The sequence below is a fragment of the Saimiri boliviensis genome, chromosome 1 (genome assembly GCF_048565385.1).
Source record: "Saimiri boliviensis isolate mSaiBol1 chromosome 1, mSaiBol1.pri, whole genome shotgun sequence".
Lineage (NCBI taxonomy): Eukaryota > Metazoa > Chordata > Mammalia > Primates > Cebidae > Saimiri > Saimiri boliviensis.
Genome location: NC_133449.1, coordinates 229,856,432 through 230,073,044, shown reverse-complemented (window position 1 = coordinate 230,073,044; position 216,613 = coordinate 229,856,432). Strand labels below are relative to the sequence as shown.

General features: G+C 42.1%; 1 protein-coding gene, 1 long non-coding RNA gene, 2 other non-coding genes and 1 pseudogene across 5 annotated transcripts; 3 read left to right on the top strand and 2 right to left on the bottom strand.

The window, feature by feature from the left end:
* The first annotated feature begins 71,759 nt into the window (after positions 1 to 71,759).
* On the top strand, positions 71,760 to 71,889 carry LOC120365767 (small nucleolar RNA SNORA18). The gene has a single exon (XR_005580622.1). It is a non-coding gene; the product is annotated as a small nucleolar RNA SNORA18 (small nucleolar RNA).
* An 829-nt stretch (positions 71,890 to 72,718) lies between these two features.
* On the bottom strand, positions 72,719 to 72,825 carry LOC141581886 (U6 spliceosomal RNA). Its single transcript, XR_012514687.1, has one exon. It is a non-coding gene; the product is annotated as a U6 spliceosomal RNA (small nuclear RNA).
* A 7,585-nt stretch (positions 72,826 to 80,410) lies between these two features.
* Positions 80,411 to 82,820, top strand: LOC120365090 (gamma-aminobutyric acid receptor-associated protein-like 2 pseudogene; annotated as a pseudogene).
* Positions 82,821 to 89,454: 6,634 nt separating this feature from the next.
* Positions 89,455 to 194,501, top strand: JMY (junction mediating and regulatory protein, p53 cofactor). Of its 2 annotated transcripts, XM_003920812.4 has the most exons (11): positions 89,456 to 91,024; positions 144,544 to 144,717; positions 155,670 to 155,820; positions 156,364 to 156,533; positions 164,943 to 165,108; positions 165,471 to 165,658; positions 171,768 to 171,854; positions 179,004 to 179,099; positions 180,831 to 181,425; positions 183,242 to 183,552; positions 188,999 to 194,501. In XM_003920812.4, the coding sequence occupies exons 1-10, from the start codon at positions 89,993 to 89,995 to the stop codon at positions 183,547 to 183,549; spliced, it is 2,967 nt and encodes a 988-aa protein (XP_003920861.1). In that variant the 5' UTR covers positions 89,456 to 89,992; the 3' UTR covers positions 183,550 to 183,552; positions 188,999 to 194,501. The 2 variants fall into 2 exon arrangements, with proteins under 2 accessions (XP_074240449.1, XP_003920861.1); XM_074384348.1 differs by lacking the exon at positions 179,004 to 179,099 and having other exon boundaries at positions 89,455 to 91,024.
* Positions 194,502 to 195,405: 904 nt separating this feature from the next.
* On the bottom strand, positions 195,406 to 215,369 carry LOC141581013 (uncharacterized). Its single transcript, XR_012513413.1, has 4 exons — positions 213,025 to 215,369; positions 205,717 to 205,918; positions 203,979 to 204,170; positions 195,406 to 197,915 (listed from the first exon to the last, which is right to left on the bottom strand). It is a non-coding gene; the product is annotated as an uncharacterized LOC141581013 (long non-coding RNA).
* Positions 215,370 to 216,613: the final 1,244 nt, after the last annotated feature.

The window sequence follows — 216,613 nt, the reverse complement described above, 5'->3', positions numbered from 1 at the left end:
TCCTCCCACCTTCATTCTCTCCACCCTTGCTTTCTTCTCTTCCTCTCTCCCTCCCACAAGTGTTTCTTCAGTGCCTGCTTTGTGCTAGGTACAGGTACACAGGCAACTAAGACAGATATCTTATCATCTTGTAGCCTAGCAAGGGAAACCGACATCAAGCAAATTATTTATTTATTTATTTATTTATTTAATTTATTTGTTTTTTGAGACGGAGTTTCGCTCTTGTTACCCAGGCTGGAGTGCAATGGCACGATCTCGGCTCACCACAGCCTCCGCCCCCTGGGTTCAAGCAATTCTCCTGCCTCAGCCTCCTGAGTAGCTGGGACTACAGGCACGCGCCACCATGCCCAGCTAATTTTTGTATTCTTAGTAGAGACGGGGTTTCACCATGTTGACCAGAATGGTCTCGATCTCTTGACCTCGTGATCCACCCACCGCGGCCTCCCAGAGTGCTGGGATTACGGGCGTGAGCCACCGCGCCTGGCCTATCAGGCAAATAATTTATTGACTGCAATGGTGGTGTTTGCTACTGGAAAGGGAGTTTGGGAGGCCACAGGAGCATCTATCAGGGAACTAGTCTACTCTGGACAATTAGGAAAGCTCACTTTGGGGAAGTGGCCTCAAAATTGCTGTCTCAAGGGCCACTAATTCCAGGTAGAGGAGCAGCATTTGCAAAGGCCATGAGATGGGAAACAGAACGGCCTTCGAGGGACTAAAGAAGATTAACCCAAAAGAGAGAGGGACTGAAGATGAGGCAGGAGAGGTAGGCAAGAGTTCTGTCACAAAGCACCTTGCAGGCCGTAAGGATTTTGGACTTCATCCTAAGAGCAATGGGAAAATGGTAAATAGTTACACAAGTGGGTCGAATAGGACTTTTTGTGTTGTGACTGAAACCATAGCTCCCTGTTACCTATCTGCCTAGGTGTAGAGGCAGCCAATATCACTGGGGTTTTATAAATCTATTCGGAGATAGCTATGTACACACATGCAAGTATGCTATCTTTTCATCTTGTAATAATACATGGTAGCATACTGTATACACTATCTTGAATCTTGTTTTATTAATGGTATTCTAGCAGTCGTCCCATAACTGTGCCCACAGATCTGCCTCCTTCTTCTTCCTCTAGACTAGATTGCCTATTGCATGGAAATACTATTACTTATTTAACTGGTATTTAATAGACGTTAGGTCATTTCCAGGCTTTTGTACCACAAAAAAAAAAAAAAAATACCAAGGTGAATGTTCTCATATGTGTCGTTGACACATGTGAGAGAATATCTATCAAATTACTGGAAATGGGACTGCTAAGTCAAATGGTATGCTCATTTGGAAATTTGATAGATATTCTCAAAATGCCCTCCCTAGAAGTGGTATTAATTTACATAACCACCAGCGAAGATGTGACAGATAAAAAAAAAAAATTGATATCTCAGTAGAGTTTTAATTTGCACTTCTAACAACAAAAATAAATAAATAAATAAATAAATAAATAAATAAATAAATTGCACTTCTTTTATTAAAAGTGAGCCTGAGCGTATTTGATTTGATTAAGAACTAGTGCTTGTTGGAAATTAAAAATAATTAGGCTGAGAGCCAAGCAAAGGCTGGGAGCTGAAAAATGACATTTCATTCATTCCACAAATTTTGAGAAACAGCTCTGCATTAGGCACTCTCAAGGCACTGATGAACCCAGATAGGTAAAGCCCAGTCTACCCCAATAAAGCGCACATCTAATGCAGGAGATGGAGGTACAATTAAACGCAATACACTATTTTTAAAAAAACAAGAAAATGGGCCAGGCATGGTTGGTTACACCTATAATCCCAGCACTTTGGGAGGCTGAGGTAGGCAAATCACTTGAGGTAAGGAGTTTGAGATCAGCCTGCCCAACATGGTGAAACTCCGTCTCTGCTAAAAATACAAAAATTAGCCGGGCATACTGACAGCCACCTGTAATCCCAGCTACCCCAGATGCTGAGGCAGGTGAATTGCTCATCTCAAAATAAATAAGTATATAAAAACAAGAAGAAGAACAAGAAGGAACACAGAAATATGGGAGCACAGAGAAGAGCCACTAATGTGCCAGACACTCACATACATTTTCTTAGAATATCTAATTTTTAGAAGGCAGGGAGTTGGAGGAAGCAAATGATTAGTGCTTTTTAAATTTTAAAGCCTACCTGGGTTTCTTTCAAAACTTGGCTCTGTACATTGGCAAAAATATTCACAGTTGCTTTAATAGAACTAAGATTTTTTTGAAGTGTTTTAACTAAAAAAGATGTCTGAAATTATGGCAAGATTTCCATCAAAAAAGATAGTAGAGGCTGCATGTGGTGGCTTACACTTGTAATCTCAGCACTTTGGGTGGCCAAGGTGGGGAGTTGCTTGAGTCAGAGGAGTTTGAGACCAGGCTGGGCAACAGAGAGAGACCCCATCTCTACAAAAAAATTACAAAATTTAGGCTGAGGGCGGTGGCTCATGCCTGCAAGCCCAGTACTTTTGGAGGCCAAGGCGGGTGGATCACGAGGTCAGCAGATTAAGACCATCCTGGCTAACACAGTTACCCATCTCTGCTAAAAATACAAAAAATTAGCCAGATGTGGTGGCATGTGCCTGTAGTCCCAGCTACTCGAGAGGCTGAGGCAGGAGAATCACTTGAACCAGGGAGGCAGAGGTTGCAGTGAGCAGAGATCATACCACTGCACTCCAGCCTGGGCGACAGAGCAAGAGTTTGTCTAAAAAAAAAAAAAAAAAAAAAAAAAAAAAAAAAAAAAAAAAGCCGGGCACGGTGGCTCAAGCCTGTAATCCCAGCACTTTGGGAGGCTGAGGCGGGTGGATCACGAGGTCGAGAGATCGAGACCATCCTGGTCAACATGGTGAAACCCCGTCTCTACTAAAGATACAAAAAATTAGCTGGGCATGGTGGCACGAGCCTGTAATCCCAGCTACTCAGGAGGCTGAGGCAGGAAAATTGCCTGAGCCCAGGAGGCGGAGGTTGCGGTGAGCCGAGATCGCACCATTGCACTCCAGCCTGGGTAACAAGAGCGAAACTCCGTCTCAAAAAAAAAAAAAAATTGCTGGACATGTTGTCGCATACCTGGAGTCCCAACTGCTCGGGAGGTTGAGGTAGGAGGATCACTTGGCCAGGGATATTGAGGCTACAGTGAACCCTGATCACACCACTGCACTCCAACCTGGGAGACAGAGTGAGATCCTGTCTAAAAGAAAAAAAAAAGACAGTAGGGATGACACAAAGGGAGAAGGTATCTTGGTACACTGGTGATGACTGCAATTGCAAACTCTGGAGCCACAGTCAATTTTACACAGAGGTCCCCAGTTCAACCCACTGCTCTCACCCACCCCAACCTCCAGGGTCACTTAAGATGTGTTCTAATGGATCGCTTTTGTCTTCAAGAAGCTCTTGTTTGAAAAGCAACATTCTATTATGTCTGTCTTGAGTTAGAGCCTTAGAAAAAAACACTACGGCCCTTAAATATTTTTAAATGTTTAATTTTTACTTATTTATTTTTTCTTAGAAATAGGGTGTCATTATGTCACCCAGGCTGGAGTGCAGCAGCACAATCACAGCTCACTGCAGCTCTAACTCTTGGGCTCAAGCCATCCTCCTTCCTCAGCCTCCTGAGTTACTCAGGTAGCTGGGACTACAGGCAAGCACCACCAAGCCCAGCTAATTTTTAATTTTTGTAGAGATAGGGTCTAGCTATGTTGTCCAGGCTGGATGTGAACTCCTGGGCTCAGGCAATCCTCCCACCTCAGCCTCCTAAGTAGCTGGGACTATGGGCACACATTACTATGGCCTGCTTATCATCACCATTTTACAGATATGGAACCGTCTTTCTTTCCCAGTGGCTCATAGTGTACAGAAACAACTAGAAATGTGGAGCTGGAAAACCTCCTGTATAAGCCACTTTATTTATTCAACAAATATTTACCAAATGCAGTTATGTGTCTGGTACTATTCTAGATACTAAAGCTATGGAGATGAAAAATTCATGATCTCTACAACCATCTAGGAAAAGGAGATAAATATTAAATATCCACAATAAAATGTCAATCTTGCTGAGGTAGGAATGAAACCCAAAAGAGGGAGCAGTTAATTTCCTGTGAAGAGCAAGAAGGGAAAGTTTCACAGAGGAAGGGATTCCAATTATTGTGAAAGATGAATAGTGAGAATAGGATGGGAGAGAGTATTTCAGGAAAAGAAATCCTGAAAGTGAAATAACAGAAATTAAAAAGTAAGGCCAGGCACAGGGGCTCATGCCTGTACTTTGGGAGGCTGAGGCAGCAGATCACTTGAGGTCAGGAGTTCAAGACCAATCTGGCCAACATGACAAAACCCCAACCCTACTAAACATACAAAAATTAGCTGGGTGTGGTGGCAGGAGCCCATAATCCCAGCTACTTGGAAGGCTGAGGCAGGTGAATTTCTAGAACCCAAGAGGCAGAGGTTGCAATGAGCTGAGATTGCACCACTGCACTCCAGCCTGAGCAACAGAGCGAGATTTTATCTCAAAAAAAAATTGGAAAGTAAATTAATAAAAATAAAACATATAAGCCGGACATGGTGGCTCACACCTGTAATCCCAGAACTTTGGGTGGCCAAGGCGTACAGATCGAGTTAGGATTAGGAGTTTAAGTCCAGACTGGCCAATATGGTGAAACCCCGACCCTACTAAACATACAAAAATTAGCTGGGCATGGTGGTGGGCACCTGTAGTCCCAGCTACTCAGGAGGCTGAGGCAGGAGAATCACTTGAACCTGGGAGGCGAAGGTTGCAGTGAGCTGACATCACACCACTGCACTCCAGCCTGGGCAAAAAAAATTTTATATATATGGAGAGAGAGAGAGAGCACGCATCTCTGCAACATTGTATAAAGGTAAAATATTTATTTATTCATCAGCAAATAGTTTACAATTCTTAATATATGCCAGACCTTGTACTAGGTACAAGAATAGAAAGAATAAAAGGGTGAAAAAAGCAAAGTTCTCTGTCCTCAAATTTTGAAGAGGAAAGAAATAAAGGCTATAAGTTCAGAGAGTGATACATGCCACAACAAACACAAATCAGAATGAGGAGATGAGTGGTGGTTTCTCTGAAGGGTGTCACAAAAACAGTGCCCTGCATGAAGACAATACATGAAACTCTCAGGAAAGGGCAATTCCCAGCAGAAGGGGCAGCAAGTGCAAAGGCCCTGAGACAGAAATTCAGTTGGGTGAGTTGGAGGAACAGGAAGTGAGTCAGTGTGGCTGGACAGAGTAAGGGGGTCGGGGGAGGAATAAGCAGGCACAGACAGAGGCTGATATACCCATGCAAGAAGTTTAGCTTTTATTCTAGGTACAATGGAATGCCACTGGAAGGTTTTGTTTTTTGTTTTTGAGACAGTCTTGCTGTGACACCAGGCTGCAATGCAGTGGTGCAATCTCAGCTCACTGCAACCTCTGCCTCCAAGTTCAAGCGATTCTCCTGCTCAGCCTCCTGAGTAGCTGGGACTACAGGCAAGTGCCACCACACCCAGCTAATTTTTGCATTGTTTGTAGAGACTGGGTTTCACCATGTTGACCAGGATGGTCTCGATCTATTGACTTTGTGATCTACCTGCATCAGCCTCCCAAAGTGCTGGGATTACAGGCATGAGTCACCACGCCCGGCTGACCACTGGAAGGTTTTAAGCAGGGAAAAATATGATCTACTTAGTTTTTTTAAAAGATTATACTTGGGAGGCTGAGGCAGGAGGATTTCTTGAGCTCTGGAGTTCAAGGCTGCGGTGAACTATGATCGTGCCACTGCACTCTAGCCTGGGCAACAGAGAAAGACCCTGTCAAGGAGAGGAGTGGGGGAGGGGAGGAAAGGGAGGAAAGGGGAGAGGAAGAAAGGGGAGAAGAAAGAAAAAAGAAAAGAAAAACTTCTCTGACTAGTTTGGTGAAGAATGGACTAGAGGGCATAGGAGTGAAAGTCATTATAGGTTCAGTGGGTTCCTTAAATGATGAAACAGATTCAAAATGGAATTATTAATATCTTCCCTTTCTACTTTCATCTATTGTACTGCCCAACTCTTTTACAGATCATTATATCTCTATCAGTCAGGGTCTGGTCAGAAAAATAGAACCTACACTAGGTAATGCAGTTGACGGAATTTTACATGGGAAGCTTGCTTACAAAGCTGTCCAGAAAAATGGAAAGAGAAAACAGAAAAAGTGGAGGCAACTCAGAACTAGCACTGGTAGGAAGCTGCTACCCCCTCGAGGGCTGAAGCAGCACAGAGGTGGTGGTGTCATGGCACCCAAGAGCCAAGGCCACTTACAGATTGGATGGATGCCCCTTCAAGATCTTATGCTGAAATGTGACTTCCAGTGTGGGAGGTGGGCCTAGCGGGAGGTGTTTGGGTCATGGGGGTGGATCCCTAATGAATAGCATGCTGCTATCCCATGTTGATCAGTGAGTTCTCACTCTGGTAGTTGTAAGGTTGATTAAAGCTGGTTGTTTAAAGGAGGGTGGCACCTCCCACCTCTCTTGCTTCATCTCTCATCGCGTGACATGTCCACTACCCCTTCACTTTACACTATGATTGTAAGTTTCCTGAGGCCCTCACCAGAAGCAAATGCCAGCACTGTGCTGCTTTACATCCTGCAGAACCAGCCAAATAACCTCTTTTCTTTATAAATTACCCAGTCTCCAGTATGTCTTTATAGCAACACAAAATGGATTAACACAGCCACCCGGGGGAGTTCAACTTCAGACGACCATAGCAGCTAAACATACAAAGGAGACTCAGCCTCTGCAGTTAATAACACTGGGGCAGGGAGACCGGGAGAGACACCTTGGCTTCTCCTTCTCCTATCTCCTTTTTGGTGGTTCCCAACCAGAAGCCAGTTGACATCAAGCTAGGAAATACGGTTTTCAGGGGTCTGCTCCCCAAGATGCGAGCAGGAAAAGGGCAGGGAATCTAAGGGCTAAATAATTGGAGCACTAGCCAGCCAGTTGACCTTCCCAGTATTTTGGAACCATTTAGTCACTATGACCTGTTGATTCATCCTCCCACTGTCTCTCTTCTCTAACCTACAGCTGCTGACTCCGTTCAAGCCCTTATCGTCTCTCAGCCAGACAATGGAAACAGATTTCTAACTTGTTTCCCCACCTCTACTCTCTCCCAACCCAAAATGCCCTCCATGTAGTGTGGACCTCCAGCATCAGTTTTTAAACAGAGCTATGTCCTAGTCTCTACCTACAGTGAAAATTCAGTTCCTCTGGGCCTTTTGTAGTCTGGCTCCAGCATCACTTTCCCCCAAATCTTCCTGTAAATATGCTGTGTTTCAGCCACAAAAGGAGAACTCAGGACTTCCCAAACATGGCATGTTCTTTCATGCCCACATCCTTTGTTTGCACGACTTGGAATTCTCTGTTTGAAATTATTTCTTCCTCCTGAAATTTTTTAAATCTTAAAAGCTACCTTCTAAAGGAAAACTGGTTCAGCTCCCCCAGGCAAAATGAATTATTCCTTATGCTGCATTCATTCATAGCAAGTAATTCATACTGCTAATATAGTTTACTTATCACATCACATTGGTACTGCTAGCGTAGAGCACTTTTTTTTTTTTGAGACAGAGTCTTGCTCTGTCACCCAGGCTGGCATGCAGTGGCATGATCAGCTCACTGCTGTCTTGACTTCCTGAGCTCAGATACTTCTCCCACCTCAGCCTCCCAAGTAGCTGGGACCCAAGCACGCACCACCACACCCACGTAGAGCACTCTTTACATTACATTCTAGTTTGTTTTAGAAGTCTCCCTGATCTCCATCAGGGACCCAGGGCCTGCTTTTGTAAATGAAATTTTATTGGAACACAGCCGCATCCATTTGTTTTCATATTGTCTATGGCTGCTTTCACAGACACAGCAGAGTGGAGTAGTTGGGACAGAAATGGCATAGCTTCCAAAGCCTAAAATCCCTGGTCCAGTAAGTTTGCCAAGTCCTGTCTTTGATGGTTCCTTGAAGGGATTCCCAGATCTTAGCCCAATGTCTAGCAGAAAGATAGATGCTCTGTAAATGTTGATTGAATTATCTAGAAAGATGCCAAGTACATAGGTTCAAGAATAAGAGAAAAGGCCAAAAACACAAAGGAACGTTTAAGGATACTGGCAAGGGGAGGCCAGAGCAACTGGGCAAGAGAAAAAAATAAAGAACATCCAAATTAGAAAGCAAGAAATCAAATTAGACCTGTTCACAAATAACATGATCTTAGAAAAGCTTCCTGAAGTGGAAATGAAAAAAAAAAAAAAGTTTTGAAAAAGAAAGAAAAGCCTAGACTCCACCAAAACAACTTTTAGAACTAATAAACAAATTCAGTAAAGTTACAGGATACAAAAAATCAATAGCAACTGATTGTATACACCAACAGCAAACAATGTGGAAAAGAAACCAAGAAAGCAATTCCATTTACGGTAGCTACAGATAATATAAAATATCTAGGAATCAATTTAACCAAAGAAGTGAAAGATCTATATCAGGGACTGGGTGTAGTGACAAGTGCCTGTACTCCCAGCTACTCAGGAGGCTGAGGCAGGAGAATTGCTTGAACCTGGGAGGTGGAGGTTGCAGTGAGCTGAGATCACACCACTGCACTCCAGCCTGGGCAACACAGCAAGACTCTGTCTCAAAAAAAAAAAAAAAAAAAAAAAAACTATACAAAGAAAACTGATGAAAGGGACATATATATACACACACACACAAATGAAAGGGTATTTCATGCTCGTGGACTGGAAGAATTAATATTGTTATAATGATCATAGTACCCAAAGCAATTTACAAATTCAGTGCAATCCCTATCAAACTACCAATGACATTCTTTACAGAAATAGAAAAAAATTCCTGAAATGAATATAAAACCTCAAAACACCCCAAATAGCCAAAGCAATCCTGAGTAAAAGAACAAAGCTGGAGGCATCACACCACCTGACTTCAAGAATATAGGCTGGGTGTGGTGGCTTACACCTGTAATCCAGCACTTTGGGAGGCTGATGCAGGAGGATCGCTTGAGCTTAGCCAACATGGCAAGACATCGTCTCTACTAAAAATACAAAAATTAACCTGGCAGTGGGGACACCAGTAATCCCAGCCACTCGGAAGGCTGAGAATCACTTGAACGAACCCAGGAGGTGGAGGTTGCAGTTAGCTGAGATTGCACCACTGTACTCCAGCCTGGGAAACAGAGTGAGGCCCTGTCTAAAAAAAAAAAAAAAATATATATATATATATATATATATATATATATATATATATACACACACACACACACACACACATACACACGCATACAAACACACACACACGCACACACATAACAAGGCTATATTAACCAAAATAGCATAGTATTGATTAAAAAAAGAAAGAAAGAAAGAAAGAAAGAAAAATAGGCTGACAGACCAATAGAGCAGAATAGAGAACCCTGAAATAAATTCACGTGCTTATAGCTAACTGATTTTAAACAAAGCCACCAAGAATATACACTGAGGAAAGGATACTCTCTTCAATAAATGGTGCTGGGTCCACCAGCCTCTGGACAAGTCTTTCCACAGAGCCTCGTTCTCTTCTGGGAGGTTCACTGTATCCCCTTATCCTCCTTCTCCCAGGCAGGGACAGAATAAGCATTTATAGGGAGTTTTCAAAAATAAATACATATACTGGGGAAATTGGATATTCATGACTGGGCACAGTGGCTCAGCACTTTGAGAGGCTGAGGCAGGCGGATCACCTGAGGTCAGGCATTCAAGACCAGCCAGGCCAACATGGTGAAACCTTGTCTTTAAAAAAAAAAAAAAAAAATGGGTATTCAGATGCAGAGGAGTGAAACTTGGACCCCTATCTCTCACCCTTTACAAAAATCAACTCAAAGTGGATTAAAGACTTAAATGTAAGAAACAAACTATAAAACTGCTAGAAGAAGACATAGGCAAAATAGGACACTGGTCTGGGCAAAGATCTTTTAGTGTAAGATTTTAAAAGTGGCCCAGCACAGTGGCTCACACCTATAATCCCAGCACTTTGGGAGGCCAAGGTGGGCAGATCACCTGAGGTTGGGAGTTTGAGACCAGCCTGACCAACATGGAGAAACCCCATCTCTACTAAAAATACAAAATTAGCTGGGTGTAGTGGCACATGCCTGTAATCCCAGCTACTTGGGAGGCTGAGGCAGGAGAATCGCTTGAACCTGGGAGGTGGAGTTTGTGGTGAGCTGAGATCATGCCATTGCACTCCAGCCTGGGCAAAAGAGTAAAACTCTTATCTTAAAAAAAAAAAAAAAAAAAAAAAAAAAGTGTCAGCATAGCAGAGGAAACAATCAGCAAAATGAAGAGACAATCGGCAAAATGAGAGAAAACATTTGCAAACTACCCATCCAACAAAGGATTAATACCTAGAATATATAAGGAACTCAATAGCAAAAGAAAAAATTCAATTTAAAAACGGGCAAAGGACCTGAATAGACATCTTTCATAAGAAGACGTACAATTGGCCAACAGGAATATGGAAAACTGCTCAACATCACTAAGCATCAGAGAAATGCAAATCAAAACCACAAGAAGATATTATCTCACCCCAGTTAAAATGGCTTTTATCAAAAAGACAGGAAATAATTAATGCTGGCAAGGCAGAGAAAGGGCAACCCTTGTATGCTGTTGGTGTGGATGTAAATTAGTACAGCCACTATGGAAAACTGCACGGAGTTTCCTCAGAAACCAAAAATAGAACCATGGTATGATCCAGCAATACCACTACTGGGTATATACATAAAAAATTAGTATATTGAAGAGATATCTGCACTCCCGTGTTTATTGCAGCATTATTCACAACAGCCAAAATATAAAATCAACCTAAGTACCCATCAATGATGATTGCATAAAGAAAATGTGGTAGAAATATGTAATGGAATCGTTTTCTGCCATAAAAAAGAATAAGGCTTGGTACCGTGACTCACGCTTGTAATCCCAACACTTTGGGAGGCAGAGACAGACGAATCGCTTGAGCCCAGGAGTTTGAGACCAGCCTGGGCAACATGGCAAAACCCCCATTTCTACAAAAAATATGAAAACTAGCCAGGCATAGTGGCATGCCACTGTAGTCCCAGCTACTTGGGAGGCTGAGGAGGGAGGATCACTTGAAACCGGGAGTCCGGATCACACCACTGCACTCCAGCCTGGGCAAGAGTGAGGACCTGTGTAAAAAAAAAAAGAACTGGAGGTCATTATCTTAAGTGAAATAAGACAAGCACAGAAAGAATAGAAAGATATGTATCACATCTTCTCACTTTTATGTAAGAGCTAAAAAAATAAAGGTGGATCTCATGAGGATAGAGAGTAGACTGATGCTTACCAGAGGCTAAGAAGTGTAGGTGGGAGGAGGGGCTGAAGAGAATTTGATTAATGGGTGCAAATAAACAATTTGATAGAAGAAATAAAACCTATCATTTGATAGATCAGTAAAATAACTATAGTTTACAATTATCTATTGTATATTTCTTTTCTTTCTTTCTTTCTTTTTTTTTTTTTCTTTGAGACAGAATTTCACTCTGTCACCCAGGCTGGAGTGCAGTGAGTGGCACAATCTTGACTCACTGTAACCTCTGCACCCGCCAACCGGGTTCAAGCAATTTTCCTGCCTCAGCCTCCAGAGTGGCTGGGATTATAGGCACCCACCACCACTCCTGGCTTATTTTTGTGTTTTTAGTAGAGATGGGGTTTCGCCATGTTGGCCAAGCTGGTCTCGAACTCCTGACCTCAAGTGATCCACCTACCTTGGCCTCCCAAAGTGCTAGGATTACAGGCATGAGCCACCGCAGCCAGAAGAGATTAATTGGATTGTTTCTAGCCTAAAGAAGAGACAAGTGTTTTAGGTGATTGTCCCAATTCTGATTCAATCTTTACAAATTATATGAATGTATTAAATTATCATATGTACCCTGAAAATATGTACATTTATTATGTATCAATAAAAATTTAAATTTTTTAAAAGCAAGGGGAACCTGTTTTCATGAATTTAAAGAATTATTTTTAGAGAAATGCTCACAGGTGTTTTTAAAATGGAAAACAAAGAATATTTTCTATATCACATAAAGAAGTTCGGCTTGGCCTAAAAAAGAATATATTCAAAAAGAAAAAGTTGAGAACTTTTCTGCTTCAGTAAGCCTAGAATATCTTGAATTCTAGAAGGTTTGGGCAAGTATCCTCTGCTGGACGTTGCTTAAATTGGGTCAAGTGATGGTTGAACTAAAAAGCATCATAGAGTCCCTCTATGGCCGGGCTTGGTGGCTCACACCTGTGATCCCAGCACTTTGGGAGGTCGAAGCGGTCAGATCACCTGAGGTCAGATGTTTAAGACCAGCTTGACCAACTGGTGAAACCCCGTCTCTACTCAAATACAAAATTAGCTGGGCATCTCGAACTCCTGACCTCAGGTGATCCACCTGCCTCAGTGGCACATGCCTGTAATCCCAGCTACTCGGTAGGCTGAGGCAGGAAAATTGCTTGAACCCAGGAGGTGGAGGTTACAGTGAGCTCAGATCATGCCATTGCATTCAGCCTGGTCAACAAGAGCGAAACTTCGTCTCAAAAAAAAAACAAAAATAGCCCCTCTAGCTCGTGAGTCTATAATTAAATTCACTTCTGTCTGTGGTCCAGTCTGGGAGTTCCTAGGTCAAACAGGGACAGGTGAGTCTTGCACTGACAATGTTAAAGGTCTCATTGTCTCTTTTGAATGTTTAGATAAGTAATCTGAAAATTACATTAACAAAATATTTTGCATGAACTTAAAAATAACTCAGCAGAACACACTCTAAGCCTTTGTAGTTCTTTTACACACCCAAGTGAATTATCCTTCCATGCAAAATTGGCTGATGAGAGATCTTACTATTGTGTAACAAACACAGAAAAATGTGAATTGTGTTCTATTTGATGTTGTGGAGTGCGGCATATACATTGATTAAAACTTAGAAAATAAGGCTGGACTCAAACTCCTAAGTTCAAGTAATCCTCCTGCCTCAACATCCTAGGATGGCAGGCACATCTCACCATGCCTAGCTCAGAAAATAATTCTTTTGGAAGGGGGAGGGGGTCTCATGCTGTGGCCCAGCCAGGAGTGCAGTAGCACGATCATAGCTCATTGGAGTCTCAAACTCGTGGGCTCAAGCAATCCTCCCATCTCAGCCTCCAAACTAGCTAAGACTACACGGGTTTACCATCACACCTGACTTATTTAAAAAAAAAAAAAAAATTTAAGACAGTGTCTCACAATGTTGTCCAGGCTGGTCTCTAATTCCTAGGCTCAAGTGATCCTCCCACCTCAGTCCCTCAAAGTGCTGGGATTACAGGCTCAAACCACTGTACCCAGCTATTTCTTCCACTGATTTATTTATTTATTTATTTTTATTGAGACAGAGTCTCGCTCTGTTGCCCAGGCTGAAGTGCGGTGGCGAGATCTCAGGTCACTGCAACCTCCCCTTCCAGTGTTCAAGCAATTCTCTCCTCTCAGCCTCCAGAGTAGCTGGAACTACAGGCAGGCCCAGCTTTTTTGTATTTTTAATAGAGATGGGTTTTCATCATGTTGGCCAAGCTGGTCTCGAACTCCTGACCTCAAGTGATCTGCTTGTCTTCGTCTCCCAAACTGCTAGGATTACAGGAATGAGCCACCATGCCTGGCCCACCAACACTTTTTTTCCTTTTTTTTTTTTTTTTTTTTGTTTGTTTTAATTGTTGTTGTTGTTGTTTTTCTCCCATTAACTTTGAAAAAGTATTTTAAAGTATTTTAAATACAAAGAGATCTATAACATTAGGCACTGTTAGTGGATATGAAAAATTATGACAGCATTTCTGGCAAGCAATTTGGCAAGAACCTCAAACGTGTTTGCTTCATCTGACCCTATAGTTTTTGTTTGTTTGTTTGTTTGTTTGAAATACAGTCTCACTATGTTGCCCAAGCTGGTCTCCAACTCTTAGACTCCAGTGATCCAACTGCCACAGCCTCCTGAGTATCTGGGATTACAGACACACACCGCAGAGCCTGCCTAAACCAATAGTTCTCTTCTCAGGAATCTATACTTTAAAAGTGTGCGTGTGTGTGTCTGTGTGTGTGTGTGTCTGTGTGTGTGTGTAATAGTAATGAAAAATAATGAAAAATTGGAACAACAAACGAATGGTTAAATTGTTGCATATGATGACATTATGTAACAATAAAATTTTGAGGAATATTTAATAATGAGAAACTGTCCAACTCATCATTTGTAAATGTGAATATTCTTATTGTTTCTGATACAGTTTTTTTTTTGTTTTTTTTTTTTGTTTGTTTGTTTTTTTGAGACAGAGTCCGTCCTGTTGCTCCAGGCTGGAGTGCAGTAGCATGATCTCAGCTCACTGCAACCTCCCCCTCCCAGGTTTAAGCAATTCTTATGCCTCAGCCTCCTTGGTTGCTGGGACTACAGGCATACACCACCAGGTCTGGCTGATTTTTGTATTTTTAGTAGAGACAGGGTTTCACCATGTTGGCCAGGCTGGTCTCGAACTCCTGACCTCAGTTGATCAGCCCTCCCCAACAGCCTCCCAAAGTGCTAAAATTACAGGCATAAACCACCATGCCCAGCCTGATAATGTTCCTTGAAAATTAAAATAATGGCTGGGCGGGATGGCTCATGCCTGAAATCCCAACACTTTGGGAGGCTGAGGCAGGCAGATCACCTGAAGTCAGGAGTTCAAGACCAGCCTGGCCAACATAGTGAAACCCCATCTCTACTGAAAGCACAAAAAATTAGCTGGGTGTGGTGGCGCCTGTAACCCCAGCTACTCTGGAGGCTAAGGCAGAAGAATCACTTGAACCCGGGAGGTGGAGGCTGCAGTAAGTCAAGATTGCACTATTGTACTACAACCTGGGTGACAGTGAGACTCCATCTCAAAGAAAAAAAAAAAAGGTTACAAACATTATTGAGGTATCATTCATTTGTTGGCATTTTTTAAAAAATTATTTTATTTTGTTTTTGAGATGGAGTCTCACTCTGTCACCCAGGCTGGAGTGCAATGGAGCAATCTCAGCTCACTGCAACCTCTGCCTCCCAGATTCAAGAGATCCTACTGCCTCAGCCTCCTGAGTAGCTGACATTACAGGAACATGCCACCACGCCCAGCTAATTTTTGTATTTTTAGTAGAGATAGGATTTTGCCATGTTGGCCAGACTGGTCTCAAACTCCTGACCTCAAGTGTTCTGCCCCCCTCAGCCTCCCAAAGTGCTGGAATTACAGGTGTGAGCCACCTCGCCTGGCCCTTTTTTTTAAAAACCTAATATATGATGGAATCCTTACCTGTGGGTATACATACAAATAATCTACCTCTGCCTTTTATCCTTAAAAAAAAAATTTCATGATATTTCATGATGTGGAAGTAATTTGGACCTCATAAATAATCAATTTTATTTTCAGAATTCCAATTGAATGGATGTAACAATATAGTACCATAGAAAACAGTCTTTCCAGTGGGTTGCTGACTAGTTTTGTGTGTGTTGGTCTGTCCATCTGGAAGCATACAAGAGTTTTCAAAAGGATATTATAAGGGTCATTGCCGAGTTTAAAATGAGGAAACTGAGGCCAGTATAAGAAAATTAAATGCCAATTTATTCAGCGCTCGGGCAAGGTTCTTTGGTCTGGGGAAAGGGGGCCAGAGAAGTAGCATTGACTTCCTGGGGTGTGGAGTTTTTATGGCTAGGAGGAACAAGCAACAGCTGGGTGCTCTGATTGGGTCTGGGGGAGCAGGATTGAGACAGGGCGAGCTGCTATTGGTTGGCGGGTTGTTGGGTGGGTTTTCCTGTGTGAGAGCTGGCCAGGGTTGCGTTAGTCAGAGCCCTCCGGGGAGCCATGCAGCAGAGCTAGGTGCTGAGTGCAGAGCCTGGTGAAAGGTGCAGAGGTGGGTGTGTCCAGCCTCCCAGTGAAGCAACCAGCCTTACAGATATACACCAAAATAGTAATAGTGATTATCTTTAGGCAGTGAGATCATAGGTGATTTTCTTCTCTATTCTCAGGTGTATTTATTCAAGTATTCTGTAAAAATACTATATTCCTTTTTATGAAATAAAATTGTTAGAAAGTTTCTCCACTGATATGGTTTGGATCTGTGTCTCCACCCAAATCTCATGCTGAAATGTAATCCCCAATGTTGGAGGTGGGGCCTGGTGGGAGATTACTGGCTTATGGGAGTGGATTTCTAACTTGCACCATTTCTTAGTGCTGTCCTCTTGATAATGAATGAGCTCTCTGGCGTGCGATCTGGCTGTTTATAAGTATGGCACCTTGCCCTCTCTCTTGCTTGGTACACCGTGTGGTGTGCCTACTCCTGATTTGCCTTCCACCATAAGTAAAAGCCCCTCAAGGCCTCCCCAGAAACAAACACCACTATGCTTCCTGTGCAGTTTGCAGAACCATGAGCCAATTAAACCTTTTTCTTTATAAATTTCCCAGTCTCGGCTATTTCTTTATAGCAATGCAAGAACAGACTAATAAATCCATTCAGTTGAGTAAAAGGGTTCCAGGCACTAAATATGAGCTTTAGCATCAACATCATTAAGGAAGGTGCTCTGCTGGAGTAACTCCAGCAGGCAGCTGGACCTATCTCTTTCCCAGGCTTAACCAGGTCTGGCCTCTGCTCAGTAGACGTCCACTTGGGATGTCCCCCATTCTGCCCCTCCAAACTCCCTCCTTTCTTCAAAGACCAAACCAACTCTTACCTCCTCTGGGCAGCCTATTGGGATTATTCTAGCCTATGTTACACTTAAGCGTATCCTCATTGCTTTCTGGTTTCTAGTCTCTTCATTCCAACCAGATAGGCATCCTGAGGGTAAAACTCTTGATTCTACTTATTCATATTCTTCACAATGCCTAGCACCTAGCCTATGTTATACTTAAGCATAGCCTCATTGTTTTCTGGTTTCTTGTCTCTTCATTCCAACCAAATTATAAGCATCCTGAGGGTAAAACTCTTGATTCTACTTATTCTTCACAATGCCTAGTACTGCAGTGAACATGTAGCAAACACCTGACACTTTGTTGTTGTTGTTGTTGTTGTTGTTGTTGTTTTGAGACAGAGTTTTACTCTTGTTGTCCAGGCTGGAGTGCAATGGTGTCATCTTGGCTCTTCGAAACCTCCGCCTCCTGGGTTCAAGCAATTCTCCTGCCTCAGCCTCTGGAGTAGCTGGGATTACAGCCATACGCCACCACTTCTAGCTAATTTTTGTATTTTTAGTAGATACAGGGTTTCTCCATGTTGGTCAGGTTGGTCTCGAACTTCCGACCTCAGGTGATCTGCCTGCCTCAGCTTCCCAAAGTGCTGGGATTACAGGTGTGAGCCACCGCGCCTGGTCTTGTTTGTTCTTTTTTTTTGAGATGGAGTTTCGCTCTTGTTACCCAGGCTGGAGTGCAATGGCGTGATCTCGGCTCACCGCAACCTCCGCCTCCTGGGTTCAGGCAATTCTCCTGCCTCAGCCTCCTGAGTAGCTGGAATTACAGGCACGTGCCACCATGCCCAGCTAATTTTTTTGTATTTTTTAGTAGAGACGGGGTTTCACCATGTTGACCAGGATGGTCTCGATCTCTTGACCTCATGATCCACCCGCCTCGGCCTCCCAAAGTGCTGGGATTACAGGCTTGAGCCACGGCGCCTGGTCTTGTTTGTTCTTAAAAGAGATAATAAAGGCATATGATCCAAGGAGCATTTAAAAAACAAACAAGGCCAGGAGCGTTGGCTCACATTTGTAATCCCAGTACTTTGGGAGGCCGAGGGGGGTGGATCACGAGGTCAGGAGTTTGAGACCAGCCTGACCAACATAGTGAAACCCCGTCTCTACTAAAAATACAAAATTAGCTGGGTATGGTGGCTGGCATCTATAGTCCCAGCTACTTGGGAGGCTGAGGCAGGAGAATTGCTTGAACCTGAGAGTTGGAGGTAGCAGTGAGCTGAGACCATGCCATTGCACTCCAGCCTGGTGACAGAGTTAAACTCTGTCCCCAAAAATTAATTCATTAATTAAAATAAATAAAAAGATAATAAAGGTGAAAATAATGTTTGCCACATTGTAGGTAATAAATACATGCTTATTGTACCTGAATGGATAATTTCTCAACTCAAAATTAACAAATCATAAAGGAAATAATCAACCACTCACTGGCAGAGAAGGTAAGAGCAAGAGCCCCAGGATATTAGGAACCAGATATGAAGTAAAAAAGAGCCATACCTCTCCCAGCTGTGCTGGCTGCTGAAGATTACATTTTGAGCCAGGCAGGACTGGTGGCTCATCCCTGCAATCTCAGCACTTTGGGAGGCTGAAGTGGAAGGACTGCTTGAGCTCTGGAATTTGAGACCGGCCTGGCCAACATAGTGAGGCCCTCATCTCTACAGAAAATTTAAAAATTAGCCAGATGTAGTAGTGCGCACCTGTAGTTCCAGTTACTCAGGAGGCTGAGGCAGAAAGATGACTTGAGCCCAGGAATTTGAGACTGCAGTGAGCTATGATTGCACCACGATACTCCAGCCTGGGCAACAGAGTGAGATCATGTCTCAAAAAAATGACTTAATTAGAGTAAATTTGGGGCCAGGTGTGGTGGCTCACACCAGTAATCCCAGCACTTTGGGAGGCCGAGGTGAGCAGATCACCCAAGGTCAGGAGTTTGAGATCAGCCTGGCAAATATGGTGAAACCCCGTCTCTACTAAGAATACAAAAATTAGGCGTGGTGGCATGCACCTGTAGTCCCAGCTACTTGAGAGGCTGAGGTAGGAGAATCGCTTCAGCCTGGGAGGCAGAGGTTGCAGTGAGCCAAGATGGCACTGTAGCCACGGGAGGAAGTTGGGGCTTCCAGGAGACGCTCCCAGTTCCCCCATCCGAGGTCCTTGGCCTCTCTTGCCTTGAAGAAAGGGGAAAGGGGCCCAGGAGGCGTGGTGAACTTACCTTTTGAATAAATATTGTGGACCCAAAGAGTTTTGCAGAAAAAGCGATTTATTAGGAAGAGAGAGAGAAAGAGAGAGAGCTCTAATGCTGCTGTGGGAAAGGAATCCTGAGGGAATACCCTACAGGTAAGGAGTTTTAAGCCTGGAGTTATTCCCTCCTCCTTCATGTTCTAGTCCAATGAGAGGAGTTCTTTCAAACTTCCTCCGGAGTGATTGATCTTTGACTTTGATACCGGATTGGCTGCTTGGTCCGCAACAGCGCCCCCTCCTCCCAGAGCTTTTTGGACGAAGCAGCCCACCTGGATTCCTCTACCTAGCCTGCATGAGGCAAACCTAGACAAAGAACTTTGCATTCCCAGATGAACACTGGGAAACTCTTGCCTTTAAAACCACGCCCCTCGTCGTCCTGGGAAGAGAAGTTTTTTTCCTTAACACAGTCCCTCAGCACCACTGCCCTCCAGCCTGGGTTACGGAGCAAGACTCTTGTCTCAAAAAATAAAATAAAATAGCTGGACACGGTGGCTCATACCTGTAATCCCAGCACTTTGGGAGGCCAAGGCCTGCAGATCTCAAGGTCAGGAGTTTGAGACCAGCCTGGCCAACATAGTGAAACCACGTCTCTACTAAAAATACAAAATCATTAGCCAAGGGTGGTGGCAAGTGCCTGTAATCTCCAGCTACTCGGGAGGCTGAGGCAGGAGAATCCCTTGAACCGGGGAGGCGGAGGTTGCCGTGAGCCACCGCGCCGTTGCACTCCAGCCTGGGCGACAGCAAGACTCTGTCTCACAAAAATAAATTAAAAATATATATATATGAAGTAAACTTGAACGATTACATTTCAAAGGAATGTGAACACCTAGACAGACTAAAGTACTTTTGACTCATTAAAAGACAATTAAGGGTGATTAATTAGATTACTTAATCAGTAGATTAATTCAGCCTTCATGCAAGAAACATCTTCAAACTGCTTTAGGTTGAAAGGACATCTTCAGCCGGGCGCGGTGGCTCAAGCCTGTAATCCCAGCACTTTGGGAGGCCGAGGCGGGTGGATCACGAGATCAAAAGATCGAGACCATCCTGGTCAACATGGTGAAACCCCGTCTCTGCTAAAAAATACAAAAAATTAGCTGGGCATGGTGGTGCGTGCCTGTAATCCCAGCTACTTAGGAGGCTGAGGCAGGAGAATTGCCTGAACCCAGGAGGCGGAGGTTGCAGTGAGCCGAGATCGCGCCATTGCACTCCAGCCTGGGTAACAAGAGTGAAACTCTGTCTCAAAAAAAAAAAAAGAAAGAAAGAAAGGACATCTTCGATCATCTTAACCAACGTCGGATTTAATTTTCTGTGTAAGCCTCTCCATTTTACCTACCCTTCTTTCCATGAATACTGTCTGCCTTCCAAGCAGAGAGCTCAATTTGATTTTTCCTAAAGATTCAAAAAAATATCTTTCAGGCTGGGCATAGTAGCTCATTAATCCTATTAACTTTGGGAGGCCAAAGCGAGTGAATTGCTTGAGGCCAGGAGATTGAGACCAGCCTAGGCAACACAGCAAGATCCTGTCTCTACAAAAAAAAAAATCAAAATAGAATTAGTTTTGTGTGCTGATGTGCACCAGTGGTCCCAGCTACACAGGAGACTGAGGCAAAGGATTTCTTGAGCTGAGGAGGTCAAAGTTGCAGTAAACCATGTTCACTTCAAGACACAGCCTGGGTGACAGAACAAAACCCCTGCCCAGCCCCCCCCCCAAAAAAAAACACAACAAAAGCGTTTTTGTCTTTTCAGTTAACTTTTAAACAAGCCCAGCAGGGTCAAATTACGTAGCATAATTTTAGGGACATTTCTACCTAGGTTCCTGGTTTATCCACCAGCCCTAAAACCTGAAAGACCTTGATCAGGAATCAAAGTGATATATGCTGTACTTGGGAGACAAAGGTTAAAAGACACATCCGGAGGAAAGCAAAAACATTTATTTAAATTCATTCTAAAATATTAACTTCCCAGGTGCTCTTGCTCTATTTAATTTCTTCATCACCATCCATACAGAGATGACTCACAGATTTCTATCTCCAGTGTAAGCCTCTGTGTCCTCAAGTTTCTTTCTTTCTTTCTTTCTTTCTTTCTTTTTTTTTTTTTTTGTTTGAGACAGAGTCTTGCTCTGTCACCCAGGCGGGAGTGCAATGCCACAATCTTAGCTTACTGCAACCTCCACCTCCTAGGTTCAAGCAATTCTCCTGCCTCAGCCTCCTGAGTAGCTGGGATTACAGATGCCCACCACCAAGGCCAGCTAATGTTTGTATTTTTAGCAGAGACAGGGTTTCACCATGTTGGCCAAGCTGATCTTGAACTCCTCACCTCATGATCCACACGCCTCGGCCTCCCAATGTGCTGGTATTACAGGAGTGAGCCTCCAAACCTAGCCATCAGGTTTCAGACTCAGTTATACAACTGCCAATTTGCCTTGTCCTCCTGGGATTCTCAAAGACATCCAAACTTAACATGAATCCATGCTCTCCACACTCCCCACGCTCACTGATACTCCTAAACTTGGTTTCTATGGTCCCCTATCCCAATGAGCTAGTCATCCAATTAAACAAGCCTGAAAGCCAGAAGTCATCTGTGGCAGCTCTCTCTGACCTCCGTGACCACACCATCCTTCAATTCCGTCAAAACTCTCCAGTGTCCTCCATCTTTTCCACATAATTTAGCCAAACTTTGTTTGTTTGTTTGTTTTGAGACAGTCCTGCTCTGTTGCCCAGGCTGGAGTGCAATGGTGCAATCTCGGCTCACTACAATTTCCACCTCCTGGATTCAAGAAATCCTCCTGCCTCAGCCTCCCAAGTAGCTGGGATTACAGGTGCCTGTCACCATGCCGGGCACATTTTTGTATTTTTAGTAGTGGCCAGGCTGGTCTCAAACTCCTGACCTTGGGGGATGCGCCTGCTTCCGCCTCCCAAAGTGCTGGGATTATAGGTGTGAGCCACTGCGCCCGGCCTGCAAAATTTTTAATACGTATTATACCCCTTGACCTCCACTATCACAGAAACTTTGCATATACTGTTTTCTTGACTTAAAACACTCTTCCCTCCTTAATAACTCCAACTCCTCCACATTTCTGCTCAAGCATCAGTTTCCCAGAGAAGCTTTTATTGGCTTTTATGAACAGGTCAAATTCTTGTCTCCCAGTACTTTGTACAGTCCTTCACAGTGTTCATCAAGTTGTAATCTGACATACATATGTGTGTGTTATTAGGTTGTCTACCTCACTGGTAGACATGCCATAAAGGCATGGATCATGTCGAATTTTTTTTCTCCCCACTGCATCCAAACACCTTGCGTAGTGTCTGGTACATAGAAGTAATCATGAAATATTTACTAAGTAAATAAATACGTAAGTTAAAATATAAATAACCAACATAAAATCCTTTCCAAGAATAAGTTTTTATGACAGATATCAACCAGTAGAAAAACAAAGCATTTTCTGGAATGAAAGAACGTTAAGAAAAATGCCTGGCACATGATAGGTTCACAATTTTGTAAAAATTCATCTGCTTTGTGATTTTCATCGAGCCAATATCTGCAACCTGTCTTTCTATGTACTTACGGAGAGCAGGACCAAAAGCAATGTAATTTGCTGCTAGGATGCCAATAGTAAAGTGTTCCTTGTCTGTTTCTGCTTCCTGAACATGCTTTGCTTTGTGTAAATTTACTATGACCACACAAAACATATCAGACAAAACGAAAGACAGACTTGCAAGAATTTCCAACTTGTTAGTTGGGCAAGATGCCTTGGAAAACAAAGTACAGGTCTTTCCACTAAATATATACCCAGATGTCTAGTCTTAAGGTGAAGATAAATAATATCTTCTAGGAGCTGGGCATGGTGGCTCATACTTGTGATCCTAGGACTTTGAGAGGCCAAGTGGGGAGGATTGCTTTAGCCCAGGAGTTTGAGATAAGCCTGAGCAACATAGAGAGAGACTTGGTCTCTTAAAAATAAAAAATAAAATAAAAAAAGAATATCTTCTAGAAAGGGTATTATCTTTAAATACGGGCCAGAGAATTCAGGATTTCAGGTTTAGCTTCTGAGTGAGACACTCAAAGGGATAGAAGATGAAGTGTTTAATCTGCATGAGTTCACTTAAGGACACTTCCCAATAAGGAAAAGCTGTGGGGCATATGATTGTTTTATAAAACAGTGTGAAGAGAATTGTTCGGCACTGTTTGCACATGACAGGCTCACAATTCATTTCTTTAAATATGAAGGCCCAAATCAACCCATCTAAAATTATGTTTCCTACCAAGATTGCCTACACAGAACGTGCATAGGCCTGGGCGCGGCCCTCTCAGCTCTTCTGAGATAATCAGTTGCTCTTTTATTTATGAGAATTCTGGTCAAGAGACTCCATTCCTGTCCCATTTCTCTGCCAGTAATTGACTCTGTGGCTGTAACATGGTCTCGGTCCTTCATGTGTAAATCAAGGAGGTTGGATTTTTTTTTTTTTTTTTTTTTTTTTTGACAGAGTGTCATTCTGTCCCCAGGCTGGATGGAGTGCAATGGCTCAATCTCAGCTCACTGCAACCTCTGACTCCCTGGTTCATGTGATTCTCCTGCCTCAGCCTCTCAAGTAGCTAGGATTACAGGCATGCGCCACCACACCCAGCTAGTTTTTGTATTTTTTAGTAGAGACGAGGATTCACCATGTTGGCCAGGATGGTCTTGATATTCTGACCTCATGATCCGCCCACCTCAGCTTCCCAAAGTGCTGGGATTACAGGTATGAGCCATTGCGCCTAGCCAAGATTGGATTTTTTTAAGTCCTTAAAGTTTCTTCCAGCTTCCAGTCCTTTAATTCAGGCCTGAATTCCAGCCAGTGAATTGGAGTATCAAGTCACCTACCCAGTTTGTTGAGTTGCATGAGCATTTAATGAAGTTTCTCTACTCTTTAGAAGAGTCCATTCATAGGAAGAATTTATGCCACCTTAATAAAGTCAGCAGAAGAGAAACCTGTTATTTCCTCACAGGTGCATAAGCAGCCCCAAAATGGGAGGTGACTAGAGGTGTGTGCTGGGAGACAGGAGTCTGCAGGGTCAGGCCACCATGAGGGTGATAGGAAAGTTTGGCAAAACTTTCTCTTCACTGTTACTGCATGCAGGCTGCTGCGCTCACCCGTGTCACTTTCTTCAGCCTAGATCCTTCAGCCTTAATCCAGCACATTTGTCATTTTCATTTAAACGGAATGAATGATGCCATACATGTGCCATGTTTATAGAGCAGCCTTCCCTGCATTAAAACACACACACACACACACACACACACACACACACACACACACAGATAGATAATAGATACCACTGGAGGTTTTTTATAAAAAACAAAATAAAAACAAAAACCCAAAGATATATCTATATATTATGTGTGTGTGTGTGTGTGTGCGTGTGTGTGTGTGCATGTGTGTGTGTGTGTGTGTGTGTGTGTGTGTATTCTTTCAAGTGATATTCTGTCAGGATTATCCCACAAGAGAAAGTATCAATGGCAAAGAGAATTGCCTATACAAGAAGAGCTTTTTAAACTAGAAAGCATAGATTCAAGCTGCCTCAATGAAATAAAAAAGAAAAAGAAAAAAAAAAAAAGATTCAAACTGCCTCAGTCACTGTGTGCTTCCTTCCCTGGCAGAGAGGAGAGATACTTCCTTCTTTCCTTTCCAAATGAAGCACCTTGTCCCTATTCAAGCTTTACCATGGGCAGAAAGACCAATGACAATTTCTTGGTCTATAGGAAAGTTTTATTTGTTCAACTAACCTACCAGAAAAAGATTCTAAATGGAATTACTTTGCCTTGTTTTATAGATGATAAATTGCCTTGCCCAGGATACTTTTTTAAAAAATGTTACACAAAACAGAGTATGTCAAAATATTTTCAATTATAATACCTATAAGATGTCTAAAATGTGGCAAAGTATAATTTGCCTAAGATTGTAATATTATAAATTGAGACATGTACTTGGCTATAATCTACATTTGCCATTTCTTGGACAAACTTTTCATCAACTCCCTTCTGAATTACGTTTGCCTGTGTTTCCCTGAATTTAAAAAATGGCTTTAATCTTAAATAGACATGTGAAAAAAGTATTTTTCTATTTCAAAAGCCCACAATATGAGCTCATTCTTTCAGTATCCAGTCCTACAGCCTCACCTGGAGTATTTTTAGCTTGAACCAGTCTTTCAATATTTACTCTGTGTATGTAAATAAAACATGTTCCTGTAGGTAATGCTACTTACATTCTAAAAAAAAACCTGGATTCTGATTGCCCTGCTGTTGTCATTCATGTCTGGAGGGTTCCAGCTCAACTTTCCTGCGTGACTGGAGGCACCACCCTCATTCTATTTGATTCATTATGAATAACACAAGGATAATGATGCTTGTGATTAGTGACAGTTTGCCGCCTTCTTTGAAGTTCCCCAAAGCAAAATGCTCCAAATGTATGCTCATACTTGTTTATTAGTTGGTCAGGTTACAAAGCCAATCTTAGTTTACTCAAAATTAAATGGCGTTCTTCATTTTTAAAATTTGAGTGAACATGTTTCTAAGTTAAACCCAGCAGGCTGGACTCCGTGGCTCATGCCTGTAATCCCAACACTTTGGGAGGCCAAGGTGGGTGGATCACTTGAGATCAGGAATTCAGGACCAGCCGGGCCAACATGGCAAAACACTGTCTCTACTAAAAACACAGAAATTAGCCAGGTGTGGTGTTGGGCGCCTATATTCCCAGCTACTCGGAAGGCTGAGGCAGGAGAATTGCTTCAACCCAGGAGATGAGGAGGTTGTAGTGAGCCAGGATCGCAACACTGCATTCCAGCCTGGGTGGCAGAGCCAGACTCTGTCTCAAAAAACAAAGAAAAGAAACAAATAAAAAAACCACAGTGTATATGCACAGAAATTAACTAAAAAGTACCATTAATGAATGTCAGCATGTAACAACTGTTGCTTTAGGATAATTATTACTAATGTTGAAAATAATCAAATCTCACCAAATAAAAAGAGATTATGTTCCTTATAAGGCAGATTGTGTGTCTCAGTGATGGTGATTCAAAAATGATCATTTCAAACTGCTTAAGATTTTTGAGGATGTCTAAAGGTCTCTCTCCTTCCTGGCCTTCTCATTTCCTACTATATTATAGATTAAATTTCCTGATATTGTTTTGAAAACCATTGTCTGGCCTTCCTTCTGACTCTACATTCCATTTTTACATCTTATATTTATTGACAGTTTGATACCTAAAGGTCTATGTCTATTTTCATCCATCTCCATAGTAACAAAACCGATGTTTAGTTACATTGGTTTAGTTACATTAAGAACACTGTAAAACATTAGACCAAAGACAAAAACAGCCAAGAAGAAATTGTTTTCTAAGCACTGACTCTGAGTCAGCCTGGTACATTTGATCTAGATTCCATCATCAACATTTTTGTAATAGAATTAGCTGTGCCCTTTAAATCATCCCTTTTGGAGAAATGACATGAACTTGATGGTAAAATGTGCATTATCCTGAAGGACTGCTCAAGATATAATGGTAAAGGGAAATAATTGCCTAGACTAAAATCCAAAGGGCAGACAAATTATGGGATCAAGTGCAGCTTCCCATGACTTGAGCAAAACTATTCCTTCCATCAAGGGAGCAGTTCCCCTTCCCAGCAGGAAGCTCACCGAAACTTCCCTGAGTCACTTGCAAACAATGTTGTCATAAATGTGACATCAACTCTCATCCACAATCATAATCCCATAATTTTTCAATGTCAATTTTAAGCCCCCATGATTATTTCATGGGCCTACAAGTTCTCTGGATAAAGACAACAGACTCCAAAGTGACAGTAATTCTGAAGATCCCTGCCTGGGAAGGCTGACCACCCCTGCATAATTACTTACATGTTTCTATGTCAGTTTCCCTAGCACCTATCATTATAATAATGTTCAGGTGTTGTGACTCATCAAATATTACAACAGGAGAGACTGCCAAAGACTTAGGCACGTTACAAAGTCACATTCTCCTTGCAAATGATTCAGATAATTAAAATGACAATAACATCAACAAAGTTCATAAACCAAACCTAATATTTTAAAAAAAAAAATGAAGCTTTACTGTGGGGAAAAAGAAAAGAGTCTGGCCTAGAATCATAAATCTCTAAACAAAGTTGGAAAGTGCCTCAGAAGTCATCCAGTTCAGCTACCCACTTGATGCAGAAATTTCTGCTGCAGGACCAGGGGAGATGGCTCATGCCTGTAATCTCAGCACTTTGGGAGGCTGAGGCGGGCGGATCACAAGATCAGGAGTTCAAGACCAGCCTGCCCAAGATGGTGAAACCCTGTCTCTACTAAAAATACAAAAATTAGCCAGGCATGGTGGCAGGTGCCTGTAATCCCAGCTACTCAGGAGGCTGAGGCAGAGAATCACTTGAACCCCGGAGGCAGACGTTGCAGTGAGCCAAGATCGTGACACTGCAATCTAGCCTGGGCAACAGAGCAAGACTCCATCTCAGAGAGAAAAAAAAAAAAAGAAATTTCTTCTGCAGAGTTCTTGACAAGTGGTTATTCAACCTCTCCTTGTTTACATCCAGTGTCCCAGAGCCCACTACCACCACTGAGACAAAATTTGTGTTGCTGAAACTTGCACTCATTGACTCTGTTTTGTAGAACTTTTAAATCAGTTCTGCCACTCCCTTTACTAGTTTAGTTGCGTTTTTTAAAAATACATTATAATAATGATAGCAAGCAGCTATTGGATACTTACTATCTGCCAGGTATTGGACTAGGTGTTTTTATATGAATTATCTTATTTATTTAGTGATTACGAGCATAAACTCTGGAGCCAGATTGTCTGAGTTAGAATTCCAACTCTGTCGTTTATTAGCTGTAATCATTGGACAAGTCATTTAACCTCTCTATGCCTCAGTTTCTCCACAATATAAAATAGGGATAAACAGAATAATAATATCTACCTCGAAGGATTATGAAGATTAAATACCAGTGTACGTAAAGTGTTTGGAACAGTGCCTAGCATAAAACTGTAAAAATGTTGTGCTGCTCATTGTTATTATAATTTTGAGACAGAGTCTTGCTCTGTCACTCAGGCTAGAGTACAGTGGCAAGATCTCAGCTCACTGCAACCCCTGCCTCCAGGGTTCAAGCGGTTCTCCTGCTTCAGCCTCCAGAGTAGCTGGGACCACAGGTGTCTGCCAACACACCTGGATAATTTTTGTATTTTTAGGAGAGGCAGGGTTTCACCATGTTAGCCAGGCTGGTCTTGAACTCCTGATCTCAGGTGATTCACCTGCCTTGACCACCCAAAGTGCTGGGATTATAGGCATGAGCCACCGTGCCTGGCCTATTATTACTCCCATTTTACAGATAAAAAGATTAAGATTTAGTAAAGCCAGGCGCGGTGGCTCACGGTGGCTCATGCCTGTAATCCTAGCACTTTGGGAGGCTGAGGTGGGTGGATCACCTGAGGTCAGGAGTTCAAGACAAGCCTGGCTATCATGGTGAAACCCCATCTTAAAAAAAAAAAAAAAAAGGATTTAGTAAAAAGGTTAGGCAACCTGAGGCTTTTCAATTATCCTTGTTAGATCACATCTGAAGTCAGTTTATTACCCAAAGTGTTTGCTCTTTATAGTGCCTTTGCTATTTTATTTAGCTTTGTATATTAATCTCTCTTTTCTTTTTCAGACAGAGTCTCACTATATTGCCCAGACTGGTCTTAAACTCCTGAGCTCAAGTGATCCTCCTGCTTCAAAGCCTCCCAGTAGCTGAGATTACAGGCGCAGGCCACTGGGCCTTGCTTCAGTCTATTTTTAAACAGATTCAATTCCAGGAACTCTTTCCAGTGTTTGTTCTCCCATGAAACAAAACAATCTAGTGTCAACCCAGAGATGGTAAAGGTATATTTAGAAAACAATATTACAAAATATATGAAGAATCGCAAAATTGCTCAAAGCAATTTTTTTTTGTTCTGAGACTGAGTCTTGCTGTGTTACCTAGGCTGGACTGGAGTGCAACAGCTATTCACAGGCACAACCATTGCACAATGCAGCCCCAGCTCCTGGGCTGAAGCGATTGTCCTGCCTCAGTCATCCAAGTAGCTGGGACTGCGGGCACACACCTCCATATCCCACTCTCAAACCTTTTGATCCAATACTCTTTCCTCTGGAAAGCTATCCTCCAGAAATAATTTAACAGACAAGCTACATACTCCCAAATCTTCCATATACTGTTACCAGCTCCATTTCCCCAAACTACGTTAGAGACAAAGATTTGAGGTATAGCTAGGTAAATTATAATAAATAAACATAAAGGGAAATTATGTAGTTATTAATCATTATGCTATATAAAATCATGGAAAGAAATTTATGATAGTAAATAAAAGGCCAGGCATGGTGGCTCACATATGTAATCTCAGCATTTTGGGAGGCTGAGGCAGGAGGATTGCTTGAGGCTAGGAGTTCAAGACCTGGGCAACATAGCAAGACCCTATCTTTATCCAAAAAGCACAAAAATAAGCTGAGTGTGGCAGCCCACACCTATAGTCCTAGCTCCTTGAGAGGCTGAGGCAAGAGGATCAATTGAGCCCAAAAGTTTGAGGCTGCAGTGAGCTATGATGGCACTACTATCCTCTAACCTGGGCAACAGAGCTAAACACTGTCTCTAGAAAAAATTAAAAGTTAAAATTTAAAAATATGTATGTGAGGTCAGGTGCGGTGGCTCAAGCCTGTAATTGTAGCACTTTGGGAGGCCAAGGTGGGTGGATCACAAGGTCAGGAGTTTGAGACCAGCCTGGTCAACATGGTAAAACCCCATCTCTACTAAAAATACAAAAAAATTAGCCAGGGGTGTTGGTATGTGCCTGTAATCCCAGCTACTTAGGAGGTTGAGGCAGGAGAATTGCTTGAACCAAAGAGGTGTAAGTTGCAGTGAGCTGAGATCCCGCCACTGCACTCCAGCCTGGGTGACAGAGTGAGACTCTGTCTCAAAAAAAAAAAAAAAAAAAAAAAAAAAAATATATATATATATATATATGTAGGTATGTATGTATGTGTGTATATATATATATATATATATATGTCAGCTGCAGTGGCTCACTTGGACAATATATATATGCATATATTATTTTATATATAATTTATATTTTTATATTAATATATAATAATTATATATATAATAGGAGGTTGAAACCGCCGTGAGCAGTGATCATGCCACTGCACTCCAGTCTGGACAACAGAGTGAGACACTGTCCCAAATAAATAAACAAAGGTTTTTTAAAAAGAACCCAGACCTGGGCACAGTGGCTCATGCCTATAATCCCAGCACAGCACTTTGGGAGGCCGAGGCGGGTGGATCACCTGAGGTCAGGAGTTCGAGACCAATCTGGTCAACATGTAGAAAAGCCGAATGCACTAATAACTAAAAAAAAAAAAAAGGCCAGGCGTGGTGGCTCACGCCTGTAATCCAAGCACTTTGGAGGTCAAGGAGGGAGGATCACCTGAGGTCAGGACTTCAAGACCAGCCTGACCAACGTGGTGAAACCCCGTCTTTAAAAAAAAAAATCAGCTGGACATGGTGGTGGGAGCCTGTAATCCCAGCAACTTGGGAGGCTGAGGCAGAAGAATTGCTCGAACCCGGGAGGTGGAGGTTGCAGTGAGCCGAGATTATGCCATTGCACTCCAGCCTGGGTAACAACAGCAATACTTCCTCTCAAAACAAACAGAAAAAGAAAACTGAATATCACATGTTCTCACTTTTTTTTTTTTTTTTTTTTGAGACAGAGTCTCGCGCTGTCGCCTGGCCTGGAGTACAGTGGTGTGATCTCGGCTCACTGCAACCTCTGTCTCCTGTATTCAAGCAATTCTCCAGCCTCAGCCTCCCGAGTCGCTGGGACTACAGGTGCCCACCACCCCACCCGGCTAATTTTTTGTATTTTTAGTAGAGACAGAGTTTCACTATGTTGGTCAAGCTGTTCTCAAACTCCTGACTTTGTGATCCGCCTGCCTTGGCCTCCCAAAGTGCTGGGATTATAGGCATGAACCACTGTGCCCAGGCTTTTTTTTTTTTTTTTTTTTTTTTTAAGACAGAGTTTCACTCTCATTGCCCAGGTTGGAGTGCAATGACAGGATCTCGGCTCACTGCAAACTCCACCTCCTGAGTTCAAGAGATTCTCCTGCCTCAGCCTCCCGAGTAGCTGGAATTACAGGCATCCACCACCACATCTAGCTAATTTTATTTTTAGTAGAGACAGGGTTTCACCATGTTGGCCAGGCTGGTCTCAAAATCCTGACCTCAGGTGATCCACCTGCCTCGGCCTCCCAGAGTGCTGGGATTACAGGTGTGTGCCACTATGCCTGACCTATGTTATCACTTATAAGTGGGAGTGAAATGATGACAAATCATGAAAACAAAGAAGACAACAACCCGGACGTTGGGGCTTTCTTAACGGTGGAGGGTGGGAGAGGGGAGGGGGAAGACAAAATAACTATTGCTTAGTAGGTTTAATGCCTTCGTGATGAAATAATCTGTACAACAAACTCCCGTGACACAAGTTTATCTATATAACATACTCGCACATGTACCCCTAAACTTAAAAGTTTAAAAACAAAAACACTTTAAAAAGTCACAATCCCCAGGAAAACAAAAAGCTACACGTTCGGAGAAAATCTAGTATCCCAGGATTACTTATACAATGTGGCAGCAGGTGGTGCAAAGAACTATTAAGCTAATTTTAATAAAAACGGCAAATATCTCCGATTCAATTTCTTCCAATGAATGACTAGAAGCAGGTGCAAGAGCACAGCACGGTTAGTTTCCCTGTGTTAAGAAAGAGCTTCTTTTTTTTTCCTTTTTAGAATCTTTGAGCCATTACTGTGATTAAAATAGCACTATACGCTATGTTTTGTTTTTGTCATTCAAAAGAAATGTAAATAATGCATTATTGAAGTATCTAAACATCTGAAACAACTGTTGATATGCTGACAGACTATGTGGATGAAAATAAGCCAGTCTAAATGTAAATAAATTAATGAAATATGTAAGAATAATTAAAACCTGGCCTTTAATATCGATATATTGTTTGAGCAATAAGAATATGAGATTTAAAAAATATATATTTTGGAGTCTCTGCTTGACTCATAAGATTAAAGAACGCGGCCGGGCGCGGTGGCTCAAGCCTGTAATCCCAGCACTTTGGGAGGCCGAGGTGGGTGGATCACGAGGTCGAGAGATCGAGACCATCCTGGTCAACATGGTGAAACCCCGTCTCTACTAAAAATACTAAAAATTAGCTGGGCATGGTGGCTTGTGCCTGTAATCCCAGCTACTCAGGAGGCTGAGGCAGGAGAATTGCCTGAACCCAGGAGGCGGAGGTTGCGGTGAGCCGAGATCGCGCCATTGCACTCCAGCCTGGGTAACAAGAGCAAAACTCCGTCTCAAAAAAAAAAAAAAAAAAAAAGATTAAAGAACGCTGCAGCTCTCGAAGCCCAGATATCTGTGGGCCTTCTGCTATCCACAGTACAAAGAACTTGGCATGTACATTATGCAAGAGTGGAAACCAAGCCCAAACAGATCAGGGAAATAGTACTGTTTCAATTGTCCTGCCAGCAATAGCACCTTTGAAAATGACACCCACACAGTAGTGTTTTTCCTGCACAGTGAATTTCACAAGTGCTCCCTGGTAGAGGGAGACATCAATGTCTGCAGCTTCCTCCTCCTCTGGGCCTCTCTCTGGCTGTAATAAAGGAAAAGAGAAAAGCTGATCTGTTAGGTCTCCATGAGGCAGGCTTGTCAGATTTCTATGACGCCAGGCCAGCGGGTACTGTGGCAATATCACACGTGGGCCAACAAGGGAGATAACCAACCGATTGCCTTCTAAGTGTTCTAATCAGTTGAATTTGTGAGCAGAAGCCCTGGGAAGTTGCTGTGGCCAAGTCCTGGCTTCAGTTTAGCTAGCTGAGGAAGAAGGAGCCCGAAGTGTTAATGACAGTCTACTCCATCCACTCACCAGCTGCAGACCCTCCTCAGCCTCTCTTTCCTTTCTCTTTCCCTCATAATCTTGACCATGAACTTCTATCTTTGCACTTTTCCTTTTCTAAGTTTTTTAAAAAAAAAAATCGAAATGGGGACCTGGGCGCAGTGGCCCATGCCTGTAATCCCAGCACTTTAGGAGGCAGTTGGATCACGAGGTCAGGAGTTCGAGACCATCCTGGCCAACATGTCAAAACCCCTTCTCTGCTAAAAATACAAAAATTAGCCGGGTGTGGTGGTGGGTGACTGAAATCCCAGCTACTTGGGTGGCTGAGGCAGGAGAATCACTTGAACCCGGGAGGCGGAGTTGCAGTGAGCCAAGATTGTGCTATTATGCTCCAGCCTAGGTGACAAGAGCAAGACTCTTGTCTCAAAAAAAGAAAAGAAAAGAAACCAAAGTGGGGAGGGTGAAGAAGAGGCTCTTAGACAGAGATGAAAAAGTAACTTTAGTGGCAGAAAAGAACAATGAACTAACGGAAATGTAAGAATAATTGAGAAAGAGCCAAATAAAGAGAATAGCCATTATGGACTGAATTGTGGTTTCTTAACAACTCAAAAGCAGGTGTGCTTATAGAGAAAAGAAATGGCTCCTTTTGGCAGAAAAATCAGTAACTCACCATAGCACTATTTTTTGCACAATTAATTATCAATTGTGAGTTAACACAGGACGTTTGGCATGGCACGGTGGCTCACGCCTGTAATCCAAGCACTTTGGAGGCCAAGGCAGGCGGATCACCTGAGGTTGGGAGTTCAAGACCAGCCTGACCAACATGGTGAAACCCCATCATTAAACACACACACACACACACACACACACACACACACACACACACACAGAGGACATTTGGCACTGTAAGTTCCGTTAGTCCAGGATTCCAGCATGTTGGACTATGAAAATATTTTTATTAGGGTCACAAAGGGTTAAGCACGGAATTAAAAAGAAAAGAGAAGAGAGACAGGTATAGCGGCTCAGGTCTATAATTCCAGCTACTCAGAAGGGTCTCTTGAGCTCAGGAGTTCGAACCCAGCCTGGGCAACATAGTGAGACCTTGTCTCTAAAAGATAAAGAGGAAGGGAAGACATAAGGCATGAAAACAGCATTGCTGAAATTCATTTTTATTAAATAACTGAAGATTTTTAAATGGGGATATGAAATAAAATATTCTGGCTAAGAGGGGCTAAGGAGTGCTGTGTTAAAAACAGTGTCTTCCAGCTGGACACCATGGCTCACTCCTGTAGTCCCACCACTTTGGGAGGCTGAGGCTGGTGGATTGCCTGAGGTCAGGAGTTCAAGACCAGCCTGGCCAAAATGGTGTCTCTACTAAAATTACAAAAATTAGCCAGGCATGGTGGCGTACACCTGTAGTCTCAGCTACTTGGGAGGCTGAGGCAGGAGAATCTCTTGAACCCGGAAGGTGAAGGTTACAGTGAGCTGAGATCATGCTACTGCCCTCCAGTTTGGGCAACAGAGTGAGACCCCATCTCAAAAACAAAAACAAAAACAAAAACCCAGTGACTTCCTTTTCTCAGAAAAGGGAATTTGTGTCAGTGAATGGTTCCTATGGTCCATTTATCAGAAGAGATTCAATTGTAAAGACTCAGAAAGGAGACCTCTCAATTATCTTTAGACTAAAGGAACAGTGATTAATTCTGAGACTTTACAGATGGATGTGTGAGTAAACAAATGTGGGCAGAAGGAGGAAGGTTAAGAAATGCTACCCCTGCTATTATGCCTGGTGTGCAATTTTTTTCTTCCAGAGCTAATCATCCTAGCATCAAAAACAAAAGCTGAGAGATTAAGCTATGTTCCAAGAACAGTTCTGATAATATTAATTATGTCGATAAATAAACTCATAAATAACAAACAAAAATAAATCAAGCCATTTTCAGCTCCATTGAAAAGGCAGCATTTGCCAGATGGAAAAGTCCTCAGCAACAGAGGAAAAATTGCTTTCAGTCCTCTAAAGAAAGTCTAGCCATGAACACCAAAGAAGACAAACTAAAAGTCTAGAATAAAGTCTTGCTTCATTCTATTTAATAAATTTTAATAAATTCGGTGGTCCTTTGTAATGAAAAAACCCACCCACTTTAATGTCCGACATGTACTGTTGATTCTCTGGAATTATGTGACAAAGAATTATGCAACAAGAATTTGCCTCATACATCTGTGTAGCAAACTTAAAAAGTAAGAAAAATAAAGAAAAAGAATTTGCCTCAAACTTAATTAGTCATCTGGGCAGTCATCAAGGAGGGAATGCCAAGGCTTTTTTATAACCTGATGCCTTCAGAAGCAAAGACCAGTCAGACGAGTTTCCAGATAGAGATAAAAATAAATAAAAACAGGCCAGGCACGGTGGCTCACGCCTGTAATCCCAGCACTTTGGGAGGCCGAGGCGGGTGGATCACAGGGTCAAGAGATCGAGACCATCCTGGTCAACACGGTGAAACCCCGTCTCTACTAAAAATACAAAAATTAGCTGGGCATGGTGGCTCGTGCCTGTAATCCCAGCTACTCAGGAGGCTGAGGCAGGAGAATTGCCTGAACCCAGGAGGCGGAGGTTGCGGTGACCCGAGATTGTGCTGTTGCACTCCAGCCTGGGTAGTAAGAGCGAAACTCTGTCTCAAAAATAAATAAATAAATAAATAAATAAATAAAAATAAAAACAACAACAACAAAAAAGAGATCAGCATTAAATGGAGAAGATAGAGCTTGCCAACAAAGAGAAGATGAGTAATTCTTGGTTCCATGTAAATTAAAAACTCACTATTCAATTAAAAACTCAAAGTATATCTGAAAGAACCATTGGGTTAAAAAAATAATAAAATAAATAATAAAAACTTGAATTACTTAAAAACTCAACAAATCAATTAAATGAATTAAAAACAACACAAACTCTCCATTATCACTTGCGTGTCTAAACATACGACTTCATCAGATCATTCTGGATTATAGACACAACAATACTAGCTCATACATATGATTTTCTTTCACATCAAGATGTAAAATGGTTCACAGAAATTATCTAATTAATTTCATACCACTTTGAAGAATAGGTAGTAAAACAAGAATTTAAAGCCAGCACTAAAAGTTCAAAAATTGCTATCCTAACTACCTCATTGGGTTAAGGCTGAGCCACCATTTGGGTGCATTACAGTTGGTGAAAAGATCACCTGAGGTCAGAAGTTCGAGACTAGCCTGGCTAACATGGCAAAACCCCATCTCTACTAAAAATACAAAAATTAGCCTGGCATGGTGGTGCACACCTGTAATCCCAGCTACTTGGGAAGCTGAGGCATGGGAATCGCTTGAACTCTGGAGGCAGAGGCTGCAGTGAGCCGAGATCACTCCCACTGCACTCCACCCTGGTGACAGAGTGAGACCCTGTCTCAAAGAAAAGATTTTTTTTTTTTTTTAAGTATATACACTCATTTCAGACATTAAAAAAAAAAAAAAAAGGTATAGTATTTTAGGCCAGGTGTAGGGAGACTGAGGTGGGCGGATCACCTGATATCAGGAGTTCAACACCAACCTGGCCAACATGGTGAAACTCCATGTCTACTAAAAATACAAAAATTGCCGGGCGCGGTGGCTCAAGCCTGTAATCCCAGCACTTTGGGAGGCCGAGGCGGGTGGATCACGAGGTCGAGAGATCGAGACCAACCTGGTCAACATGGTGAAACCCCGTCTCTACTAAAAGTGCAAAAAATTAGCTGGGCATGGTGGCACGTGCCTGTAATCCCAGCTACTCAGGAGGCTGAGGCAGGAGAATTGCCTGAGCCCAGGAGGCGGAGGTTGCGGTGAGCCGAGATCGCGCCATTGCCCTCCAGCCTGGGTAACAAGGGCGAAACTCCGTCTCAAAAAAAAAAAAAAAAAAAAAAAAAAAAAAAAAATAGGCGGGCCTGATGGCACACGCCTGTAATCCCAGCCACTTGGGAGGCTGAGGTAGAAGAATCACTTGAACCTGGTAGGTGAAGGTTGCAGTGATCCAAGATCGTGCCACTGCACTCCAGCCTGGGCAACAGAGCAAGACTCCATCTCGAAAAAAAGAAAAAAAAGTATATACACTCTAGAACGTTATTTTCTAAGCTGTAGGCCACAAGTCTTAGGTCAAAAGCCATGTTCAAGTTATCTGTCTTCAAGGCATTGAATGCATCTCTTATGTAATCATTACAGTGCAGACTTCTCTAGCCTGGTGATATCAAAGGTAAAACTGATACAATAATATGCACTGTATACAGGAAAAGGCCATCTGAGGTCCCATTTTGAGATTCCTTCCATCACTGGTATTGCTTGGAGGTTGCATCCCAGTGGTGGTGTCTGCTGAGACAGATCTCTGGATCTGCTATGTTCATTCATTTACAGATTCGTTCATTGGTGACTTCAAGGGCTGGTTTAAGGGAACCATTTTATTGCCATCATTTCCTTTAGAAAATGCAGTTTTCATTCAAGCCCACTAATCTCCAATTCCAATCAGATGACCACCTCTAAGTCATTTTTATATCAAAATTCTAGCGATACTAGCCAGGTGAAATGGCTCATACCATTGCACTCCAGCCTAGGTGACAGAGCAAGACTCCATCTAGAAAAAAAAAAAAATTATAGGCCAGGTGCGGTAGCTCACACCTGTAATCCCAGCAATTTGTGAGGCTGAAGGAGGTGGATCACTTGAGGTCAGGAGTTCAAGACCAGCCTGGCCAACATGGTGAAACCCCATCTCTACTAAAAATGCAAAAAATTAGCCAGGCGTGGTGGTGGGGACCTGTAATCTCAATTAGTCAGGAGGCTGAGGGCAGGAGAATTGCTTAAACCCAGGAGGCAAAGGTTGCAGTGAACCAAGACTGCACCATTGCACTCCAGCCTGGGCAACAAGAGTGAAACTCAATCTCAAAAAAGAAAAAAAAAAAATTCTGGAGATACCATTGCATTTACTTTTTACAAATATTTCTTTTTTTAGGCACTGGGCTGAACACTGGTTGGATAATGCCTGCTTGGGCTGAGGTGGAGACAGGCTGGGATTAGGAAGATAAGTCTTATTTCTCACAGTTGGGAAAGACGTAGAAAAGGATCCAGGATGTAGACGTTTCTAGGTGTTCTCAGTTTTGCCAAGCTGAAAGGTGCTACTATATTAGATTCCCACAATATGCCTTTCAGAAAAGATCGGTAACAACTATTAGGCACCAAAATACATGGTTTTTTATTTACATGCATCTAATACTGATTCTGTCCCTAATATAGAGCAGACACTCTACAAACACACTGAAACATTTACGATCAGGTAAACTGTGACTCACAAAGAGGTGGAATAACTTTCCCAAGATCACACACTAGTACCCCTAACTCCCATTCAGCATGGGCTGTTGATGCTACTGTTCCACTTATCGTCACATTCTGAAACCCTTCATAATGACAGTAATTACCTTGGAGGACAGGTCTTCTCTGATGTAATAAAAATAACTCTTGACTAAGAATTCTGTTCTTGTCTCAGCTCTACCAATTAGCCTTGTGAACAAGGACAAATGTCTTCACCTCACCACCTCTCAGTCCCCTCATCTAAAAAATGCTAACATGAAATGGAATGCTCTCAAAAGTTCCTTTTATTTCTAAAATTCAAAGCTTTAAAAAGTAGATATTCTACACTGAGCATGCTGGCTCATTCCTGTAATCCCAGCACTTTGGGAGGCCAAGGCAGGCAGATCACCTGAGGTCAGGAGTTCAAGACCAGCCTGACCAACAGGTAAAACGTCATCTCTACTAAAAATACAAAAAATTAGCTGGGTGTGATGGCATGCACTTGTCATCTAAGATACTTGGAAGGCTGAGGCACGAGAACCATTTGAACCCAGGAGGCAGAGGTTGCAGTGAGCGGAGATCACACTACTGCACTCCAGCCCAGGTAACAGAGAGCATGACTTCATCTCAAAATAAAAAAAGAAGTATATATTCTAAATTAAGGAGTATATATATTTGAAATTATGGAACATGTCAATTTAAATTATGTCTTAGTCTATGATGATATATTTGAACATTCATATACCTTAAAGGAAAGCCCCAAGAGATTTTGTTTTATAGAGGGCTTTAAAATATTGGCTTTAAAAAACAAATAATAATTAAATTAAATATTGGCTTTTAATAAAAGTAATCAACTTAAAAATTACCTGGTTGGGCCGGGCGCTGTGGCTCACGCCTGTAATCCTAGCACTTTGGGAGGCCGAGCTGGGTGGATCACCTGAGGTCAGGAGTTCAAGACCAGCCTGGCCATCATGGTGAAACCCCACCTTTAAAAAAAAAAATTGTCTGGTTGGGAGCAGTGGCTCACATAGATATCCCAACACTTAGGGAGGATGAGGCAGGAGGATCACTTGAGACCAGGAGTTCAAGACCATGGGGCAATGTAGGAAAACCCCACCTTTATTTTTATTTTTATTTTTTTGAGACTGAATCTCACTCTTTCACCCAGGCTGGAGTGCAGTGGTGCAATCTTGGCTCACTGCAACCTCTGTCTCCCGGGTTGAAGCAATTTTCCTGCCTCAGCCTCCAGAGTAGCTGGGATTACAGGTTTGTGCCACCACACCCGGCTGATTTTTGTATTTTTTTTTTTTAAGATGGGGTTTCTCCATGATGGCCAGGCTGGTCTTGAACTCCTGACCTCAGGTGATCCACCCACCTCAACCTCCCAAAGTGTTAGGATTATAGGCGTGAGGCACTGTGCCCAGCGATTTTTGTATTTTTAGTAGAAACAGGGTTTCGCCATTTTGGCTAGGCTGGTCTCAAACTCCTGACCTCAAGTGATCCACCTGCCTCAGCCTCCCAAAGTGCTGGGATTACAGGCATGAGCCACTGTGCCCAGCCCTCATCTTTATTTTAAAATATATATATATCTCATTTCAGTCACCCTTTAGGGAGGATGAGCCTAGCTCTGGCGATGACTTGGATTTATGAAGTTCCTCTTCTGAGGCTGAACAGAGATAGATACTTTCTGCAGTAGCATCAGGACACCTCCTTTGACATTTGTAACACAAAGGTGGTGGCAGTGGCCAGTGTTGAAGGGAAATGGAGGGTATCAGAATGACAGGAGGTTAGAATAAAACAGGTGGTAACAGGAATGGGTGGGACCCACTGACATAGTGTCACCTCCAGCTGCCCAAGCTCATTATTAGCATTGACCCTGTGTACAGGAAACAAGCCTCATACAGATTGGTATGTAACTGGTTCCTTGATATGCCCATCTTGTACTGACCCAGTCAGCCCTTCTTCTGAGCTTATTGTTTCTCTTTCTCCTTCTCTTGCTCAAACTCATCCCTTTACCTGTTTGAATCCCTGCCTAGGCAATATCTTAAAGTTGGGAGTTCCTGCTTGGGCAAGAGTGGAGACAGAATGGAAAGAGAATTCTGATTTCTTAAGGCTCTTAAGCTGGGAAAGACCAAGAAAAAGGACCCAAGGTGTTGACATTTTCAAATATTCAGTTATGTAAAGTTGGATCCCAAAACTACAGCAGATACCCATAGTGTTGAAAGCTAACATTTATTAAGTGCTTACTAAGTGTTGGGCACTCAAAGCTTATATATACTCATTTCATTTTGTTTTCCCAAAAACCATGTGGAATAGGAACCTTTTTTTTTTTTTTTTTTTTTTTTTTTTTTAATAAGAGTCAGGGTCTCACTCTGCTGCCCAGGCTGGAGTGCAGTGGCTCAATCCTAGCTCACTGCAGCCTTAGACTCTTGAGTTCAAGTTATCCTTTTTCCTCAGCCTCTCTATCAGTTAGAACTACAGACGTGCACCACCACACCCAGCTAATTTTTTATTTTTATTTTTTGTAGAGATGAGGCTTGAGGCCAGGAGTCCATGATCAGCCTAGGCAACTCAGCAAGACCTTGTCTCTTAAAAAAAATTTAAAAATTAGCCTGGCACGCTGGCACATACCTGTAGTCCCAGCTACTCAGGAGGCTGCTGTCAGGGATCTTTTGAGCCCACAGGGTCAAAGGCTGCAGTGAGCTATGATCATACCATTTAACTCCAGCCTGGGTGACAGAGTGAAACTCAAAACAAACAAACCCCATAATTTTTTTTGTTGTTCTTATGGAGACAGGATCGCGATACATTGCCAGGGCTGGTCTCAGACTTCTCGGCTCAAGTAATCCTCTCACCTCAGCCTCCCAAAGTGGGAGCACAGCACTGCTGTGCTCAGCTGTTCTTGGCCCAAAGTAAGCATTTAATGTTAGTTCTTGTTATAAGCAGCATTAGTTCTGCCAAATTAGCTCACCCTGAGAGACGATTTGGAAATGTTTTGCTGAGGAAACTTGAAAAATCTCTCAAGTCCAATCATAAGGTAGCAATTAAATGTCTGAGATATCCAAGCACTTTGGAGGCCAAGGCGGGTGGATCACCTGAGGTCAGGAGTTCAAGACCAGCCTGACCAACATGGTGAAACCCCGTCTTTAAAAAATAAATAAATAAATAAATAAATAAATAAATAAATAAATAAAGTCTGAGATAGTCCAGGACAACCCAGCGTGAGTATCAGTATTCCAAGAGACAGGGCTCTCCAGTCTTTTCTGTCAGTGTAATCTGAAGATACGTCCCGGCATTCTAGAGCATCCTGGTGCTGTGTATTAAATCACATACACACACACACACACACCTACACCCCTTCTTCTAAGGATAAACAATAATTTCCCAACATAGTGTACTTCCAGTAAGGTATACTAAAAGTAAAAATAGCCCTCTGAATACAAGATGATCAGTACAGTTATGCAGATCACAGTGTAGATGGCATGTCACATTACTGTTGAGCCATACAGGCATCTGTTTGTTGAGCTAGTTCCAAGCTTCCAAATGCACACAGCTTATTATCTTGTACACATACCAAGCCAAAATGCTAAAATTGCAGTCTTTTCTCTTTCCTGTGTGTGTGTGTGTGTGTGTGTGTGTGTGTGTGTGTGTAAAAGTCTTTTTTCTTTCTTTTTTTCTTTCTTTTTTTATTTTTTTGAGACGGAGTTTCGCCCTTGTTACCCAGTCTGGAGTGCAATGGCACGATCTCGGCTCACCGCAACCTCCGCCTCCTGGGTTCAGGCAATTCTCCTGCCTCAGCCTCCTGAGTAGCTGGGATTACAGGCACGTGCCACCATGTCCAGCTACTTTTTTGTATTTTTAGTAGAGACGGGGTTTCACCATGTTGACCAGGATGGTCTCGATCTCTCGACCTCGTGATTCACCCACCTCGGCCTCCCAAAGTGCTGGGATTACAGGCTTGAGCCACTGCGCCCGGCCCTTTTTTCTTTCTTTATACAACATTAGATTCAGCAGCAAGACACCTCTCATCTCCTATGCTAATTTCTGCAAAGGAATGATTGCAAACATGAGGACTTATTAACATCCTGTGCTATATACCCCACGCCCAAAGAGTCAGGGGGTGGAGGTAAAAGATTTGTTCTCCAAGTTATATGAAAGTCAACATTTTTATATGTCTTTAGAAAAATTTCAGCATTTTTTGCTATAAACGAATAAAACATTTACAGGTACCTGTTTTTTTAGGTGTTGGTTGATACATTAACGTAATTGTAAAACACGCCAGACAAAACAATGATAAACCTGCTGACTCAGAGGTGATTCAACCTCTCAACAAAGTCACAACTATGTGTTTCAAATGCTTCGTTCTCCTGATTACAGAGCAAAAATAATTGGAGAAATTATCAGAACTAATTACCACTTGAAATGTGTAGGCCTTCCAAAAATGCAACTACATTTATGAGTTGAGAACCATATTATGGTTAAATCAAATAAGAGACAGGAAGCTGCAAATATTACATTCCACCTTCCTGGGTAGTAATCTAAATTTAAATTTAGATTAATTTTAGATGAATGTTATTTAAATCAATACCATCCTAAATTCTGTGCCTCAGTGCAGTCATTTGGAATAGTAGACAGAACAGATTCAGAAAAGTACTACTCAGAGATTAGTAGAATGAATTTTTTATAAAACGGTTTTGATTCCCCCTTGGAATTATTTAAAAAAATAAAATAATAATTTAAAAACCATCCTAGCACTTTGGGAGGCCAAGGTGGGTGGATCACCTGAGGTCAGGAGTTCATGACCAGTCTGGCCATCATGGTGAAACCCCATCTTAAAATAAATAAATAAATAAATAATAAAAACTCATCTAGGGACTGAATGGGATGGCTTCTGCTCAAAAAAATAAAATAAAAATAAAAATAAATTAGCTGGGCATGGTAAATCCCAGCTACTTGGGAGGCCGAAGCAGGAGAATTGCTTGAACCCAGGAGGCAGAGATTGCAGTGAGCCAGCTGAAATCATATCACTGAACTCCAGGCTGGGCAACAGAGTGAGACTCCATGTCAGAACAAAACCACACATTAAAAAAAAAAAAAAAAGAAAAACAAAAATAAAAACTCACCTTGTTCTAATTCTAGAGGAAACATCAGGGAAGAAGTAACCGTTTGGGGAAGTCTGTGATAAGAAATGCAACTCTGTGACCTCACATAACATGAAGAAAGCCTTCAAACTAATTTTTGTCAAATCAACCCAACTAGGTTTCATCGACTTTATATGAATTCATTTTACTTGGTGCTAATCAAGTTAAATGTTTAAAATGAGTATATAAGAAGAAATGCAGCTTACTGATCCTGAAGTAGATTAGGTGCTGCTGATGCTGTTTAATTCAGAACCTTTTCTTTTTTTTTTTTTTTTTTTTTGAGACTGAGTTTTCGCTCTTGTTACCCAGGCTGGAGTGCAATGGCGCGATCTCGGCTCACCGCAACCTCCGCCTCCTGGGTTCAGGCAATTCTCCTGCCTCAGCCTCCTGAGTAGCTGGGATTACAGGCACGCGCCACCACGCCCAGCTAGTTTTTTGTATTTTTAGTAGAGACGGGGTTTCACCATGTTGACCAGGATGGTCTCGATCTCTTGACCTCGTGATCCACCCGCCTCGGCCTCCCAAAGTGCTGGGATTACAGGCGTGAGCCACCGCACCCGGCCTTAATTCAGAACCTTAGCTGGACATGGGAATGGAGGACGAGCAAAAGATGCTGACTGGGCTTGGAGATCCCTAACAACAGTGAGAGGGCAATGCCAGCAGGTGGAGAAAATAAAGGCCTGGGAACAACTACAGCTCTGTGATGAGATTTCTTGTATGCAAGGGACTACTGCATGGTCCACAGCAGCTTGAAATAAATGGACACCAGCTGCAGCTAAGACAGATGATAGTAACAGCTTGAAATAAATGGGCAGACTCATTCACCCCATCCTTCATCACCTAGGTATCAGGATATTTCCTTATGGTTTTGAACAGGCATCCCCAAACTACGGCCCACGGGCCGCATGCGGCCCCCTGAGGCCATTTATCCGGCCCCCGCCGCACTTCAGGAAGGGGCACTTCTTTCATTGGTGGTCAGTGAGAGGAGCACAGTATGTGGCGGCCCTCCAACGGTCTGAGGGACAGTGAACTGGCCCCCTGTGTAAAAAGTTTGGGGACGCCTGCTTTTGAATATGACATTTGTTTCTAGTTTTGTAACTGTGAGTTTATGTGAACCTCATGAGTTTTTGCTTAGGCAAGTAGCTTCTATGTAATTAGCAATTAGCAGTAATTCCATCTTTTTTTCTTTTTTCTTTTTTTTTTTTTTTTGGAGGCAGAGTTTCACTCAGTCACCCAGGCTGGAGCACAGTCACTCACTGCAACCTCCGCCTCCTGGGTTCAAGTGATTCTCCTGCCTCAGCCTCCTGAGCAGCTGAGACTACAGGCGCCCACCACCATACTTGGCTAATTTTTTTGGTATTTTTAGTAGAGATGAGGTTTCACCAGGTTGGCCAGGCTGGTCTTGAATTCCTGACCTCAAGTGATCTCCCCACCAAGGCCTCCCAAAATGCTAAGATTACAGGCATGAGCCACCGCTCCTAGCCATGATTTCATCTTAATAAAGTTCTGTGATCTGCAAAAATAAAAAATATACATTTCTCTTTTTTTTTTGAGTTTCACTCTTTTTTAATTATTATTATTATTATTATTATTATTTTTTTTTTTTGAGACAGAGTTTCGCTCTTGTTACCCAGGCTGGAGTGCAATGGTGCGATCTCGGCTTACCGCAACCTCCGCCTCCTGGGTTCAGGCAATTCTCTTGCCTCAGTCTCCCTAGTAGCTGGGACCACAGGCACGTGCCACCATGCCCAGCTAATTTTTTGTATTTTTAGTAGAGACGGGGTTTCACCATGTTGACCAGGACGGTCTCGATCTCTTGACCTCGTGATCCACCCGCCTCGGCCTCCCAAAGTGCTGGGATTACAGGCGTGAGCCACCGTGCCCGGCCAATTATTATTATTTTTTAATTTTTTTTTTTTTTTTTTTGAGACGGAGTTTCACTCTTGTTACCCAGGCTGGAGTGCAATGGCGCGATCTCGGCTCACCGCAACCTCCGCCTCCTGGGTTCAGGCAATTCTCCTGCCTCAGCCTCCTGAGTAGCTGGGATTACAGGCACGCGCCACCACGCCCAGCTAGTTTTTTGTATTTTTAGTAGAGACGGGGTTTCACCATGTTGACCAGGATGACCTCGATCTCTCGACCTCGTGATCCACCCGCCTCGGCCTCCCAAAGTGCTGGGATTACAGGCTTGAGTCACCGCGCCCGGCTATTTTTTAATTTTTTTAAAGATGGGGTTTCACCATGATGGCCAGGCTGGTCTTGAACTCCTGATCTCAGGTGATCCACCCATCTTGGCCTCCCAACGTTCTGGGATTACAGGCGTGAGCCACCGTGCCTGGCCGAGTTTCACTCTTGTTGCCCAGGCTGGAATGCAATGGCTCATCACAACCTCCGCCTCCCAGGTTCAAGCAATTCTCCTGCCTCAGCCTCTCAAGTAGCTGGGATTACAGGCATGTACCACCACGTCCAGCTAATTTTGTATTTTTAGTAGAGATGGGGTTTAACCATTTTAGTCAGGCTGGTCTTGAACTTCCGACCTCAGATGAACTACCCACCTCAGCCTCCCAAGGTACTGGAATCACAGACATGAGCCAGTGCACCAGGCCCAAAAGATACATCTCTAAGAAATTAAATGAATTATTGGTTAGCATTATGAAATTTCATCTTGTTTTCATCTTATCAACCTATTCATGTATTTTTCTTAAAATATGCTTCAGTTTTTTATTCTAAGAAGCCTCACCCAGCGCGGTGGCATGTGCCTGTAGTCCCAGCTACTTACAAGACTGAGGCTGGAGGATCGCTTGACCCCAGGAGTTCTGGGCTGTAGTGTCCTATGCCGATCAGGTGTCCGCACTAAGTTCGGCATCAATATGGTGACCTCCCAGGAGCGAGGGTCCACCCAGTTGCCTAAGGAGAGGTGAACCAGCCCAGATTGGAAATGGAGCAGATCAAAACTTCCATGCAGGCCGGGCACGGTGGCTCAAGCCTGTAATCCCAGCACTTTGGGAGGCCGAGGCGGGTGGATCATGAGGTTGAGAGATCGAGACCATCCTGGTCAACATGGTGAAACCCTGTCTCTACTAAAAATACAAAAAATTAACTGGGCATGGTGGCTCGTAACTGTAATCCCAGCTACTCAGGAGGCTGAGGCAGGAGAATTGCCTGAACCCAGGAGGTGGAGGTTGCGGTGAGCCAAGATCGTGCCATTGCACTCCAGCCTGGGTAACAAGAGCGAAACTCCGTCTCAAAAAAAAAAAAAAAAAAAAACTTCCATGCTGATCAGTAGTGGGATCATGCTTCTGAATAGCCACTACACTCCAGCCTGGGCAACATAGTGAGACCTCATCTCTAAAAAAATAAATAAAAATAAAAGAAACCATACCATGTAAATCAATAATAAATCCATATGAAATAGTTACATGAAGTTCTAACTCAGAAAATATTCAGAAAAATTATTTTGGCATAAAGAAGCCACTCTTTGGAGGCAACAGAAATTCAGATTCATATCCTGCCACTGTTACCGGGTATGGATATTTATAAAATTTAAGTAACATATAATTTAAAAAAATTATCAGCACCTGAATCTTATTTCATTGAATATGTGTCCATTCTCTTGTCTAACTGTGAGCCTTATCAGTCTCTGATGGCAGAGACAGTCTTTTGTTTGTTCTGGGTGTGGTCTTATGTCAGACAGAAGAACAGAGCCAAACAGGATGCACGTGTGTGACAAAAACAGAGGAATGCTAGCAATTTTATGGGTTTTATACTTGGTGGTGCTTCATCTTAATTTCCTGTGATTTGATGTCTTAATCTTTAATTGCTCCATTTTGCAATCAGCCACCAGCTGCAGCTAATACAGGTCACAGTAACCATGTGAGTCAGCCTCACACTCCTAAGGCCATTCTGCACATTTGCCAGCAACATTCAGAACAGATGAGACCAAAGGGTCATAACAAGCAGACCGGTCAGTTGAGGAAGTTGGTTTAGACCTGTAGCTTTCTCAAAGGAAGTGTGGGTCAGCAGCATCAGCATCACCTGGGAATGTGTTAGTAATGCAATTATTGAGGCCCACATCAGAAATAGGGCATCAGAACTCTGAAGGTGGGGACCAGCAACGTAAGTTTTAGCAAGCCATGCAGGTGATCTTCATGTACATTAAGGTTTGAGAATTATTAGATTAGGTCAGGGGTCCCCAACCCTCAGGCTTTGGACCAATGTCCATGGCCTGTTAGGAACCGGGATGCCCAGCAGGAGGTGAGCTGCAAGCTAGTGAGCATTACTACCCGAGCTCTGCTTCCTATCAGAACAGCAGCGGCATTAGATTCTCACAGGAGCACGAATCCTACTGTGAACTGCACACGTGAGGGATCTAGGCTGTGCAACTCCTCATGAGAATCTAACTACTGCCTGATGATCTGAAGTGGAACAGTTTCAACCTGAAACCAACCTCTGCCCACTGCCCTCCCAGTCCATGAAAAAAAGGTCTTCCAGGAAACCAGTCCCTGGTGCCAAAAAGCTTGGGACCAATGGATTAGGTGGACATCTCCAATGTCATGATTTTATAGAAATTTGTGATACATTGATTTTGTGACAAAGCTTCAAAGGCTGCTTGAATAAGTAGAGTGATTAAGGAAGTGTTAATAAGACAAACCTGGACAAATTAACTTCAGTTTCCTCGGTAAAGGGAGTTACTAATAGTTCTGATCTCATAGGATCAGTTGTGAGGCTTCAGCAAGTTAATACACATAAAATGCCTACAAACAATTCTGGGTGTCCTATGTGTTCAACAAATGGTCCCAGGGAGAGAACTGTATTATCCCCTATTTTCAAATGAAGGCCCAGAGGCACTAGGAAGGTAAATAATTTACCCAAGTAGCCAGGTGCGGTGGCTCATGCCTGTAATCCCAGTACTTTGGGGGGCCAAGGTGGGTGAATCATGTCAACCCAGCCTGGCCAAGATGGTGAAACCCCATCTCTACTAAAAATACAAAAATTAGCCTGGCGTGGTGGCCAGTGCCTGTAATCCCAGCTACTCGGGAGGCTGAGGCAGAGAATTGCTTGAACCCAGGAGGCAGAGGTTGCCGTGAGCCAAGATAGGCCACTGCACTATAGCCTGGGTGACAGAGTGAGGCACCCTCTCAAAAACAAATAAATAAATAAATAAAGAATTTACCCGAGTAAATAAAAATTCGAGTCCACCCAAACTGCAGGCTTTTCTCCACTCTACTATACTTACCAGTGAGGAGGAGGAGGAGGATAAACTGAAAGAAATATTCGACGAACTAGTGATAGGTTCTCCAGAGTTACTGTCTACAATTCAAGGGGGTAAAAAAGGAACTGAATCACTTTTGCATTTTTCTCACACCTTAGAGATTATGGATGCAATAGCAGAAGGAAAACATTGTTACCTCCTAAAATTATTGTCTTGCTGTCAGCAGAGTTTGTGGTCACCTGTGCTGGCATGCAGACAGCAGCTAAGGGCCCCCGCTTCCATCCTGATTGATCCAGCCTTCCCGAGCCTCCCCATCTGTATTATGCATGGTTCTTTATTGATAGGTGGAAGAGGCTATAAATTCTGCAAAACTGCTGTAATTCTTTTTCTGCTAGACCAGTTAGCAAGTGTTCTCTGAATACATTATCACTGTGGGTGGTTTTGTTGTTATTATCATATTACTAGTGTTTAGCAATTCTGTTTCTTCACTCTTGTTCTGAGCTTTCTAGGAGACGTTAAGATAGTAGAAATATCTAATATCCTCTTCCCTCCTCCTGAATCTGACCAAGTTTTGCAAAATCTAGAGTCTAAAAGGTGTCAGTTGGGTGAATGTTAAAGACAATAGGGGATTATTGCTAATTTTTCAGGGCATGGTCAATGGCATACCTAGTTCATTTGATATCTAGACTTAATCATGTTTAAATCCCTATTTTTTCATACAACACTTGCTTTTAGTAACAACCATGAAATCAAATTAATAAGAACCAGAAAAATACAGTAAAATGTTATTTTTTTACTTAAAAAAATTTTTTTTATAGTTCTTGGAACAAAAGTAAAAAAAAAAAAGAAAATTTTTTAGAAACAGGGTCTTACTCTGTTACCTAGGCTGGAATGCAATTGTGAGATCATAGTTCACTGCAACCTTGAACTCTTAGGCTCAAGAGTTCCCCCTGCCTCAGCCTCCTGGCCTGAAATTTTATTAAACTTCACATATATAAAACTTCCTATGTATAAACATGCCAGTAGGCCAGCAGTGGTAGCTTATATCTATATATAGTACTTTGGGAGGCCAAGGAGGGAGGACTGCTTGAGGTCAGGAGTTTGGGACCAACCTGGGCAACATAGCAAGATCTCATCTCTACCAAAGATTAAAAAACAAAACCACCATCTCCTGGGTTCAAGCAATTATCCTGCCTCGGTCTCCCAAGTAGTTAGGACTACAGGCAAGAGCCACCATGCCTGGCTAAATTTTGTATTTTTAGTAGAAATGGGGTTTTACTATGTTGGCCAAGCTGGTCTCGAACTCCTGACCTCAAGTGATCCGCCCGCCTTGGCCTCCCAAAGTGCTGGGATTACAGGCGTGAGCCACTGTGCCTGGCCTTTTAAAATTATTATTATTTTTTAATGCAATATTAACGTTACCGCCACAAACAAATCTTTGAAACTATTTCTTCCAGTATTCTCAAAAGTTTTCATTAAAATGCTATCTGTGTCCACCTAACTCATTGCTTTCAAGGAAATAAAATAGTTATGAGTGAGAAATAGAAAACAAATCTGGCCGGGCGTGGTGGCTCACGCTTGTAATCCCAGCACTTTGGGAGGCAGAGGCGGGCTGATCACCTGAGGTCAGCAGTTCAGTACCAACCTGGCCAACACGGTGAAACCCCCATCTAAAAAAAAAAAAAAAAAGAAGAAGAAAAAAAAAATCTGATTAAGATAAGGAGATAATTTGACCGGGAATGGTGGCTCACGCCTGTAATCCAAGCACTTTGGAGGCCAAGATGGGCGGATCACCTGAGGTCCGGAGTTCAAGACCAGCCTGACCAACATGGTGAAACCCCGTCTTAAAAAAAAAAAAAAAGACAAGGAGATAATTTAAAGGATTAATGCAAGTGGCGGGTGTGAGAAAGATTATAATAACTGGGACAACTCTCTGACAATAACATCTGCAACTGTCTGAAAGGTTAGGCAAAAAGGGATTTTCTTTTTTAGAGAGGAGTAAACAAGGCTAGAAAGAACCAGGTGTGGAGAAGTGGGATTAAAGGGTGGGAGTAGCATGACTGGTTAGTAGATCAGAGACTGTTTTACCCTCAGGTGAGCCTACTCTGGGGAGAGGCTTTTAGGGAGGGTCTGTAAACTGGCTTAGGCTGAGGGCCAGCCAAAATTTAGGAGCCTCGGCGAAGGTAAGAAACTTAACCAAAGTTGGATTAACTAGCACTCTGTTCCAATTTTGATTCCATGGACCTAAGGAGTTCTGCCAATCTATCAGGCAGAGAACGGGAACCTGGAAGTGGAGGTTGCAGTGAGCTGAGATCGCGCCCCTGCACTTCAGCCTGGGACAGAGCAAGACTCTGTCTCAAAAAACAAACCAAAAAAAAAGAGACAAGGTCTTACTCTGTTACCCAGGCTGGAGTCCAGTGGTACAAACATGGCTCACTGCAGCCTCAACCACTTGGGCTCAATCAATCCTCCCACCTCAGCCTCCCAGCAGCTGGAACCATAGGCAAGTGCCACTACACCCAACTAATTTTTTTTTTTTTTTTTGAGACGGAGTTTCGCTCTTGCTACCCAGGCTGGAGTGCAATGGCGCGATCTCGGCTCACCGCAACCTCCGCCTCCTGGGCTCAGGCAATTCTCCTGCCTCAGCCTCCTAAGTAGCTGGGATTACAGGCACACGCCACCACGCCCAGCTAGTTTTTTGTATTTTTAGTAGAGATGGGGTTTCACCATGTTGACCAGGATGGTCTCGATCTCTTGACCTCGTGATCCACCCGCCTCGGCCTCCCAAAGTGCTGGGATTACAGGCTTGAGCCACCGTGCCCGGCTGGATACCCAACTAATTTTTAAATTTTTGTTCAGATGTGGTCTCACTGTGTTGCCCAGGCTGGTCTCCAAGTCCTGGGCTCCAGCAATTCTCCTGCCTCAGCCTCCCAAAGTGCTGTGATTACAGGCATGAGCTACCATGCCCAGCTGTAGTGCAATTTTCCCAACTTGAATAGGGCCTGGATTGATAGTGAGATGTGGTCTCTAGATTCAAACCTTCAACAAGACTTTCTTCATATAGCTATATACCAGGCGTCCCCAAACTACGGCCCACGGGCCACATGCGGCCCCCTGAGGCCATTTATCCGGTCCCCCGCCGCACTTCAGGAAGGGGCACCTCTTTCATTGGTGGTCAGTGAAAGGAGCACAGTATGTGGAGGCCCTCCAATGATCTGAGGAACAGTGAACTGGCCCTCTGTGTAAAAAGTTTGGGGACGCCTGCTATACACCTTGTCATAGGCGAACAAGACGGGCATTCGTTAATCTTATCAAAATCCTAGGGGCAAGGTTTTTTTTTGTTTGTATTTTGTTTTTTGGTTTTTTGGTTTTTTTTTTTTTTTTTTTTTTTTCGGACAGAGTCTCCCTGTATTACCCAGGCTGGAGTGCAGTGGCACGATCTTGGCTCACTGCAACCTCCACCTCCTGGATTCAAGCAATCCTCCTGACTCAGCCTCCTGGGTAGCTGGGACCACAGGCGTGTGCCGCCACATCCGGCTAATTTTTGTATTTTTAGTAGAAGCAGGTTTTCACCATGTTGGCAAGGCTGGTCTCAAACTACTGAACTCAGGTGATCCACCGGCCTCAGCCTCCCAAAGTGCTGGGATTACAGGCGTGAGCCACTCTGCCCAACTGATAGGGGAATTTCTTAACCTTAACCTTTTTCCAGGATTACCAGGCTCCGGTCAAATTCAACAGTCAGTGCCCCATTTCGTACAAGATGAATGGCATCTTTTGTCATTGAACAACTCAGGATCATAAATCTCCTGGGTTGAGTGAAGCAGCCTCTAAGAAATAGTTTCCTGATGACTCTTGTTGGTGTTGCTCCTGTAAAATCTGTTGAATCGTAGTCCACTGTTCTTCCTTCAAAACAGTTTAATACTAAAAAATTCTCGTCTTCTAAGATTCGGTTTTGTGTCATTAATTTTTAAAACATCTCAAACTAGTTTTCTGTTCAATCCTTGAAGATTCAGGTCGGGCATGGTGGTGCACACCCGTAATTCCAGAGGCCAAGGTGGGAGGATTGGTTGAAGCCAGGAGTTCAAGATCAGCCTGGCAACATATCGAGACACCCATGTTTAAAAAAAGAAGAAGATTTAAATCCAGAAGGAATAAAAATTTTAAAATAATACATGTTACAGAAGAGCTATAGTCTTCAGGAAGTTGAGCATTGTAGTCTGTTATTTGGGGATCTTGGTTCAGTGATTATGTAAAATCTAAATCCAAAGACAGGCCTACATGAGACCTAAACAAATTGAATTTAAACCAGCGGGAAGCTAAATGATAAAATCTGGCAGCTTTGTTCAGAGTTAAAACAAAGGGAAAGAGAATTTCCTGGCATCATGCCACCAAATCTTGATTTAGCATTTTAAAAACTAATTCCACATCTCTATTATCTCTCCCAACTATAAAGTGGGCTGTTTAAAAAGAATGTTACATTTGGTCAGCGCATTTTCCTTAAAAATGTTGCTGCTCAAAAAGTCTGAGAGCCTATTTATGTCATATGCGGTTTTTGGTTTTGTTTTGTTTTGTTTTCCCCAATATCAGAATAGAGGGTGGCTATGTATGGAGGTTCCTGGTACTAAGAAGTTAAAAAAAAAAAAAAAAACTAATTATCTCAGCTGCTGGTGTTTTTATAAAGCTGAAAATGCATTTTATGATAGGGTTTTATTTTATTGGTCAGTCACATGAAAGATACCATGTTCTGTTTAGGATACCACATTTTCAAAACAATACTGATAAATAAAAATGAATTCAGAGCAGTGCCCACCAAAGTGAATATTGGTGACCAGAATTGTACCCCAAAAAAAGCCTTGGATCATACAGGAGAGCTCTGGAGATATAAAAAAGAAAAGAAAACAGAAGTCTTGGAGTTAAATAGGATTAGAATACCCTGAGTCTTCTATATTCCTCCTAGAGCTTCACAATGCCCTTAGCATGTCCAACGCTCTGGGAAGTGCTAAAGTATAGAAACTTTTCTCAAAGTATAGAAACTACTTTTCAAATACATATTTTTTCTTTTTGTTCTGTAATAACAACGATGATCCTCCTCAACCAGAATTTTGTTTTGGTTTAGTTTTAGTGACAGGGTCTTGCTCTGTCACTCAGGCTGGGGTGCAGGGGTGCAATCACAGCTCACTGCAGCCTCCACCTCCCAGCCACAAGCCATTCTCCCCCCTCAGCCTCCTAAGTAGCTGGGACCACAGGCATGTATCACCACACTCAGCTAGTTTTTGTGTTTTTCGTAGAAACGGAATTTTGACATGTTGCCAGGCTGGTCTCAAACTCCTTAGCTCAAGTAATTCTCCTGCCTCAGCCCCCCAGAGTGCTGGGATAAGAAGCTTGAGCCACCATACCCCATCCAGATTTTTAAAATCATCAGTTTGAGAAACTAACCCAGAGAGTGACCAGGATACTTAGGACATCTGGGAAATGAAGGAACTGAGACTGGGGAAAGGAATGTGCCATTGAATTTAGATCTGTTTTCTTTCTTTCTTTCTTTCTTTTTTTTTTTTTGAGATGGAGTTTCCACTCTTATTGCCCAGGCTGGAATGCAGTAGTGTGATCTCAGCTCACTGCAACCTCAGCTCACTGCAACCTTCGATTTTGGTTCACACCAACCTCCTTCTCCTGAAAATCATTCAAGTGAATCTCCTGCCTCAGCCTCCCCAGTAGCTGGGATTACAAGCACGTGCCACTACCCCAGGCTATTTTTTTTTTTTTTAATTTTTAATAGAGACAGGGTATCATCATGTTAGTCAGGGTGGTCTTGAACTCCTGACTTCAGGTGATCCACCTTCCTCAACCTCCCACAATACTGGGATTACAGGCGTGAGCCACCATGCCCAGCCTCAGATCTGTTTTCTAATCTCAGCTCAGCCACTTAGAAGTTTCATGACCTTTCTCATCTATAAAATGGGTATGAAAATGCTGATCTTGGCTGGGCGCGGTGGCTCAAGCCTGTAATCCCAGCACTTTGGGAGGCCGAGGCGGGTGGATCACGAGGTCGAGAGATCGAGATCATCCTGGTCAACATGGTGAAACCCCGTCTCTACTAAAAATACAAAAAATTAGCTGGGCATGGTGGCTCGTGCCTGTAATCCCAGCTACTCAGGAGGTTGAGGCAGGAGAATTGCCTGAACCCAGGAGGCAGAGGTTGCGGTGAGCCGAGATCGCGCCATTGCATTCCAGCCTGGGTAACAAGAGCGAAACTCCGTCTCAAAAAAAAAAAAAAAAAATGCTGATCTTGTAATGTTTTTGTAAAGATTGGCAATGGAATGTATGAAACATCTAGCCCAGTGTCTAGCTCATATTGTGACAATAAAATGTTATGCATATCTCTTTATTATTGTTGCTGATTATTTCACCAGAATAAAAGAAAGCTAGAAGAAAGAGAAAGAAGACTATCAGGAGAGCTTTTATTTGTTTATTTATTTATTTATTTATTTATTATTGCATTTTAGGTTTAGGGGTACATGTGAAGAACATGCAACATTGTTGCATAGGTACACACATGGCAGTGTGGTTTGCTGCCTTCCTTCCCCTCACCTGTATCTGTCATTTCCAGGAGAGCTTTTCATATAGAAGAGGGAAAAGACTATGATTAGCCCATCCAAACGGCAGAAGTAGAACTGATGGGAAGAATGGGGAGAACATTAACTCCAACATATGGCACTTTGACATTTGAGAAAATAGCAGAACCAGGACGGTCTCTGACTGGTCGTTCTCCTCTGCCCGAAGCTGGTCATAAAGTATTCATTACAAAGGTAGCTTCTCTACACTCAGAGGAAAGAAACATACTTATTTTTGAAGACTCACAGATGTCAAGAAGAATCTGAACAAACAGCTCTTGCTAAATTTCCCTGAGTTTATGACTATTAGGTCATACTCTCTTTGTCCAATCATATCTCTACATGACTGTCCACTCTTCATCAAACCTAAGTATAAAAATACACAGATTTTTCCTTTTGTTTGAGTCTTCATTTCTGAAGGCTCCCATGTTACAGAAAATTTTTATTAAATGAATTACTGTGTTTTTCTATTGTTAATCTGTCTCTTGTTACATGTACCTCAGTCACTAATTTGTCAATGGGTGAGGGAAAATATTACTTTTTCTCTTCTCCAGGACCCATAGGCAGAAGCTGTAAAAATGTATCTCTACTCGTAGAAGAAAATGCTTTATAATGACTGAGCAGGCAAAAAGTTGAAACGATGGCTAAGGAAACACTGAGCTCCTTAGCACTGGCCTCCTTTAAATGACTGGAAAGTTATATGGTAAGAATGTTGTAAATTACATTCTTTTATTAGTGGAAGATCTCTTTCAAATCCCAGATTTTATTATTCTCATTTCAAAGAGGTACCTTCTCTCCACCCATACCACATTTCAGAGGTTTAAAGCCTATAAAAGTAAAGAAATACTGGATACTAAAATTTTACTCATAAAGCCCCTGATGACCTCCCAAGTTGGCAAAGAGAAAAATATCTACTAATCATCCTTAGTGACTATGAAGATTTGGTAAGTCAATAAAACCATTTGTTTCTTGTGTTTGAAAACATTTAGACGTGTACCTTAAGCTATTTACCACCTTCTTGTCTCCTGGTTCATTCTTTCCTTCCACTCACCTTAGGCCTATGTGCTCAAGGACCAGTTATTCCAGATGTCCCACTTCTACTTCTGAATCTTTAATATGTCTAGGACACCTTCATCTTCCTGTAAGTTCGCCATCTACTTATATAGATACAGCTTTTAGTAGCCCATTTCCTCTAATACTATTAATTAAAATTGACAAGGAGAGAGTCACATGTCAAAATAGAATAAAAATATTAACACTCTGCTGAAAAATATAGAGCCTGAAAGAGGATATAACAGTAATATTTGTGATCATGAGGTTTAAAAAAGCAAACAAGCACTCATCAAATTTTCCATTATGAAATAAGCTGTGTCTTACTGAGTTTGGTTCGTTGATTCTGCAACTAAAAAATGCTCAGGATAACTTTACGCTCATCTCACATCTTTGTTTCTAGTCCTTTCATTAAACTATTCCTAAATTATCACAGTTTGAATGTGTAGTCTTTTTCATGTCAGAACTCTAATATAACAACTATCTCCAATGCTGAGTTTGGGCCATGGTTCTAAACAGTTTGAATCTTTTACCAGTGGAACATTGCATGGAGCCTGACATAAGACAGAACATATAACAGAATGCATAATGGTGAGGCCTAATGCCTGTCCAGCATAAAGCTTGGAATAATCTTGCAAGAGTGTGAATAAATCTGTCCCCTTTGGTTTATGAGTGGACACATACAGAGTAATAAATTGTGCTGTTCAAACAGCAGCACAAGGCTAAAGTGTAACCAAGGGAGAAGTGTGTTGTGTGGATACTTTTGTGGACAAGCATACATTAAAGGAGTGACTGGGGCCAGGCACAGTAGCTCACATCTGGAATCCCAGCACTTTCAGAGGCCGATGCAGGCAGATCGCTTGAATCCAACAGTTTGAGACCAGTCTGGGGAACGTGGTAAAACCCTGTCTCTACTAAAAATACAAAAATTAGCTGGACGTGGTAGTGCATGCCTGTAGTCACAGCTATTTGGGAAGCTGAGGTGAGAAGATCACTTGAGCCCAGGAGGCAGAGGCTGCAATGAAGCAACATCGTGCCACTTCATTTTAGCCTGAGTGACAGAGAAAGACTGTCTCAAAAAAAAAAAAAAGGAGTGACTGCATTGGATCGTAGTAATCTGACTTGCTTAGTGTTCATTCAGTCTTTTAACTGCTTCAGGAATATCATCAACAGTATTCGAAATAATGTTTTCTAATCCCAGCACTTTGGGAGGCCAAGGTGGGTAGATTGCTTGAGATCAGAAGTTCCAGACCAGCCTGGCCAACATGGTGAAACCCTGTCTCTACTGAAAATACAAAAATTAGCTGGACCTGGTGGCATGTGCCTGTAGTCCCAACTACTCAGGAGGCTGAGGCACAAGAATCGCTGATCTCCCAGGAGGCCAAGGTTATTGTATGTCAGAGATCCCACCCCCGCACTCCACACTCCAGCCTGGGTGATAGAGTGAGACCTTGTCTCAAAAGAAAAGAAATAACGTATTGAACCCAAAAGCATCAAGAATCTCTAGACTTACTGTTTCAGCCCGAATAATACCTGTTGCTTTAAGTCTTATAAATTAGAATTAAAATACAAATACATTTGGAAGAAGTAATACTAATGAATTAAAATAACTTAGTAGGGCTGGGTACAGTGGCTCACGCCTATAATCCCTGCACCTTGGGAGGCTAAGATGGGTGGATCATTTGAGGTCAGGAATTCAAGATCAACCTGGCCAGCATGGTATACTGTCTCTACTATAAATACAAAAAATTAGCTGGACATGGTGGTGCCCACCTATAATCCCAGACACTTGGGAGGCTGAGGCAGGAGAATCACTTGACCCAGGAGGTTGCTGTAAGCTGAGACCGCACCACTGCACTTCAGTCTGGGCAACAGAGCAAGACTCTGTCTCAAAAAAAAAAAAAAAAAATTGCCAGGCGTGGTGGCTCACACCTGTAATCCCCGCACTTTGGGAAACCAAAGTAGTTGGATCACACGGTCAGGAGTTTCACACCATCCTGACCTGTACATGGTGAAACCCTGTCTCTACTAAAAATATAAAAATTAGTCAGATGTGGTGGTGTACGCCTATAATCCCAGCTACTCAGGAGGCTGAGGAAGAAAAATCCCTTGAGCCCAGAAGTTCAAATCCAGCCTAGGTAACATAGCAAGACACCATCTCTAAAAATCAAACAGAGAGACTAAGAGAGACCCAAGATAGAACTACAGTCTTTAATAACCTTGGAAGGAAGCCCCAGTCTTTAATAACCTTGGAAGGAAGCCCTAGTCTTCAAAAACCTTGGAAGGAACATACTTTTGCCATATTCTATTGGTCACACAGACCAACCCTCATACAGTGTAGGAAGGAATTTGACAAGGCTGTGAATACCAGAAAGTGAGGATAACAGGGGGCCATCTGGGTGTGTGGCTACCACATCACATTTTGAATTATTCTGGCAAAAACAATTATCACCAGCTTATACCAAGAGCTGCTTCTTTCTGGAAAAGAGTGTAGAGAGGCCGGGCGCGGTGGCTCAAGCCTGTAATCCCAGCACTTTGGGAGGCCGAGGCGGGTGGATCGCAAGGTCAAGAGATCGAGACCATCCTGTTCAACATGGTGAAACCCCATCTCTACTAAAAATACAAAAAAGTAGCTGGGCATGGTGGCACATGCCTGTAACCTGAGCTACTCGGGAGGCTGAGGCAGGAGAATTGCCTGAACCCAGGAGGCGGAGGTTGCGGTGAGCCGAGATTGTGCCATTGCACTCCAGCCTGGGTAGCAAGAGCGAAACTCCGTCTCAAAAAAAAAAAAAAAAAAAAAAGAGTGTAGAGAGAACAGATGAACCAGCCAGGAAGCAGAAGTCCTGAAGCCAGGCACAGTGGATCTTGTCTGTAATCCCAGCACTTTGGGAGGCTGAAGCAGGAGGATCACTTGAACCTAGGAGTTTGAGACCAGTCTGGGCAACATAGTGAGACCTCGTCTCTACAAAAAATAAAAAACTTTAGCCAGGCATGCTGGCATGAGCCTGTAGTCCCAGTTACTCATATGGCTAAGATGGGAGGATCACTTGAGCCCAGAAGCCAAGGCTGCACTGCAGCCTGAGTGATGAAGCAAGACCCAGTCTCTGAAAGGAAAAAAAAAATAGAGTTCCTGAAATGAGAGAGAAGGGTTAAGAAAGGATATGCCAAGAGCACCACAGGAAACTCTTCCCACTTTTTTCTTTTGCTAGATTCAGTTCCAAAACGAAATTGTTCTATTTGGCAGGTAATAAAAATATAAAACGTGTTCCATAATACCTTTAAGGGTTTTCAGTATGGACAGTTGATTACAAATGGTTATTCATTAGGAAGGTAGGAAAACTCAGCATATTTCTTATATTTTGGGGCTTTGTAAAACAAAGACTCTCGTCTGTACAAAAGGCCCTTTGTAGCAGCATGATTAAACAGTGAAACGGATGGTCTCAATATTGTGGCATCCTTTTCGGAGTTATTGATCAAAGGGATGATAATGGCTTTCAATGGGCCCAACCTGTCGGGAACTGTCTGTCTCTGGCCTCTTCATTCCTGTACTCCAGCCACACTGTCTCCTTTTATGGACTGGCCCAACACCACCTAAGGCCAGTGCTGCCCCAGGCTGGGGGTGGAGAAGGAACTCAGAGGGCAGTGAGCCCAGGGTCAAGCTCCACGCTAGTGCTGGTGCCCAGCATCTTGTCTCCTGTTGGCCTGGGCCCCCAGATCATTGTCCTTCAGCTGTTCCAGGCTTCTGGTGCAAGGGTCTGACTTCACTGGTGAAGACTTGCTGCCTGGACCTGCAGCACATCCAGTCCTCGCTGACTTCTGCCCCTGCACTTCACTCTCAGACCTGACCTTCCTGGACCTGACCTCTGTTGTACCTCACTTAAGGGCCTGCTATGGATACATCCTTCTGTTCTAGTTGAAGTATCCCTAGCTTCCCACAATCGCACTGGCCTCACATAGTCTATCTTAACGTAACATATCCATCGCTTCCCTCAGCCTCTCTTTCGGTGCAAAATGAAATACAGTCTCTATTATAAAATATATTCCCTTGGCAGGATCCAGTGGCTTACCCCTGTAATCCCAGCACTTTGGGAGGCTGAGGCAGGCAGATCACTTCAGCCCAGGAGTTCAAGACCAGCCTGGGCAACATAGTAAAATCTTGCCTCTACAAAAATTTTTTAAAAAAGAAAAAATTAGGCAGGAAAGGCACTGCACACCTGTGATCCAACTACTGGGGATGCTGAGGTGGGAGAGTCGTTTGAGCCTGGGAGGCAGAGGTTGCAGTGAGCCAAGATCACACCAGTGCACTCTAGCCTGGGCAACAGAGCAAGACCCTATATTAAATAAATAAATAATGCATTCCTTTATACAAAAGATTTAAACTTTTATTTGTCTAAAGACTGTTTGCATATTTTAAAATATTTGTCCTATTTTACCCATTAATTAATTTATTTAATCCATTATTCAAAACAATATCTTTCCACATTGGCTGGTATATTTTCCCTGCTTGAAACTTACCATCCATCTTCACATATGCTGTTCTTCTCCATCCAGAGTGGAGTCTTGCTGGACACAGTGGCTCATGCCTGTAATCCCAGCACTTTGGAAGGTTGAAGAGGGTGGATTACCAGGTTAGGGGATCTAGACCATCCTGGCTAACAGGGTAAAACCCTGTCTCTACTAAAAATACAAAAAATTAGCCAAGCATGTTGGCACGCACCTGTAGCCTCAGCTACTCGGGAGGCTGAAGCAGGAGAATCGCTTGAACCTGGGAGATGGAGGTTGCAGTGAGCCAAGATAATGCCACTGCACTCCAGCCTGGACGACAAAGCGAGACACTGTCTCAAAACGCAAACAAAAACGAAAAAACAGAATGGAGTCTATTTCTTCTCTCTTTTAATCTGAGCTGGCCTGGAGCGTGCTCTCACCCACAGAATGTGACAAATGTGGTACCCTTTTTATTGCAGGCCTGGACATTAAGAAACCTGGTGACTTTCACTTTTTCTCTCAAGGGCCCTTGAGCCACTGTGTAAAACAGTCCAACTACTCTGTTGGAGAATTGAAGGCAGATGAGGCAGACATGTGAGTCAAGCTCATCCAGGCAATACCACATGGAGCAGGGACCAGCAGGCCCCACCCAGCCCTGCCTAAATGGCAGTATCAGAACAAGTAAGTGGTTGATAAATTTTGGGGTGGTTTGCAATACAGCAATTTTCAAGTTGATAAATTTTGAGGTGGTTTGCAATACAACAATAAATATCATACGCTAGGTTGGGTGTGGTGGCTCACGCCTGTAATCCCAGCTCTTTTGGAGTGTAAGGCAGGCAGCTCTCTTTAGCTCAAGAGTTCATGACCAGCCTGGGCAACATGGCAAAACCTTATCTGTACTAAAAATACAAAACTTAGCCGGGCATGGTGGCATGTGCCTGTAGTTCTAGCTACTTAGGAAGCTGAAGTGGGAGGATGGTTTAAGCTGGGGAGGCAGAGGTTGCAGTGAGTAGAGATCCCACCACTGCTCTCCAGCATGGGTGACAGAGCAAGAATCTTGTTTTAAAAAACAAAGGGCCAGCTGGGTGTGGTGACTCACGCCTGTAATCCAAGCACTTTGGAGGCCAAGGCGGGCGAATCACCTGAGGTCAGGAGTTCAAGACCAGCCTGAACAACATGGTGAAACCACGTCTTTAAAAGAAAAAAAAAATATTAAAACAAACAAACAAAGAAAGGGCCAGGCACAGTGGCTCATACCTGTAATCCCAGCACTTTGGGGGCTGAAGGTGGATCACCTGAAATTTGAGAGTTTGAGACCAACCTGGAGAAACTTCGTCTCTACTAAAAATACAAAATTAGCTCAGCGTGGTGGCACATGCCTATAATCTCAGCTACTCAGGAGGCTGAGGCAGGAGAAATCACTTGAACCTGGGAGATGGAGCTTACGGTGAGCTGCTATCGTGCCACTGCACTTCAGCCTGGGCAACAAGCATGAAACTGTGTCTCAAAAAAAAAAAAAAAAAAAAAAGAGGCCAGGCATGGTGGCTCACGCTTGTAATCCCAGCACTTTGGGAGGTCAAGGCAGGCAGATCACCTGAGGTCAGGAGTTTGAGACTAGTCTGGCCAAAAACCCCATCTCTACTAAAAATATAAAAATTATCTGGGAGTGGTGGTGGGTGCCTGTAATCCCAGCTACTCGGGAGGCTGAGGCAGGAGAATTGCTTGAACTCAGGAGACGGAGGTTACAGTGAGCCAAGATTGCATCGCTGCACTCCAGCCTGAGTGAGAAAGCGAGACTCCATTAAGAAAGAAAGAAAGAAAAAAAGAAAGAAAGAAAGAAGAGAGAGACAGAAAGATCATACATTAGCAATCATAACTCTGAAACAACCAAATATGAAATTTGTAAATTAACACCAAAAGTACATCAGAAGCAGAAGGGCCAACTTCTAGAAGTACTACCCACTGTCAGGACTGAATACTGTTAAATTAGATCAAAGGGAAGTTATAGGTTTCAAAAAAATCAGAAGACTCAGAGTCCAATTTTCAGGGAATTAAGAAGAAAGTGATTTGTGGGCCAGGCACAGTGGCTCGCGCCTGTAATCCTAGCACTTTGGGAGGCCAGGGTGGGTGGATCACCTGAGGTCAGTAGTTCAAGACCAGCATGGCCATCATGGCACCCCCCTGGGTGGTGGCTCACACCGGTAATCCCAACACTTTGGGAGGCCGAAGTGGGCGGATCACGAGGTTAGGAGTTCAAGACCAGTCTGGCCAACATAGTGAAACCCATCTCAACTAAAAATACAAAAAATTAGCTGGGTGTGGTGGTATGTGCCTGTAATGCCAGCTACTTGGGAGGTGGAGGCAGGAAAATTGAATGAACCTGGAAGGCAGAGGTTGCAGTGAGCCGAGATCATGCCATTGTACTCCAGCCGGGGCAACAGCGAGACTCATCTCCAAAAAGACAAACAAATAAAAAACTACAAAAATTAGCCCGGCATGGTGGCATGTGCCTGTAATCCCAGCTACTCAGGAGGCTGAGGCAAGAGAATTCCTTGAACCCAGGAGGCGAAGGTTGCAACTGAGATTGCTCCACTGCACTCCAACCTAAGAAAATTTTGAATTAAGAAACTTAATAACCTTTATATGTCTGTTACATTTTTTGAAATATATGAAAACAAGCAAACTCAACATTGTTGGGTAAAATGTAAATTGAGGTAATACTGGAATACATATTTAGAGTCCTAAAATTATTCATACCCTTTAGCCCACTAATTCCACTTGTAGGATTAAGCTCAAGGAAATGACCAGAAAGAAAAGAAGTACTGTGTATAAAGATGGTCATAGAAATGCTATTTATAAAACTGGAAAATTGGAAAGATCTCAAACATCCAACAATAGACGTAAGGCTGAGCAAACTGGTACATTGTCAAGATAGAAAACTCTGAAACACTGACTAGTATGTGAACTAGGTAGACACACAGAAGTGGTGGCTGAAGTTTAATAAAAAGACAACAAAATCTTTATGTAGGTGGTGGTCCTCAGAAAGCGATACCCTAAAAACTGTGGTTTGACTTGTTGAGAAGGCTTAGAAGCTGCCCCAGAGTCCCTCAAACCATGTCTTGTTCTCTGCACTCCAAGTGCAGGGACGGACTCTCTCTGGAATTTTCTTACCTGATCAAGAGAGCTTCTTTCCAAAAGAAACACAATTTGGAGCCGGAACAGTGGTTCACGCCTATAATCTCAGCATTTGGGGAAGCTGAGATGGGTAGATCACTTGAGGTAAGGAGTTCAAGACCAGCCTGGCCAACATGCTGAAATCTTGTTTCTACTAAAAAAACAAAAATCGGTGGGGCATGGTAGCAAGCTACTCAGGGGGCTGAGGTAGGAGAACTGCTTGAACCCGGGAGGCAGAGGTTGCAGTGAGCTGAGATCATGCCACTGCACTCCAGCCTGGGTGAGAGTGAGACTCCATCTCAAAAACAAAAAAAAAAAGGAAAAAAAGAAACACAATTGCCTTCCTCCCCTGGCTGAAATCTCATTATCTATCTCAGAAAAGACAGAAATCCAACCACACCTGGAGGGACTTTTTCACAAAGAGGATCATTTAGAAGTTAATTACTGGGTATTTATTCTCCCTAATAATCCTTTGGTCAGGCACCATAGCTCATGTCTGTAATCCAAGCATATTGGGAGACCAAGACAGGTGGATCACCTGATCACAGGAGTTTGAGACTAGCCTGGGTAACACAGTGAAACACCCATCTCAAAAAATTAAATTCAATTAAAATAGAAACAAACAAACAAAAAAACATCAGTGGCATGACCTGGCATGGTGGCTCACACCTGTAATCCCAGTACTTTGGGAGGCTAAGGCGGACGGATCACCAGAGGTCAGGAGTTTGAGACCAGCCTGGCCAACATGGTGAAACCTTGTCTCTACTAAAAATACAAAAAAATTAGCTGAGTGTGATGGCATGTGCCTATAATCCCAGCTACTTGGGAGACTGAGGCATGAGAATCACTTGAACTGGGGAGGTGGAGGTTGCAGTGAGCCAAGATGGTGCCACTGCAAGCCAGCCTGGGAAACACAGCAAGCAAGACTCTGTCTCAAAAATGAACAAACAAACAAACAAAACAAATCATTTGCTGCCTCTCAAATGAATTGTCTACAGTCTCTATCTCCCCTCTCCCCTTTGAAAAAGAAGAGTATGTAGGCCTGCCTGGTGGCTCACACCTAAAATCTGAGCACTTTGGGAGGCTGAGGTGGGAGCATCCCCTGAGTCCAGGAGTTCAAGACCAGCCTGGACAACATAGTGAGACTCTGTCTCTATTTTGATGTTTTTTAAAAAAGAGTATGTAAGCTTCTGTGCTCGGGATTGGGTTACTGGGTACTCATTCTGTGATTCCATGCTATGCACACTAAAATAAAATTGTGTATGTCTTTTCTCCTATTAATCTGACTTTTGTTAGCTGATTTTAGCAAAGCTTCAAGGGCAAAGGGGAAGTTTTCTTGGCCCTTCGCATAGACATACAGCTAATGCAAAATGGACATATGAATTAACAAAGATCGGAGAACAATATATGGAGTACTGGCTAGGCCAGGTGGCTCACACCTGTAATCCCAGAACTTTGGGAGGTTAAGGCAGGAGAATCACTTGAGCCCAGGAGTTTGAGACCTTGTCTTTACAAAAAATTTAAAAAAAAAAACAAACCTGGCATGCCTGGGCCCAAGGAGCATCACTTAAGGCCCAGGAGATCCAGGCTGCAATGAGCTGTGATTGCACCACTGCACTCCAGTGAAATCTTGTCTTAAAAAAAAAAAAGTGCATTTAAAAAAAAATAATAAAAAAGGCTGGGCACGGTGGCTCACGCCTGTAATCCCAACACTTTGGGAGGCCAAGGTGGGTGGATCACCTGAGGTTAGGAGTTAGAGACTAGCCTGACCAATATGGTGAAACCCCATCTCTATAAAAAAAATAAATTTTAAAAAAGTGTGTGTGCACATATAGATAGATCCACACACACATACAAAGGGTTATGAATAGTTATAGATTAAATTTGTTTTTTTGTTAAGAGATGGGATTTCACCATCTTGTCTAAGCTGGTTTTTGTTTTGTTTTGTTTTGTTTTGAGACGGAGTCTTGCTCTGTTGCCCAGGCTGGAGTGCAGTGGTGTGATCACTGTAATCTCTGCCTCTCAAGTTCAAGCGATTCTCCTGCCTCAGCCTTTCAAGTAGCTGGGATTACAGGTACATGCCATCATGCCTGGCTAATTTTTGTATTTTTAGTAGAGATGGGGTTTTAGCATGTTGGCTAGGGTGGTCTTGAACTCCTGACCTCAAGTGATCCACCCATCTCAGCCTTCGTGGGGAACATCTAGGGCCCACCTGGGTGTCGTGGAATCAACTATTGGGCTTATTCTCTTAATTGCCTGTGCCTGAGTACTCCGTTGTTCTCCCAAGACAGCAATGCAGTTTCACACCCACAGAAATAAGTGGGTGCATTAGCATTCAGGGAATAGTTTGTAATTAATGATATCAAATCAGTCATTTAAAAAAAATGGGTGCAGTAATGGGTATACCAGAACAAAAGGAAATGACAGATTGATAAAGGACATCGTTTCTCTTTTTTTTTTTCTTTGAGACCGAGTCTCGCTCTGTCAACCAGGCTAGAGTGCGATGGGGCAATCTCGGTTCACTGCAACCTCTGCCTTCTGGGTTCAAGCAATTCTCCTGCCTCAACCCCAGTAGCTGGGATTACAGGAGTGTGCCACCAAGTCTGGATAATTTTTGTATTTTTAGTAGAGATGAGGTTTCACCACGTTGGACAGACTGTTCTTGAATTCATCACCTCGTTGATCCACCCACCTCAGCCTCCCAAAGTGCTGGGATTACAAGCGTGAGCCCGGCCTTCCCTTTTTATGCCAAAATGATGGTATACATACACTTATGTGGTTACTTGCATTACCACCAAAGAAAAATTCCACGTAGAATGGAAGGGTTAATTTATTTAAAAATAAGAACAATCTCAAACATACCAAGAAGCGTAAAACATATATAATAAACACCCATATACTCAACACCCAGATTTAACCAACGTAAATATTTGGAAATCTCTTTTGCATCCCTCCACAATCCTATTCATTTCCTTTGCTTCTCAGAGGAAAAACGATTTGCGTCTTGGTATGTGTTGTGCCCTTTAATTTGGAAATATTTTTACAGGGAAAAAGTATATTCATATAGCCCTTAACTCTTTTGCAATCATTAAATTTTTTTTTTTTTTTTTTTTTTTTTTGAGACGGAGTTTCGCTCTTGTTACCCAGGCTGGAGTGCAATGGCGCGGATCTCGGCTCACCGCAACCTCCGCCTCCTGGGCTCAGACAATTCTCCTGCCTCAGCCTCCTGAGTAGCTGGGATTACAGGCATGCGCCACCACGCCCAGCTAGTTTTGTTTTTGTATTTTTAGTAGAGACGGGGTTTCACCATGTTGACCAGGATGGTCTCGATCTCTCGACCTCGTGATCCACCCGCCTCGGCCTCCCAAAGTGCTGGGATTACAGGCTTGAGCCACCAGCCCGGCCAAAAAAAAATTTTTTTAAGACAAAAAAAAAAAACCAACAACAACAACAAAAGAGGGCTGGGCACGTGGCTCATCCCTTTAATCCCAGCACTTTGGGAGGCTGAGGTGGGAGAATCCCTTAAGCCTAAGAGTTTGAGACCAGCCTAGGCAACATGATGAGACCCCTGTCTATACATAAATAAAAATAAAATTTTTTATTTTCTTTTTTTTTTAGAAATGGGGTGTCACCATGTTGGCCAGGTGGGTCTCGAACTCCTGACCTCAGGTGATCCACCCATCTCAGCCTCCCAAAGTGCTGGAATTACAGGCATGAGCCACCACACCCAGCCTTTATTTTTTTCCTTTACCTCGTCTCTGAGAACCAAAAATAAAAATAAAATTAGCATCTGGCCAACATGGTGAAACCTCATCTCTACTAAAAACAAACACAAAAATTAGTCAGGCATGGTGGTGGGCGTCTGTTGTCTCAGGTACTCAGGAGGCTGAGGCACAAGAATCGCTTGAGTCCAGGAGGCAGAGGTTGCAGTGAGCCAAGATCATGCCATTGCACGCCAGCCTGGGTGACAGAGGGAGACACTGTCTCAAAAAAAAAAAAAAAAAAAAAATAGCCAAGCATGGTGGCATGTTCCTGTAGTCCCAACTGCTCCAGGAGGCTGAGGTGGGAGGACCACTTGAGCCCAGGTGGTTGAGGCTACAGTGAGCTATGATCATGCCCACTACACTCCAGCCTGGGTGACAGTTAGAGGTCTTTTTTCAAAAATAAAAAAAATAAAGAAAATTTTTTTTTTTTTTTTTTTTTTTTTTTTTTTTTTGAGACCGAGTTTCACCCTTGTTACCCAGGCTGGAGTGCAATGGCGCGATCTCGGCTCACCGCAACCTCCGCCTCCTGGGCTCAGGCAATTCTCCTGCCTCAGCCTCCTGAGTAGCTGGGATTACAGGCACGCGCCACCATGCCCAGCTAATTTTTTGCACTTTTTAGTAGAGACGGGGTTTCACCATGTTGACCAGGATGGTCTCGATCTCTCGACCTCGTGATCCACCCGCCTCGGCCTCCCAAAGTGCTGGGATTACAGGCTTGAGCCACCGCGCCCGGCTAAAGAAAAATATTTTTACCATGTAAGTCTCCATGTAAGTATAAATCCATAAATAATATAGAATGCCATTTTATTTTAAAACTGAAAGAGATAGCATCATAATGTATATACCATACTGCAAATTTTTTTTTTCACATAACATTGCTTTCTAAATACATCCAGGTTAACAAATGTAGTTGTAATTAATTTTGTTTCAATGGTCACATGGTATTTTTTTTTTTTTTTTGAGACGGAGTTTCGCTCTTGTTACCCAGGCTGGAGTGCAATGGCGCGATCTCGGCTCACCGCAACCTCTGCCTCCTGGGTTCAGGCAATTCTCCTGCCTCAGCCTCCTGAGTAGCTGGGATTACAGGCATGTGCCACCATGCCCACCTAATTTTTTTTTTTTTTTTTTTTGTATTTTTAGTAGAGATGGGGTTTCACCATGTTGACCAGGATGGTCTCGATCTCTCGACCTCGTGATCCACCCGCCTCGGCCTCCCAAAGTGCTGGGATTACAGGCTTGAGCCACCGCGCCCGGCTGTTTTTTTTTTTTTTATAATAGGGACTGGTTTCACCATGTTGCCCAGGCTAGTCTCAAACACCTGGGCTCAAATGATTTGGCTGCCTTGGCCTCCCAAAGTGCTGGGATTACAGTTGTGAGTCACCACACCCTTGCCTTGGTTTTGTTGTTGTTGTTGTTACTGTTTGTTTGTTTTTTGAGATGGAGTCTTGCTCTGTTGCCCAGGCTGGAGTATAGTGGCAAGATCTCAGCTTGCTGCAACCTCCTCCTCCGGGTTCAAGCAATTCTCCCTGCCTCGGCCTTCCAAGCAGCTGGGATTACAGGCGCCCACCATCACACCCACCTCATATTTGTATATTTAGTAGAAACAGGGTTTCGCCATGTTGGCCAGACTGGTCTCAAACTCCTGACCTCAGGTGATCCACCCGCGCTGGCCTCCTGAAGTGCTGGGATTACAGGCGTGAGCCACCACACTGGCCTGTTTTTTAATTATTAATTTTTTTAATGAAGTATTTAAAAAATACAAAAGAAAATATTATAATGAATACTCAGGTACTCAACACCCAACTTCATCATCTATTACAATTGTGCTGTGTAGTGCCATATTAATTCAGGTTTTATTTTTTTTCTTTCTCTTTCCCCAAATAGAGATTTTTTTTTTTTTTTTTTTTTTTTTTTGAGATAGAGTTTCGCTCTTGTTACCCAGGCTGGAGTGCAATGGCACGATCTCGGCTCACCGCAACCTCCGCCTCCTGGGTTCAGGCAATTCTCCTGCCTCAGCCTCCTGAGTAGCTGGGATTACAGGCACGAGCCACCATGCCCAGCTAATTTTTTTGTATTTTTAGTAGAGACGGGGTTTCACTATGTTGACCGGGATGGTCTCGATCTCTTGACCTCGTGATTCACCCGCCTCGGCCTCCCAAAGTGCTGGGATTACAGGCTTGAGCCACTGCGCCCGGCCTGAGATTTTGTTTTTAAAGAAACAACACTTACAGCTATAGTTGTGGCCCCTGATTTCCTTACTCTGAGCCTAGTCTTCACCCTTCCTTTGTAGACACCATGAGGAATTCAGTGTTTAAAATTTCTATATTTTTCCTATGAATATTTTAATACTTTTCTTACTTTTTTATCTATAAACAACACATACTTGTGCTTCAAATATTTTTAAATTTTATAGAAATAATATATATGCCCCTTTTTTTTCTTTAGATGATGTCTCCCTGTGTTTCCCAGGCTGGTCTCAAACTCTTGAGTTCAAGGGATCATCCCTCCTCAGCCTCTCAACAGTGTTGAGATTACATGCATGAGCCACCATGCCCGGCCTACATGCTTTTTTCTGTGTGTGTGTGTGTGTGTGTGTGTGTGTGTGTGTGTTTCACTTAACATCATGTTTCTGAGAATTAACCATGTTGAAAGATGGCAAATTTAGTTTTTCACGGATGTCTTATTAGTTCATTCATTTTCTTTTTTTTTTATATATTTTTATTTTTATTTTTATTTTATTTTGTTTTATTTTATTGCATTTTAGGTTTCGGGGTACATGTGATGAACATGCAAGATTGTTGCATAGGTACACACATGGCAGTGTGGTTTGCTGCCTTCCGTCCCCTCACCTGTATCTGTCATTTCTCCCCATGCTATCTCTTCCCACCTCCCCACCCCCCACCCCTCCCCCATTTCCCCCCAACGGACCCCAGTGTGTAGTGCTCCCCTCCCTGTGTCCTTGTGTTCTCATTGTTCAGCACCCGCCTATGAGTGAGAATATACGGTGTTTGATTTTCTGTTCTTGTGTCAGTTTGCTGAGAATGATGGTTTCCAGGTTCATCCATGTCCCTACAAAGGACATGAACTCATCGTTTTTGATGGCTGCGTAATATTCCATGGTGTATATGTACCACATTTTCCCTATCCAGTCTATCATCGTTGGGCATTTGGGTTGGTTCCAGGTCTTTGCTATTGTAAACAGTGCTGCAATGAACATTCGTGTGCACGTGTCCTTGTAGTAGAATGATTTATAATCCTTTGGATATATACCCAGTAATGGGATTGCTGGGTCAAATGGGATTTCTATTTTTAGGTCCTTGAGGAATCGCCACACTGTCTTCCACAATGGTTGAACTAATTTACATTCCCACCAACAGTGTAGAAGTGTTCCTATTTCTCCACATCCTCTCCAGCATCTGTTGTTTCCCGATTTTTTAATGATCGCCATTCTAACTGGTGTGAGATGGTATCTCAATGTGGTTTTGATTTGCATTTCTCTGATGACCAGTGATGATGAGCATTTTTTCATATGTTTGTTGGCCTCCTGTATGTCTTCTTTTGTAAAGTATCTGTTCATGTCCTTTGCCCATTTTTGAATGGGCTTGTTTGTTTTTTTCTTGTAGATCTGCTTTAGTTCTTTGTAAATTCTGGATATCAGCCCCTTGTCAGATGGGTAGGCTGCAAAAATTTTTTCCCATTCTGTTGGTTGAGTTCTTTCATTTTCTTTCTTTCTTTTTTTTTTTTTTAAGACGGGGTTTCACCGTATTGGTCAGGTTGATCTTGAACTCCTGACCTTGTGATCCACCCACCTTGGCCTCCCAAAGTGCTTGGATTACAGGTGTGAGCCACCGCACCCGGCCAGTTCATTCATTTTCATTTCTGAATTTTTTATTGTAGGGACTATCCTACATACATTTATTGATTACTATATGATGAAAATTGAGGTTGTTTCCAGATTTTTACTATTACAAATAATATTACTATTGGTTGAAGTCTATCTCAATGGAGATTTTCCTATAGCTGCTTGTCGTTGTAAACTCCTCATAAAGTAGCTGTGGTTTTGCTTTACTCACAGGACTATTTGTTAGATTTGTGGGAAAGAACTATAAGACAGTTGCTAAAAATATGAACGACCTAATAATTTCTGTTTTATTGTAGATACTAGCATATTCCATAGATCTATTCTATTATTCTCGAGTGTAATAGCTTAGAAATGAATATAATTGAACATATCATGTTTAGAGAGGGTGTCAAATTGAGAACCAGGCAGATCCACCTACTCTAAAAATGACCCTAAAGTAAATTCGTTGTAGAAATTAGATTCCAGGCTGAGTACAGCAGCTCACACCTATAATCCCAGCACTTTGGGAGGCTGAAGTGGGCGGATTATGAGATCAAGAGATCGAGACCATCCTGGTTAACATGGTGAAACCCTGTCTCTACTAAAAATACAAAAAAAATAAAAAATAAAAAAATTAGTAGGCGTGGTGGCACGTGCCTGTAGTCCCAGCTACTCCGGAGGCCAAGGCAGGAGACTCACTTGAACCCAGGAGGCAGAGGTTGCAGTGAGCAGAGATCACGCCACTGTACTCCAGCCTGGAGGCCAGAGCAAGACTCCATCTCAAAAAAGAAAGAAAGAAAGAAAGAAATTAGATCCCAAAGATTCTTGATTTTTCCATAGGTGAATTTTGAGGCCTTCAGGAATGTATCCATATAAAAAGGAGATGAAAGAAGTCAAAATAAAGGAATTATGGGCTCACAGGACAACTGGATTAAGCATTAATTCTATTAAAAAGGGCTAATTTGAAGATAAATCTATTGAAGATAACTTTTGACTCTAGCTCTTTAGAGGAACTAAAGGGACCTTGATCGACAGTGTAAGGAATCACAACATCAAATTTCTTTCTTTTTTTTTTTTTGTAAAATATAACAAAAAATAAAAAATAATTTTATGGAACCCTTCACGAATTTGCATGTCATCCTTGAGCAGGGGCCACACTAATCTTCTCTGTATCGTTCCAATTTTAGTATATCTGCTGCCGAAGCGAGCACAACATCAAATTTCTTGAATAAATTTTTTTTTTTTTTTTTTTTTTTTTTTTTTTTGAGATGGAGTTTCGCTCTTGTTACCCAGGCTAGAGTGCAATGGCGCGATCTCAGCTCACCGCAACCTCCGCCTCCTGGGTTCAGGCTATTCTCCTGCCTCAGCCTCCTGAGTAGCTGGGATTACAGGCACGTGCCACCATGCCCAGCTAATTTTTTGTATTTTTAGTAGAGACGGGATTTCACCATGTTGACCAGGATGGTCTTGATCTCTCGACCTCGTGATCCACCCGCCTCGGCCTCCCAAAGTGCTGGGATTACAAGCTTGAGCCACCGCGCCCGGCCAAAAATTTATTGACTTAATAATTTAATATTACTATGAACCTTATGGCAGACATGGAGAGGCACAGCCAAGATCCTCTTTCAAGGAAAGTGTTATTGTCTCAACGCCTCAACTGCTGACAGTGCAGTCAGTGTGCAACATTGATTCAGCTTTCAGTCCCTTTAGAGGATCACTTCAGTTTCACCTAAGGCTGACCCTTCCAAGGACAACCCATATTCCATGACTGGGCAAGTGCATAAACACCTGGCCCATGGTAGGAGCAGCTTAGCTCCACAGCTGCTTACAGAGTCAGGGCTTTTGGGCCCCCAGCACAGCATGGTGTCTTCATCTTCCCTCTTCACTCTCTCCCACTCTTTTCCACAAAAGGCACACTCTAGTAAATGACCTGTCCATGAAATTCTGTAAACATTAACAGATTAATAAAGACAAATATGATTATCTCAATATATGCTACAAGCTACTCTGTGGGAGAGAGAGGCCATATGGAGGAGTACGGAAGCCCCAGACACGTGAATGAAGAAGCCATATTGGACGTCCAGCCTGGTCAAGCCCCAAGTGAGAACCACCCAAGCAAAGCCCAGTCCCACCCAAGCAAGCCCTACAGAGATAAGAGAGATGATAATAAATCATTGTTTTTGCATCACTTTAAATCTGAGGATGGCTTGTTACAAAGTAGTATATGAGAACCCTAGAATAGAAGAAAACAGCCTAAGCAACATGGCAAAACCTCATCTCTACAAAAAATACCAAGATTAGCCAGGCCTGGTGGTACACACCTGAAGGCTGAGGTGGGAGAACTGCTTGAGCTCAGGATGTTGAGGCTGCAGTGGGCTGTGTTTGAGCCACTCTACTCCAGCCTGGAAGACAGAGAGAGACACTGTCTCAACAACAATAAAAAAAAGAATAGAAGAAAAACGTTCTGGCCAGGTGTGGTGGTTCTTGCCTGTAATCTCACACTTTGGGAGGACGAGGTTGGCAGATCACTTGAGCCCAAGAGTTCCAGATGAGCCTGGGCAACATGGGAAAACCTGTCTCTACAAAAAAAAACAAACAAACGAAAACACACACACACACACACACACACACACACACACACACACAAAGAAAGTAGAAAACTTTAATATAATATATATAGCTACCAAAAGCTATCTATGACAAATATCTTTTTTTTTTTTTGAGACGGAGTTTCACTCTTGTTACCCAGGCTGGAGTGCAATGGCGCGATCTCGGCTCACCGCAACCTCCGCCTCCTGGGTTCAGGCAATTCTCCTGCCTCAGCCTCCTGAGTAGCTGGGATTACAGGCATGTGCCACCATGCCCAGCTAATTTTTTGTATTTTTAGTAGAGACGGGGGTTTCACCATGTTGACCAGGATGGTCTCGATCTCTTGACCTCGTGATCCTCCCGCCTCGGCCTCCCAAAGTGCTGGGATTACAAGCTTGAGCCACCACGCCCGGCCGACAAATATCTTAAGAATGATACATTCGTAGAATTATTTTCATGAATTTCCAGAAGAAGACTAGCAAACACCAGAAGTGGTCCTAATCATCACTGTGTTGGAGGCTTTGGCTATAAGACCTGTGGGCAGAATAATACTCCCATCACAAGATGTAGGTGTGCTTATCTCTGAAACCTGTGAATATGCGAAGTTAATTAGCAAAGGAAGAAAGGAGAATGAAGGTTACAGATGGCATTAACACTGCTAATCATCTGACCTTAAAATACCTTATCTGTGGCTACTCTGGTACATTGCCTAGGAAGCAGTTCTCTGAAAGAAGCAGTACCTCTGCTGTTACGCAGATCACTTGAGGTCAGAGTTTGAGACCAGCCTGGCCAACATGGCTAAACCCCATCTATACTAAAAATACAAAAATTATCCAGGTATGGTGGCACATGCCTGTTATCCCAACTACTTAGGAGGCTGAGGAAGGAAAATCCATTGAACCTGGGAGGCAGAGTTTGCAGTGAGCCGAGACTGTACCATTGCACTCCAGCCTAGGTGACCAAGTGTGACTATGTCTCAAAAAAATAATAAAAATAAAAAATAAAAATAGAGCATCCTGGACTATCCAGGTGGGACTAATGTAATCGCAGGGTCCTTAGAAATGGAATAGGGAGCCGGGCATGATGGTGCGTGCCTGTAGTCCCAGCTACTTAGGAGGCTGAGGCTGAGGCTGGAGGATCGCTTGAGTCCAGGAGTTCTCAGCTGTCATGTGCTATGCCGATAGGGTGTCCGCACTAAGTTCAGCATCAGTATGGTGACCTCCTAGGAGCAGGGGACCACCAGGTTGCCTAAGGAGGGGTGAACTGGCCCAGGAAATGGAGCCAGTCAGAACTCCTGTGCTGATCAGTAGTGGGATAGTGCCTGTCAATAGCCACTGCACTCCAGCCTGGGCAACATAGGGAGACCCCATCTCTCTCTAAAAAAAAAAGTAAAACATATATATAAAAAAATAAAAAATAAAGAAATGGAATAAGGAGGCAGAAGTCAAGAGTGAGAGAAAGAGATGTAGTAACAGATATAGGATCTGTCCCTGAGAAAGAGTGCTGTACTGAGAAGAGAACTTCACTCACTGTTGCTGGCTTAGAAGATGAAGGAAGAAGGCCACAAGCCTGGGAGTGTGGGGAGCATCTGGAAGCTAGGGAGAGCATGGAAATGGATTCTGCCTTAGAGCCTCCAGAAAGAATGCACTCCTTCAGACACCTTGGTTTTAGCCCAGTAAGGCTCATTACAGACTTCTGAACTCTAGAACTTGAATAAGTTTGAGTTTTAAGTCTTTAAGTTTGTGGTAATTTATTAAAGCAGCTGTAGAACTCTAACACAGTGAGAACACAGTGTGGGAGGGGAAAAACATAAAATAATAAAATAAAAATAAAACTCTAACACAAAACCACATATGTATCTCCACCAATGTGGTGACAAAAAAAGAAAAAAAAAAACAAAAAACCAAAAACCATATATGTATATTTTGGTTGGGTGCCATGGCTCATGCCTGTAATCCCAGCACTTTGGGAGGGCAAGGCAGGTGGATCACTTGAGGTCAGGAGTTCAAAACCAGCATGACCAACATGGCGAAACCCTGTCTTTACTAGAAATACAAAAATTAGCTGAGCATGGTGATGGGTGCCTATAATCCCAGCTACTCAGGAGGCTGAGGCAGGAGAACCATTTTAATACAGGAGGCGGAGGTTGCAGTGAGCCAGGATGGCGCCACTGCACTTCAGCCTGGGCAACAGAGCGAGACTCCATTTCAAAAACAAAAACAAAGGCTGGGTGTGGTGGCTCACGCCTGTAATCCCAGCACTCTGGGAGGCCAAGGTGTGTGGATCACCTGAGATTGGGAGTTGGAGACCAGCCTGACCAAGATGACCATCGTAGTAGAGATGACCATCTCTACTGAAAATACAAAATTAGTCAGGTGTGGTGGTGCATGCTGTAGTCCCAGCTACTCGGGAGGCTGAGACAGGAGAATCACTTGAACCCAGGAGACGGAGGTTGCAGTAAGCCAAGATTGCACTATTGCATTCCAACCTGGGCAACAAGAGTGAAACTCCGACTCAAAACAAAACAAAACAAATACCCTATATATATAGTCATATTATAGATATAATAAGAGATATAATGATTAAAAAGTAAAATGTGCACTTGGGGATATGTGTATATTATTCTTTTCCTCAAAAATACTTTTTAGAAATGCAGTTACTATTCTAGGTTCTGTAATTTCCATATGGGTTCTTCTTGCCCAATGCACAGATAAAATGAATTTGCTGCAGCAGAGAAAGAGTTAAATTGACATAAAACCGGCCGGGCGCGGTGGCTCAAGCCAGTAATCCCAGCACTTTGGGAGGCCGAGGCGGGTGGATCACGAGGTTGAGAGATCGAGACCATCCTGGTCAACACGGTGAAACCCCGTCTCTACTAAAGGTGCAAAAAATTAGCTGGGCATGGTGGCACATGCCTGTAATCCCAGCTACTTAGGAGGCTGAGGCAGGAGAATTGCCTGAGCCCAGGAGGCGGAGGTTGCGGTGAGCCGAGATCGCGCCATTGCACTCCAGCCTGGGTAACAAGAGCGAAACTCCGTCTCAAAACAAAACAAAACAAAACAAAACAAAACAAAACAAAATTTGACATAAAACCAACCACATGGGAGAACTGGGGTTCTCACTCAAATCAGTCTCCCCAAAGGCCTGGAGGTTAGAGTTTTTATGGACAATTTGGCGGCAGGGGGCTAGGGAATGAGTGTTGCTGATTGGTTGGGGATGGAAATCATAGGGGTTTGGAGAGTCGTCTTGTGCTTAGTCTGCCTCCGGATAGGGCCACAGAACTTGTTGAATCATGAGTCATTAGGGCAGGCAGGGTGATGTTATCTATAGGAGCAATTGGGGAAGTGAAAAGTCTTGTGACCTTTGACCACATGACTCCTGAGCAGTAAGGAACTATAGAAACTACATAAACTATCCCTATCTTATAATCTCTGGAGAAATGACTCCTGAGCAGTAAGAGACTGTAGAGACTATACCTATCTGGCCGGGAGTGATGGCTCATGCCTGTAATCCAAGCACTTTGGAGGTCAAGGCGAGTGGATCACCTGAGGTCGGGAATTCAAGACCAGCCTAACCAACATGGTGAAACCCAGTCTCTAAAAAAAAAAAAAAAAAAAAAAAAGAGACTATATCTATCTTGTGACCTCTGTCTACATGAATCCTGAGCAGTTAGGGATTATAGAAACTATACTTACATTTTATCAGAGTTTGGCTCTTATCATAATCCTATTCTTGTGAACTTTCATTAGTCTTACAAAGGCAGCTGTCAGTCCCTAAGCAAGGAGGGAGGGAGAGACTATTTATCATCCTACTTTCAAATTAAACTACAAATTCCTCCCAAAGTTAGCTTGACGTATGCACAGGAATGACCAAGGATAGCTTGGAGGTCAGAAGTAAGATGAGTCAACTATGTCAGATTTCTCTTACTGTCATAATTTTGCAAAGATGCTTTAATCATCTTAAAAAAAAAAAAAAAAAAAAAAAAAAGGCTCCGCACGGTGGCTCACGCCTGTAATCCTAGCACTTTGGGAGGCCAAGGTGGGTGAATCACCTGAGGTCAGGAGTTCAAGACCAGCCTCGCTATCATGGTGAAACCCCATCTTTAAAAAAAAAAAAAAAAAAAAAGTGCTTTCAGTTCTGTTTTTGCTTTTTATTTTTTAGACAGTCTCACTCTGTTGCCAGGCTGGAGTGCAGTGGCTCTGTCTTGGCTCATGGCAACCTCTGCCTCCCAGGTTCAAGCAATTCCCCTGCCTCAGCCTCCAGAGTAGCTGGGACTACAGGTGTGTGCCACCACACCCCAATAATTTTTTTTTTTTTTTTTTTTTGTATTTTCAGTAGAGACAGGGATTCACCATGTTAGCCAGGATGGTCTCTATCTCTTGACTTTGTGATCCACCTGCCTCAGCCTCCCAAAGTGCAGGGATTACATGTGTAAGCCACTGCACCTGGCCCAAAGGTGCTTTCAGTTCTAAACTTTATTAAGTTATATTCAGATTTTTGACATTAGTTAAGATGAATAAAGAAAGGAATACTACCCAGTGAGGAAGCATTCAAACTCCATTTAGTATTTAGCTTAGAATTTGAAAAGTTATTTCAAACGACATAATGAAGCCACACCCTGAAAATCTGCTTAGAAGATTCTGAAAGTCTATTTCTAAAAAAAACTATCTGTGGGCTGGGTGTGATGGCTCACACCTGTAATCCAAGCACTTTGGAGGCCAAGGCGGGTGGATCACCTGAGGTCAGGAGTTCAAGACCAGCCTGACCAACATGGTGAAACCCTGTTGTTGTTTTTTCTTTTAAATAAAAAAGTTAAAAAATAAAAAAATAGGCCAGGTGCAGTGGCTCAGGCCTGTAATCCCAGCACTTTGGGAGGCCGAGGCGGGTGGATCACGAGGTCGAGAGATAGAGACCATCCTGGTCAACATAGTGAAACCCCGTCTCTACTAAAAATACAAAAAAAAAAAAAAAAAAAACTAGCTGGGCGTGGTGGCACATGCCTGTAATCCCAGCTACTTAGGATGCTGAGGCAGGAGAATTGCCTGAGCCCAGGAGGCGGAGGTTGCGGTGAGCCGAGATTGTGCCATTGCACTCCAGCCTGGGTAACGAGAGCGAAACTCCGTCTCAAAAAAAAAAATAAATAAATAAATAAAAAATAAACTATTTGTGATAATCCACTCAAACTGAAGCGAATTAGTAGAATGTGAACACCACATCCCTATTCATATTTGTATTCTCAATGTGTCGTGAATCAGTGAAAGAATAGTACCAAATCTTTTTAAAGCACAGATGGTGTTTGTGGCAGCTATGAGAACATTCCTTTCAGATCTTCCAGCATGGTAGAGTGAGGACCCTGACTGCCGCATGCCAAATCTACCACACTCCCCTAGGCTGCTCTCAGCCAATGACTGAGTACGGCAGGAAAACAGGCAGGCCTGGTCTGTAAGACTCAAAACTCAAACAGGTAACTTTGCTCTGAGGACTCCTCACAGGCCTAGTGGAAACTTTCTTAGATTCTACCCTTAAGATGCTTCTTACTGAAACTTCCTTTCCTCCCACGCTCCTTCACATGTGTCTGACCTGGATCACCCTTGCCCTCCTCTTGTTCCAGCTTCCTTCTCATTTTCCTCCATAGGCATTCCCTGCCCGCCTCACAAAATCTCTTGCACATCTGATCCCATTTTTGTATTTGCTGCTTGGAGGATTTTTTTTTTCTTTGAGACCGGGTCTGGCTCTGTTGCCCAGGTTGCAGTGGAGTGGCACAATCTTGGCTCACTGCAATCTCCACCTCCTGGGCTTAAGCCATCCTTTCACTTCAGCCTCCCGAGTTGCTGGGACTACAGGTGCACGCCACCAACTTTCCTTGCCTCATTTCTTTCTTTTTTTCCTATCTAGCCACTCAGGAGTTGAAAATAAAGATATTTGGCCATAATTGATACAATGTAAAATACCAAAAAGGGTAGTCATAGCAGATCAGGACATGAACTGCTCAGATTCCCCCTTCAAGAAAGTATTTGCTACCCAACTGCAAGGAGTGAGGTGAGCTGACAGCCCCCAGCCACGGGCACCTTCAGGATTAGCCTCAGCTTTTGAGGTGAGGTCACATACTTCTTGAGGGGCCCCGTAGCCCATGATTGATTGTGACAAAGGTAGCTGAGATCACATGCTTCATGGGTTGGCTTGGGTCCTGGCCCAAGAGTGAGTCCAATGGTCAATGTGTTCTTTTCCATCATCCGGGGGATGATGAAACTTGCTACCAGGGTACTCATAGAAGCCTGAAAATAAGCAACGGTCCTTACAGAGACTTTATTAAAATGCTTCCCATAATATAGGGAAGAGAAAGGGAGTAAATGGCTCAGGAAGTGACAATGCTGGAATGAACAAATTACCCGGGGCCGAAATAAGGTTTATGTTCTCCAAGAAAGCTCAAAGGACACACATTTACCAAGGGTATTAGTAATGTGCGAGTGGGAGGAGCCCCAGCATGGTGATGAAGTTCAGGTGGCTCTCTGCAGGCCAGGGTTAATGGCCAGAGAAGCAGTCACATAATTTAGCTCACTAATACCAATAGCAATGAAAAGACCTGAACAATAGAGGCCAGGTGGTAGCATTTCACCATCAAAAGCCAGATGGTCACAATGTCCATAGTTATGGTTAATGGAAACAGTATCCTAGGGGCAAAATAGCTGGGCAGCCAACAGGCACTGCTTAATGTCATGATCAAAATAGAGCAAGAGTAGACGAGCAGGAGGTTGAGGGCAGTTACTCAAAAATACCTCTTTTGCCCAGTTTCTGTACCTAAATCAGTTTTCAGTTTTCAGATCTAGTGCCCATTGCTTTAAGAGATGGCCAGATCCCAGTACAAAGAACCCTGTAATACATACTGGTTTCTCCAGTTCTTCCACGGAAGATGTGAGTGACTGTTCACTGGAGTGAGGGATTTACTTCAACATTCCAAGGACTTCTGGAGACAGGGTCCAAGTTGACACAGATACCCAATGACTGGAAACTTCATCATGGTCTCTGTGTTAGAGTGGGGGCCTACAGGGGCCAGTAAATGAAGCCCTGACCCAAGAGTGAGTCCAGTGGTCTATGAAATCACCTGGTGGCTGGGCATGGTGGCTCACGCCTGTAATCCCAGCACTTTGGGAGGCCAAGGTGGGAGGATCACCTGAGGTTAGGAGTTCAAGACCAGCCTAGCCAACATGGTGAAACCCTGTCTCTACTAAAAATACAAAAAATTAGCCGGGCGTGGTGGCACATGCCTGTAATGCCAGCTACTCAGGAGGCCGAGGCAGGAGAATCACTTGAACCTTGGAGGCGGAGGTTGCAGTGAGCTGAGATCACACCATTGCACTCCAGTCTGGGTAAAGTGAAACTCCATCTCAAAAAAAAAAAAAAAAAAAAAAAAAGAAAAAGAAAAAAAGAAACCACCTGGTGAATACTTCCCTGGTCCCCAAATATACTATTGGGATTGACACTGTGGCAGAGTAACCCACAGGCTGTACCTGTTGGTGGGGGCTATCATAGTGGGGAATGTCCAATAGAAGCCTCCCAAACTGCCTCCCTCCCACCAAGATAGTGAATCGAAACCAGTATAGTCCTGGAGAAAGATGGCAGAAATTAGGGTCACTCTTAAGATGCAAACATGCTGGTCCCTATCCTACCTCTGTTTAATTTGCTAGTCTGGTCCTTGCAAATATTAGATGGATCCTGGAGACAAATGTTCAACCAAGAAATAGCCCTGATCACAGCTGCTTCACCAGATGTGGTGTCTTTGCTAAAACAGATAATACAGTCTCTGGTACACAGTATGCAGCCATTGATTTGGCAAATGTGTTCTTTCCTATCTCTGTTAGGAAAGACCAGAAACAACGTGCTCCAGGGCCATGTTAACTCTTTGGCCATCTGTCATAATATAGCCTGAAAGACATTAGGACCATCTGGACATATTGCAGAATATCACGTTGATTCATTCATTACATTGAGGACATCATGCTGAACAGGAGTAAGAGGATACTAACATGCTGGAAATGCTGGTAAGGCACATGCGCACAAGAGCGAGATAAACCCTACAAAAGTTAGGTACTTGCTACCTCGGTAAAGTTTCTGCTCATCTTGTGGTCAGGACATTCCCTTAATAGTAAAGGGAATAGTAAAGGCCTGTGTGTTATTGCCACTGCCATTGTTGTCATGGTGGTTGCACTGAGCTCTGTGTTTTCTAGAATTGGCTCTGTCCCTTCCCTGCCACCACCCTGAAGTGGGTGTTCAAGGAGGACTCACTAGAACACAGATACAAGGAGTTCCTGAAGATCAGAGTGAAATATCCTGATGAGGTTCCGGTGATTTTGGGAAAAAAATGGTCTCAGGCTCCCAGATTTTTGTTATTGACAAACAGAAGAACTTAGTTCCATTTGACAGCTGTTCAGTTCCATCTATGGCTCAGTTCATGTGAATCATTAGGAAAAGAATCCATCTTCCTTCTGAATTCTTCCTGTTTGTGGATAAAAGAGTCCCACAGTCCAGCCTAACTATGGGAGAGCTTTACAAGAAGGAAAAAGATACAGATGGAATCTTGTATGTGGCCTCTAGTGGAGAGAACACTTTCGGCTTTTGAGGCCCATTGCTGGGCTAGGTGCACCTTTACTGCTTATGTATCTTGTAAATGTCCTAGCACCTTGGGAAACCAAGGCAGGAGGATGGCTTAAATTCAGGGGTTTGGGACAAGCCTTGGCAACATAAGGAGACTCTGTCTCTACAAAAAAAAAATCAGCTGAGTGTGGTGGAGCTATGGTCCCAAGCTACTCAGGACGTTGAGATGGGAGGATTGCTCCAGCCCAGGAGATAGATGCTGCAAGGAGCCAAGATTGCACTACTGCACTTCAGCCTGGGTGACACAGCAAGATCCTATCTTAAAAAAAGAAAAAAAAAAAAATTAGAAAGAAAATAAAAAAGGGAGCACCAGCTGTGGCCATGAGGTCAACTGTGGCTACGGAGGCTGTAGTTTGCCCAATAACCTTCCTCTTTTGTTTTCCCTCAGGAAGAGAGGCCTGCCAGAGCCCTAGAGGAGCTGCTTCCCAGGTGTTTTTATGAAGCGGATCCATGTGGTACACAAGGTAAACGGTGGCAGTTGTGGAGATGCCTCAATTAGAAGCCCCTTCTAGAAAAGAGCCACTCATGGCCGGGCGCGGTGGCTCAAGCCTGTAATCCCAGCACTTTGGGAGGCCGAGGCAGGTAGATCACGAGGTCGAGAGATCGAGACCATCCTGGTCAACATGGTGAAACCCCGTCTCTACTAAAAATACAAAACATTAGCTGGGCATGGTGGCGCGTGCCTGTAATCCCAGCTACTCAGGAGGCTGAGGCAGGAGAATTGCCTGAACCCAGGAGGCGGAGGTTGCAGTGAGCCGAGATTGCCTCATTGCACTCCAGCCTGGGTAACGAGAGCGCAACTCCGTCTCAAAAAAAAAAAAAAAAAAAAGAAAAGAGCCACTCCTCAGCAGCAAGGAGTGTGGTAATTGGGTAGTCCCCACCTGTTAGTGTCTTCAGTGTCATCTTGAGGTTTTTATCCTACGCTTTTCTCAGAGTGGTCCCCAGCCAATGACTGAGCAAGGCCTGGCTATACCCACACAATAAGGAACTTCGCTGTTTTTTTGTTTTGTTTTGTTTTGTTTTTTTGAGATGGAGTTTCGCTCTTGTTGCCCAGGCTGGAGTACAATGATACGATGGCAGCTCACTGCAACCTCTGCCTCCCAGGTTCAAGCGATTCTGCTGCCTCAGCCTCCCAAGTAGCTGGGATTACAGGCATGCGCCATTACGCCTGGCTAATTTTGTATTTTTAATAGAGACAGAGTTTCTCCATGTTGCTCAGGCTGGTCTCGAGCTCCAGACCTCAGGTGATCTACTGCCTTGGCCTTCCAAAGTGCTGGCATTACAGGCATCAAGCCACCGTGCCCAGCCATGAGGAAGTTCTTTAAGGGAAGTTTTTGCCTTGGAGCGTCCTGTAGGATTAGCCTGCCCAATTCTGCCTCTGACCCTACTCTTTCACAGGTGTTGCCCGCATATTTTTTTTTTTTCTTCCCCTGAGAGAGTCTCGCTCTGATGCCCAGGCTGGAGTGCAGCGGTGTAATTTTGGCTCACTGCAATTTCTGTCTCCCAGATTTAAGTGATCCTAGTGCCTTAGCCTCCCAAGTAGTTGGGATTACAGGCATGAACCACCATGTCTGGCTAATTTTTATTTTTAGTAGAAATGGGGTATTTTTAATAGAGACCATGTTCGCCAGGCTGGTCTCAAACTCCTGACCTCAAGTGATCTGCCAGCCTCAGCCTCCCAAAGTGCTGTAATTACAGGTGTGAGCCACTGTGCCCGGCACCCCATACATTTTTTGCATTCCTAACTTCTCAGTGCCTGCTTCTGGGACAATCTGAGACACCAATGCATCTGCAATTGGGCCCCTGACCTTGACGTTGCTCCCTGCTCTCCCAACCCTGGGATGTGTGACCTAACTAATCTGAACTGCTGTTTTCTCCTATATAAATTAAAGATGCTTATTCCTTGCATACCTGTATTTCGTGATTGTGAGGATAAAATGAATGTGTAAGAAAATGCTATGTAATTTGAAAACCACTATGAAAATTACTATAGTTTTTATGAAAAGTACTAAAGAGTTAAAGCATTTTCTGAGTTACCTAACAATGGGCAATAGTTCTAAAAACTTCCAACAGATAACAGTTTTCAAGCCCTTTGAAAGCTCCTATGGTGTATGTGGGGTTTTTCTGTAGTTTTGTTTATTCCCAGGGAGTAACTTATACACTAAGAGATCTTGCTTGGCAATCAGATACAGACCTAAACAAAGAATTGTAGAGTACTATAGTAACCTATCATGGGGATTTTGGTTTGTTTCTTTTCATTTCTAAGATAGCAACCACTAAGATAGCATGAACAAGAAACACTGAAACATCTCGTTGACAAAACATAGTGGCCAGTGTATTGAGAAGATATATTTAACATCTGTGTAACCAGGAACCAGTTTCTCTAGCACTTTTGTGATAAAATTTTACATGTGTGAATAAGTATTATAATTTTATTTTCTCTTAACACCATTTAATAAAATATTGTAATTTTAATATACATTTACATAAAATATTTCTTATAACATTATCTTTATTTATTTTTGAGACAGAGTCTTGCTATATTGCCCAGGCTGGAGGACAGCAGTGCAATCTCAGCTCACTGCCACCTCTGCTTCCCTGGTTCAAGTGATTCTCCTGTTTCAGCTTCCTGAGTAGCTGGGATTACAGGTGCCCACCATCATGCCCAGCTAATTTTTATTTTTAGCAGAGATAGGGTTTCATTATGTTGGCCAGGCTGGTCTCAAACTGCTGACCTTAAGCGATCTACCCACCTTAGCCTCCCAAAGTGTTGGGATTACAGATGTGAGCAGCCTCACCTGGCCTATTTATTTATTTTGAGACAGTCCCACTCTGTTGCCCAGGCTGGACTGCAATGGTGTGATCACGGCTCATTGCAGCCTTGACCTCCTGGGCTCAAGCAATCCTCCAACCTCAGCATCCCAAATACCTGAGACCACAGATGCATACCACCATGTCCAGCTATTTATTTATTTTGAGATGGAGTTTTGCTCTTGTTGCCCCAGCTGGAATGCAAAGGCACAATCTCAGCTTACTGAAACCTCTGCCTCTAAAGTTCAGGTGATTCTCCTGCCTCAGCCACCCTAATAGCTGGGATTACAAGCATCTGCCACCACATCCAGCTAATTTTGTATTTTTAGTAGAGACAAGGTTTCTCCATGTTGGTCAGGATAGTCTCAAGCTCCCAACCTGAGGCGATCTGCCCGCCTTGGCCTCCCAAAGTGCTGGGATTACAGGTGTGAACCACTGCACTGGCCTATTTTTTTTTTTTTTTTTTTTTTTTTTTTTTTTTTTGTAGATACAGGGTCTCCCCATGTTGCGGTTTCAAACTCTTGGGCTCAAATGATTCTCCTACCTTGGGCTCCCAAAGCATTTGGATTACAGGCATGAGTCACCCTGTCCAGCCATCCAACTAACATATTATTTCTTTGAGACGAAGTCTCGCTCTGTCACCCAGGCCAGAGTGCAGTGACGAGACCTCAGCGCACCACCACTTCCACCTCCTGGGTTCAAGTGATTCTCCTGCCTCAGCCTCCTGAGTAGCTGGAATTACAGGTGTGCACCACCACGCCCAGCTAATTTTTGTATTTTTAGTATAGGAAGAGTTTGGCCATGTTGGCCAGGCTGGTCTTGAGCTTCTTGACCTCATGATTCACTCATCTCAGATTACAGATATGAGCCACTGAGCCCGACCCTATTTTTTTTAAATAATATTTTTTTTCTTTTTTTCATCTTCTACTGTGAAGGGAACTTGTAAACAAAGTTTTTTTTTTACACTAATTCTCTGTATTCACAATTTTTTTTTTTTAGAGACGGGGTTTCACCATGTTGGCCAGACTGGTCTTGAACTTCTGACCTCAGGTGATCCACCTGCCTCGGCCTCCCAAAGGGCTGGGATTACAACCATGAGCCACCGCGCCCAGCCTGTATTCACAATTATATATAATGGGATCATGTCAGTAATGTTTTATCAGAAAAACTAACTTTTAGCAGTTGCTTTTTAGTAGAAAAGAAGATAAATTTTTCTATAATGTGCCATTTGCTTAGCTGGTAATTCAAACCTTTTTTCTTTTCTTTTTTCTTTTTTTTTTTTTCGGGTGGAGTCTCACTGTTGCCCAGGCTAGAGTACAGTGGTGCCATCTCAGCTCATTGCAACCTCCACTTCCTGGGTTCAAGGGATTCTCCTGCCTCAGCCTCCCAAGTAGCTGGAATTACAGGTGTGTGCCTGTAATTTTTGTGCCGGCTAACTTTTGTATTTTTAGTAGAGGCAGGGTTTCACCATGTTGGCCAGGCTGGTCTTGAACTCCTGACCTCAAGTGATCTACCTGCCTCAACCTCCCAAAGTGCTGGGTTACAGGCATCAGCCACCATGCCCAGCCCCGTAATTCAGATTTGAAATGGGTTTTCCCTCCTTTCTGCTTTTTAAAACTGTCTCTGACTTGCATTTGAGAGTTGACACAAACTCACAGTTACAAACTCTGAAAATTTGTGGTTTCACATAAAGAACTGTACAAAGTTAAAAACCAGCCAGGCTTGGTGGCTCATACCTGTTATCCCAGCACTTTGGAAGGCCCAGAGGGGTAGATGACCTGAGGACAGGCGTTCGAGACCAACATGGTTGACACCTCGTCTCCACTAAAAATACAAAAATTAGCCTGGTGTGATGGCACACGCCTGTAATCCCAGCTACTCAGGAGGCTGAGGCAGGAGACTAGCCTGAAGCCTGGAGGCAGAGGTTACAGTGAGCCAATATCATGCCACTGCAATCCAGTCAGGGCAACAGAGTGATACACCGTCTCAAAAAATAAAAAATAAAAAATAAAGTTAAAAACCAAAGTCATTTTGCACTTTGCCCATCCTGCCCAAAATGTCTTTTGTTGAGGGGGACATGTGGGGCGTCAAAGCAGATCTATATGTCTAAAGGTCTAAAGTATCTAGCTAGGTGACAGGGCTAAAATGTTTGGCTGTGTCTATAATCCCAGCACTTTGGGAGGCAGAACCGGGCAGATCATCTGAGGTCAGGAGTTTGAGACCAGCTTGGCCAACATGAAGAAACCCTGTCTACACTAAAACTACAAAAATCAGTCGGACTTGGTCGTGTGTGCCTGTAATCCCAGCTACTTGGGAGGCTGAGGCTGAAGAATCGCTTGAACCCACGGGGCTCCAGCCTGGGTGACAGAGTGAGACTCTAGTCTCAAAAAAAAAATTTTTGGGGGGGCTGTTTATTCAAGTATCAGGACAATACTGTACCAAGTGTTGAAGCTTAGAGCTGGACAATACTGAACTAAGTTTGAAGCTTAGCTAGTTCAGTACTGTTCTGTCATCTGAATAAACAGCTGTTTATTACTGAACCTAACAATACAAGATTAATCCAGATGGTTTTGCATATACTTTAGAAATGTGAATAAAAGTAAAAGAACAACTAATTCCTACTGTGCTTTACTATGGTGCACAGTATCTGTGACTTGGATACTAATCGGAAAAAGAATGCCAACAATATAAACTGGATTACAAAGCCTACTAGGCAATTTTAAGACTGTGTTTCATCACCATTTAGTAAGAATAGCAGAGATTGATATGACTTTTTTTGTATATGCATTCTGGGAACTCCGATAATTGAATACAACTTCAAAAGCGCTAAAGCCCAGTGACCTCAAAAGGAAGTTCACAGAACAGTACATAATGACGAAACCTGAAGCAATAAAACGCCAATGGGGCCCCGCGCGGTGGCTCACGCCTGTAATCCCAACACTTTTGAGGCTGAGGCGGGCGGATCAGGAGGACAAGAGATCAACACCACCATGCCAGCATGGTGAAACCCCGTCTCTATTAAAAATACAAACATTAGCTGGGTGTGGTGGGGCGCCTGTAGTCCCAGCCACTCGGGAGGCCGAGGCAAGAGAATCGCTTGAACTCCGGAGGCAGAGGTTGCAGTGAGCCGAGATCGCGCCACTGCACTCCAGCCTGACGACAGACCGAGACTCCGTCCCAAAACAACAACAACAAAACCCCACAACTAAAATGTAAACATTCACGCTCTTAGGATATGGCATTTTCATTTCGTTTTGGCGTGTTACTGGGCTGTCCTCAGACACCTTCCTTTCATATCTCAAACTCCTGTCTTTCCAGGAAAGCTTCTGGAATTTTTGTTTTGGTCTCAAGAGCATCAGGGGAGAACCTAACAGGCTGCGGGCGAGCCCCACGGAGTTCAGCACGCCGTTCCTCGCAGCGACACGACTTCTGAACGCAGGAGCGACGGCCCGTCCCGGCTCCCTCCAGGAGAATGGAGGCAAACGTACTACATTCGAGGGGCTCAAAACCTGGAATCGAAACGTCTCAGTTCCTCCGTCTTAGTTCCTCTTTTCCCGGGTTCGGAGGCCACCTGTGCGGCAGGGCACACCTGCCACTCTCTTAGCCTTCGGAACCGGCAACCCGCCGACCGCTGCCTCCAGCCGGTGGGAGTAAGAGGCCGAACGGAAGGAAGGAGAGTCGGGAGCGCGGTCTCTCGCTGGCTGGCTCAGGGGACGCCGAGGGGGGGCGCCGGCGCGCTCGGGCTGGGTGCGCGCGCCGCCGCCGCGTCACCAGCGTGCGGCACGTGCCCGTGTTTACGTCCCTCGTGGAGCCGCCGACGTCAGCAGTCGAATGGCAACATTGTGGCGATGCTGAGGCGCAGAGTTTAGGAGACGCGTTCTTCAGTCAGGCCGATCCCGGGTTTTCAGCGGCAGCAGCGGGGGCGGGGCGGGCGACCGGGACGCACACAGCGCCGGCCCGACCCCGCGGGACCCGTGCCTCACCTCCGGAGCGCCGCAGACGCAGCTCCACGGCCCCGCGCGGGGGGCGGCGGGCGGCCGCGGAGCGCTGCGGCAGCGCGGGGCTTGTAAACAGATCCGACCGCACGTGACCATGTGAACTACCTGCTCCCGGGACGCGTATTGTCCTTCCCGCGAGCCGCGCCACAAAGGAGCTCCGCGGTCCGAGCACGGAGGGACTGGCGAGCGAGCCGGGAGAGCGGGCCGGCGCACTAAGATGGCTGAAGGCGCCCGGCGAGGGTGAGCGGGGGGCGCGGCGCAGCCAGCGGGGAGTCCTCGGGTGGACCGGGCCAGCGGCCCTCGCGCGCGGCGAGAAGCCGGAGCCACCATGTCGTTCGCGCTGGAGGAGACACTCGAGTCGGACTGGGTGGCTGTGCGACCCCATGTGTTCGAGGAGCGCGAGAAGCACAAATTCGTCTTTATTGTGGCCTGGAACGAGATTGAGGGCAAGTTTGCCATAACCTGCCACAACCGGACGGCCCAGAGGCAGAGGAGCGGCTCCCGGGAGCAGGCGGGGGCGCGAGGTGGCGCCGAGGCCGGCGCAGCTGCGTCCGACGGGAGCCGCGGGCCCGGCAGCCCCGCTGGCAGGGGCCGGCCCGAGGCTACTGCCTGTGCACCTCTGGTTAGAAGCCCCGGGACCCGGCGGAGCCCGGCCTTGGCGGAGGGCGGCTCTCCTCGGAGCACTCGCAGCCTTCTGGGGGACCCGCGGCTGCGGAGTCCCGGCAGCAGAGGGGCGGAGAGTCGTCTTAGGAGCCCAGTGCGGGCCAGACCCAGCCCGGTTCTGAGAACGTCTGAAGCCAGCGATGCGACGGAGGCCGCTACTGCGGCAGCCCGGCCGGCGCCCAGAGAGGCCCCGGTGTCTTCTGTACGGATAGTGAGCGCCTCCGGGACGGTCTCCGAGGAGATCGAGGTGCTGGAAATGGTGAAGGAGGACGAGGCGCCTCTGGCGCTCTCGGACGCGGAGCAGCAGCCGCCCGCCGCCGAGCTGGAGTCTCCGGCCGAAGAGTGCAGCTGGGCCGGACTCTTCTCTTTCCAGGATCTGCGCGCGGTGCACCAGCAGCTGTGCTCGGTGAACTCGCAGTTGGAGCCGTGCCTGCCGGTGTTCCCCGAGGAACCTTCGGGCATGTGGACTGTGCTGTTCGGGGGCGCCCCCGAGATGACCGAGCAGGAAATCGACAGTCTGTGTTACCAGCTCCAGGTCTACCTGGGCCATGGCCTGGACACCTGCGGCTGGAAGATCCTCTCCCAGGTGCTCTTCACCGAGACCGACGATCCCGAGGAGTATTACGAAAGCCTCAGCGAGCTGCGGCAGAAGGGCTACGAAGAAGTGCTTCAGCGGGCCAGGAAGCGCATCCAGGAGGTGAGTGAGCGAGCTCTTAGTCTGGGCTCTACTGGTTGCTTTTGGTTTACTGGCTAAAGCAAAAGCTGGAGCCTTGGTCTCGGGTGTGCTCAGGTGGGACGGTTGCATTTCTGGACAAGAGGAAAGTAAGAGGGGTTCCTGATCTATCTTCCTATTCATCTCTCTTGGTGGCTGTCTTTAATTGGCTCTCTGAAGGACTTTCGTCTTTATTTCCTCCCCCGTTTATCAAATGTTAAGTGCGCTCTGTGTACTACTCAGTATTGGTAATGCGCAGTTAAAGCCACTCAGGAAACGGTGTTCTGTAAGCATAGGCTACATGGGCTTTTTTCTGCTTCTAAAGCTCTTTCCAGCAGGTACTGCCCAGATATCAACTCTTCTTTGTCCGTGTCATGTTTGTTTATTGAAAATAGGTTGTCTTACGGAGCAAAGTCGATCTGTTTTGATTCTCTTTTATGCAGTGTGGCAACCTACGCAAATTTTAAGTTCGTTATTTATTTTTATTTATTTTTCACCTGGGTGCAGGTGGGCTAAGGCCGAAAAGGGCGTTAGCCTAAGTTCGTTTTTAAACGAGTGACCTGTCCAAGTGAAAAAGCACCAAGCAGCCAAAGCAAATTTATTTTTAAAAGATTAAAAAAAAAATTTTTTTTTTTTCTTAAGGACTATCTTGGGTCTTTACAGATGGCTCAGGTTTCACTCCTGTTTTAGGAAGAAATAAAGGTTCTGCGCAGGAATGTTCGTTGTATTTTGTACTTACTGTAAAAGAAGTACAAAAGCCTTTTCAAACTACTTAATCCTTAAAATAACAAAAAATAATGGAAAAAAGGGTCTGAATTGGGTATACATACGGAGTTCTAGAATGTGTAAGAAATGTGTAATTCTTTGCTCACCAGCTTCTGTTGAAGGAACTTTACTAAAAAACGTCTTTTAAAATATAGTTTCCCCTAATGGACACTACACATAGTTTCTCAAAGCAAATTACTATTTTTACTATTAATGCAATTGTGATTGGTGGAGAAATGTCCCCCACTTCCCCCCGGGCTTTTTTATTTTTTGTAGACAAAGACTTTCTCTGTCGCCCAGGCTAGAGTGCAGTGGCGCGATCTGGGCTCACTGCAGCCTCCGCTTCCTGGGTTCAAGCGATTCTCCTGCCTCAGCCTCAGCCTCCTGAGTAGCTAAGACTTCAGGTGCGCGCCACCACGCCTGGCTAATTTTTATTTTTATTTTTGGTAGAGACAGCCTTTCACCATGTTGGCCAGGCTGGTCTCCATCTCTTGACCACGTGATCCTCCCACCTCGCCCTCCCAAAGTGAGCCAGAGCGCCCAGCCTGAAAAACTCCTTGTTACGGTGTTCATATTCCTGAGATTGTGCTGTTTTCTGCCTATGTATATATAATACTTGAATTGAACCCTGTTGTTAGACTAGGCAGCTGGAGCCTCCTATTTTTTTCGTAGAATATTAGATATTTTTCTTTATTAGACTTGAGTACTTAGGAAATGTTTCTCATTTATACCGTAGTACTCTTACATCTTCCTGAATCCAGATTTTCACTCTTTCCTTTTGGTTTATTGCATGCTAAATGTTACTCGCTGTAACATGATCCTAGGGTTCCAGGGATGTTTTTATTTCTCTTTTTAATCACCTCACTTTGGGAGTCTGTTCTACCTTAAATTCTTTTGAAGGAAATGACAGAAATCTTAAGTGACCACATACATTCTCAGAAGTGTTTGGTTAATACTGATCAGTATTTCTCTTAAACGGCAAGAACAAAGTGCTTTCTCTTAGTAGTACGATTTACAGATTTTTTTTTTTTTTTTAAAGACGGGATTTCACCATGTTGGTCAGTCTGGTCTTGAACTCCTGACCTCAGGTGATCTTCCCGCCTTGGCCACCCAAAGTGTTGGGATTACAGGCGTTAGCCACAGCGCCCAGCCTAAACTACATATTTTTAAAAATCTCAATCTACCTAAGGGCCATGGCCCACGCCTGTAATCCCAGCACTTTGGGAGGCCCGGGTGGGCAGTTCACGAGGTCAGGAGTTTGACACCAGCCTGACCAACATGGTGAAACCCTGTCTCTAAAATAAATAAATAAATAAATCCCTAATTAAGTAGGCCTGAGATCGAGACCATCCTAGCCAACTTTGTAGATACTCAGAAAAGCAACTGTCTCCAGTTTTTTTTATTCAAATGGGTCAAAAATAAGCTCTCAAAAAATATAATTTTCTAGAACTCCTTAAAAAGGGGATTACATTTTTAAAAAATCTTTTTAATTAGGAAAATTTAGGTTCTCTTGACCATAATGATTTATTTTCTTTAACAAAAAATCATTCTTTTTTTTTTTGAGAGAGAATCTGATTGTCGCCCAGGCTGAAGTGCAGTGATGCCATCTCAGCTCACTGCAACCTCATTCTCCCGCAATTCTCTTGCCTCAGCCTTCTGAGTAGCTGGGATTACAGGTGTGCGCCACCATGCCTGGCTAATTTTTGTATTTTTATTGGGGGGGTTTTACCATGTTGGTCAGGCTGGTCTTGAACTCCTGACCTCAGGTGATCTTAACCCACCTCGGCTTCCCAAAGTGCTAGGATTACAGGCATGTACTACGACCGGCAACTTCAGCATTTGAAAGTAGCTATCAAGGACAACAAATAGGTTCACTAATAATGCCTACTCTGACTTTTTCTGGAGATTCTGTGTTGAGATTATGTTTGGGGAGGAGGGAAGTGTTGTGTGATTTGTTGGTGGTGTCTGCCATGGGCATGATGGTGGAAGTATATAGGATGCTAGCCATTTATTTGTCTTAAGTCAATTAATTTTAACTTGCTTTCTTAATCATTTGCAGTAACATTTTTTAAGGTAACATTTTTAGAGAAGTTGCCATGTTTGTATTATTCTGTTGCCTTAGTTTGTGGAATTGGCTATACCTTTTCAAGCTAGGTTTATCTGATAAATCAATTACATTCTTGAGAATGTTACTTAGGGCTGGACGCGGTGGCTCACGCCTGTAATCCCAGCACTTTGGGAGGCCGAGGCGGTGGATCACGAGGTTAAGAGATCGAGACCATCCTGGTCAAGAGATCGAGACCATCCTGGTCAACATGGTGAGACCCTGTCTCTACTAAAAATACAAGAAATTAGCTGGGCATGGTGGCGCGTGCCTGTAATCCCAGCTACTCAGGAGGCTGAGGCAGGAGAATTGCCTGAACCCAGGAGGCGGAGGTTGCGGTGAGCCGAGATCGCGCCATTGCACTCCAGCCTGGGTAATAAGAGCGAAACTCTGTCTAAAAAAAAAAGAGAATGTTACTTAGAATACTTAGTCTTTTGGTCCCTTAGAATACTTAGTCGATATGTTGCTTAGGATACTTAGTCCTTTGGTCACGTAATTTGTCCTTTTCCTTCTTTAGTTTCTATGAATCTAGTTTTTGGTCTTTTTTCCTATGGTATTCCTTTGCCTGTCCATTTAAAGGTTTCAACTTAAAACCACCTGTTTTTGTTCAAAATGGTCAGGAAATTGTTGAAAGTTTTTTTGTTTGTTTTGTTTTGTTTTTGTTTTTTGATAGAACAGATTGTGCAACTACATTGTAAGCTTTTCAAGGTTCTTGGTCTTGGCAATATCTTGGAACTCTCTTCTTTGCCACCCCTAGTTCAGGACCACACATTTTATCAGCACTTTTAGTTAGTGGATAAAGGAAACCAGAGAAGTTTTAAAAATTAAGTTATTTTTATTATTGCAAGAATTTAAAGGATTTAGGAGGCATGTCCTTTTTTTTTTTTTTTTTTTTTTGAGACGGAGTTTCGCTTGTTACCCAGGCTGGAGTGCAATGGCGCGATCTCGGCTCACCGCAACCTCCGCCTCCTGGGCTCAGGCAATTCTCCTGCCTCAGCCTCCTGAGTAGCTGGGATTACAGGCACCCGCCACCACACCCAGCTAGTTTTTTGTATTTTTAGTAGAGACGGGGTTTCACCATGTTGACCAGAATGGTCTCGATCTCTCAACCTCATGATCCACCCGCCTCGGCCTCCCAAAGTGCTGGGATTACAGGCTTGAGCCACTGCGCCCGGCCTGGCATGTCCTTTTAATGTGAAGTTGTGGGTAAGTAAAATTTTTATAAGTTGGTAATTGTAAATTCCTCAAAGGACAGCATTTTTAAAATGAGAAATTTTTCTTTTTGTATACTGACAGTACTTCAAAGAAAAATTTCTTAAAGCATAAATAAATTCCTCTATAAGAGGTTTTTACTTGGAGATGGCATATTCTCTATAAGAGGATCTATGGATGGGTTTTAATGGGGTGTCCTGTAAAATTTTATATGTGTGGGAATGTGTACTTTTTTTTTTTTTTTTTTTTTGAGACGGAGTTTCGCTCTTGTTATCCAGGCTGGAGTGCAATGGCACGATCTCGGCTCACCGCAACCTCCGCCTCCTGGGTTCAGGCAATTCTCCTGCCTCAGCCTCCTGAGTAGCTGGGATTACAGGCACGTGCCACCATGTCCAGCTAATTTTTTTGTATTTTTAGTAGAGACAGGGTTTCACCATGTTGACCAGGATGGTCTTGATCTCTTGACCTCGTGATCCACCTGCCTCGGCCTCCCAAAGTGCTGGGATTACAGGCTTGAGCCACCGCGCCCGGCTTCTCAAAGAATTTTAAAACCACCATTGCAGGTGGGCACAGTGGCTCATGGCTATAATCCCAGCACTTTGGGAGGATGAGGCAGATGGATCACTTGGGGCCAGGAGTTCAAGACTAGTCTGGCCAACATGGTGAAACCCTGTCTCTACTAAAAATACAAAAATTAGCCATGTGCGGTGGTGCACACCTGTAGTCCCAGGTACTTGGGAGGCTGAGCAGGACAATCAGTTGAACCTGGGAGGCGGAGGTTGCAGTGAGCCAAGATTGTCTCACTGCACTCTAGGCTGGGTGACAGAGCGAGACTCTGTCTCAAGAAAACAAACAAACAAACAAAAAACACCACACCACCACCATTGTAAGTTACCTGCTTTGTAAGCTTAGGGCACACCTCTTAATTTTTGTAATACCATTATGATTTCATACAGGTTATAGGAAGTACTCCCTTATCTTTGTCTTTTGAAATAGTGAAGAATTAAGCTTTAGGTTTTCTGCTAAAAGTTTTTGTTTAGGATTTACAAGTTTGTTTAACAGGAAATTATAGTTCATGTGAACTTAAGAGTTTATACGTTACTAATAAGAAATTATTTAAGAGATATGAGTTGTAAGGTTGTATACCTTGGAGATATGCAGGTTTAGTTTCACACCGCAATGATAAAGCAAATGTGGCAATAATGTAAGTCACCAGAATGTTTCGGTTTCTCAGTGCATTTGAGAGTTATGTTTATGCTGTAAGTTGTGTTTCTTGGGACTAAATCCAAATGAAATGTGAAATTTGTTACTGGGATGTTTGACTTTGGACTTTTACAAGAGTTTACTATCAGAAGCACTGTTTATACAATAGGCACTGAATCAGTCCTTAAATGAATGCAGTTGCCACCAAGACCTCTTTGAACAGTTTTCAGCAGTAGTCTTGGTTGTTGGTCAGAGCTGAGGTTTGTATTAGTGTGTGTGCATTGGTGACCCATACTGCAGATTAGGTTTGACCTGGATTTTAAAAATAATGGTTTCTGTTTAAGAGCAGCTATTCAAGAATTTATTAACTGTGGTGCTTTAGATAGTAAACCTTAATTATGATAGTATGCTTGATTAAGATCTAATCATCAGTGTTCATTTTGGAATTTATTATGTTTATAAAGATGTGCTCAATTCTAACTTCTCTTCAGGTGAAACCACTGTTTGGAAGTAGCGTGTGTGTTTTCAAAATTAGCCATTTAAGCCACGTAATAAGTAGCTTGTTGAGTGTTTGTAGTCAGAAAGACCTCAGTTGAAAATAGGACTCACCACTTCTGATGATGACCTGCTTAGTTATTTAACCTCTTTTAAAAAGGAAAAGGGGGGGGGGAATAATTAAAGGATGTCTTAAGATTTAAGTGTAAGATAGTATGAGTTTGCATCTGAGTCACAGTACCAACGTGTTATTTAAAAAAAAGACACTATGAGAAAGGGCCTATCAAAGTGCCTGGCACTTACAAAAGAGGCTTCCAGGAAGTGTTGTTTCTCTCTCTCTCTTTTTTTTTTCTTTTTTTTTTGAGACAGAGTTTCGCTCTTGTTACCCAGGCTGGAGTGCAATGGCACGATCTCAGCTCACCGCAACCTCCGCCTCCTGGGTTCAGGCAATTCTCCTGCCTCAGCCTCCTGAGTAGCTGGGATTATAGGCACGCACCACCATGCCCAGCTAATTTTTTTTGTATTTTTTAGTAGAGACGGGGTTTCACCATGTTGATCAGGATGGTCTCGATCACTTGACCTTGTGATCCACCCACCTCGGCCTCCCAAAGTGCTGGGATTACAGGCTTGAGCCACCGCGCCCGGCTCTCTCTTTTTTTTTTTTTTAAAAGACAGGGTTTCACCATGTTGGTCAGGCTGGTCTTGAGCTCCCGACCTCAGGTGATCTGCCCGCCTTGGCCTCCAAAGTGCTTGGATTACAGGCATGAGCCACGGAGCCCGGCCTGTTTTCTCATTTTTCATGTAATAAGGATTATCCAGTTGTCCCCTCAGCCCTTCTTGTGGGGACTGTAACTAATATTTATTTATTGACACTGTTTAGATATTGGGCTCTTTACATTAGCTATCTCCTTCTATTCTCTTCACAATCTGTTGAGGAAAGTGGGTGTTTTATACCTATTTTACTGAAGCAGAAGTTGAGACTTAAAGAGGTCCTGTGGACTTTGCCAAGGCTAAACAGCTGAGTAACTAAACTCCAATGAAAGCCTAGATTTGTCTTAATCCAAATTTGTGCCTTTTCTGCCATGCCTTGTGGCCTGATGGGTTTCTTGATCCAAAGGACTACATTCCTTTCTTGAAGAGAAGGGACATCAATCTCTACTCTTGAGAATTGGGGAGTGGTATTATTTTAAAATTGTAGCCAGTTCAATAATGACTTCTTTTTTTTCTTTTTTTTTTTAAAGACAGGGTCTCTGTTGCCCAGTTTGGAATACAGTGGTTCGATCTCAGCTCATTGCAACCTCCGCCTCTCGGGTTCAAGCAATTCTTGTGCTTCAGCCTCCCGAGTAGCTGAGATTACACATGCATGCCACTACTCAATAATGACTTTTAAATTAAGATAACTCATTTCAAATTAATTATGACAAGCATGAAGTAGGGCAGTCTGAATGTTGTATTTTAGAGAAAGGGGTTGCCTAGTGGTACAAGGATAGGTTTATGTTAGAGAAGAGTACCCAATTGTGGTTTGCTTTTGTTTGTTTTGTTTTTTGTATCTTAATGGCTCAGCTGGAAACGGCTCCTAATTTCTGAGGTGATTTTACTGAAGGGGCAAGGAGCCGAAGTAGGAGGAAGTTTTAACAGGTGTCCTCAGAAAATTACTTTTCTAATTTTCTTGAAAACCTAAGATTTGTTATAAAACTCAAGTCCTGCTAAAACCCCAACTATATACATTAGAGAAATGATAGTACTTTAGGAGTCCTGGGATGCCATCCGTCTTTCACTGGGGCAGGAAGCCATGACCTATGATTACATATAAATAAATGGTGGGAGCAGGCTGCTATTTATAGGGAAGGATATAATATGATTGCAATGGAGAGAGCTGTTCTGTCTGGTTGAAGGTATTGAAACATAGGATATTACATGTTGAGAATGTAAGGGAACTGTAGACTTTTCGGATGGAGGATATGTCAACATTGTAGCCTGATGCCTTGTCTAACCATGTTATACTCCCATGAAAATACTGCAGACCGCTCTTGTAAAATACAGTTAAAGAATGATGAAACTAAGTGAATTTGTGGGATTCTTAAAGTAGTGATGAAAGACTTGAAAGTTGGAAGCCATTAAAATATTTTTATTCTAATTTTCTTCAATCCTGTACTCAAATATACTTTTATACAGTTTTTTGCATCACTGAAAAATACATAAGTATAGAAAAATGAATATGCTTCTAGGTTAGGGCTTCTATAAAACAAAAGCATGGAGGCTGGTAGTAGGATGTCAGCCTTCTTGGTAATTATTTTTTTTTTTTTTGAGACGGAGTTTCGCTCTTGTTACCCAGGCTGGAGTGCAATGGCGCGATCTCGGCTCACCACAACCTCCGCCTCCTGGGTTCAGGCAGTTCTCCTGCCTCAGCCTCCTGAGTAGCTGGGATTACAGGCACGCGCCACCATGCCCAGCTAATTTTTTGCACCTTTAGTAGAGACGGGGTTTCACAGTGTTGACCAGGATGGTCTCGATCTCTTGACCTCGTGATCCACCCACCTCGGCCTCCCAAAGTGCTGGGATTACAGGCTTGAGCCACCGCGCCTGGCTTTTTTTTTTTTTTTTTTTTGAGGCAGCGTCTTGTTCTGTTGCCCAGGCTGGAGTGTAATGGCGCGGTCTCGGCTCACTGCAACCTCTGCCTCCCAGGTTCAAGCAATTCTCCTGCCTCAGCCTCCTGAATAGCTGGAATTACAGGAGCCTGCCACCATGTCTGGCCACTACTTTTTGTATTTTTTTTTTTTTTTTTTGAGATGGAGTTTCGCTCTTGTTACCCAGGCTGGAGTGCAATGGCGCCATCTCGGCTCACCGCAACCTCCGCCTCCTGGGTTCAGGCAATTCTCCTGCCTCAGCCTCCTGAGTAGCTGGGATTACAGGTACGCGCCACCATGCCCAGCTAGTTTTTTGTATTTTTAGTAGAGGCGGGTTTTCACCATGTTGACCAGGATGGTCTCGATCTGTCGACCTTGTGATCCACTCGCCTCGGCCTCCCAAAGTGCTGGGATTACAGGCTTGAGCCACCGCGCCCGGCCCTACTTTTTGGTTTTTTTTTTTTTTTTGAGACGGAGTTTCGCTCTTGTTCAGGCTGGAGTGCAATGGTGCGATCTCGGCTCACTGCAACTTCCGCCTCCTGGGTTCAAGCAATTCTCCTGCCTCAGCCTCCTGAGTAGCTGGGATTACAGGCACGTGCCACCATGCCCAGCTAATTTTTTGTATCTTTAGTAGAGACGGGGTTTCACCATGTTGACCAGGATGGTCTCGATCTCTTGACCTCGTGATCCACCCGCCTCAGCCTCCCAAAGTGCTGGGATTACAGGCTTGAGCCACCGCGCCCGGCTACTTTTTGTATTTTTAATAGAAAATGGGGTTTCACCATGTTGGCCAGGCTGGTCTTGAGCTCCTGACCTCGTGATCTGCCCACCACAGCCTACCAAAGTGCTGGGATTACAGGCGTGAGCTACTGCACCTGGCCCCTTCTTGGTAATTAATTTGTGTGATGGTTTTTCTGCTTGCTGCTTAGCATCACAAGATGTTCAGTCCACCAGATATTTCTTCTTTTACTTTTTTTCTGGAGACAGTCTTGCTCTGTTGCTCAGGCTGGAGTGCAGTGGCGTGATCTCAGCTCACTGCAGCCTCCACCTCCCGGGTTCTAGCAGTTCTCCTGCCTCAGCCTCCTGAGTAGCTGGGATTATAGGCACACATCACCACACCCAGCTAATTTTTATATTTTTAGTAGAGACAAAAATACAGTGTTGGCCAGGTTGGTCTTGAACTCCTGACCTCAGGTGATCCACCGGCCTCGGCCTCCCAAAGTGCTGATATTACAAGCGTGAGCCTTCATGCCCAGCCCAGATATTTCATAGACATGAAGTCTGGGGATGTTTCCTTCTTGCTAAAATGAGGCTTAGACAACACTTCACAATGTTATTACAGGGATGTGTGTGTGTATGAGAGAGATGGGGAGAGAAGGGAGAAGATGGGTGGGAAAATTGGTTTGTCAAACATAGCAGCTGCTGTTTTTGAGTTAGCCATCTTTGAAAATTCTCACATGTGGCCGGGCGCGGTGGCTCAAGCCTGTAATCCCAGCACTTTGGGAGGCCGAGGCGGGTGGATCACGAGGTCGAGAGATCGAGACCATCCTGGTCAACACGGTGAAACCCTGTCTCTACTAAAAATACAAAACACTAGCTGGGCGTGGTGGCGCATGCCTGTAATCCCAGCTACTCAGGAGGCTGAGGCATGAGAATTGCCTGAACCCAGGAGGCGGAGGTTGAGGTGAACCGAGATCGCGCCATTGCACTCCAGCCTGGGTAACAAGAGCGAAACTCCGTCTCAAAAAAAAAAAAAAAAAAGAAAAGAAAATTCTCACATGTAATTTTAATTAGCCTGTTACTTTCTTCATTTCTGCTTTATTTGACTTTTCATTAACTATAAAACTTTTTTTTTTTTTTTTTTTTTTTTTTGAGACAGAGTCTCGCTCTGGTCACCCAGGCTGGAGTACAGTGGTGAGATCTCAGCTCACTGCAACCTCCACCTCCCAGGTTCAAGTGCTTCTCCTGTCTCAGCCTCCCAAGTAGCTGGGATTATAGGCTTCTGCCACCACGCTCAGCTAATTTTTGTGTTTTTAGTATAGATGGGATTTCACAGTGTTGGCCAGGCTGTTGTGGAACTCCTGACCTCATGATCCACCTGCCTCTGCCTCCCAAAGTGCTGGAATTAATAAGCGTCAGCCACTGTGCCCAGCCAACTATAAAATATTTTTGGTGGTAGGTCTTGAAAGCAGAAGATGAGCCCTCTTGTTCCATGGATAGTTAAATGTATGTGTGCCTGTTTTTATATGTAATGAGAAGTTTCCTGTGGCTCTTTTCACTCTCTGAAAGGCCAGGACCTGCCTCCTCTGAATCTGCCCAAATCACTCATTTGTTGGTAGGAGAAAAAGTACTAAGTTCCAAGAGTAAGAGACATAGGCACTGAAGACTAAGTAATAGTTCTTGTTACTATTTGTTTTTCTGGTGGAGTTGGTGAAGTTCATTTGGTTTTTCAGGCTTCTTGTAGGGGACTTGATAATACCAAGTAGCCTTAACACAGCGTATCTAAGTTATTAAATTGCACGAGTGGGATAGAAGAATTTATTCAGCAAAAGGCCAAAAAATTTTGAGTTGTTTTCCTAAATGTGAGGGATTGCCGTTTATGCTTGTCCTTGAATTTTAAATTAAATATAATTACAATTCTATACAGTAGACTCTTTCAGACTGTAGTGAAGGTTCTATAAAATGGGCTGTGAAATAAAAATAGGGCTGATGGGTTAGACATTTCAGAGGAGGATTTTTTTTCCTTTTTTTTTGAGACAGAGTTTCACTCTTTCAGACTGGAGTGCGATGGCACGATCTCAGCTCACTGTAGCATCCATCTTCTGGTTTCAAGTGGTTCCTCTGCTTCAGCCTCCTAAGTAGCTGGGATTACAGGCACGCACCACCACGTCCAGTTTATTTTCGTATTTTTAGTAGAAACGGGTTTCACCATGTTGGCCAGGCTGGTTTCGAACTCTTGACCTTGTGATCAGACCATGTTAGTCTCCCAAAGTGCTGGGAATACAGGCATGAGCCACTGAACACGGCCCCCACAGAGGAGGATTCTTAAGGATAAATGTATGAAGTTACTTTAATGATTTGGGGTTTTATTTATAACTCGGGTTTGAGGGTAGTGGCTAGGGTCTTAGTTTGTTTAACAAATAGTAGTATAGGAACTGGGAAAATGCAGTGATGAACACTTTCTTTGGGAAGAAATTTTAAATACAGTTGGTCACCAAGTAATCCTGGTGCTTGGAATTGGTTGAGGCAGGGTACTTTTTTAGAAGCACCCCACTACACTGTCTTTAGTGATTATTGGGGAAAAAAAATTAAATGGATATGGCTCAGGAAAATCTGTACTTTTGTTCTGATTGTAATACTAGTCGCGTGACTTTATGCTGTTAACTAGCCTTTTTGGACCTTAGTTTTTTGTTTGTAAAGTGAGGTAAGTATAGCCTCTTTTTAAAGGATCCATAGTAGTTGACAGGCACAGTGTGGCAAGGGTTGGGACCTGAGCAACTTGTTTTTTTGAGACGAGGCCTCGCTCTGTCACCCAGCTTGGAGTGCAGTGGCATGATTTCAGCTCACTGCAACCTCTGCCTCCCAGGTTCAGTCGATTCTTCTGCCTCAGTCTCCTGAGTCGCTGTAGTAGTAGAGGCATCTGCTACCATGCCCAACCTTTTCTTTTTTTGAGATGGAGTTTCGCTCTTGTTGCCCAGGCTGGAGTGCGATGGTGCGATCTCGGCTCACTGCAACCTCCGGCTGTTGGGTTCCAGCAATTCTCCTGCCTCAGCCTCCCAAGTATCTTGGATTGCAGGCATGTGCCACCACGCCCGGCTAATTTTGTATTTTTGGTAGAAGACGGAGTTTTTCCATGTTGGTCAGTCTGGTCTGGAACTCCCGACCTCAGGTGATCCACCCGCCTCGGCCTCCCAAAGTTGTGGGATTACAGGTGTGAGCCACTGCACCCGGCCTGTATCCAGGTTTAGATGTCCCTGCAATAAGATGACTGTCAAAGTCACAGCACTTGTAATATTGCTAGTGTTTTTAGGCTTTGAGAAAGCTGTAATTTATTTTGGAGTACAGAGGGCATTTGAATACAGCAATAGTGTTCCTTTTTGTGTGTGTTTGTCCTTACATCCTTCGTTACCTATACTTCAAATTTTCTCTTCTTTTTTTCACTTCTCTCTGTGGTTTGTAGTGTTAAAACTGCATTTCTGATCAGTTTTTGATAACTGAAAATTATACTTGCAAAATGAATGCTTAGTTATTAAAATTATTTCTCTAAGCCTCCCTTTCCACTTGCCGTCCTATCTAGATGAGTTTCTATCCTCTTCACAAACACCTGTGGGGCCATAACTGGAGTGTGTGTAAGGATGTATATAGGAAGTTCTCAATAACCACACTAGTTAACCTTTATTGACTGCTTACTGTGGGCCAAGCACTGTACAGAGATCTTTGCGTACATTGCTCAGTTAACATATAGCTAATAAGAGGTAGGATGCAAGTGAGTTTGAGACCTGACTTTTTCATATTAATAGCTATGATTTTGGGCAAGTTACCTGATTCGGTGCCTTAGCTTCTTTTTTTTTTTTTTGAGACGGAGTTTCGCTCTTGTTACCCAGGCTGGAGTGCAAATGGCGCGATCTCGGCTCACCGCAACCTCCGCCTCCTGGGTTCAAGCAATTCTCCTGCCTCAGTCTCCTGAGTAGCTGGGATTACAGGCACGCACCACCATGCCCAGCTAATTTTTAGTATTTTTAGTAGAGACGGGGTTTCACCATGTTGACCGGGATGGTCTCGATCTCTCGACCTCGTGATCCACCCGCCTCGGCCTCCCAAAGTGCTGGGATTACAGGCTTGAGCCACCGCGCCCGGCCAGCTTCTTAATCTGTAGACAGATTAATACTGCTACCTCATAGAGTGATTTAAAAATAGCATGTTGCTGGGTGCAGTGGCTCATGCCTGTAATCCCAGCACTTTGGGAGGGGCTGAGGTGGGTGGATCATGAGGTCAAGAGTTTGAGACCATCTTTGCCAACATGGTGAAACCCCGTCTCCACTAAAAATACAAAAATTAGCCAGGCTTGGTGGCAGGCACCTAAGTAGCTGTAATCCCAGCTACTTAGGCTGAGGCAGGAGAATCGCTTTAACCCAGGAGGCAGAGGTTGCAGTGACCTGAGATCAAGCCACTGCACTCTAGCCTGGGTGACAAAGCAAGACTCCATCTCAAAAAGGAAAAAAAAAATAGGTATGTTATAAAGCACTCAGAATGGTGCCTGGCATCTAGTAAACACTTGATAAATCTAAACTTTGATTAATATTCATATCTACCTAAGAGAGAAGGATTTTGCGGTAGGAATAGTAAATTTGGCTACATAATGTATCTAGTATGTCAGAGAACTGGATTTAAATCCAAGCTTATCTGATTCCAGCCTGCCTTGTTAGTCACTGGACTGTCTTCATCCCTTTAGAAAGAGAGTGAGGGTAAATGATAAATTTAAATGCTGTCCAACCGAAATATATGTTCAATGTTTCAACAGTGGACAAAAGCAATAGTGCCTAGCTGATGATGGAAAACCTTAATTATATGCATATATTGTAATTTCCTATTTTGTTTGGGATTTGAGAATGATGAATTCCCAAAGGAGGCTACTTTATTTTATTTTTTTTATTTTTTGAGATGGAGTCTCATTCTGTCACCCAGGCTAGAGTGCAGTGGTGCTCTCTCGGGTCACTGTAATCTCTGCCTCCCAGATTCAAGCAGTTCTCCCGCTTTAGCCCCTTGAGTAGCTGTGATTACAGGTGCACACCACCATGCCTAGCTGATTTTTTGTATTTTTAGTACAGACAGGGTTTTGCCATGTTGGCTAGGCTGGTCTTGAACTTCTGGACTCAAGTGATCTGCTTTCCTTGGCCTACCAAAGTGCTGGGATTATAGGCGTGAGCCACCGTGCCTGGCTAGGAGGTTACTGTAAATTTGTGCCTCTTATGTATGATGCGTAAAGCTCTAATGTGATTCAGAATGCATATGCCTTTCTTACAAAGACTCATTTATAGAAATATAGTTTTTTTCATAACCATAGGAAGAACAAGTTTTATACTGATGTATAAATATTCTGTTATAAATTCTATTCTGTAGTAGACTGGCCAAGAGCGAGTTATTTTAGGCAATATAATTTTTTTTTAAAAATTGGCAGACATATTTTATTTGAAATAATTTATGGCCCAGTGTGGTGGCTTACATGTGTAGTCCCAGCACTTTGGGAAGCCAAGGCAGGAGGATAACTAGAGCCCAGCCTGGGCAACATCGCGAGACCTCATCTCTATAAAAAAAAACAACAACTAAAAATTAGCCGTGTGTGGGAGTGCATGCTTGTGGTCCTAGCTACTCAGGAGGCTGAGGTGGGAGGATCACTTGAGCTTTAGAAGTTGAGGCTGCAGTGAGATAAGATTGTGCTACTGTCCTCCAGCTGGGTGAGAAAGCAAGAACTTATCTCCAAAAAAAAAAAAAAATTACTGTCTTCCAGTAACATTTCCTAATTTTTTGGCCCCCGCAGCAGTCTAGGAAATTTGGTATATTCTAAACTGAGGGCTGAAATATACCTCTTCTTTATCACCTTTTTTTTTTTTTTTTTTTTTTTTGAGATACAGGATCTCACTCTGCTACCCAGGCTGTAGTGCAGTGGCATTATCTCGGTTCACTGCAACCTTTGCCTCCCCTGTTCAAGTGATTCTTCCATTTCAGCCTCCTGAGTAGTTGAGACTACAGTATTTTTTTGTTGTTGAGATAGGGTTTGCCATGTTACCCAGGCTCATCTCAATCTTCTGAGCTCAAGCCATCTGCCCACCTCAGCCTCCCAAAAGTGCTGGGATTAAAAATGTGAGCCACTGTGCCCAGCCCCTGCTATCATTTTTATTCCCTATTTATTTATTTATCTATCTATCTGTTTATGTATTGAGACGGAGTCTTGCTCTGTTGCCCAGGTTGGAGTGCAGTGGTGGGATCTCAGCTCACTGCAACTTCCACCTCCCTGGTTCAAGCAATTCTTGACTCTCCCTCCTAAGTAGCTGGGATTACAGGAACCTGCCACCACACCCAGATAACTTTTGTATTTTCAGGAGAGGTGGGATTTGAACTCCTGATTTTACTCCCATTTTTGATAGTCTATAACATTGAATTTAATCTTGTACTTTCCTTTTTTTCTTTTTTTTTTTTTTTTGAGTCAGAGTCTCCTTCTGTCACCCAGGCTAGAATGCAGTAGCACCATCTTGGCTCACCAAAACTTCTGCCTCCCAGGCTCAAGCAGTTCTCCTGCCTCAGCCTCCAAGTAGCTGGGGTTATAGGTGTACACCATCATACCCAGCTAATTTTTTTTTTTTTTTTTTTTTTTTTTTTTTAGTGGAGATGGGGTTTCACCATGTTGGCCAGGCTTATCTCGAACTTCTGACCTCAGGTGAGCCACCTGCCTCAGCCTCCCAAAGTGCTGAGATTACAGGCTTGCACCACTTTGCCTAGCCTCATTATAATTTTAATAAATAATTACCTCACCTGAGCCCCATATGAAGAAAAAAACCCCACAAGTTTCTTACTGATCAGTTTTTCTGCAGTTACGGATGTTAATTTCTTGCTTTATTTTCAGTTTAGAAATTCTGCTTTTTTTTTTTTTTTTTTTTTTTTTTTGAGACAGAGTTTCGCTCTTGTTACCCAGGCTGGAGTGCAATGGCGCGATCTCGGCTCACCGCAACCTCCGCCTCCTGGGTTCAGGCAATTCTCCTGCCTCAGCCTCCTGAGTAGCTGGGATTACAGGCATGTGCCACCATGCCCAGCTAATTTTTTGTATTTTTAGTAGAGACGGGGTTTTTCCATGTTGACCAGGGTGGTCTCGATCTCTTGACCTCGTGATCCACCCACCTCGGCCTCCCAAAGTGCTGGGATTACAGGCGTGAGCCACCGCGCCCGGCCTTAAATTCTGCTTCTTTATGTTTAAGAGAGGGTCTTGTTCTGTCAGTGCAGGCTGGAATGCAGTGGTGCTGTCATGGCTCATTATATCCTTGATCTCCTGGGCTCTAGTGATCCACCCACCTCGGCCTCTGGATTAGCTGGGACTACAGGTGTGTGCTACCACATCTGGCTGAGTTTTTTATTTTTATTTTGTAGAGAAGAGGTCTCACTATGTCACCTAGGCTGGTCTCCAACTCCTGAGTTAAAGTGATTCTCTTGCCTTGCCCTCCCAAAATTGAGACCACAGGCATGAGCCACTGTGCCTGGCTTTTTTTCCCCCTCTTATTAGGTGATGTGAATTTTGGTAGTGGGGTTGCTAATGAAAAGGTTGTAAAAAGTAGGGTTAAAGAAATGAAGGACGAAGAGACAAAGGATGTGAATTAGCTTTATTATTGTTATTTTGTATTTTAGTAGAGATGGGTTTTTACCGTGTTGGCCAGGCTGGTCTCAAACTCCTGATCTCAAGCTCTCCTACCGCCTTAACCCCTCAACGTTTCAGGTTTGAGCCACCATGCCTACCCCTGTGAATTAAGTTTGGAGTAGCAGTATTTACACCTGAAAATTTCACGGGAATTAATAACATTATTTTGCTAAAAGGAAATGATATGCTAGCTCCCAGTGAAGCTGCCTAGATGCTTGCTTTTGTAACCAGTATGTTATCAAGTCACTGGCTCCCTGTATAGTGTCTTGTATAAGCTCCCCGTATAGTTGGCTCTTTAGCAGGTTTTACTCTACGTTGAGCCTTGTGAGACCCGTAACTTGAAGTAAAGCTATCTTATTTCTTGGTGGAAATTACCTTAAATGAGTTGAATATAGGAATAGTATATGAAGTATCAGCATGTTTGTGGGTTTAAAAATTGAAAACTGGAAGGAATTTTAAAACTGGGTAATTTTTTTCTCCTTTCATTTTGTCTAACTGCACCATTCCTCAGTTACTTTATTCAGGTTTCCCTTTTGTATTAAATTTCATCATATTTTCAGTCTCCTTTGACTCAAGATTGGAATCTTTCCCTTAAGAGAAGATGAATAGGCCGGGCATGGTGGCTCACACCTATAATCCCAGCACTTTGGGAGGCTGAGATGGGCGGATCACCTGAGGTCTGGAGTTCGAGATCAGCCTGACTAACATGGTAAAACCCTGTCCCTACTAAAAATACAAAATTACATGCCTGTAATCCCAGCTCTTCAGGAGGCTGAGGCGGGAGAATCACTTGAACCTAGGAGGCAGAGGTTGCAGTGAGCTGAGATTGCACCATTGCACTCCAGTCTGGGCAACGAGAGCAAAAAACTCCATCTCAAAAAAAAAAAGAGAGAAGATGAATGGATTGACCTTGAGTAGAAGTCAGTGTAGGGCAGTGGTTCCAGAGCTTGAGTTAGGCTACAGGGGTTCACACCTCACTTCTATCTTCCACTAGCTTAACTCTTTGTAGTAACTGAGATTTCTGCTGTGGTTCCTCATCTCTAAAATGGCATAATAACTATATATCTACATCATAAGATCATTAGGAAGAATGAAAGAGAATATATGTGAAGTGCCTAGTGTGGTATCTGATATAGAAACCCTCATAAATGTCCACTGCTGTTACGATAATTTTTCATCTACTTTTTCCTGGAGCAGCCCATGCTGACCGCTGGGTTCCTCCCAAACCCAAACATGTTTGCTCTAAAAACCATGTTTGTAATGGAAGTTGGTGCTGTACAGGTAAAATATTTCCAAACCAAAACAATGTCAATACAAGAAAACGGTGGCAGGTTGATCTTCAGCCTGCTATGCCCTCTATAGGAACTCCCAGTACATGCTTTCCCAAGTCCCTTGTTGCTGCTTCATGTACACATTATTATTTTCATTGACAGGAAAGGTGGTCCTTTTGATAGAGTCAGTTAAAATGGTTACTCTCATATTTTTTCTTGTCAATTTTATTGATAGCACTTTTCCATTTTTTCCCATATTCCCCTTCATTTTGTTTGTAAGTGTCCCAGACAACCCTGATCACAATTGATTAGAAGCTATTTCAGTTGAAATAACTATTAAATAAATGGTAAGCATTAACCTCTGGAAGCCTTTAAAAATACCTTTAAATCTTCTTTAACAGTTGTTTATTCAATAAATAGATCTTGTGGCAGGTATTTTTTAATTTTTAATTTTTTTTCTTATTTTCTTTTGGTATGTGAAGTAAGAGCTATCCAGGTGCTTTTAACAGCCCTTTACACTGCACTACAAATTCTACTTATCCTTTCTAATTATACCTACTTTTTTTAAAAAAAAATTGTCATTTCTGATTAGTATTTTCATACTTACTCTAGCAAAATGTTATATTTTAATATCTTTCATTGCATTTTCACGTTTACCATGGTTTGGGGTAGCTTTGTGAAGTCTAACCATAACTTAAAATATTGTCCGTGGGAAAAAAATAAATGTGCCTTTAGGGTACAATATATTTAATAATTGAAAACCACCTATAATTCTTTACTTTTATTTCATTAGTGTAGTTTTCAAAGGATCCAGATTTATATTATGAAGCGTATGTAGGTATTTTTATATGCTGTTTTTTTTTTTTTAACAAGTTATTTGACAGTGGAGGGTGGGGAGGAAGGTTGGAAAAAAGTCAGTTTATTTGAAAATGCCCATTCTGGCCAGGCTTGGTGGCTCACGATTGTATTTCCAGCACTTTGGGAGGCTGAGGAGGGCAGATCACTTGAGGTCAGGAGTTCGAGACCAGCCTGACCAACATGGTGAAACTCCGTCTCTACTAAAAATACAAAAATTAGCTGGGCATGGTGACATGTGCCTGTAGTTCTGGCTACTCAGGAGGCTGAGGCAGGAGAATTGCTTGAACCTGAAAGGCAGAGGTTGCAGTGAGCTGAGGCCATTACACTCCAGCCTGGGTGACAGAGCAAGACTCCATCTCAAAAAAAAAAAAAGAAAATGCCCATTCCTGTTTGATTGGGAAGAGGAGGGGGAAATGAAAGTGGTTTAAGATAGCTGGGTATATGTATAGTTATTTCTTTATTTAAAATATGTTTTATTATACTTTTGTGGAGACAGAGTTACGGAGTGCAGTGGCATAATCATGGTTCATTGCAGCCTCACCCTTAGCTCAAATGATCCTCCTGTCTCAGCTTCCCTGAGTTGCTTGGACTACAGCCATGTGCCACCATGCCCAGCTTATTTTTAATTTAATTTTGGGGGGGCATAGTAGGTATATGTATTTATGGAGTACATGAAATGTTTTGATACAGACATGTAATGCGTAATAATCACATCATGAAACATAGGATCTCTATCCCCTCATGCATTTGTTCTTTGTTTTACAAACAATCCAGTTGCACCATTAAATTATTATTGACTATTTTTACCCCGTTGTGCTGTCAAATACTAGGTCTTAGTCCATTTTTTTTTTTTTTCCTTTTTAAAGACAGGGTTTCACCATGTTGGTCAGGCTTGTCTTGAACTCCCGACCTCAGGTGATCCACCTGTCTTGGCCTTCAAAGTGCTTGGATTACAGGCGTGAGCCACCACACCCGGCCCATTTTTTTTTTTTTTAATATCCATTAACAACCCCCACATCCCCTCAACTTCCCTCCTACCCTTCTCACACTCTGGTAATCGTCATTCTACTCTTTATTTCCATGAGTTCAATTGTTTTATTGATTGATCAATTAATTGAGACAGTCTCACTCTGTTGCCCAGGCTGGAGTGCAGTGGCGTGATCTTGGCTCACTGCAACCTCCACCTCCTGGGTTTAAGCAGTTCTCATGCCTCAGCTTCCCAAGTAGCTGGGATTACAGGCACGCACCACCACACCCGACTTATTTTTGTATTTTTAGTAGAGATGGGGTTTCACCATGCTGGCCAGGCTAGTCTCCAACTCCTGACCTCAGGTGATCCACCAGGCTTGGCCTCCAAAAGTGCTGGGATTACAGGCATGAGCCACCAAGCCTGGCCTCGATATAAGTCATTTTAATTGGGAATAAGATGATGTCCCATTGTACTTTTGATTTGCATTTCTCTGATTGATGATGAGTACCTTTTCAAATGCCTGTTTGACATTTGTATGTCTTTTGGGAAATATCTATTCTAATCTTTACCCGTTTTAAAATCAGATTATTAGATTTTTCCCATAAAGAGTTGTTTGGGCTCTTTTTTTTTGGAGGCAGAGTCTCGCTCTGCCACCCAGGTTGGTGTGCATTGGTGTGATCTTGGCTCACTGCAACCTTAGCCTCCTGGGCTTAAGCAGTCCTCTGCCTTAGCCTCTCAAGCAGCTGGGATTACAGGCATATACCATCACACTCAGCTAATGTTTTATTTTTGGTAGAGACGAGGATTCACTATGTTGACCAGGCTGGTTTTGAACTCCTGAGCTCAAGCAGTCCTCCTGCCTTGGCCTCCTAAAGTGTTGGTTCTACAGACGTGTGCCATTGCACCCTGCCTTTAAGGTGTTGTTGAGTTTCACCTTTTGGTATTTTGTTGAGGATTTTTGCATCCATATTTATCAGAGATATTGGCCTGTAGTTTTCTTTCTTTGATATGTCTTTGATTTTGGTACCAGAGTAATAACTGACCTTGTAGAGTGAATTTGGAAGTATTCCTTCTCCTCTATTCAGAATAGTTTGAGTAGGATCTGTGTTTGTTCTTCTTTTAAATGTTTGGTAGAATTCAGCAGTGACACTATCAGAACCGGGCTTTTCTTTACTGGCAGACTTTATTATGGCTTCAGTTTCATTACTTGTTATTGGTCAGCTTACATTTTGGATTTCTTCATTGTTCAATCTTGGTAGGTAGTATGTGTGTAGGAATTGGTCCATTTCTTCTAGACCAATTTATTGGTATATAGTTGCTCCTAGAAGCCACTAGTGATCCTTTGAATTTTCGCAGGATCCATTGTAATGTCTCCTTTTTTATCTCTGATTTTAGTTGGATCTCTCTTTATTCTTAATCTGTCTAAAGGTTTGTCAGTTTTAACTTTTCAGGAAACCAACATTTTGTTTCCTTGATGTTTGTATTCATTTTATTTTATTTATTTTTGTTCTGATCTTTAATATTTTCTTCTACTAATTCTGGGTTAGGTTTGCTTTTGCTTTTCTAGTTCCTTAACATTATCGTTAGGTTGTTTATTTGGAGTTGGTAGTAGTTGTTCTTTTTTTTTTTTTTTGGAGGCAGAATCTCACTCTGTGGCCCATGTTGTAGTGCAGTGCACAATCTTGGCTCACTGCAACCTCCACCTTCTGGGTTCAAGCAATTGTACTGCCTCAGCCTCCTCAGTAGCTAGGACTACAGGCATGCACCACCAGACCCAGCTGTTTTTTATATATTTAGTAGAGATGGGATTCATCATGTTGGCCAGGGTAGTCTTGATATCCTAACCTCAAGTGATCCACCTGCCTCTGCCTCCCAAAGAACTGGGATTACAAGCATAAGCCATCATGCCTAGCCTTTTCTTCTTTTTGATGTAGGCACTTATATTTATAAATTTCCTTCTTAGTACTGCTTTTGCTGTATCCCACAGGTTTTAGTATGTTGTGTTTCCATTATGATTTGTTGTTTTTTTTTTTTTTTTGAGACAGAGTGTCGCTCTTGTTACCCAGGCTGGAGTGCAATGGCACGATCTCGGCTCACCGCAACCTCCGCCTCCTGGGTTCAAGCAATTCTCCTGCCTCAGCCTCCTGAGTAGCTGGGACTACAGGCACGCGCCACCATGCCCAGCTAACTTTTTTGTATTTTTAGTAGAGACGGGGTTTCACCATGTTGACCAGGATGGTCTCGATCTCTCGACCTCGTGATCCACCCGCCTCAGCCTCCCAAAGTGCTGGGATTACAGGCTTGAGCCACCGCGCCCGGCATGATTTGTTTTAAGAGATTTTTTAGTTTCCTTCTTAATTTCTTCATTGACCCAGTGGTTATACAGGAGCATATTGTTTAATTTCCATGTGTTTGTATACCTTCCAGAATTCCTCCTGTTAGTGATTTCTGGTTTATCCCATTTTGGTCAGAGAAAATGCTTGATATTCAGGGTTTTGTTTGTTTTTAATGTTTTAAGGCTTGCTTTGTGACATAACATGGTCTATCCTTGAGAATGATACATATGCTAAGGAAAAGAATATGTATTCTGTTGCTGTTGGATGAAATGTTCTGTAAATTTTTATTAGGCCCGTTTGATGTATGGTGCAGATTAAGTCCAGTGTTCCTTTGTTGATTTTCTGTCTGGAAGATCTCTTCAGTGCTGAAAGTGGGATGTTGAAGTCTGCAGCTATTTCTGTATTGGGGCCTCTCTCTAACACTAATAATATTTGCTTTATATGTCTGGGTGCTCCAGTGTTGGGTGCATGTATATTTAAAATTGCTATACCTTCTTGATGAGTTGACCCCCTTTATCATTATATAATGACCTTTGTCCCTAGTTTTTATTTTGAAATCTATTTTGGCTGATAAAAGTATAGCTGCTACTGCTTTTGTTTCCATTGACATGGGATATCTTTTTTTCGTTCCTTTATTTTTATTTTGTATATGTCTTTATTGGTAAATGTGTTTCTTGTAGGTAATCATTGGGTCTTGTTTTTTAATTCATTCAGTCAATCTGTCTTTTAATTGGAGAGTTTAGTCCATTTACATTCATTATTATTGATAAGTACCTTATTCCTGCCATTTTGTTTGTTTCTGTTTGTTTTTTGGTCTTCTCTTTCTTCTTCATTTCTTTTAGTGAAGGTGGTTTTTTTCTGGTGATCTGATTTAGTTTCTTGATATTTTTCCTTTTGTGAATCCATTGTGTCTTTTTTGGTTTGAGTTTACCATGAGGCTTGCAAATACTATCTCATGACCCATTATTTTAAGCTGATAACAACTTACCACTGTTCGCATAAACACACAAGCAAAAAGAAATCTGATAAAGACTCTAATCTTTGTCTCCCCACTTTTTAACTTTTGTTTCTTTTGTTACGGTTTCTGTATATCCTACTGTAAGTTGCCAGTTGTTTTTTATTGGTTCATCATTTAATTTTAATAAGAGTAGCTTACACACCACAGTTACTGTGTTATAATGTTTTTCTGTTTACTTACTATTGCTAGTGAGTTTTGTACCTTCAGATTATTATTATTAGGCCGGGCGTGGTGGCTCAAGCCTGTAATCCCAGCACTTTGGGAGGCTGAGGCGGGTGTATCACAAGGTCGAGAGATCGAGACCAACCTGGTCAACATGGTGAAACCCCGTCTCTACTAAAAATACAAAAAATTAGCTGGGCATGGTGGCACGTGCCTATAATCCCAGCTACTCAGGAGGCTGAGGCAGGAGAATTGCCTGAACCCAGGAGGCGGAGGTTGCGGTGAGCCGAGATGGCGCCATTGCACTCCAGCCTGGGTAACAAGAGCGAAACTCCGTCTCAAAAAAAAAAAAAAGAAACCAGATTATTATTATTATTTTGAGACAGGGTCTCAGTCTTTTTAGGCTGGTGTACAGTGGCATGTACTAGAGTACAGGCTCAAAGAATCCTATATCAACCTCCCTAGTAGCTGGGACCACAAGCACATGCCACCACTCTTTATTTTTATTTTTTGTTGAGATGGGGTTTTGCCATACTACCCAGGCCGGTCTCAGACTACTGGGTTCAAGTGATCCAGTCACCTACCACTCAAAGTGCTGGTAGATTACTTTTTTATTGCTCATTAACGTTCTTTTCTTTCTGGTTAAAGTACTCCCTTTAGCATTTCTTTTAGGGCAGGTCTGGTGTTGATGAAATCCCTCAGCTTTTGTTTGTCTGGGAAAGCCTTTTTTCTTTAGCACTTTATGTCATGCCACTTCCTACTAGCCTGTAAGGCTTCTTCTTCTGAAAAGTCTGCTACCAGATGTGTTGGAGTTCCATTATATGTTATTGTTTCTTTTCTTTTCTTTTCTTTTTTTTTTTTTTTTTTTTTTTTTTTTTTGAGATGGAGTTTTGCTCTTGTTACCCAGGCTGGAGTGCAATGGTGCGATCTCGGCTCACTGCAACCTCCGCCTCCTGGGTTCAAGCAATTCTCCTGCTTCAGCCTCCCAAGCTCGGATTACAGGCAGGCGCCACCACACTCAGCTAATTTTTGCATTTTAAATAGAGACGGGGTTTCACCATGTTGACCAGGATGGTCTCGATCTCTTGACCTCGTGATCCATCCGCCTCAGCCTCCCAAAGTGCTGGGATTACAGACTTGAGCCACTGCACCCGGCCTATTGTTTCTTTTATCTCACTTCTTTTAGGATCTTTTCTTTATCTTTGACTCTTGGAAGTTTGATTATTAAATGCCTTGTAGTCTTTAGTTAAGTATTATTGGCATTCTATAACCTTCTTGTACTTGGTTATTGATATCTTTCTCTAGGTTTGGGATGTTCTCTGTTATCCCTTTGAATAAACTTTCTACCCTGTCTGTCTCTCTACCTGCTCATTAAGGCCAGTAACTCTTAGATTTGCCTTTTTGAGGCTATTTTCTAGATCCTGCAGGCATGCCTCATTGTTTGCTTTTCTTTTCCCTCTTGACTGTTTTCAAATAGCCTGTCTTTAAGCTCACTCCTTCTTCTGCTTGATCAGTTCTGACATTAAAAGCCTCTGATGTATTCTTCTATATGCCAGTTGCGTTTTTTAGCTCCAGAATTTCCCCTTAATTCTTATTTCAATCTCTTTATTGTTTGTCCGATAAAAATCTGAATTCCTTTTCTGTGTTATCTTGAAATTCTTTGAGTTTCCCCCCGAAAAAGCGACTTTGAATTATCTGTCTGAAAGGTCACATCTCTTTCTTTTTTTTAAGACAGAGTCTTTCTTCTGTCACCCAGGCTAGAGTGCAGTGACACCATCTCGTCTCACTGCAACTTCTGCCTCCCAGGTCAAGCGATTCTCCTGCCTCAGCCTCCTGAGTAGCTGAGATTACAAGTGCATGTCACCACGCTCAGCTAATTTTTGTATTATTAGTAGAGATGGGTTTTACCATGTTGGCCAGGCTGGTCTCGAGCTCTAGACCTCAGGTGATCCTCCTGCCTCGGCTTCCCCAAGTGCTAGGATTACAGGAGTGATTCACTGTGCCTGGCCACATATCTGTGTTTCTGTAGTATTGGTTCCTGGTGCCTTATTTATTAATAGTTCATTAGGTAATGTCATGTTTTCCTAGATCATCTTGGTACTTGTAGATGTTCATCTGTGTCTGAGCATTGAAGAGTTAGGTATTTACTGTGGTCTGCACTATCTGGGCTTGTTTGTATCTGTCCTCCTTGGGAAGGCTTTCTGCATATTCAAAAGGACTTTGGATGTTGTGATGTAAGTTGTATCTGTTTTAGGGGACATCTCAAACCCAATATTGCTGTGGTGGTTGCAGACTCATAGAGGTACCACCTTGATGTTCTTGGTCAAGATGTGGAAGAATTCTCTGAGTTACCAGCCAGAGACTCTTGTTCTCTTCCCTTACTTTCTTCTAAACAACAGAGTGTCTGTCTCTTTTCTGAGCCATCTGGACCTGGGGGTGGGGAGGACACAAGCACTCCTGAGGCCACCACCACTGGGACTGTGCTGAGTCAAACCTGAAGCTAGCACAGCACTCGGTCTCACCCAAGGCTGCTACAACCACTGACTGGCTCCAGCCTATATTCGCTTAAGGCTTTAGGGCTCTGCAATCATCAAGTGGCAAAGCAAGCCAGCCAGCCAGGCCTGTGTCCCTTCCCTTCAGAGGGATGAATTCCCCAAGTCCCTGGTAGGTCCTATCTGGAAGCCAGAGACTAGAGTCAGAAACCTTAGAAATCTACCTGGTGTTCTATTGTATGGCAGCTGAGGTGGCACTCACACCACAGGGTGGAGTCCTTCCCACCCTTCCCTCCCCTTCCAAGTGGCAGAGGAACCTCATCCCATGGCCATTGCCACCACAAGCCTGTGGGGAGTACTGCCAGACTGCTGCTGATGTTCCCTTCAGGCCCAAGGGCTCTTAAGTCAGTTTGTGGTGAATGTTGCCTGGCCTGGGACTCACCCTTCAACCACCCCTCAGGGCAGTAGGTTCACCTGTAGCTCAGGGCAGGTTCAAAAATGGCATCCAAGAGTCAAGTCCTGGAATCAGGGACCCCGTGAGAGCCCACTTGGTGCTCTTTTTGCCCCCTCCCCTTGAATGACCTGGTACCTAAGATGCAAGACAGGGTCCCTTTTACTTTTCCCTCCACTTTAATCAAGTGGAAGTAGTCTCGCCCCGCCCCATAGCCACCACAGCTGAGAATGTGCTGAGTCTAAAGAGTAATTTGCATCATCTTGCTCTGCTCTATTCTCCCTTAGCTAACTTAAAAAAATTTTTTTTAGGGATGGAGTCTAGCTATGTTGTCCAGGCTGGTCTTGAACTGGAACTGTTGGTCTCAAGTGATCATTCCTTTTTGGCTTCCAAAACTACTGGGATTACAGGCCTGAGCCACTGCACCTGTCCTTTTTTTTTTTTTCTTTCTTTCTGCTGATGTTCCCCTGTGCTGTCCTTCCTTCCTCCCTCCCTCCCCTGCCCTTCCTTTTCGTTTCTTTCTTGCTTGACAGGTTCTCCATCACCTAGGGTTGTGATCATAGTTCACTGCAGTCTCAAACTCTTTAGCTTAAGTCATCTTCCCACCTCAACATCCTTAGTAGCTAGCTGAAATTACAGGCATGGGCCACCAGGCGCAGCCATAGCCAAGCTTTTTAATCCATTATTTGCTGAAGTTACTATAAATAGTTTTATTTTCACTGCATTATACAGGAAACCATCACAACTGCCTCCTTTTTTTGGTTGTGTAAGTTTGTAAGTTCCACAGGCTGAAGTACAGTGGTACAACTTATGGTCACTGCAGTCTTTACCTCCCAGGTTCAAGTGATTCTCCTGCCCAGCCTCCTGAGTAACTGTGATTACAGGTGTGAGCCACTACGTCTGGCTAAGTTCCATACTTCTTTCTAGGTAGGGCCAGATCAGGTGTCCCCCCTAGAAAGTTATTTCTGACTACTGTAAGAAATCAGAGGTCAGCCATGGTGGCTCATATCTGTAATCCTAGTACTTTAGAAGGCTGAGGCGAGCAGATCGCCTGAGTCCAAGAGTTTGAGGGCAGTGCAGTGGACATGGGGAAACCCCATCTCTACAAAAACTGCAAAAATTTGCCAGGGGTAGTGATGTACACCTGTAGTCTCAGCTACTTGAGACACTGAGGTGGGAGGATCACCTGAACCCAGGAATGTTGGGGCTGCAGTAGGCCATGATTGCACCCCTGCACTCTAGCGTCGGCGGTGGTGCAACCCTGTCTCATATAAATAAGAAAAAAAATCATAAATTTGTGTTAGAAATTCAGAAATCAAAGAGGCCTTATGCTGTAGCTGATACCATCCGTAATTGCCACCCTGATTTTTCTCTTTATGGATCTTTTGTGCCTTATAAAGTGTATTGGAAGTCCCTAAGAGATGAAGATAGATTTTTTTTCTCTTTTTTTATTTTTTGTTTTTTGTTTTTTTGAGACGGAGTCTCATTCTTGCTGCCCAGGCTGGAGTGCAGTGATATAGTCTCAACTCACTGCAACTTTTGCCTCCTGGGTTCAACTGATTCTCCTTTCTCAGCCTCCCAGGTAGCTGGGATTTAGGCATGCACCCTAAAACCTGGCTAGTTTTTCTATTTTTAGTACAGACAGGGTTTCACCATGTTGGCCAGGCTGGTCTTGAACTCCTGACCTCAAGTGATACACCTACCTTGGCCTCCCAGGGTGCTGGGATTACAGGCGTGAGCCATTGTACCAGGCCTTTGATGCTTTTAAAATTTGTTTTTTATACATGACATGTATGTACAGAATGTGTGTATGTACATTTTAATGAGAGGTATGTATTTTTCCAGGAATTAAATGCAGTCAACCAAATTTGCTACTTATCTACAAAGTCAAGAATCTGGAAAGCATTTTAAATGTCAGTTTGTACAATATTTCTCTTTGAACGGAAAATAAATGATCAGTTTGGAGGATTATTTTCTGAATTTAGATATTAATATATTTTTTGCTTTGTTTTGTTTTGTTTTGTTTTTAGACAGGATCTCCTTCTGTCACCCAGGCTGGAGTACAGTGGCATTATGGGATCTTTGGGGTGTTACTTCACCAGCCAGAAACTTCTGTGGCCAGTGGTGTTTTTGCCTGAGTTTTGCTCTGGCCTGCCTGCCTTATTCTACCTACTCAGCCTGGCAGGCTGCGCTTGGCTTCTGCTACTGGTCTGGGTCCCACACCTGCCAAGGGCAAGCCAGTCATGGAACAGTGAGGCATTTGTGAGCGAGTGTGGGGTCTGGCCACCGCACAGCCAGGCACGCTCCGGCTGTGGTGAGGTGGGCAGCTCCAGGTGCCAGTACTGGTGCCAGCTCCCTGTGAGGCTGTGGCTCATAAACAGCTTCCATGGCTGACACCAGGGAACACAGTATGGTGCCTGGAAGCTGGGAGACTCCAGGAACTGCAGAGCCTTAAAGAGAGTGTCACAGCTTTGACTGGGGGAGCTCCTAGGTCTGGACTCCCAAAGGGCTGCAGCTGTTCTCTTCTTTTCTTCTTGTTGCCTGCAACATTGTGGGCAAAGGGTGTTTCAGTCCTGTTGGTGTTATAGCTCTTTTAGCCCTGCCATTCACTGAATCTTGAGTTTCTGTCCTGTGTCCGGGAAGAATGAAGTATGCAGACAAGAGACAAGTGGAGAGGGAGCAAGACAAAGAGGGGCTTTATTGAGCAATAGAACAACTCAGAGGAGACCTGTAGTGGGTAGCTCCTCTTGACAGCCAGCGTTCCCCGATGAGTGTTCAGCTTTCAGCAGAGAGGGTAGCTCCTCTCTGCAGCTGGTTGTTCCATCATTTCTTCAGCTCTCAGTGGAGAGGGTAGCTTTTTCCATGCTAGGCAGGTTATCCCAATGAGCATCCAACTCTCAGCAGAGAGGGTAGTTCATCTCTACAGCTGGTTGTCTGGTTGTCTCTTCAGCCCTCAGCAGAGAGGAGACCCTAGGGTGGGCAGCTCTTCTCTTCAGCTGGCCTCTCATCATCTGGCTGAGTCTGGGGCTTTTATGGGCCTCGGGAGGAAGTATGTTTCAGTTGGTCCATGGTGAACATGGGTGGGCCTGGAAAAGGCACCACAAGTTCCCACTCCAGTCAGAAGGATCAGCAGTCTGGTACCCATGCTTCAGGCCCTCGCTGACTTGAAGGTGGTGTTTCAACGAGGACCTGCCCGTCTTGTCCAGGAGCTTATCTACCTCCTGCTGCTGTTCATGGCACCCAGGCTGTTTGTACCAAGGGGTGCCTGTGAGGCAGCACCAAGCTGCTCTCAGAACCCCCTTGGCCTCCCTTCTGTGCTCATTGGCACCCAAAGTCCCCAGCAGGCTGAAGTGGTAGGGGGCTAGTACATCTGCACTGCCTCGAGCATGCGCATACCCAGCTAGATTATGACAACACCTGGGATTGGCCTTAACTTTGCCTTATGATTGGAACAGACTCACAGTGAAGAGAGACCAGGCAGTGGGAGCAGACACCTCCAACCCTGCAGGAACAAGGTGGGGCTCTCCCAGGCCCCTGAGAGTGCAAACATGCCTGGATCTGCAGCTGTAACTTGGGCAGCTGCAGCCATGCGTGGGAGGGTGGGGTTCCTCCCTGCCCCCAGCTCCCACTGGCTCCATGGAGCATGGCATATGTACAGCCTTGGCCCACCTCTCTGTCTGCCCCTTAGTGCCTGACTGCACTGCTACCCTCCTCATGAGCGACTCAGCCTGGCCCCATTGCAGTGGCTCCCAGGGCAGCAGGCAAGGTACAGATGGCACAGCAGCCCTGGCCAGTGCCACACAAATGAACCTGATGCACCCAGGGCTGGCCTTGCGAATCCTGGCTTCACTCTTCAGCCAGGTGCTTGTGGGCCCTCGGGATGCAGCAGGGAGCAAGATTGAGGCTGTCACAGAGGTTCCAGGTGGGAGTCGATCATTCCTGGCCCTGTGAGGATGGGGGTGGCTCATTTTGGTGCCTATGGGACACCAGGCACAGGGCACCCATTGCTACCACTGCTGCTCCCACAGCCACTCTTGGCTGCTATCACTCATGTCTCCCTGCTGCAGCTGATGTGATGGCAGCAGGCACTCCAGATGGCTTGCTTGCCACTGCCATCAGTGGGTTTATCTTGCCTCAGTGCAGTGTCAGCCTCCTTGGAGCAAGCGATCCTTCCACCTTAGCCTCCTGAATAGCTGGGACTATGGGCATGAATCACCATACCCAGCTAATTTTTATTTTTATTTTTTTTTTAGAGACGGGTTTTGCCATGTTGCCCAGGCTGGTCTCAAACCCTTGAGCTCAGATGATCCACCCACCTTGGCCTCCCAAAGCGCTTGGGATTATAGGCATGAGCCAACACACCAGATCCCACATTTTTTTTCTTTTTTGATTTTACGTCCCTTGAATCATTTTTATCTCAGATTTTAGTATTAACAAGTAATAATGAACAGAAATAATGTGAAAATGCTTCAGTAGTTTTACAGAGCAAGAACAGAGATGGGTAGTGTGAATGTGGACATGAATGTGGAAATGTATGGCAGTGGTCCTTGTTTGTCAGTAGGGGAAAAACCAAATGGATCTAAAGACAGTTCCCAGGGCCTCATATGCAGAATCATTGCTGGGATAGGGTCCTTCCATCTGAGAATCCTAAGTCACTCCTTTTCACAAGGTAATTGCGTGTTGTAATAATCAATAGTGAAGATATTGTTTATAGATTTTGTGAAAGGAAAATAAATCTAGGGACCCAAAATTCATTCAACCAGAGGAAAAAGTTAAGCTGGCAACTGGGTCATGCAAACCCGTCCCTTTTGGTTCCTAATAAGATGGCTACAAGATGAAGAGCTATATGCCTCTCCCATATTTTGCCCACAAGTAAATTCATAGTGAGCTCCAAATCTTTGAGATTTTTCTGTTAAAATTCCACCATGGCAGTATAAATTGATAGCTTATCTTTACAGGTGCAGCCACCCTCCAACCCACTAGACACAAAGGCATATCTGATTGTTACCCTGCCCCATTTTGTCTGTGTTATCTTACGTAAAAGCGCAGATTCACTGAACCCAACCAAGGCATGAATTACTATTTTCCCTATTACCCCTCTCATGAAAATTGTGTACTTCTTAGTAACCTACTCTTTCCCCTTTAAATTTGGAGCCCTCAAAATTGTCTTCGAAGAAAAGCATAGACCTGTCTCCTATGCACGTTTCTTTAACTTTGGCAAATAAACCTGCTGGGATTACAGGCGTACGCCACCACACCCAGCTAATTTTTGTATTTTTAGTAGAGACAGGGTTTCACCATGTTGGCCAGGCAGCTCTTGAACTCCTGGCCCCAAGTGATCCACCCGTCTAGGCCTCCCAAAGTTCTGAGATTACAGACATGAGCCAGCGCACCTGACCTTTGCTTCATGTCTTTTAAGTGAATCAGTAGAGCAAAATCATTTCCTGAAATTGAACAAGAGATATGTCAAATTTTGAAGCAGAAATAATTCAGAGCTTTACTTTCCAGGTCCCTGCTCTCTGTCCTTCCTTTCTGTGAATCCTGCTGTGGCCCATTTTTATGTTGTGTTGGTTGAGCTTCACTCTTTCTGAAACACTTTGCAGTTGTATTCTCATTCAGATCCATCTGCAGTCTTATTCAGTGTGGCTCTCAGTGAATCTTCTCAAATTTAACAAACCCACGTCTTGCACATTTTAGGTGCGTCTTCCACCTGTTAAATTCATGCCATCCCTCTTCATCCCAAATATCCTTAATCCTAAATAATTCACCTTTCTTTACAATTGTTTTTAGTCTTTTATATATATTGTTTATAATATCTTGCACATTTTGCAGTTTTTAAACTTGATTGCCCATAGCTCAGTTTATTTATTCCCTGGACTTTGTCAGTTTTTTGTTAGTAAAATCAAAAATTAAGTTGTATAACTATATCAGGTTAGCAATTATTTTTCTACCTGTTGAATTCTTTTATTGTTATTTATGGGAAATGATTTAAAATCTAATGCTCAGTACATTGCATCTTTTGATTTGAAGTTATAAAATGTATTTCCTGTATATTAATACTTAGATTAAAATAGATTGACCAATTGATACTATTATTGCTTTTAAGGTAATCAAGTATTGGAAAAACATGAAACTTTATAGGAAAGAAGGCAGATTAATAAATTAGCAGTGTTAGGTGAGATGCCCTGGGCTTCTCTGCAAGAGTATTAAATTTAGTTGCTGCGTAATAGCTTTGTAAAGTACTATTCTGTCTGAGGACAAAAAGCATGTTGGAAATAATAGATAAAAATTTTACTGTTTGGGTAGAATAACTGATTTTCTGTCCTCAGTTATTGAACATATTTGTGTAGAGTGATACTGTGACTTAATAATCATATAACGACTTGATGTTTTTGTGTTGGCAGAAAATAGCATTGAAACTTTGTATTACATTTATGTTACTGACCCTGTAAGAGCCCAAAGAAGCCTGGTGCTTGAGGGTTCTCTTACTGTTGAATTGTGGCATTTGATCACTTGTAAACGATTCAGGGTGATTTTACTATTGAAAAATGTTGCCACCATTTTTTTCACCCTCATTCTTTTTTTTTTTTTTTTTTTTTAAAGTATATATGTTTTATTGTGTTTTAGGTTTTGGGATACATGTGAAGAACATGCAGGATTGTTGCATAGATACACATATGGCAATGTGGTTTGCTGCCTTCCTCCCCATCACCTCTATCTGACATTTCTCCCCATGTTATCCCTCCCCAACTCCCCACCCAGCGCTATCCCTTCCTTAGTTCCCCCCTCACAGACCTCAGTGTGTGATGCTCCCCTCCCTGTGTCCATGTGTTCTCATTGTTCAACACCCACCTATGAGTGAGACATGCAGTGTTTGATTTTCTGTTCTTGTGTCAGTTTGCTGAGAATGGTGGTTTCCAGGTTTATCCATGTCCCTTCAAAGGACACAAACTCATCGTTTTTTTATGGCTGCATAGTATTCCATGGTGTATATGTGCTGCATTTTCCCTGTCCAGTTGATCATCGATGGGCATTTGGGTTGGTTCCAAGTCTTTGCTATTGTAAACAGTGCCACAATGAACATTTGTGTGCATGTGTATAGTACAACAATTTATAATCCTTTGAATATATACCCAGTAATGGGATTGCTGGGTTAAATGGAATTTCTATTTCTAGGTCCTTGAGGAATCACCACACTGTCTTCCACAATGGTTGAACTAATTTACACTCCCACCAACATTGTAAAAGTGTTCCCATTCCTCCACATCCTCTCCAGCATTTGTTGTTTCCAGATTTTTTTTTTTTCTTTTTTTTTTTTGAGATGGAGTTTCACTCTTGTTACCCAGGCTGGAGTGCAATGGTGCCATCTCGGCTCACCGCAACCTCCGCCTCCTGGGTTCAGGCAATTCTCCTGCCTCAGCCTCCTGAGTAGCTGGGATTACAGGCACACGCCACCATGCCCAGCTAATTTTTGTATTTTAGTAGAGACGGGGTTTCACCATGTTGACCAGGATGGTCTCAATCTCTTGACCTCATGATCCACCCAACTCGGCCTCCCAAAGTGCTGGGATTACAAGCATGAGCCACCGCTCCCTACCCTCCAGATTTTTTAATGATCGCCATTCTAACTGGCGTGAGATGGTATCTCAGTGTAGTTTTCATTTGCATTTCTCTAATGACCAGTGATGATGAGCATTTTTTCATGTTTTTTGGCCTCATATATGTCTTCTTTTGAAAAGTGTCTGTTCATATCCTTTGCCCACTTTGATGAGTTTGTTTTTTTCTTGTAAATCTATTTTACTACTTTGTAGATTTTGGATATTAGCCCTTTGTCAGATGGGTAGAATGCAAACATTTTTTCCATTCTATTCTGTTGGTTGCCGATACACTCTAGTGATTGTTTCTTTTGCTGTGCAGAAGCTCTGGAGTTTAATTAGGTCCCATTTTTCTATTTTGGCTTTTGTCGCCAATGGTTTTGGTGTTTTAGTCATGAAGTTCTTGCCTATGCCTATGCCCTGATCATTTTGCCTAGATTTTCTTATAGGGATTTTATGCTGTTAGGTCTTATGTCTTTAATCCATCTGGAGTTAATTTTAGTATAAGATGTCAGGAAGGGGTCCTGTTTCTGCTTTCTGCACATGGCTAGCCAGTTTTCCCAACACCATTTATTAAACAGGGAATCCTTTCCCCATTGCTTGTTTTTGTGAGGTTTGTCAAAGATCAGATGGTAGTTGATGTGTGGTGTTGCCTCCGTGGCCTTTGCTCTGTTCGATTGGTCTATATCTCTGTTTTGGTACCAGTACCATGCTGTTTTGGTTACCATAGGCTTGTAATATAGTTTGAATTAGGTAGCGTGATGCCTTCAGCTTTGTTCTTTTTGCTTAAATTGACTTGGCTATGCGGGCTCTCTTTTGGTTCCATATGAAGTTTAAGGTGGTTTTTTCCAGTCTGTGAAGAAGATCATTGGTAGCTTGATGGGGATAGCATTGAATCTATACATTACTTTGGGCAGTATGGCCATTTTCATGATACTGATTCTTCCTAACCATGAGCATGGAATGTTTCTCCATCTGTTTGTGTCTTCTCTTACTTTGTTGAGCAGTGGTTTGTAGTTCTCCTTGAAGAGGTCCTTTATATCCTTCATTAGTTGTATTCCCAGGTATTGTATTCTCCTTGAAGCAATAGTGAATGGCAGTTCATTCTTGATTTGGCTCTTTAAGTCTGTTGTTGGTGTATAATAATGCTTGTGATTTCTGCACGTTAATTTTGTATCCTGAGACTTTGCTGAAGTTGCTTATCAGTTTCAGGAGATTTTGGGCCTAGATGATGGGGTCTTCTAAATATATAATCATGTCATCTGCAAATAGAGACAATTTGACTTCCTCTTTTCCTAATTAAATACCCTTTATTTTTTTTTTCTTGCCTGATTTGCTCTGGCTGGAACTTCCAATACTATATTGAATAGGAGTGATGAGAGAGGGCATCCTTGTCTAGTGCTGGATTTCAAAGGGAGTGCTTCCAGTTTTTGTCCATTCAGTATGATGTTGGCTGTGGGTTTGTCGTAAATAGCTTTTATTATTTTGAGATACCTTCTGTTGATACTTAGTTTATTAAGAATTTTTAGCATAAAGGGCTGTTGAATTTTGTCAAAGGGCTTCTCTGCATCTATTGAGATAATCATGTGGTTTCTATCTTTGGTTCTGTTTATGTGGTGAATTAAGTTAATAGATTTGTGGATGTTGAACCAGCCTTGCGTCCCTGGGTTGAAGCCTACTTGATCGTGATGGTTAAGCTTTTTGATGTGCTGTTGCAATCGGTTTGCCAGTATTTTATTGGATTTGCATCCGTGTTCATCATGTATATTGGCCTGAAGTTTTCTTTTCTTGTTGAGTCTCTGCCAGATTTTGGTATCAGGATGATGTTGGTCTCATAAAATGATTTGGGAAGGATTCCCTCTTTTTGGATTGTTTGGAATAGTTTCAGAAGGAATGGTACCAGCTCCTCTTTGTGTGTCTGGTAGAGTTCAGCTGTGAACCCATCTGGACCTGGGCTTTTTTTGGTTGGTAGGCTATTAATTGCTGCCTCAACTTCAGTCATTGTTATTGGTCTATTCAGGGTTTTGACTTCTTCCTGGTTTAGGCTTGGGAGGATGCAAGTGTCCAGGAATTTATCCATTTCTTCCAGGTTTACTAGTTTATGTGCATAGAGTTGTTTGTAGTAATCTGTGATTGTGGTTTGTATTTCTGTGGAATCTGTGGTGATATCCCCTTTATCGTTCTTTATTGCATCTGTTTGATTATTCTCTCTTTTGTTTTTTATTAATCTGGCTAGTGGTCTGTCTATTTTGTTGATCTTTTTGAAAAACCAGCTCCTGGATTTATTGATTTTTTTTTTAAGGGTTTTTGTGTCTCTATCTCCTTCAGCTCTGCTCTGATCTTAGTTATTTCTTGCCTTCTGCTTGGTTTTGAGTTTTTTTGATCTTGCTCCTCTAGCTCTTTCAATTTTGATGATAGGGTGTCAATTTCAGATCTTTCCTTGCTTCTCATGTGGGCATTTCTTGCTATATATTTTCCTCTAGACACTGCTTTAAATGTGTCCCAGAGATTCTGGTACGTTGTGTCTTCGTTATCTTTGGTTTCAAAGAACATTTTTATTTCTGCCTTCATTTCATTGTTTATCCAGTCAGCATTCAAGAGACACTTGTTCAGTTTCCATGAAGTTGTGGGGTTCTGTGTTAGTTTCTTAATTCGGAGTTCTATCTTGATTGCACTGTGGTCTGAGAGACTGTTAATGATGTCCATTCTTTTGCATTTGCTGAGGAGTGATTTACTTCCAATCATGTGGTCACTTTTAGAGTAAGTGTGGTGCAGTGCTGAGAAGAATGTATATTCTGTGGATTTCGGGTGGAGAGTTCTGTAAATGTCTATTAGGTTTGCTTGGTTCAAGTCTGAGTTCAAGTCCTGGACATCCTTGTTAATTTTCTGTCTCGTTGATCTGTCTAATATTGACAGTGGAATGTTAAAGTCTTCCACTATTATTTTGTGGGAGTCCAAGTCTCTTTGTATGTCATTAAGAACCTACTTTATGTGTTTGGGTGCTCCTGTATTTGGTGCATATATATTTAGGATCATTAGCTCTTCTTGTTGCATTGATCCTTTGACCATTATGTAATGTCCTTCTTTTTTTTTTTTGAGACGGAATTTCGCTCTCCTTACCCAGGCTGGAGTGCAATGGCGCGATCTCGGCTCACCGCAACCTCTGCCTCCTGGGTTCAGGCAATTCTCCTGCCTCAGCCTCCTGAGTAGCTGGGATTACAGGCATGTGCCACCACGCCCAGCTAATTTTTTGTATTTTTAGTAGAGACGGGGTTTCACCATGTTGACCAGGATGGTCTCCATCTCTTGACCTCGTGATCCACCCGCCTCAGCCTCCCAAAGTGCTGGGATTACAGGCTTGAGCCGCCGCGCCCGGCTGTAATGTCCTTCTTTGTCGCCTTTGATCTTTGTTGGTTTAAAGTCTATTTTATCAGAGACTAGGATTGCAACTCCTGCTTTCTTTTGCTCTCCGTTTGCTTGGTAAATCTTCTTCCATCCCTTTATTTTGAGCCTATGTGTATCCTTGCATGTGAGATGGGTTTCCTGGATACAGCACACCGATGGGTTTTGACTGTTTATTCAATATGCCAGTCTTTGTCTTTTAATTGGGGCATTTAGCCCATTTACATTTAGGGTTAGTATTGTTATGTATGAATTTGATCCTGCCATTTTGACGCTAGCTGGTGGTTTTGCCTGTTAGTTGATGCAGTTTCTTCATTGTGTTGATGCTCTTTACCATTTGGTATGTTTTTAAAATGGCTGGTACTGGTTGTTCCTTTCTATGTTTAGTGCTTCTTTCAAGAGCTCTTGTATAGCAGGCCTGGTGGTGATGAAATCTCTGAGTAATTGCTTGTTCGTAAAGGATTTTATTTCTTCTTTGCTTATGAAACTTAGTTTGACTGGGTATGAATTTCTAGGTTGAAAGTTCTTTAAGTTGGTCCTCACTTTCTTCTGGCTTGTAGGGTTTCTGCTGAGAGATCCACTGTGAGGCTGATGGACTTCCCTTTGTGGGTAACCCAACCTTTCTCTCTGGGTGCCCTTAACATTTTCTCCTTCATTTCAACCCTGGTGAATCTGATGATTATGTGCCTTGGGGTTGCTCTTCTTGAGGAACATCTTTGTGGTGTTCTCTGTATTTCCTGGAGTTGCATATTGTCCTGCCTTGCTAGGTTGAGGAACTTTTCCTGGATAGTTATCCTGGAGAGTGTTTTCCAGCTTGGATTCATTCTCTCCGTCACATTCAGGTACACCTATCAAATGTAGATTAGGTCTTTTCACATAATCCCATATTTCTTGAAGGCTTTGTTCATTTCTTTTTACTGTTTTTTTTTTTAATTCTTTTTTATTTTATTTATTTTTTATTTTTTTTCTTTTTACTCTTTTTTCTCTAACCTTGCCTTCTTTTATTTCATTGAGCTGATTTTCAGTCACTGATACCCTTTCTTCTGCTTGGTCAGTTCAGCTATTGAAACTTGTGTATGCTTTGCAAAGTTCTCGTGTTGTGTTTTTCAGCTCCATCGATTCATTTATATTCCTCTCTAAGCTGTTTATTCTCGTTAGCATTTCATCAAACCTTTTTTCAAGGTTCTTAGTTTCTTTGCATTGTGTTAGAACATGTTCTTTTAGCTGAGAGTAGTGTCTTATTACCCACCTTCTGAAGCCTGTTTCTGTCAATTGATGAGACTCATTCTCCATCCAGCCTTGTTCCCTTGCTGGTGAGGAGTTGTGATCCATTGGAGGAGGAGAGGCATTCTGGTTTTGGGTGTTTTTATCCTTTTTGTGCTGGTTTCTTCCCATCTTTGTGGATTTATTTACCTGTGGTCTTTGTAGTTGTTGAGTTTCAGATGGGATCTCTGAGAGGACATCCTGTTTGTTGATGATGAAATTATTTCTTTCTGTTCCTTAGTTTTCCTTCTAACAGTCAGACCCCTCTGCTGTAGGACTGCTGGAGGTCTGCTCCAGACCCTGCTTGTCTGGGGATCACCTGTAGCAGCTGCAGAACAGGAAGGGTTGCTGCCAGTTTTTTGGCTGCTATCTTTGTCCCAGAAGGATACTTGCCAGATGTCAGTCTGAGCTCTCCTTTATGAGGTGTCTCTTGCCAGATGTCAGTCTGAGCTCTCCTTTATGAGGTGTCTCTTTGGATATACGGGAGTCAGGGAGCTGCTTGAGGAGACAGAGAGTCTGTCCTTTATAGGAGCTCAAGTGCTGATCTGTGAACTTCATTGTTCTGCTCAGAGCTGCTGGGCAGGTATGTTTAAGTCTGCTGTAGCAGAACTCATAACTGCCTTTTTTTTCCCCCCAGGTGCTCTGTCCCGGGAAGGTAGGGCTTGCTTTATAAGTTTCTGTTGTGCTTCTGCCTTTTTTCAGGGATGCCCTGCCCAGCGAGGAGGTAGCCTAGTCAAAGTCTGCCAGCAGAGGCATTGCTGAGCTGCTGTGGGCTCTGCCCAACTACTGTGTAAACTTCCTTGCAGTTTTGTTTATAGGGGTATAGTTAGAACTGCCTCGGTAATGGCCTTCTGCCTTTGTAGTAGCAGACTCTCTCTGTTATGGTGGACTGCCTCAGTAATGGCAGACGCCCTTCCCCCTACAGAGCTGGACCGTGTCGGGTTCAGCTGTGCTTTCTGTGAAATTCTCAATCCAGAGCATTTCATATTGCTAGTCTTTGTTGGGGTGGGACCTGCCAAGCCAGATCACCTGGCTCCCTGTTTCAGTCCCCCGTTTTTAAAGTTGAACGGGCGACTCTGTCTCCCAGGCATTCCAGTCACCAGTTGAAACAGCGCCTGGATCTGTGTGAGTTTTTGTGCGGAGACCCGCTGCACTGGCTTAAACAGCCACACTGGAGACTTGTGGCACTTTTTTACCCAGTATTCTCCTGGCCTGGCTCCCTGTTTCAGTCCCCTTTTATTCATTTGGACGGGCAACTCTGTCTCCCAGGCATTCCAGTTGCCAGTTGAAAAGGCGTCGGATTTGTGTGAGCTTTTGTTTGGAGACCCACTGCGCTGGCTGTCATACTGGAGACTTGTGGCATTTTTCCACCCAGGAATCTCCTGGCCTGGCTCCCTGTTTCAGTCCCCTTTTTATCAGTTGAACGAGTGACTCTGTCTCCCAGGCGTTCCTGTTGCCAGTTGAAATGGCGCCCGGATTCGTGTGAGTTTTGTGTAGAAACCTGCTGCGCCGGCTGAAACAGCCACACTGGAGACTCGTGGCGCTTTTCCGCCCGGGAGTTTCCTGGTCTGTGGGCAATAGAAATGAGTTTGGAAATGCAGTGACCATTCACCCTCTGCCTTTTTGCTGGGAACTGCAATCCAGAGCTGTTCGGATTTGGCCATCTTGGATCCCTCTCCCACCCTCATTCTTTTAACAGTTTTGCTATTTCTGAAACCTGGTAGAAAAATAATTATCTCAATGAAAGTGTTTGTTTTCAAGTGAAGTGTAAGAGAAAGGGCTTCTTTTTATGTACATATTCTTGGAAGGAGGGAATTACTCCTTTGTTGACCTAAAAGGATGAGGCTGAGGCACAAAATATAATTTGAAGAGTTTACTTGGGCCAAAATAAGGACAGCTGCCGAGAAGACTCAGACTCAAGTATCCTTGAATATGCGTGGTCTTTGTTACAAACAGATTTTTTAATTTTTTTATTTTCAGACAAGGTCTGCTCTGTCACTCCACCCAGGCTGGAGTGCAGTGGTATGCTCTCATCTCACTGCAACCTCCACCTCCTGGGCTCAAGTGATCCTCCCACCGCAGCTTCCTGAGTAGCTGGGTCAACAGGTGTGCACCACTACGCATGGCTGATTTTTCTTTTTTTTGTGAAGACAGGGTTTGACCATGTTGCCCAGGCTGGTCTTGAACTCCTGACCTCAAGGCGATCCAAAGTGCTTGGATTATAGGTGTGAGCTACTGCCTGTGGCCACTAATTTTTTTTTTTTTTAATGCATATGAGTCTTGCCTTTTTGTCTAGTCTGCAGTACAGTGGTGCAATCATGGCTTACTGCAGCCTCGACATCCCCATGTGTGCCACCATGTCCGTCTTTTTTTTTTTTTTTTTTTTTTTTTGAGATGGAGTTTCACACTTGTTACCCAGGCTGGAGTGCAATGGCATGATCTCGGCTCACCGCAACCTCTGCTTCCTGGGTTCAGGCAATTCTGCCTCAGCCTCCTGAGTAGCTGGGATTACAGGCACGTGCCACCATGCCCAGCTGATTTTTTATATTTTTAGTAGAGACGGGGTTTCACTGTGTTAGCCAGGATAGTCTTGATCTCTTGACTTCATGATCTGCCCACCTCAGTCTCCCAAAGTGCTGGGATTACAGGCGTGAGCCACAGTACCCACCCAAGATTTCTTTACTCGGGAAAGTCTTCTTTGATGTTTCCCTGGAAGCAGAGAGGTCTTTGAAGGAAAAAAAAAAGAAAAAAGAAAAACTATTACTGACTTTTCTTTGCTTGTGCACACACACACACACACACACACACACTCACTCTCTCTCGCTCTCTCTGTCTCTCTGTCTCTCTCTCTCTCTCTGTGTCTGTCTCTCTCGCTCTCTCTGTCTCTCTTGTCTCTCTCTCTCTCTCTGTGTCTGTCTCTCTCGCTCTCTCTCTCTCTCTCTTTCTCTTTCTCTTTTCTTTCTCTCTCACTCTGTCTCACCCAGGCTAGAGTGTAGTGGTGTAATCTTAGCTGGTAGTTGGGATTACAGGCACATGCTACCACACCTGGCTAATACTGTATTTTTAGTAGAGAAGGAGTTTCACCATGTTGGCCAGGCTGATCTTGAACTTTTGACCTCAGGTGATCCACCCACCTCAGCCTCCCAAAGTGTTGGGATTACAAGCATGAGCCACTGTGCCTGGTCAGCTTTTCTTAGCTTTCATCACAAAGCAGCATCCTATGTGACCTGGCCTCTGTTTATGTGTGCAGTCTTATTTGTAATTTATCTGCCTCTCATTCACAGAGGTGTTTACCTTTGCAGTTTTAAATTTGTTTGGGACATTTATTAATGTCTCTGTTCCTATCAGATTAAGTAAAGAGTTTGCTTAAAGAAGCAGAAAAGGTGTCTGCTTTGGTTCACCATTGTGTCCCTAGTGTCTGGTAGAATGTCTGCCTAGTAGTAGAATCACGGAAGTATTTGTTGGATATATCAATGCTGGGCACAGAGTGGGCAGTCCACAAATACAGTACTTTCTTGACTAATTACATATGTAAATAACTTATTAATACTTGTTATGTGACCAATATTCAGAGCGTTTTGTATTTTTAGTTGATATAGTTGTACATATTTGGGTGGTACATGTGATATTTTGATACTCATATTCAGTATGTAATGATCAAGTTAGGGTAATTGCAATATCCATCACCTCAAACATTTATTCTCTTTTTGTGAGAATACAAAAAGAGATGTTGGGTACATTACAGTTTTTCCAGCTGTTTTAAAGTATACAGTAAGTTACTGTTAACTGTAATTTTCATTACTATACTGTTGAATACCAGAATTTATTCTCATTGTATCTTTGTATTCATTAACCTACTTCTCTTCACCAAACCCCAGATTGATGTTTGAATTGCTTCTTTTTGCTCTAGTGTACTCTATTAAAAACAAATAATAGAACAAACCAAAAAACTGCCTGTTGAAAAAGTGGAAAAACAGAAATAGCTTTGATCAGCTTATTAAAAAAAATAGGTGTCAGGGCGTATGAAACTCAATGTTAATTGGTTATTATGGCTTTGTTTTGAATGATTTATTTGTTTTACTTTTATGATAGTTTAACACATACAATGAAATATAACATGTCTTTAAGTAGGCTTGAGTCATCTATTCTTAAAAATTAATAGACTTGAGTTTTTACACCAGTTTTAGGTTTACAGAAAAATGGAGCAGACAGTACAGAGATTCCATACTTAATCCCTCTCTCCTGTCCTCAGTCCTTCCTGTTACTAACATTTTGCATTGGCTGTGGTACATTTGTTACAATTTATGAACCAGCATTGATGCATTATTATTGAATAATCCATAGTTTACATTAAAATTAATTTTTGTGCAGTTCTGGGTTTGCTTTCCTTTTTCAGAAAATGTAGAACCCTAGAATTTCTGTGTTTTGACAAATGCATAATGTCCCGATGTCCCGTATATGGCATTATAATATGTTACAAAAGAGTTTACCTGCTCTGAAAATCCTCTGGACTCTATCTGTTCATTGGAGTGCTCCATCTCTACTCAGCCCCTGGTAATGAATGATCTTTTTACTCTGTAGTTTGGCATTTCCAGGATGTCATGTAGTTGGAATCATATAATATGTAGCCTTTTCAGATTACTTTCTTTAGTTAGCAGTATACATATAAGGTGTTCCATATCTTTTTGTGGCTTGATAGTTCATTTCTTTTCCCTTTTTAAAATAATATTTATTTGTTATAGAGGTGGGATCTCCCTATGATGCCCAGGCTGGTCTCAAACTCAAAAAGTGCTGGTCTCAAAAAGTGCTGGGATTACAGGCCTCGGCCACAGTGCCCGTCCAGCTCATTTCTTTTCTTGTTGAACATTTCATTGTATGGCTGTACCATAATTTGCATTCAGGTTTTCACAATTAAGAATAAAGCTTCCATAAACTTCAGTGTGCAGGTTTTTGTGTGGATAAAGATTTTCAACTCATTTGGATAGATATTAATAATCCATGATTGCTATATTAGGTGGTAAGAGACATGTAGTTCTGTAAGAAACTATCAGAGTGGACTGAACATAGTGGCTTATGCCTGTAATCCAAGCACTTTGGGAGAGACTGACGTGGGAGGATTGATTGAAACCAGGAATTCAAGATGAGCTTGAGTAGCATAGTGAGATCCCATTGCTACAATAAATTTAAAAAATTAACGAGTATGGTGGTGCACACCTGTAGTTTCAGCTCTTCAGGAGGCTAAGATGGGAAGATCACTCGAGCCCAGGAGTTCAAGGCTTCAGTGAGCAATGAATGTGCCACTACACTCCGGCTTGGGTAACAGAATGAGATCCTGACTATCTCTCTCTCAGTCAACTATCAAAATAAATAAAAAAGAAAGCTTATGTCTCCTAATGTGACTGTACAATTTTGCATTTCCATCAATAATGAATGAGTTCTGGTTGTTCCACATCCTGTCTAGCATTTTCTGATGTCAGGGTTTTGGATTTTCAATATTCCAGTAGGTATGTATTGGTATCTCATTTTAATTTATAATTCCCTAATGTTATATGATGTTCAGCATCTTTTCATATCCTTATTTGTCATTTGTATATTTTCTTTCTTTTTTAAAAAATAAATACAGGGTTTCATCATGTTGGCCAGGCTGGTCTTGAACTCCTGACCTCAGGTGATCCGCCCACCTCGGCCTCCCAAAGTGCTGAGATTACAGGTGTGAACCACCACGCCCGGCCCATTTGTATATTTTCAATGAAATATTTGGCCCATTTATATAGTGGATCTTTTTTTGCATGAGCTTCAGGGGTTCTTTGTATATTTTTGGTAACAGTCTTTTATCATATGTTTTTTGCAAATGTTTTCCCTCCATCTGTGGCCCATCTTTTCATTCTTAATAGTGTCTTTTGCAGAGCAGAAGTTAAATGAAGTCCATCTTAACAATTTTCTAATCGATTATGTTTTTGTTGTTACGTCTAAAAAGTCAATGCCAAAGGCAAAGTCAGTTGAATTTTCTCCCGTGTTATCTTCTAGATATATTATAGTTTTGAGTTTTACATTTAATTCCATGCTCAATTTTGAGTTAACTTTTATGAAGGGTACAAGGTCTGTGTCTAGATTCTTTTTTAAGACTCTTCTATTGAATTGTCATTGCCCTCTGTTAAAAGATCAGTTAACTGTATCTGTGTGGATTTATTTTTGGATTCTATTCTGTTCCTTTGGTCTACTTGTGTATTCTTTCACAAATACCCTACTGTCTTGACTACTGTGGTGTATAGTATCTAAAAAAAAAGTTAAGTAGTGTGAGACCTTTGACATTCTTCAATATTGTGTTGGCTATTCTGAGTCTTTTCACCTCTCTGTAAACTTTAGAATCCATTTTTTGATACCCACAAAATAACTTGCAGAGATTTTGATTAGGATTGCATTGAATTTATAGATCAAGTTAAGAAGAACTAATGCCTTGTCAGTATTGAGTCTTTCTATGCATACACATGGAATATTTCCTTAGATCTTCTTTCCCAGGTTGGTCTTGAACTCCTGGGCTGAAGTGATTGTCCTGCCTCTGCCTCTCAGAGTGTCTGAGATCGCCAGGCATGAGCCATTGCACCTGGCCTGGAGGAATGTGTGGTGGGATGTATGGGTGTGTGTGAATTCATTTTCTACATGGACAAATATGTCATCTACAAGCAGAGACAGTTTTACTTCCTTCTTCCCAATCTACACATTTAAAATTTCCTTTTCTAATTGCATTAGTTAAGACTTTCAGTATTGTGTTAAAAATAGGAGTAGTAAAGGGGACATTTTGCCTCATGATAGTGGGGACACTTCTGGGTTTGTACAAAAGTAATGGTAGTTTTAAAACCACAGTTACTTTGCACTAACCCAATACTTTCTCACTGTTAAATATGATTTTAGCTTGAGGTTTTTTTTTTTTATCAAGGCAAAGAAGGTTTTCCATTCCTAGTTTGCTGAGAGTTTTATGAATTGTATGTTGGATTTTGTGAAATGAATTTTCTGCATCTGTTGATTTGATCTCGTGATTTTTCTTATTTAGCCTGTTTTTGTAATAGATGACATTAATTGATTATTTAATGCTGAGCCAGCCTTGTATACTTGGAATAAATCACATTCAGTTGTGGTATATAATTCTTTTTACATATTGTGTTGGATTTGCTAAATATTTTGTGGAGAATTTTTGTGTCTGTACTAATAGGAGGTGTTTGTCTGTAGTTTTTTTAAAGACAGGGCTTTGCTCTGTTGCCCAGGCTGGAGTGCAGTAACACGATTGGGACTCACTGCAGCCTTCACTTCACAGGGTCGAGCAAGTCTCCCACCACACCTGGCTAATTAAAAAAAAAAAAAAAAACTCAAGAAACACAAGTCTCACTATGTTGCCCAGGCTGGCCTTGAACTCCTGAGCTCAAGTGATTATCCCACTTAGGCTTTCCAGAGTGCTAGGGTTACATGTGCAAGCTACCATGCCCAGCCTGTTTTTTTTTTTCCCTGTAATGTTTGTGTGTTTTTGCTATTAGGCTACTGCTGGCCTCATAAAATAAGTTAGGAAGTATTCCCTCTAATTCTATTTTCTGTAAGAGATTTGAAAGAACTGGTATAGTTTCTTCCTTAAATGTCTGGTAGAACTCACCTATGAACCTGTCTGGGCCTGATGCATTCTGTTTGGGAAGGGTGTTACCGATTCAATCTCTTGAATGGATATAGGTCTGTTCAGATTACCTATTGTTTCTACTTAATTTTTTTGAGCATATATGTCTCATTTTCTTTTACTCACCATTATACTAACAAGGATGTTTTGACTGAGGAGTGTTAAAATCATCAACTCTCTGTGAACTTGCTTCCTCCTTTTTAAAAATTCTTTCCATTATAACTTACTGTACTTTGAAGCTCTATTATTAGGTATGTACACATATGATTGTTGTGTCTTCCTGATGAATTGACTCTTTTGTCTTTATAAAACATTCTGGGCTGAGCGCAGTGGCTCACACCTATAATCCTAGCACTTTGGGGAGCAGAGTCAGACAGATTGCCTGAGCTCAGGAGTTCAGACCACCCTGGGGGCAACATGGTGAAACCCTGTTTCTACTGAAATACAAAAACTTTGCCAGGCTTGGTGGTGCACATCTGTAATCCCAGCTACTCAGGAGGCCAAGGCAGGAGAATTGCTTGAACCCAGAGGAGGTTGCAGTGAGCCAAGATCCCACCACTGTACTTCAGCCTGGGACAGAGGGAGACTGTCTTTAAAAAAAAAAAAAAAAAAAAAATTCTGCATTATCTACAGTAATACTCTATATCTTACAGTGTACTCTTTGATATTAATATAGTTCTTCCAGTCTTCTTACACTTTACTGTTTGCTTTCAACTTGTTTCTTTTTATTTATTTATTTTCTGGGTAGTGGGAGACAGAGTCGTGCTCTGTTACTGAGGCTGTAGTGCAGTAGTGCAATCTCGGTTCACTACAGCCTCCACATCCTGGGTTCAAGGGATTCTCCTGCTTCAGCCTCCCAAGTAGCTGGAACTACAGGCGTGTGCCACCACACCTGGCTAATTTTTTGTATTTTTAGTAGAGACGGGGTTTCACCATGTTAACCAGGATGGTCTCGATCTCCTGACCTCAGGTAATCTACCCACCTTGGCCTCCCAAAGTGCTGTGATTACAGGCGTGAGCCTCTGTGCCAGGCCTTGTGTCTTTGTTTTTAATATTCATCTCTTACAGGCAGCATATAATTGTGGCTTCCTTTTTTATCCATTCCAACAATGTACCTTTACAGAGTTTAGTCCATTTATATTTCATATAATTCTTGACAAGGTTGGATTTAGGTCTGCTTGTTTTCTCTTTGTATCTTCTGTTTTGGTTTCTTTCTTTTTGTTTTTTCTTTCTTTCTTTTTTTTTGGACACAGAGGTATGTATATGAAAATACCCTGTGGTTTTTACTTATTTTTTTCTCCTCTTTTCCTGATTTCTTTTGTGTTAATTTAATAACATTAACATATTAGGACTTATAGCTATACCTTCTTAAATTATTATTCTTTTAGTGATTGCCATAGAGATTAAACCATACTTAGAGTTAATATCGTACCACTTCATCTCTTTTTAAGAGACAGGGCTTTGCGTTTTCTCCCAGGCTCGGGTGCTGTGTCTCAGTCATAGCTCACTGCAGCCTCAAATTCCTGGGTTCAAGTGATTCTCGTGCCTCAGCTTCCCGAGTAGCTGGGATTGCAGGTGTGTGCTGCCATGGTTGGCTAAATTTGTATTTTTAGTAGAGAGACAGGATTTTGCCGTGTTGACCAGGCTGGTCTCAAACTCCCAACCTCAAGTGATCCACCTGCCTCAGCCTCCCAAAGTGCTGGGATTACAGGCGTGAGTCACTGCACCTGGCCCATCTTAAGAAGCCACATGTGTCTGTATAGATTCATCTTTATTCCTGTTCTTTATGCTGTAGGTTTCATATTTATTATAGTCAGATACATTATAAACTTCACAGTACAGTATTATGATTTTTGCTTTGAACACTCATGTGTATTTTATAGAAATTAAGAGGAAAAATAGTCTATTTTCCACTTATGTATCATTTCCAATAGTCTTTATTCCTTTCTGAAAATCTGAGTTTCCATCTGTATCCTTTTCCTTCAACCTAAACACATTTTGAAAAACATTTCTTATGGTGTCCATCTGCTGGTGATGAGTTCTCTTTTAATTTAACTGTCTATTTTTTCTTTGTTCAGGAAGGATATTTTCTTGGAAATGGAATTCTGGGTTGACAGATATTTTGTTCTTCTTGTTGTTGTTTTCTCTTTTCCGTTGTTTCTAGTTTGAAGTCTGTGTTCATAGGTGTACTTGTTCCTCTTGTGTTATTTTTCTCTGGTTGTTTTCAGGAATTTCTGTTTTATTTTTGACTTCTAGTAGTTTGACTACAATATGATAAACCTACTTGTGGGTAACTGCATTTGTCTACTTGGGACTATCAGAGCCTCTTGCATATGTAGATTTATGTCTTTCACCAAATTTGGGATTTTTCTTGTAATACTTTTTTTCTGAATCATTTTCTCTTCTCCTTCTGGAACTTCAATTCAATATATGTTAAGACCTTTTGGCCAGGTACAGTCACTCACACTTGTAATCCTAACACTTTGGGAGGCTAAGGCACTAGGATTGCATGAATTCAAGAGTTCAGGACTAGCCTGGGCAATGTAGTGAGACATCATCTCGAATTGTGGGGGAAGACCTTTTAATATTGCCCTATAAGTCCCTGAGGCTTTTTTCTCTATAAGATTGTATAATTTTTCTTTGTCTTCAAGTTCATTGAATGTTATTACAACCATACTCTATACCCATAAAGCGAATTTTTAGTTCTAGAATTAGTGTGTATTTTTTTGTTTTTTTTTGTTGTTGTTGTTGTTTTTTTTTTGTTTTTTTTTTTTTTTTTAGACGGAGTTTCACTCTTGTTACCCAGGCTGGAGTGCAATGGCGCGATCTCGGCTCACTGCAACCTCCGCCTCCTGGGTTCAGGCAATTCTCCTGTCTCAGCCTCCTGAGTAGCTGGGATTACAGGCATGCGCCACCATGCCCAGCTAATTTTTTTTTGTATCTTTCGTAGAGACGGGGTTTCACAATGTTGACCAGGATGGTCTCGATCTCTTGACCTTGTGATCCACCCGCCTCGGCCTCCCAAAGTGCTGGGATTACAGGCTTGAGCCACCGCGCCCGGCTGAATTAGTGTGTATTTTTTGAGATTTCCTGTTTATTCTCGATGAGTGTATTTCTTTTATGTCCAATTAGCATTATAATAGCTGGTTTGAAATCTTTGTTAAATCTATAACTGTTTCATCTTGTGATTCATCTTATGGTCTTCATTGATTGCTTTTTTTTTTTTTTTTTTAAGATTTTTTTATTTGCCAGTTTTGTTTTTTTTTTTGAGACGGAGTTTCGCTCTTGTTACCCAGGCTGGAGTGCAATGGCACGATCTTGGCTCACCGAAACCTCCGCCTCCTGGGTTCAGGCAATTCTCCTGCCTCAGCCTCCAGAGTAGCTGGGATTACAGGCACACGCCACCATGTCCAGCTAATTTTTTGTATTTTTAGTAGAGACAGGGTTTCACTGTGTTGACCAGGATGGTCTCGATCTCTTGACCTCGTGATCCACCCGCCTCAGCCTCCCAAAGTGCTGGGATTACAGGCTTGAGCCACCGCACCCAGCCCATTGATTGCTTTTAAGTTCTTTTTTTTTTTTTTTTTTTTTTTGAGATGGAGTTTCGCTTTTGTTACCCAGGCTGGAGTGCAATGGCGCAATCTGGGCTCACGGCAATCTCCACCTCCTGAGTTCAAGTGATTCTCCTACTTCAGCCTCCTGAGTAGCTGGGACTACAGGCGTGCCCCGCCACACCTGACTAATTTTTATATTTTTTGTAGAAACAGTGTTTCACCATGTTGCCCAGGCTCATCTCAAACTCCTGACCTCAAGGGTCTTCGCCTTCCAAAGTGCTGGAATTATATCAAGGGTCTTCGCCTCCCAAAGTGCTGGAAGACAGGGAGGCCTGTCTTTGCCTCCCAAAATGCTGGAATTATAGGCTTGATCAACCCCACCTGCCCCACTGATTGCTTTTTGATGACTGAATTTTGTTTTTCTATTTCTTTGTATGGACATTGTGAAGGATACATTGTAGAGCCTCTGAATTCTGTTATGTTTCCTCAGAGTTGCTGATTTTTAGTGGTTTTCAGCAGTAAAGTTGATTGGATTCTAATGTCAAACTCTTAACTTCTTTACAGAAGGAAGCAGATGAAATATTTATTGTTTTGTTTTATCCGGATTGCTTAGTACCTGTCCTGTGCATGTATAGTTCCTGTGAGCACCAGAAATTTGAGTAGAGTTTATGTATGAATTTGGAGTTTCTTCTTCTTAGTCTGTCTGCTTTTCAGCATTGTCCTCTGGCTTTCTAGCTGCTGTGGTGGTCCTGAACTCTGTCCTCAGATTCTTCAAGCTAGCAAGACTGTGGGTTTCTTTTAGCCATACCTCTCTCCTTCTTCTGGCATACACTGGGGCATACCCTCAGGCTGAAAGGCATGAATTAAAAAACCACCTAGAGCCCTCCCTGCTTCCAAGGTATTGTTGATGTCCCTTCCATTTTAATAGCTATTTTAGTCACTCTGCAGTGTCTACAGGCAGTTGTTTTGTAATATTTTACTCCACAGTTTTTTGTTTTTATCAGTGGCAAAACTTTGTTTGATAGAACTGCTCAACTAGTACTGGCAAGAGTCAATTCTCCCTATTAGCTAACAGTTGCCTTAAAAAAAAAAAAACAGATTGATAGCTAATATTTGTTTGGCACTTCTTTGTTATAAAAGCACTTTAATGTAGAGTACCTGGTTTATCATGATTGTCAATAATACAGGTGCTGCTACATAATTGTGCCAAAAATCTGAACAGGAAATGAGTCTGAATTCTCAATTCAGCATAATTACATATATGAACTGATGATAGCTAAAAAGCAAGCAAATAAGTGGGCAGGACAGTAGTAGAAACTTACCGGTGTGAAAAGAAATAGAAGAATTTTATGCCTTTAGGGAGATGATACTGCCACCAGATAAATGAGTCCAAGTTTAAATATGTAAATTGTGGTCTTACTGTATTAGTTATTTTCATTTGTTATTTCATTTATTTACTTTTTGAGATGGAGTCTCACTCTGTCACCCAGGCTGGAGTGCAGTGGCACAATCTTGGCTCACTGCAACCTCCACCTCCCAGATTCAAACGATTATCTTGCCTCAGTCTCCCAGTAGCTGGGATTATGGGTGTGTGCTACCACGCCTAGCTGATTTTTTTTTTTTTTTTTTTTTTGAGACGGAGTTTTGCTCTTGTTACCCAGGCTGGAGTGCAATGGCGCGATCTCGGCTCACTGCAACCTCTGCCTCCTAGGTTCAGGCAATTCTCCTGCCTCAGCATCCTGAGTAGCTGGGATTACAGGCACGCCCCACCATGCCCAGCTAATTTTTTTGTATTTTTAGTAGAGACGGGGTTTCACCATGTTGACCAGGATGGTCTCGATCTCTCTACCTTGTGATCCACCCGCCTCGGCCTCCCAAAGTGCTGGGATTACAGGCGTGAGCTACCACGCCTGGCCTGATTTTTTTAATTTTAGTAGAGATAGGGTTTCACCATGTTGGCCAGGCTGATCTAAAACTCCTGATCTCAAGTGATCTGCCTGCCTCAGCCTCCCAAAGTACTGGGAGTACAGGCGTGAGCCCCTGTGCCCAGCTATTTTTGTTGTTGTTGTTGTTGTTGTTTTTTGAGACAAGGTCTCACTTTGACACCTAGGCAGGAGTGCAGTGGCCCAATCATGGCTCCCTGCAGACTCGTCCTCTTAGGCTTTAGGAGTTCTCCTGCCTCAGTCTCCCATAGCTGGGACTACCAGCTAATTTTTACATTTTTTTCTCCCAAGAAATCTTGTCTAAGATTAAATTACTGGGTTTTGATTTTTTGGTTTTTATTTTGTTTTCTTTTTGTTTTTTTCTTGGAAACAGAGTCTTGCTCTTTCACCAGGCTGGAGTGCAGTGGTGCCATCTCAGCTTGCTGCAACCTCCACCTCCTGGGTTCAAGTGATTCTCCTGCCTCAGCCTCCCGAGTAGCTGGGACTACAGGCAGGTGCCACCATGCCCAGCTAATTTTTATATTTTTAGTAGAGACAGGGTTTCACCATGTTGGGCCAGGATGGTCTCAATCTCTTGTCCTTGTGATCTGCCAATCTTGGCCTCCCAAAGTGCTGGGACTATAGGTGTGAGCCACTGCACCCAGCAAATTATTGTTTTTATACAGACGAGGTCTCGCTACATTGCCCAGGCCTGTCTCAAACTCTTGGCCTCAAGCAGTCCTCTTACCTTGACCTCCCAAACTGTTGGGATTACAGGTATGAGCCACTCCACCCAGCCTCATTCTTTTCCAAATGTTTATTTATAATTTTCATAATATTTATCACAATTTGAAATTCTTTCTCTCTTGAAAAACCATTGGGAAAAGAATAGTTTTTTATAAAATAAAATAAAATTAATTAATAATTGTTTTCTGTTTATTCACTACACTATAAACTCTTGAGGACCAGGAACATGTTTTTGTATGTCCAACTCCTAGGCCAGTGCCTGACCATGATTTTGAAGGAGGTGACAAGTAGAAATTGAATAAATTTATTGGAAATGTTCCAGATTCAGATGATTTTTTTTTTTCCTACTAGATAGTAGAAAAAAATTGGGGGTCCAGTGCAGTGACTCACACCTGTAATCTCAGCACTTTGGGAGGCTGAGGAGGTCGGATCTCTTGAGCCAAGGATTTCAAGACCAGCCTGGGCAACATGATGTGACCCCATCTCTACCAAAAAAAAAAAAAAAGTTTCAACAAACCTAACTAGGTGTGGTGGTGTGCGCCTTGTAGTCCCAGCTACATGGGAGGTTAAGGCAGGAGAATAATTTGAGCCCAGGAGGTGGAGGTTGCCCCAAGCTGAGATTGCACCATTGCACTCCAGCCTGGGTGACAGGAGTGAAACCCTGTCTCAGAAAAAAAGGGAAAAAAAATTTTCCTGAAGAGTTAAGGCTAAGTTAAATACATTGAGCCTCAAAAGAATGATTCAGACAAAGGTCTTGAGTACTGAAACATCTGAAGCATGGAGATAGTGATGAAAAGCAGTCAGTGCTTTTAGTTCCCTCTTGCTTCTATGTTTTGGGGTTCCGAGGTCCTCATATGATAGGGAGGGAGTTCAAAGCAAGTATTTACAGGTTATTAGAATTGATTTTCTTTCCTTTTTTTTTTTTTCTTATCCAACTTCATTCCTTCACATAGAATTGATTTTCGTTATTTGTGAAACTGTCTTATTCCACAGCTCTTGGATAAGCACAAGAACACAGAGAGCATGGTGGAGCTTCTGGATTTGTATCAGTTGGAGGATGAAGCCTACAGCAGCCTTGCAGAAGCTACAACTGAACTCTATCAGTATTTACTACAGCCATTCCGAGACATGAGAGAACTTGCTATGCTACGAAGACAGCAGATCAAGGTATTTTTTTAATTAGTAGCCTGCCTCTTTCATAGTTCTCAACCTGAAAGGCCATGTGTCATCCACTAGAGGAACTTCAAAAAAAAAAGAAAAAAAAAAAAAAGAGCGAAAAAGGGGCACCTGGTCCTATTTCTATTTCTGCAAAGTTTCTTGTTTGGTAGATTAGGGTTATAGCCTGAGCATCCATTCTAAAGGACCTCAAAAGGCAATTCTGCTGAGTATCCAAGGTTGAGGATAGCCCAGAAAGTAATGTGTTCAAGTTAGCACAAAGTTGTAAATACAGTGGGAAATACCTATTTTTCCCTTTCCTGTACTTTCCTTCCTCCTCTAGTCGTGTCTCCTCTTTAATGTTTTGGAGACTGTGCAGTCTTAGACGTCATTACCAGAAGTTTTGGACAGGCTGAATATGGTGCCTCATGCCTATAATCTCAACATTTTGGGAGGCTGAGGCAAGAGGATCGCTTGAGACCAGCCTGGGCAACATAGGGAACCTGTCTCTACAAAAAAAAAAAAACAAAACCAAAAAACAAACTAGCTGGATGTGGTAGTTCGTGCCTGTAGTCCCAGCTACTCAGGAGGCTGAGGTAGACAGAAGATTGCTTGAACCCAGGAGGTTGAGGCCGCAATCAGCCATGAATGTGCCACTGTACTTCAGCCTGGGCAATACCTTGTCTCCAAGAAAAAAAAAAAAAGAGCGTTGGGAACTTTTTTTTTTTTGAGGTGGGATCTCATCATATTGCCCAGGCTCATCTCAAACTCCTGGGCTCAAGGGATCTGCCCACCTTGGCCTCCCAAAATTCTGGGACTACAGGTATGTGAGCAACCATACCCAGCCAGTTATGGAAGCATTTCTTTTCGAAGAACTTGTTAGGTAAATTTTAAGTTTTTAATGGAAGAACTTTAAATACATGATTTTTTAAATTAGTATATGAAGCATATTACACACAAAAAAATTCTTTTCGGCTGGGCGCAGAGGCCTTGTGCCTGTAATCCTAGCTCTTTTGGAGGCCAAGGCAGGTGGATCACCTGAGGTCAGGAGTTCAAGACCAGCCCTGCCAACATGGTGAAACCCTTTCTCTACTAAAACTACAAAAAGTAGCTGGATGTGGAGGCTGAGGCAGGAGAATCACTTGAACTCGGGAGGCGGAGGTTTCAGTGAGTCGAGATCATGCCATTGCTCTTTGGCCTGGAGGACAGAGCAAGACTCCATCTCAGTAAATAAATAAATAAATAAGTAAATTTTTTTTTTCCTCCACAATATAGGTGAAAAAACACTTTTTGAGATAAGCATTTAAGAGTTTGATTTTATAGCTGACCTTAAATATTATGTGTAATTCACATATGAATGGTGCTGAACTAGAACACTAAAATTGTCTTTTTACATAATAGATTAAGTTGGAATATCATTATATAAGATTGAGTCTTTGAGAAAATTAGCAATTACTCTAAGAACCTTATGCGTGGGGACAGGGATGAGTATATTTGAAAATGTGTGAGAAGGTCAGGTTGTCTGTCTTATTTTCTCCTTCCTAATGTGTCAGGGTGGAGAGTATGACAGTCACATGACTCAGACGGACTCCTGATAAATACCTTTGAAAGATACTGTGCTGCCAGCTTTTTGTGGGGTTTTGGTTTTAGTTTCGGTCAGTCAATTTTATCATAAATTTGGCATTTGGGTTAAAATGGTAACATGGGAAAAAAAAATGGTAACATGGAACAAAGAATTTTTAGATGCTGGAAATTTGTTTCTTTTTTTTGTTTTGTTTTTGAGACAGCGTCTTTGTCACCCAGGCTGGAGTACAGTGGCATAATCTCAGCTCACTGCAGTCTTGATGTCCGGGGCTGAAGCAGTCCTCCCAGCTCAGCCCCACAAACAGGTTTTTTGTTGTTGTAGTTTTTGTAGAGACGGAGGTCTCCCTCTGTTAACCAGGCATGTCTCAAACTCTTGAGCCCAAGCAGTCTGCCACCTTGGCTGCGCAAAGTGCTGGGATTACAGGAATAAGCCATTGTCCAGCCTGGAAATTCCTGTTTCTTTTCTTTTCTTTCTTTTCCTTTTTTTTGAGATGAAGTCTCACTCTGTCGCTCAGGCTGGAGTGCAGTAGTGTGATTTTGGCTCACTGCAACCTCTGCCTCCTGAGTTTAAGCAGTTCTTTGCCTCAGAGTAGCTGGGATTACTGGCACCCCCCACCATGCCTGGTTAATTTTTGTATTTTTAGTAGAGATGGGGTTTCACCATCTTGGCCAGGGTGGTCTTGAACTCCTGACCTTGTGATCCACCTGCCTTGGCCTCCCAAAGTGCTGTGATTACAGACATGAGCCACTGTGTCTGGCCTGGAAATTCTTGTTTCTTTAAATGAATTATAGATGTTTGTCTGAAGAACTTGACTAGAAGGCCATTAATAAACTGGAAGACATGGACACCCACCTACTTTAGACTGCTGCCTTGTTTAGCAGACAGTCCCTACAGCATAGCACTGACTATCCAGAATGTATACACATTCTTTCATATACTTATATCACAATTTGTACTGGGTATTAATATTAGCAAATTGTCCTACTTGTCAGGCTGTATTGTCCACTAGCATCACGTAACTGCTACCTTTTTCCTGGATAGTAGAATGTAGGTGAAGAGGAACAGAAAACATGTTTTGAAAATTTGTCTTTTCTGATAGTAAAAATGGTATTTCACTGCATTTCTTTTCCTAAGACACTGAGAAAATGCCCCATCAGCCATGACTCTTCTTTTATTCTTGATCCTACTTGTGAATTTGCAAATACAAGTTTAACAAAGTCAATTAGATTTAGTTAGCAGCTCATACATTTCATTAGATTGAGATGTGTTGGCTTTACATAGACTAGCTAATTTAATTATCACACAACCTTGTAAGTTGGGTACTCTTATTATTTTATTTTCCTACTTCAGAGATACGAAAACCAATATTGGGATAATTATGTACTTGTTCACAGCTAATTTGTAAGTGGTAGAACTCATCATGGTACTCAAATCAGGTATCTCTGAGTCCAGAGATTTTTTTTTAAAAAACTGCATTACTGGTTACTTGTTACTTTCAAGTTAAAAAAATCTGTACTCAGATTTTTTGTAATTATTAGGATCTGTTAGAAATTTTTTTTTTTTTTTTACTTTTAAAACCTTTTTTTTAAAAAACTGAAACACAATCACACGTTAGCCTAGGGCCTACACAGGGTCAGGATCATTGAGATGTCACTAGGCCAATCAGATTTTTCAGTGCCAATATAATTTTATCAAACCCCCGTTGTATATGTGTCTCATTGCTGACGGAAACATCATCACACTGCACATGACTCTAATAGAAGAATTTTCAGCAATGCAAAGGAATGAACTGATAGACACAGTATGGATAAGTCTTAAAATCATGCTAAGTCAAAGAAGCAAATACAAAATAGTGTATAATGCATGAAGGGGAATAGACTTCAAAGGGGCAACGAAGAATCTTTTGTAGGCGATGAAAATAGTATTTGATTGATGTTGTTTCAAAAGTGTATACAGATGTCAAAACTCACTGAGTTGACCATTCTAAACATATTTACTTGTTTGTATGTAAATTAAGCCTTAATAAGATTGTGTACAGGAAATATGCTGAGGAAAGGATGCCTGACACAAAGAGAGCATAAAGTTTGTGATACCTTTATTTGAAATTCTAGAAATGATCATTCAGATCTGTACTGACAGAAAACTAAATAGTTGTTGCCTGGGGTGGTTTAGGGGAGATTGACTGAGAGGGAGCAGGCACCAAAGACATCTTTGGAGAGATTATTTAAATCTAGATTTTAGTGGTTGTTAAATGAGTGTATAAATTTGTCAAAATCAAAATTTACACTCAAATGTTGCCTTTCGTATGCAAGTTATATCTCAATAAAGCGGATGTTAAATGCAAAGAATGTACACACTTATATAAGAAGCACACAAAATGGGATGATCAACAGTGCCTAAAGATATATGTAAAAAGAGGGACTGTCTAGGGCTTCACTACTGAAGAATGAAGAATTTTCAGTAGGAAATGGGTACGTTACAATCTCTTTTGGAGATTGGAGTGGAGAATATTCCTGATAAAGAGATGTACAAAGAGGAATGGTTTAGTGCTTGTACTTAGTGCTTGATCCAGGCAGTGGTATTGGCAGTATTACTTAATTGAATCTTCACACCAATCCAGCACCATTGATGGTTGCTAGAGAGTAGCATGGTTGGGCTTGAACACATGCATTTAATAGCAAAACCTGCTGTTATCCACAGGGTGTGAATTGTTTGATGTGCCTTTAGACTAAGGATTTATAGGAAATGAGAGGAAGGATGGCTGGAATGCTGTTACATTCTATGGACAGTTGTGTCTTTTGGGTTCTAATCAGAATATCAGATTGGTTACTTCAACAGAGAGAATTATTATTATTATTATTTTATTTTTTTTAGATGTACTTTCGCTCTTGTTGCCCAGGCTGGAGTGCAATGGCACGATCTTGGCTCACCTTAACTTCCGCCTCCTGGGTTCAAGTGATTCTCCTGCCTCACTCAGCCTCCTTAGTAGCTGGGATTACAGGCATGCCCCACCACGCTTGGCTAATTTTGTATTTTTTAGTAGAGACGGGGTTTCTCCATGGTGGTCAGACTGGTCTCGAGTTACGGACCTCAGGTGATCCCATCCGCCTCAGCCTCCCAAAGTACTGGGATTACAGGACCTGAGCCACTGCGTCCGGCAGTCAGCAGAGAGAATTTAATATAAAGAATTTGTTTGTTCAAAGATATGCTTGAAATGCTCTAAGAAAGGAAAAAAAAAAAAGAATTTGTTAACTAGATATAAAGTTGTTAACCAAATAATTGACCTTTTCTCTGTATGTAGAGCTTGATTTCCAATGGTTTCATTAACCTAGGTATTAAAGTATGTTAGGAAAGAAGGTAACTTGGCATCCCAGATGTATAGTGTATTTATATTAGTTTTTACATTTAATATTTATGATATTAACATATACTATCTCACCTGTTAAGCATTAAGCAGCTTCTGCCTACCAGCATTATTTTAGGACTGGAAGTCTTTCTGAGATAGACACCTCTTTAGGGAGCCCACAGATTGTAAGTCTACCATATTAGGTCTCAAAATTGTGATCCCCTGACTAGCAGTGTCAGTATAGCCTGGAACCCTGTTAGAAATACAAATCCTTGGGCTTCACCTCCTCAGATGTTACTGAAACTCTAGGAATGGACTTCAGCAGTCTTTGTTTTGACAAGCCTTCCAGGTGATTATGCTATATACTTAAGTTTCAGAACTACTAGGCTAATAAAACAGGACTTGAAACAGCTTAAGGATTTCCCATACTGAAGGCTACAATTTTTCAGGGTCGGAGCTTTTCTGGGTCTTACCAGTTGGTTGGAGCATTAAAGCTGTGAAACTTCAACAGCATTAAGAAGCACAGAAAGCTTGTTTGTGTTCTTTGTATTTGTAGCTATAAACATATTGTGAAGGTAAAGATGTTAATCCAACAACAAAGTACAAGTTACTTTCAAATGAAAGTAAAATGAAGTTGAAACTAGATGAACCCGTAGATTTTTAAATCCGGTGTCTTTAATGGATCAGAGCCAGTTGGCCTTTACTCATCGTATTGATCAACCATAAGCCCTTAAAACAGATTGTCCAACTTATTTTTAAATATTCCTGAAAGTAAATAAGCTAGAAACTGAAAGGCACTTGCATTTCTTTCTGTTGTAGCGAGTCACCTCATTTTGCCAATTGTCTCCTGGGAAATTGTTGAATGTGCATTTCATTCTTATGCCAGCCTTCAGGGCAGGTCTGTAGGTGCCTTTCTGTGAAATAGAAAAAGGTACCCACCCAACTCACCCATCAAACTAATTAGAAAAGAGCCCCTTCTCATCAAGTGTAGAAATACACATGGCCTGGCAAAGTATGAACAGCATTTCGTTATCTACTTTGCCCCCTTGGTCAGGTGCTATTTATTGTGCAGGGTGCAATTTTTACCACTGTATCCATCCACTGCATGCATGCTGTGAACTATGTAGTGCCACCATTATACATTAAGATACTCACCTCTCACCTGAGCTATATTTTCCTTTAGTTAACGTGTGTTTCAATTTCTCTTAACTTTTTTGTAAAAGCATAGTTTCTCACATTTGGATATAAGAATCTCTAAATATTTGCTCTGAATATAAAAATCCATGAATACATGCTGCCTAAGCTAATCACGTTGTTAGATCATTCAAGAGTCATCTTCAGGCAACCCCAGGGCCTAGAAAATTTGCATTATAGATGCTGTTACATTAGTATATTCACAGTTTTTTTCCCCTCATCCTTTTCATGATGGTACATTCACTAATTTATCTTGGCATTTGTTTTACCAAAGAATCTAAGGTGGATTTTCCCCCTACTGTTTCTTACATAAAAGCCAGTATCCAAGTGCTGTACTTCACAATAATTCCATGACAGGAAATTTGTATTTATAAACTAGTTTGACTGTCCTAGCTGGCACACACTTTTTTCCATGTTAAAGACAGGCACTGTTTTCTGTCTAGCACTGAAGTTGAAAACAGAGGTGTCATTGTTTTTAGCACATGATTCAACTAACCAGTGCCGCACATCTTCAAACTTGCCAAGTTAGGAAAAGTACTTAGTACCCTTGCTTAATGTCTTAGGTAAAATAAACTATTAAACAAGTTCCTTACCAATTGGCTGCAACATTAAAGCTATGAAACTTCAAATCAGTTAAAAAAAAAAAAAAAGCATTAAAAAGCGTGGAAAGCGTGTTTGTGTTCTGTGTATTTGTAGCTGTATACATATTATAAAGCTAAAGATATTAATCCAATAAAGTACAAGTATTTTCCCCCTCTTCCAAAAGCCATAATAGGCTGGGTGCAGTGGCTTATGCCAGTAATACCAGAACTTTGGGAGGCCAAGGTGGACAGATCACCTGAAGTCAGGAGTTCACAACCAGCCTGGCTAACATTGTGAAACCCCATCTCTCCTAAAAATAAAAAATAAAAATAAAAATTTAAAAAGCTGGGCATAGTGGCTTGCTTCTGTAATCCCAGCTACTCAGAAGGCTGAGGCAAGAGAATCTCTTGAACCCAGGAGGTGGGGGTTGCAGTGAACCGAGATGGCACTACTGCACTCCAGCCTGGGTGACAGAGTGAGACTCCATCTCAGGGGGAAAAGAAAAGCCATAATGCAAGTTTTTACAGTTCTTTTTCTTTCTTTTCTATTGATAAATGATATAGGGACCTAACAATGCAAGTAAAAATGATTTTTATATTAAGATTTTTGAATTCTGAACATTCTTTTTATTAAATTTCTGTTCCATAGTTTATCTGTTGAGATCTAGTCAGAAAAACTAGTTATTTCAACAGAGAGAATCTAGTATAAAGAATTTGCTAACATGGTATAAAGTTGTTAACCAGATCATTGAGGAGGCAAGAAAGTAATGCTAAGGTACCTCAGAGGAAGCAATTGTAAAAACAGCTACCGCTCCTAGGGTTGGAGAAACAAAGGAAAGGGATTGGAATTATTAAAACTTAAGCGTAGAGGAGGAACCCTGTGGAGCTGACCTGAAAAAAAGGGCATTGCTTGCCTGGTTTTCAATGCAGAGACCTAGTTCTCAGAAGATTCCATTCTGGGGGGTTGGTTTGTCATGGGGTTGTACTATGAGCCTACGGTTTAAAAGCTGCAAATTAGATTCTGTTATTGCTTCAGAAAGGAACTGCTGATGGCTTCGGCAAAGTAAGGCTGGGGTGATGCTGACAGGAACAGCAGCCAGTTGAAGTCTAGGGATGCAGACAGTAGCGTATCTCCTCCCTCTTCCAAACTCTGCTATTGGCAAAGGCTAAATGTGATTTGCAGTCTCAAACCTAGCTTCACAAGATAGAAGGATGAACTTGGAGATGGCTAGACAAGAATGTACATAGGTCTTTGGACTTTAAATGTTAGGGGGAACTAGCTTAAGGTCTCAGTTACAGTAAACTAATTATGGGTCTTTAACAGTTGGACAGATGTTAATAGCTGCCAAGTTTTAGAAGTTAGTTAAAGGCTGGGCAAGGTGGTGTGCACTTGTAGTCTCAGCTTGCTGGGAGACTGAGGCAGGAGGACACTTGAGGCCAGGAGTTTGGGGCTGCAGTGTGAATTGTGCCTGTGACTAGCCCCTGCACTCCAGCCTGGGCAACATAGTGAGACCCCATCTCTAAAGAAAAATTTAAAGTCAGTTAAAAAGCAGCTTAAAACAAAAGCATACTGAGCATTTGAATATTTCACAGTCCATATATTTGAATATATTAAGGTAGCAAACTATGTTATCTTCACATAATTGTCAAAGGATTTAGACTTTTAAAAAAAGCTATAACCTCTCTCATTTTCATTTGTCTTTCTTTGTATTATTAAATACAGTGTAATCATGCTGTTGAAAAAAAAATCTTCTGTTATAATATCTTGAGTAAGGGTTTTAAGTTTTGACTTACAGCATTATTAAATTTCTATTCCATATTTGTAAATACTAAGTATATGCTTTTAAACCTGTATGTTATAAATTTAGAGGTAATTGCAACAAAAGAAAGCACACATACTGATTTTGTTATAGCAGACAACTCCACTGGAATCCTTAAATCTAAGATGAAGTCTAAATATGCCATTTAGTACTTAGAATATCCCACAGTGGTTTTCTGTCAAATAAAATACACTCCTTTGCCTGACTTTTAAAATGTCTTTTAAGAAAACCTCATATGATAACAATCTACCTTCTTAGTATCTCTCATTACTTTTATTTTTCCCTCGTGAAAGCAAGCAGGCTGGACTGCCCTCTGTCCTTTAACAGGCACAAAAGTTTTTAGGCTTTTGCTCAGGTTGGTCCTTGCTCCAGCATACCTTTTCAGTGGTTTTCTCTCCTTAACGTACCTGTCAAAATCCCACCCCTTCTTCAAAGCCATCTACATTTAATGAACCTCAGTGAAGTTTGTCCTCACCTACACAACCGATTTTGTAAAATATTTTTCTGAGACAGAGTCTTGCTCTGTCACCAGGCTGGAGTGTAGTGATGTGATCTTGGCTGGCTGCAGCCTTCGCCTTTTGAGTTCAAGCAATTTTCCTGCTGCAGCCTCCTGAGTAGCTGGGACTACAGGTTCACGTCACCACGACCAGCTAATTTTTGTATATTTAGTAGAGACAGGGTTTTACCATGTTGGCCAGGATGATCTTGATCTTTTGACCTTGTGGCCCACAACTGATGTTCTTTCCCCACAATACCTTTTATTTTTCTCAAAGGTGTTTTACCCAGAGACACACTTAACCATCTGTAGTATCTGGCTAAAATTCTACTGTTAATATAAAATTCTACTCTTAATTTTTCCAGATATTCTCATTATTCCATTTAGAAAGTCTGCCCAGACTGCACCCAGATCTCTACACCTGATGCTCCACTTAATGTCCTAGGCATGCTCATTCATGACTTTAAAAAAAAAAAATCTAATTCTGTTTTTCCCTTTTTATTAATAGAGATAGGGTCTTGCTATGTTGCCCAGGTTGGTCTCGAACTCTTGGTCACAAGCAGTTCTCCATGTCTGGGAGCAAAAACGAAGGTAGTTTTTTACATGACTCAACTCCCAAGCTTATTTTGCCCTTTCACATAGTGAGATTAGGTTCCTGAGACTTTATTTTCCTTTCACAGCGTTGGTTAGAGAATATGGGTTATAGGCCGGGTGTGGTGGATCACTCCTGTAATCCCAGCACTTTGGGAGGCCAAGGCAGGCAGATCATTTGAGGTCAGGAGTTCGAGACCAACCTGGCCAACATGGCAAAATCCCGTCTCTACTAAAAATACAAAGATTAGCCCAGTGTGACAGGCACCTATAACCCCAGCTACTCAGGACATTGAGGCAGGAGAATCGCTTGAACCTGGGAGGCAGTGGTTGCAGCAAGTCAAGATAACACCACTGTACTCTAACCTGGGCGACAAAATGAGACTCCTTCTCAAAAAATACATACCTACATTATATATATATATATATATATATATATATATATATATATATATATATATGTGTGTGTGTATATATGGTAGGTTGCATTATTTCTACCTTTGGAATTCATGATAAGCTTTCTAGTGGCTTAATGATGCTTGATCAATGTTTTCTTTAAGTGTGTCATGGGTGGGTTAACATTTTGCCTGTTTTTTTTTTTTTTTTTTTTTTTTTTTTTTTTAATTTATACTAATAAGGTTGTCATTGATTTCATATATGACTTGTTGATAACCATTTCTCTATATATGGTAAAGCAAGATTGTGTGTATAAGTGATCCATTGCAGTCCTTGATTGTACCTTCTTCCGTGTTAAAACGTACTTGTGTAATGTTTTGAAATATACTTTTAATATTATCACTTCTTTAAATTTTGTTTTAGCATTCACCCAGTTCATTCCTGTCCATCCTTTGATTTTCATGTATCTGAGCTACCACGCCTGGCCTTCCTCTGTAACTGTTATCTAAAGTCTTTTCAGTATGCACATAGGCTGATTTTTGTATTGTCCATCTGAAAATCCAAGTTTTCAATTGTTTTATTTAGTGGCTGTTAAGGAAATAAACAATTTAAATAATTTGGGGGGGGCACAAATATGTCTTAACTAAAAAAGGTAGTTTATCATAGAGGAGGAAATAAATTCCTCACTGAGACAATTAAACAATCAGTCTTAACATTTTGGTATATATCTGTTGCTTGTGTACGGAGTTGGGGGGATGGAAGAAAGAGCAGAATGGAAATAGGTTTCTATGGCAAATATCTTCAGTATTACTATGAATTAACTTGTTTTATAAATTAATAGCTTCTCCTCTAGATCAGGGAAGAACAGGTATTCTTTGTGATATATAAATTTTAAGTGTTTAAGGAATGGGTAGAAAAAAGAAGAGAACTTAATTTTTTCTTTTTCTCTCTAAAGATTTCCATGGAGAATGATTATCTGGGACCTCGAAGAATTGAGAGTCTACAAAAAGAAGATGCTGATTGGCAGCGGAAAGCTCACATGGCTGTACTGTCTATTCAAGATCTTACTGTCAAGTATTTTGAAATAACAGCTAAAGCTCAAAAAGGTAAGTTTCTTAGTAAAATTATCCATTAGGTATTTTTGAAAATGAGTGGTTAAGTATTTTATGTTCAGAAAAATTACATAGAAAAATATATAAGGACCACACATAATCCCAGTGGTTAGAGAAGACCACTGTTAGCAAATTAAGACACATACTATCAGTCTTTTCTAGATATATATTCAAATATATATAATTAAAATATGAATTATAAATATGTTTCTACTAACATACTGAGGAAAAAAGCTTATAAAACCTCACAGAATTAATGTTTTCCTTGAAACTTTGAAAGTTAATGACACTGGACATGTGTAAGTATTTTAAAGTTTCTAAAAGCTAATTTTACAGTGTTTTAACTGCAGAACGTTATTTCTGAGGACAAGTTGAAGACATTAGAATTTAAAGTACTCTCAATTTATATTTTAAAAATGTTATAAGCAGTTTATCATGACAGCAGGATTTGTTTTTCTCTGTGGCCAGTGAAATCTTTTTCAAATACTTCAGTATTAAGTTGTTTGTCTTAATTTCTCTTTAAAAAATTATTAATAGCTGTGTATGATCGAATGCGAGCAGATCAGAAGAAATTTGGTAAAGCATCATGGGCAGCGGCTGCTGAACGGCTGGAAAAACTCCAGTATGCAGTTTCTAAAGAAACTTTGCAGATGATGAGAGCTAAAGAGATATGCTTGGAGCAGCGGAAACATGCACTAAAGGAAGAGGTAACAAAAATCATCAGAAAAATCAGAAAAAGCTACATTTGTCATTTTAATCTTTGTACAAGACATTTTTCTGATTCCATAGGCAGTAATTTTATGCTATCTCCATGAGATGAAAACACTTACAACAGGTCATTAGAAGCGTTAGACGCAGCATATTTCACAGTATCCCAGTGTTACAGTTGGCAGCACTGCACTGTTGATCAAAGAAGCCAGCATCAGAACTTCTTAGTTGCTGTAAAGTTTTTTTATACTGTGAAACGCAAAGATTTCCAGTAATTATTTAAAAAAGTTTCATCGACCAGAGAAATTTAGTGAAATTTTTAAGGTAGTGACATTTTGTTAGGATTGATTATATAATGCTTTTATACCATTACATTTTGGAACTTCCCATTTTATTTCTACTGGAACGCACCAGTCTCCCCCGTCTCCTACCTCTACCCGCTGTAGTCACTGTCTATCCTTTTTTATTATTGATGTAGGTATAAATATTCATACCCATTTTGTGGGATATCCCTGTTGACTTTAAACCAAGGACTATATATTTATTAAAATAATATATTTTAGTCTCTAGAGAAGAACAAACCATCATCTCTGCTTTAGTTATAAGAATACAGCTTTATGTAAAATACGTTTTGTTTTGTTTTGTTTTTGGCTTAGGTCATACAACAAGATGGTCCTCATTGACATTTTTAAAGTGCTTACACTTAGCTACACTTGTTTACGAAATAGTGTATGAAGTAACCTATAAGGTATACCTGTGGGCCAGGCGCGGTGGCTCAAGCCTGTAATCCCAGCACTTTGGGAGGCCGAGGCGGGTGGATCACAAGGTCAAGAGATCGAGACCATCCTGGTCAACATGGTGAAACCCCGTCTCTACTAAAAAATACAAAAAAAAATTAGCTGGGTATGGTGGTGCGTACCTATAATCCCAGCTACTCAGGAGGCTGAGGCAGGAGAATTGCCTGAACCCAGGAGGCGGAGGTTGCGGTGAGCCGAGATCACGCCATTGCACTCCAGCCTGGGTAACAAGAGAGAAACTCCGTCTCAAAAAAAAAAAAAAAAAAAAAAAAAAAAAAGGTATACCTGTGATCTAGAAATCTTTTTGTTGATGGATTTTTATTATAATTTTATTCCTCCTCCCACCCCCCCCCCCCCCTTTTTTTTTGGCTGGCTATTAGAATGTAAAATTGGAACTTGGCTTATCCAGGAAATGATTTGCACTTTATATTCAAATTGCTGTGCATGGATTTCATCTCCATCTTGTGTTTCCCTGAGGTATTTCTACTGTAATATCCTTTTCTAATTAGCTTGTTCCCCTCATGTTACTAGCTCTCTGGAGTGTCTTAAATACTAGAATTTTTAAACTTAAATCCCTCTTTTTGCTTGGAATAGAGTACTACCTTTATCTTCATCTTTGTTGTTGAAACAGTGTCTTGCTCTGTCACCCAGGCTGGAGTGCAGTGGTGTGATCACAGCTCATTGCAAGCCCCAACCTCTTGGAGCTCAAGTCCTCCTACGTCAGCCTCTCAAGCAGCAGGCATGCACCCCTATACCTTGCAAATTTTTATTTATTTACTTATTTTTTGTAGAGACAAGGTTTCCTTTTGTTGCCTAGGCTGATCTTGAACTCCTGGGCTCAAGGAATCCTTCTGCATTAGTCTCCTGAAGTGCTGGAGTTACAGGTGTGATTCACCATGCCCAGCCTGTCTTCATCATATTGTCTAGCATTATTGTTCTAACCTGACTAACGTTGAGTTATTGTGTCAGTGGACAGCTGCCTAAGAGAGCAGCAGGGGAGGGTAAGATTTCTGACTACTCTTACTGTAATCGGTTTAGAGTAGTAGAGGAAAGAAGAGGATGAAATGGACCCCGAGAGTGTGAGATGATTATCTTGAGGAGGGGGACTGTCATTCCCTCAGGCCATCCTATTAATGTAATAGTGTGGATTGTGTTTGAATTCTTCACAGTATTTATTAAAACTGCCAGTTAGTCATTCTTGGCCAGGTTTTTGCTTGTTTTGTATATAATATAAATAGGTATTGTGCTTTGTATATATACATGTGTGGTGAGGTACTGTACCAATTTTATTAGCATTTATCTAACATGTCCACATTACTCATGAGAAAGAGAGTAAATGTGAATTATTAAGCCTATCCCAGAATAGTGCTTTGCCAGTAAAGGTTTTGCAAAACAGTACTACCCTGTGATTTGTCCCCCTAGGTTATTTTTAGAACAGAGTTCTTCCTCATGGGACAAAATTGAAACACCCAAAAAATGAAAATGTTTCTAATTAATTTAAATTTAATTTAAAAAGTAAATGTAAAATATTTCAGAATATTTGCCACAAGCATAATGCTGTACTGGAAATAAATGTTCTGAATTAACACTGAAATATTAAATTACCTAAGCAGGCAAAATTTTGTTTGACTTGAAAAAATTAACTACTTTTAGGAGTAGATACTAAATACTGTGGGTATTTTTTAAAACATTAATTTAGTTAGTTATAATGGGGGGGCGGGTCTCTAATTCATTGCCTCAAGAGATCTCTTGTCATGGACTCCCAAAGTTCAGAGATCATATGTGTGAGCCACCGTGTCTGGCACTGAGTCTTCTTATAGTCATTATTACCCCTTTTAGGTCATTCTTGCCTCTTTAAGAATATGAGAACCCTGTACTCAAAGTAATACACATATCTATATACAGTTTTGCACACAATTTTAGTAGGCTCTCAAACCATCTGTATCCGAAGCTCTTATTTCAGAATGACCCCCCGCCATGTTCTGATTTCCTCATCAAAACTTGCCTCAACCAGCATTTCAGGGTTCACAAAGCATGCTGTTGACTAGGTGATGTGGCGCTTTGTGTGGGCCTTGCCAGAAAGTTTCAATAGCAAGGAGCTGTGATATGGTGGACACAGCCTGAGTCTGAGCAGGAATGGGGTTTTTGAGGTGCTTGTCCAGGCAAGGAGATTGGTTTTTAGTTTTCATTTTATTATTCCATAGGTTCACACTATATATTTCAAAGTCTCTAAATATAAAAAGCTGAGTTCCACTGTAAAGGCCTTAGTTTATATTAAGTTCTGTTTTCATCATATAAATTCTGTTTTGGCAGCAGTTGGAGAAAAGTTTAAAATGTTTTAGGCCCTGTCCTTGGCTTCATGTATATTATCATTAAATTCTCAAATAGAACCTTTTGTGCTACAAGCCCATAAACCTGAATTCCCTGAGAAGAGATATGTTTCAGAATCCTAAGTTTTGTTTTTAGATTTTAGAAAGGTATAAGATAGAGCATATAACTCCAGACAAGTGTTGTTAATCCACTAATGAAACACATGGTCACATTAAATGAAATAACTAAGGATTAAAAACAGTCTTATGAAAAATTCAGATTATGTTTTTCCACAAATGGATTGTGAGATTTGGTTTGACATTAAATAAATCATGGAAATTTTCCGTTTTCCAGGATTTCTGTCATGCGGAATTCTGTCAACTAGTGTTAACCCATATTTGTGCAGTTCTTATTGGTGGAACGTGTGTCTATACTCGGACTTGTCTGGTACTAATTCTCATGTTCGTTCTTTCTACAAGTTTTTTTTTTTTTTTTTTTTTTTTGATTGAAAACTTGCCCTTAACATCTTTCTGCTTATGCTGTCCAAGGCTTTTATGACCCCTAAAAAAAAAAAAAAAAGACATAGCCTTGCTCTGTCTCCCAGTCTGGAGTACAGTCATGTGATCATAGCTCACTGTGGCAAGCTCAAATTCCTGGGGCTCAAAGACTCCCTACTGTCTCAGCCTCCTAAGTCATTGGGATTACAGGCACATGCCACTATGCCCATCTATGACTTATTTTTAAGCCTTCATTTCATTTCTTGTTGACTGCACATTTTCTGTAACTCAAACAGTGGTGGATGCTCAGTGAGTGTTTTTTGAATGACTGATTCAGTCGACAGGTAGCTCTTTTAATAGTTCCTCTAGTATCATTAGAATTTTCTAGTACAGTAGGGTGAAAGGCAGAACAGGGGCGTAATAAGTTTGCATAGTTTGCAGAAAGTGCCATCTGGTTTCATGATAAAGTACAGTCAAAATAGGTATACATGAAAACTACTTTATCATTATTATGCATAGAATGACTATGGAGTCAGCAGGGTCTATTGTACTTATGTGGATGTACGGACATGAATTTGTACTCCATCCCCTTTCTAGATATACTGTAAAACAATAACAGCACTTTGATTTTTTTTTTCCATATTTTTTGACTGGTAGTCCCTAATTTTTCCTAGTGGAAGAACACTCTTGTGGGAATCAGGTGAACTGAGTCTAACTCAAGCTTTGCTATTCATTACCTGGATCACACTGGGACCTTACAGTTTGATTGGGGTACTGATACCCTCATACTTGAAGTATGTTTGGAAGAGTAAAAGTTGAGCTAAGTTAATTTTTAAGATAGTCAATATTTCCTTATTATTTAAACTACTTTCAGGGCTTCTTTCTTCTTGCCCAGGAAAGCACTGCTCTCAGGTATAAAAAAGACACCCCCTACTTTTGCACCAATCCAGAAAAAGAAAAAGACACCCCCATTGTGGCACCCACCTTTCCTGCACTGCTTCATTATCTGCAATTAGTTCTCTTTACTCTGTTCTGTGGCTGTCAGCTGAGGACAGGAAAACTCAGTCTGGAAATTTCAGATGTTAAAACAGGGAAGAAATTTGGAGCAGGGTGCCTACTCCATACTTCTTTATGCCTTATACTAAGGATTTTGCTTCTCTGTTGAAGCTTAGAGAGACTTCAGAGTATTATTTTGCCCTCACAGATTTCTCTGAGTCATAGCATTTCTTTCTCCTTTGCTGATCTCATAAAAGTCCTATATATTCTGGCTCTACAACCCTTTAGCTTTTCCCAAAGTCTACCCCTGACGTATTGTTTGTCCTTTCAGAGGTTGGGATTTAACAGACTCCTTCACTGCTTGTGTTCTTCTGATGAGATTTTGGTCATCTTTAGACCACAGCCTTTGGCAAATCTACCTCTGGACTCTTGGTCTACATAGAACTCACTCAACCAGAAAGTTGGGGTGAGGTCACTGCTTATAAGAGAATACCCACTTTCTTTCTCAGTTTGATTTTTTTTTTTTCTTTTTTTTTGAGACAGAGTTTCGCTCTTGTTACCCAGGCTGGAGTGCAATGGCGCAATCTCGGCTTACCGCAACCTCCGCCTCCTGGGTTCAAGCAATTCTCCTGCCTCAGCCTCCTGAGTAGCTGGGATTACAGGCAAGCGCCACCATGCCCAGCTAATTTTTTGTATTTTTAGTAGAGACAGGGTTTCACCATGTTGACCAGGATGGTCTCGATCTCTCGACCTCGTGATCCACCCGCCTCGGCCTCCCAAAGTGCTGGGATTACAGGCTTCAGCCACCACGCCCGGCCCTCAGTTTGATTTTTGATATTGTGTCCTGGTAGCACTGTATTCTCAAGTGTTTTTAAAGTACACTGGCCCTGGGCAGCAGTCAGAGTACAGTTCTCTTTGTGGTTGAGACAGCTAACCGTGTAAAGGCATGTCACTGGGGGACTTTCACCCTTTTTCCTTTGCCAAGAGATTGGACAGGAGAGACAAACTTACAGCGTGCTAGAGGAAGAACTTAGCAGAGCATCCTGAACGTAACAGAAAATGGTCACTTAGCTGGGTAGAACCAGAGTAGTGAAAATGAACTAATAGCCTGGATCTGAACACTATCACTGGAAAGTAATCTTAGATTAAGGTTTTTAGATTGGTTTACACTAAGGTTTTAATTTAACAATTCCCCACTTGAGAATAAAGCTGTCTGACATTAGATATCTTACCTGTTTGTATGCTGTGGTAATAGAGAGTGCGGGTGCAGGTATTGGAGCAATGTATATCCTACAGCTGTGTTTCCAGAGCTGGGCAAGAGCCCAAAGACAGTATGCAAAGGGATGTTAATCATGTAAAGTAGCGAATCCGTGAGTCTCAGGGTAGACATTATTCCTTGGTTCTTATTTTATGACTTAGGACAAAAACAACAGTTTATATTGTTCACATTTCCCTCTCTACCTGCTATAATTAAACGTACTTTGGGGTTGTTATATTCATTGTTTGTCACCCATAAAATATTTCCTAATGCAGCAGGATCACTCATAGTCTTAACACTTGGCTAATCTATTAAGTATCCACTTATAAAATATTAATAAGATAAAGTACCACTGTATTCAACTGGTTATTTTTAAATTTTTACCACTGCACATTTAGAGTAGAGCCTAACCATTGCTTTTCAGTTCAGAATTCTTGTGAAAGGGATTTGAAATTACATCTTAAGAAAAAATGTTCTAGTTACTGGGTAAGACTGTGTAGATATCTAGACTGTGAGGCAAAAGCTGGAATTTTCTTTAAAATGTGTTCGCTTTATGTGCTGACAGGTTTTACCAACCTCACCAGGCAGAAGGGATCATTTAGAAAAATAAGAATTCACTGTCTTTTTCCCTGTGGGCCATCCCTGACAGCCAGTGAAGTATTTCTTTGGTGTTCTGGGACCCTGGTGATGTCCCATGTGAGCTCATAAAGAATACTCTTAATTTTTCTTTTTGTCTCCTCCCTCCCCGCACCCCCCCAACCTTTGGAGGTCATTCCTTGGGAAGCCACTTGAATCCAGGGCTCCTCAGCATTGCTCCTTGAGCTCTGAGGGCACACTGATGCCCATGTGGGGGCTTTCCTGGAGCTTCTAAGCGTGAACCTTTAAACTACCAAAGCAGTGGTGTTATGTTCTTGGAAGAATGCCTGCAGTCTCACTCTAGAGAACTAGAATTGTGCTTGTTCTTTACATCTCGCTGACTCCTGAAAAGCTATTCCTTTGCCTTCTTTTATCTACCTTTCTCCATAGAGACAAATAGCCCTAGAAATAGTAGGGTTAGGAACCAGTTATCTAAAGCACACTTTCCCTTTGGTGGTCTCTTTCAGATTTCTGGCAAAAATTTTCCCACTCCAGGACCAAGAACTGACCAACCAGATAAACCACAGAAGACCATCTACCACCTTATGAGCCATGCCCCCCAGACATTTCTGAATCTCACTTTAAGTTCAACCTAGGATGTTGATTATATTTGCCTAGAGAGATACTTTATGGATTACAAGGATTTCCATCTAAAGCAGTTCTCTTCTGCTGTTCCACTCACATACTCTCACCTCACTCTCCATTCAACAGATCCCAGAACCTAGCCAGGCTGTGAACATAGAACAAAGCAAAACACCAGTTAGTTGGCATTAACTAGCTTTTACCATTCTTGTAAATATCTGAGAATGATCCAGTCATTTTCATGTATCTCATATGAAAAAAGCAAATGCATAACTTAGCATCCACTTTTGAGTGTGAAAGGGTACATTATTAGCATTTATAACCAGATGATAAATATCACCATAAATATGCATAAGTATGACATAAACTGTAAGGTTTATTCTCTGTGAGGTCTATTGCCGAGTTTAAAATGAGGAAACTGAGGCCTGCATGAGAACAATTAGACACCAATTTATTTGGCTCCCGGGCAAGGTTCCGTGGTCCCGGGGAAAGAGGCCAGGGAAGTCACACCAGCTTCCTGGGACATGGGGTTTTTATGGCTAGGAGGACCGAGCAACAGCTGGGTGCTCTGATTGACTCCAGAGGAGCGGGATTGAGAAGGGGCATGCCGCTATTGGTTGGCGGGTTGTTGGGCAGGTTTTCCGGTGGGAGAGCCGGCCAGGAGCCTTGCATCAGCTGGAGCCTTCCAGGGGAGCCATTTGGCAGAGCTAGGTGCTGAGTGCAGAGCCTGGTGCCAGGTGCAGAGGTGGGTGTGTCCAACCTCCCTACGAGGCAACCGGCCTTATGTAAACAGTAAAACCTTATTTTTACCATGTTGGCCTACTTCCACAACCACATAATATGTCTTGATTATTACTGTTACATATATCTATTTTTAAAGTTTAGATTCCATGCCCATAAGTTTCTTTCTGAAATCAGTTATTTAGTGGGTTTATACTGTCTAATTAATATGAATTTTTTTTTTTTTTTTTTTTTGAGATACAGTCTCGCTCTGTCATCCAGGCTGGAGTGCAATGGTGGCTCACTGCAACCTCCGCCTCCTGGCTTCAAGTGATTCCCCTGCCTCAGCCTCCTGAGTAGCTAGGACTACAGGCATGTGCCACCATGCCCAGCTAATTTTTTGTATTTTTAGTAGAAATGGGGTTTCACCATGTTAACCAGGATGATATCAATGACCTGACTTCATGATCTGCCCACCTCAGCCCCCCAAAGTGCTGGGATTACAGGCAGGAGCCCCTGTACCTGGCCTTAGTATTAATTTTTAATACTAACTTGATTTTTTTTCTTGTCCCCACCAGCTAGAAATATTTTAATGTGTATTTTCAAATGCAGATGCAGAGTTTGCAGGGTGGTACAGAAGCCATAGCCCGATTGGATCAGTTAGAAGCTGACTATTATGACCTGCAACTTCAGTTGTATGAAGTACAGTTTGAAATCTTGAAGTGTGAAGAGTTACTATTGACAGCGCAACTAGAAAGCATCAAAAGACTTATATCAGGTATGGTGTGCATTTAACTGCATAAGTTTACAAAAGATTGAATACATGAGAAAATGCATATGGACACCAGATATGTTTCTTCTGTTAAGATGTTAAAAAACATTGTTTTTTATAGGGATAGAGTTGGTGGGGGGTGATGTCTAGCATTTATTGAGCACTTACTGTTTACCAGATACTGCTAAACACTTTGCATACATTCATTCTATGAGGTGTATTAAATAATAATCACCATTTATAAAGAAGCTTGAGAGGTGATGGCTTTGCCTGAGATTACAGAGCCAGTAATTACATTAGAAACCTGTTCTGTCTGAACCCACAGTCCATATTCTTAACCAATACTCTTTTTTCCTGTTCTGTAACAGAAAAAAGAGATGAAGTGGTGTACTATGACACTTACGAAAGCATGGAGGCCATGCTGGAGAAGGAAGAAATGGCAGCGTCTGCATACTTACAGAGAGAAGAGCTGCAGAAACTTCAGCAGAAAGCACGCCAGCTGGAAGCAAGACGTGGACGGGTTTCTGCCAAGAAATCCTACCTCAGAAATAAAAAGGTATTTAAATATTGCTTTTGTTCATTACGTGGTCTTTTATCCATATTTACTAATTTCATCTGTTTGGTCCTTAAAACTTGCCTATGTTTTAAAAAACTAAGCGCTATCTCTTGTCAGTGCTCGATATGTTTATAGTGCTTTGAGAATTGCCCTCTTAAACTCACTGGAACAGCCAATAGTGATATTCTCTTGACCTCCAGAAATACAGTGACTCTGCTAAAGGGCACAACTACAGGATCCCTGATAATGCGATTCCTGGCTCCCTTTTCATTTAAGAAAGCCTAGTAATGTTTTACAAGTCCTGCTTCTGACCATAGTCTTAAATGAACTTTATAGACATTTATTTACTTAACTTTGATTACATTTCAAAATATTTGATTCTTGATATTTGGAATGATTCATTTTGTGGAAATGTGATTCTTCCTATGTCTTAGAAAATGTTTTGCACGGTAGTCCAGATGTTAACTATTTTTTTTTTTTGAGACAGAGTATCACTCTGTCACCCAGGCTGGAGTGCAATGGCACGATCTCGGCTCACTGCAACCTCCACCTCCCAGGTTCAAGCGATTCTCCTGCCTCAGCCTCCTGAGTAGCTGGGATTACAGGCGCGTGCCACCGCACCCAGCTAATTTTTGTATTTTTTAGTAGAGACGGGGTTTCAACATTTTGGCCAGGCTGGTCTTGAACTCCTGACCTTGTGATCCACCCGCCTTGGCCTTCAAAAGTGCTGGGATTACAGGCGTGAGCCACCGCGCCTGGCCCAGATGTTAACTATTATGGAGCTTTTCTAGTACTGTAAGTGTGGAGTTGAAATCTGAAATTAGTTCAGCAACCTAAACCAAACTGTGTGGTACTGATTTACTTTAAGCTCAAGTATTATGAAAGTATGTCAGTGTTCTCTGAGAACCCACCTTCCTGCTCTTCACCACATTCCAAGGCTACCACTTCCTCATTTCACAGAAAATCAAAGACCTTTGCTTTTTGAAATGGATAGTTCTTGCACGTTAAAGAAACTCAGGCAGACGTGTCTCCACAGTAAGTCAAGAACCCAGGACCTTCTGTCACTTTGTCCGTCAACAGAACAGTTACCTTGGCATCCAGTGCCATGACTTTCGCATAATTATGTGCCTTTGCTATTTCCCCGTGACGGTAGTAGGTGAAACCCACTGCTGTTTTAGCCCTGGTTATGAGCTTCATGTTCCAATCTGCATCAACCAGGTAAACATTCAGGCCAGGCATGGTGGCTCATGCCTGTAATCCCAGCACTTTGGGAGGCCGAGTTAGCTACATCATCTGAGATCAGGACTTTGAGACCAGCCTGGTCAACATGGTGAAGCCCTGTCTCTACTATAAATACAAAAAGTTAGCTGGGCGTGGTGGCACACGCCTATAATCCCAGCTACACGGGAGGCTGAGTCAAGAGAATCGCTTGAACCTAGGAGTGGAGGTTGTAGTAACCTGAGATGGTTCCTTGAACTCCAGCCTGGGCAACAAGAGTGAAACTCTGTCTCAAAAAAAAAAAAAAAAGCCATTGCAGTGATTTCAGCAGGTCATATAGAACAGTTTTAGGGGAGAATGAAAAGTAAACAAGATTTCAGAAGAGCACACGTTTTAGAAATATTAGGAAGGAATATTTTATCTATTACTTTTAGGTGTATAATGCAGGACTTTTGAGACTAGTTGGAATTTGCAAACCTGCAAGTTTTTGAAAATGCTGTACAATTCAGACTTAATTGAAAGTATGTTTTCTTTTCTTTTCTTTTTTGAGATGGAGTCTCGCTCTGTAGCCCAGGCTGGAGTACAGTGGCACAATCTTGGCTCACTGCAGCCCCCACCTCCCGGGTCCTGGTTCAAGTAGTTCTCCTACCTCAGCCTCCCAAGTAGCTGAGATTACAGGCAAGAGCCACCATGCCCAGCTAATTTTTGTATTTTTTAGTAGAGACTGGGTTTCACCATGTTAGCCAGTCTGGTCTTGAACGCCTGGCCCCGTGATCCGCCTGCCTCAGCCTCCCAAAGTGCTGGGATTGCAGGCGTGAACCACTGCACCCAGCTGTCTGATTTCATTTTAATTCAACAGTATGCTAGGTACATTGTTAGACTTAAGATACAAAGATGAGCAAGGCATAGTCCCTGCTCCTCCCAGTCTTGTAGAGAAGGTAAACCAGGTGAAGAACAGATGAGTGTTCTGCCAGCCAATAACAGAGCAAGAGCAGGGAGTGACGAAAGCCTTCTCTGAAGAGTTGACACTTGCACTGGCTTCTAAGATCTGAATAGAAATTGGCCAGATTGATGGTGTTGGGGTAATTACAACAGGACAGAATAGTGCATAGCAAAGACCCTGAAGCAGAAAACAGCATGGTTTGTCAGGGCATTTTACATTGTAAGACATGCTGCAGGGCCGGGACCAGGTTATAGGAAATTTTGTATACCACATTAGCAAGTCTGAGCTTTGTCTGAGGTAGTGTAGGTTAAGCAGAGGGGTAATATGAACAGATTTACATTTTAGCAAGATAAAACAGCATGGAAAATAGGGTAGAGGGAGAAGAGACGGAAAGGTTCTGATTGGAAGATGTCATTATTCTCTACCTCAATATGGTTGAGACGTTAAGACTATGAAATAAGTGAGTGGCTGTGCAGGGTAAGAGATGGACAAATCTTGAACTGTCTAGATTTCCAGAAGTAGAAAGTTAGTAGGATTTAGTTATGTGGTGAAGGAGGGAGGAAGAGCCATTCTCTATCAACTCTGCAGTTTTTGGATTGGGCATTGTGGTAGACAGTGGTGTCACCAACTGAGATGGAAAACCCAGAAGAAGAGCATATAGGTGGGAGGTGATGAGCTTGAGTTTTAGACTTGCATATAATGGGTCTTGGGCATCTAGGTAGAGATGGCTGTTAGACAGTTGGGCACCTGGGTCTTGTAATATGAGAGTGTATGAGATGGTCTCAGAACATACTGAGCAGGTGATTTTTTTTAACATTTTATTTATTTTTTATAGAGACAGAGGCTTGCTATGTTACTGGCTGGTCTCAAACTCCTGAGCTCAAGCAATCTTTGGCTTCCCAAAGTGCTGGGATTGCAGGTGTGAGCCACTGTACTTGACCTGAGGAGAGTGTTCTTAGGAATGATGGGATGGAAGTGGCGGCAGGCTGATAGGAAAGAAAAAGAGAAGGTGGTGGAGCAGGGTAGATACATAGTTTGAGGAGGAAAAACCTTCATTGTATTTAATATTTCTAATTCAGGAAGCAAAACATTCTTGACAAGGGGTGAGGAGGAAGCATTTTAAAGGGCATAGGTTATAAAAGACTGAGCCACTGCAATGTAGTGTGAGGAGAAGGGCTCTAAGGAAGAACACTGGGGAACATTTGAGAGTGTGCAGAAGAAAGGAATCAAAGAGAGTAATCGAAGTTGGAAGAAGCAGGAGAGCTTGAAGTCTCAAAAGTGAAGATGATGATTCCACACAACAGAGTGGTCAGTAGGCACAGGTGCTCCAGAAAGGTAAAGGGAGAAAGAAATTACATCCAGTATTGGGAGACTACTGGGGCCTTATGTTGAAAATTTCGAGGAATGTTGGGGGCAAGAAGAAGTACATCTCAGTAGTCTGAGGAGGGAGTGCAGCAGAGGTCTAGAGCAGTGACTGATGGAATAGCAGAGGAAACTATACAGGTGAGGTGTGAAGAGGAGCACGGTGGTGACCACAACCCACAGAGCTGTGTACTCTTCTAACAGCATGAAGATCCTGATTCAGGCCAAACTTAATACTAGTTTAATATCAGCTCTTCCCTCTTTGGTGTTAGCTCATATCAATTTAATCAGTGTTCTGCAGTCTTCATTTCTATGTTAATCTAAATCTGAAGTAGGGAAACCCAGCCCTGGAGAATCTCTCCATTTACATTTATGTGCCTGTACCCTAAGCCCAGCAACTGAAGTGGCAGAACTGCAGAGGGAAGGAGGAGTGAAATAAGGAAGGGTGGTGAAAAGATAGGAAATGAGAAACACTAAGTCCTACAAAGAAAGCTACTGAGAAGATCAAATATACAAGGGGAAAAAATGCCTCCCTGTGTAACACTATCCTATATTCCCTTGTTTACATATCGACATGCCCAAGGTCACTGGCTTCTTGGTTTTTCTCACTCATAGTAAGATTGCATACACAGTTCATGTCCTGCCTCACCCCTCAAAAGAGTAGAGATAGTTGGTCTCTGGCTGTGCTGGTGAAGTCAGTGTATCTTTGTGATTAAATATTTCAAGAAGAGTAACAGTAAAAAACAGTTTTCTTTGTTTTTTATCTTTAATTCTCCCAGTAGTCAAATGAAATTCAGAGATCTCAGAAAATTAGAATCATTTTCATACTTCCTCTGGTGGCAAAACCAGACCTGAGCTAACATAAAGTTATTTATTATTCCTCACTTTGACAATTCATTTCACTGCAAAAATACTATTATTAATTATGGGATATAGTTTCAGATCTTGCTTAAGTTATTAGGGTATATATGGTATATACAACTTAACCACCATTCTCTCTAAATTATCAAAAAACTTTTAATTTGAAAACATGTCTGACCTCTGTTCTAGAAAAGGGATTGTAAACCTGTATCCTCATTTATAAGCAAGGGAACCAACACTTCTACTAGTGACATAAATCACCTAAGGAAAAGCAGCTAATATGAGACAGGGGTAGGATTCTGTCCAAGGTCTGTGACACTCAGAGACCTGAGTTACTGTATCACCAAATCATGATGCTGTCTAACACGGCCTTTGTTTTCTCCATTGCACTCGATAGATTCTTGCTAGGCAATAGAACAAACCAGAGTGGGTAAAGAACTGATGTAAAAAATTACATTTTGCTTTAAAATAGTTTACTGACTTCAAAAAGTTATTGTTTGACTTTATTTGATCATTTTAGGCTGGGCGTGGTGGCTCACGCCTGTAATGCCAGGACTTTGGGAGGACCAGGTGGGTGGCTCACTTGAGGTCAGGAGTTCAAGACCAACCTGGCCAACATGGTGAAATCCCTTCTCTACTAAAACAGAAATTAGCCAGGTGTGAGGGCACGCACCTGTAATCCCAGCTACTTGGGAGGCTGAGGTGGGAGAATCGCTTGAACCTGGCAGGTGGAGGTTGCAGTAAGCCAGAGATTGTGCCACTGCACTCCAGCCTGGACAACAGAGTGAGACTCCATCTAATTAAAAAAAAAAAAAGTGATCATTTTAGTATAGTTTAGTATAGCTTTGGAATGCTGGAGACTAACCCTTTTTATCTGGAGAACTTCTCAAAATAGTTACAGTAGGAAGGACAAAGGGTAAATGAAGATTTAGCTTGGTGCTGCTAAAAAGTTGTTAGAATATGATACATTACTTTGTAAGGAAGCATATATCATAGTTATTGCAAAAATCCTGTTTTATATTGTGATTGGAAAATACATGCTTTTTATATAGTTTCTAAATAATTTTGATAATTTTGACTTTCTAGTCTTCCGAGTTTCTTGCAGCTCTTATGTCTGTGACCAAAAGATTCAGATCCCATATTGTTTAAGCCAGTCTGGACAAAAAATCATGGTCTTTAACTTGTTGTCAGAGAGAGCTTAAGAATATATATTTTATATAAATAAATACTTCTTTTTTGCCTAGACATGTTTAAAGAGTATAATGAAGCCAGGTGCCATGACTTACGCCTATTCAGGAGGCTGAGGCCGGGGGATTACTTGAGGCCAGGAGTTCAAGACCAATCTGGGCAACATAGTGAGACCCTGTCTCTTAGAAAAAGTATAATGAGACTTGGAATCTTCTGGATGCAAACTTCAGATCTGAAAGTGACCTTTCAGAACAACCCCCTTCAGTCTACCTTGCCTGTCTCTCTCCTCCTTCAAAAAAGAGAAATCAGGAGGTCTGTAGAAGTTAATAGTTTAATAAAGGAGTCTTTTTTGTAAGAACCTGATTACTTGGCTTATACAGCTTCAGTAGTCCAGATAAGAAACAAGAGGTGGTCAGTGTGGTACTTTGTTCTGTAGGTGGTATATATTAAGATCAAAGTTTGTCAAATAAACTTTGGTGTGGTGTTCAGAGTCTTTCAAGTTTCACTTGTATTAAAACATGTTTTATGTATTTATAGGAAATATGTATTGCAAAACACAGTGAAAAAATCCAACAGCGCACTCGGATTGAAGATGAATATAGAACCCATCACACAGTACAACTAGTAAGTTTGGACTCGAAGATTTCGAGCAAAACTATTTTTTACATGTTCTAGAGTGGATAAAATCTGTAGAGAACCATACAAAACTTATAACTGAAAATTAGCATAGTTCACTTTATATAATGAGCAGTTTTTAGGCACATTTGATTGGAGAGCACAGAGTTCCTATATCCTCAACCCACACTCGTAGCCTCTCCTACTGTCAACATCTCATATACTCCTGTCCCCACACTTGATAGCCTTTCCACTGTCGACATCCCCCAGAGTAGCCTATTTGTTAAAATCAGTGAAACACTGACACTCCCCAAAGTCTATTGATTACATTAGGGTGCTTAGTGTTTTGTGTTCTATTGATTTTAACAGTGTATAATGACATGGATCTGCTATTATAGTTTCATATGGAATAATTTCACTTCCTCCAAAATACCGTTATCCACTACTTATCCGTCCTTCTTCCCAAGCCCCTAGCAAACACTGATCTTATAGTCTTCATAGTTTTGCCTTTCCAATGTGTAGTTGGAATGATACAGTATGTGACCTATTTGGTTGGCTTCTTTAACTTAGTAATGTAGATTTAAGGTTGCTCCATGTCTTCATGGCTTGATAACTCTTTTTAGCACCATATAATGTTCCATTGTGTGGATGGCCCACAGTTTGTTTATCCACACGCCTGTTAAAGGACATCGTAGTTGCTTCTAAGCTTAGATAGCGATGAATAAAGCTGCTATTTACATTCACGCAGGGCCTTTCGTGCATGTAAATTTCAGCTAATTTGGGTAAGTAACAAGGGGCATGAGTGCTGGCGAGTATGGTAAGATTATATTTGGTTTTGTGAGAAACTGCAGAACTGTCTTCCATAGTGGCTGTTCTATTTTGAACTCCCACCAGCAATGAATGAGAGTTAAGGTTTTTCCACATCCTCTCTAGCATTTTGCTGTTGCTGCGTTTTTGATTTTTAGCCATTCTGTCAGGTGTATAGTGGTATCTTTTAGTGTGTGTGTGTGTGTGTGTGTGTGTGCACGCGCGCGCGCGCGTCTGTCTGTCTACAGGCACAGACTGCTGTGCCTGGCTTTCATTATTGTTTTAATTTGCAAATCTCTAATACATGTTGTGTATATATGTACACACACACACAGAAAGAGTGCATCTGTTCAAATGCTTCTCTCTCTCTTATATCTCTAGTAAGCTGTCTGTTCAGATCTTTGCTTTTTTTTTTTTCCTTTTCTTTTTTTGAGATGGATTCTCATTCTGTCACCAAGGCTGGAGTGCAGTGGCGCAATGTTGGCTTACTGCAACCTCCAACTCCCGGGTTCAAGCAGTTCTCCTGAAGAGCCTCCCTAGTAGCTGGGACTACAGATGTGCATCACTACGCCCAACTAATTTTTCTATTTTTAGCAAAGATGGGGTTTTGACCATGTTGGCCAGGCTGGTCTTGAACTCCTGACCTCAAGTAATCTGCCCTCCTTGGCCTCTCATAGTGCCGGGGTTACAGGCCTGAGCCACCATGCCCAGCCTTTTTGCCCATTTTTTAAATTGGATTTTTGTTTTCTTATTGTTGAGTTTTAGAAGTTTTTCATATATTTTGGCTTACAGTCCTTTATCAGATGTGTTCCCTTTTTTTGGCAAACATTTTCTCAGAATATGTGGCTTGTTTTCTCATTCTTTTGACAATGTCTGTTGCAGAACAGAAGTGTTTACTTTTAACAAAGTCCGATTTACCAGTAATCATGGTTCATACCTTTGGTGTTACATCTAAAAAGTCATTGCCAGTCCCAAAATCAGCTAGATCTGAGCCAATGTTATCTTCTAGGAGTTTTGTAGTTTTGTGTTTTATATGTAAGTCTGTGATCCATTTTGAGTTAATTTTTGTGAAAGGGTATAAGGTTTGTGTCTAGATTTTTTTTTTTTTTTTTTGGCATATGGACTTCGTGTTGTTCCGGCACCATTTATTTAAAAGACTCTCCTTTCTCCATTGAATTGTCTTTGTTCCTTTGTCAAAGATCAAATGATTCTGTCTCTTCAGTCTATTTTTGGGTGTCCTATTTTGTTTCGTTGATCTAGGTCTTTTGCCTCTCCACATAAGCTTTAGAATCAGCCGTCAGTAGCCACAAAAAAATTGCTGGGATTTTGATTGGGACAGTTGAATTTATAAGTCAGGTAGTGATGACCTAATATTTTTATTTTATTTCAAAATACTTCTTTTTCTTTTAGTTTTTTTGCTTTTTAAATTGTTTTTATTTTTTATTATATTATCTCCACAGCCTTCTCCTACACCTGACATCTTAATAATATTGAATCTTCCTATCCACAAAGAATACTTTTCATCTATTTAATTCTTTGATTTCTTTCATTAGCATTTTATAATTTTCCTCGTAAAGATATACACCTTTTGTAAGATTGATACCTAAGATAGGTAAGTATTTCTTCTTCTCTGTGGGGGTGGTGGTAATATACCCCAACAAAGAGAACTCCAGTTGTTCATTGCTGGTGTATTATAAAACAATTGACTTTTGTAAATTAAGCTTTTTATTTTATAATCCAGATTTTTTTGGTCAGTTTTCTTTCAGATTTTCTGTATTTGTCTGCAAAGACAGTTATATTTCTTCCTTCCCAATCTGCATAGCTTTTATTTCTCTTTCTTACTACATTAGCTAGGACTTCAGTATAATGTTGAAAAGGAGTGGTAAGGGGGACATCTTTGTCTTGTTCCTGATCTTAGCAAGAAAGCTCTAGTTTCTCACCAGTAAGTGTGATGTTACATGTAGGTCTGGGGATAGATGTTCTTTATCAAGTAGAGGAAGTCCCTGCTGTATTCCTAGTTTGCTGAGAATATTAGTTCATTTTGTATAAAATTACATTAGAAACTTTCTTCTACTCCCAGTATTGCTGTGCCTCATACCAACTACAACATATTATCCTGATAGTCATCTTTACAGACCTGACTTAAATTAGTTAACACCTGTAATTTGTACTTAAATATCAGAAATTCCAACATGACCATATTTCTGTATTTGCTTATTTTAAAAATTTTCTTTCTTTAGCATCATACTAAAGGCCAAAGGGCTTAAATTCGTCTGCATTACTCCGTAAGCTCATTCTGGCACATTCTTAGCTAACTCTGCCCCTTACTCTTCATTTGAAACACATAAAATTAGCCAAACTACCCAGAAACTGTAAGATTACCTTTCTCCTAGAACCTAGAAATAGCAAATTAATAAATGTACATTTATTTTTCATTACTATTTCTGTGGGTCAGAAACTGCTTTGTAAGATCAGTCAGGAGCCAACATGACAGTGAGGTGAGTAAGGGGCTTCCTGCTATCACCATTTGTACTTGCATTATCAGTTTGGTTATGAAGGTTCCACACTTCCAATTTTTTTTTTTTTTTTAATAAAACATAAGATTTTGGTGGAGGGGAATAACTAATGAACTTTTAGAATGAATGTGCATATCAGATCTTTTTTCCAGTTCTATTTTTGGTGCAACAGGGGTAAAAATTAGTAAATCAGTTCTTTTTGTTTTCCTTTTTTTTTTGAGATGGAGTGTCACTCTGTTGCCCAGGCTGAAATTAAATGGCTCCATCTCTGCCCACTATAACCTCTGCCTCCCAGGATCAAGACATTCTTCGTGAGCTTCCTGTGTAGCTGGGAGGACTACAGGCACACGCCACCACACACGGCTGATTTTTGTATTTTTAGTAGAGAAGTTTCACCATGTTGGCCAGGCTGGTCTTGAACTCCTGCCCTCAAGTTATCCACCCGCTTTTCCCTCCCAAAATGCTGAGATTACAAGTGTGAGCCACTGCGCCCAGCCAATAAATTGATTCTTAAGGGAATCCCAAAGATAAATGTCATCTGCCTTAGAATTTTGCCCAGTAACTTTGGTTGGAATATATAATTGTCAGTGAATTAATCCGTTAAATAACTAGTCATCTTTAACACATACAAGTAAAACATAATGAAAGTTAGCTTAGATCAAAATAGGTAACTGTTTTTCAAAATAACAGATTCTGACCAGGCGTGGTGGCTCATGCCTATAATTCTAGCACTTTGGGAAGCCAAGGTGGGCGATTCATAAGGTCAGGAGATGGAGACCATCCTGGATAACACAGTTAAACTCTGTTGCTACTAAAAATACAAAAACTTAGCTGGGCGTGGTGGCACGCACCTATAGTCCCAGCTACTCGGGAGGCTGAGGCAGGAGAATCACTTGAACCCACGAGGTGGAGATCAAATAAGTGAGCCAAGATCACGCCACTGCACTCCAGCCTGTGCGACAGAGCAAGACTCCATCAATCAGTCAGTCAGTATTTTTTTTTTTTTTTTTTTTTTTTTTGAGACGGAGTTTCGCTCTTGTTACCCAGGCTGGAGTGCAATGGCGCAATCTCGGCTCATTGTAGCCTCCGCCTCCTGGGTTCAGGTAATTCTCCTGCCTCAGCCTCCTGAGTAGCTGGGATTACAGGCACGCACCACCACGCCCAGCTAATTTTTTGTATTTTTAGTAGAGATGGGGTTTCACCACGTTGACCAGGATGGTCTCGATCTCTTGACCTCGTGATTCACCCGCCTCGGCCTCCCAAAGTGCTGGGATTACAGGCGTGACCACCGCACCCGGCCTGCATTCTTAAATATTCTTAGGTGTTAACCTTATTGCAACAGTTTCCCATGGAAATCCTTGTGAATTAAATATATGAGACTAAGGAAGTTTATTTTAATATTTGATAGTAAACTCTCTAAAACAAAAATGTGAGGATTACTTATTACTAATACTGTTTTAAATTGTTACTAGCTCAGAGACAAATGGAATATGAGAAGTCAGTTTTCCCCTTTAAAAAATGTACTCTTGTTTATTATAAGCACACTTATAATGCTAGGCTTTCACTTCAAGAAAACATACATACATGAGTGGCAATTCCTCAAGGATCTAGAAATAGAAATTCCATTTGACCGAGCAATCCCATTTACTGGGTATATACCCAAAGGAGTATAAATTGTTCTATTATAAAGACACATGCACAAGTATGTTTGTGCGGCACTGTTTACAATAGCAAAGACCTGGAACCAACCCAGATGCCCATCAGTGATAGACTGGAAAAGAAAATGTGGCACATCTACACCATGGAGTACTATGCAGCCATAAAAAACGAGTTTGTGTCCTTTGTAGAGACTTGTGTCAGCAAACTGACACAAGAACAGAAAACCAAACACCACGTGTTTTCACTTATAGGAAAGTGATGAACAATGAGAACACTTGGGCACAGGGAAAGGAACAACACTCACAGGGCTAGGTCGGGGGTCCATGGGAGGGGAGGGGAGGGATAACACCGGGAGAAATGCCTGATGTAGGCGACGGTGGGGGGCGGAGGGAATGGAGACAGCAAACCACCATGGCATGTATGTACCTATGTAACAATCCTGCAGGATGCAGGATGTGCACATGTACCCCAGAGCCCAAAGTACAATAAGATAATACTAATAAAAAGATTTCTCAGGCCGGGCATGGTGGCTCAAGCCTGTAATCCCAGCACTTTGGGAGGCCGAGGCGGGTGGATCACGAGGTCAAGAGATTGAGACCATCCTGGTCAACATGGTGAAACCCCGTCTCTACTAAAAATACAAAAATTAGCTGAGCATGGTGACGCGTGCCTGTAATCCCAGCTACTCAGGAGTTTGAGGCAGGAGAATTGCCCGAACCCAGGAGGTGGAGGTTGCGGTGAGCCGAGATCGCACCATTGCACTCCAACCTGGGTAACAAGAGCGAAACTCCGTCTCAAAAAAAAAAAAAAAAAAAAAAGATTTCTCAAAACAAGAAAACATACATGGTGGCTCACGCTTATAATCCTAGCCTTTGGGAGGCCAAGACAAGAGGATCACTTGAGCCCAGGAGTTTGAGACCAGGCCGACCCTGTCTCTATAAAAAAAAAATTTAAAAATAGCTGGGCGTGGTGGTGTATGCTTGTCTCAGCTATAAGCATATGCAACATACAGGGAGGGTAATGCCTCTCTTTGGACACATGCTAACTTATTTCAGGTTCTTGGAGCCCTTTTGAATTGTGTTCCTGTATGGTGTGCCTTTGCATCTTTATGTATATTACTAAACTGCATTTTATTCAGAATAATTAGCCTACCACACATCCCCTCCCCTGCCCCCACCTCCCTTTATTTGGTAGAGATAGTCTCAATGTGTTGCTCAGGCTGGTCTTGAACTCCTGGCCTCAAGCAGTCCTCCTGCCTCAGCCTCCCAAAGTGCTGGGATTACAGGCATGAGCCTGTAACACACTTGGCTTTATTTTCCAGTTTCATATTGTCTCATTAATTTTCATTTGAAATTATATGGTCCTCTGGAAAGTATCTGTAGTTTTTTAAAACAAAGCCAGAAAATAACCCATTTACCTATGTAGAAAGGCTTTTCATTTGTTTAACTAAAATTAATTTTACCAAATGAGATTTTATTATACAGCTTTTAGATGATTCAACTCTATGGGAAAAATTAAAAATTTGTTTAGATAACTGCCAACCATAAGGTGTGATATTAAACCAGATGATTCACAGATAATGCTTCCTTGAAGTATATTTTTCTAACTGCTGGTTATATTGTTTGAATAATATACAGTATCTAAATTATTGACCAAGTGGTTGCTGGTTTGATGTTTTTTTTTTTTTGAGACAGAGTCTCAGGCTGGAGTACAGTGGCACGATCTTAGCTAACTGCAACCTCTGCCTCCCAGGTTCAAGTGATTCTTCTGCCTCAGCCTCCCAGATAGCTGGGATTAGAGGTGTGTGCCACCATGGCTGACTAATTTTTATATTTTGGGTAGAGTCAGGGTTTCACCATGTTGGCCTGGCTGATCTCGAACTCCTAACCTGAAGTGATCCAGCCACCTTGGCCTCCCAGAGTGCTAGGATTACAGGTGTGAATCACTGTGCCTGGCTAGTTGCTGATTTTAAAGTCATCTACATTTAAGTTTTTACACTACAAGTATTTTACTCTAAAATTGTGTATTAAAAACATTTCATATTTCATGCTATAAAAATTTTTGTTCAACGAATCTTCCCCTTGGGTCCATATTGGGATAACTTCTTATCTTTTTTCCTATTAAATGATAAAAATTGGGACACAACATAACAGAATTATTATTAATTTTTTACCAGAAGAGAGAAAAATTACATGATGAAGAAGAAAGAAAAAGTGCCTGGGTTAGCCAAGAGAGACAGAGAACACTGGATAGACTTCGAACATTTAAACAGGTATTAAAAGTAATGGTCCATTTATTGTTTTTAAAACAGAACTACATATACACCCATAGGATTTCTTTGTGTGAGGAAAAACTTGGTTTTCCCTTATTTATAAACTATTATAACCATGGCAGTCCTTTTTAAAAATTGTTTTGATGGCATGGCTCCATTTCTTCTGGTTGTTTTCTGAATTAGTATTCTTGTGACCTTTGACCCACAGCTTCAGTAGTGTAAGAGGAATGATCAGGGCTTCTGGGAAACCTAGATGCCTCGAGTTTAAAAAATAAATCACAACTGACTATCCAGCTCAAGCATCAACTTGTTATTTATTCCACATACATCAGCCTGTGGTGGTAATACATAGTGACCACTGGCAGAATTAGAAGGGGGAACAGCATATTTGAGAAATGCCTCAGCATTTCTCTTGCCAGCGTAGCCCATGGTTGCACACTGATACCCCAGTTTTCAAACATCTCCTCAGAGCTATGCTGAAGCCTTGCAGTTCTCATTTTTAAAGTACTTTGGAGCCTTACTTCAGTTGTGCATGCTGAAGGATCACCATATAGGTGAAGTAGTCTTTTGAACAAGTGTTACAGCGGAAAAAAAGAGGTGGGGCAGGGGATAAGCCTTGTTATTAAGTAAATGTGGCTCACGCCTGTAATCCTAGCACTTTAGGAGGCTGAGGCAGGTGGATCGCTTGAACTGGGGAGTTCAAGACCAGCCTGGGCAACATGGTGAAACCCCGTCTCTACACAAATTAGCCTGGCATGGTGGTACATGACTGTGGTTCCAGCAATTTAGGTAGCTGAAGTGAGAGGATCACCTGAGCCAGGGAAGTTGAGGCTGCAGTGAACTGTGATTGCACCACTGCACTCTAGCCTGGGCAGCAGATTGAGACCCTGTCTCCAAAAAAAAAAAAAGTTTTATCATGGTAAAACATGTAAAATTATAAAATGAGAGTTCTACCAGTAAGTACTTCAAAAAATGTAATTCTTCTTCATTCTGTCATAAAATGGATTATTAGTTGTTGGAGCTTTTTAAAAATGCCAAGTAACCTGCTAAAGAATGTTTTAATTTTCTCATGTGTGTGCATTTGAAAACATAGGAGACTAGTTTCTTTTTGGATACCAGTAGCATTTATACATTTTGACTTGACATCATTTATATTTTGTATTTTACATGCTATTTATTTTATACAGTTAGTAGTTTTAGTCACTAAAAATCTTTTTATCATTTTGAATATTTTACTTGTGGATTTGATAAGCAAATAATAAATTCATAATTGTTTGAAAGTTATTAGGTACATTTGGATTTTCTGTATAACTTTAAGGGTAAAATAACCACTGAGTTACGTCTTTTTTTCTGAGACAGAGTCTCGCTCTGTCACCCAGGCTTGAGCTCAGTGGTGTGATCTCCACTCACTGCAACCTCTGCCTCCCGGGTTCAAGTGATTCTCCTGCCTCAGCTTCCCGAGTAGCTGGGACTACAGGTATGTCCCAGCATACCCAGCTAATTTTTGTATTTTTAGGAGAGATGGGGTTTGCCATGTTGGCCAGGCTGGTCTTGAACTCCTGACCTCAGGTGACCCACCTGCCTCAGCCTCCCAAATTGCTGAGATTACAGGTGTGAGCCACCATGCCTGGCCACATAACATCTTTTATTTGAAAGAGAAAATAAATAGGCATGTGCTCATAAGTTGTTTTAATCACATTTAACCAGTTCCAATAACTTCTGATATTTTAGAGGTATCCTGGGCAAGTCATACTTAAATCAACCAGATTACGACTAGCTCATGCAAGAAGAAAAGGTGCAGCAAGTCCTGTTCCCCGAGAGGATCAGTGTGACTCTCTACCAAGTGTGTTACAGGTAGAAGAGAAAACTGAAGAGGTAGGAGAAGGAAGAGTCAAGAGTGGGCCGTCACAGACAACAGAACCCCAGAACCTTGTACAACTTGAAGATACTTCATTAACACAACTTGAAAGCACTTCATTACCTCTCAGTGGTGTTACCTCTGAACTGCCTCCCCCTGTATCTCTTCCACTTTTGAATAACAACCTAGAACCATGTTCTGTTACCATAAGTCCACTCCCACCCCCTCTTCCTCCAACACCACCACCTCCCCCACCTCCTCCCCCTCCCCCTCCACCACCACCTCTGCCTGTTGCTAAGGACAGTGGCCCAGAGACACTGGAGACAGATCTGCCTAGAAAGGAGGGGAATGAGAAGAGGATCCCAAAGTCAGCCAGTGCCCCCTCAGCACACCTCTTTGATAGTAGCCAGCTGGTCAATGCACGGAAGAAGCTCAGAAAGACTGCTGAAGGTTTGCAGAGGAGGAGAGGTATGTCAAGATATTTTCATGGTCCATCTGTTGTATGACATCGGGCATAGTTAAAAAAACAATATATATTTTTTGACATTGCAAAGCTTGAACCATTTTATTTTTGAATATTATTTTGATAGTAAACAGGTTTTCAAAATCACACTAGAGGAGAATTCTTAGCAACCCACATCTACAAATGCATGAAATACACAGAAATGTATACCTTCTTGAGCTGTTAGGCATGTCTTAAAAACAGATATTCTAAAGTTATACATACATGTTTGGTAATGTATAATAGATATGGCTTCTTTTGTGTTAGGGGAAAAAAAATCTGATTTTAAACCTGAGTGGTGTTTTTTGTTTGTTTTTGTTTTTTTTTTTTTTTTTTTGAGACGGAGTTTCGCTCTTGTTACCCAGGCTGGAGTGCAATGGCGCGATCTCAGCTCACCGCAACCTCCGCCTCCTGGGTTCAGGCAATTCTCCTGCCTCAGCCTCCTGAGTAGCTGGGATTATAGGCACGCGCCACCATGCCCAGCTAATTTTTTGTATTTTTAGTAGAGACGGGATTTCACCATGTTGACCAGGTTGGTCTCGATCTCTCGACCTTGTGATCCACCCGCCTCGGCCTCCCAAAGTGCTGGGATTACAGGCTTGAGCCACCGCGCCCGGCCTGTTTTTGTTTTTTTTTAAAGTACCCATATCAAAGGGTAAGCTGTCTGGTCAGGGCTGTCACCAAAGGGAAGACGTTGGCAGGATTATGTAACATTTGGTCATACATTTGTTAAGGACTTTTGTATATTTGTATAAAGAAGCAAAGAAGAATAGGGAATAATCTGTTCAACTTACATTGTACAGATAGATGTGCCTCAGATTACCTTTTTTTTTTGTTTTGTTATGAGATACTCAAGCACAAATAAAATTATTTCTAAAAAGAACAGAGAATAATCCTTGCCTTTGCCTTTAAGGAATTTGAATTTTGCATGGGCAGAACATTATATAATTGTTACATATTACTTGCATATTACGTATTAATCTGAAGGACTATACTATAAAACATTTTTTGATGTAATCTGAGTAGGATTTCACATGTAAAATAACCAAATGAAAAAAGCACAGCCTCCATAATGAACAAAAAATGTAATTTTTAAAAATAAAAGGTGTAACCCAATCACTCTGAATTTGGGTGGAGCAATTGCAATTTGGAAATCCTTTGGGAATCTCACCCATAATACTCTTAAAACCACCTCCCAGTTCCTAATCTGGTCACTTCTCTCATGTAGGAAATGATAGGAATACCAATAGTACCCACCATGGATTGGGTCTTAGGATATTCTTTCTTTCTTTTTTTTTTTTTCTCTTGAGACAGAGTTTCGCTGTTGTTACCCAGGTTGGAGTGCAATGGCGCAATCTTGGCTCACCACAACCTCCGCCTCCTGGGTTCAGGCAGTTCTCCTGCCTCAGCCTCCCGAGTAGCTGGGATTACAGGCATGCGCCACCATGCCCAGCTAATGTTTTGTATTTGTAGTAGAGATGGGGTTTCACCATGTTGACCAGGATGGTCTTGATATCTTGACCTCGTGATCCGCCCGCCTCGGCCTCCCAAAGTGCTGGGATTACAGGTGTGAGCCACCGCACCCGGCTGGGATTTTCTTAAAAGAATGATGATTAGGATGGATCCCTTGTCTCTGGTCGCCTTCTGCACACATTTCGTGATCTACTTTGCAGATGTTATTTCAGCGTCCTGTGCTTTAACAGTCACAAACAGAGCTGCTATAGTTTTGTTCTAATTAACTGCAATCCAAACTGTAATGCTGTTCTGTTTCATTTTCCAAAGTGAGCTCACCCATGGATGAGGTGCTAGCCTCCTTGAAGCGTGGTAGTTTTCATCTGAAAAAGGTTGAACAGCGAACTCTGCCTCCTTTTCCTGATGAAGATGATAGTAATAATATCTTGGCACAGATAAGGAAAGGAGTAAAACTGAAGAAGGTGCAGAAGGATGTTTTGAGAGAATCCTTCACACTTCTACCTGATACAGACCCTCTAACACGGAGCATCCATGAAGTTCTTAGAAGAATTAAAGAAGCATCCCCAGAGTCAGAGGACGAAGAGGAAGCTTTGCCTTGCACAGACTGGGAGAACTAACAAGTAAATGGCCTTATTGTCTTCAGTAGCATTCAGTAATACAGCTTTTATTTTGGATGATGAGGTTTGGAGTATTTTTTATTGAGTCTGAGGCATATTGTTTGTTTCACAGCCAAATTTTAGCATGGATCATATTTGTGAATTTCAGGTTTTAATTCTGTAGTTTCCAGAAACTTAAGATTAACTTTTTAATGGTGATTGCTATGTGAATATTTTTTTTAAATGTCCTCCTTATTAAGAATTTCTGGCATATGGCTATAATTGCAAGTAAAGTGACATTCTTGCAATTATAGCCATATGCCAGAAATTCATTCATTCTTACCCTAAAACACAGAAAAGGGCCCGGTGCAGTGGCTCACACCTGTAGTCCTAGCACTTTGGGAGGCTGAGGCAGGTGGATCACTTGAGGTCAGGAGTTGAAGACTAGCCTGGCCAACATGGTGAAACCTCATCTCTACTTAAAATACAAAAATTAGCCAGGAATGATGGCAGGAATCTGTAATCCCAGCTACTTGGCAGGCTGAGGTAAGAGAATCTCTTGAAGCTGGGAGGCGGAGGTTGCAGTCGCACCAGTGCCCTGTGCAACAGAGTGAGACTTAGTCTGAAAAGAAAAGAAAAGAAAAAAGGCTTTTCAGGTGCAGTGGTTCAGTGGTTCAGTGTTTGCCCCTGTAGTCCCATTTACTCAGTGGTTGAGGCATGAGGATCTCTTGAGTCCAGGAGTTCAAGTCCCAGCTTGGCAATATAGCGATACCCCTGTCTGTAAAAAGAAGACAATTTTTTAAGAAAAGGCTTTTCTAAGAAAGTATTTCAGTAACAAACTGTTAGGCACACTGAATTTTGATACCATGTTAGCTGACCTCAGAGGAGTTTTCTAAGATCAATCTGGAAAAATCGTTGCATTGTCTGATTATTTAACTCTCTAAACCCTTAAAAAAAAAAACTACTTAACACCTGTCAGTTACTATATTATCTAGATAAATTTGCAGGTATCGTTAATATATAAAAATCATATACATGCCTAGTGAATATTCTTGTACATGTTAAGATTGTCTCTGATTACACATGCGGCATTTTCCTAACAGCTGTAGTCGACTACATTTAATAAGCTAATTATAGGGTAATATGGCACAAATCATACCAAATATAATCAGTTAAGATAATATGCTATAAATAGTATGCAAAATTTATAATGATGGTAAATGAAATGTAATTTGTATAAAATTATATATAGAGTATGCACACATATTCTATTAATTATTATTCTTTCTTGATGGAATATGTATCTCTGGGCTTCAAACAGTCTCCAAAGTAGGGAAGACTTGAGTCCTAGAAGGACTAAGTAAAGGAATAATCAATTTATGTGTTAGCCTGTGGATTCTTTTTGTTTAATTTCTTTTTTTCTTTTTTCTTTTTCTTTTTTTTTTTTTTTTTTACTTTAGAGACAATCTCCCTCTGTGGCTCAGGCTGGCATGCAGTGGTACGTTCATGGCTCACTGCAGCCTCAGCCTACTGGGCTCAGGCATCCCAAGTAGCTGGAACTCCAGATGCATGCCACCATGCCAGGCTAATTTTTTTATGTTTTTGTAGAGATGGGGTCTCCCTATGGTTGCCCCAATTAGCACAGTAATTCCTAAAACATGTTTGATCATAAGAATTTGGGAGCTTATTAAAAATGCACATTCTATCCTTGACTTAAGAATTCTGAGTAGAACAACAAATTAAAAAAGGAAAAAAAGATTTTATTTTATTTTTCTGTTTTAAGACTGTTTCTCACTCTGTCACCCACTGCTGGAGTGCAGTGACTTGATCTCAGCTCACTGCAAGCTCCGCCTCTTGGGCTCAAGGGCCCTGCTTGTGTGTGTGTGTGTGTGTGTGTGTGTGTGTGTGTGTGTGTGTGTGTGTGTATGTGTGTGTGTGTTTCGTAGAGACAGAGTTTCTTTTTTTTTTTAATTTTAAAATTTTTGTTTTTATTTTTTTATTATACTTTTAAGTTCTGGGGTATACGTGCCAGTTTGTTACATAGGTATACATGTGCCATGGTGGTTTGCTGTACCCATGAACCTGTCATCTACATTAGGTTTTTCTCCTAATGCTATACCTCTCCTAGTCCCCCACCCCTCAACAGGCCCCGGTGTGTGATACTCCCTAGAGACAGGGTTTCACTGTGTTGGCCAGGCTGGTCTTGAACTCCTGACCTCAAATAATCTGCCCACTTCAGCCTCCTAAAGTGCTAGAATTACAGGCATGATCCACTGCGCCTGGCCCCCTCAAAAAAGAATTCTCAGTGGATCTAATGTATATGCAGGTACACATCTAGATTTTGAAGACTTAATACAAAAATGTAATGTATGTCAGTTTTTAAACAATTGATTACATATTGAAAGATACTATTAGTTATATTAGATAAAATATTACTGAAAGCAGTTTCACCTGTTCCTTTGGGTATGGGTTCATTAGGTTAAATATTCCTCTAGTACCACACCACTCTACCCCTCCCCGTCAGCATCTGCGTCAATCAATAACTTAAACAAAAAGGATAATATTAATTACATTTACCATGATTCAGCCAACATTCAGTAGTAGCATTGTCCTGCTTTTTTTCCTATTATAGTTACATATAACAGTCACTTTGATTTACTGTTTTTGGATCCCAAAGTAACTTCAAATTATTTTTGCTTGTACATGTGTCCACTATGCCTTGTAAAGGAATATATATATATACACCACAGTGGGTATTTGTAGGTTGTCTCCCACTTTGCAGTTCTTGCTAAATGTGTTGTCTCCTCCTGCTGTAGCTTCTCAGGAAGCTGCTTAAGCTTGTGCCTAAAACTGCCATCTTTGCACTAATTCCACAGCTGGACCTTCACTTGTGTGTTTAGCTATTTCATTACAGATGGTCCACAGTGGCCCATTCACAGCACACCAGCAGCTGCTCAAGTCAGCCCGTCCTTGTCTGTCTCCTCCCATCCCACCATATCCTGCCTAACCCTAGACATTGCTTCAGCGTTTTTTGTATACTCAGGTGGCTGGGATGTTACTCATAGCTTCTGGCTACTAATTTAGCTTTATTATCAGATGATAAGAATATGGTGCATGGTATATACCACTTTGAAAATTGCTTAAAACTTTTTTTGAGGTGTGGAGACTGTTGATGGTTGGAATATGTGGTACAATGTTGAGAGAGAAACAGTGAAACACTCAGAAAATGCATGAGCTTGGAAATCTGCAGTCACCCTTACTAAATTACCCCAGCAGCAAACCATATACTAATACAGACTGATTAGGCAGTGATGAAGCAGCTGTGTATCTCCACTACTTTGTGATAGTAGAGACTACAATGCTGTGAACTTTTAGATAATTGTCTACAAATTACTAAAAAGGTTTTACTGCAATTTGTATTTTCCATTAATTTATTAGATTTCTTCTTTTTTGAGACAGAGTTTCGTTCTTGTTCTTGTTGTCCAAGCTGGAGTGCAGTGGCGTGATCTCAGCTCTCTGCTTCTCAGTTCAAGCAATTCTCCTGCCTCAGCCTCCTGAGTAGCTAAGATTACAGTCACATGCCCCCACTCCCAGCTAATTTTTCTATTTTTGTAGAGACAGGGTTTTACAATGTTAGACGGGTCTCGAAGTCTTGATCTCAGGTGATCCACATGCCTCTGCCTAACTAAGTGCTGGGATTACAGGTGTGAGCCACTGTGCCTGTCCAGGTTTCTCGATTGTAGGTTTTGTCATTAATATAATTATATACTTTTGTTTTAAGAGCTAATCTCTTCAATCTTCATGAAGTAGATAATGAAGGTCCACTGTTCTGCCTTCTTCATTCCCCTCTGAAACTCTTCCTAACTCTTCCCAGAGATAGCATAGTTGTGTTCAAGGAAATTTCTTAAAATATGTTTAATTACATAGAGATTTAAAATAAGTTTTAGACTGGGCATGGTGGCTCAGGCCTGTAAGTCTGTAGCACTTTGGGAGGCTGGTATGGGTGGATCACTTGAGCCGAGGAGTTCATGACTAGCCTGGGCAACATGACAAAACCCATCGCCACCAAAAATACAAAAAGTAGTATTTTTGTTGTGGCTCACACCTGTAGTTCCAGCTACTTGGGAAGCTGAGGCAGGTGGAAACCTTTCTCAATATAAGTCTCTAATTTGTTTCTTGTGAGAGTCGTGTTTTTTTTTTTTTTTTTTTTTGGAGATGAAGTCTCCCTGTGTCACCCAGGCTGGAGTGCAGTGGCACTGTATCAGCTGGCTACAGTCTTGTCTCCTGAGTTCAAGTGATTCTCCTGCCTCAGCCTCCTGAGTAGCTGGGATTACAGGCGCACCACCATGCCCAGCTAATTTTTTTAAATTTTTAGTAGAGACGGATTTCACCATGTTGGTCAGACTGGTCTCGAACTCCTGACCTTAAGTGATCCACCCTCCTCAGCCTCCCATAATGTTGGCATTATAGGCGTAAGCCACCATGCTGGGCCCCTGTGGAGGTCTTCTGAAGTAAGTATGGCAGGGCAGTTCAGTTCAATAAAAATACAGCGTGAGACATGTAATTTTAAAATGTCCAATAATCACATCAAAAATGAAAAGGAACATGTGAAACTGATGTTTGTAATATTTTATCTGACACAGTGTAGCCAAAGTAGTATGCTTTAACACATAATCAACATAAAAAATTTATGACATGGCTATTTCTTTTTTTTATACTGTCTTCAGAATTCAGTGTATGTTTTATATATACTAGTAGCACATTTCAGTTTGAATGCTAAGTATTTGATATTTAGTGATAAATGTCCTACCAAAACAGTAAAATTGTATTTAATGGAAAAATACTTTTTATTGTTTTAGATTTTTAAATCAAACTGGATTAAGTCAAACTAAATCAGTCACACTAGACACATATCTAGTGCTCATTAACAACATAAGCTACAGTATTAGAAAATGTAGAACTGTATTCAGTCGGTACTTTATTCATGTTCCTGTCAGCTTTTATCTGATGAGTATGTCTTTTATATAAATGCTCCTGTGCCGTGGGTAAGCCCCAGAGATCTTAAGCACAACACTTTTCAATAAAAAAAGCCCGAGTGAAATATTCATTTAAAGACTGCCTGTCCTTTAAATGTCAGTCAAACAAAAACTCTTCCTACCACATTTTGAAAATACCATTTAATTGTTCTTAGTCTACTAGCAGTTTATGGGGCAAATAGTTTAGACCAAATTTACCTTTTTAGTATACAGTTTTGATACAGTATTAGAGTAAAAGTAAAATGAAAATCGAAGTCTATTAAAAGTGATCAAAATCTGTATTTAGATTATTTTGTTTTCATTTTTACTGCTTTAAGCATACAATCATGGCCTTTTGTAAAAAAATGTCTTTTGTATATTTTTTGAGGGAATGTAAATACACTATCTCTAAAGGGTTGTTTTTTAATGGTCTGTATTATTTTGTTTGTAAACAGGTGACTTAACAGAAGAAAAATATCATTCAAGATTGGTTCTGATTCTTTGGAAAATAACAGTTTAAGCACTTGGTTCCTAAGTTGGATAACGATAGATCCAAAGTGCATTGGTTCAGTCGTGTGAAGAAAGCAGCACAGTCGGCAGGTTATCACTTTCCAGTCATTCCAGTAGATGATGGTTAACACGGATTGTACATGTGCAATGAAGAAAAGGCTTTCTGGAGCTTTCTGTTTTTTAAGCACATTCTCCTTCCATCCACCTATTTACATCCTTGTAATGGCCAGTTAAGCTAGGGCTTGCTGTAAGTTGGAGGAACACTAGGTTGACAAAAATCTACTGTGAGTTATATTGGGACTGCTTTCAGAACCATCTTTCAGTGCACTGAAAAATCATCTGAAAAAATAGCTTCTTCCGCATCAGCTTATATTAAATCCTGTGACACTCTGAAAAAGTTGATCATGATAGCTCCAAGTCAGGATTTAAAATCAGATGGAAATACACCTAAAATCTCCACATTACTTATCTCCAAAGGATTTTTCATAAAGATGTTCAGCAACATCTGAAAAGCTGCATGGAGATATATCTATTAATGTGTTCACAACATGATACATTTAACGTGGCATATTTTTAGGAGTCTTAGACGTTGTAAGGTTTTGAAGTTTCCATGCTTTTAAGTCACTCTTCATAATTCTGAATTTATAATTTTGAATTTTATGTGCATCCTTGTTTATAGGAGGCAATACTTTGATAATATTTCAAATTATTTTTGTTTTGTTTGAACTATTGCTTGATTACTATGACTGACATGACTTTCCTATTGAGAATGAGAAATCAAGATTCAGTAATAGGGATGCAGATCTTAACTTTTTTCCAACCACCATTTTATGTTTTTATGTTTATGCTCCACAGTGAAAAGCATGTGCTCTGCAAAGATAGAAAGTAGACAAAGCAGACAAGTTTCCGTGGCTGGTATTTCACCATCTTCAGATGCACTGAATGGAATTTTGGGAGAAAGCCTTTTTGGGAGAAAGCCTAAAATTTTAAACTTACACACAGCTTTAGGTGCTCATTTTGGCTGTGATGGAGTCCTGAAGGACACATTGATCGGAATATTCAGCAGGATTGTCGTAGGTTTGAGTGAATGTAGATTGTTGGACTTGATGTGCAGTACCCTGTACATGTAATTCTGCATGCGACAGATCTTGGCCTTTCTGTGGAGGGAGTTAAGAACTAAAATACCAAAAAAGAACTTTATTTCTTTTAAGGCAATTCTCTGACCTAAACTCAGAAAGCAGTACTGGAGCAAAAGCCCAGTGCATGTGAATTGGTTTTGCTGGAGGAAAAAAAGAAATGCTCACACTTGTTATTTTAAAATGTTTTCTTGAAAATAATTAGGGAGAAAATTTTCTGGCAACAGGTTATATAGACAGTTTCTTTTTATTATTTCAAAACAACAAGACACACGCCACCATGCCCCAGCTAATTTTTGTATGTTTTGTAGAGATGGGGTTTTTCCTTGTTGTCCATGCTGGTCTTGAACTCCTGGACTCAATCAGTCTGCCGGCCTCGACCTCCTAAAGTAGTAGGATTACAGGCGTGAGCCTGACAAAACCTTTTATGTAAATGTTAGTAGTATGTTTATTGATGAGACAAGGAGCTTCTGTGCAGCATCTTCATAATACATTGGTTTTAGTTCCTGCACTATTCCCACTTCTTGTCTGGAAAGATTAGAAATACAGATGTAATATGGAAACTTCATCCCAAAACAGCATGGAAGTGGTGATAGTGTCCTGTTTGCCCTTGGTAAAATATTAAAAGCATATTTCTTAACCCAAAGAGTGATTGACTAAAGTTAAAGCAAATTTGCAAACCTTTACATAATCATGTATCAATTTTATGCTATCCAATTTTTAGGTACCCATGTGTCAACATTTCACATATCCAGTTCTTTGGGTGCTTGTTCATGACTTTTTTTTATTTGTTCAAATTCAGAAAAATACAGACGGGTGTAGTGTTAAATTAGCCAAAACCCCTGGAATGTTCATGTATTGATAGGGAATTTGCTACTCTTTTAGTGTTGGGTTTCCATTATAAAATAGGCTCATTTATACATCTGTCCTGTGGTCTGTCTTCCAGAGTGTGCTGTAATAAATCTGTAGCAAAAAGTAGAGGGTGGAGAGTGTGCAGAACTCGTCTCAGCCTCATAGACGCATCCACAACTCTGTCAACCCGTTCTGTTACAGTGCTCCATGAGTCACCTCACACTTGAAGATAAGGAGGTTAAAGCAGAGTATTGTTGGCAGCCAGCTGTGCCCACTCTCTTGTAAATAACTTTCCATCACACCCATTTCCTTGCCTCAAGGTGCAGGTTCCTACATCTACAAAATTTCAAATGACTGCAGGTCAGAAACCTTTGGTGTTACAAATAATAATAAAAGTTCAGATAATTAGGGTCTGCTTGTCCATCAAAATGACATTATCAGTGGAACCCACCTGTTAATTTTAATGTGGCTTCAGAACCCAACAAAAATTATGTAAGCCTGGTTAAATTTCCTCTTCTTGCCCCTAATAAAATGAGGATCTTTGGCCTTAATTTTCAATTTGTGTATATTTAGTTGTGATGGTACTTGTAAATGGTCACATTTCCAGTTCCAAACTTGCCTGTGCTTTCTATGTGCTTCAAAATATTTGACACTTAAATTTCTGTTAATATATGATTTCTGTATCCACAATCAGCTGTTTGCTTATGCTGAGTCAATTTAGAAGATAATTTGCCAATCTGGTCTCAACTGCAATGCATTTAAAACAGGGAAAACAAGTAAATGAGTTCAAGATGTTTTGATATTAATATTACTGCCCACTTTGAATTTCAAATGGCTCCTAATGCAACCAAAATTATAACCAATGTAGCACATATAGGAAAAGTATTCTTAATTATTTTAAATCCTTGTGTATATTACAGCAGTATGAGGAGTGCCTGGGTAAAGAGAATTTTTAAAAGATGAACAATGTTTTTGCTCGTATTGTATAGGCTTATTGAGTTTGTGAGCAGCATAAAAACATTCCTCAATTCTTCATTGTGGAAGTGAAATATTTCTGTAATGCATTTTTTAAAAGGAGACTCCTAGTTACAGCTATAGTAGTGGAAATAGAGAGGTAGAGCTTTTCTCATAAGATGAAACCAGAAAATAATTTTCAGCACTTTTACTCTATGTAACGAAAAAAATTGTTTCTACAAAGTTTATGTAGTAATATTTGGTAACACATGGCATGGCTACTTTATGTCATAGAATGTGTGTGTTAGTTGCAAAGCATACTTGGGTCATAGTAAACACTAAGAATTAAAACTTAAATCAGTGAAACAAAAACGAATGGGCAGCATTCTCTGTTTGGAATGGGATCAGTATACAATTAATACAATTTAATTTTACACATTCCCTAATACACCATTTTTAAGTTACATTCACTGAGTGTATTTGTATAAATTTAAGTCAGTGCTTTTAGCCGAGGCAAAGTTTTTTCATTAACTAAATACAGTTTTGTTTTGTTTTGTTTGGTGTTCTTTTTTCACCTTTATTATTTTTAAGTATTACAAACTTAATATTAGATACACTATTGGGTCCCTAAGGGCTCTGTCAGGGAGTTGAAATTTCATATGCTTTACCAGATTACTTGTAAAAAATGAACAGCTGTAAAACATTTAAAAACTATTGCAAACACATTGTTAAAATGCAACCATTTGATAAAGCAGAAACCTTAAGTTTTGCCTAATTATTGCACTAAATGTAAATGATAACATAAAATTAAATGTGCATTTTAAACAGATTCTATTTCCCACTTACTGCTTAGCATAGAAAAAGAGCTATGCTTAGAGGAGTGACCAGCAAGATTGATTTTAGATGGAAGAGGGGTGAGAAAGCGGAAGCACCTTACTGTTGGAGCATGTTGTATCTATTTAGTGCTACTGAACAATTCAGTGGTTATTTCTGAACTTTGCTGCAAAGTGCTCTTTAGTTAAAGCACATAAAGAAGGGTCACTGCTTAATTGCTTTCTAAAATAAAGCAATGGTATTTTTTATCCTATAGAGTGTAATTTAAAAGTTTTCCTACAAAGTGAGTTTATATTGCTGCCTAAACTGTTAGGTAAACAAAGTGTTTTTAAAGGCGGGAGGGAGTCTGGATTCAGTGAGTGTGTGTATGTGTGTGTGAATGTATGAAAAGTTTCCCCATTGGGTTATTTTGAAGATGTGTCTATTGTAAAGTTTTCTATGTTTTGCCCACAGCAAATGTACAACTTGGCAATTGCAGGATTTAATTGATTGAATTCCAAATTTATACTGTCTCTCCCCTTGTGCAGACACATGCCAGTGTAAGGTGCATGTACAGAAAATACCTCTGAGGTTGACTTGTTAAATAATTGATGAATGTTATTTCACACTGAATCTCAAAGCAGTCATTTGTTTTGCAGATTAGGGGAAAGTTTTGGTTTTTGCTGGTTTTTATTTTTAATTAGGTACACTAAGAGTGGCTAAATTTGGAGGAGTTGTTGGTGGGTAGAAAAGACCTTGAAAAGTGATGTTTAGATGAAAACAAAAGGTATGGATGTTGGTTACAGAGTTCAGTTTTTACAAGGGAAATTTTGGGAATTTTTTTTTTTTTTACTTGCATGTTTTATGGATAGCTATCAAAGGGTGTAACAAGTTATTCCAGCTTTTCCCCAATACTAATTACATTGATTTAAGAAGTCTGCATAATCACTCAATGGCATTTTCCCTTCATTTGTGAACCAAGAGGGGTAATGATGCATCCCATACAATGACTTCTGACTTAACTTTTGACAGAATCTCCATTGTCTGATTGAATTTCTCATTGTATTGTATGTCTTTCCAAGTGTGAAACCATAACATGTAGTTAATGAAAAATGGAAGGCTGCAGATTGTTTTGCATGAATAATTAATTGCTCATTAGGGCTAAGAAGACTGACATGATTTTTATCAGTTCTGGGTAAATGAAAATTTTAATGGAAAACTGATTCGCCATTTACTAGCTTTGTGCAATATTAACAGGTAGAAGCAAAACACTAGCACATTGTGCTTGGCTTGTAAGGATGGCTTTAATACCATTACATTAAATGGACAGTGTGCACAGTGTATTGTAAATGCCAGCTCTTGCGAATTTACAATACCTAAATATGTTCAGTTAACATTCTAAAGTATTAAAAGTACAAAGGAAAAACTAAGCAAGCATTTATAGCAATACCATGAAATCTCCAGTAATTGTTTTGATTGTTGCCTTTTGCTCTTCAGCGCAACTTTTCTGCATTGTAATTGTATTGCTTTGTATTTCATGTTTTTTACACTCATGACTTCAGAGTTAAGTACTTGTGCACCAAGTATTGCAATCACCTTTCTCTTGTTGTACATGCAATGTAACAACCTACAGTTTTGGTGCTTTTAACAATATTCCTCTTTTTCTTTAATAAAGGATATTTATTTGAATTAACCTGATTTTGTTTGTTTAAAATGTCAGTGGTACATATTTTCATTTTATTTCAAATAGAAGGAGCATAGCAGGTTGTATATCTGTTGTTATGTTACAAACGTGGAGAACAGGATCCAGAGACTCTCCATGCCTGTACTTCTGCCTCTTCCTGAGCACTGTTTGTTGTGAAGTATTTTGATGGCAGCTTTCTTTGTGCTATTAATTGGACTTTCTCCTTGTTTGTAAATACAAAGTTTGGAAGTGCTGACTTCCAAGTTAGTTGGAAAAATTTTTTTTTGAAATGGAGTCTCGCTGTTTTGCCAGGCTGGAGTGCAGTGATGCAATCTCGACTCACTGTAACCTTCGACTCCCTGGTTCAAGTGATTCTCCTGCCTCAGCCTCCTGAGTAGCCGGGATTACAGGCACGCACCACCATGCCCAGCTAATTTTTGTATTTTTAGTAGAGATGGGGTTTCACCATGTTGACCAGGATGGTCTTGATCTCCTGACCTCGTGATCTGCCCATCTCAGCCTCCCAAAGTGCTGGGAGTACAGGCGTGAGCCACTGCGCCTGGCCCCAAGTTGGAAATTTTTAAAATGCTTTTATTTTAGTAGTCTGTGATGATCTAAATGGAGATAGGAAGAGACAGGGATTAGGCTTTCCACTGAAACATGGAACTAGATTAACAAGAGCCCAGCAGATAGCCTTATCTGACATTGACTTGATATAGTCCCCACAACACAAGAAGCGCACATCTAAGCCCTTTAAGGCAGGAGTCCCCAGTCCCTGGGCCACGGACCTGTACCAGTCCATGGCCTGTTGGGAACGGGGCCACACAGCAGGAGGTAAGCAGCAGGAGAGTGAGCATTACCACCTGAGCTCCGCCTCCTGTCACATCAGCAGGAGCATTAGATTCTCACAGGCACATGAACCCTGTTGCGAGCTCTGCAGTAACGCATCCAGGTTGCGTGCTCCTTATGAGACTAATACCTGATCTGAGGTGGAACAGTTGCACCCCAAAACCACTTGCCCTGTCCTGTTGAAAAATTGTCTTCCACAAAACCAGTCCCTAGTGCCAAAAAGGTTGGGAACCACTGCTTAAAGGGACTTAGTTCCCAAAGCAATTGGAAGGGCTCCAGTTCCCATCTCTAGTCTTGGAGAGTCCTGGCCACTTTTTATCCCTTAGTTAACAGAATTTTCGTTGCCAATTTAAAAATTTTTAGGACTGTCTAGTCCCTGCATGACTAATTTGTTTTTGACATTAGCCTAGCCCCTTGAACAGCCTGTACCATGATCCAAGAAGGTGTGTACCTGGATGTAGTCATTTATAATGATGGGTTGGCTGGGCATGATGGCTCATGCCTGTAATCCCAACACTTCGGGAGCCAAGGCAGATCACAGGGTCAGGAGTTTGAGAGCAGCCTGGCCAACGTAGTGAAACCAGACACTGCTACTAATAGAAAAATTAGCCAGGCCCTGGTGGTACATACCTGTGGTCCCAGCTACTCAAGGAGGCTGAGGCTGGAGGATTACTTGAGCCCTAGAGTCAGCTTACAGTGAGCCAAGATTGCATCATTGCACTCCAGCCTGGGTGGCAGAGCGAGACCCTGTCTCAAAAAAAGAAAAATGATGGGTTAAACAGAATGGGCATTGAAACTTGACTTCAGCTCCTGGATTAGGTACTAAGGAGAACTTTCTCCCAAGGAGGGGCCTTCTAATGTGTACTCCCTCTACACATGTAAATGTGAAACTAACCGGAGGTTTCTAATGACTAAAGCCTTGAAGAATGGGCTCAATGGAGGAACTTCAGCCCAACTGATAGAGTAACATCTACCCCTTGAATTAGGTACAGGACTTCAGGATAATCTTTGTGAAGCCATGATACAGTTGGCTTAGGATGGATTTACTGCATAATGTCTCAGGTTATTCACCTTTACTAAGACAGGTGAAAACCTATTTTGGAAATACTAGCCCTACTGAAATTTCTTAGTCCTTTGTGACTCTGTCCATTATCCTGACCTTGCTGAGTTCTATAAGCTAGGTGAAAACCTTGTGAATTCTTTGGCACAGGAAGCTATTTGGAGACATTTAAAATCCTTTGGTGCAAACATATTAGTATGCAATTATATTCTTACTGTTACAGACTGATAACAAAGTTTAACCATATTTCCTAGCCCTCTATCCCTCTGCCAAGTTATTACATGAATATATGAGACTACCCTTCCACAGAGACCTCAACTCTTGCTCACTAGGAACTTTGTTCTTCACTGTTAACATTTTCAAATCTCTACCAATAAGCTTGCCCATTCACAAGATCCTTTTACTCATTAGCTGTGTGCCGTCATGATTCTCTGAACTTGGCTAGTTGTCAATTGTTTAACCTAGCCCATTAATTAACCTACATTGGCCATATGTGTCTGTCATCTAACCACATCTTCCTTTTACCTGTTTCCTTCATTCCTACCACCTCATTCTGCTCTTGGCTATCACTGTGAATGATTCCGTATAGCCAGTTCATTGAGCACCTTTCTGATTTCAAGCTCTTCCCTGTGACTACTTCATGGCCAGTCCTTACCCTGAATTCAGTAGCATCCTGGACTTCCTGCCTTCACACTGGTTAAGAGAAATGTGCTGATGCTACACAGCCTTCTGTGGGCATACACTGGTCTCCTTTCCAATCCTTTGCCCTACTGTGTCTATTTCACTTGCTCATCCCATTCTTCCACCTGCACATGTCTGCCTGAATTGCCTCTTTCCTACCTCAATATCTCTCTTCCACCCATTGAGTGTTAATGTGGAAAGCACATGGGCAGTGTGTATCTGACCCTCCCTGTCTGTGTTCTCAATCAGAACATTATAAGAAAGCTAAGATGAGAAAGGAAGAATTACAGCATCTTGTTTAATCGTCACAAAAAATCTGGGTCCAGGTGGGGTAGCTCACACCTGCAATCCCAGCACTTTGGGAAGCAGAGGTGGGTGGATCACCTGAGGTCAGGAGTTCGAGACCAGCCTGACCAACATGGTGAAACCCTGCTCTACTAAAAATACAAAAATTAGCCAGGTGTGGTGGCACACACCTCCTAAATCCCAGCTACTCGGGAGACTGAGGTAGGAGAATTGCTGGAATCCAGGAGGTGGAGGTTGTGGTGAGCTAACATCACACCACTGCACTCTAGCCTGGGCAACAGAGCAAGGCTCTATTAGAAAGAAAGGAAAGGAAAAGAAAAAACATGTTTCCCCACCAATGCCTCAGCAGTTATTTGTCTCACTTCCAGTGATACCTCTGAAAACTGTAGATTCTGGAATTTTCCCGTAGTCTCAGGAATTTCTACTTACATGCTTCTAGAGCTAGAACATTCCAGTGACTGCAGCCAATTTGACCTCTTTCCATCCTCAGTAAATGTCTTGCCATATTCCTCTGGTGATCTGGAGCCCTTTATATTGAAATGTGAAATAATGCTTTTATCAGGTCCTTGCAAATTTATGAGGAAAATACGGTTTTGGGGAAAAGCCTTAAGCAATTAAATATACTGGCCAATTTCTGTCAGAACTGTTTAATACCAAGAGCGATTGAAAGGTTATTTATCCCTGAGTGCATCAACAGATGTGTTGTGTAATAAAAGACTGGCAAGAGACTGGAAAACTCCACAAGAAACCTTATATTGTTTGTAAACATTTTTCAATGGAAAGGAAGTATAGCAGGAATTAATCACTTGATTAATTTTTAAAACTTTTTAAAAGCCAGACGCGGTAGCTCACGCCTATAACCCCAGCACTCTGGGAGGCAAAGGTGGGCAGATCACCTGAGGTCAGGAGTTCCCAGACCAGCCTGACCAACCTGGCAAAATGCTTTCTCTACTAAAAAATGCAAGAATTAGCTGGACATGGTGGCACATGCCAGTAATCCCAGCTACTTGGGAGGCTGAGGCTGGAGAATGGCTTGAGCCTGGGAGGCAGAGGTTGCAGTGAGCCAAGATCACACCACTGCACTCCAGCCTGGGTGACAGAGCAAGACTCTGTCTCAAATAATAAAAAAAAAAGAAACCCTACTTTAAATTATTTGTTTTGCAGGTATTGTACACTGTGTAAGTATATATTTAAGCTAGGTGAATAAATGCTATTAAGTAGATCACCTCTGAAGTCATGGGAGAGGTTAAGGGAAGGGAGGGGAACTTATAACCTAGCCATCCTAGGCCTATTATTTTGGTATGCCTATGACATGTGACATCTCTGTATGTATTCAAAATAACATTCTACAGGTACCATCCAGTGCTTCCATGGGATGAAGCAGTCCGGGTGGCAACAACATTCCATGTTTTAGACCAAAACGATCTTTTTCTCATGCTTAAAGACCCAAACTTCTGTTATCTTTTTTGAGTAAGTATTCAAGTTATTCTGGTGGCTCAAATACCCTTTTAGAGGAATTATTTCATCTTCCCTACAGGCCACTTTGTAACCCACCTTTTCAGAAACAGGGTGGTTCACCTGTGCAACACACTTATGGGTCAGTCCCACAATTTCTGAAGCACAGGATTAACTCTGAAACTTCCAGCAACTGTCAGAAAATGCAACCAAACATTTATTATGACCCAGTACTTGCTGAAAGGTTTTTTTAAATGCAAATTCTGACTTTCTCTGCCATTAAGTTTCGCCATTGCATCAAGTTTGAACTGATCCCAAGGCAGTACTGCAACCTTATCTCAACTCCAGTCACGTTTTCACTCGTTACGTAGAAGCGCAATGATTTTGCACTTTAGCTTTCATGGATGGTTGAAGCAAAAAATATCTTAGTATTTCTAGGCTTCTTTCGTAACTCTTCCCTCTCTGCCTAGTTACTCTTTCCCATGGTTTCGGATAACCATCTGTCTCATAATGACTCCCTGTCCCGCGCCTCTTCTCAGCTCACTGTACATGCACAGATCCGTATGTGTTCAGCTGCCTAGTGACCTCTTTCTTTGGAAGCCTCACACATATCTGAAATATAACATGCCCAAAACAGTTCCCTTGACCCTATCACCATCAAAACATGAACCCAAATTTTCCCATTTTTCTCCATCTTTCACAGTTCCTCCAGTTCTGCCATTCTGAACCTAGATGTTACCCTTGATACCTTTCTCATTCTCACTCCCTGGCCCCCATCCAATTCTCCAAGTCCTATCATACCTAACTCTAATTTACACCTGGCACACACTCACTTCTTTGTCCCCTGCTACCCTTGGGTCCGTCCTACTTCATATATCCACTAGACATTTCACTGGCTTCCAGCCCTGTCTTCCCACTGCTACTTTTATCTGCCTGAACGCATTCCACAGCCACAACGTGGTGAGATCATGTCTCTCCCCTGCTAAAGCTCTCCAGTTTCTACTGCACTTAGAATAAAGCCACAAATTTCCTTCCCATAAACTACAATGAGATGTGATTTGGCCCCTGCTATCCACTCCACTGCTTACTGGGCTCCAGCCACATGTGTAATCTTTTTCTTACCTTAGGACCTTTGCACAAACTCTGCTCTCTTCCTGGAACTGTTCACCCCCTTCCCTTCTATAAGTATGGCCAAAATGTCTCCCCAAAATTAATATGTTCAAGTTGTAACCCCTAGTACCTCAGAACGTGTCCTTATTTGGAGATAGAGGGTCTTTACAGAGATAGGTCTTTACAGAGATAGGTCGTTAGGGTAGACCCTAATCTAATATGACCAATGGCTTTATAAAAACAGAAATTTGGACACAGACATTTATAGAAGAAGGAAAAGACACAAGAAGAGGCCATCCATAAGCTAAGGAGAGAGGCCCGGAACAGATCCCTCCCTCACAGCCCTTAGAAGGAACCAATCCTGCTGATAACTTGATTTTGGACTTCTGACTTCCAGAACAGTGAGACAGGGGTTCCTGTGGTTTAAGCCAGCCAGTCTGTGCCCTGCGTTACAGCAGCCTTGGAAGCTGCTGTGACATCAGCATTGAGCTTTCCACTGAGATGACAGCTCCTCACAGAGAACTTCCTGCTCTTCCTCAAGTAATTCCCCCGTTATCTTCTGTGTCGGCCCCTTGGTGGCAGAGCCTGCTCACCATATATTTCATCAACTCCCCCTACATCTGCTAGCACAGTTGCTAATAGAAGAGCCTTATAACTAATTCTACCAGGTGAGATGAAGAAGCAAATAATGTGTGTCACATTCAGCCTGATAGAGAAAGTCTATGATTGCACCAATCTTTCTCTTTTGTGACAAATGAAGAGGGCCCGTGCACTGCCAGGTAGTGTAGCCTCCTTTGAGATTGCAGCAAAGAACAAAGGTGCCCTCTGCCACTATTTTGTTTCTCCATCGTATTAGAGGTACTAACATTGCAGTTAGGCAAGGAAAGGTATAAGGATTGAAGGGAAAGACAGAGAAATGGACATTTTGGGGGCAGACATAATGGTTATATATGTAGAAAATCTAAGATTATCAATAGATAAATTACTAGGATTAGGTTTAGTGGTATTGCTTAAAAATCAATTTATATTTTATTTTAAAATATAATAAAATTAAATATCAACTGAGGCCAGGCACAGTGTAATCCCAGCACTTTGGGAGGCTGAGGTGGGCACATCACTTGAGGTCGGGAGTTTAAGACCAGCCTGGCCAACATGGCGAAACTTTCTCTCCACTAAAAATACAAAAAAATTAGCCAGATGTGGTGGCAGGTGCCTGTAATTCCAGCTACTCACGAGGCTGAGGCAAGAGAATCACATGAACCCAGGAGGGGGAGGTTGCAGTGAGCTGCGATCACGCCACTGCACTCCAGCCTAGGCAACAGAGCACGACTCTCTCTCAAAAAATAAATAAATACCAACTGAATTTCTATATATTAGTATCATTGTTTTGAAACGTTAACAAATCAGTGGAAAGGAGACAGACAGCACATGGAAACATGGGCAGGAGACTTGAGTAGGCAACTCAGAAGAAATACAGAGGGCCAAATGCATACAAAAAAGTAAAAAATAAACCAAATTTAACCTTAAGTGGTGAAAATTTTAAAGATTGACAATTTTAAGTGTGAGTATTTGGAAAACAATGTTCGTACACTACTGATGGTCATGTACACTGGAACAACTATGTGGAAAACTGGTAGCCATTATCTATGGAAGTTCAATATACGCTCTGTGGCCCAGCAGTTCCTTATGCAGCTGAAATATGGGTATGCCTGAATGGGGAGACATGCAAGAATGTCTGTAGCAGTGTGATTCTCAATAGCCAACAACTGAAAATAACCCACATGTCCATTAACAGGCAAATGGGCAAATTGCCATATATTCCTACAAGTGTAATCTGGTCACACAGTGGAGCCCAATAGGGAGCATAATGAATACAGCTACACATAACAATTTGGATGAATCTCACTGACATAAAGTTGAGCAAAAGGAGCTGAAGAGAATATATAAAATGATTCCAGGGCTGGGCATGGTGGCTCACGCCTGTAATCCCAGCACTTTGGGAGGCCGAGGCGGGTGGATCAGGAGGTCAAGAGATCAAGACCATCCTGGTCAACATGGTGAAATCCCATCTCTACTAAAAATAACAAAAATTGGCCGGGCGCGGTGGCTCAAGCCTGTAATCCCAGCACTTTGGGAGGCCGAGGCGGGTGGATCACGAGGTCGAGAGATCGAGACCATCCTGGTCAACAAGGTGAAACCCCGTCTCTACTAAAAATACAAAAAAAAAGTTAGCTGGGCATGGTGGTGCGTGCCTGTAATCCCAGCTACTTAGGAGGCTGAGGCAGGAGAATTGCCTGAGCCCAGGAGGCGGAGGTTGCGGTGAGCCGAGATCGCGCCATTGCACTCCAGCCTGGGTAACAAGAGCGAAACTCCGTCTCAAAAAAAAAAAAAAAAAAAAAAAATTAGCTGGGCATGGTGGCGCGTGCCTGTAGTCCCAGCTACTCGGGAGGCTGAGGCAGGAGAATTGCCTGAACCCAGGAGAAGGAGGTTGCGGTGGGCTGAGATTGAGCCATTGCACTCCAGCCTGGGTAACGAGAGTGAAACTCTGTCTCAAAAACAAAACAAAACAAAACAAAAAGGTTCCAGTCATGTAAAGTTTCAAAATAGGCAAAACTAAACTGTAGTGTTTTAGGGGGTATTACTCAGGCAACAAAACTACGGAGAAAATCAAGAGGGTGATGACCATACAAAATCAGAAGAGTGGTCACGTTTGCAGGAGAGGAGAGCTTTCTGACTGGGAACGGGACAGGCCAGAGACTTCTGTGGGGATGTTACATTTCTGCTTCTGGGTTCGGGTGGTCGTAGGGGTAATTTACAATAATTCAGTAACCTGTACATAAATGTTTACAAACTTTTCTTAAAAAATTATTACATATCACGATATAAAAAGTGTTTTAAAACCTCTAACAAAGGGCTTATTTTATTAAAATTCTAGAAATTACTTCTAGAATTCAGTTGCCAAAAAGTTTTTTCTACACAAAATAATTAGTGTTCTTGCTCTACAAAACAATGAGAACCATATAATCTAACAAGCTTCACTTTTTTTTTTTAATTAACTGGCAAGAATTAAGAGCTAAATTTAGTGCTCCAATGGAAAAGCCTGGCTGGGCGCAGTGGCTCAAGCCTGTAATCCCAGCACTTTGGGAGGCCAAGGCGGGTGGATCACGAGGTCAAGAGATCAAGACCATCCTGGTCAACATGGTGAAACCCCGTCTCTACTAAAAATACAAAACATTAGCTGGGCATGGTGGCACATGCCTGTAATCCCAGCTACTCAGGAGGCTGAGGCAGGAGAATTGCCTGAACCCAGGAGGCGGAGGTTGCGGTGAGCCAAGATCGCGCCGTTGCACTCCAGCCTGGGTAACAAGAGCGAAACTCCGTCTCAAAAAAAAAAAAAAAGAAAAAAAAAAAAGGAAAAGCCAACTCATCTCAGACTTCTGGGTTGCCCAGTTTTCTGCAGCTGTGTATGTATGTGTGTTTTATAATCTCTCCTGCTCTAGGTATTTTAACGTTTAAAATTTCATTTGAGAAGTGGATGTACATTTTTTAAAGTTTAATTTGAAAAAAGCTGCTTCAAAATAGCCTGACATAGTGGTTAAGAGCAAGGGCTGTGGTGCTGCCCACTAGCTTGGGAGGCTGGGCAAGTCACTCCTCTGCTTTTTTTCATTCATCTGTAAAACGAAGACAGTAATGAGATCTACCTTGTGGTTGTTGCACGGGGTGAGTATATTTAAAGTGCACAGAAGACTGCCTGGCACATTACATAACTGTCGGCTATTACTGTTCTCCTGAAGATGTGATGCGAAAATTATTCACAAAGAACCACAAAGATCTGAGTAATTTAGAAGCAAAAACCTCTGAGGCTAAAACAGATGCTCCTGGATGGATCTGAAAAAGCATGAGTAATCATCTCTTTGTCCTTATAACAGAAATGGGAACTGCTTCATTCACATGTCACAAAATGAATGTTACTCAGTACGGAACCCTCTTAAGTTAACAATAAAAACAGATAAAAAAATCCCTACCTTCATGTTTGCTTTTGTAGAACTGGGTGCAATTGAAGAATGCGGAATTTCTATTTTCTGGCTTTCTGTGGAAATGGATCCTAAACAATGGCCGATGGCTTCACCTGTGATCCCAGGACTTGGGAGGACGAGGCGGTTTACCTGAGCCCAGGAGTTTGAGACCAGCCTGGGCAACACGGTGAGACCACATCTCTGTTTAAAAAAAAAAAAAAAGTGGGAGAATCAAACTCTTCTAAAAATATAATGAACACAAATGAACTTTGAGTTTAATAAGGTGAATTAAAACATGCTTTCTTGATACTCCCTCCTAAGGCCCTAACGTGGCAGCAGAGAGATAAAGAACAAAGTGGAGAAAGTGATGGATGCGGAATGCCCACACATGCTTGAAAGTTGCATGAAGGGTAAATGGCTTCCCCGACTGGAGGCGGCTGACCTGAGCGTCTGTGGTTCAACCCTGAGGCCCAGCACTCAAGCCACTGTGTTCTTTGGAAGGTGGGGTTGAAGGACAAAGTTGAAAAAAGGGAGTGGTGGAAAATTTGAAGCAGGAGCAGTTAGCTCCTTCCCCTCTTGCACACCCTCCTTTCCCACTGCAAGACACCAGAGTTCATTTTCTGAATAAAATGAGCCAAAGAACATCTGGACTCAACTACCAGGAACAAGAGGAGGTCAAAGGTAACAGAACACTGGAGGACTCCGTTATTAATAAACTCTGCTGCCAGGGCCATGAGATGTCTGGCTGCCTTCCGCCTGGTTCTGGGAGGGTACTCAGCCAGGCACATACCACCCAGTGGGTCTGGAAGACCCTCCCTGGAAAAACGAAATGGCTCCATGAGAACCCTCCACATGTTTGTGTTGGGGGTGAGAGGAAGGTTTGCCGCATGACACAGCTGCCTTCCCACCCCATCTCCCTGAAGATACTGATCCCCAAAGCCAGCAGGCAGCCAGCTTCCCCACCCCAGAGCTCCGGCATCTCACTGTAGAGGAGAAACAGACCACACGAGTCACAGCGGCATTTTCAGCAAGTGTCCACACAGTGGACACAAAACAAACACCAAAGAAAATAATTCTGAGAAAACACAGACAATTCAGAAACTAGGAAAAGAAGTTTAATCAAAATTACTTTTTAGGCCAGGCGAGGTGGCTCATGCCTGTAATCCTAGCACTTTGGGAGGCTGAGGCTGGTGGATTACAAGGTCAGCAGATTGAGACCATCTTGGCTAACACAGTGAAACCCCATCTCTACTAAAAATATAAAAAATCGGCCTGGCGTGGTGGCACATGCCTATAGTTGCAGCTACCCAGCAGGCTGAGGCAGGAGAATCACTGGAACACAGGAGGCGAAGGTTGCACTGAGCCAAAATTGCACCGCTGCACTCCAGCTTGGGTGGTAGAGCAAGATTCTGTCTCAAAAAAGAAAAGAAACAAAACAAAACAAACAAAAAAAAACTTTTTAATCAGAAAAAATGAGGTGAAATACTGCATCTGTGAAACAAGAATGTATTCCAATAAAAGGGAATATTCTGAGAACAAGGAACCACACTTAGAAACTAAAACTATGAGAGCTAAAATTACAAATTTAACACGAAGTTTAAAAGTAGAGCAAGAAACTCCAACAGCTGATTAAGCACCCAAAGAACTGAAAAACAGAAAAGACAATCAGAGGAGAGTTCCCGGCCTCTGATGACTGCCGCAGGGATAGAGAGGAGAGATTATCAAAGAAAGGATTAGAGAAACTCACAGTTCAGCCTGCAGCAATTCCAGTAGGGCTTCCCTTTACAGGCCCCAAAACATTCGGCAGCAGAAGATTCCCCGATGGTCTTGAGGAGTGTTCCAGTATGAGGAGGACTCAGGGGTGCTCCCGGAGCAGGCAACTTGGAGATCACTGGGTACCTTGGTGAGAACAACTTTGGCAGAGTAGGAGGGCTGAATCCAGGGAGAATCTGAGGAGCGAATGGAAGGGAAGTAGAGACAATTTGTGAGCGCACACAAGCTTTACAGTGAGGAAGAAAAGAAATCAACTGACAGCTAGAAGGAAGATGTTTTTTAAAGGTAAGAGCCATTAGGACATGCTTGTATGATGATTTTAAAGATAGACAGTAAAAGGTTGAAATAACAATTGTATTCCTGTTTCTGAGGTAAACAAGACTGCGTATGTATTACATACGTATAATATATATGTATATATTTTTGAGATAGAGTCTCACTGTCTTCCAGTCTGGAATGCAGTGGTGTGATTTCGGCTCACTGCAACCTCCACCTCCTGGGTTCAAGTGATTCTTGTGCCTCAGCCTTCTAAGTAGCTGGGATTATAGGTGCCTGCCACCACACTGGGCTAATTTTTGTATTTTGTATTTTAAATTTTTTAGTTTTTTTGAGATGGAGTTTGCCTCTTGTCATACAGGCTGGAGTACAATGGTGTGATCTCGGCTCACTGCAATCTCTGCCTACTGGGTTCAAGCGATTCTTCTGTCTTAGCCTCCCAAGTAGCTGGGATTACAGGCATCCACCACCATGCCTGGCTAATTTTTGTATTTTTAGTAGAGATGGATTTCACAGTGTCGGCCAGGCTGGTCTGGAACTCCTGACCTCGGGTGACCCACCTGCCTTGGCCTCCCAAAGTGCTGGGATTACAGGCGTGAGCCACTGTGCCCAGACTCATTTTTGTATGTTTTAGTGGAGACAAGGTTTTACCACATTGGCCAGTCTGGTCTCGAACTTCTGACCTCAACTGTCTCAACCTCCCAAACTGCTGGAATTACAGGGGTAAGCCATTGTGCCCGGCTCACATTTATAATTAATAAAGAAAATGGAAGGCTGGGAGTGATGGCTCTTGCCTATAATCTCAGCATTATAAGAATCCAACACAGGGGGATTGCTTGAGGCCAGGAGTTGGAGACCAGCCTGGGCAACATAGCAAGGCCCCGTCTCTGCCAAAAATGGTGTGCGCCCATCATCCCAGCTACTGAGGAGGCTGACATGGGAGGATCACTTGAACCCAGGAATTCCAAGGCTGCCGTGAACTATGACCATGCCACTGCACTCCAGCCTGGGTGACACAGCAAGATCCTATCTCTAAAAAAAAGAAAAAAGAAAAAGAAAAGAAAATGGAAAATAAAATTTCCAATTCAGGAATTCTGGTCCCTAAACATCTCTGACCTCAACAATGGGGAAGATTTAAATTCAAGGGATTATAAGAGATGAGGGAGGATATGACTTTTATTCCCAAGTACCTGCCTCAGTTCCTCATAATTATATGGGGAATACACATATAATTATGAAATATATGGAAATAAGAAAATAGCCATAGGTCTATTCTGGTCACAAACTGATTTTGTAGAAAAAAATTTCATTTCTTTTCCCACCGTATATTCAGTAGTTTCTTGCATTGCTAGTGCACTACCCTGAATAGTTCACGTTCAAGGTCAGTAATTTATTTATTTATTTATTTATTTATTGAGATAGATCTTGCTCTGTCACCCAGGTTGGACAGCAGTGGTGCAATCATGGCTCACTATAACGTCTGCCTCTCAGAGTCAAGTGATTCTCCTGCCTCAGCCTCCTGAGTAGCTTGGACTACAGGCTTGTGCCATCATGCTCAGCTACTTTTTATATATTTTTAGTAGAGATGGGGTTTCACCATGTCAGGCTGGGTCTCGAACTCCTAACCTCATGATCCACTTGCCTCAGCCTCCCAAAGTGCTGAGATTACAGGCGAGAGCCACTGCACCAGGCCAGGTCAGTAATTTTATTATCCATTTGCTCAACAAGTAATTCAATCATTTAACAGGATTCATTCAACCCCCACAACATGACATGGTACACATATCTACAACGCTAGTTGATAGAGACAGGCTGCAAAGACCAGGCCTCTGCCCTCACCGTGCTCAGTAAAGTGGGAAGCGTTGGACGCCTATGTGAGACACATGCAAGTGCCCACTATGTCTGAAACGCAAGCGGTATTTGCTGCAGCCACAACACGGCACGGCCATCGGGAGAGAAAATGTGGCACAGAAAGGTAAGAGGGATCCCCTGGGAAGAGGGTGTGGCCTCAGCCCTGCAGCACCTGGAGAGGTGCTGTCCCTCAGGAACCCAAGAGTCCCCTCGGAGGATTAGGAAAGGCTGTTGCCGCTCTTGGGTGGAAGTTGACTCTCTCACAACCTGAAGTCTTCCGCTAAACGCTGCAACTGATTTCCAGGAAGTCTGCGTGAAGAGCAAAACAGGATACCAGCACAGCAGGTGAACCCAAGGGCGGAGCCCACTGCTCACCTGCACAACTGACATTCCTGCCGCCCCTGGACCAGCATTGGCATGGTGCTCGCTATGTGGCTTTCACGGAGAGAGAACATCGTGACCCTCAAGGGGAGAGTGTCTCTGCCCCGGGAACTCGGCGCTCCTGCCCAGTTATTATAGAGCTAGGGTGAGAGGAGTGGGTTAGGAACACCACTAAGACCTCAGCCTGCCGAACTGCAGTTTGAAAATTCAAGCCGTGCTGGACTATTAGCGCAGTTTCCAGAAAGGCCTAAGCTACTCCTGGCGTTGGAAGAATCTGATTCAACTTCAATCAAGGATGTGCTGTGGGCCGGGTCTGGTGGCTCACGCCTGTAACTCCAGCACTTTGGGAGGCTGAGGCAGGCAGATCACGAGGTCAGGAGATTGAGACCATCCTGACTATCACGGTGAAACTCCATCTCTACTAAAAATACAAAAAATTAGCTGGGCCTGGTGGTGGCTACCTGTAGTCCCAGCTACTTGGAAGGCTGAGGCAGGAGAATTGCTTGAACCAGGAGGTGGAGGTTGCAGTGAGCCCGAGATCACACCACATACTCCAGCCTGGGAGCCTGGGCAACAGAACGAGACTCCATCTCAAAAAAAAAAAAAAAAAAAAAAGAATGTGCTGTGATGAATGTTCTCTCTGTATAAAGTATCTCCTCTTTCAATGGCCATCATGGGGAAAAGAACTATGAAAAGTAAAAGGAGCAGCCATAAGCGAGAAGCACTGTTTAGTCACAGAAAATGTTTCCACCCAAGAAATAATTTTATTCTATTTTTGCAAATGTAAATAAGAATGGAAATTTAACATAGTCACTTCCGCCACGGAGCAGGCTTTTATAATTGCTGCCAAGTTCGCAATAATCGTAAATGCCTCTGATTCACTCACATGCTGAGCTTGACCTCGTGGTCCTCACAGCACATTCCAGACTTTGGTGTCCTTCTCTCAGCTAGAAGCCTGCCATTCTCCAGCTTCTGTTTTGTACACATGCAGCAAGCTAGGCAGCTTAGGTTTCGAATGTGAGTTTAGACAGCGAAAGATGTTGAGTTACACTTTTTCAGCCTGTCGTGGAGAGAGTGTGGTGCAGGGGCAGCTCCTGGAGGGCTGGCTTTTAGTCCTGTGTGCTCTGAGGCCAGCCACTTAGATTCTGTGGGCCTCAGTTTCCTCCTTCAGGACATGAGGAGGCTGAACAGTAAACTCTCTGAGGTTTCTTCTAAAAATCACAACCTGGCCAGGCACGGTGGCTCACGTCTGTAGTCCCAGCACTTTGGGAGGCCAAGGCGGGTGGATAACAAAGTCAGGAGTTCAAGACCAGCCTGACCAACATGGTGAAACCCCGTCTCTACTAAAAATACAAAAATTAGCTGAGCATGGTGGCATGTGACTGTAATCCTGGCTACTCGGGAGGCTAAGGCAGGAGAATTGCTTGAACCCGGGAGGCAGAGGTTTCAGTGAGCCAGGGCCACTGCACTCCAGCTTGGGTGACAGAGCAAAACAACGTCTCAAAAAAAAAAAAAAATCACATCCTATGATTCTTTGAGCCACTGCAAATGAACTAGGTTACTCCAGTGGGCAATAAAGCAAGAACACGCTGTCCAGCCTCCTACTTTCTGAATATAGCATCGAGGAAGTAGAGTGTGATCTACCCCCGAGGAAGCCACACCACCGCAGGCAGAGTGCAGGAAGAAACAGGTCTCCAGGGGCCTGGCACAGTAAACCTGGAGGCTGTCCGCCACCCAGCTGGTGCTTGGGGCTGCACAGGGGGCTGGAGAGAGAGAAGCCTTCAAAGCCCAATACCCTGTTCAGTCCCCAGGTGAGCTTTCTGTTCAGGGGGTTCACCCCAAACCATAAGATAAACTCCACACAGGCATCCCAGAAACCAAAGGGCTTTCCACAGTGTATCACGTTACCCCTAAACACTGGCTCACCAACCAGGGGTTGCTTTTTGGGTGACGTGGCGCCACACAACTTCTTGGCTACCCATTACACCCTTTTCTTAGCCCCAGACTCAACAGTCCGCAGCTTACAAAAATATCCCCCTAGGAACTTTACTGAGACATAAATTGCTTACAAGTTATACAGACTTAACGCCTACAGCTAGATGAGTCTGGACAGTTGCATACACCATGAAACGACCATCACCACCAAGATCCCCACACTGCCATTGCCACCAAAAGATTCCTGGGCTCTTCTGCACACCTATCTTCTATCCCCTGCTACAGGCAACCACCAACCTGCTTTTTGTCACTATATAGATCAGTTTCAATCTCCAGAATTTTACATAAATAGAATCAAACAGTATGCCCTCTTGTGTCCGGCTTCTTTCACTCAGCATCATGAGATCTGTTCATGTTGCTTGTACCAACATGTGTGTTTCTTTTTATTGCTAAATAGTAACCCATTGTATGAATGTACTATGGTTTATTTATCTATTCACCCCTTGGAGGGTATTTAGGTTGTTTCCAGGGGCTATTGTGAATAAAGATTAATGTGCAAGTCTTCGTGTAGATGTGTATTTTTATTTTTCTTTAGTAAATAGGAGTAAAATGACTGGATCATATGGTGGGTGTATGTTTAAAGAAAGTTCTGAAAATCCTGAGGCAAACAATAAATGATTTCTAGGCACACCTTTGCCCTCAATGAAAAAAATGTTAGAGTTTCTTTGGAGGCATCGATTTTTAACGTTCTCTTTCTCTGACTGTTTTGAATATAACAGGGATGGAAGAAGAGGTTTTAACAAGTTACAAATCATTTCCCTCATTTGCAGAGGAGGAAATTAGGGCCTGGTGAGATTAAGGTACCTGCCAAAAACGAAGTTACATACAGGCCTAACAAAATGGTTCATGCCTGTAAATCCCAGCACTTTTGGGAAGCTGAGGTCGCTTGAGCCCAGGAGTTCAAGATCAGCCTGGGCAACATGGTAAAACTGTCTCTACAAAAAATACAAAAATAAGCTGGGCATGGTGGCACACACCTGTAGTCCCAGCTCCTTGGAAGGCCGAGGTGGGAGGATCTCCTGATTCCAGGAAGTTGGGGTGGCAGTGAGCCGTGGTCACATCACCATACTCCAATCTGGGTGAAAATAAAAAGGCTGTCTAAAAACAAAAAGGCTGATGCAGTGGCTCACACCTGTAATCCCAGCACTTTGGGAGGCTGATGCGGGTTGAGGTCAGGAGTTCAAGACCAGCCTGACCAACATGGTGAAACCTCCTCTTTACCAAAAATACAAAAATTAGCTGACCATGGTGGCACATGCCTGTGATCCCGGCTGCTCAGGAGGCTGTGGCAGCTGGGATTACAGCCTCTTGATCACGCTCACCTGATCCTGGGATGCAGATGTTGCAGTGAGCCAAGATCATGCCACTTCACTCCAGCCTGGGTAACAGAGAGAGACCCTGTCTCAAAACAAACAAATATGCTTGATTAAAAAATAAAAAATAACCCCCAAAACAATAACAACAAAGAGTTACAGGCTATATCAAAGATTTTGGCAGGTCACTTGTGTAAAGAACACTGCATGGCAAATACATGTGTGTGGAGACCTTCATAGAAGGAAATGTCAAGAAGAGCCCCATGTCTCTAGGAGCTGGCTCACATTGTTAGAGTTGTGGACTGTCACAGCTGAAGGTGACCTCAGTCATCATTTATATTGGGTAACACATCTTCTCAACTTAGAATCTGATGGAAAAAAATAGTTTTTAGCATGAGTTTCTGACAGAACCCCAGCCCTGAGACTTAACAGACATGTGGACAGACAGTGACGTCGCCCCAGCTGGCACTGCCCACTCAAACAGGGAGGCCTTTGGAGGTTGAGTAGGTCACACTGCTATGAAAACACCTCACATCTTTGCCAAATGTAAAACTGTCAGTGGCAAATTTTGAACTCCTTCAAGTAGAATCTAGTGGAAATAATTGTTTGTTTTTATCCTCATTTGCAATAAAAATGGAATCAAATCTTTGACATCTCTTTACTAATCTGAAACATAAGCTGCATAAAATTCTTTTTTTTTTTTTTTTTTGAGATGGAGTCTTGCTCTGTTGCCCAGGCTAGAGTGCAGTGGCGTGATCTCGGCTCACTGCAACCTCCACCTCCCGGGTTCAAGCAATTCTCCTGCCTCAGCCTCCAGAGTAGCTGGAATTATAGGCGCCCATCACTATGTCTGGCTAATTTTTGTATTTTTAGTAGAGATGGGGTTTCACCATGTTGGCCAGGCTGCTCTCAAACTCCTGGCCTCATAATCCAATTGCCTCAGCCTCCCAAAGTGCTGGGATTGCAGGCATGAGACACCGCACCTGGCTGAGCCTCATAAAATTCTAATTTAAAAAATCAATTCCTGTTTACTCTCTATTGTCAATAGCATGCATGATTTATGGAGGGATATTGATAAGATCACTTTTAGCAATCAAATAGCAAATCTTATTTTAGATGGAACGCTGCTTCATGCGTGATATTTTAAGTGTTACAGTCAGGTAGATCAAAAAATGCATATTTTGAGGAAGAAACAGGTCACCCGGAAGTATTTGACCATAACCTCAACAACGAATATAATTACTTCATTCCTTTAGGAAAAAAACAACATTATTTTTTTGTGAAGAGAATTTGTGATATGAAATTGAGAAGATAACTTGTGATATGAAAAGAATATATCAGTTAGAATGGAATGAATTAGAATCAGTTTCTTGAATGACTATTTTTCTTCACAAAGTGAAAGAAACTGAAATGAAATGCAAAAATTATTTGAACCAAATAATGAAGAGGAAGAAATAACAACTTACTGAGAGATGTCATCTTTATCACGTTTTCAAATTTGTCGGTTTTCTCAAAGGCATCCTAGGTTCTGTGGTGAAGAAAGCCCCCATCATCATAGCAATTGCTTTTATAGACTGAAGATTACGTTGACTCCCAAAGGCATTTTTGTGGTTTTCATGCTGCTCCATGTTGCTTTTTTAAAATTTGAGATGGAGTCTCGCTCTGTCACCTAGGCTGGAGTACAGTGGTGCCACCTCAGCTCACTGCAACCTCTGCCTCCCGGGTTCAAGAGATTCTCTCGCCTCAGCCAGGCACCCATCACCACGCCTGGCTAATTTTTGTACGTTTAGTAGAAACAGGGTTTCACCACGTTGGCCAGGCTGGTCTCAAACTCCTGACCTCGAGTGATCTGCCTGCCTTGGCCTCCCAAAGCGCTGAGATTACAGGCGTGAGCCATGGTGCCAGGCCATGCTGCATGTTTTCAAGGAATCCATACATATTCTTGCTCTGAAGGTATACTGTCAACTCCCAGTCTGAAACAGCAACTCTTCCAGCATTCAGTCAAGGCAGAACCAAAATCTTCACATTGAAGTTTAAGTTGAAGGTACTTCTTTACTGGGTAAGTGTATGGGAAGACTAAGAAAGTTCCCTAGGTGAGGAATGGGGATATGTCATCCACTTTTGATCATAATGAACCCCCTTTATTTGATCCCCAAACTAACAACCCGGGGGCTCTTTCCAGAGGGTTGAGGAGATAGGAGACCTAAGCACTCTTAGTATTACTGCCAGCATTTTAGCATCCAGAATGCCAGGGTCTGCTTTTCCAAAAACCTGTCCCCAAGGCTCTTTTGAGTCCATGTATTGAGAATACAGTTGAATCACATTGCACGCAACTTTCTTACAAATATTTCCTCCGTTATGTTTAAAGCAGGCGTTGCAGGAATCAGTTATTTGATAGGAGGTGAGAGCACTTCATGGACTCTTAGCTCTCCTTTATCAACCCAAAACTTACAGCACAGTCTTGGGATCAAATAACAAACCAGGCAAAAGAAGGAAGAGAATGAATTACGGTCAGCAATTCAGGAGACACACTAGAATCTTCCAGTGACTCTGTCCTAAAGAGTCCAGTAACAGCCACGTAAGTGAGCAATCAACTCCTTCTCTCCTATCTTTCTGTCTCTGTTACTGTCATCGCTGAGGCTGGCAAAGAAAAGTGTGCCTGCTGGAGAAAAAAAGCAGCACACCTGAGTTCAAATCAGCTTCCATTCTTCACTAGGTAGAGGGTGTTGGGTGATGACTGAGTTCCTGGAGTCTCATGATGCTTATCTGTGTAGCAAAGCCACTGATCACCCGCCCAGGGCTGTAGTAAAGGCCAAGGGACTTTACATGCCGAGTGCGCAACACGTGCTATGTGTTCCATGTAAGTTCTTATTCTCCTTCCCTACAGCTATTTCTCTTTCAAATAGAAGGCCGTCTTTTCAGAAAACAATTAAAACTAGAATTACAGGTCTGAGACATGTTGGTTTGATAAATAAATCATTAGCCAAGGGGAGAATTTGGACCCTTTCTCTTTAACGAGACTCAAGCTAATATTTAGCAGGCCTTGGCTAAGGGCCTAGGCTATATGATGCCCTGTGATGAAACTTAAAGCAGAGCTTCATCCAACTTTCAGTTCAGGTGGCTTTGGGCCATCTAAGTGGGAGAATTAAAGCAGATTGGTAACTGTATTCTAGCCTGGCTCATGTGGCTTCATGATTAATTTAGTAGAGGAGCTTTTGGTGTGATCTTCACTCTGAAAGAGGCTGCACCCTGCCCAGGGAGGAATCTATGACAGGTTCTTGGGGAAGATTTGGTCTTGACAAAATATCTTTGAATAGTTCTGTCTTCACCTTGGAAGAGGCTTTGTATCTTCCTGGCTGGTGATGACAAAAATAGATCCTGGCACCTAAAAAAAAAGATGATGATTGTTTAAGACATACAATGAATGAAAGCCCAAAGTTATGAACCAAACACAGCACAGAGGAACATGTTTTATTATTTATTTTTGTTGTCTGGCATTCTAAAGAACAGAGGGAGGCTCTCAAAAAGAAAAAATATATACAATTTCTTTCAGGATAGGGCACTGCAGTGGGAATAGGGCTGCTTCAGGAAACTGTGTGTGTATTCAGGGAGGGAAAAAGAAGACAAAAGGTTTTAAAGGAGGAATGAGGATTACATTATGATTTTGAAATTATTATCCTTGGCTACAAAGATGAATAACAAGGGTGAGGCCAGTCTGAGTTTGGACAGGCAGTTGCTGGGTGGATATCTGCACAGAAGTATTTTTTGTGTAGGGCTCCAACGGCCTTCGTGCAAGTTTGTGCTTTTTGCAGTTTTGTGTGTGTGTGACAGTTTTTGTTATCAGACATATGAGAATCCTCTTTTCATAGTGTACTCTTGCTCTATTTTTAAATATTTATTTATTATACTTAAGCTCTGGGATACCTGCACAGATCATGCAGGTTTGTTGCATAGGCATACACGTGTCATGGTGGTGGTTTGCTGCATCCATCACCCCGTCATCTACATTAGGTATTTCTCCTAATGCTATCCCTCCCCAATCCCCTCAGCCCCTGCTATGCCTCCCCTACCCCACACCCAGGCCCCAGTGTATGATGTTCCCTTCCCTGTGTCCATGTGTTCTCATTGTTCAACACCCACTTATGAGTGAGAACACGTGGTGTTTGGTTTTTTGTTCTTGTGTCAGTTTGCTGAGAATGATGGTTTCCAGTTTCATCCATGTCCCTGCAAAGGACATGAACTCATCCCTTTTTATGGCTGTGTAGTATTCCATGGTGTGTATGTACCACATTTTCTTTATCCAGTCTATCATTGATGGGTATTTGGGTTGGTTCCAAGTCTTCACTATTGTGAACAGTGTCAAAATTAACATACATGTGCATGTGTCTTTATGATAGAATGATTTATAATCCTTTGGGTATATATCCAGTAATGGGATTGCTGAGTCAAATGCTATTTTTATTTCTAGATCCTTGAGGAATTGCCACACTGTCTTCCACAATGGTTGAATTAATTTACACTCCCACCAACAGTGTAAAAGCATTCCTATTTCTCTACATCCTCTACAGCATCTGTTATCTCCTGAATTTTTTTTTTTTTTTTAAGATGGGGTTTCACCATGATGGCCAGGCTGGTCTTGAACTCCTGTCCTCTGGTGATTCACCCACCTCAGCCCCCCAAAGTGCTAGGATTACAGGCATGAGCCACCACACCCGGCTGTCTCTCGATTTTTTAATGATCGCCCTTCTAACTGGCATGAGGTGGTATCTCAATGTGGTTTTGATTTGCATTTCTCTAATGACCAGTGATAATGAGCTTTTCTTCATGTTTGTTGGCTGCATAAATGTCTTCTTTTGAAAAGTGTCTGTTCATATCCTTTGCCCACTTTTTGATTTTTTTTTTCTTGTAAATTTGTTTAAGTTCTCTGTAGATTCTGGATATTAGCCCTTTGTCAGATGGGTAGATTTGCAAAAGTTTTTTTCCCATTCTGTTGGTTGCTGGTTCACCCTATTGATAGTTTCTTTTGCTGTAAAGAAACTCTTAGGTTTAATTAGA

What these genes read in the sequence shown, in the direction of transcription:
- JMY (XM_003920812.4), top strand. Translation starts at nt 89,993, where the DNA reads ATGTCGTTCGCGCTGGAGGAGACACTCGAGTCGGACTGGGTGGCTGTG. An exon ending in AACATGCACTAAAGGAAGAG is followed by an intron (nt 156,534 to 164,942) that starts GTAACAAAAATC and finishes TTTCAAATGCAG; the next exon opens with ATGCAGAGTTTGCAGGGTGG. An exon ending in CCCATCACACAGTACAACTA is followed by an intron (nt 171,855 to 179,003) that starts GTAAGTTTGGAC and finishes ATTTTTTACCAG; the next exon opens with AAGAGAGAAAAATTACATGA.